A 288,358-nucleotide genomic window follows, 5' to 3' on the forward strand; every position below is an offset into this window, starting at 1 on the left:
TCTTCAAGGATATGCTACATTTACCACTGAAGCATATAATTTTATAAGGTAACCATCTATTATTTTACTTTTGAGGGTTTTTTTTTAGAATAAAAATTGGAATTGAAATTTGTCAGCCATTTTCAGCATCCAAAAAGACAATCAAATAATTTCTCTATTTAGTCTTACTAAAATTATAAGACTTACTAAAATAAAGAGATTTCCTATTTTTCTTATTTGTATTTCTGATACAAATAATAAATAGTTGGTGTGGTCTAATATTTTTTTGGTAAATTTTATATTTGCTAATATTTCATCTAATATCTTTGTATCAATGTTTATAAGTGATGACGGTTTGCAAATGTTTTCTATTGACATTAGGTCTATGAATCAACATTACACTAGATTCATGAAAAGAATTTCAAAGCTTAACTTTTTTTTGTACTTGAGGCATTTTATATAACATTTGAAGTAGTAAGGGCTTAGAAAAACTACAAGATATTTGGCTATAGTCCTTTTTAGTGGAGTAGTTTCCTGTTAATTTCACACTTATAAAAAACTCTCTATGAGTTAATTTTGATAAATTCTCCTTGGAAACCTATATATTTCATCTAGATTTTCAAATTCTTTGCATGAGGAATATAATTTCTTATGCTTTTAAGAAATCTTTACTCCAAATCAATAGTTGTTTGTTCTTTGTCATTTCTTACTTTGTATCTTTGTGCTTTCTCCCTGTATTTCTTGATTAAATAGTGGTTTAGATGTGTGGTATAATTTTTTTTAAAGAGGACTTTATTGGATTGCTATACCGTTTTTACTATGTTCTACTATATTAATTTCTGTTTCTACCTTTATTGATTGTTTGTGCTTCTTTTTGTTTACTTTGTTTTTCTTGGAAATTAAATTAATTTTTTAAAAATGTATATTGTTATAGGAGTTTAAAACTACAAATTTTTTTGATTGCCACTTTAAGTAGATCACATGGACTCATATCATTTTTCGGAAATACTCTAATTTCTGCTTCTGTATTTAAATTATTTCTGATTCCATTCTTCCATTCACCTAAGAGTACATGGGTTTTCAAAAAACCTCCAAGTAAAAGGGATTCTCTTATTTTTAATTTTCTCTCATTAAATCAGAGAATTTTGCCTTAAATATTTATATTTTGTTGCTCATGAAATTATCTGAGCAACGTGTGATAGGATTAACTGCTGTGAATATTCTACATGCATTTGGCCAGAACATAATCTCTGTTTTCAAGGGAGTGACATTTGGTGTATTTCCAAAAGTTTATCTTATTGATTGTATTGTTTAGTTCTGCCATTTCCTTAAGTATATTTTCATCCAGTTGACCTGTTTTGCCCTAGAGGTACTATTCAAATAACCTATTCTCAGTGTTTCTATTTTGTTTGATTCAAAGACATTCATAGCTCTTACACGTATATTGTGAATTGTAGCTTAAAGTCCTGCATCTCTTTATCAGTATCCTTGAATTTTTCTCCTGCTTCACTTCTTGCTTTGACTGCCATATCTCCAAGGGTCAGATCTTTATGACAGTATCCTCCCAAAAGCAAAATTTCTTCAAGACTTTGTCCCTTCACTCATCCCCTTTTCAAGCCCCTTTTCTGTAAATGATGCAGGGAGCCATCCAGGCTACCTGTGCTCATTATTTTACCCTTTCCCTTTATGCAAGTGATCTTTGTCTGAACTTCATCTATGATATTGGTCTCCTCTACTTTGTCCAATCGTGTCACCAAAGATCCCCTTTCTTCCTTCTCTTTCTTCCCACCAACTTGCAAAGGCAAAAGAAGCACCATTGGAATTTGATATGCATTTCTAATTACAAGTAATGCAAAGTTTATAATATTCTCAGTTCCCAGTAGTAATGCTGAAGGTGAAGGTGTGTGGTTCTATTTGTAATCCTGTTTATCTCGTATGTTACGTAGGAGAATGTGTATAGGGACATAAAGTTTCTGGAAGCCCCTGTGTTCTTAACCCAACACTGTCAACTTGAATTTGTTTCACTGGATTCTCTAAGATGTCATTTTAAATGTGGCATTTGATATAAAGAGTGAACGTTCTTACTCCCTTTTTTTCCACTGACCCTTCTAATACTATTCTCCTTTGTCCTAATAATCAAACACTTTGAAAGAGGCTTCATGTCAATTTTTGCATAATCATTCTTCTTTCCAAACTGAAGTGCTTCTTTTTGGAATAGGTTATACTTTTTTTGACCCAATTTGCAAAATTTCTGATTTTATAGTCTAAAACCCATTGCTTTGTGCAATGTTTTCATATTTCCTCAAGGAAGATGGTATTAATAAGACTCGTATTTCTTATTTGAAGAAATTTTATTCCATCATTCTCCACCTTCCACCAATGAAAATAAAATCAATAATAGATCTACAGGAAATGTGAAAAGCTTGGACTTAGGTACAATTAGCATGAATATAATGAATTTTTCAACCCAAATAGAATGATTATTTGGAGGTAAATAAATCCTTTACTCATTTTTCACTCTGCAAAAATCCTAAGCATAAATCTATGCATCTGATAAGAATAATCAGCAACCACAAGAAGGAGAAATGCTAGTCATAGTTAAACATAAGAGAGTACAATCCAATAAGGTAAATTTAAAACTTCCTTTTCTTATTTGGAAAAAAAAGTTTTTGTCTCCCTCCACCCTTTATATTTTTAAAATAGACTCTCAGATCATACAAGGAATACAGTTCCAATCTCAAGTAGAGAAAGCTGATGTGATTTAAACCCAGGAAAAAACAAACTTTGATATACAGTCATGAGATGAGTTTATTCTGTCAAATTCCATAAAATGTGTAGTGCTTGTAAAGTTTTATATTCTCTTCTGCCTGGCAAACATGTCTGAAACTTTAGGATCTTTAATAGCATATCACTTTGTGAACTTGACCTTCATCAAATTGATTAGACTTGGGCAGTTATTTATTGTATAGAGGGTGGTGGTGATAAATATATATTATATGCAAGTCATAGATGATCAAATGCTCAATTAGCAAGACTGAATACTCAAAAATAAATAACTGAGCTGTTAAATAGGAATTAACACATGGCACAGTCTCCGTGAATGTCTGAAAGTAATTCATTTATTTATGTCTTGAACTTTAAGACTTCAATCTCAAGAAATGTTTGTCTCAAATATAGGGAGTAGTGGGAATTTTTTCATACAAAGGCAACCCAGCTCTGAGAAACCTAATATGATAAATGATTCTTGGACTGGATAATAAGTGGCATATTTTCAAAATTGTAACAAAATCTGTGTCTCTGGAAGAAAGAAGGTAAGGCATGAATAGCTTACCTTAACATCCACTTGCTCCAGGTAATCTCTTTTATTTCCTTAATCACTGCAGTTAGCTCTTAAATTTCTTTAGGTTCTCTGAAAACAAACTAAGTAAAATTGTGATTAACCCCAAATGAAAACTTTTGCCATTAAGAATACTGTGTGTGTGTGTGTATGTGTGTGCATTAATATATAACAATGAACCCACTGCATCAATAAAAGAGGGGGTAAAGAATACTTGAGAATACTTGTTAATTGTGCTGTTGTTATTAATTCAGAGAAGTCACATCCCATTTCAACATTGCTGCTGGAATTATTTTTTTGAAAACAAATTAATTTATTTCTTCACTCAGAAAGAAGAGAGAGAAAATATAAAGTTGTTCAGTATACTAGGACATACACCAAAATTATTTCTTCATAAAAATTCCTGATTTTATAGTCTAGAACAAAACACACAATAAAACCTTTAATAAATACGTTGAGAAAATGAATAGCGATTGCTTATCCATATAAATGAGTTGCAAATATAGTTAATTATAATTCATATTAATAAAGTTCCAGTTAAAGGTATTTTAAGGTAATTGGTTCTAAATTCTCCTTACCAAAGAGGTAATGTTTTTGTAACAGCCCACTTAGAATCACAATACCTGCCAATTCAATAGGATGTCTGTGAAATAAAGGATTCAGATGAGAATTTTAGGGTTCATTAACAATCTCTAATTCTAAGGAAAATTAACCTTATTGTGAATGCTAATCAAATTCATGCACAGACTGAATTAATAATAAGCCTGGAATGAGAGGTATGTTAGCAAGTTGTGTAGCAGGTAAGCCCAAGTATTGGTTGGTGGAATCTTGAAGAGAAACAGATTTGTTCCTGTTGAAATGATGCAAAGTGGATAAAAGGGAATTCTATTTTTAATAATGTATAGCATTCTAAAGTTGCTAAGAGGTCTTATATGGCATCCCAATGACTGCCATTTGGAAAATCCCTAACAATTTCAATAATTATGGTACTATTTCAGAAACAATTATTTTGTAATGTGATATAAATGAAGCAAAGTTATCATCAAATCCTTAGGAATTTTGAAAGCAACAAGAAATATGCAACAATGTTTAATGTACACAGGAGGACATATTTGGAACATGGCTGTGTTCATGGTAACCTCATCCAAAGTTCTTTAACTTGATGATCCTGGAACATGTGTGAATGCAAGTGTTGAAAGCTAAGCAGTACTGTGAGACAGGGCAGATGCCACTGGACAAAAGTTGTTGTGCATGAAGGAAGCTCAGTGATAAACCTATGCATGCAGAATTTGCTGAGGTGTACCTGGAAAGAACCCATATTTCCATGTTTTTATCCCTGAGTGTGGCTGTTTGGTTTACCTCAACACCTGCCTGAACTTCCTTCAAATGGGTTCAAGGGCTAACTTCCCATTTGCTGTCTAACTGCTTTTCAGCTCACAAAGTATATCTCTTTACTGCTAGTAGGAGATTGTGGATCATGACCCTAACATTATTACTGAACAATGTGGTACTAAGCATACCATTGTCTGTCTTCCTTCCTTTCTTCTTTCCTTCCCTCCTTCCTTCCTCTTTCTTTCCACTTTCTGCATTAAATGGCACATGACATTATTCTACCAAATTCTGTCCACTCCTAGCTAGTTCACAATATTTTTAATCTGTTTACAAAGAATTGATTCTTTTTGGGAAAAGTCTGGATTATAGCCAAGAGGTACAACTCCTGACTTAGGCAGATAAATTTTTCATGATCACTGTTCCATGTCTGTCCTTGGTTTATAGGAGTATCTTGAGAAGTTTTATGGGAATTGTCCCAAATTTCTAAAACTTCTTATTCAGTTAATTGCCACTGGAGGGCCCTTGCTTTAGTTTGTTTATATATTTATACTACAATTTAACATGAAGTCTACCCTTTCAATATAATTTTTAAATATAGTATATAGTTAATTATAGACACACTATTCTACATTGAATCTCTAGAAGTTATTCATCTTTCATGACTAAAACTTTATACCTACTGAATAGTAACTCTTCATTTCCAACTCTCCTGAACATGGACAAACCACCATTTTATCTTGGTGTCTATGAGTTTTGTTATTTTGGATACTTCATGCTTGTGTCACTCAGATGAGATTCAATTTCTGTTTAAAAATCTAAGCTAAATAGCACAATCACTCTAGAGAGCAGTATGGGGATTTCACAAAGTACTAGAAATAGAACCACCATATGACCCAGCTATACCACTCCTTGGTATTTATCCGAAAGATATAAAATCAGCATACTATAGTGATACAGACACACCAATGTTTATAGCAGCACAATTCACAATAGCCAAATTATGGAACCAGCCCAAGTGCCCATCAGCAGATGAATGAACAAACAAAATGTGGTAGATATATAAAATGGAATTTTACTCAGACATAAAGAAGAATAAATTTATGGCATTTACTGATATATGAATGAAACTGGAAAAAATCATGTTGAGTGAAATAAGTCAGACTCATAAGTCAAGGTTGGATATTTTTTTCTTGTATGTGGAAGCTAGAGGAAAGTAAGAGGAAAAAAAGGAATGGATCACTGAAAACGCAGGGAAGATAAGTGAAATAGAGGAAGAAACATGTGGATCGAGAGAAGAGCTGGAAATGGGAGGAAATGCAGACTGAATTTGACAAAATTATGTTATGTACATACATGAATATACTACGGTGAATTCCATCTTTATGTATATTTATAAAGCACAAATTTTTAAAAAATAATAAATAATAGAAGAAAGAGAAGAGAAGAGGAAGGAGAATAGAGAGAGAAAGGAGGGAAGGACAAGAGGAAACTCTGGGGCCAGAAATTGAGCAAATTAAATTCCATGCATGTATGAATATGTTAAAATGAACCCACTATTATGTATAACTATAATGCACTAACAAAAGTTAAAAAATGTAAGCTAAAAGGGAAACTTAAAACTCATATGACTTCATGATTTTTTCTGATCATAAACGTACTCACAGTCATTGTAAGACATTAGGGAAATCAATTAAATATGAACAGAAAAGTTATGTATGAATAGTACAGAATATCTCCTTGCTTTTTACTGAAAACTTAATAGTAGAGTGTGAAATGACCGATCTTGTGAAATGACCGATCTTCTTTTTTTTTTTTAGAGAGAGAGAGAGAGAGAGAGAGAGAGAATTTTTTTTTAATATTTATTTTTTAGTTCTCGGCAGACACAACATCTTTGTTTGTATGTGGTGCTGAGGATTGAACCTGGGCCGCATGCATGCCAGGTGAGTGCGCTACCGCTTGAGCCACATCCCCAGCCCCCGACCTTCTGAAACCTAAACCAAGACTTGATCAGCAATGATTTGGGCTCTTTCTGACTGACCACTTTATCACCCTATTCAAGTCCAATGCATGCCACTGAGCACAGCAACAAAATCTCCAATCCAGTTATCCTATGTAGCCTCTTGGAAGCAAAGTTCTATAGCAGCTAGGTGATCTAACACTCAAGGACTGGACATTCCCTGGATGACTCAAGACCCACAGACTCCGTGCCCACAGGTAAGCTGATATATCAGAGGTAATACATGAATCTTGCAAAGGCACAATCCTAAATTCCTTCAGAGGTTCCAAAATAGGATTTTCTTTATTTATATATGGAGAAATGAATATCATGTACCTACCTAAATCTTAATCTATTTTATGGCATAGCTTTATACTACCAATTTATTCGGGGAAGCCAGATCTACACTTTCCAAGTGTAAACAGTTGGAGAAATTGTAGTCTGCATTAATTCAAGTTCCTAGAACATGCTACCATGGGTAATTCCAGATGCCCTCTGTTTAGCTCAGTGCTATAAGATGGTCAGAGCCCCTGAAAATGAGTACCCAGCACCACCCAGCATGCTTGGATGATGGCCCAGCCTCAGTGCATGTTTTTTAGTACTTATGCTTTCCTTAGCATCTGTGGTTCTCAGTGATGCTGCCTCCTATCACCTGCACTGACACTTCATTTTAATCTTAATTGTGCCACAGTTACTTGCCAAAAAGGTATTAGGGTCCTCCAAGGCCTTTTGTATAAGGTCTATTCTACCCAATCACAACAGAAGATGCTGATCTTTCTTGAGTTCTCTTATGACAGACCTGTTAATGTCTCAAAGCAATGATGCAACCATGTTCTTCATTATCAGTAAAGCAATATGCATTACCTGTGCATCTACATAAATAATCATATAAAGCAGAGGTCTCCAGACTAGTTTCTATGTATATAAAATACCTGGGAACTTGTTTCTCAGCCATTGTGGCTAAAATCATTTTTTAAGTGCGGAGATGTTCTATGAAGAAAACATTTTATCATCCTTGGGTCTTAACCTCAGCATTTGGGGTTTCACACAACTTCTTTTCTCTACAAAGAACACCATCCATCTTTGTTGAAAATACCACACAGAAGTCATAAACACACAGAAGAGTCATTAAATGGTTTCCTTGCTGCTTAGTTTTTAAACATTTTATCCCAATTGCCTGAGGAGTCATCATTTTTCTTAATGTGATAGATTGCAATACTGGATGTATTTGTCCCCTTGAATTGCTACATAAAGCTATGAGTCCTAGGCATCTTCAACATCCAAAGACTGTGCAAACCTCAGGTCTTGTTTGTTTGTTTATTTGTTTGTTTGAGTTTGTGTGGGTTAACACTTAATGAGCTACACTTTTGGGAAAAAAAAAACCATAATAATACTATTGAAACTATGGAATTTTTCATGACCTCTAACTAAGTTATTTCTCATCAGAGTAACCTAAATATCATTTTAGTAGCCAAAAGTTCTCACCATACTTAACAATTCAATTCCTCTTCTTCAGTTCATTATTTTATGTCATGTGCATCAGAACAAGATCACGGTACTCTAGAAAAATTTTATATCTTCAGAAGAACAATATTGCAAAATGTCATTTTAAGACTCTTCTATTTATTCAATAAGTGTTTCTTAAGCATCTATGCAATGGTCGGCTCTGTTAGATATGAGGATGAGCAGGCATCGATCTGCATTCAAGTAGCTGACAGTAAACAGGTAAGTGCAACGAAGGATTAGAGATGCAAAGACAAAACCAGGAATCATATTGTACAGAGAGGATATAAAGAAAAAGAGAAAAGTTGATTGGCAATTTTTCATAAAAGAGGTTTGCATTTAAGGCTACAGAGTGGTAGTAGTTAAGAACAAGTGATTCTCAAAAGAGGACATCCTGGATTCTGAGTTTGAATCTGGAGTCTGCTTTTGGATAGCAATGCAAGGTACCTCGCCTATTGAAAGCTCAGATCTGTAAAAAGAGCAAAACAGGATTGATAATGATGACTTCCCCACAGAGTTATTGTGAAGATGATATGGCAGTATCCAAAATGCAAATATTTGGGAGATTATCTGGAAATTCTCAATAAATATAAGCTATTGCAAATCTTAAAAGAGGATTCGTTTGCCAGGAAAAAAGGACTGAGGAATGTCAAACTGTTTTTCCTATAATATATGGGAAGGAAATCTTTTTCCAAACTATTTTCTTAATAATCTATCTGATGAAATTAAGGCAATAATTAATTTCAATGTTAGGAAAATATTTCCAAAGACTCTCTTTTTTCCTCTTTTTTCTTTGTGTGTGGGGGGATCTATTTAATTACAAATTGGTTCAAATTGGTTAATTGGGTACTAATGGGAGGCTTCAGTGGGTTGCACCAGATTGATAACAACAGCTAATAGACTTGTAGACTACTATCAATCCAACCACATGACAGGGGTACAAACAATGGTTCTGGAACAAAAGTAGACATACAAGAGTCAAGATTATCTTGTTTTGCATTATATGCCAAAAGTGGTGGAAATGCCTGTCTGAAGGGACAAAATTGCCTTTTTTGAAGATACCTTGGCAAGGTAACTTCAAAATCCTTACAAAAGTCCATATTTTCTGACCCAGTAATTTGTTTTGTAGTCCATTTTAATAAAACAATTAAAAATGTCACAGAAAGGCTTCACCTAAAAAAAAAAAAAAGTTCATCACAGCATCCATCAGTTATGGTGGAAAAACTTGCTTCAGGAGTGACAAATTAAGTTGTGATCTAAGAGGTTGTCAGTGAGGTAGGAAAATATTCACATCAAAATATAAAATAAGAAGACACAATATAATCTAAATTGGTACAAATCCATGAAAGAAAAGACTAGAAGGAAATAAGTCAAAGTATTAATAAAGATTTTCTGTGGGTGGAGAGAAAAAGAGGTCATCTTATATTATTCCCTCTTTCATTACTTTCAAAATAAAAAACACATTGCTTTTGGAATCAAGCAAATAATTAAAAGATTGAAAAAAGGAAAGAAAAACGCAGTGTAGTTCCATGAAATCCTTCAGTGGAGGAACGTTCAAAGGAAGAATTTTAAGTGAGGGTTTCTCTTTGGCCATCCATCTCTATCCATCAAGCTGTCATTGGTGGCCTTATACATCCTTTCTTTGCTCTGAGTCATGTAAAATAATTTGCTTTCCCGACAATGCATCCACTGTGTGGTGCCATCTTTTTTACATTTACTCATATCCTCATGTTCTGGCCTGGGAGGCTCTGAAAAATCTGTCCCCAGAGCATAGAATGCCTTTTCCAGCTGACTCGAGCTAGGAGCCAATCATTGATCAGGGTCGTTATTAGGAAAATGTTGCTCCTTTTTTTTTTGGTAACTGTGAATAAACTCTTTCTCAATTTGACCACCAAAAAAATATTCTTGGCCTTTCTTTTTCTTCCTTCCCTCATGGTTAATAGAGAGGACTTTTCCCATGGCCATATTTGAATTTTATGCATAAATGCATAGACGTTGAAAGTCAGCCTTAGGCCTTCAGGAAACTCCATATGTCAGCTTTCCATTTCAATTCTATATGCAGCTCAGGTAGAATATGTGTTGTCAAACAGCACGTGGCCTGAAGAATGATCACTGGGCTGTTTGGTTTCCCTTTGTTTTGTTTTTTATGCTAATAAACCTACATTATTGACTAGATAGTCACAAAATTAAATGAGAAGGTAAAAACAATGAAAAAAATGCAAACTCTAAGTAAATCTCGTATTGGGAGGTAGAAAACACAGTTCTTACCTTCAAACTGTTTAAAATCTTCAGCCACACTGTCCATTATGGTAGCTACTGGCCTTATGGGGATATTAAGTGCTTGAAGTACAGCAATTCCAAATTTGCATGTTCTGTATATGAAAAACACAAACCATATTTTAAAGGCTTCAGTACAAAGAAAAATAATGTGAAATACCTGAGCATAGTAATTGAAGAATAATAGTTTGGATCTATGAGATTAGATAAATTATATTACTAAAATTAATTTCACATTATTTTTCTTTTTTTCTGTAGCTCTAGATAAATTTACATTACATATCATTATATATGTTGATTATATTTGTGATTCGTGTTCTGTTTCTACATAAAGACTGACCCACATGAAAATGATCATGCAGAAATAATTAACAATATTGAAAAATAATCCTGAGTAGTGTTAAAATGAACATCTAATGCATTTATTAATTAGCAACAAAGACTGTAAATACTGTTAGGTTGAAAGTAAAGGAGATATGCATGGACAAGGTGAGGGCAGGCCTTGAAAAATGAGTCCAGAAATTCACTGTGGTCCTTCAACTTAATGGCCCAATCCACTCTGGTGATTGTTTGATCTTGGTTCCTCCAGTTATGTTTTAGTCTAATTCCTAACTTTTTAAACATTAATTCAATGTCTTGAACTTCTATTCTACGTTATGATGCTGTCTGTCTGACTCACTTCTAAATTGAAGTGCATATATAAAAAAAATTGAATCACTTCAATGATTTTAAATCACTCTTCAATGTGCAAAGCAATTTAAAATTACTGGAGTGCTTCCAATTTTTATTAGTCCTTGAATTTGGAAGTGATCTAGGCTTTTCTGGGCATGTGCAATGCACTGTGACTTAAAATTATTAAGCTCTCTCTCTCACACACACACCCCCACCGCCCTTATTTTTAAGAAGCTGATTTTACTTTGCAGTGGAAACCATCAGGAGGGGATGGAATGGAAATGGCAGGGATAACTAAAAACATAGGGAAAATAGCTTCCATTTAATAATGAGAACTATACTTTGTAATTAGATAGTGTCTTGCTCAAGGATCTCTAAGTGCTTCATAAACATTAGCTCATTCATCATGAAGACATCTTACAGGGGGGTTATTTCCAGTGTGGGAGGGTAGTAGTGGGGATGGGTAAAGCCGTTTAGATTGGCTTCAAACATTGAATTTGGTCATTTGAATGATGTGAGAGCTGTGCCTGGGACATTTATTTTTGGTGCTTCTTCTTTTTTTTTTTTTTCTTTTTCCAAGGAGAAGGAGGTAATGTTACACTGTCTGATCCATTTGCAAATGTCATAAAAAATTGACTTGGCAATGTAAAATCTGCTAAATAAATTGCTTATCCCAAATAAACTCCAGGAGCAAACATAAAGTGATTAGTTTCCTGATTTAATTACTTTAGTTAAACTTTAGGAGAAAAATGCATAAACCTTTCTACCATTTTCTTTCAAGTTAATTCCTTCCTGTTTGGCAAAAATGGAATCCACAGAACCTAAAACATTCATCTGTAAGAGGGTTTATCTGAAAATTTTCAAATCATAGACTTTCCATCTGTTGTTATGATATGAGAAGCTCCAATCAATAAAGAAGTCTCCTGGGGATGACTTAATGCTGAACCAAGAATAAGAAATTCTGTTTTTAAGTGTAGGGTAAGAAGAGGTTGTCTGCTTACTCTTCCCTATAAGGCAATAGATTATTAATAATAGAGACTCACAACATGAGCACCATGCTAGACACTGAAAACAATAATAGTGATTCTCATAATGAGGCCTCTATCCAAACAAGTTTGCTTGGAATGAAAGATTTCAAGTGGGCTCACTATATGGTAACGCACTAGAAGGGCTTTCTATAATCTATATCCTGGAAGTCTGAGTAATAGTCTCTTATAAAACATAATGTGTTGTCATGACCAAACTCTCTCACCTAACAGAATCTAGCACACTAATAGTACGTCTCACACAATAATAACCAGTAGCATTGATGGAATCCTTGAAAAGGGCCCTGTGTTTCTCCATTTGTTATAAACAAACATGCAACATTAACAAGTAGAAAAGAGGAAAAAGAAAGTGTTTGAGAGCCCATCCCCTGTGAAACACCGGAAGAAATAAAAAACAGGTCAAATGAAGTGATCTCCATAAAATGACAGTATAATTGTCCACAGTTGCTTGCTTTACACCAAATACAAAAATTGTGTATATGAATTCAGAATTTTAGTTCCAGCTCCTGCAAAGAATTACAGTTTGTTCTTCCAAATTTACAGTGGCAAGTTTCTATAGAAACCCAGGGTCAGACTTCTCTCGTCTGATTCAGTGGTATCTTAACAAAGGTGATCTTGAAACAAAACCTAATGTGAAATATGTGTGTATTGTGTGTGCGGTTTGTTTAAAACTCATTTTGAACACTATGACCCATAGGCGGAAATAGAATTTACAGTAATGCCAAGGATTAAAAGGAATGAGCCTCTTGTTTAGAAAATTAGCTAATCAATATGCCAAGCTTATTTTTAAAAATGCTTTAATTTTTTAAAATACAGCATGTCCGCTCCAGCTTCCTGTATTTGACTCTGATAATAAAACTTTCTGTATGACTAATGCAGTTTAGCTAAACAAATTAGAGACCTGCACCATGGATGCTGAGGAGAAAGTTTCCATCAGCCTTCATGATGCTCTCTCTCTCTCTGTGCCTGGTCAGCAAATAACATCCGTGAACCAGGCCAGGCCAGACCAGCGAGGTTTGCATTTTATGAGGGAGAAAAAGGAAGCCATGGGCAAAGGCCACAGGAGAGGCAGGACCATGGTTTCCTTACCTAGCAACTCTAAAGTGCTTTAGGAAGAGAGACTGGGGAACTGCAATGAGTACCTCTCCTATTTTCTGAGTTGCAAAGTGCCCCTTTTTTAGAGTTAAGCTATCAGGAGGTGAATGTCTGAGAGAATCTTGGGAAATAGATAAAGGATACCAGGAAGAACTCACTATACTGGTCTCTCTCAGGTGTCTATGACCTTCAGCTTACAGACCATGGGGTGGGTTATGAACTGAAATGCATAAACCACTCCAATGCAAAAATATAAACTGTTGAATTCCTGGTGCTCAATAACTCTGAATGTGACTTTAACTGGAAATAGGGTGAAGGCAGATATAATTAGTTCAGATGAGGTCATACTAGAGTAGGGAGGTAACATCCTCAAAAAATGGTAGATGATGCTAAGACAGATACCTAGAAGAAGGTCACATGACAGCAGAGGCAGAAACTGGAGTGATGCAGCTACAAGAAAAGTAACACCAAGAATTGCCAGTCACCCCCCAGGAAGATGCATAGGAGGCTTCATTTGGAGTTTTTGGAGGGAGCTGGCCCTGCTACCATCTTGATTTTAGACTGCCAGTCTCCAAAACTGTAATATATGACAACTCTGCTTTTAAGTTAAGTACTTATTTGCAGCAACCCTAAAGAGGTCTAAGATGGAGCTTGATTCAAATTATTAGGAATTACTGAATTTTCTGGAACTTGCCTAATATTGGAGAGATTGAGTACAAGTAACTAAGATTGAACTAAAAATGAGATCTGAGGTTTAATAGTGATTTTGCCAAAAACTAGCTCTGTGATCCTAATCAAATGAGTGTCTGTCCCAGGCTTCTGTAAAATAGTTCTATTTTTTCCTTCCAATACCATTGTTTAATGGTTTGTGAGTCATGAGCTGAAATAGATCACATTAGGGAGGGATTGGAAAGGAAGAAATCCATTCAAATTCTTCCTCCTTCTAAGTCAAGTAGGCAGATTTGAAGTAGGAGAGAGGATGTTTGATGTGGCTGCTTATTTAGTCTCTATCTCATTCTTGAGGCCTGTGGATGACATCTGCTTTTCCACATCACCCATGTCCCTAAGCACCTGGTCTGTATTCAACAAATGTTCACTGGTGTAGCATCCTTTAAAACTGCACTGTGCTAATTCTCTCTGTGTCCCTGAAATCATATACCTGTTTTACATAGAGTAAGGAGAAAGTCCCAACTAAAAGATATAAAGGACTTATCCCTGAGGTCCACTGAAGAAATACGGACTAAAAGACAAAGATAAACAAAAACATAATTATAAGAAAGAACTACAGATATCTGGACATATAGTCACAGGGTGAAGATTTTTGGGATCTTCATTCATAGCACACAATTTAGTTCTTTAAAAAAAATTCTCTCTACCTAGGACCCCCAAAAAGACTCTATGATTTTGTCTATTTGATACAGCATTTCTACAGTAATAAAAAATAGTCAAATTTTATAACAACTCTTATCTTGGTTAAGAAGATCTAGAGTCCTTCAATAAGTCTGTTACTTCTCAAACATAATCTAGCGTTAGCAGGGTCATTTATATCAAGTAGTCATCTTTGTATTTTGTGGATTGTGATTCTGTGACTTTCTCTAATATGAAGTCAGAAAAGGAAGTGTCTGCTTCCTTCTCATCCTGATAGGTGTCAACAAAGATTCACGGTGTCTCCCAGGAGCTTTTTAGATAAAAGAGAAAACTGCTCAAAACCTTGAGTCCCTTGGACAATTTAGGACAGGTCCAAGTTCTGTTGTTTGATAAAGCATTTAGAAGAGGAAGGTAACTTAGTTCAAGGTATCATGCCCCTAATCAAATGAGTTCCTCTCCCTGGCTTCCGTAAAATATTTCTATTTTTCCTTCCAGTACCATTGTTTGATTGTTTGTGAGTCATGAGCTGAAGCACATCACATTTTGGGAAGGCTTGAAAAGGAGGAAATCAGGTCAAGTTCTTTCTATTTCCAAGTCAAGTAGGCAGATTTGAAGTAGGAGAGAGGATGTTTGATGTGGCTGCTTATTTAGTCTCTATCTCATTCTTGAGGCCTGTGGATGACATCTGCTTTTCCATATCACCCATGTTCCTAAGCACATGGTCTGTATTCAACAAATGTTCACTGGTGTAACATCCTTTAAAACCACAGTGTGGGTGGAAAAAAAAAAAAAAAAAGAAGACATGCATTGTGTTCATTCTCTCATTTCTCTGGTTTCTGCATGTTGGCCTAAGGTTTGAGACTGTGGCTCTCCTTACAGCTTCAAGGAGCTGTGGACATGTGAAGATGCCATTTGGTGAACAAAGTGGAGGACCACCTAGTTTCAGCAAGGATGCCAGCCTGCCAGCAAATCCAGCTCATGCACAGTTAACAAACACGGCTCAAATTCCTAGTAAAGGTCAGCTGGCTCTGTTTCATTTTACAAGAGAAAAAAACTTGAATACAGGGAGGCTATAACTTGTTTGAAAGTGTACCTTTAATACCTTCATTAATTTCAAACTTTATTATTATTATTATTATTATTATTATTATTATTATTATTATCTTTCTTCTTTTTTCTCTTGATAAAGATTGCAGAAATATTTGGGATCCCATTAATTATAAAGATGGAGGAGTTTTCTACAAATCCTTAAAAGTCAGAAATATAATAGGAGTTTTGTATCTTCTTACAGAATAAATGATTGAGGAATAGTCAGATGACTTTTACTACTAACTGCAATTCATTACTAGCTCTGATTTTTCAAACATTTCTAAATCATTCCCCACTCTATCATTCTTTTATCCCATCCTATTCCACTAAAATTTCATCCCCCATCATTACATTTCAAGGGAATAGTCTGTCCAAATTATTAAATTGCTCTATGTCTTAAAAAATGGAAACGGGATTTTATTTTCATTAGTGTTCAAATTTTTCACTTAGGCCCTAGATTAATTTATATTATTATTTTCTTTGGTGATATCTGGTATTGTTTTTGTACTTAATACATATTATAGTATTCATTTTTACTTATTTATTTTTGAGAGAGAGAGAGAATTTTTTAATATTTATTTTTTAGTTATCAGCAGACACAACATCTTTATTTGTATGTGGTGCTGAGGATCGAACCCAGGCCGCATGCATGCCAGGCGAGCGAGCTACTGCTTGAGCCACATCCCCAGCCCTATTCATTTTTAAAATGGCATAATCATATCCACTTAAGTTGTTTCTTGCCCCCTCTTAAGAGAATGTAGATTCCCCTCCCATACACAGTTTGGAATTCTGGTGTTGTAAGATGCTATAATACTCTACATTTTAATAAAGCATGAAAAGGAAAAGGGAGAATTCAATGTTACTATTAATTGATTTTCAAAACTATGGTTGAATGTGTTTCATAACTATATTGTTCACTTTATTTAGATTTCAAAAATAATAAAACTACCCCTAAACTGTTCCCACCTATGTAATATAAACTGTACTACCAAGATTTTCCTAGAAGTAGACACATAGTATAGTCTTAAAAATTATTTTTTATTGGTGTGATCTGTTTCTTTGATTTTGTTGACTATTTTTTGTGAACATATTTATAATAAAGGAAAAGTTTTTATGTTATTTTTTAGTGACCATTATGAAATTAAGGGCCAATGCAGTTCCCAAAGATTCTGATGTCCTTGGCAATAAGTCCTAGAGATTAGTGGCAACACATAAACCCTTGGACAAAGGAATGTTAAAGGAAGACTCATAGGACAATAATAGAGTCTAACCACATCATCAGGACAGCTTCTAAAAGCCAAGAAATTTTGTCATGAAGTTGAAAAATACATTGATTTGCAGTAGACATCATACTCACGTAAAACAATTAAACAATTGATATATTTTTATTTTCACATAATCTCATAATATGAATTGTAAAGAAAGGTTTGCTAATATATTTGGCATGTGAAGTTTGAAAATAACAAACAAGTATCTTAAAATACACTTGAACATATAACACATCATCTAGGTAAGATAGTAAAGATATAAAGAAACTGTAATAAAAATTATAAATAGCATGAGTCTGTTCTCTATAAATTTGCCCTTGGGAAAGTTTTATGCCTCTGACTTTCTAACCAGAGCCAAGTAACATGAGGACCTAGATGTTGTCCACAGAGCTGCAGATGCACAGATCCCTGTTGTAGAGGACTTGGGAACTCATATTTATCAAATTATATTCATTTTTCTCTTTGGCTTGGTTCATGATGTGCCTGCTATTTCAGTGAACTATAAATTCTCAAGAGAGTGACCACATTTCACATCTTCACCTAAAGAAATCAGGAAAATATGCTTAGGACTCACATTGTATAGCACAGATCTCTTTCAAAAGCAAATTTTCAAATGACAGTAAATGAACTATGATTTTACTTTGGAGAACTTCAAAGTTTCCTTCTTAAGCCCTTGCAATACTATAGAAATGTGAATTGATTTAAAAATTACATTGGCTCAGTATTTTTCAGATGTTAAAATAAGATTTCAATTAATCTTACATGGTATAATGACTAAAAGCAATTGCTCTATTACCTTAACTTATAGTTGTCTCTTAGTATCCAAAGAAGATAGGTTCTAGGACCTCTGATGGATACAAGAATCCATAGATGTTCAAGTCCCTTTTATAAAATAGACACACAGTATGTGCATATAACCTATGTGTATCTTTTTTATATTTATTTATAATATATTTGAAATTATCTGTAGATTACTTTCAAAACTTATTACATGTAGTAAACAATTGTTATATTGTATTGTTTAGGGAATAATATACAAAAAAGTCTAAATGTTGACAATACAGAAGCAATTTTTAAAAAATATTTCTAATATGTATTTGACTGAAGCTGTTCAAGCAGACCTGTGATATGGAAGTTCAATTCTACTATAAATAAAAATGTGTTATAATTAATTATACTCAAAAATGAGTTCAAAGGTTGTAAATGACAATTTATAACTGCCAAAGATTGAATGTGTAATCTACTAAATCTTTATTTCCCCTCCCCCTTATTTCTTTTATAATTATATCAAAATGAATTCTATTGTCATACATAACTAAAAAGAACCAATAAAAAAAGGTGAAATATAGCACTCAAAATTCATAGGCTAAATTCTTTTTGTTGTTGTTGTTTTTTAAACTGGGGAGTAAAATCAGAGGCACTTGACCACTGAGCCACATCCCCCACCCATTTTGGGGTTTTATTTAGAGACAGGATCTCACTGAGTTGCTCAGTGCCTCACCTTTGCTGAGGCTGGCTTTGAACTTGTGATCCTCCTGTCTCAGCCTCTCAAGTAGGTGGGATTACAGGCGTGCACTCCCATGTCCAGCCCTCATATGTTGAACTCTAATCTTCAATGTAATAGTATTTAAAGGTCGAGCCCTTGGGGGTAATTGAGTCATAATAGTAGAGTCCTTATGAATGAGATTAGTCCTTACTAAAAGAAACAGAAAACAAATGATGCTTCTAGGCCACATGAAGATACAGTTAGAAGTGATTAGTTCCAAGGAGAGAAATGAATTACAGTAGATGGGGTAGAGAGAGAAGATGGGAGGGGAGGGGAGGGGGGATAGTAGAGGATAGGAAAGGTAGCAGAATACAACAGTTACTAATATGGCATTATGTAAAAATGTGGATGTGTAACCGATGTGATTCTGCAATCTGTATTTGGGGTAAAAATGGGAGTTCATAACCCACTTGAATCTAATGTATGAAATATGATATGTCAAGAGCTTTGTAATGTTTTGAACAACCAATAAAAAAAAATTAAAAAATTTTTTTTTAAAAAAAGAAGTGATTAGTTCCAAGCCAGGAAGCTGGCTCTCACCTAACACCAAATCCCTGTGCCTTGTTCTTGGACTTTCTGTACTCCAGAACTGTGAGAAATGAATGTTTATTGTTTAAGCCACAAGACTATATTTCTGTTATTGCAGCCTGAACTAATATTTAAAACCCAATAATACTTTTTTTTTTTTGATGGTGTTTCTCGGGATCAAATCCAGGGTTTTGTGCATGCATGGAAAGTCCAATGATACTTTTTTATGTAGATCATGTGACATGATTTTTATCCTCCCAGAGTATTTTGTGGAGACCAAAATGATCTCTCCCTACTTTCCTCTCATGTCTAGTGTGGTACTGGATCCCAACCCAACAAAACAATACATTGTGTGTTTTTCCTTAGATTCATTGAAAAAGCATTCATCAGATGAAATAACTCATTTTGGACCCTGTGCTAAGACCCTCACTAGCTTCTTTCACAAATGACTTATAAACACCAATGAAAATGTGAAATCGCTGACATAGGCAGCCCTTCCAGGAATTATCTTAATGAAGACATACATTACTAAGAAGGGTTAATATTATTTTAAAGTAAAAGCTTTCATGCCAATAGCAGGACCACTCTACATGCATTGCTGGGTCAGCACTATAATGAGGAAAATTGCCTCTACTGCGCTTGTTTGGCAATGCTATTATCATCTATTTTTCTCCCCCCCCCATCTCTTTTAACAAGAGTAAACTACTTGGAGATGTCCCCATTTATTCTTCTTGTTTCCACTCACCCCTGATCCCACCAAGGCTATGCAAGTGTAGCATTTCAATGACTAAATGAGCTACTTTATCATCTGGTTCACCCTGAAGTCTTTTACATATTTTTCTTGACCTCTAACCTGCAGACTATTATTTTGACAGCTATCATTAATGCTGTGTCCTGAGTAGCCACACGTTGACAAAGATGGATGGTGAAAGAGCTGAGCAGTTGAAAGAAATGGACACCCACTTTCATCTTCCTCTTGATTAAATCTAAACCATCCAAAGCTATTGCATATAGAGCACCCTGTGGCAGAGCTGGAACATAGTAACAGATTTTAGGGGGATACCTCATCAGAAAGCCAAAAAAGAATTCAAGTATGACAGAAATCACATAAACTAAACATCTAGAACTCTACACATTTGATAAATTAGGACTATTCAAGTATGAAATTGAATGAATCAATATGTGGTGGGAATTAAAATCCTTCATACTGCTGTATTGAAGAGGAGCCTTGCTGGTATATTTAACAAAGAGAATCCCAGTGTCAAGAAACATGTGTTCAACTGACATCGTTGGTTGCAAACTTTTATTATGCAGCTTTTAAGTGCAGGCTCCCATTGGAAAGGTCATGTTGGTCTGCTGTGATCATTTATATGGAACACCGTGGTCTGTGGTTGCTCTGTAATTGTGAAGTCATTACCAGCTTTGGACTTGCACAGTTTAATTGCCTTTCTCCTTCAGGAAATGACTATGACTGAATTTGTTGACTTAATTGACATTATAGGAAAGGCATCTAGTGAACATAGTAGTGATAGCATCCCAGAAACCAGTAAGCTTCACATTGATAAAGAAGTTGTCCAGCATGTTAAATCTTGATAAAAGTTCAGACCAACTGTGGAGCCTAGGGTAGCAAAAGTAAAATTGGTGGGGAAGGATGTATAGTATTGATAAGAAACTGTAGTTGAAATTTGGATGTTAGCGTGTTCAAAAATTTTATGGTCATTCCATAAAATAAATGAAGAATAAATATCTTGAGATTGGGAGACAGGAGGAGGAAAATAAAATACCGTATACTATATTCAGAGAATGAAACCTCTAAACTAGAAAAATCACAGGACTAAATGTTATTTTTCCCCTAACATTTTAAGACTCCAGTAATTTAATGTTTCTTAATCCATCCCCCACAAATTCAAATATAGACCATGAAATAGAAATTTATGTAGGAACAGTCATGAAATAACTGTGATATTCTTTCACGTTGTATAGATAAGAATTTGTCTAGAATGGTCTGGGTATGTTTTCTAAAACCTTGGAAGATGGACAAAATTGGCTCTTGAGATAACATCTGGTCTAATTATTCTATACTTCCAAACACATTTCTTGGAAAACATCTTACAATATGAAATATTTAAGTTAATTTAATGCTTTCCTCTATTTGCTGATTCCAAGGGGAAAATCATGAGGCATGAATGTCTCAAGAATACTTCTTCCTGCTTTCTAGTCACTGACAATTATTCAGACAAAAAGGGGAGACGCATGACCATGTAATAGCCACACTTTTTTCTTTCCAAGACAATAACCTCTCATATTTGGCACATCTTTCAACCAGCAAAAAGCACTACAGACCCTCCATATGTTCTGGATTCCAGATAGCTACTGTAGTATGTTATTTTAAAATATCTCCTCAAAGATCTTGCTTGTAATGAGAAAAGACTGATTTTCTTTTTCTTTTTCTTTGCTAAGGAGAAAATATGGGTAAATAAGCAAATAAGTCTAATTTATCTTTCAGAGGCTGCTAATTAAGTTTGAGCAAAATACAAAAATCCAACTTTGTGATTGTTAGAACTCTCAACAATCAGATATAATTCTTGATTGGCTTTTTTGGCCTTGTGTAACTACAAGCTCAATCTACCCTCTGGTTTGAAGTATTCACTCAGACAAGCAAATAGACATAGGATAACTATAGATTCCAGAGAGGAAAAAAAAAAAAAAAACTCTTAGAAGAGACTAGGAAGAAAAAGGAATCTGCTCATACAAATATTTCTGGCACTTTCTCTAAGCTTACACTGACAGGTAAACTCTCAATGAAAATGTTGGGATAAACTTTTAAGCATACACATATTTTAAAAACAGTACAGGAAGATCAGGGTAGAAAGCAAAAAAATTAGAAAAAGATTGTTGTTGCTGTTGTTTTTCAAAAAAACAAATATTCAGATTGAGATAAGTTTTCTTTCCAAGTTTGCAGTTTTTTTCCCCTCCTAAAAAATTCTGCAAAATACAAGAACTAAAGATGTGTTGGTAAAATAAAATATGATGATGATGAAGATGGTGAGTTTTTAAAAGCCAGGCTGACAAATTTTTAAACTCAAAAGTGTGCAAATATATTATCTCTGTTAGTTCTCTAGGACTGTGTTACAAAAACCCACAGACTGTGTAGCTTCAACAACAGAAATTAACTTGCCTGCAGTTTAGAGGTGTCAATAGGATTGGTCTTCTCTCCTTGACTTGTAGATGACCATCTTCTGGTGAATTCTCCTGGTCCTTTTTCTATGTGTGACTGTGTCCTAATGTTCTCCTTTTCTAAAAATATCAGTCCTATTAGATTAGGGGTTGCCTCAAAGCCCTCATTTACCCATAATTACATTTTTAAAGCCTTATCTCCAAATAGAGTTTCATTCTCAGATGTTGAGGGTCAGGTTAGAACTTCAATATATAAATTTGGGAAGATACAGTCAGTCTATAACAGGACCTAAAAGCTGTAGCATAAATTCTGGGGTTACATGATAGAAACATATTTTACTAATAAATAAGTAAAACTTTTTAAGTAGTAAATAATAAAAACTTTATAAATAGAGACTGACCCAAATCAAACAACAAAAAAAGCCTGCTTCAGTAATTTATTATTTGGTTTTGTAATTTACCTATGTTTCCTTGGTTTAAAAAAACAATATGCTTCCAATAAAAGAGTCAAATTGCATTATATTCATCCCTTATGACATGATCCAGGGTTTAAGGGTAACTTGAATCTTCACTGGAATTCTTATCCTCATCATCTTCATCAAAAAGAAGCTAACACTTATTAGCTTTCTCATGTCAGACATTGTGATGCACACCTTACAACTACTAATCTAGCTTCACCCTTATGATAATGCTATTCCTTATTATAGGTGAGAAAACAAAGGGAGTAAAATTATTGCATGAAGACATAATTCAAGTAAATGCTGGAGGCTGAGTAGACCTCATTCATATGTGAGTCTGGAATTTCTATGCATGACTACTTCTTATGACTGACATGACAGGTATGAAAAGCAAAACCTATATTAGCAGTAAACACTAGAGACCTTGATATATGCACATAGTAGGAACTTCCAAGAATATCTGCAAGATAAAGACTGCACTGGATGAAATTCTGTTCCAAAACAGCAAGTGGCCAGAAAAAGAGAGCCAAGCACAGCATTGCCAATATTTCCTGGAATAAAGGAGAGCTGCAGAAGTGGGTGAATCCACTTCTGCTTATCAGCATTCTCACTGCCATTATGGATGGCCAAAGACAGGAAAGAAAGAAAATAAAGCTGGAAAAGAGACTTTTTTTTAAAGAGGACAAAATCATGAAATGATATGGAAGACAATTAAATTGACAAAATACTGAACTTCTTGTGAGTGGCTTAGACTCCCAAGATTCTAAGCTGGCATAAAAAGACAAAATCCAACTGTGGACTTGTTGAAATTAAAAAAAAAAAAAAATGACACCAACCTTAATATCCCAAATAAGAGACTGTATTTTTAAAAAGCATCACATATTTCACACATTTGCTGGAAGACAAAGCAAATATTTAAAATTATGATTTTCACGATTATCTGTAAATATTGAGATTCCTCAAAATTGTTTAGGCAAAATATCAATAACAACAAGTATTTTGATACTATAAGATTCTAAGCTTACAATAAAATGTTAATACATTTTATTAACATAGAAAAGAGATTGAAAAACATGCACCATAAAATAGTACTGCCTGCTGTGGTGGTAGAAAGGCAAAAGTTTGTGCTGTTTTTCTGCTGTTTTACACATGTCACATAAAAAGATATGTTATGATGAAAATGACACTATTTTCAAAACTCAAGAGAAGAAAATTGAAGATAATTCAAAAAGGCCTCTTAAAACCAGAAGAGGGAACTTGCCCCCAAATAAGAGAAGTCAACCATGGTGCTGGATAGGTTAGGGCACTTCTTCAAGGGAATAGAGAAAAAAATCAGGGAGAATGCCACATCTTCGAGGCTCCAGAAAAAGCAGAGGAGGTAAATTCAAGCTGGTGTGAAGCTTGGGAAGCACGTAGTGAAAATCCTGTTAATGTAGTACTTGAAAGTGTAAAGATTTATACAACCAAAACCCAGCAGATTGCCAATGGCCACTACTGCAACACAGACTTTCAATTCTTATCAGAACAAAATCAACTGGGGAACTATTTAAAAATACTGAACCTTGCCATGTGTGGTGTAGCACACCTGTAATCCCAGTGACTCAGGAGGCTGAGGCAAGATGATTGCAAGTTCAAGGGCAGCCTCAGCAACTTAGCAAGTCTCTAAGCAACTTAGCCAGACCCTATCTCAAAATAAATAATTGGAAGGTCTGTGGATGTGGCTCAGTGGCTAAGGGTCCCTAGGTTCAATACCCAGTACCAAAAAAAAAAAAAAAAAAAAACAAAACTTATTCTTGATTCCCTCCAAGACCATCACAGACCAATTAAAACAGACTCTCTGGTGTAGGAACCAAGCAATATTTCCCCCACCCCAAAGTTATGCAACCTAAGAGATAATATGCAACTAAGATTAAAGAGAACTGGTCTAACTCTAAATAAGCAGCTTGTTAAATAGAGAGAATATGAGTGATTTTATCCTTGACACATTCTTGGTTGAGAATGAGGTACTTAAAATGTTGAATGCATGTGGCTTAATGTGAATCCTCTCATGATAAGGAATAAATTTTACCTTCCTTTACAAGGAATGACAAACTCCTAGCCAAGGCCATCATCCACCACTTAGAGTCACACAGAACTAAGTATACACAAGTGCCATTTACAGGTGATTATAAGAAGGAAATAAAGAGCCCTCAGAAAGGAAGGAGTACCTTCCAGTCCTCACAGGGATTTGCACTTCCTCTCCTCTCTGCTTCCAAAGCCCCTTTCAATAGCTCTAATGGTGTCCTTGTGTGCATATGGCTTCTTCTTGGCCTGGTAGTGCTTTACACATGGACTGAGCCTTCTCTACCTCATTACCATCAGCATCTGGCATACAGTAGAAGCTTAATAAGTGTTTGTTGATTGGATAAAAAGACAAAATGTCAGTTATTAGTATTTCTATTCTATCCCTTTCAGTTCTCTGACTCTAGAATTTGTGGTAACACTTTTTAATCTTTCCAACATTCCCACATTTTCTCTACACTTTTATGAATTTTCTCCATACCTTTTATTTTTATGTCATTTGATAACCACCAGGTTGCATTTTTTAAATTGTTGTTTTACAGTTGCAAAAGACTGTAAACAATTCTAGAATACATGACAACATTGTCCCCAAGTAGGTATTAAGAATGTCAAAAGTTACCAAGAGCTTTTAGCAGTGTACATGGTGAGCTGTATTGTTTTCAATTTGCTTCAAAGTCTCTGACTTAATAGGTATCAAGTTATTTATGTAGACTAGTCTAGACTATCTGGGGGGTAAAAAATAACTGGGGCAAACCAATTTAACATGTTCAGGTAGATGACCCATAGATCACGTGGTCTGGGCTTCCTCAATTAAAGATAACATTTCTGGAAGCAAATGGCTTTGGCAAGGACAAATCCAATGTGTTTTGAGATGACCACGCTCACTCTTCCTTGAAATCATCCATCTTCAAGGATGTCAGCTGAAGTTCAAACACCCCAGTACCCTTGTGGGTTAAACTGATTCCATGGAACTTTAAAGATTAAGACATGGTACCACCCATGTGCCAGGTGGACAATGGATACTTTTACACTAGAGGTCAACTAGCAGTAATTGCCTGCCCAAGAAATGATATGCTTACCCCAGAAAACATCTGCAATCTTTAGTTATATACACGGTGCAATGCTGATTGAAGATGCTGGGTATTAGAAAGAGAGGCACCATGATTTATTGCAATGAAGAAAATATGAAATGAATTTTAAGAGATGCTACATGGCCTGCCTGTATAAACAGGACATTTTAGAACAAGAATTAAAATGTTTACTGTAGAATATTTTGTGCTTATGCCATTGAAATAATTAATTGAGGTTTCATTTTTTGAAACGCTTTGGTGAGAGGAAAATTGCATGGGTCTGTTTCACATATTCTGCTTCTTTTCCTGTATCCAGTTCCTTTTCTTCCTCTACAAATCTTAATGTAACTGAGTTGGAGTTAAGACCTTAAAACTTGAGATAAAAAAAAAACAATATCCTATAATCTTTGTTTTGGCTTTTTCTCCTCCAAACAATTCAAATTATATTGCTAATGTCATTGCTGATATTGGATAACAGTAAAAGCTTTATTATAGCTTGCATATCAATCCAGAAGAGGAAAGACCTAATGCAGTCATATTTCAGAGGACGTTACCATGGATATCAATCTATGTATCCATCTTTCTGTGGTAACAGCAAGTTTCCGTGATTCTTCATTAAAATCATTAATTTTTATTGGAAGAGTCACTATTATTCGTTGAAATATAATGAGGACTGTTCATACCGTAGAACTGTCATATGTCTTACTCTGTATACTTGCTGCATATTATAACATTCTATACCTCACAGGAAGCAAGTGAAAAAAATCACTAATTTTTTTTTAAGTATCCCTACATACACAGAGACATATAAATGCTTGGGAGCACCTTACCCCCTGGAAATTAGGTAGATATTTAGCAAGTAATTACAGAAAGATTAATATATTTCTTTGCAAGGTGATAACAATAAAAATTGAGACAGAATGAACGGAAAGAGTTGCTAATACCATAGCTCAAATCTGAATAAAACCTCTTGTACCTTCCCAATTCGACAGTCAGGAGCCTTTTGTTAAAATAAAAATGTAGCAGATCATAGATGAAAAAGGAAGGTTCAATACTGAAAGTTGCTTCTAGCTTGAGGGAGGAAGTGAACAAAACACAGTCATTTATCAGTACCTGTCAGTTCCTCAATGAATTTGTGACCTTACTTGGGGTATCGTGACCTCTGTTAAAATAAGGCTCTAAGAGCCCGCAACCTATATGAAGAAAATCTAGTAATAGTCTTAGTTAGCCACAGTGTATTACATTTTCTTTTAACCACTAACTTGAGTGTAAATTAAAAGGGACATGGTCTTGGGTGTCCTGCAGTATAAGTCCCCCACCCCACCACCCCAGTATTTTATTATGAAAATTCTCAAAACTACAGAAAATATTAAACAGTAATACAGTGAATATCCTATGTGGGAATCTTTTTTTACAGCATGTGAAAAGTCTTTCTATATTTTTGATGTAACCAATATCATTTAAATAGAAAATTTTATGTCCACATATATAGCTTATTAAATCTGAAAATTATGCAAAGAAATAATTAAGAGAAGATGAAGATCAGTTAGTAAAAACATAACTTAATGATGAATAGATCCATATGATGGCTGGTAGAATTACTCAAATATTAAATATTACTTAAATACAACTCCCCTCTTTTATTTTTCACTACTGGGGATTGGTCTCAGGGGTGCTTGACCACTTAGCAGCATCTCCAGTCCTTTTATTTATTTATTTATTTTTATTTTGAAACAGGGTCTCACTAATTGCTGAGACTCTCACTAAATTGCAGAGGCTTTCCTCAATCTCATGATCCTCCTGCCTCAGTCTCCCAAGTCACTGGGATTGCAACTGTGCACCACCATACCTGTCTCAAATACAATTTAATATAGCATTCATTTGAAACCAACTATCACTGATATATTGCATGAAAGAAACAATAACATTTAGGGGTCTCATCAAATTGTGGTGCATGTGTCAGAAGAGCGTCAATGGATACAGCAATACAATGTTGCTTTATTGCAGTGTTTCCACAGTGTGGGAGAGTCTATCACTAGTAGGATTGCTCTCTACACTAAATAATGTAAAACATTAATGGTAGAAGTGCCTGTCAGCCCTTCTGACTTCTCAAGGAGAAAGCATCAGTTTCATAGGAGTGTGTCTAAAGGCATCTCTGCCCATCTGAATGTCCATTTTTATGACTGACCCTTCAATACAAACATAACCTAGCTGCAGCTGGAATTAATAACATTGATATTCAATAACATTGATATTCTTTTTCTTGAGTACCTTCTTTATAAGGTTGTTGAATATTGCTTTTATTTACGGTTATGATACAAAATTTCCCTCCCACAAATTTAAGTTAAAGAGTGAATTTATTTGAAGAAAAATTAAGCAAATAATGATATAGGTACAGTACAGACAATTATGGGCAGAAATTATAAAGATAGTCATTAAATGCCTAAAATAGGGGAAATATTATTTTAATAGTTGCTACTGAACAAAATTTTGAAAAAGATACTGACAAGATATTTCAAATGAGGAAGTCCATCAAAATATATAGTTTGCAACTTTCTCTATTTATTAAAGCCTGATTCCAGATGCTGCCCTTGCCCAGAATTTAGATACATCCCCACAGATTGTTCTCATGATTGAAAATTCTAAAGGTAACCAAAGGTTCTGTTTTCTTGAGAACTCTCAATCCTTTGAAAGCACTGTTTTTATTGATCAAGGGGGGATGGAGGAAAATACTTTAATTCATTGCTTATTTCAGTTTAGTTTGTAATTTGAAAATCTTGATTAATAATATAATAAGCTGTCTTGACTAGGTGATATCTAAGCCCTGAAAACATAGGAAGATAAATACAGGTTGTGATTGTTTAAAATATGAAGTGAGTTCTGAATCACCAAAGGTCTTAAATTGTTGGCACTTTACTCCCTAGGAATACATTTCTTCATCTATCATCATGGTGCAGTACTCGTTATAACAAATGCAGAATCTAGGATAGGTGACCAGACTCATCATGCTCTGTAATATGAGCCATTTAGAGATAGATTTCTTTAGTGAATGAGGTGAATAAAAGATTAAATTCAGCCATAAGAGTTTTAAATGTTCATTTTGTACCAGCATTTTTATACAGTTCAAAGAACTCATATCCTCTCCCACCTACTCCCTCCCCTTTGTTTTCATGATCTTGTGGAGTAGGACAGGGATGGTGAACAGAGCAAAGAATGTACCCAATACCATTTGACAGAAGATACAGGCCAGCAATTGTTATTCTCTCTCTCTCTCTCTCTCTCTCTCTCTCTCTCTCTCTCTCTCTCTCCCCCTCCTTCTCCCCTCCCCCTCTCTCTCCCTCTCCCTTCTCTCTCTAACACACACACACACACACACACACACACACACACACACACAAGAAAAAAATTTTTCTTTCAAAATAGAATTGTTTTGTACTTCAATTATTAAAATGTTCAGTCATTTGATTTTATTTTTTAAAAAATCAATTTCTATGTGGAATTTCAAACTATTTCAAGAAGAGTTTCCATATATATATATATATATATATATATATATATATATATATATATATATATGTATACACACACACACACACACACACACACACACACACATATATATATATATTTTTTTTTACAGATTTTGAATCTTTAAAATGTCACAGTAGTTGTAACAGAGTAATTTAGGTCCATCCTCTTATTGTAGGAAGAATATTTGGAGTTAATCATGAGTATCTTCTAGCTAGAGACCAGGATCACACTTTTTTCTTCTTATCTCTATTTCACTATGGCCTAGTAAGACTTAGAATCAAAGGTCAGATCTTTCTAACCATATATGGAAACATATTTCTAATGTTCATAGCAACTTTTAAATTGTGTTTTAAATCACATTCAAAATTTCATTTTCAATATACTTTCTCATATAGGATCATATTAATTATATTAACCCTACCACCATGACATGGAAGCTAATGGACCATGCCTAATGGATCAAGTTTAATTAGCCCTGCCATTGTTTTGTTCAACGTAGACCAAGCCTATGTTGTAGGCTTAAGAGACAGGAATATGGTGTGGACACAGTAAGTTGGATGATTGAGAAAAATATGGTAGAATAAATAGATAAAAGGTCATTGCATATTCAATGTGATTTTAGATCCACTATTGACCATAGGTATAGAATTCAATTATGATTGTAAAAGCACTATGGTTATGTATACTAGATGTCACTTTTTAGATGGAAAAAAAAATGAGCTTCAAACATAAGATTTAAGGCTTATAGCAAATTGTTGAAATTAATATTGTTCGATATGATCCATATTAAAATCTACACTAAGTAGAACATGAAATCTATGACAATTGGTAGATTATTTCTCCCTTTAGAGGCCTTTGATTGGGGACCACTATTTTAATTCCATTTGAGGAAAAGAGTTTAACTTCATATTAAATAGAAAAAAAACTCCTCAATTTCCATGTCTATTCATTTTTTATTTAAAATGACAGAGTAGTTTAATAAGAGAAAAAATTGAATTTTTTTTTTCAGGCAAGCCAATATTCTTTCTTTTGTCAAGTGTTACAATAAAATGATGGGGGATGTCAATTTATTCTCTTATGCCAAAACAGAGTATTATCCAGAATATCAGATAGGAACTTCCTATTTTCCATGAGCAAACCTATCAACCCCCTTCCAAGTTCATCCCAGCACTTGGGATCTGGATCCAATTATGTCTCACTCTCTTGGGAACATTATACCACTGGCCATTCATCCTCTTACCTGAATTTTCAAACTCTTCTATCATATTTTTTCTATCAATGTTTAAGCAAACTGAAGTCTCTTTCGATCTTTTTTCTAAAACAATCTTGAAACCCCTCCCCTTATTTTCTATCCATTTCTCTGCAGTTTCCCCAGATACTCCTGCTGCTGTGGCCTCCCACTGAACCTTCGTGGTGATTCCTCTCCAGGATGATTTCCTCCCTCCTTCACACCCAGGGCTCTTCCATGCACTAACATACTGACATATTTCTAAGGTTGTTGTGGTTTGGTTTCTGTAGAAGCAGATCCAGGAATGAGAATTTGAGGGTAAGTTGTTTATTTTGGAGTGATCACAGGAAACACCAGTGGTAGAGTGGGGAAGTGAGAAGGGGAAGGAAGTCAATCAAAGGTGCATTATCAAGCCAGCTCCACTGTGAGCTGGTGGGTCTCAATCCCACTGCGGAACTTGGGTTCACAGTGCAGGCTGGTCCAACCACAGGTAGATTCAGCAGTATAATATCCCCCTCTTCAAGAACATGACAAGTCTATATTTTTCTGTCCGACTAAAATATAGGTTATATTGACATATGCAATCTCAGAGCATTGTGTTATTTATTATCTGTTCTGTGGAAATATGATATGTATATAATTAATTCAAATTGGTTTGTCTTTTAAAAATAAATTTTACTGTGTATATTTGAAGTCTACATCGTATAAGGTACGTAGAATAGTGAAGTGCTTTCTATAGTGAAGCAAATTAACATATCTGTTGTTTCATATATTTACTTATCGCCTATGTTAAATTCTATTTATTTAACAAAACTCCTTAATACAATATAATTCTATTAACTACAGTCCTCATGTTTTACAATGGATCTGTAGAGTCGTTTATTCTATACATCTATTTTGTATCTTTCGACCTGTGTCTCTCCCTTCTTTTCCCCCTTTCTGTTCTGGGAACTAATGCTTTATTCTCTATTTCTGTATACTTGGTCTGTTTTTTTTTTTTGTTTTGTTTTTTTTTTTTTTAGATTCCACATGTAAGTGATATCATGCATATATTTCATTCTGTGTCTGATCTATTTAACTTAGCATAATACCTTCCAGATTTATCCATGTTGTGGCAAATGGTAAGATCACTTTCTTTTCTAAGGTTGCATTATATTCTATTGTATATACACCACATTTTCTTTATCCATTTGTTCACCAACAGGCACTGAGATTGTTTCCATAAATTAACCATTGTGAATAATGTCATAGGAATGTGGGAATGCACACATTTTCATGAGGTAGGGAATTCATCTTTTTTGGGCATATGCCTAGAAAAGAGATCACTCACTTATATATTAGTTCCTTATTTAATCTCTCTAGGAACCTCCACACTGTTTTCCATAATGACTGCACCAATCTACAATCTCACCAAGAATGTACTAGGGCTCCCTTTCCTCCATACCCTCACCAACATTTTCTATCTCTTATCTTTCTTATAATTGCCATTTTAAGATGTATGAAGTGGTATGTTATAGTGATTTTAACTTGCATTTTCTTGATACTTAATGATGTTGAGTATTTATACTGGAGGCTATTTTTTATGTCTTCTTTGGAGAAATGTCTGAAAAGGTCCTTTGCTCATTTTGAAAATCAAATTGTCTGTCTGCTATTAAGTTGTAAGAGTTCTTTATTCATTTTAGATATTTACCCCTTTATCAGATATGTGTTTTGCAAATATTTTCTCCTATGCTGTAGGTTGTATTTTTTGTTAATTGTTTCCTTTATTGTGCAGAAGCTGTTTAGTTTGAAGTATCCCTATTTCATTTTGCTTTTATAAGCTTAATGGTATGGTGTGACATGCCAAACTCAACATCAAAGCATTTTCCCATTATTTTCTCCTCTAGGAGTCTTATATTTTCAGGTCTTAAACTTAAGTCTTTAACCCATCTTGAGTTAACTGTTTTTTGCATGATGGAATATACGGGTCCTAATCCATTTTTTTTTTTTTTTGTAGTGTGAAATTTGAAATTCACTATTTTCAGCTCCATTTATTGAGGAGACTATCATTTCCCCAGTATTTTTATTGATGCCTTGTCAAAATTTAGTTGACCATAAGTGTTTGGATTTATTTCTGGTCTCTTTATTCTTCTCCAGAAGAGATGTGTCTGCTTTTATGCTAGTACCACACTGTTTAGATTACTACAGCTTCAGCAAAGAAATTATAAATCAGGAAGTGTGATGCTTCCAGCTGCTTCCTCTTTCTCAGTATTACTTGAGCTATGCATGATTTTCTGTGGCTCCACATGAATTTTAGGATTGTTTTCTCTATTTTTGTAAATGCTGTTGGAGTTTTGGTGGAGATTATGTTGAATCCCTATATTCCTTTTGGTATTATGGATCTCAACAACATTAATTCTTTGTTTTCTTGGTTTGTTTTGTTTTTGTTTTTCTTTGGTACTGGCAATGAACGCAGGGACACATTGCCATTGAGTCACATCCCAGCCCTTTTTATGTTTTCGTTTTGAAGCAAGGGTTTCACAGAGTTGCTGAGGGTGGTCTTGAACTTGTGATCCTCCTGCCTCAACCTCCCAAATCACTGGAATTACAGGCTTGCACCACCACACCCAGTGCAACAATATTAATTCTTCTAATCCATGAACACGTGATCACTTTGTATTTCTAAATTGGTTTAAAAGGTGTATTACCCTATCTCAAGGAAAGGGAAGAGACCAATATCACCAAAATAACTTCAGTAATAAGTATCATTAAATTAACATGTGCCATGTAGATTATCAGACAGATCTACACTCTTTGACTCTATAGTGAGAACATAGTGCTTTGCCGCAATCTGGCTGGGCACAAAATAACCAAGCCGCCACGAGGCACTTGTGGGTTCAAACAGGAACTCCTTTATTGCCCGAACTCTCACCCCCACTCCATGCCCACTTCCCAGGAACTCTCTCACCCTCCACCGGGCTCCGTGCAACTCCATCGGAACCCAACAAGAACTCAACACGGGAACTCAAAAGTAGTGGGCGCCCAAGGCAGCAGGAGCCGCCCTATTGCCAGACAGCAGGGGTCTATGTACAACAGAATACACAGCCTGTTTCAATCCAGCATCATCCAGTCACAGCAATTATACACAGCTTCACTTAATTATTATGATCTTAATGGCTCACTGGCGTCACCTCTCAACCACTCCTTCTGGCAAAATGCCATGCGCCATCCCGACTTGGCTGTGGCTCTCAACAGTGCTTCTCCTTTTGACAGGCCACCTATCTGCTCTACTTATTTAGGAACATCTTATTGGTTCTTGATCTATCCTTCTTGCTCCTGTTTTGCAGGCAGCAAATCTTCCTTTTTACATTATTCTAGTTTCTTTTCTTCTGAAGGATCTTCCCAGAACTCTTTGTCATCTTTATTCCATCCTCTCAGTCCTTTGCCCAGTGACAAGTAGGTGTGCAGAGATTCCTTGCTCATCCTCCTGTATTGTGAACTCATTATAAAACTAATAACATTAAATAAATGGGGTGGGGGACTATGGCATGTGTTGAAAATACGTAGCTATAGGCTTAACGAAGGAAAATGTGGGGGCCGAGTGCAGGACCATGTCTTACATTTACCAAGGGATAAAAGCTTGGTCTCCTACATCTGCCTCTGAGAGACTACAACCCATGTGACTCTGAGAGATGGTGTTGCTTATTTGAGGAATATTGTGATCAAAACTGTTATATACAAAGCACAGATGTGCCAAGTTGCTAGATTCATTTCTTTGCCTAAGAAGAAAAATAAATAATAGTTTGTATCTACATCATGTTTTTTGTATAGATAAATGAGATACTCCTCATACGTATTAAACTTGGTGCCTAGCATATAGTGATCACTCATTCAATGTAGACTGTTGGGAAAATAAAGATCCTGTCAGTATCTGCCTATCATGATTTTCTCCCAGGCAAAGTTTCTGTGTGTGGCCAACATTAAAGCACCTGCTTTTATTTTCTCTCTGACCAAAAAAAAAAAAATGTGTAAAGAGAAAGGCTTTGTTTCTACTTGGCCTTTTCCAAGTTCCTATTTCTACTTCACCAGGTGTGTCCAATTCCAAAAGGCACAGATAATACATATCCCACCTGCCCAACAGTAACCAGCATAGCTGGTATTTACTTTTGTGGGTCTTTCCTTCAAAGAAGGGGTTTTAAATTGCCTTTTGAGAATGTATTTATTTTAATTACCATCATATATGCAATTATATATTTGACCCACTGATAACTCTTCTCATATTGAAGACATTACCCCTTGGTATTAACTTTAGGATCATATATGCCTGAAGAATTAAAAGTGTCCTGAAATCTGGGGTTATGGAGTTCCACTAAGATGCCAGGGCAATACAGGATACGCACTTACATCATGCTTACTTGTAACCTGCAGATTTAGATGAGAAATGCACATTTCTCGGATTCCTAGGTTTCTTTACCTTCTACTCAGCACTCATGAGCAGCATAGGATGTACATACTCTTTCCCTACAAAGAAACTTCCTCTGATAGGAGGGTCATAACATGGGGCAAAGCACCAACAGAATCAGAATTTTCATATTTAAAATAAAAAGAAGAAAAAATAAATAAATAAATAAAAAGAAGACCTCCTACCTCTCATACTGATTTGTTCAGGTTAGCAATTCTTTTAGTGTCTAGCTACTGAATTCTTAAGTGTATAGTTCAGGCTCACTTTTTAAATTAAAATTAAATATCAACTATGAAAGCAAACTCTGCTGTCAACGATTTAAAAATGTTTAAGTAACAATATTCAACTTGGCTTTAAATGAGCCATGAAACGGTTCTTTTAATGAAGGGCTAAGTGTAACATTTATAAGTACATACAAAACATACACGTAAGTGCACACACAGAGCCCACGTGGATGTGCCTTGTCTAACCGTGGGGGACATTCATCAGGAGATACATGCACCTCTGAAACCTCTGCACCTTCACTTCACATGGAGTTGGGAGGTTGCAGGTACTCCCTGTTGTGAGTTATGGCTTATATAATAATTTGCTCAGCTGAGTAGCAGTCTAATGATTTGCAATCAGCAGTGCTTTCTCCTGATTCAGCTGATGTCTCAGCTTCTTCACAGTGTTCATTAAGTAATTTTTTGATATTTATGTTCTACTCTTGTACTTTATTTTTCTAGCACTGTGGTTACTGTGTAGGAAATCCCTGACAGCTAAGTTTAATCACCACCAAGAAGAGACTCAGTTCATTTCATATTTGTTTATGTTTCGTTATTCAAAAATTGCCTGCAACTAAATAATGCATTATGATCCAATTGGTTGTGTTGCTGTGGTAGTTGCTGCAGATCGGGTGGTGCTATGAGGGCTGAAGGATCAAAGAAGTGGCAGCTAGGAGCAAGAAGGTGAAGTCAAGATCAGATTAGGTTTGTCTTCACAGCACCAGACAGGAAAAGCAAAGAGTTGAAAAAAATTTTTAACTGTCTCAGTTGATTTTGAAAATAATCTGCTCAGAACAGACAAAAGTCATCAATGGTGACAGGTAAGCAGCTAACTTGAAAAAAGAAAAAAAAAAAGGATGGTATAGAAATTAGACATGGATCCTATCCTGATTATCATATGGAAGCAGTGGCTAAAGAAATAATTATATTCATGTTGTTTGAGAGTAGATTTCATTTATTTCTCACATGGTATACCTTATTTTATCATAACTCCTGGACTTTAAACATGATGTGCTATCTTTCCAATGCCTTCCCTATCACTCTTTAGTGCTGAGCACCGTGTTAAGTCCATAATAAACATTATCCATTGTTACTCCTGGGTATATTCTAAATATTTTATTACTGTGTTATATTTTTATTGAAAGAATTAATAGAGAGCCTTCACCAATAAATCTGAACTGCAAAAATGTTAGCACTATTTAGGAGTCTTCCCCCTTATTATGATTGTTCACTTTTCTGAGAAAATTTAAAAGATAAGTTTGATTTAGTTTCAGTGTGAGGGAATTAGGAAATAGAATATTTTATAAATATATTTTGCTTAATAAGGACCAGGATATTCATTACCAATAAGGTTTGGCTTTAAATAATGTCACAATATTTATTTGAACCACAATTTACATTTTATTAAATATGCTGATTCTTTTAATATCCAATTAATTATAGAACTATGTATTTTAAAAGCCATAATCAGTCTGATTGATTTGGAAAATCTTAACATACAATGTTTATGTATAATATTTTTATTCTCCTCACTAGGAGTAACCAGGAATGATTTTTCTGTGACTACTGGGTGCTTGAATTTACAAAACAATAATAGCAAATCCCTCAGGAGAGTGGAGCCCACACCCACAAGTAGCCCTGGGGTTAGAGAATATGACAGTGTGGACTCCTGTGATCAGGGGGTTTGGTCCATCTATTGACAATGTTATAGAAACTAGATGTGAATAAAAAAGTCATGTTTGGCCACAGGTCTAAGAATTCCTGACTTGTACTGTTTCCTTAACTATATTGAATCACAAGCAACCAACCAAACAGAAAGAATAGTCGAAAGGTGACCCAGTTCTGTTATGAAATTTCAAAGGTCCTAACCAACTTGCCCTTCACAGTATTACCTGGAGCTTATTTGTCATTAAGAAAGGATTCTAGGTCAGCTAAGCTGTCATGTGACATTTCTCCCAAAAGCTCAGGTGTGAGACAATGCAAAGGAAGCTTAGAGGTAAAATGATTGGGTTATGAAAGCCTTACCCTAATCAGCACATTTATCACCTGATAGAGATCAACTGGGTGGTAATGATAGGCAGGTAGGTGCTGTTGGAGGAGATGGGTCCTTGGGACATGCCTTTGGAGTATACATTTTGTTCTGGTCTGCACTGTCTGTCTATCTCTGCTACCTGGTGGCCATGTGCTCTGCCACTTTCCTTCCATACACTCTTCCACCACAATGTTCTACCATACCTCAGGCACAGAGCAATGAAGTCAGCCATCTGTGAACTGAAACTGTGAGCACCAAATAAACTTTTCCTCCTCTAAAATTGTTCTTGTTGGGTCTTTTGGTTACAGTGGTGAAAAAGCTGACTAAAACATAAGCTTTCCACTCAGATGTTAACACTTTTTAAAATGAAAAAGATAAATTTTCCCTTTCACATCTTTTCTAGGAAAACCACTGCTCTTTATCATTTATGTTATTACTCCTGTATTAGAATAAAACACAAAGCCTTTATGGAAGACTTTTTTTTTTCCAAAATGGGATTGCCACCAAATGTGGGTCTTATTTTTCTCATAGTTAATTTTTATACCCAGAAGTAATATCAATTATTTGTTCATTTTCAAAATAAATATTTAACATATTTCATATTCACTGTGGTACGTGTTTGGATATATGGGTAAAACATATAGCTTGTGCTACCAAGAAATTAATAGTGCAGCAGAGCTGCAGTCAGGTAAATAGACACTTAACACTGTGATGAGCTAAATCATATAACGTGTTTGATGGGAGCAATGTACAATACATAGGAAGGCATAGTTCTTGAGTAAGTCAGGAAAGCATTGCAAGAAAGGTGATATTGACCTCACTATGGAAAATGGAATATGAGTTAGCCAAAAGCTCAAAAAAAAACACTCCTAGAAAGCAGCAATGTCAAAATCAAAGAGAGATGAGAAAATGAAGCACATTTGGAGAATGGCAGAAAATTTAAGATGTATATTCTCAGAACCTGGTTTTCCCCAAATTGTAACTCAGTAGTCTTGGGTGGCCACTGGATTTCCATATGAAAGAGAGAGGGAGACAGAGAGAAGTGGGGGAAGGAGGAGAGAGAGGAAGAGAGTCAGGGAGGGAGGAGGAGAGAGAGAAAGGAAAGATTGATCCCCCTTATGTGATCTTTGGAGCATACCACAAAGAGAAGCCTTTGAAGAAATCTGAGCAAGCAAAATAGTTACATAAGCAGAATAGTATGTGAGATCATTTGATGATATTGCAGAGAATGCCAAAACAACTATTTGTCAAGTCATTCAAACTACTGATCAGGGCAGTAAAAATATTTGCCAAGCCGATTGGCCAATTCAGTCTGAAAGGCAACCCAATGATCTGACTTGGAACAATTTTAAAGTATTTCTCTGGGTTTATTAATCTACAGAATAGAGTTATTGTCTGCCTTTGGACTTCCTTCAGTAACATAACCCTATTTCCTAGTATTGGTGGTTCATGTTCCAGAGATAATCCCAAGTGACCTTCAAGTTTTGCAGTCTCCATATTCATGTTAACAAAAATCAGGCCTTAAGCATTGAAAAGGGTTTGTTTGAGTTTCTTTTGGTAATGATGAAAGTGGATTTGTAAAATATAGTCAACTTCATATAAGCTGGTAAGCTAATAAACCCAAGAGCTTTTTCTTCTTATATCTCATTTTTAAACATACTCTTCAATCTGACCTCATGAAATATAGATGTTAGATCTGAAACTGTTGTTAGTACCTCACCGCATAACCCAAACACTCAGACCTTTCCATATTATTAAAAATTTTTCCTGTGCAATGAGTTATAAAATATATATTTATATAAAATGTATATTTATTTACTAAATACAAGGATTAATCTCAGCATGCATAGTTTTGAGTGATGCAATTAAACCTTGCCCTATTACAGATTGGCCTAAATTTGGTATGATGACCCTCAGTCCCAGGGTCCCTAAGAATCCTTCAGATGATCATCAACATTGTCTTTTGCTATGCAACTACAGTGTGAAGCTTTATTTCCTTCATACAGTTCAATCAGCTTGACATATCCAGTAGAATGAATGCAGAAACTAATATGAGAATACAGTTGTCTTGCACCAAACATGAAAGGGGTTTGCAAAAATGTAAAATAGGGAGATTTTTCCATTAATTATTGTGTTTGAAAAAAATAGTGATTTTTTCATAAAATTTACTATGCTATTATATTCTGTTCATTGAACATAAAATAGTAACTGGTTTTAAATTCTTGGTTTGAATTTCCAATGTGGTAAATATTGATAATTATAGTCCACATAAATCAAAGCTCTTTGGGGTACTTGATCATTTTAAGAGTGTAAATCAGTCTTGAGACCAAAATGTTTGAAGAATATTGACCCATATAAAAGGGGGAGATTCATGAAAATGTAGTGTAGTTTATAGCATTTAGTTCATTTGGAAAATTTAATTTGGGCCTTTTCTCTCTTGAATCAAATTCCCTACATTATACTTCCAAAGACAACATCTAGTGTGCATGCAAAAATAATTTTTTTCTGACAGTAGCAGTAAATTGTATTGAATTTGATTAGAATATGCTCAACCTTTTAAAAAATTCAATTGTGCTTTTCTTGCAGGAAGTATATGCATGTGTGTACCTGTGTGTATGTGTACACACAAGAGAGTCTGCGTGTTTCCATACATGTTCAGTAGAGATGAACGTCTGGAAGGGTTAAAACAGGGAAAAATTAAACTTCCCAAGATCCCTATTAATGGCTATGTTGTAGCTCTGTGTGGCCACACCAGCCAGTTCTTGTTACATGCTCTTATAAAAGATTTTCCAATATTGCTACCTACGTTGCTTTCCAGAATAATACAAATATATGCATACATATTTTCCCTTTCCACTTAATTTTTCTTTTATTTCCTAATTCAATTTCTGAAAAAGGTTTCTTTACATTAATTTCTTAGACTTCACCGGGCTTTGTTTTTTTAATTTGTAAGTATAAATTTCATGAGCACATTATTTATTCCCTCTTGCAAATTATTAATGAAGATGTTGTGACCAGACAGAGCACGAGGTCCCTAAGTTCACCACAAAAATAGTTCACTTCCCCCCATGATCTACTGCCATTTACTGCTGCCCTGTTCCATTTATCATTACAAGCTTGGTTTTAATATGTCTGATAGTACTCATATCTAAACCAATAAATTAATTTTGCAGGAAGGTTTTGTAAGAGAACTTGCATGCTCCACTGAAATCAAGAGAGATCACTGGCATCTTTTTAGGGAAACATTTTTCCTTATTAACTTTGTAACTTTTCTCTTCCCAGAACCCTGCACCCCTTCTATTCTATCTTCAACCACAACTCAAGTTCTCCTTCCTGTGAGACTTAATCTGTATAGTTATTGTCCATCGCTGCGTCACACTGAGCCACATGCCCAGCATTTTTTACTTTTCATTTCAAGACAGGACCTCACTGAATTACTTAGGAACTCGCTAAGTTGCTGAGATTGGCTTCAAACCTTCAATCATCCTGCCTCAGCCTCCCGGTGAGCAGTCTTACTTTTTTCTCATCCCTTTTCTTTTCATATATTTATATCATTTTTTATCATCTGAACTCATTCTGGGACTACTCTATGACAATCATATGGTGGTACTCTTGGTTAGGATCTCACTCCATCAGTACTTTACCCACCTTCCTTTCTTTAGGGATTATTCCATGGGTCATTGACTTTCATGGTAATACACTGTTCTGTGGCAGGATTGCCACATATGTAGAAGTATTTAAGATTTAGTCCATAGGCATCATCACTGAATTTGAAAATTTAAGTCCTGTCTCTTGTTAGAAGATAAGATAGGTTATAGTGGGAGAGGATGTAGTATCAGTTGATGGAGCAGGAAAACCAAATCCTTGTGCCCAATCTCTGTGCACAAGAGAGAAGAGCAAGTGATACTATAGTAAAATTAGGGCATAGTAGGGGGTCCAGCCCTAAAACAAACATCCTGAACACTTCAAGAACTCAGTAATAGTATATTTTATATTAATTATGGTATCATCTTCTTAAATAAAAATATCCCTCAAAAAGGTAATAGTCGTAGTTGACTAGAGCCTATTATTAATGAATATCTTATCTCCTTGCATGGATCTGCATACTGTTAGGAAGGAAAAGCAAATAAAGAACTGAATGCACCTGAGAGGTGAGATGAAAAGTAAAAGTTAGGGTCTGCGACATAGTTCTGCAAAAGCCAGCATTCTGAACAGTAACATACTAGAAGGGTTTTGGAGAGAGAAACTGAATAACCTGAAACGATGAATCAGGTTCATGATGGTGAAGTAAACTGATCCCCAAATTAGTCACCAGAATACTGTAGGGGACAAAGACCCATCTTTCACTTACTTCTTCACTCATTCATCCACCCAACAATTTTTTTTAACCGTCTTTTGTGTCACAGGTACAATGCTAAAGAGAGTGAAGGATACAAAATTGGTATTAAAAAAAAAATCAGACATTGTCCTTAAGTACTGCACACTGTAAGGACATTGTTTCCAGAAAGCTGAGCAGAGAAATTAAAGTCCTGGATATGGAAGCAATTTCAGAAATGTCCGAGGACACCCAAGGTCTAGGGAAGTATTTATTCTTCTATGCCAGGTACAGGGAGAAAGGAGGACTGGGGTAGGGGGCATCAGTGAGGTTATTTTTTTACAAGGAAACTTCACCTGTTGAATGAACACATGAAATCCACTTGCTGAGCTCTATGAAAGTAATACAACTCTACTTCAGTCTTAGTTGAGCAAGAGCAAAAGGGACAACGTTCTCCTTGACTATCCTTTGTTATTTTAGAGCCCAGGTTGGGAGCTGAGGAAAGAGAAGTAGTTGAAAAGGCAAAATCAAGTAATCCTGGTGCCAAATTGGTTTTAGTTTTAGTGCATTTTAATTGAAAGCTGTAGCAGGCCATGTGATGCTTTACCCAGGGATCTCTTCTGTCCAGAAAGCATTCTTGACCTACCTGGAAGGCAAGGGAGGAGTTAATGTCCCTAGAAGAAGATCCTTAACCAACGGCAGGGATTTGGTGGATAAATGACTTAGCGTCTCCATACTTTAGTTCAAAAGTCTGGAGAGTGTCTCCCATTGTCATCCAGAACTTTCCAGAGGGCCTGACCTCAAGTTGCTGGTGGATATCTGACTTGATATCACACCTCAATCTCTTCAATCTTCCTGAGTCTCTTCTCTTTCCTGACAATGTTTCCTGGGACTACCTTCCAAAGAAACCAATACTACTTGCATGCTTATCTAAATGTCTGTTTCTAGGGGAGCCCAAACTAAGACTGAGACTATTTCATGAACTTTTCCATGTACATTTGCCAATAATGCTTTAAAAGGCCAGCCTTCTCTTTGAATCTTTCTTCCACTTGCTCAATCATTTGGCAATTTTTTTCCTACAATATTGTACTTTGTTATGACAATTACTCATTGTTACTTCAATTAACCAATGGTTTAATTTCAGTGTCCTTATGCCATAACCTCTTGACAAGATTGATTCAAAAGTCTACTCCATATGCACTAGAAAGTCACTAGAAAGGTCAGTGACTTTCTCCCAAGGCCAACTTGACTTTTAGGAGGCTTATATGTTAAGGTTTCAGAGGTTCCAATGAATGTTGAATTATTGTCCTCTAATATGCAGTTTGTATCTTTTTTCCTTATTTTTACCCTGTTGATTCAAATATGGAATCAGTCCCTTACATAATTTTTACCAAAAGGAAAAAACACATATACTATTCATAGTCATTCATGCATTCAAAAATATTTCTTAACTATAAATATCGTTTTGAACATTATTCTAGGCTCTGAGGACAATGAACAAGACTGACAGGATTCCTTCCTATTGGCTTTAGTCAGATTTTTTTTTTTTTTTTAATGCTACAACCTACTCTTCTGTTGGAGTTGTGAGAGGTAAGCCTTAAACTTCATTTTTTCCTCACTCATGTATGGATTCATTCATAAAGCATTTGTAAGTTCAGTTTCCCTCCCTATCCATAAGAGATTAGGTCCAGAACCCTCCATGGATATCAAGTCTACAGATGTGGAGGTTCCTTAGGTAAAATGGCATAGTAATTGCATATAACCCCTGCACGTATCAAATCATCTCTAAATTACTTATAATACCTAAGACAATGTAATGCTATGTAAATAAATGTTATTGGCTAGGAATAGTGACAAAAAAGTAACTCTGTACATGTTCAGAACAAATGCAAATTGTTTTTCCTATTATTTCTGAGGTTGGGTTGGTTGATTCCATGAATGTGAAACCTATAGATACAAAGGCCCAATTGTGTGTACTGTTTGCCAGGCATGTATTCTGAAACTATGAGAATGAACCGTCCCTTCTCTCAAACTATTGCTGCCCTACAAAGACAAAATACTCTGTCATCGGGAAAATCTAGAAAGGTAGGGGAAGGGGACCCCCATTGTCTATCATCTGCAATTTAGGGATTACAGACCCAGCCCAACCTAGTGAGCAGCAAACAAAAGGGCTAAGAATCCAGGGTACTAAGATGTGGATGTAAAGGACCAGTGGATTCAGAACCAGGAAAATAACTGAATTACAGGTCACCCAGGTTGCAATGGTACTCGGTCAAGACAGGCTGGGGGACTAGGATACAGGAGCCTAGCCCTAGGAGAGGCCAAGGGAGCAATACAAAACCAGACCAAATAAAACACACAGGCCTCTGAGAACAGTTACCAGAGCAGAATGTTGAGCAACCCAAGAGCAGTGACCTGGTGGCTCTAATCTCCCAGTCCTTGTTATGAGTATATTCAGCACATCATTTTTGTTTTCAAAGGCTTGATTAAGACAACTGATTATGGTATCATCAGTGCCAATATAACTGCTACAAGGAACTTATTGGCAATCCAGCTAATTGGGTAATTTGGAATATACTTGAATAGGTCAAACCTGAGATACCCTGATTAGTGGTTTGTGGCCTTCCTATTCAAGTTGTAATCATTCTCCTCACTCAGAAGAATGAATGTCCTTGTGTATAATAATGAGTCGGTTGATTTTCTCTTAATTGAGCTCCCAGTGTAACCGGACCCACTCATTCACTGAGAGTTGGCTCTCAGCTCCCCTTTCCGTTGGTTGGGAGATATCAGGGCATTAGGCATTGTAGTGTTCTTTTATGCCTCATGAATCATGCTGTCTCTATGTTACTGTATAAATCCACCAAAGAAACTCGAGACTGCTGCAGTATTAATCTTAAATTAGGTTGGGGTCATGCCTTAGCAAGTCTATTCTATTTTTCTTGTTGATCCTTCTCCCCTCTGTTTCTCTGTCTATGCTCAGCTCTGGAAGTTTCTACATTCCCCAGTGATTAAGTTTACCTATCCCATCTTGCACAGCATTCATGCCTACTATTTCCTTTTGATTTCTTTCCCATTTTATTTCCTTTTCTCACTAGCAATATAATTTCAGCACAAAAGCAAACATTAAATATATATCCTTTTGTCAATTTTCAGTAATATCCAATGCTGAATCACTTCTTTTTCTTTTTCTTTTTTTTTAAGTTTTGGTGTCTCCTTATGCTATAAATCCATAGACACCTCAGAATGACCCTATGTTAAAAAAAAAAAAAGAAAAACTTTCAGCAATTATTGTTTTTTTTTTTTTTCACAGTGTTTTAAAAGTTAGTTTCCAGGTAACTTGTCAAAGTGATAGAAGATATCTGGATCAGAATATTTGAGAAAAGAAACTAACATCCTAATTAAATTCAAATTTTAATGAATATAAGAATCATGGGGAGCTTCTTAAAACTGCAACTTTCTCGACTTTTGCCCCAGAAATATGAATTAGTGGGAATGAGATGATTTGAGGAATCTGTTTTTTCAAAAATTCCCATGTTATTCATATGACCAAGTTTGAAAGTCACTTCTCAAACTGGCCCCCGGCGGGGGGGGGGGGGAGGGGGGGCGGGGGCGGGAGGGGGACTTGCATATTTCCAACACATTTGTTTTTGTTACTTTGCCCAGATATCTGTACATACAAAGATTATTTGCAGAAAGACCTTGTACTGGATTGATATTTGCTATATACTAACTGCAAAACTTAAAGGCATTCAGCAAAAGAAAAATATCTGAGTCACTTTGGTGATTCTTCTGGGTTGAGTTGCCTTGGCTAGGGCTGGCTGATCCAGGATAACTTTACTCACAGGTCTTAAGGCTGATGTGAAATCAGCTGGAGCAATAGGGAATATTTGGACACATATCTCTTGAGATATAGCAGGCAAGCCAAGGATTCTTTACTTGGCAGTTTCTGGGATCCAAAGAGCAACAAGAAAAGGTCACAACACAAATACTTTTCAAGTCTCTCATTGAGTCATGCTTATTATTGTCCCCATGACCAAAGGAAATGATATGGCTAAGTCCAGAGGCAGGGTGGGAGGGAACTAACTACCCAAGAGTGATAACTCAGAATGGTGGATTTTTGCAGCTTCTTTTGGTACAATATAATTTCCATGCTCAGCTGGAAATTCAATTGATTCTGAGCCTCCGTATGGTAGAAAAACACAATAATTTTGGAGATCAACTGAGTTAAACCCAGCATTTTATTTAGTAACTGGAAGACAGATAAGCCTTTTATTTTCTCTAAATTTCACTCTTTTCATCTATAAAATGTGAAAAAAACTACTAATAATATTTATTTTATAGAGTGATTTAGGGAAATACAGAATGTAAGAATACTCTATACAATAGAATTGCTGCAAAGTTCAAGATATTTGTAAATGTATATGCTTCATTCAACTATTCTTCACCCCTCAAAAAAGTATCAATGCCATTTTTATATCAATAAGCTAACTTGTATTTCTCTGACTTGACTGTTCTTAGTCTAATTCACTCTCAATATAACATTAGAATTATTTTCTTTAAAAACCAAAGCTGTCATGTGGTTCAACACTTCAATAAACCTTGGACTACCCCCATTTTCCCATCTGGGCCCACCTTGCACTCTGTTCAAACTTCTTTTCTCTGTTGAATTTTGCATCTTTCCTTTTATCCATCAAACCTTTATAATTTCAAACCATATACAATTCTATTTCCCTCAAACTGTAAATTTCTTATCCTGCATCTTTGGCAAAATTCTACTGATCCTTTAACACCTAGATTAAATGTTACTTTCATTCCATAAACATGTAATGGGCCAGAAAGCTAGCTCAGTTTCTCCGATATTAATTTTTCTCTTTCTTCTCTGTTCTCAGAAGACTTTGTTAATATCACTAGCAATTACCATAGTGTATTATAACTAATGTGTGTGTGTGTGTGTGTGTGTGTGTGTGTGTGTGTGTGTTATCTACTTCCTAGTCAGACCATGAGCTACTACTCTAATGCTAGAAGCAGTCCAGGTTCTTGGTATACACTTTTAAGCAAATAAATGAATGGATTTTGACTGTTATCTTCTCCCTGGCTGGCAAGATTATGTTAATACATAAATAATCATATTCAACCCTCTGGATTTCTCTTTGCCAACCCTGATTATAAGCCCTGAATTGTCTGTGTTTTTGATTTGTGGTCCAATATCACATCTTGAAGCCTATGACTTATGTCTTGACAACTTACCTTGCCTATCACAATTGAGACCCACTTGATCTCTTAACTTCTACCTCTAGAGAGTTTCTACATCTTTGCTGCTACTCCTTAATTTACAGTGACAATACAAATACAGAGATGATTCAAGGAACAGAGGAATAACTGACTTTTTATAGGCTTTCCATACCAAGAAATTTCATTGAGGAATATTTTTCTCATCATTTTACAGCTGGAAACTGTCACTCATAGATTAAATAACTTACCCAGAGTCACATAGTTAAATATGCAATACATGGGATTTTTTTTTTTTTCGTAGTGAGTATTGAACCCATGGCCTGGTATATGATAGGCAAGCACTTTACTACTGAGCGACATTCCAAGCCCCTGACATATGGAATTTTAACCCAGTTTCATCTGATATAAAGAAAAAAAAAGGAAGAAAGAGAAGAAAGAAAAAGGCACTTCTTTTATTTTAACTCTTCCACAAACAAGGCACATACCTTGTGTTCAAAGGCTCAGAGCCAGGAAACTTAGTTGTAATTTGAGGACTAGTAAAGGTTTACACTTGCCTAGATGCCTAGTTTAACTGTAAATCTATGACCTTAATACCAAGAAAATATATATTAAGAAGCTGTAAATCAATTTAAAATAAAGCAGCTAGACACAAAATCATGTGTTGATGGTATTATATTAATGGTTATTTTGCCTCCCAAACTTCTAGTTTATCCATTGTTGTAGAGTAAATATGATGTAAGAATCTAAGGGTCACTTCAAACAAAAAGCTCTAAAATGCCAGTCCTTCTCCTTTAATTTGTAAGTTCAAGATTTCAGCTCCCTTATGAGCAAAAAAGAAAACTTTTGTTTTCATTTTTTACTAAAAATAATAATTATGGATAAAATAATGCAGTTTAAAAGAATTGGCTCTCATTCTATCTTTGGAATTTCCCACTCCAGACAATCCTTTCTTTTTTGGCAAAATATGACAGAATGATTTGAAAGAAAGAAAAAAAAAATACTTAAGTGTTTGAGGCCAAAAGTTAATTGAATAAGACCTTGGATTCTGATGAGTTTGTGTTTTATGGTTGATTAACTTGTTTTAATACCAAAAAAATGCTTAGGAAACCCAATTATCATGCCACTTAATCTGAGTTATTGGCTGATATCTGCTAGTTTCTGGATGTCTTATTGACCAAGTTATATTTCCTTCTACGATGTACAAGAGAATCTGAGCTTGAGTTTGGAAAGAAGAATGTGGGTCTGATATGTGACCAATTGCCCCAAAACAGAAAAAAATAAATTCTTCGATTCTTAGAGTCTATGACCAGTATTTGCAATCTCCAGTTATCAATAGATTTTGAGCCCTGAGATTAGGATGGATAATTAAAGCCCTCTAATTTTTTCCTATAATTTGCCTATTTTCTACTGTCACGCCCCCCCCCCCAACACCATGGTCCTATTTTAACTTTGTTTAAAATAAAGGCATGGAGTACAAAGCCTCCTTATGAATGAAGCAGAGAGTAGAGGTAATAGCTGAAATCATGACATTGAATTCTGGAGCCTGCCAGCCACATCACACACAACTCATTTTCACTGGCAAGTACATTGGTACTGATTCTGTCTCTTCCAAAAAAAACCTGCTCTTAGGTTGGATGGTCATCTTTCTTCACTTGCTAGAGGGAAGCAAGAGGTGGCTAGACGTAGGCCATCTAAAGGACACTGTAAATTCTCACATGATCTTTGAAGGTAAGGTTCTTTTAATCTGAGCTCCGCAGATGAGCTTTCAGGGTCTGTGGACCTTACATCTCACAGTTGTTTGCAACAATGTGTCAATGAATTTCCAATAAAGATTCTTTAAACTCTATCAGATTCTCATGAGACTCTGTGACCCATAAAACATAGATTAAGATCCAATCTTCCTAAATTCGTCAAATTTCTCAGCATAGCTATTTATCTGTCATGCCAGCAAATTATGAGAAACAAGGAAGTAACAGGTAGAAGACAGGAAGGATGAGCCATGGCTTCTTGCCCAGTACTAGTAGAGGTGATGTGGGACCACAGCTCTCAAGCACAGAATTGTAGGGAACTGGATTGATGGACCCACTGAATGAAGGTCACTCCCATAACTCTCAGGTTTGCCATTTCCCGGATGAATAATACACGATGCAATGGTAGGGCTTTTTTTTTCCTTTGGTGTATCAAATATTTGGAGCAGAGTACTGAAACTTGTGAATTCCTGAGATCTGTGGATTCAACGTGGTTTTTGTTTTAGGCATATATTTAACAGAGTAGCTGCTATCACCTCATATCATGTTAGACCCTAAAGATATGGTGGTAAACTGAACAGGAACTATAAAGGAAAAATAAGCAAGACTTAAGTCAGCCAAAATTATACGGGGATTGGGATACAATGAAAATTCTTGGAACTATTTTTGTTAATCACAAATTCCTCCCAAACCATAGAATTTTAAAATTCGAGGAAAACTTGATAATTAACTTGTCCAGTCCTCCTAATTTACAATAAAGAAACTGAGAGTCTTATTCAGGGTCATTCAGTTCAGGTGTAATGCTGGGACTGTATCCTAGGTTTTCTTTCATTCAGCAAATTTCTCTTTCCCCTGTTTTAAACTGTACCTTCTCAACCTATCTGTATCATTTTCTTTATAGAATCAACCAGTTTCAGAAACCCATGAAAGCCTCCTAGAGGCCAACATGCCATCCCTGCTATCCCCTGAACATCAAGGAGGGAGAAACTTCCCAATTAATTGTAAAACATGTAAGCACAAAAGATGAAACCCAAAAAGAAGTGGAATGATGTTCGTGTTTAAGACCAACCGTTGCTAAAAACCAGAAGCATCCCTGGCTCTTTAAAATCAGAGTGTCAACTGGTGCACTCGCTCATGATGTCATATACAGTTTGACGTTGTCTGGGCAACCTGGTAAACATACTGCTTCCTCCATTGTTTAATTCCCTTCCCTGAGTGAGATCCTTAGGCAACCAGGCTTCATTAGTTCAGGTGCTAGCCTCAGGGAACTACTTGTTTTAATTAGAGGGATGAAATGGCATTTTAATTGTGCACAATGATTAATAAACATGCTGAGCTGCTGCATAATGATCTGCTGCTTGAAGAGCTTTCTCCCCTATTCTTGATATCTACATCCATTAACTGATTGTTATCCAGGTTGAGAGCTATCAAGCTCTTCCTCCAACCAAATTGCACGTTGTCTGTCCTCCAGTTTCTCTGCTAATAATAATTATTAGAGCTAAGTCTCAATTTTTTTTGTAGCAACAGAGAGACAAGACTAGAATGGAGAGAGCTTACAAAGTGGCATACAGTCTATGTAATTTATTTCACTAAACTTCCTTGTAAAAGGGAGATAATAATAGGACCAACCTGACAGGGCCTTGCAAAGATTAAATGAGACAATGCATGCAAAGCACTTAGCAGAGAGCTGGCCCAGAGTAAGCACCCTGAGAGTGTTAGCTGCCATTATCATTAGTGGTATTATCATCAACTTCATCATCATCAACTTCATCATCACCATCATCAAGAGAAGACCATCATCTTGGTCAAGAGTAGATACTCAAGTGTCCTTTTAGAGGTTATGATGTTCACTATATCACATGGATATTCTAATTTAGGAAGCATTTTCTAAAAGGTAGAAGTTGACTACTGATTTTTCCCTCAATTTCTCTTTTATGATATATGGAAGTATGGGAAGTGTGTGCAAAGAAGTTCATAGATTTTACAGGGTTAATATCTCCTCTCCGTGGTTCCATAAAATACAAGGTATGTATCTGAACTTCAATAAAAACAGAAACGAGAAAGCTCAATGATAAAATGACTTCCCCTACTAAGCTGCCATGTGCTTGGGATTTGTAATAGTTTTATTGGCTGCTATTATAATTTGGTGAGTTGTGACAACATTATAGCTTTTTACCCTAGTGCTGACATTAGAAAATTGTTTTACTTTGTGTCTCCTGAAAATTGTTCCTCAAGGTCATATATCTACCTCCAAGTCTTTGACGTTACTTGGTTTGGGAGGAATCAATCTTGATGAAATCCAGGGCAACTAAAACTATCTACTGTTTGTAAGTGGCTATTGTGATGTTGGGTGCTATGCAATTGATTCTGTTCTTTAACTTGAAGAATCAGAGACGTATTTTTTAACAGGTCAGCTCATCTTCTGATCTACTGATATTTGTATTTTGATATACTATCATAACTACACACCAATAAACTCACCTATGCCTAAGAGGAGAAGAGTAGACTATGACTCAACAAGGCAGAATCTAAATGTAAAAACTGCTTTCTAACCCACAAAATGCGAAGGACTTCATGGCAGTGAGTCTGTCCCACTGAAGATGTCTTCTGTACTCAGGGTCATTACAGTTCAGTGAAGCAGATATGATTGATTACATGGGCCAAATTTTACCTTGCCTCCAGGGCTCTCCTAATTCTTGCTGTTAGATCCTTTAAAGGCACACGATTGTCTGCAAGAGTCAAAGGGGAAAGGTGAATGAACTCTTTCCACCATGGCTGAGCAGAGAAAAGTTTTGGAGTAGACTCAGGACCTGAAATATCTAGGACAGGAGAGAGAGAAAAAAATAAAAAGGAAAACACAAAAAGGAATGCATTTTCTTTTCTCCCACATCCCTAGCTAGGAATTCTTTAAAACTGCTCTCCTGAAGTTTCCCTGAAATGTAAATACATGCCTATTAGAATGGCTAACATTAAAAATACTGACGAGGGGCTGGAGATGTGATTCAATGGTAGAACACTTGCCTACCACATAAACAACAACAACAAAAAGAAACTGAAGAACAAAAACAAAGAAACTGACCCATGTCAGTGTTACTGAGGATGTGAAAAAAAGGCCATTTACAAACAGTAGTAGCAGCACATTACATTTTACCAATGTAAAACATTCCAACATCTTTGGAAAACAGTGTCGCAAGTTCTAAAACGTTAAATATGCAACTACCATGCAATGCAATGTTCCATTCCACTGTATTAAACAGGAATGAAAGCAATGTCCATGCAAAGACTTGCATACTAAAACATGTAGAATCAGAAAAATGAGAAATTATACCCCATCTATGTATGATATATCAAAGTGCATAAATGCATTCTACTGTCATGTATAACTTATTAAAACAAATTAAAAGTTTTTTTTAAAGACTTGCATACAAATATTATTTGTGATCATCAAAAATTGAAACCAAAACGTCTTTCAAGAAGTGATTGGATTAAACTGTTGTGTGTTGAACCAATGGAATGCTAATCAGCAAGAAAAAAGAATAAACTCTTGATACATGAAATAACAAAGATGAATCTCAAACTAATTATGCTCAGTGATAGAAACCAGATAAAACAATTGTGATCTCTACTAACAGAAAACAAAGCAGTGGTTACTGTCAAGAAGTGAGGTGCAAAAGAGATCACAAAGGAACATGAGGAAATTTTGGAATGATAGATATGATTCTTATATTAATTGCAATGATGCTTTCATGAGCATGGACATATGCCTAAACTAATAATAGGTGTTTTATATATATTTGTTTTATGAATGTCAATTATACTTCAATGAAGTTGTTAGATGAATAAATCACTTACCTGAAATTTTTTGAGCATTTCATCTTTGCTAAAGGGACTGGTTGGGATGGATTTTGGTCTGAAATAGTTATAACATAGTACATTAATCTCTGGTGAGCATATACATACATATACATGTATATATAAAAATATAAATACACATTTTTAACTTAAGGCTATCTATTTTTATGTAAAAGGATAGACTCACAAAACCAATGTCTTCATGGAGATGTAAACAACTACATGTAAAAGTTTTTTCTCTAATGAATAACTGTCTGAATAAAAATGCAACTGTGTAAATATGCTTGTAGTAAACTCTTGGTTGCTCAGAATCTTTCAAATAACCAGACTAGTAATATTGTGCTAAATTAAGAAATTTGTTTATCTTTCTAATTTCCTCTCCAACTTTAGAAGGGACTATGAGAAGAGTGCTTTCTGTAGAGTACAACTGTGATATCCTGTCTATTATTTTCAGCCTAACATTTTGACTTAGCTGAGTTAAAGTTTTTCTGACTTGATGCTGATGCCCCAGAACTATGTCATTACTGAATCCTTTATTAACAGTGAGTCCTTCCCTCACACAAGCTATCTCTGACCCATCAACCTTACCTGACCTTCAAAATTTTCTGCAACTTTATGATGCAGAGATAATGTTAGAGAGGAGTTTAAGAATATTTACTAGCAATACATCTACATTTTTAATGTACTATGTTTTTGAAAATATCCCAAGCCCTAAAATTTGGACCATAGTAAAAATGCTCCTTGAAAAAAAAAATAAATAATGGTTTCTGAGAAATTTACTAACTTGGAAAAGAAAAGCCAATTAAACATAATGCAGACTGATATATATTCATATAACTGTCAAATCAGATGCACATATATTTATAATACATTACTACTAAATTTATATTATCCATGAATATTCTTTAATAATCAAGAAGCGAGGAGATTTTAATAAATCAGACAAATCTGCACTGATTGATTAGTTTAATGTTATTCTCTCCTTGTTAGGAACTCAACACATTTATTGAGTGCTTTTATAAGGACAATAGTTTAAAATCAACTTAGTGATGAAAGAAAATGAGAGGGAGGGAGAGAGAGGGCTAAAGAGAAGAAAGAGGAGGAGGGGAGGTAGAAAGAAAAAAGAGTGAAAGAATTTGCATCTGTTTATACTTTTTCACTTTCCTAGTCACAGTGTACCTTGTCTGGATTAGGTTAGATTTTCCACTTTAGTTCTCAATCTTGGCTGCACATGTTTACACTCATTTGGATCTTGAAAAAAAATGTTCATGTCCAGTCTCACTCCAGTCCAAATGAATGACAATCTCTGAGAACAAGACCAGGAGTAGGGCTGGGGATGTGGCTCAATCGGTAGTGTGCTTGCAACACAACAAAGATGTTGTGTCCGCCAAGAACTAAAAAATAAATATTAAAATTCTCTCTCTCTCTCTCTCTCTCTCTCTCTCTCTCTCTCTCTAAAAGAAAAAAAAAAGACCAGGATTAGATGATTTTGAATCAAAATGTGTCTTAAAATGTGCAAATTAAGAGCAGAAGTGCTGGGGAAGCCGTAAAACCTCACCAGAGGTTGATGTCACCTTGATGTCCACTGTTCTCTCATTCTCTAACCATTTTGTCTAGCACATCCACCACAGGTCACCTTTGTGCATCCCTTTGGTTCTCTTCCACTCTGTTCCTTACCTCAATCAAATAGGTAGAACGAAACAGACATTATTACCCTATATGCATGTATGATTATACTACTGATGTGACTCAGCACCAAGTACCGCCAAAGGAATGAAAAGTTATGCTTCATTTGTATATGAGTCAAAATGCATTCTACTATCATGTATAACTAATTAGAACAAAGTTTTTAAAAACTGAAACCATAAAAAAAAAGAAGAAGAAAGAGTCCTAGTAAGCACAGGGTGCTTTGCTGAAGAGTTGTATGGGTATCAAAGAGGATACTTTATATTACACATCCCACAATCATGTGACACTTTTTTTCCTCCAAAATTCTTTCCCCTTAATAAAACTCAGATTACTTTTTTTCTACAGAGCCAGTACTATATGGAAGAAAAGTAGAAAATAAAGCTGGGGATGTGGCTCAAGCGGTAGAGCGCTCGCCTGGCATGCATGCAGCCCGGGTTCGATCCTCAGCACCACATACAAACAAAGAAGTTGTGTCCGCCGAAAACTAAAAAAAAAAAATTAAAAAAAAAGAAAAAGAAAAGTAGAAAATATTATGCAAATTTACAGAGCAATTCACCTCCACCCAAACTTGTTTATTCTAAGCCATAAAATAAAAATTTAAAAAGCCACATAGTTAATAGATCTCCCAATCCTCAGAAAGCATTGCAATAGCCCTATTATTTAAACTTGCCTTTGCAATCCTCGGTACTTCAAATGACTTATCCAAATTTTCTCCCATACTCAGTATCCTCCATAAGAGGTACTTTTGTACCATCTGAGAAGATAATAAAATAGCTGTCATGTCATTTTATATGTTAATGTTCACCAAAAATGAACAAAAATTGAATGCTACCTTTATGTTAAGAAAAGCAAACTCAGAGTTGAGAAAAGAAAACTGTTGAGAGATTAACAAATAAATGAAATGGAAAAAATGAAGAAAAATGAAGCTGGAAGATCCTGATAAAAGACACAGAATAGAGAAATCTGGGTCCTGATCAATAGTATTCAAGTTCCAGTATAGATCTAAATTTCTAAAATCTGTGGTCTCATCTCCAGTGGCACTGATGAAATCAATCTTAGATTGGCCCAAAATTCACATTGTTACCAGCCCTGATATAATTTTGATGCAGATGATTGACATACCACTTTCAGAAATCTCACACTATAAAATGCATCAATTGAAGATGATGTTGAAGTGTGGGACTCTGCTAATGTTAACTCTGCAAAGCTGAGGACGGAGTTGGTACATTTCTAACAAGCAGGGTACTGCCGATGATATGACCCACAGGCCACACCTTTGTAGCTAGGTAGCAGCATTTTGAAAATTGAAATTGGATATGAGTGACATATGATTTGGAAGTTTTTCCATAAATGGTAATTTTATGAAAAAGTCAGTTAGATTCCTTGCTTTGCCCAATTTCTCTCTTCCCTGGCCTGGCCTAGCCCAGTTCCTCAGAGTTCATTAAGCTACAATTAACAACTGTGGATTCGATAATTCCTCTCTTTATTCAGAATATATTAGGGTACAATCTATTATAGCAATTGATAAATTGCTATAGGCAGGCCAAATCTGGCAGCTGCCTCTTTTTGTAAATGAGGTAATATTGAACACTGCCATATACATTTTTTCACATACTGCCAATGGCTCCTTTCCTGCTACAGTGATAGACACGGTTAATTGCTATGCAGATCATATGGTCTACAATTGCTGTAATATTTTTTCTCTTTTCCATATTTTATTTGGAAATGTTTATACAAATACAGGGAAGCTAAACTTTAGAGACAACGAATGTCATTAGTTTAGATTATCATCAGTTTATTATAAAAGAGAGACATGGAAATTATTTACATGATGAAATATTTCAGAACTTCAGTTAGAATGGGCAGCTTCGTACAATGCTGTTTCAACAGTGATTTATTTCAGTCTACATACTTTCCAAGAATGTCACTATCTCTAAATAAAAAATAATGCTTGTCTTCTAGAACTACTTTGGTGCCTACATACTCTGGGAGAACTTTATCTCCATCTTTCAAACAAACTGGTTGAATCTCTCCACTATTTCTTTTAGAGACTGATCTCACAGCTACTACTGTTGCTTGTAATACTTTTCCTTGAGATTTTTCTAGAAGCATAATCCTCCTACAGTTACAGTTTTGGCTGTATTCCCTTCACCCAATACTTGGTCCCAGAATGGAAGAAACTTTCTAAATGCTTGTCCTGACATGACTTTCACCACCACTTCAAGGAGACCCACTGTATGGTCCTTGGCTATAACATTGACTACCTAGGACTTTATAAATAAGTTTTATGACCCTTGACTTAGAACAATCTACAAATTACTAAGCTTCCTTTTCTGTAATTGGCTCAGAATTATTTTCTGCATAATATGTAGTAAAAGGAAAAAGAGAAAAATCTCTTTATTAATTCCACAGGTTTTCCACAGAGTTCAGAAATTTCAGTTTCTGGGCTGAAGTTGTGGCTCAGTGGTAGAGCTCTTGCCTAGCATGTGTGAGGTCCTGGGTTCAATCCTCAGCACCACATAAAAATAAATAAGTAAAATAAAGGTATTATGTACATCTACAACTCAAAAAAAATTTTTTATTTAAAGAAAAGAAATTTTAGTTTTTCTCTCCTATAACTTAATGTTTCCATTTTATTCAGTTATGCATTTGTTTTGTTACTCTGTTTAGTAAGTAGTTATCAACCTGCTAAGCTCCTAAGGAGTGATGGAAAAAATCAGAAGAAGGAAAGCTCATTTTATATTTGATCACAAGAAAGTCTTTGTGAAGAAGTTGGGAATTAAGTTTGTTACTGAAAAAAGAAAATGAAAATGAAAGAGTAGATATTCAATTGCAAGGAAGTGAAAAGAGGCAGAGTAAAAGAATACATAAAGAAGACAAAATCAGGACACTCAAAGCATACTCAGTGAGTGAGTGAATAATCTAAGTAATCATATTTGAGTGTACATACAGGCCAGCAGAAGACAGGGTCAGACTTCAAAGGACCGTAAAATCAATCTGACCATTTGACAGAATTCTTCAATGGTGCTCTGCAAAAGCCAATATCAGTATGCCCTAGAACTTTGTTAGAAATGTGCACTTGTCTCGACCTACTGAATCAACATCACAAGATCTCCATGTCATCTGCATGAAGATTACAGTTTTAGAAGCACTACTGTAGAAAAAAGAACCACTGGAGTAGTGGAGAGTGTACTGCACAGGGGCTCCTGATGATTGAACTATCATTCCAAGCTAAGTGTCATTGAATAAGTCACCTAAAATCTCCGAGCTTCAGTCTTCTTATGCAAAATAGTGGATTTCTTTGAACTTTCCAACTCTAGAACTATTCTCTCTTTCAATACACATCAACAAAATGGAAACTTGGTGATTGAGAAGCCAATATAATATGCTTTAGGGAGCCCAACCTTAGGACTTCTGCAACTTGAATTGGAGATGGAAACAAAAGAAAAAAGAAACTGGAATACCAGTTCAAAACACAGTGTCTTGGGGCTGGGGATGTGGCTCAAGCCGTAGTGTGCTCGCCTGGCACACGCGGGGTGCTGGGTTCAATCCTCAGCACCACATAAAAATAAAAAAAATAAAGACGTTGGGTCCACCGAGAACTGAAAAATAAATATTAAAAAGTTCTCTCTCTTAAAAAAAAAAAAACACAAAACAGTGTCTTGTTCTAAATATGAAGTTCTAACATAATCCTACATCTGTGAAAAAATCAGCTACCAGTGTACCTTCTTAGTATTAGCACTACATTCTATGGTCTACATTTTTATTACAGTACTTCTATTAAGTGCAGTAAATGAAAAGAGCCAATCATGCCAAAACTGAGTGAGTAGGGAGAGGAGAGAGACAGAGATTGAAAAAAACTCCCCCAATTCAAGGGTAACAAAGAAATCTAAGCAACTCCAATGGAAGTATTAAAAAGTTGTCAAAAGGATTTTTTTAATGGGGTCTCCTTTGAAGTGACTACTAATCTTTCTGATTAGATATTGCTGCAAAAAGCATAGAACTTTTGTGTCTCACTCAAAATCAGCTATGACATCAGCATTGCAAAAGGCCTGAAATTATTTCTAAAAGCATGAACAAGTTGACAAAATACTGGTATTTTTACTCTCAAAGAAAACTTTGATTTTAATATATTATCTTGTGACCCACTGGGGGAATTCATAACCTCTCTTTGTTTAATTATTTATTTATTTTTGATACCAGGGATTGCTATCTTTATTTTTTAAAAACATGTCCACTTAAAAATTTTCCTCCAGTCCACAGTAGGTTTCTTTAGCCATCTCTTTTAGATAAATAGCGTCTACTTGAATTGATTGAATTCAATGGATTCATTTCATGATCTTTTATTTATGTCCTTCCACATTTAAAATAAATAAGGTTAATACTGATAGAATAAGGTTGTATGGGTCTTAAAAGGATCTATTTTTTTCATCACACCTCTTTTGTTCCATCTTGCTTAGCAAATCAGATGCTAGATATATTTTGATTAGTTTGTACTTTAATGGATCATGGATGGAGGGTCCACCTTTCACATTGGGGCCATTAATTTTTCTTGAGTCTGATGGAAAAAACAGGTAGAGCTTTTTTTGTGTGCTGATTGAAAAGTGATGGATTATTTTCATGTGGTAAGAAACACAATGTTTTCTTTAGCACAGCAGGATATAATGTTTGCAAGGTCTAACAGTGAAATATTATGCATATCTGCTGCTGGCCGGCTGCCAGAAACGGAACAGCAAAATCAGAGGAGATTTTGAATTTGAATCTTAAAACCAGTGCAGCCTACAAAGAAACTAATGAGCCATTCTAAGCAGAAAAAGCATTAGTACTAATAGATGATGCCGACCATCCACACCAGCATTTAACAAAATGATAAATAATTATTCACTTAAATGTTACCTTGAACTTTATTTCAAAAAAAAAAAAAAAAGATTTATTTCTAGTAATTTCCAATAGGCACTGTTGCAAGGATATCCCTCCTCCCCCACCAATTCAAAGGCCCTGTGACATTTCCTTCCTTGTAAAAGTAGAATCATTTTCCATATACTATTTTTTACTCTCATGGTTGACTAATTAAAAAATTTTATTTCACCATTGTTTAATATTTAAAACTGGTATTTCCAAATCAATACATAGGATAATGAAAAAGCTTTAAAATGTCAAACAAAATACATACATAAACATGATTTTTAAAGGTGAGGAAAAGGATGCTTTGAGTTTGCTGAATGTCTTGAGCTCCTTTGTTTTCAAAGTCAAGTATGTGGCTATGGGGAGTCTTTCTTTACTTAATGTGTTTGTTTTTTTTTCTTTTAATGTCATGGTAAACTATTGGTATATTAGGGTAAATACAATCCATATGTTCATTTATATCCAGCTGATCAAGATATTGTTTTCTAAGTAATATTTGATATCTTAAAAAGTTGGAGCCTTCTTTTCTAAGCCTTTAACTTTTATTTTATTTTAACTTATCATTTAGGACAAGGAAGTTTTCTTTAGTAGGCATTAAAAAGCACTTGGGTCTCGTGGTACTTGCTCGGTTTTAAATGGAGAAGCTACACAATCAATATGGAAAATAAACTTCATATTACTGCCCCCTTGTAAATATAGAAATCTAATGGGAGGAGACATTTGCTACATCTTGATGCCTTATGTATTTTATATTACTGTATTTCAATCTCCATTTTAAAGGTTGTGTTATGACTTTAAATTACAGGCTTTTGCTTTTAAGACCATAATAATCTCCAGTGCTTCAGCACTGCAGGGAGGGGCTCAGTCCTCTGGAAAAGAGAAGAGAGGCCCTGATACACTGTCTCATCTTGCTCTTTAAAATCACAATTGAGACATGCTTGTGACACATTCAATCAGGCCATCCTCCTGTCTGAGTTACTCAGCAGGTGTTTAGTGTTCCTGGAAGCTGTGTGGACTCTTCCAGGGCTCTAGGGCACTAAAGAGTAATTTATTATATTTCTACAGCACCCTAAATGGTGCTCTTGTGGCCCAAGACCTGGTCTATCTCCAAATCGACAGAAAGCCTTAAAAACCTGCTTGGGTGACTTATAAATTAGGAAATTGTGGTTTATCTTCAAGATACTCTTTCTTAAATGTCATGTATTATACAGTCACTTGTGATTTGTTTAATAGTTTAAGTAACAGATTATTTTAAAGAATTTAGCGATCACATAGTCCATCTGTTCATCTGCCAACAAGTCGCAAAAAATCTTAATACTTTCTTTAAAAAAATGGAGCCCCATATAATATGCAAAATCAATATCAATTTAAAATGTTTCTTTTGAAGTTTGCTATGCAATACTCACACATGGTAGAAAATGCACTGTGTACTTTAGAAAAAAGAAAAATCAATTCTGCAAAGACCACCCATATATTTGACTTGCGTGGATTTGAATCTGCTTTATCAAAATGGTAAAAGGCTGACTTATTTGTTCTAAACTAATTAAAATTTAGGCATAAAAAGATAAGAGAACCTCAAAGAACATATTGATAGAATGCTTGGGCATAAATATTTCTAAGCAAAGCGGATTGTGTCAATTCTTAAAACATTTCCACTTTGAAGTAATGTATAAGTTATGAGAGATTCTATCCAACAAAACTAACAGTGACCATCAAACTGAGAACAATAATAACTATGGCCAGGCATTCTAATTTTCATTGAAAAGTGAAAAACAAACCAACAAAATGGGAAGAAAGAGTTAAAAAGAGGAAAAAAGGGAAGGAGGAAAGGAAATGTAGGAACATTTGTTAAATAATGTTATTATGCTTCCATCATAATTAAATTAAGATTATAGAGTGTATTTGTTTAATACAGCATGCAGTCTATATTTGCACAGGTATAATTATAGCAATATATAATTACTGTAATATATAATTTCTATAAGAATGAGAAACTACAATTTTTGTTTTTTATATAATTTGTGATTTCCTTTCTCCTGATCTCCATTTCCCTGAGTTGTTGCTCATGATAACAATTAGATTCCTCTATATCTTAAATTATGGGCTGATTACATTATGTTGTGATCAGTGTGTCCTCTGGTTCATCTCACTTAGCCTATACGTTCCAAGTACATGCTATCCATCTTCTCCTTTGGCCTCCTCTTTGGCCTCTGAAAACTCTTCAGCAGAGCTGATTTATTAAAGAAAACCTGGCTTTAGATGTTTTAATATTTACAGAGATAAAGATTTAACTTTGGGCATAATAAAAATACAAAATACCTAAAAGAGAGATGTTATTATTTAAATTCTTGTTTGAAACTTAATGTGCACTTTCAGACCTTTCCAATCTTCTCAACATTTGGTAATATATATAGCCTAAACAGCCAAAGCCCGAGAATAAGCTCACAAGTACGAACTTTACAACAAAGAACTCCGCTGAACACACCCAAGTTCGTGAATTTAAAAGGAGAGTGGATCATTAACTGTATCCAGATTTTTAATAATTGCCTTTCAAGCACATTTTGTTAACTGCATAATCAGATACCTTAGGTATGTCAAATGTACTTTTCCACAAGACTAAAGGAATTTGGAAGTTAAAAAAAAAAAAAAAAAAGAAGCAATCGCAGTTCAACTTCATGCCTGTGATTCTAAAACACTGACAAACGTCAGCTTTCTTTTTCTAAAACAGATTTGAATTTACCATATTTTCCTAATATCGACTTTCTATTATAAACACCTCTAATATCTCTGCTAGAAAAAAAGTGTGTGTGGATATTTTCAGTAGTTTTGAAGTTTTCCCTAAAGTGATTTTTGGCATGTTCATTTTTACTGAAATATTTCTATAGTTTATAGAAGTTGAACTCTTCCCTCCTTTCGATTCAAAGAAACTCACAATGAGTGTTGGATTAAAAATCATTTGTGTTTTTAAAATCTCCGTAGGACTGGGAGTTTTTAATCCACAGAAATTATAACAGACAAAAAAAAATCCACTCGAACATTTTAAAACCTTACAACTGTTGGGTTTCCTTCTACATCGACAAAGCAAAGCCATCGGGAAATTTTAACAGATTTAATTTTCATTTCAACTGACTTGAAAACGCTTTTCTTCTTTAAGGATGGTAGAATTTCAAACGTTCTGATAACAACTGACAGATCGTTTATGAATATTTGGAAAATCATCCTTAGCTCTTTTAGCAGCCCAAAGAAAGATACAAAAAAGAATCATAATATGCATTTGGGAAAGCTTGTGTGGTGATAGAACAGAGTCCCATGGTAAGAGCAGACGGAAAATGGTAGTTATTATTAATTTAGAAAAACAAAAGAGCGGCCCAGCATTTCAGTAATGTGGCAACTTGTGTGCTCCTGAAGGAGAGAGGGTTTTATAATTGGATTTTAGAGTAATTTAGAAGACGAGATAAGATGTAATGGTTGTGTATTAGAGGTTAGAACTACAACAGAAACCCATAACGTAAGGGTTCACTGCACTGGGAGAAAGAAAGCAGAACAAAGAAAGGCAGCATCCACCGAGAATGGCCTGAATAGAAAGCAACAAGGTGAAGCAGTGGTGAAACCTGGGCCCTGAACGTTCTGGGTGGGCAGGGCAGTGACACAGCTCAAGCTCCCGTTGCAGCAGACAGGGAGGAGCAGGGAACTTCCTTCAAAACATTTTTTTCTACAGTGACCTGTCCCAGGCTCACCTCCATTCTGCTTCCTCCAGGAGAATTCTTGGCTTGGCATTTCCTTCTCCCCCAGCAGCCCATAAGTCACCCTTAAGTCTCCTCTGCCGGGGGCCTCACCTTCTAATCACCTGACTGGGGCTCACCTGCAGCCTCCGGGGTTCTCTCAAGGGAGATTGTGGGGGCTCTATCTCTAGGCTCCCTCGTGGCCACACACACACACACACACACACACACACACACACACCAGGGCAGCAAGCTGGAGCTGTCTCTCTGTCCATCCTTCCCCAGGGAACCTGGCCTCTGCCCACAGAGAGAGAGAGAGAGAGAGAGAGGAAAAAGAAAGAGAAGGGAAAGTAAAACCTGGCTGGCCTCCGACCCACCCATTTTCATTCCCAGCCTTGGACAGGTAAATGTACTTTTCTTCCCCTCTTTCTTGGATCCCTTTCCAAAGGATGCATCACGTAGGTAGGTTCCAGCTCTCAGGCGAAGGCCCCAGGTGAGCGGCTCCTTTTGGAGCAAATAATCTAAGCGTTGGTGAGGGAAATCTAAACACTACTTCTAGAATCTCAGAGCTGTGCTGCTGGCGGGCGGGAGGATCTGAGTGTTGAATTCCTTTCCAGTTACCAGCGCTTGGCTACCCCCTGCTGGGCGGGAAGCTCCTGGCCTTCAGACCTCCACCACTGTGCTCCAGGCTCCTCCTAAGGTCTGGGACAGAATCCACTTACTTCCTGTCAAAGTGCTATCACACGTTCCTGACTTGAAGCTGGAGTGTGAAGTTACTTTCCAAATCCTCAAGAGGTGTTAGAGATTCTTCCCCCGTCCCTCCAAGCCCTTTGTATGCCAGTTTAAGCAGAACAAATCTATTTATTTTTTTGTAAGGATCGGTTTATTAAAAGCACACACATAACTCAAGTTGTACACGAAAATGATGTTAGGCTTTGTTGAGCATGAAGTGAGCTTGCTCAAGCCCCATTTCCTACTCTTCAGTGCGTCACTTTCTCCCCAGGCAGAACACAGGTTCCCTTAAGAAGCCTTCCACCCCAGGGCCTAAAAGGTACCTTAGCTGGCCAGGGCTCCCTCAAGCCTTCTCCTCCACAAACCTCCTTTGTGCATCTCCCAAGAAAACCCAGTTACATGCTGTAGGAAACTTGGGTGAATATAAATGGATGGGAAACTGATTTTTCACCGGATCAAGTTTTCAAATACAGATTAACACGTTTTAATTGTCCTCCAAACTATTCTCAAAGTCACTCTTAACAAAACCCAGATTTGGAGGAAATTCACTGCCGTAACTGTAATGTGTATACACTATTAAGACAGTTATGAAACCTCAGACACATTTGGAAGACATGGCTTAAAAGTGCCTTTAATACAAAATAAAATAAAGTAAAATATAAATAAAAAGGGATTAGTTGTTATAAGCTGTGACACAGCTGCGGTGACAGAAACTGCGGAAACATGTAAACAGAGGGTGCTTTTAGTTACTCAGTGACCCAAATGCCTTTTTCAGACTCACACAATTCTAAGTCGGACACACTTTTTCATTTCATTTATTTTGCGGACCAAGCAGAAATGAAATGGACATTCAGATTGAGTAAACAGGGTCTTTATATATAGCCGCCAGGCTGCCAGATAGACAACTTCTGTTTACATGGAGAGCGAGGGTAAGGAAACAATGTCACAACGACATCCCTTCTTGCATTTACTGGCTTGAAGTGCAAACCCAAATATATTCCCCCAACAAATTAATAAAGGACAAACAGACTTCTAACCTTGCCTTGGTGTGTGAAAGTGTCAGAACTGTTGGAGCACTTGAACTCCACATGGGGCCAAAACCTCAGAGATAAACATAAACATTGCTGTCTGTCGGCAGGGGGTAAACAAATTAGGATTTTGCAAAATCTGTGGCTGGTTCCTTCCCAAGTCCTAGCCCCACACTGTTTTCAACTGAAGTGGGCTCCCCTAGATGCTTTCAGCAAATAAGAGAGGAGGTAGACAGTGAAGGAAGGGATTAATTTGAGATTTGACTTTCTGATTAGCTAGTAGAGGGGTCAGAGGAGTGAGGCTGCAGTATACAAATTAACACCTTTTCAAAATCTTGAACTCTAATACTGTTTTTTTTTTCCTTTCCCTTTGATGAGCCCTGTGTCAATTCCTGTCATCTGTTGTGGCTTTATAATATTCTTGTTCAGATAGTTCACCAAGGTCGGGAGGGGAGGGCAGACACAAAACAAAGAGATAAGCCTATCCCTGGGGCACAGGGCTCTTTCTGAAGGTGAACTCCAGTAACCCTGGCCCCCCTGACTAGGCTGGAAAAGTGTATCGGCCTTTCCACCAAATTCTGCCAGGTGAGACTCAATACTTTAATCTCTATTCCTGCTCAGCAAATTGAGCGATTTCCCTTCTCCAACCAGTGCAGTCTCATGACTTCAACTCCTTTTCTGAATCCTTTCCACTTTCCATTTTTTCTTGAATCTTCCTGAGATCAACTCAATTTGTTCTTAAATATTCCTTTACAGTGGAGGAGTTGTTCACCCAAGAGAGATTTGAGTGTCTTCCTTGTGTCCGCTATTGTACACTGAGTTCTGGAGGATACAAAGTAAGATATTGACCTTGACCTAAAATGCATTCTAATATGATGGGGGGGAGAGGGGAGGGGGAGTATTTGACTAATAATAATGGAATATAAATAAAAAATAGTAAAATAATTATTATAAAGATGAAGGACTTCAGAGAAGAGGAAAATCAATGGTAGAACATTTAGAGAATCTCAAAAAGAAGATAAAATCTGAGTGAACTGATAATAGCATTATTTGAATGGTCATATTTGAGTGGTCACTCTGGATCAGATGCCATTCTAAATGTTTTTATATGTATATTATCCTTTAATCCTCTTTATGGACCCATGAGGTAGAAATTATCATTCCCATTTTAGAGGTGAAAAAATAGAAGTTTAGAAAAGTTAGAATCTCACAGCTTGTAATTGGTGGGACTGAGATTTGACTCCCAACCCAGGACTTGTAAAACCATGCTACTATAACAGGATAAGAACATAGCTTATGGAAGAGAACAAAAACAGGTCAAAAAGCATCACCAGACAGACTTCTCTTTTGAGCTGGGTGGGGTTCATTGTCGTGCAACCCTGTAGGCACATTTGCAAACATTGTTAACCAAAAGAATTGGTGACTACTCCATATCCTAGAGAGTTCAGCATTAGAGAGTCCAATATAGATATTAATGGTGCTAATAGATCCTGACTTGCACCAGAAAGGTGCAGAAAAAGCAAGTGAATTCAAATCACATTAGACATAAGTATATGTGTCACAGAAGAACTGTCCAAGTTAAGAGTAATAACTTCCCATCATCCTTTTTCCTGTGAAGTTTGTACTTGGAATGATATAGAGGAAGGATCAAAAGTGGTTACAAAGTCAGGCACATTCCAACAGAAGCACTCCTAACAATTATGGGGCCTGCAGCCAGAAATGGAAGCCCATACATTGTATGTCCTTATATTTAATATACACATATAATCGAGCTAAACAAACTTTTATAGGAAAATGTATTCTATTCCCATACATAAATTAACAACCTGAAAAGGGCAGGTTTGAATTTAGAAGCTTTGGACTACTTGAAATGCTGAATCACAATATGGTAAGATGGGGAGAAGTAACTCTTCATGGTCTCTGATCCCAATCCAATGTCATAACCACATGATCCCTGTTTCCTTTCTGACTCCAGGTCCATTCCCCATCCCAAAGCCTTCAAACTCACTTAAGCTGAGCACACTTTTGGTCAGCTCCTAGGGTAGGAGTGTGCACTGGCATCACAGTCTGTCTTCAGGAGGAAAGACCCAGAAAAGAGGCCATGCAGACTGGGTATCATTTGCTCAGGAACATCCAAGATCGGGGTACCTGGAGCATAATGTGGACCCATGCTATTCAAAGCACAGTCCACATCACCAGGCACATTGTTTTAAAAATACAGATGTGCAGACTCATTCTGGATCTAGTGAATTAGAATCTTCATTTTAGCAAGACCCTAGGTATTTCATAAGCCCATCAAAGTTTGGAAATCAATGAGTTAAAAAAGTAGGTGACTCCTTGACAGGAAGTTTCACTTGCCCCCAAGGACTCCACACCCTGTGAAGAGAGGCATGACTAAATAAGAACCAGGATGGAAACCTGTTAAGATCTGGATATGAGGTGTCCTTCAGAAGCTCCTGTGATAATGTAGGAATATTCAGAGGTAAGATGATTAGATGATGAGAACTTTAACCTAATGCATCCATTGGAATGGTAACTATAGGCAGGTGGGGCATGGCTGGAGGAAGTGGGTCCTACTACACTAGAAGGGTTCATATTCCCTAAGGCCCTACCCCTTTCACTGTCTGGTTCCTGGCCACGGTGGTGAGTGGAGCAGTACTCCTTAGCCTTTCTCTGCCACCATGATGTTTCACCTTACCTTAGACCCAGAGCAATGAAGTGGGCTGATGGTGGGCTGAACCTCTGAAACTACGAGCTCCAAATTAGCTTGTCTTCTTCTAAGTTGTTCCTGTTAGCTGACTAACATAATTCACCAAGACCAGCACTAAGACTGGATCCCTTTATGCCTAGGTGTGAAGGCGAAAGGCCATGCAGACTCAATTACATAAATGAGTGGGTAGGTCCAGAGTATAAAGATTTATGCTACAGTCCATGAAGGAGCTGTCAAAGGTGTTAGCCCTGCCTGAAGGGGGCAGCCAGTACTCAGCCACAGCTCATTGTGCCCCAGAGGTTATACTGGCAAAGGGGTAAGGGCAAATCACACACAGGTGGGATTAATATACTAGATTAGCAGTTCTCAGGGTTGGGGAGAGGAAAGGAGGATGGGTATCAAAATCTCCAGGAAAGATATTAAAAGATATCCATGTCCCTGCCTCCACCCCTGAGTAAAAACCTAAAATTTTGGTTGAAGAAGGGAGATACTCACATTTTAATTTTTAAAAAAATTCCCAGGTCATTTTGTTACCCCCAAATCCTCCCTGCCCTCCTGCCTCAGCACTTGATGTGTTAAAAATTGCTTTGGACAACAAAACACCGCTCGTCATTCACATTGTCACTGTGTGAGTCCTGGGGTTGTGCTGGGAAGAGGCTAAGAACTGGCTTGATCATTCCCCCGTCACTCTCAGGTACACACCTTGTCAGGGGTACACAGGTTAACAAAGATCCACTCTCCTGCTCCGCTTACTATGTGGAGCCAGCCTGGTCCTGTGGTGAAGAATTCCCAGGACATTTCATGCCTGCAGGAATCTCTACAGGAAACGTATCTTTCCCTGTGCATCTGGGTTTTATCAAAAAGAAGGTTTATTTCTGCCAAGGATTCTGTCTTTAAATAGTTATATTCTTCAAAGTGGGTGAAAGACAAAAGAGTCCAAAGGAAGGGGAGTATAATTATTAAAGAATCCCAAGACGATCACTTCCGTTCCTGTATCCATAGTCTTACATGTGTATAATTGCACAAAAAATATCCAAGTCATCATTCAAAAATAATTTATCTTTGACATTGGAATGCAAGGCTACTTTTCTTTAATAAATATTTATTGAGAATGCACTATGTACGAGGCACTTTCACATACATTATTTCATTTAATCCTCACAATAACTCCCGGAGTGAGGCACATAAGCAGTCTGAGGCACAGAGAGGATAAATGTCCTGCCCAGATCATTTATCAGCGAGTTAGTGGGGGAGTGTCTCCAACTCACCCCGTGTTCTTTCCACAGCGATGCCTCGTCTTCTAGCCTGGCTGAGAACAGGGTATTCCACAAATAACATCTCTCATTATAGAAACTACGTCTACAGAGCAACAAAAGTCTAATGATTTAAACACTTTTAAAGAAAGTCCTTTTAGCATATATCATCTATTTTCCTGCCTTCTAAATAAAGGATGGTGAATATTAGCTTTTTTTATAATTCAGAGCATTTTATGCACTTTCTGTTGTGCTATGTAGTAGTATAAATATGCTTATATTTTCCAAATGTTCGCCCTGTTTCTTTCTCATCTCTTTTAGATGTTCTAATAAATATTAGGAAGGTCTGAAATGGAGCCCAAAGGGCAAGTACATGAAATTCATCTAAGGACTTTCTGAGTATTTCATACGCTGGAAGACCTTTTTGACTTCCAAATTTGGGAATGAGATTCGGGCTAGCTGGCTTCTAGGTAGGTTAGGAGGTAGCAATTGAGGCCCTGCAACAACAGGTTCACTTACTTAAATCTCCTCATTGAAGAAATTTCTAGACTACACAACTAGGGAGATGTAACTTCTTCCACTAATGAATAATAAAAGAGTGGAATCTAACAGCTGAGGACATGGATTCTGAAGCTAGACTGGGCTTTTCCACCTGTGCCATTGATTCGCAGCATGACTTGAACAAATTATATAACTTTTCTGTGCATCATTTCCTCACCTGTTCTTAGGAGTTCTTAGGGGGATAAAATAGGTTATTTATATTTGTAAAGCTCTAGTGTTTGGTATGTGGGAATTACTATTAGCTCATAAAATAATATAGACAGAAGCCAAATCCTGATGGGAAAAAAAAAAGAAGTCAAGATAATCCTGAAACTGTATAATCAAGGATTAACTACATAACTAGAATGACTCTAGATTTGAGGATCCCATTCCCTGCCATTCTCTGTGTGATGCCTATTAAAAGGGCCCCCCTCAGAAGTAAGTTGCTCATTTCTAGGGAATTCCATGGCTCATGGTAACATGATCCATCATGAGATGCCGCAACAGGCTGACCTTTTCCACATGTAAATCCTGCACTTTGTAATGTAAGAGCAATTACTTTTATGAACAAAATCTTTCCAATCCACCATTTCAAATCCTTGTCTTGCCATGTCATAGTCAAAACATCTGTCCATTAAAGCCAATGTAAAAGTATATTAAACCAAGTGTGTTTGGTTTGGGACATCTGCTTCTCTCTACTGGTATGAGAACTATTCTGAATTCAATGGGTTCAGTCTGCGGGGATTTCATGAAAACTTTTCAGTCATATTCATGGGGATTATCAAATAGCCCACAGTTTTTATTATTGTTTCAGGTTCAAATAGAATTCAGAGTTCAAGAAGGGACTCAATCAAAATAATGACAATAATAACAACTACAATGCAAAGAATATTTCTATGATATTTTTACATAAAGAGTTCCTTACATTACGTGTTATATAAATATGTTATAATGGCTTTAAGTGTAATGAGTATTTTATATTTCAAACAATGCTGATTTTTTTTCTTTTACTTCCTTCTGCATTTTTCCTCGAAGTGGTCATTGTTTTCCTATTGAATTTGAAGGAGGAAAAAAAAATAAAAAGAGATTGAATTGAGGAGATGTTGATAGGCACAGCTTCTAGATCACTCCCAGCTCAACTCCAGAGTCCTCGCTTTTCTCTGCAAACTTCTTACAGGAAACTGGAGCTCCTTAAAAGTTTGGATGTGTTTCTAAAATATCTTCATTAATAAATACACACCTAGAGCTCAGTTGCAAAGTTGTCCCAGATGTAGCTATGTTTTGGAGGAGGTACCTGAGAAACATGTGCAAGGTGCTAGGTTCGATCCTCAGCACCACATAAAAAATAAATAAATAAATAAAATAAAGGTATGGCGTCTAACTACAACTAAAACCAAAATATTAAAAAAAAGAATATCACCCTTTTTTTCAGCGTTTACTACCAACATTTGGTTCATAAACCAAGAAGTGCAGTTTTCTAAAATAACAAAGCCATGGCTTTCCCTGATTACTTCCCTATTTGATTTTCTTTCCAATATACCAACAGCTAATTATATTAGAAAGAATAGAGAATTCTCAGTCAGGAAAAAAAAATTGTACAAATTCTTTGCTCTATCAATGAATGTATGAAATTTGGGAAAGCGCAATATTCTTATTTTCTGCAATTCAGAGTCAAAATGAACTGCCTCTCTAAGAATGAACACAACATGAAGGGCACTAGATATTCACCAAGTGCCTCCTGGATTCCAGGCCTTATGTGAGATATGGTTGATACTTTAGAATGGCCCCCAGTAAATCAAGCCTTCCTGGGTCCTTTTCACTTATAATGAGATTTTTCTGTTCTTTCCTTCAAGAGATGATGGAATCTATTTCCCCATCCCTTGAATTTGGGCTAGCCTCCTAACTTGCTCTGACCAAATGACTTTCTGGGACTTCCATACCCAGGCGTGCTTTTGCTCTTGGAGGCTCACTGCCATGCTAAGAAGTCCAACAGATCCCAATGGACAAAGAGGCCCCATGGGGAGAAAGACCCTGGAGGTTGAGAGAGAGGTCATGTGGACAGCCCTGAGTCACTCTAGGTTTTGCCAACTCCACATAGAGCAGAAATAACCAGACTCCTTTGAGCTTTGCCCAAATTCCTGACTCACATGATTACAAGCAGTGATATGGTGGCTGCATTAAGCCAATTAGGTCTGGCATGATTTATTCCATTTCAGAATATGAATGTCAAAACCATTTTTATTGTAACAAAATTTGCAATTTCTCACATTAATGGAAATAAGACTCAAATTCGTATGAAGCATTATTGGTAGCCTTTTGATGGAGTTGGTCTAGATCATAGAATTCCAGAGCTGAAAGGAAGCTTAGAAGCTATTTGGTTTAGACAGATATCCAGTATAGACACTGAAGAGTGGGGATTCCAGAGACTCTCCCAAGTTCATCTATAGAGCTCATAGCAGCTAGCCTGAGCCAGGTACCTGATTCCAATCCATTCAATGCTACCTTGGAGACACAGTCACAAGGTCCCTGAGTCCTTGCCAAGAGTACATAGTACAGAATTACCTGCTTCCAGAATCTAGGAAAAGATAAATAATTGTATTTCTCCTTACATCATAGCTCTATTTTCATTAAATTGTATTATGTAGTCATTTAAAGCCAGATCTAAAATCTTTTGCAAAAGAGAGTATGTACTTATTTTTTTTAAATGACTGCATATAACTTGAAATAGCATGAAGCAAAGTGCACACAAAGGCCTGAATGGCATTTAATCAAATGAAAGGACAACTTAACTGGGTTAATATAAGCTTAATTCTCAATATATTATTTATGATGCTTGTTGACTTTTGAAGTGAGATGCCAAAGTTACCCTCTTAACATAAAAGTAAGTTATTTGGAGGAAATACTATGCAAAGGACAGAACATCTTCAGGATGTATCAAGAGTTAGCAAAAACATTAAGATGTCCTATCATAATGTAGTTTTGCTTCTATGGTGTACATTCTAATTCATTTGCACATCTCAGCAGCATTGATTAAAAACAGAGTTTACTTTTCTAAACTGATTTTGCTCAACTATACCATCCTGTTAAGAGGCTGAAGGACTCCTGAGAAAAGCAAAACAAAAAACAACACAAATAAGTAAAACTCTAGGTTTATTGGTTCAAGGACTAGGGCTGGCCCAGGGAACAAAAACCAGAGTTACTTGTCCTAGTACTTTGGTTTGGTTCCTGTGTATATTTGGCCTTGGGCTACACCTTTTACAACTGCAATGTTACTTCATTCTTCAAGTATTTGTCTCATCTCCTGAACAAGATCAAGTTCCAGGAGACTAACGCTGTGCCTTAATATCTTAGTTCAGTGCCCACCAAATCCTATCCTTATGAAAGAAGAAAATCAATTGTAAAAGAATGCAGCTGATGTTTAAAGCTGATTGTCAGGTAATAGTTGTATACGGTCTCAGTTCCCTTCTCTTAAGAAGGAGAGCAGGGCTGGGGATGTGGCTCAAGCGGTAGTGCGCTTACCTGGCATGCGTGCGGCCCGGGTTCGATCCTCAGCACCACATGCAAACAAAGATGTTGTGTCCGCCGAGAACTGAAAAATAAATATTAAAAAATTCTCTCTCTCTCTCTCTCTCTTAAAAAAAAAAAAAAAAGGAAAGCAAAGGAAGATATTAACTCACATCGGAGCATTTGGAATTAGAATGCAATCAATCCCAGTGGTCTTTGCATTTTAAGGAGCACATTTAGCTATGGAGGCGTCTGCAACCTATAGAGTAATTTAGAATATAAATTATAAATCGTGGAAGGAGTGGTATTGCTTTAATGTAGCTATGCTTTGTGATGTGAGCAGAAGAAACCGGTTTTTTTTTTTTTGTTTGTTTTGTTTTTTAATTTGGGAGTGGTGGGGAAGCACTGAATTGAAAATTCTTCAGTTAGGAGTTGACTGCTCTATCTACTTCTTACATACAAAGGCATCTGCCCTAGGTCCTTGACTAACTCTCCACGACCCAGGAAGGAGGAAGAGAGGAAAAGAAAGGAGAGGCATTGACCTGATTAGCTAAATAATGCTCACAAAGCTGACAAATGGGACTCCCCCCCCCCTCCCTTTTAAGGTGTACCAGGAATGCCTCCTGATGGCCTCCGTTATTTTATTTTAGTTAGATATTTGCTCTTCTACCAGAAAGCTTTTCTGTTGACAATGTAACAGAAGAGTAAATTTTAACTAGAATTTTCTCTACAAAGCAGGCTTCTTCTCTTGTGAGAATTGACGTATTTTTACCCTCAGAATGATCTCTGCTTTCATATGCCTAATTAAATTTCAGAGGTCCCCTGGTTAAATAAAGATTTATTAGCTGTTAAAGTTGTAGCATAATTCTTCTGCCACCTACATGCTATTCTTGAACATATTTACAAGCAGACTAGCTTATCCACTATAAAAATATGAGTGATTTAAGGCTTCAATGTTATTGGTGTCAATTACCAAAATTCAGCTTCACAGTAGAGCTTTCTGAAGACACTGTTACTTGATTCTCAGACTGTCAGTTTGGTTAAGGAAAGAAGGCCTGGGAATTTCAGCTATTAAGTGTTTGAGCTAGTTAAGCTAATGGAGGCAATCAGCAGGTCAGGAACTCTGAGAATAGGGTTCATGCAATATTATAAGCTGTTCCATGTACAAACATGGTCACATCACTGAAAGCCTTCTCCACACGGGTGAACGCATAGACACTAACCTTCATGTTTATGCTTAGAGAGACTCACAAAAACTCACAAAGATCGAAGCTAATATTCTAAAAAATTCTTCCGCACACCAGCAGCCCTGAGATCTTCCACTATGACCTGAGATTTTTTAGCTGTAACTTTGTCAACTCCCAATTTTAGCGACATCACTAAAATATTCAGAAGTAAGGTAAATTCGGCAACATTTTCAAACTTTTAAAGTTCTGTATAATAAGGAAATTTCTAAGTATGGATTGCACTGTGCCTATTTCTCAGTGGAGTTAATGGTTCTGATGAGACCTTCAGATTCAATGCTGTCAATCCAGTGAAAGTCCCCATTGACAAGGCTGAAGCACCCCTGGCAGACCGAGGAAGAACACCCTAGTCTTAGTAGTGAGACAGGGTTAAAGCAAGAATAGTTGAGAGGCATAACTTCTGTTTTCTAATTCAAAGAAAAGAAAGAAATTTTCCAAGCCTCATTTCTTAAATGTTCAAGCCTTTGCTTCAGTTGCTTCTCAAGCAAAGACCAAAATGTATGGATTGCACTCCGGAGGATGTTGAAGGTCAACACATTGGCATTCTAATAAAAAATAAATAGGAGAGAGAGAGAGAGAGAGAGAGAGAGAGAGAGATTGTCTATTTTGATCTGTGGTACCATAATCTAAAGACTTTGAAAAAAATTTCTTCCAAATAATTTTTATAGAAATAGCTCCTCACATATTTCCTTTCATGAAAAAAAATGTCCAATTCTTTGAATAGCAATTCTATGGTTTTTGTATTATGTACAATTTTTATGAAACATTGTAAGTAAAACCTTTTTGCTTAATAAACACTATTTCTCATACCTCTTCAATTCACATAAGATACTTCTTTTTATGTCTATGTTAGTCAGTGGGGGACAAAAGCATTGTTTTTCAGTGTGACTTTACTACACATACCAATTCCATCTTTACTGATTCATTTGTGGGCCAAAGAATGTTACATTGTAAGGCATGGGAAAACACACATTCACTCTAAAAAAAATTAAAACTGTTAAGAAAAAATAGACATGTCCCTATGGTTTGGATAAGTGTCCCACAAAGACCTATGTGTTTCAGACTTGGTCCCCAGCATGTGACACTTTGGGGACGTGATAGAACATTTAAGAGGTGGGGCCTAGTGGTAGGTCTTAAGGCACTAGGGTCTTAAGGCAAAAGGGGTTGCGGGACTATGATCTCATCCTCTTCCTATTTTGTTTCCTTGCCATGGGGGCGAATGAGCCTTCTCTACCTAAGCCATCCACTCCCACTGTGATGTACTCCACCACCGCAGGGCCAAAGAGGAGCAGTCATTCATGGACTGAAACCTCTAGAACTGCAATCCAAAGCAAACTCTTGCTCTTTGTAAGTTGATTCATCTCAGGTATTTGTGGCAACAATGGAAATCCAATGAACAAATATGCCTTTTTAAACTTTTCTTTTTTAAATCTTTCATGGTGAGCCCATGTTCTACACAACATGTAGTTGTCAGTCATTTCAAGGATAAAAAGATCAGGTGAGGTCAACCTGAAGTTTATTTATGAATGTGTTAGAAAACTATGAGCTGTCCATGTTGAAATTTTTAGCAAGTTTTTTTTTCCTTTAAATATCATTTAGGATTCTAAATAAAAAGTAGCATCCATAAAATAAACACATTTACTTGTTAATACTTCTTTGAATTTTATTGGCAATGTGTTTTAAAATTACTGTAAATACCAGAGAGAAAGGAAGTAGGGGACCCGGGTTGAGATGTAAGATGCTTGTTAATATCTATCAAGATGTGAATTGTTAATGTTGCATCTCATTTAAAGGAAAAAAAGAAAAGTATGAATATGTGTGTCCATGATTTTTCAAATTATTTAACCACTTTATTGAAACATCTTTTGAATCATAACAAAAAATAGCTATTAAAAAACTAAGAAGAAATTATTTGAATACTTGGTCTTCAAGATATAAACATCTGTATGTTTGACTCCAGAAATACAGTTATCACATAGTTTAATTCTATAATTTTTAATATTCCTATGTATAACAAAATATCACATTCTATTCACAATCACTTGACTACCTTAATTTGCTTAATTAATAATACACAGAGACAATAGGAAGATAATATATTTCTACAATATTCAGAATTAAATAATCTTATTTAATAGCTGAATAATTTATTATATTCTATATGATTTCTTTAACACATAGAGCACTGATTACATGCAATTATTTCATGTAAGTTGTTAAAATGAAAGTTTACTTAGAAAATGCAATGTGTTCTTATACTCTTTGAAGTATAACCTAGATTTTCCTTACTAAATCAATCTAATAAAATTAAAATCTGCTATGCGAGTTCTGTCCACATCCCAAAGTAAAATGTAGTAATGAACATAACTTATTAAAGTTATGTTCCTGCTCCATCTCTGTTTCCTACTCCCAGCTTACACACACATACAACTTGGGGAAGTCTTCTGATGGTGTAGGACAAACTCTTGGTTATAAAGTGACATCCTGCAATTTCCTGTATATTAGTCAGGGTTCTCCACAGAAACAACCAGTAATGTGCACACACACACATGTAAACACACACTCAGTCTCTCTATAGATAGATATAGAATGTGCATATAGATATGTAGATTTATATGTAAATATAGACCTGTCCATACTCACACATACACCTACCTGTATATGGAGTTTTATTATGGGCATTTGCTCAAGTAATTATGCAGGCTGAGAAATCCTATGATCTGCCATTTGAAAACTGGAGATCCAGGAAAGAAAGTACTGAGGACCAGTCTGAGTCCCAAGGATTGAGGTCCTGGGCACTGACGTAAATTTCAAAGTCTGAAAGCCCAAGAGCTAGAACAGGTCTGAGTTCAGGAGATGGAAGTTCCAGCTCAAGTCCAAAGAGAGAGAGAACTCACAACTCACCCTTCCCTTGTCCTTTTGTTATATTTAGGCTCTCACTGGTTTGGATGGTACCTGATCACATTGGTGAGGGCACCTCCTTTATTCAGTCGACTGCCTGAGATGCTAATCTCATCCAGATTCAGCTTCACAGACACACTCAGAACTGTTTTACCATCTCTCTAGCATCCCTTCACCTAATCAGCATGAGAAATTAACTATCATCTTTCCAGTTTTAGTTCTCCAAAAATGTCTCCTCAGCCAGCTGCTTTGAATGGCATGTGATGTCTGCTGAGCCTCTGCCACGAGTGTCCCAATGCCTCTGTGCTGCCAGCACAAGGTCACTAGTGCCCACTTAGATTGTTGCTGCTGCCTGGGATACCAATGGCACAGGAGTTCCTTCCCAAATTTTTCTTGCTTTGAGCTGCAGGTTTGTCTACTGTTGCTTGAAACCAGAAAATTAAACTTGAAATGTGCTTTGAATTTGTCACGTTTTCTAGTCCTGTGGTGTTACACTGTCTTACATTGGCTACATTTTTATAGATTTGTGGAGGGAAAAAAGGCAGATCCTCTGACTTTATTTTTGCTTGTTTCAATTTACTCATGATCCCCTCTCCATTTGGGCTGGACTGGAAGCCATCTTTCTTTCCCAAGCCCAGTGCCATTGGAAAGAGTTTTTGTGCCTTGGTGATCTTCCTTCTTATGATTCTTCTCTTTTTTTCCCCGCTAAGAGATTTCTTCATCTTTTATTCACAAGCTCCTTTAAGTGCACCTACAGGCCCTGCAAATTTGCCCAGGGAATGGTCCATCTCCAATGAAGATACATAAGGTCAAAATAAGACCACCTTTTGACGTGTATATTTCAAGTAATTTTCTGGATAATTTTCTTTTAAAGATTGAATGTATTTATTGGTGTTTATTTATTTTATAGGACTTCTTGAACTTCGTTAAAGACCTGACTTTGTACCCAAAATACCTGAGTCTTTTCTATGATTCATTGTTTAAGAACAGAAACAACCACCTTATGATGACTTGCATTTTCTTCAGCTATAAGCTGCCTGATTTAGGGGTTTTATTTCTTTTTCTAACATTTTTTAAATTCCTAAAATCACCACAATTTTCATGAATAATGTGCCCATTTAATGTTTGGTATTTTCTCCTTTTTACCCCTTGAAAACTCTTGAAGGTATATCATATGATTGATGACTACTTTGAATAAAAGAAATACAATATCTCAGGTTTCGACCACTTTTGGGGGGTTGATTTTTGCTTAGAAATTCTATTTAACTTGAGATATATCCAAACATACATGTATTAACAAGCAGCAATACACTGTGATTTAACTGAATAATTAAGGAGATGACTTTTGACCCAGATGTAACAAACATGACTCAAGAAACTAAACCAATTTGATGTAAGATGTGTTAAGTGTTGAAGATTGCCTAGCAGATGTGGATTGTGTAACTACAAAAGACTTGTTCATACCCTTGATGTGCATTATGGGAAATATTATTTTCATGTGTGTCTACATGGAACATACATTATCCTTACATTAAGCAAATAAATATCTTGCATGAGGGAACCTGACTGTAATATTAAGTTGGTTGTTTAGAGGGCAGAGCAAAGATGTCAACATCATGTATGGGATTCGTACATGGACCAATTATCTTTATTCTGTTACATGGCTTTCGGCTCTACCCTGATATCAATCCCCCATTTCTCAGATGCTCATAATTATTTTTAATGGGTTCCTAAAACACTGTGAATAAATCAATCCCAACTGTAAGGAAATCAAAGACTTTCTCTAAGCACATCCATAACCAGGCTTTTTTTGACTTGCAACTGGAGATGGTAAATTCACTCTTCTTCTTCAAACTACAAAATTCTGTGAGAAGAACTATCTGTGAATTCTTTACCAGCACTGGCTACTTTGTCACCCAACCATTCAGTCACAGATAGACTTTGGTTAGCAGCAGTCCCTCTCCCTGACCTAGAGGTCATAATGATGAAGGATGTGGATTGAGCCACATTGATGGGGCTTTGGATCTGTTGACTCTTGAGCATAGCAGCCAACTATGCTCCAAAGCGTGTCATTTACAGAGGATACAATGAGATCATATCTCCTGAAGATGTATAATACCATGCCAGGAACACCAGACTCATATTGTTCCAGGTAACAAAACTCTACTGCCCAAACCTCATCCAATTTAAACACTTTCACCTATATTTCTGTTAGCTGAACAAACCTCTCCAAATGTCCAGGCCTCCTTCTAACTTGTAGTAATCTTCAAAGAGTATCACATTTTCTTCTTTCAGCTTTTATCACATAGATCCACCTTGGTCCTTGAAAAATCTATGTCAATAAAGGTACTGGCTACCAGATAATCTCTAAGAGTATTTATACCAAAACCATCTGGGATCAAAATTCTGATGTCTATCTCCCATCCCAGACCTAATCAATCAGATTATCCATGGGCAGCACCCAGCCCCAAGTCATCCCTTGTTTAGAAACGACTTATTTGGTGAGATGCCCAGAAAGACATTTTACAGCATTCGTCAAGCTGGGTAGCAATTTACTCATGCTCTGAAAGGTAGTAGTAGGTAAGAGGATTGCAAACTGCCCTCCATGAGTAGCCCAGAGATAGTCACAAGAAGCAACTTTACTATCACTGTCATTCTCTTTCTTAGACACAAAGTGACACTTGTTTCTTCATAGGGGCAAACAAAATTTCACCACAAACAGGACCGGACATTAAAATTTTGCTAGAAACATGCAGATATCAAAGAGCTATCCCTCAGAAGCCAGGCTAGTGTGAAAGAAACCACCCCAAAGATCATCTGATGTTTTATTCGCAGCACTTTGCTCAGCCTATGGATAAAAAGCAGTTCTTTGCAGCAACCTAGTTTTAGTTGTCCCCAGGGCTCCGGCTTGAAAAGAAGTTTGACATTATTTTTTTTAAGCCAAGGGAGCATTGCTAGCATCACTGCATCAGACAAGACACCTGGTCAGGAACATTATAACTCACTTATTTCTCACTGAACAAGTTATTACCCTCTCTGTCCTGCCCAAATTGCTATTCCCACATTCCATTCCCATGGGTCGGATCTACCATCAAAATGCTCCACTCCTGGCATCAGTAGGTCTCCATGCCAAGCAGCCAGAGGAGAAAAACGGTTTGATATCCTTGGGGGCAATTTCTCTCCTTGGGGAAGGGCAGGCTACCATTGCTCTGCCTTTCCTCTCATTAATGTGCCCAGCTAGGTCTTTTTACTGCTCTATTTAACTGCATCCACTCCATTATTGATCATATTGTCTGTAATGGTACATTGACTGAGGAAAATGATGATTATGCTGTAAAGATAGGGCATCGTATGGGATCTTGTGTCTATACAATTTAGTGATGCTATGGAGTCTGAATCAAATAAATGAATTGGAGATGTATTCTGAATAAAGGGTGATAGAGGCAGAATCAGTCCTAAGAGAGAGACAATCTAATATTTCCTTGATGCTGTAAACCAGGCCTATTCTAACACAGATGTTTTCATGTGTTGACACAAAAGATTTAAACTTAGAGGCCCCTTTTTAATCTCTAAGGGCATAGTCCATAACTTTGATTCAGGACAATGTGTCCACCTCAATACCTTTTTGCATTATCTGCATTATAGGTTTTTCTAATTTACTTCTTTATTTGGTATATGGTAAAATTAAGAGTTTGGGTACATTCTTGCTTTTGTTATACCAAAGAGTGCACAGGATTGACATCTTTTGTAATTCATAGCTACTTTTTCTGAAAGCTGACATTTGCATCCATTGTTATTTGCTCTTCTATTATTACAAATAGCTTCTCACCCAGCACACTTTTTATATTTAACTCAATCAGCCATGAAATAAAAACTTCTTTCACAAGTTGTGTTAAAGTTGAGAGAGTTATTGAGTCAGTCAGATTCCAATCAGAAGAAAGAAACCCAACAGCAATTTGAATTGGGAAAGCTTAATGGGAAGGATTATTAATGACAAGAAAGAGTCACCTAGGAGGAATAGGTGACTCTTACCTACCAGGGGGTGAGATTATGCACATAGCAGACATGGGGAGTGGCCACTGCCACTAAGGTTGAAGTAAAAGACCCAAAGAAAACCCTGCTCCTTCAAGGGCTGACATTCAATCTCCTCTGGTGCCTGTGTGATCATGGCTTACTAGAGGTGGAACGAGTTTGCCACAACTGTGGAACTCTCTTTGAAGCTGTCCTGTAGGTTGCTTGGAGGAGCCACACCTGGCGGGTGACGTTGGTGATATTTGCTGGTGTTGAGTGCCATCGGTGTCTCTGGAGCTCCTGACACCTTATACTATATGAACAAGCATAAAGCACAGCACAATCAGCAAGAAAAGCCCTTGTTTTCTTCCTGTGTCTCTCCAGTGCCCTCTACTGAAAAGGTTTAACGTTATGTAGCTCGCTAGGAAGAGATGTCCCATTTTCAAAGGCAGAGTGATAAATAGTAGATGTAGAGTTGAGAAGCAATAATTCAAGAACTGACATAGTCCACTCGCTGTCTACTCAGCTTCTAAATGCACCCATCTGCATACCATTGAACATTGTTATAACAACATAATAAATCTGTGTTTCCGATCAGCAATATGTAGTCATCCTCCATAGAAATGAAGAAGTTCTTATCCTTTATCCAAGATGAAGGGTCACATAGCCCCAACAGTCATTGTGTCCATTCACTGGCTATATTAATTACTCCTCAAATTTATTCCACTGAATATTGTTACCTCTAAACAAAATGTGCTGACAAATGGCAGAACCATCAAGAAAATGGAGCCCAATCTGTGGTGAAAGTCTCTGTTCTCATGGCTGCAGTTTTTCTTCCTCCTCTATGTATTATTTTCATGATCATTTAACCTCTTCCTCCTGCGGCACTAACCGTGTTGTTTCCTTGCCTCAGCCGAGATGATGTGATGAGGCTGATGTCCTTCTACCCACTACCTAGCCACTTCCCAGCCTCATCATTGCTGGGTTTTCATAGCTGGCACCTCTTAGTGCCTTAATGGAGTGCCCAAGGTGGTACCTATGTGTGTGCTCATAATAGAGGACACGGATGTCAGAGGAAATCATGCAAGCCAATTATTACATTTAATCATCTCTAGCCCCTTCTCCAGATAGGGCAATGGGCCACTTAGAGTTTAACTCACATCCCTCCTACTCTTTCCTGTGAATAAGAACCAAGTGATCCCAACTTAAAGGAGGAATGTAAAGTAAAAAACTAAAGTCAGCAAGGAGAAGAAGAAAGAGAAGTAGACTAGATCACTAGTCCATGAAAAGTTAAGACTTGATGAGACAGTGTGCCTTTTCTTTATTTTAGTCTTTTCCTTCTATTATTGCAAATCTGTGATTTGTTATATTTGACCCAGTGGAAATCCTCCAAGCCACACTGACCTATTAATAGAAACCCAGACTCCTAACGACCTAGAAACAGAGCTCAGGTCTGCTTTATTTCTCTACTTGCACTTCAATAGCAGCAGTGACCTTTGTCTATAATGCACCAACAGTGTGGAGGGCATCGTATTTCCACTGACATCTTTGTTTGGTATGTGAAGTTATTTCTAAAAAGCTTCATTTATTTAATCCTCCAGCTGTCTAAAAATCTTTATGGGTGACCAGTTTGAGCTTGCCCTTTACCCTTTGCTCTCTGAACCCATCCAGGTCCTTGCTTGAGGCTCCCAAAGGTCTAAGATTGGTAGGGAAAGAAAGTGAAAACTAGATATCTAATGATATAGAAGTCAGCTGGTAAAGTTCCATAAAATTACTTTGGGTAGAAGCTGCTAGAAGAGATGCCACTGTGTTTTTATTCTTACTATCACAACACAAAATAATTAATGGGTAAAAAATACTTTTTGTTTAATAATTGCTGTTCTTCATTAGTGTGAACCAAGGGCACAGTCTATCTAAGACAATAACATCTGCACCCCATATTTCATTATCACCAAACTTCACATTTTACACAAAAGCATTGCTAACGCAGCCTTACAGCTTTAATTAGTTTCTGCCATAGCTGTGAAGGTCAGCCAATTATTGTGTGTGAAATTTCAATATGAAATGGCTGAATTGAAGACAGCATTGCAACAATGTGGGCCTCTGCACTGCTGTAAATCTAGTGGGTTTTTTTTTTTTTGGAACCATTTTTAAAACACAAGATAACATAAAATAATCATCAGGTATACATGGCTTCAAGGCTTATTGGTTCATTTAACATGTGCTTGATGGGGGAAAAAACACATAATTTCTGATTGTTTTTTAAATTCTCTCTTATTACATTGTCATTATCTATACCACAATTGTTGAGGCTGAATTTGTGTTTTTATGATTAACTTCTTTTAACTCACTTAGAACTCCACTGAAACTCTTGATCTAGTTAAAAAGCCTAATTTTATCAGATTTATATGATAGAAATTTAAAAAGGCACATACATGCATACACATATATACATGCATGCTCACATATTTCTTATATATGTACAAACATGCTTATTGAGTGTTTTTTTTATTTTTCAAAGGCATGTTTTCATACCATGTATTTGACTTGTAAACAAGTAAATACACATTCATTTATTAGGACAACTTTAGAAGGTCATTTCACCAAAAAAAATTGCTAAATTAAATATGTTGTACTAGGGATTCGATTTTATGAATTTCCTGCTTGAGATCATAGAATTTTAGAACTGGAAATAATTGTGAAGTATGTCTGCTGTATCCTCCTCTGTTTTACATGTTCAAGAATGATGTAGGATTTACTGAGGTCACTCAGCTCGCTAGTAGATGTTTCAGCAGCTAAACTCAAATTCTGACTCTATCCACTCATTATTTTCCATAGGCCCATCTTACCATTGCATAAGAACGCAGAGAAGATGTATATATCCTATGATAGGTAAAGCTCCAAATTTTGCTCAAGGATTTACGTGAGATTTGAGGGCAGTTTATTTTATTTTACTTTTTACATATATATATATATATATATATATATATATATATATATATAATTATTTAATAATAATTTCAGCAAATAAATATTTATTGGGCTATTCCCTATGCAAGGCACGCTGCAAAATATGACAGGTGTCTGGGAAGATTAAAATGTCTTTGGTGACTTTGCAAACCAGCAGGATAAGTAAGACAAAGGAGGAGGCAAAGGAGACAGCAGAATTTATAGAAACAGGTTTGTCAGATGGGAGGAAGATGAAGACAGGGCAAGCCAAGGAAGGAAGCCAAAGGAAGCAAGAGAAGAAAGGAAATTACAAGATGTTCAGTAGCACCCCTGGCCTACCCACTAGATGCCAGCAGTACCCCCAGCTCCAATCATGAAAATAAAAATTTTCTCTATACATTGTCAAATAGTCTCAGGTAGAAGTGGTGGGGGTTCACTTATGAACTATGGATCTAGATTCTAGACCATTGACTACTATGGCTTTTAGAAGACTTCCCAATTCAACATAGGAGAAGCTACTTCAAACTCATTGGAATAGTGATCCCTTGATCCTTCCCTGCTTTCCTGTGTCCAGGGAAGAAGCCTGTATCAGAGACCTCAGAAGGGCTGGGGGGCACTGAAGTCTGATCAGGGTTGCTTGATTTATGGTTTGGTGACATATGAGAGAGTTAGACACCAATGGAGCAAGAAGAGTGTGAGCGAGTTGTGAGCAAGCAGGGCTGCAGGCATGCACAGTTCTCCCAAGAAGTTAAAAAGTATAAGAGCAGAAGTGATATGGTATCGCCAGGAAATGATAATTTTGTACACTCTCGACCTCAGGAATTGTCGATATCTGGAGAATGTAAAGTCTTTGTTGGAGTTGGGGAAGGATGACCTGTGAATTTAGGATGCTTTGAATCACTCTTGACTTCTACCCATAAGATGCCAATAGCACCCCTTTCCTTAGTTATGACAACCAAAAGTGTCTCCAGATGCTGTCAAATGTCCAGAAGTTTGTAAAAACCTTCCCTAATTGAGAACCACTGGGTTAGGGGGAAAAGATTTTTGCTTCTGATTTTAAGGTGGAGAAAACTTAAGCAAGTGTTTAGGAAGGAATAAGCCAAGTAGAATGGGAGAGAGTGAAGAGGCAGATAAAGGTGAGAAAAATTAGGGAGTGGGCTAGAGTGCAAAGGTCAATGAGAAAGAAGGCCAAGGGTGCCTTGGATAGAGGAATGGGCTTTCTCAATGGCCCATAAAGGGAAGCCTGCAAACAGGGGACAGAGATTCACGAGCAATCAAACCAGCAAGTTTTCATCTTTTTAGGTAAAGTTATAGATGAGTTTCATTTTATGTGATCAGATCTGGGAGTGGAATTCACTAGAAAGATGAGAAGCAAAGGGCAGGTCCCTAGTGCTCTGCTGAAATTAGTGAGCATACCTTTGCAGCAGAGGCTTATCTAAGATGCTACAGTTGTTGCTTACTCAGTTGACCTTTATCTAACTGGGAGCAGGAGTTCAGAGCAGACAGTTCCTAGGACCATGAATGATCCACACAGGAAGAGCAGAAAGAAAACTGGTCAAAGGAGGTGGGAGTACAGAGGTGTATGCGCACACAAGAGGCACAACTGAGATGAGAGATCAGTTACAGTTAATAAAGGGATCACAGGTTGAGAAATGAGAGAAGAATCAAGGTGTCATGCATGCCAATGAGGTTTAAGCAGATTCTGTTTTAAAATCGGAAGTCTTTCTAAAATCCATAATACTCTAAGGTCTAGAATCCAGAATCTACATCAGTTTTTATCAAATGAATTGGCCACCCACCCCCATCCTGCCCAGGGACATCAAGCAATGAGTTGAAATAATTTTTACTGTCATGATTCAGGTTAAGGCTAGGAAGAAGAGAGTACAGGCATTTCTGGCATCTAGTGAGTAGAAGTCAAGGACACTTCTATACATCCTATAATGAACTCTGTAGCCTCCACAAGAGACAGAATTATGTCAATAATGTCACTGTTGAGAAATTCTGTTTTAGATTAAAAGTAAATATCTTATGTTTTAGATTAAAAGTAAATATCTTGCAAGTTATCCATTAGAAATTCTTTTAAAAATTAAATTGATGAATTTTTTTTCAATTCTGTTATAATTTAGCATTAATTTTCATAGCTTCTTGGAAAGACCAGTTGCTTTTATGCATTCATTCATTTATCATTTCATCCAAAATCAACTCTTGAGTTTTATAATGGGGCCCATACTAAGCACTGGGAATACAAAATAAGGTAGAGATTAAAAAAAAAAAAAAAGTGTGGATTCAGAGAAAAGCGAAGTTATAGACTAAATTGTGTTTCCCCAAATTTAGATATTGAAGCTCTAACCCCACAATGTACTATACTGGGAAACAGGGGCCATACCATGTAATTAAGTTTAAATTAGGTCATGGGGTTGGATCCCAATAAGATAGGGTCATTCTTACAAGCACAGATATCAGGATCCAGTGCCTTCAAACTAGGAAGGCAGGGCTCACCAAAAAATGACCAGGCTGGCACCCATTCTGTAACTTCTAGACTCCAGAACTGTGAGAAAATAAGTGTCCATTGTTTAATTCACTATCTCTGGTATTTTGTGATAGCCACCAGAGAACATTAAGACAAAGATATTTGCCTATATTGTTGTTTGCTTATTATGAGGTTTGCCCTAAGCAAATGCCAATAAGCCAGTTTTATCTTATGAGCCTTCCCTTTCCAATGTGACCTACTTTCTTATTCTCAGTTTTTTTCCACTATTTTCAGCAGTCTAAAAAAGAAGTTGGGCTTTGAAATTAGAAATACTTGATTCTAAATCTAGCACCCAACCATTGAAGCACTAAAGGTTAGGACTAAAGCCCTCTAAGCCAAAATGGCCTCAATTATAAAATGGATATAACCATGTTTGCCTACGGGAGTGCTTTATGACTTAAGGGGAAAAAAAATCAGGTGAGAAGGCCTAATACTGTTCTCTTGAGAACTGAGGCAGTCTCCCAGTTGCTAACAGTTCCCATTTTTTTCTCTTAGATCAGAATTGTGTGCTCAGTTTATTTTTAGGAATTACTTGATTGACTCTTCCCAACTGTCTTATTAGGTGTTGGACCAAAGAGGCAGAGAATCTCCAAGGATTCTCTCAAAGAAATTTCACAGAATCTCCAGAAGAATCTTGATAATGGGAAAACTCCCATTGTCTAACAATCAAAACACCCATGACAAATTTGGTTTATCAAGAGCAGAGAAAGCAATGGTATTTGGAGGTGTGAGTTCATGACTAGTACCTAAAATGAAATAACTATGTAGTTTCTACTAAAAACAATAAATAAATAAAGTCTAATGGTATTTATTTCCAACACACTCACTCATGTCCTTTTTTTGTGACATAAAATAAAACAGAAAAATCTCTGCACCCTCTGTATCTATCAGTTCCTCCAGTTTACTACATGTGCATTATGTGTCAAGTACTATGCTGAGCTGTGCTAAGCTGAGGGTTGCAAATGTGTGCAATCTTCCAGAAGTCTCTTCCTTCACTAACATGTCTGGCTGGATTATGAAATGAGGAACATAAGCTGCCATTTGATATTTAGGACTATCCCTTTCTAGGTGTAACAAGGGAAGCTGTATAATGCTGACTCCTCTCAGCAGGATAGGCAAAGAGGTAATGTCTCCTGGAGGTGCTGGATGAAGAATCTGAGTTCGTTTCATTTGGCAAAAGATCATCACAAGTTTCAGATCCATTTTTCGGAAGATTTCTCCAAAGCATGTTCAGAATCATCTTATCTTCACCTTCTTTCAAGTACTGACAAAGGAGACAAAGCCTCTTTTCATGAGAAATCTGTCATACTCTGCAGCTGTTGAAAATTCATGCAGTGTCTCTGGTTCATCACCTGGAACCACAGAGAACCGGGTGGTGGTGGGGAGGCGAGAGAGTGGTTGGTGCACTCCCCTGACAAGCAGGAAATGTGGCTCCTATTTCCATGTGACCGGGTCAGGACACCTGATCTCCCAATCTGCCCCTCTAATAGAGATTATAAAAGAGACCATGAGACGGAAGAATTGGATGACAGGTACCCATTAGATCACGCCCTACCCTTTGCCTTCCAGGCTCCTGCCTCTAAACTTAAACTCTCTTCTGTCAGACAACACAAATTAGAGGTTAAAATGCAAGGTAGGTCTGCCTTGGCCTTTCCTTACACAGTCTATCTTCTTCAGATTTGAAAGACAACAGGAGCCATAGTGGCAGAGACTTTCCTGAATTTAGTGGAGCCATTGTTTATTGTCTGGGTTCACTACTACAAGCCACTTGAGGTTCAGGGACCTCATCTGTCTTCATCGTTGCTCAACCAGCCTCCTAGCAGTGTTCCAGACACATTGTAGGAAACGACAGGAAGGAAGGAAGGAAGGAAAGAAGGAAGGAAGGAAGGAAAGAAGGAAGGAAGGAAGGAAGGAAGGGAGGGAGGGAGGGAGGGAGGGAGGGAGGAAGGAAGAAGTCATCCTAGACCCTAAGCAATATAGAGAAACCCAAAGGCGGCAGTACACTGGAATTGCTCTTGGTATAAAAATTCAAAACTAAAGTTGAAAGGCATTTCATAACTGTTACTAAACTTGGCCCCTTGTTTACTGAGGTTCAGAGATTTCAGTGGCTTACTGTGAACACAAGTTTGCAGCCCATATCTCCTGGCCCTGGGTCCTTACACTGCCTGACCCTTCAGGGGAAACCTCTGGCCTCTTTGTCAACATTCTCCACATGTTTTCAAAAAGCACAGTATACTATATTTAGAGTCATGAAGAAATGTGTTCTCTGTTTATTTTCTGAACGTAGTAGGTTGACATGATCAGTTCTGTTTTGTTGTTTTGTTTTGTTTTATTTTGTTGACAACGGAGCATTTCCTGCCTTCCATATGTGAGTGTGTGTGTGTGTGTGTGTGTGTGTGTGTGTTCCCTTGTAGTTTAAAGAACAGAGCAAGGTTTAATATTTATAGGGTTTCCTCAACAAGGTAAATGATTTTAAGGGAATGTAAAAACTAAAAATTCTAATGCCCTTTAACTAAAGAAAATGATGGTGTGATTTTGGAATTGAGGTGGTAGTTAATGAAACTGTTTTGAGATTTCAGACCATGAAATTGTTGTGTGTTCACTGAATCTTTTGACTTAGAAGAAATAATCTTATAATTCCAAAGTTTAACACTAGGCCTGTGAATTAGGAAATGAAAGTCAATCAGGATTTCTCAGCTTTTGGTTGGACAGCTGCCAACCAAAGAAGGGCAAGCTGCTGAGACTTGACACTAAAACACAAAGGAAGACTTTCTGTGATGAAAGGGATGCGCCCCCACAACCTCGACGCCTCACCCCTGGGTCCAAATGCAGAACTAGCGCGGATGTGGTTTCCAAAGAATATGATATCAGGAGGTTCGGATTTAACACATCATCTCACATTTACACAGTGCTTTTAACTTTTTTACCTCCCCCCTCTGTCAATCAGTATAACCTCCTCCTCCACCGCACAAGGACAGCAAGGTATTATTTTGAGTCCATTATCTTAGAGAAGTAAATCAAGAGGTTAGATGATCTCTGAGCCAAGAGCAGAAGTCTGTTTCCTGGTCACCAGTCCCGTAGTTTTTCTGCTAGAACTTGCTGGGAATTTGTGGGTAACAAATGGAGGAACATTATGCTAAAAATTAAAAGAAACAAAACTAATGGAAGAAAAGGAAACCTGTGTTCTAGTTACCTACCCTTGATTACCTACTGTGGTAAATATGAACAAGGATTATGGAGTAAATACAAATTCACATGCAGAAAAGGTCACCATATGAGGTCATTTGTGATCTCTAAGCCACTCTTTTACAAAGTCATTTGAAGAACCACCTTAGCTAGCGTGTTGCTAGTTTATAGCTGATTTAAGTTACATGCCCTCTGCCTTACTCAACTTTCCCTTGGATGGCAGTGCTAATATGTGGAGAAATCGACATGGGGATCAAAGAGGCCTGTAGGCAGTACAGATTTGGAATAATTGGCCCCCAAGTGATTGAAAACTGACCGTCCCCTGGGGCCTAACTGGTTTCTTTACTAAGTAATAAACAACTTTCTGGTAGCCATTTTTCCTTCACTTGGGAAAACATCTTTCAAAGATATATCCCTGATAGAGGTTTCTAGCCCCTGGGATTCAATATTTTGAGAAAATACCTTTAAGCCAACTAAATCTCCAGAGATATTTCTATTTTCACTCAACTCTTGTTTCAGTCCCAATATTTCTAGGAAAACACTGATTGATTTACAGTGGTAAATTATGAGATGTTCCTCACGTTGGATGCAATATATCTGATTTGTGATCTCTAGGCATCAGATGTTTTATAGCAGAAGTTAAAAATGTACACTCTAGCCTGGCATGAATGGGCTCACCTGGAAGCCCATAAAAACCTCCAGCATATGTGCTACTTCTTTCTTCAAACCTTCTGACTCCACACTCCCTGCTCCAGTCATGATCCACATCAATAATTCAGTGATGCAGGATTTCCAACAGCTGATTTCAGACCATCATGAAGCAATCTAAGTGTCATGCTGAAAGGTACAGATACCAAGGGCTTGACAGAGGCTAGTTTTACATGATGGCAGGCATCACAGAGGCAGGAAAGTATGCTGGATATGACTGAAGACAGCACATATGCCTAAGCTTCATTCAGAGCTGGATTGTTGCTTGTCTGGTTGTCTTCCCTAATAAACTGTGAAGTCTGTGAGGTGTGTGTCTGCCCCACTCATCACTAAATGTCCATTTTATAGCCTTGTGCCCAACATGTGGGAGGTATAAAGGCCACACTTGTGCAAGGGATGCATAAAGATGACCAAGCAAGGCATAAGGAGGCAAAAAGCACAAGTTCAATTAGTTATCAAACTCAAAAGCTGAATTTCTCAATTGGTTTTCTCTTTTCAGGGCTGCTTGCAAATTTCAATAAAAGTTAATGTCAGTTTTTTATTAAGTGGGGTTGAACTGTACATTCAGCAAGTTGCCTGTTGATTCTGCCTCTAAAGACAACAGACCTTGGTTTTCAGCTCCATGTGAATCAGTTAGCAGCCTCTGCTCTATAGCCAAAGACCTAAATGATATTCAATGTTAATTCCTCTTGCTGTCTCTGTTGGTTTTCTGACGTGCCACAATCTACAAGAAAAAGGCCTTTTCTAATATTGAGTTCTAATCCTCCCTGTCACCTTAAAATCATCTCTGTTCTGCCTAGGGTGAAACTAACTTCACTAACTTTCATTCTGCATTTTGATTTGTCTCTGGATCAGTCAGCATATGCTCTGTAACAAACCACCATCTTTAGTGGCTTAAAACAATAACCACTTACTTACCTTATGTTTCTGTGTATAATCAAGCAGGGTTGGGTTCAGCCAGGTGGTTCTTCTAGACTGACCTGGGCTGGACTGTTCTTCACTGTGCTCACTCACATATCTAGAGGCTCAGATGAATGGATGGAATAAGTCAGGGCTGCAAGTCTTATGGTCCAGGAGGCTAACCCACCTTTTTACATGTGGTAGCAGATGGTAGCAGAAGCTGTAAAGCCTCTGAATACCTAGTTCAGGACTAAGTTATAATTTCTAACACATTTAGTTGTTCAAAGCAAATCACTAGGTCACTTGGATATAAAGGGCAAAGAAACAGACTTTCCTTATTAATGGGAAGAATTCATGACATTTTTTCAATCTACTACATTGAAAATTTCTTCTGGTTCTTTGGTTCCATCCATTTCTTACATTTTACCCAAATAAGTCCTTTTTCTATTCACCTTGGATCCCAACCTCTTTCCTTTATAAATTATCATCCAAATATTTATGAGAAATTATCAGAATTTCTATTTTTACCAGAAATACAGAGAACTGAGTAAGAGACAGAATTTCAAGATTTGTTAATCACACCTGAATAAAAAAACACTTTCCCATCTTTTTTTCCGTATAAGGCAACATTTATTATTTTAAGAGCTAGCGTTTGAATATCTTTTGGGGGGTCTATTATTAAGCTTTTCCATATAAGATATTGTTTATTATTTTAAGAGCTAGCATTTGAATATCTTTGGGGGAGGTCTATTATTAAACTCACCATATCCAAGCTGTTCTCTTAGTCTGAGCCCTTGTTTACATTTGTTACCTACTCAGTGCTAGGTAACTCAGACTATCTATTACATAAGTTCATTTTTTTCCAGATTTTAATTTCAAATTGTTATGGATTAATATATTTTCAAAATCACATGCTCAAACTTTTCCAAATTACTATAAATGTTTCCAAATTCATAACTGTTGTCTTCTATCAAACCAATAGCAATTTGCAGAAGCCACTAGTTCACAAACTACACTTGGAGTAGTATCAATTCAAAAGACAACTACTTGTTCAAGTGCCACCTTTCCCAGGAATATTTTCTGACTTGAGTTTAATGGCTCTCCCTATCTATCCTTCCTTGGATTTGATTCTTTATTGCTAGGATTCTTTATTCATTCCTTATTGCCTCGATCTTAATGATTTGTTTGTTCTTCCAATATTAAGCTCCTTAAAAGTAAGGAAGGAAAAAACTGAGCCTTGCATAGAACTTGATATAAAGCAGATGCTTAATAAATACTTGTGGAATTAACGACTGTGATGCACCTAGAATCTGAAGGTTAAATCTAAAACTCATGTTAAGGTGTACAGTTCTCTTGATCCAAGAGAATGGTATCAGCATCTTCTTGGCTTCTGGTGAGAGCAGCCCTTGTGCAGCTTCATGGATGGCAGGAAAACATCCACTTCTCCAACTGGCAAAGTGTTGCTATATCCTACAAAAGAAGAGAATATCATTCTTTGAACTAAATTCAGGAAAAAACAGTATACTTTGCATCGGTCTATAAATTCAAACTAAGTTTTGGCAATTAATGTGGACTTTAAGATCAGCCAAATCCAATGAATAAAGAGTTTATATTACTTACCTGGTTTTTAAGGAGTAGATGCTATAAACAAGCCATAGATCTAGTATAAACAAATTTCCAATCTGTCTAGCCTGAGACACAGGCACACACATTCATACACATAAAACCAGCCTACCACAGTGACCTGAAGAAACAGGGAAAACCATTAAGGAACAAGTAGGGAGGGACTAAAGACTGGCAATTGCTAGTGACATGTTTACTAAATATGCTCTAAAACATTAAACATAACATTGGAAAGCAGAGAAGCCAAATGGTTGGAGAAGCCCACTGATTACAATTCAGGTTTGGTCTCTGATCTGTTTTCTCGGCACTTGGCTTCACAACCGGAGCTCAGCCAAATGAATCTGCATCTCTGAAGTCTCCAGGCAACTCCCAACTTGGCATTTCTGCCACAGGAGAGCTAGCCAGGAAACCCCTCTTTGGAGGGGAACCATTGGCCAGACTCACTCTATCAACATCCAGACATCATGGTTAATTACAAACACACAGGACCAACCTGACAGCCAGCTCGGCAAGTAGCAGACACCAGCCTTCCCCAGGGAATTGGCTTGGCTCCAACAAGTACTCCCAGTGACAAGAACCCTTTTAAGCAAGACACTCCAAGAGCTCACCAGATTGTGATGGGTTTTGTGTTGCCACAGAAAGACATTCTTGTACCCGCCCTCAGAAATAACCAAATTTCTATTCAGAAAAAATAAATGTCAATCCCTGGCACTAAGATCATATTCAACATTTTAATAATACAAATAAATTCCTAATCACTTCCCTGCTTCGCCACCCATCTGGCATTACATTGTTTTTAAGATTGGAGCCTAGGGAAAAAAATATCTTAGAAAGGAAATTGGTTAAACCCTTGACCCATGACTCAGATGTGTGGAAGGAAATACTTGAACATAAGGCTTATGATATCTTCCTCCTTCCTGGCATTTTCCAAAAGAAGTTATTTAGCAGAAGACTGGAAATTTGGCCCTGAGTGTTCAGATCTAGGCAATGAATCAGTCAAATGCTTTTATGGAGAATCCATTTGTAGTTGACATTAATTTGGATTGTCTTCTAGAAGGGCCAGACTTCTTGGGGAAGTTGGAGCCAGGAGAACAGAGTGCTATGCAACCAGATTCTAAAATATAAATAACTGAAGCTCCTTGAGAAATACACCTCACCCTCGGCCTCACCCCCACCCCCAACACACATTGATATGACCTTGGCACTTGTACTTGTTAATGGAGAATAAGGTAAATGCCTGGATTCATCACATTACTCCCATAGCCCACCAAGCGAGTGAAGAAGCATCAATAGCCACACCTTGGCCAAAGTCACTCAACTCGACTCAGCCAGAACCTCAAGGCAGTATTCTACATGGAGCTTTTTTTTTTTTTTTTTTAATCCCTGAAACAATTCTACCATTGTGCAGTTTGCCACCACAATGTAGATCTTAGCTCTCAAGAATAGTTTATTAAGGGTGATTTTTTCCTCCATTCTAGCACATCTGCTCTGCATCCCTTCAGCAACTTCCTGTGCTGCATTCAACCAAGTAAGAGCTTTAGGAAGGATAGAGAACTTCCCTAAATCCTTCTTCTCAAAGGCAACCATAATGTGAACCTCTGACTTACTTTTTTTTTTGATGAAGAAATGTGTATTTTTGCATAAGAAAGAGTCTTTATTCCAGAAACCATAACAGGCTCACATTCCAGTAATCCTTGGTGTATCTTACTTGGAAAGATTCCTCAAGTTGCATTTTCTCATTTGTATTCCAATGTCCTTTCACATGCTGCCCCTTTGAAGCTTAGATTCTTAGACCATGTGCACATCTGTCACACAGGATCCTCCCTCTTACACATTCCAAAGGTCTGTGGCAGAATACCAAGTCCTCCTTCTCCATTCGATTAACTAGTCCAGGAGGAAATCTGTGTCCAGAAAGAGAATAGTCCTAATAGAATGACCTTTACTGAGGCTTGACATCTGCTACCTTGTAAGCTTCTTACACACTCAGCCTAATCCACCTGGAGGCTTTGCTGCTTGATGGAAGGTGATAAAGAAGGGGGAGGGGGGAGCTGTTAGGCCATAAGCCTTGTCTTAGATTCAAAGCATGTAGGCTGCTTGAGATTCTGAGGCTTAAAGCAGACAGAGGGGGAAATATTTCTTAGTTCAGGTGCAATTCTCAAGATGCTTATTAGGATGAACTCTAGTCTAAGAACAACTTTATTGGTATGAAAGTCAAGGCAAGGCTTCCTAATAGGAAGGAGGCTCCCAGCTTCCTAACACTTCAGAGAAACTAATGTAATGGTGATCATAAAATTCGCCTCGCAGACAAGAACCAAGAAGCCCAACTCTAGAAATTTACAATCCACAGAGGATCAACAGCTTGTATTCTGGATATCTTAAAGGTGAATGCTCTAAAACACCCATCCGTCTGTGCTGATGAAAACCTGGACACCCTGTGGTTATAAATAATCCAGACTGTTTCTTACAACTAAGGCAAAGGCCTAAATTCCAAATTGAACTGGCTTTTTGATTTATACCCTTGGACAAGAGAAGAAAGCTCAGAGACAGAGTTTCTTGAGACAAAAGGAGGATGTCTCTAAGGAGAGAGAGAGAATATGAAATAGTTCTGAAAACCTGCTTCCCTGAGTAATAGGATATTTGCTTCTCAGAATCACAAACTGAAATGAAAATATGAGCTATGTTGGAAGAACTAAGAAGGTGAAAATGCTATTGTATCATGACAGAATTTCCCCCCTAACATAAAAAGTAAGTATCTTAGCCCTCAATAAACTCACTCCAAAGGGCAATTATTTATAGTCTATTTTAGAAAAAAAGTTTGCTCCATTTTAATAAATTTTTAGTGTTGAGGAATCTGGTACATATTTATTTCTCACGATTTCCTGATTAGATTGTACAAATAAAGAACTACATGTATATCTGTTAATCTTATGGCAGGTCTGAGATAAATATGTCTCATCATTACTGTGCCCTTTGAAATATACATCTATTTGAATATTTAAATTTCTAAGAGCCAGGTATTGGGGGTGCAAGGCTATAATCCCAGCAACTCAGGATACTGAGGCACAGGAAATCACAAGTTCTAGGCCATCTTTAGTGAGGCCATAAGCAACTTAGCTCAAAATAAAAAATTCAAAGGGTTGGGTATGTGGCTCAGTGGTAGAGCACCTCTGGGTTCGATCCCCAATGCAAAAAAAAAAAAAAAATCCTTCTGAGAAAATCTGTCCTTCAGGGAAAGGAGTAGGTGATGTATATAATAATATAATAACTTCACAATAATAACAATGTCTTCATTAACATCTTCATCAATACAACAAAGGATTATTTTACCTTCATTTCTTTAGTTGAGCATGCTGTAAGCCTGAGATCTTGTGACTGGATAGGTTGATACAGCTAGTGAGAGTTAAGAGACAGTATTCCTGACCCCTAATCTCACGCTCTCTATTGAGCATAATAAGCTTCTTAGAGTCTCTCTAAATAGATCACATTTCAAAAAACTAATATTATCCATAAACAACATTATGGGAAAGTGACTTATTCTCCTCAATTTCCATTCTTCCTGAAAAAGATGTCTATATTTTCCATGAGCTCTAAAAAATGGCTATTCTACTCATGTAGAAAGAAAATGATTACTTGAGTGGCCAAGTTTAGGCACATCAGATAATGTGGAAGGAGGTGAAGTTACAGTGACTTTGTATCTCCAAGTTGAGATAACACTACTGAGAACCACTTGGAGTTGAATAAATTGAACAAGTGCAGTTTTGACTCATTCCCAAGGATAAAGAATGGTAGTACATTTCTCCTGATTCAGAAAGAAAAAATTAATTGCAGATCCTATTCTAAGATCTATATTTTATATTTATCCACTGAATTCCAATAAAAAACCTGCAGAATAATTTGTGTAATTGTTTGAGGTATCTAGAGAGTCTCCATTCATAGTCTAAATAAAAGATCCAAAGAGAACTGGCATTGTAATCTCCGAAACCCAAAGAAAAGATTGAAGAGGAAAGCCTTTATACTAACTCTCCTGTTTCCACTCAAATAACTCCAACACCTTGATCCCAATTATTTACTGTGGTTATACCTTACTCATCTGTGGACAGCCCCAGTTTAGTAAAGTTATGGTTTAAGAATGAGCAGAAGTGCCTGCTCAGCTTGCCACGATGCACCATTGGTATGCACATTCTGTGCCTTCACTTCTTTCTCTCCCAAAAGATCAAAGAGACCACATTAGTCCCAAAGAAGCTTGGGATTTCCCATCAGCACAAGCCTGTTCTCTACTTACGAATCAGCAATAATAGTAGGGCTCATGATTTATAGAGGGCTTTGTCTAAGCCAAGCTACCATCATCTCCCACCTGGACCACTCAGTGGTCTTCTGACAGGTCTACTTCCTTAATTTCTCTGGTGCCTTCTGATGTCTTTTCCATCTGGCGGCCCAGAAGCCTTTGGGAAGTTGATGTACAAAGCTGTTTCTCTTTCTCGCTACCTGCTACTTCACACCCTGCTTCCATCGCTTCCCATTGCACTTAAAATAAAAACTCCGTCATTTGACCCACAGGGCCCTTTAGTAGTTGGCTTCCTCTCTCTCCTCATCTATCTCTCAGGTCCTATGCCCTTAAAGTCCACTCAAAACCAGGAGCCCTTCTTTCATTCTTGAGACAAGGATGTTCACTCATGCTCATGTTTTTACTCTCCTGGGCCATTGTTCCCACTCCTCTTCACCTACTTAACTTCCAGACCCTCTCCAACAAGTGTTCAAGGTGTCAGCTCCAAGTTTACCATCTTCAGGGTCAGGGTGGTACGCTCTAGAACATAATGTATGCAAACAATAAGCCCCCTTGCCTCCAAATAGCTAGTGTACACAGGCCTGCCATCTCCCTACCTGACTACTGAATATGTGTTCCACCACCACCGCCACTTGAGTCTCTGTTGTTAGAGGTTCTGGGTCGGAACAGGGGTGGAGGGGGCGGTAGAAAGTATGGGCAATGTTTTATACACGGACAAGCATCCTAAGAGTCCTCTGAACCTAAAGCACATTGATCATTGCTTGGTCCTGTTGGGCTTCTCATGCCAGTGAATCATCAGGGAGGGAAAGGAGTTACCTGGGCAAGGGCAATTCACCAGATTCACCACAAGATGCTGAGGTTGATTTGTCACAAGGTGGGTGGCAAGGGGTCTGTGTGGGGCTTGGTAGACACGTGGAGCACTTTGGTGCTCTCACGATGGGAGAACAGAGAAAAGACAGTGGTCACAACTGAGAAAGATATGGCAAACAAGGTCTAGATCTCTCAAGGAGGATGATATGGGGCCTCTGCTAAGCCAACTACCCACTTGGCTGAAAGGAAGAGGACCCAGAATGAGGAAGGGGAGGAGGGAGATAATGAATATCATTAATAAACATGGAACCAGCTGCAACAGAGGGAGCTATAGTTAATCTGTCTTAAGATCTTCTGAAGAGTCAGGGAAGGATGGGTCACAATACAAGGTACAAGTGTCTCTCCAACTGGTAGGAGATGGGCTGTGGCAAATGCTACATTCCCTTGACTCATCTGAAACTTCAGCTGTAGCTCTGGGGACCACTTCCATGGACATTGGTTGTGCCCACTACAAGTCTCCACAGCATGTCCTAACTTTAATATATATATAATTTTTTTCCACATTTTCTATTGCTGCATTATAGTTGTACATAATGGTAGGGTTTGTTGTTACTTATTCATTCATGCATACAATATAACAATAGAAAGTGGCCAATATCCTCCCTCCCCTGCCCCTACCCCATTCCCTTTCCTCTATTTTACTCATGTCCTTTTGATTTTCAAGAGATTCTCCCACCCTTATTTTCTTTTTTCCTGTTTAACTTCTACATATAAGAGAAAACGTATGACCCTTGACCTTCTGAGTTTGGCTTCACTTAACATAATGGTCTCCAGTTATATCCATTTTCCTGCAGATGACATAATTTCATTTTTTTCTGTGGCTGAAAAAAATCCACTGTGTATATATACCACATTTTTTAAATATTTTTTCATCCATTGATGAACACCTAGACTGGTTCCATAGTTTGGTTATTGTGAATTGTGCTATTATAAACATGGGTATGCACGGATCACTGTAGCATGCTGACTTTAATTCTTTAGGATAAATACTGAGGAGTTGTATAGCTGGGTCCCATTGTGGTTCCAAGACTCATCTTTTAAGGAACCTTTATACTGATTACTTTTCTGACTCTAGAATTTTCTCTAAACCATAGGATCTCTGACAGCCTGCTAGAGGGCAGACCAAAAGTGCAGAAGACTTAACATTCCTAAGGAAACTCCTCAGCCTATATTCATATATATACAATGAAAACAAACTGCCCACAACCAAACAGCATATCAGGATCAAAAACTAAGGCTGTCTGTAATCCTAGCTCCTTGGTAGGCTGAGGCAGAAGGATCACAAGTTCAAAGTCAGCCTCAGCAAACGTGAGGCACTAAGCAACTCAGTGAGATCTTCTCTCTAAATAAAACACAAAATAGGACCATGGATGTGGCTCAATGACCGAGGGGCCCTGAGTTCAATCCCTAAGGCTGTCTGTATTTACATGACTTTACTATTCTTGAATTTAGCCCCAACCAGGCTTATTTGAAACATCATCTCCTAGTTTATAAAAAAGAGGGAGTCCTATTGTCCTATTATTTGCCCTGAAGGTCTTTTCTAACCCCATAAACCTAAAGAGAAATGCCATCCCCCATCCCCGTTAGCCATATCTTTTTGTTGTTGTTGTTGTTTTTTGGTACTAGGGATTGAACCCAGGGATGCTTAAGGGTATCAGCCTCAAGGAGGATGATATGGGGTCCCTACTAAGCCAACTAACCACTTGGCTGAAAGTGAGGAAAACCCAGAATAAGCTACATCCCCAGCCCTTTTTATATTTTATTTAGAGACCGGTCTCTCTGAGTTGCTTGGTGCCTCACTAAATTGCTGAGGCTGGCTTTGAACTTGCAGTCCTCCTGCCTCAGCCTCTCTAGCCACTGGGATTACAGGAATGCACCACCGTACTTCCTACACATGCTTGCCACATCTTGTCTTTGTTTATTCCTCACTCATTGCTCCTCCTTAGGAAGATAACATTGCAACAACAACTCAACAACTATAAGGAATGGGCACACAAATGACCACAATTCAAGCAGTTGGTTTCAAGTCACTAAAGCAACTGCTATTCTAATTTTCCACCTGTAAGTTCACTAGTGAGTGAATTAGTTCAAGCATTAGCTAAAATATTTTTAAAATAATTTTTGAAACTTTTGATATCAAATCCAGTGTAGTAATTATAAGCACTAGATTTGTAATAAAGAGACCTGGATTATAATTCTGGCCCTGCTGCTTGCTGACCATGTCACCTGGAGCTTTATCTCTCTGCAATTCCATTTCTCTAAGTGTAAAATGGGGATAGTAAAGCAGAGGTTCCTATATGGATTCAGAAAGATTAAACAAGATAATTTATGTGAGAGAACCTGGCACAGCACTTAGCACATAGAAGGTTCCATTGAATGATCACAGTGAGAATCCAGTTTTCTGACAAAGAGAAGGGAAAAAAATGCCAACGATGATTGTAGAGAGTGCACTAGATGTAGAGATTCAGGTTTTGTTTGTTTGGTGCTGGGGATCAAATCCAGGGGCTGTTAACCACTGAGCCACAGCCCCAGTCCTTTTATTTTATTTTGAGACAGGTCTCATTTAGTTGCTGAGGCTGGCCTCAAACTTGTCATTTTCCTGTCTCAGCCTCCTGAGTTGCTGGGATTATAGGCATGCATCAACATACCCAGCAAGGTTCAGGTTTTAATCTCAGCTACCACTAGCTAAACAACCTTGGACAGGTTATTCCACAGTTCTTATTACCATTTCTTTATCTGTAAAATCTTGCACTTACATAAGATGATCTCTCCCATTCTTCTTTAACTTTCTAGGATCCTGCAATAATCTTGTTTTATTATTACTATAGTTGTTAACATTGCTTTCTACCCAGTGATTTGGATCCCAAGAAGCCATTCTTAGAATGGAATAAGACAGCAAAACCTACCCATTCTTTGCAACTGAGAAATAACCTTTTCTTTATTAATTATGCCATAGGCATGATTCAGAGTATAAAGTATGTGCAGGGCAAGGATATTAATACAAAAACTGTGCTAATAATTTGTTCATAAACTCTGTCTTGGAATTACAAATTTCCAGTGGAAAACCAGGGTCCCAAAAATCTTCATAAAAAACAGAAGCAACACAAACTTTTCTTTTTCTAATAACAGAGTGGTTACCTCCAGTGTTTTCTAAAATATTCACGTCTGTTTTTCTTACTCTTTCTTACCTCCCAAATATCCCATCCTACCTGTTACCATCCTCCTATAATTCAAAGTGCCCCTTAAAATCACCAAAATTCCTTCCCTTGGTTACAATGACTGTTGCCTCTGTTGGTAAGGAGACTAGACCTGTCCATGGAACCGCCTCCTATTCCACGGATTCACTACTCCTATTCTTGAAATTAAAAGTCCAATGGTGGTAAGGAGATTTCATCTTTCTGCTAAAAACAGATTGATTGTGAAGTCAGTAGATAGCCTGTAGCCCATCCCAGGACAAATTAAGGTAGCAGGCCTTTTTTCTCAGACTATATATATATATACATACACACACACACACACACACACACACACACACACATGCATACATACATACATACTGGGGATTGAACCCACTGAGCTACACCCTAGTCCTTTTTATTTTGTTTTATTTTATTTTAAGACAGGGCCTTGCTAAGTTGTGAGGGTGGCTTTGAACCTGTGATCCTCCTGCTTCGACCTCCCAACTCACTGGGATGGATTACAGGTGTATACCACTGTGCCCAGCACACAATGTATTTTTTTAACTATGAAAATATGTTTATTTTGCAAGAGAGTTTTGATTCTTTTGCCACAGCTTCCCCATGTTTTTACATTATCACATCTTTTATTTCTGGAGTTTTAAACATTGGATAGGATTTGTCAAAAGTTAAAAAGAAAAAGACATTCTTCCTGCTGAAAAATATCACATTTAACTTAAAGATCAGGAACTTTTGAAAATCAAGAATCAAAACTACTGGGGAATCACATTTATTTGTAAATCTAAGTAGGAAAATATCATTTATAAACTATAACAAAACTCTCACCTCAAAATAAAACACACCTGTAATCCTATTGGTTTGGGAGTCTAAAGCAGCAGGATTGCAAGTTCAAGGCCAGACTCAGCAACTTATCGAGACCATGTCTCAAAATGAAAAAAAAAAAAAGTAAAGGGGAGATGGAGATGTGGCTCAGTTGTGAAGCACCCCTGGGTTTAATCCCTGGTACAAAAATAAATAAATAAATAAAATTTTTAAAAAGAAGCACTCTGAAATATGAATAATTATATTCATATTCAACAGCTTTACAATATCCAGAAAGCTTGGATTTTTGAAATGAACAAAACTGCTTTACATTCAGCAAACAGGTTTTATACCTGTTTATACAATTTTCTAAACTTCCTTCCCCCTCAAATTAAAGCTCAAAAAGTATTTTTATAGTACTCTTTCCTTCATTTCAAAATATTTAAGTACCTATCTGTAATAAAAATGAGAATTACATTCTAGAAATCACCTAGAGATGGCAAAAAAATAATTTTCCAATCATATGTGTTTTAGTTAGCTTTTGTGCTGCCGTGACTAAAAGAATCTGACCAGAACAACTGTAAAGGAAGAAAAGTTTATTTGAGGGCTCACGGTTTCAGAGGTCTTAGTTCATAGAAGGCCGGCCCCATTCCTCAGGGCAGGAGGTGAGGCTGAACACCATGGTGGAGGAATGTGGCAGAGGGAAGCAGCTCACATGATGATGGATGATCAGGCAGCAGAGAGACACCATTTGCCATATACAAATATATTTCCCAAAGCCACACCCCCTGGTACTCCACCTGCCTTTAATTACCACTCAATTAATCCCACCAGGTGATTAATTCACTGATGGGGTTAAGGCTCTCACAACCCATTCATTTCCCCTCTGAACCCTCTCGCATTATCTCACATGTGAGCTTTTGGGGGACACCTCACATCCAAACCATAACAATATATCAAACCTAAATGATGTGTAGTGGGTGCCTGGAGCATTATCCTGCAGAGAAAAGTGAGGCTGAGCTTAAGCTCAGTGGGAATCCTGGGGGCAATGGGCCCATATGGGTTAGGAGGTGTACAAGTGGCACAGGCCTATTGTCCTTGTCCCAGGATCATCAAAAAACTGCCATTTGGCCAAATCTGGCCACACCCACCCATTTGTATATTTTCTATGGCTCCTTTCCTGATACAGCACAGTTGAGTCTCAGAGCACAGTGTGTGGCCCACAAAACCTAAAATATTTATTCTGCCTAAATAAATGTTTACTGATCCTTGATTCTAGTCCAACCTCTCATCTGATAAATACAAGAATTAAATATCATTTCTTGTTCTCTTTTTTGGCCTAGGTATTTTTTTAATTAGTTCATTATAGATATAATTAACATTGGGGTTCATTTTGATAATAATTAACATTGGGGTTAATTATAGATATAATTAACATTGGGGTTCATTTTGATAATAATTATACAAGAATGAATATAATTTGCTCCAATTCAGGTGCCAGTATTTTACAATTCCCCCTTTCCTCTATTCTGTTGATCTTTCTTCTACTTACTTAAAATTCTTGGAGAAATTAGTCCCCTATGGATATACATAAAGGTGAAATTCACTGCAGTGTATTTATGTATGTGCATACAACACTTTAGGAAGATTCATTCCACTGTTCTTCCTCTTTCTTGTCCCTCCACCCCGCTCCTCCCTCTTCAATCCCCTTTCTCAACTCCTCTGATCTCTCTTTTATTTTTATGGGATTCTCCCCCTGACACACACACTTTTTTTTCTCTTTTTCGTTTATTCTTTTCCTTATTTTAATCTAGCTTGCACCTATGCAAGAAAACATTTGACCTTTGACTTTCTGGGTCTGGTTTATTTCACTTAGCGTGATAGTCTTGGATTCTATCCTTTTATCAGCAGATATTATAATTCATTATTCTTTATGGCTAAGTAGTACATCACTGTGTATATATACCACATTTTCTTTATCCGTTCATCTGTTGATGGACACTTAGTCTGGTTCCATAGCTTGGCTATTATGAATTGTGCTGCTATCAACATTGATATGGCTGCATACCTATAGAATGCTGATTTTAGATTTTTTGCATATATACCAAGGAGTGGGACAGCCAGATCATTTGGTGGTTCCATTTCTAGTTTTTTAAGGAATCTTCATACTGCTTTCTAGAGTGATTGTACTAATTTGCAGTCCCACCAACAATGTATGAGTGTACCTTTTCACCCACATTTTCACCAACACTTATTATTATTTGTACACTTGATAATTTCCACTCTTTCTGGTGATATCTTACTATAGTTTTGATTTGTATTTTCCTGATTGCCAGGGATGTTGAATATCTTTTTAGAAGTGTCTTCTTAGTACTTTTGCCCATTTATTAATTATGTAATTTTTGGGGGTATTTTTTAAAATTATATATTCTAGATATTGTGAGAAGCAGATGTCAAAGATCTCTCATTCTATAGGTCCTATCTTCATGCTCTTAATTTTTTCCTTTGCTGTGCAGAAGTTTAACCTAGATTTTAAACTCTGATTAACTAGCCAACTAGATATGATAACCATTTCTTACCAGAGTGAATACAAATTTGGAACACAATTTTTTACTTGGAAGAATCCCCATAAGTGGAACCAAACCATGACCCAGACACTTAGCAATTGTCAACTTTGTTCACATTTTAGAGATAATATTTATGAATTTTGATCCAGAGCTTACTTACCATGTGACTTTGTTTAGTTGAAAATAATTTGATTTTGAGAAAAATAATAAAAAATTATATCTCACAATTGTAAATATCTTTTTCTTCTTTAGTACCAGTTTCTCTCATGCCATTGAAAGGAAGAATAATCATCTAATATTGTATGTTATAAAATCTTACAGAGGTATACTGTTATAACAAACACATTTTGAAAACAGGGTAATCCTATTTGGTCTAGATCTGTTCCCTTTAATGTAGCCATTAGCCACATGTTATTGAGCATATGTGGCTATTTCAAATTGAGATGTGTTGTACACCTGAATTTCTAAGACATGCTATAAATGAAAGAATGTTATGTATACTATTAGTTATTATTTTTAAATTATGGGCTGAAAATGATATTTTAGATACACTGGGTCTAATAAAATGTTTTATTAAAATTTTTTGCATTGTTTCTTTTTACTTTTTTGATGTGGCTACTAGGAAACTAAAATTTCTCTATATGGATCCTGTATTTCCAGTGGGGAAAATTTATAAAGCCAAGTTCAAAGAAAGTTGATATACACTTGTAGAAAATGTACTTTTATCACATACCTCTGCTGACAGTAATCCACTGACATCATATCCCTAAAGATGATAAGGAGCATTGGAAGAAAAGAATCCCCATTAACTGAATATCTGCCTTTTAAACATCAGGAAAAAAACTGAGGTGGGTCTCATAACCAAAGCTCTAATCATCTACTCTGCTTCTTTTAAAGTTTTGAGATAGTTCCACAAAGTAAATAAATAGTCCCTCTCCAACCCCATAATACTCAGCCCTCCAATGAATGAACATGGCCTGAAAAGTACCGGTTGACCTTGCAAAAATAATTACCAGAGACTACTGTGCAAAGAGTTGAATTAGCTGAGAATTTACACCATGCAGTACCACAGGATCTCTTTTATCTCAACAAGGATTGAAGGACCAGCCACAAGGAGGCAGGACGAATACCCATGGAGCATTGCGGAGGCACATCATTGTTAAGGCTGCCTGCAAGAGAACATCTTTCTTAATATGCACACCCCCAACCAGGAAGCCAAGAGTGAGGCTGTGGACCCCATGCATTACGTGCTCCAGTTCAGGTCTAAACTACTCTCTGCACACATATTCTTGAGCAGAACATCATGAGACATCAGTTGTCTCTTCAGTGAAATTATCATTAATTCATGAGTAATTTGGCATTGGTTTCTGCGTGATTTGTCCTCTCTGAAAATGAGCAGGCTTGGGCTTATGAAAATGGAAATTGATATACTTTCTATTCTTCTTGAGCCCATCTATTTCAGGTCTCCTTCTGGGGTATGCAGGAGGGTGCATGGTTTTCAAGTTGTGCAGATTTCTTTTAAAATAAATATCTGAGGGAGATTTGGAATGAGGATGCACTTCACTGACTGGTTGGCAAACCAGTCACCGCATCCACTATGCCTCACCACACATCCAGCACCACCTCCCTCTCTGAGCAGGGGGAGTCAAGCCCCTGCCTCCTTGGCTGGCCACTGGCAGCCTTATGAGACACCGAGGTTGTTGTCATCTACCTTCCTCAACTGGATCCACTCCATGGTAACATCTTGCTATTTTTAAGACTGATTATAAATTTTAAAATTCTGTTTCTAGTACACCTTATCCAGCAGCCATGACACAATTGGATGATAAATTATGATGATGATCATTCCAAGGTGAATTGCAGAGCTTTGGCCCAGTTTGGGGGAAATGTGATTAATACTGCTGCCAGTGCCTTCTGGTGAGCCAGTATCACAAACTAGCCATTTGATTTCATAATAAAGTGTCGTCGTGATCAACAGAGCAACACTCTCCGTTTAGGTGCTGGATTAGAATCCAGACGAACCCACAGTATGGTCTTTACACATCATCAGCTTCCACACAGGACATAAATTGCACTAATATAGTAATATACTGAAATCTCAGACCAACTGTTTGTCATCGGATTAGAATGTGATGACACAAAATAAAGATGTGAGAGAGAATCTGTGCTGAGGTCTAAATTCATATTGGAAATCTGGAAAGAAAAGACTGTTTATAAAATTATAGCCCGGGAATTGCTGCCAAAGTCAGCCTTTGGTGCAGCTGTAAGTCGGACGGAATCCACCCCCTTGACATCAGACCCGCGCACTGGCATGCTGCCCCCCTGACGCTTCCCTAGGTGGAAACTACATGTCATACTACAAAGTAGGCACTGTCAAGCCGCTGCTGTCATCCCGATTGGATCTCTGTGATGGGTGGCTCATTTGTCCTCCTCCACCCAGCAGAAAGAAAGCCACCAGAGCACTTGTGGTTTCAGCATTCATATTTATCATTCCCAGGTTTGAGTTCTGCCCAATTGATCAGACTTCATGAGTCCTGCCTGCAAGTATTTTCATCTCTGATAAGTGTTTGCTCTTTTTCTTCCCCCCCGGTTTTCATTCATCTTCAATTCCCTTATTCTTCATCTTCTACTCCTAAGATATGTTGACTTCCTTGCTACAGATTCTTCTTCTATAGACAGTGCACTGTATCATTTACAAAACCCAAGGATGCATTGTAGTTCTGCTATTGAGAAAAACTGGGTCCATATAGAGAGAGATGGAAAAAAAGCTTATGCCGAAGGACTATTGGAACCAGGGAGAAAACAATGTTTGATATAATTGCCTATACATTTCAGAAGTTCTTAGAGGATTGTCTTAAAAGATTTTTTTTTAAAAATTATGTTATTTGGAATTATGGTCATATCCACAAAAATATTTTATATTTCAAATGGTCCGATAGGCAGCAAGAAGGCGATAGTGGTGGGTATAGGAATCACCAAAACTCAGGCTAGTTGTTTTAATATCCATCATGCAAGTTGATCCTTATAAAAGTAGTGCTGGATAGGAAGGAAGGTGAGATTATGAGCTCAATTTTGTAAATAAGAAAATTGGTGTGTAGAGAGCAGAAGTGACTTGCCCAAAGTTACCTCCCAAGCCACAGAACCTAAATCTATATCTTCTGATTATTTTCATTTTTTCAGAATGTATTTGAGTGTATTTTTATTTTTACATGATAAATACATCATTAAATACTATATTTTTAGTCTTGCAGGACTTTTAAATAGTCTTTTCATATGTTACAAGCATTTTGTAAACCACTTTATTGAGGTATGACGAGCGTACCAAAAGCTGTGTATATTTAAAACATACATTTTATGAGTTTAAAGATAAACTTATATACATGAAATCATAACCATAATTAATGCCATGTACATTACCATCACCTGAAAAGTTTTGTCCTGCCTTCTTCTTTAAGTATTATAATTATTACTATTTTGTCATCAATGCAAGATATATTCTGTTAGTAAACTTTTAAGAATCCTATAGTATTATTATTATGACAGGTACTGTGTTATACAGTTACTCTCTAGACCTTCATTTTGCATACCTGAAATGTGTATTCTTTGACCAATACCTTGCTGTTTTTTTCCCTTCCTCCAGCACCTAAGGTAAATACCATCTTTGCTTCAATAAGTTTGACAATTTTAGATTCCTTGTGTAAATGAGATTGTAGAGTATTTTTCCTTTTATGTCTGACTTATTCCATTTAGCTTAATGTACTCCAGGTTCATCATTTTGTCATAAATTGCAACATCTCCTTTCTTAAGGCTAAATAATACTCCATTATATGTATACAGCACATTTTCTTTACCCATTCACCTGCTGATGAACTTTTAGATTGTATTCGTGTCTTGTGTATTGTGAATAACACTGAAATGAACCTGGTAATGTAGATATCTTTGCAAGATCCTGATATGAATTCTTTGGTATATACATTCAGAAGTGGGATTGTTAGATCATCTGCTAGCCCAATTTTAAATTTGTTTCTAGGAACTTCTGTACTATTTTCCATAATGGCCATACCAATGTACATTCCCACCCACAGCACACAAAAGTTCCCCTTTTTTCCCAAATCCTCACCAATAGTTGTTATCTATTTGTCTTTATGAGAATAACCATCCTAACTGGCATAGGTGATACCTCCCTGTGGTTTTGATTGGGATTTTCTGATGATTAGTGATGTTGAGTACCTTTTTATTTCCCTGTTGGCCATTCCTATGTCTTCTGTGGAGAAATATCTATTCAGTTATTTTGTGCATTTTCAATTGGGTTATTATTACTATTTTTGGCCAGTGAGTTATAGGATCCTTATATACTGTGGAGAGGAACCCATTGTGGGATCTGTGGCTTGTAGATATTCTCTCCCATTCTGTAGGTTGCCTTTTCATCTTTCTGCTTCCCTTGCTATCCAGACATGTTTCAGTTTCATGTCTAATTTTGCTTTTGCTTTTGTTATCTGTGCTTTTGGTGTCATATCCAAGAAAGCATTGCCAAGGCCTATGTCAAGAAAAATTTTTTTTCCTGTATCCTCTTGGCATTTTCTGGTTTTAGATCTTATGTCTTTAATCCATCTTGAGTTGATATTTTGTATATGATGTGAGACAAGAGTCCAATTTCTTTCTTTCTTTTTTTTTTTTTTTTTTTTTTTTGCTTGTGAGTGTTATAGTTAAAGCTTTGTCCTGGGGTTTCATAAACTGACTTCCAGACCACTCATGTATAATCTAATCAAGCCTTTATTGAAGCACACCAGTGGCCGCTGACCAGAACATAAAGCTGTTCCCCTGATCAGCCTGGAACAATTGCAGGGCGCTCCTTATAAGCCTGAAAACCACAAAAGGAATGTTCGGGGGTCTAGCCAATGCAAGCAAGTCAGGTTACAGAAGCGGGAGAGTGCAGTCAAGCGGAGGGAAGCCTAACCAATCACAGTTAGTCCAATCACCCCAGTTACAGAAACAGAGCCCTATTACCCCAGTTTCACAAGCAATGTCCCATTAGGTAGATCTGTGTTCTTAAAAGTTTCTATAGCAAAAGGAAAAGAACATCTTGCCCCAGTCATGACCCTTCTCCTTAGCATAGTTATTTTATAGAATGGAGTCACAAAACAAAATGGAGTCACATTTGCTTTTACTATCCCATGAGTATCCAATTTTTCTAACATTTATTGAAAAAGACTATCCTTTCTCCAGTGTATATTCTTGGTAGACTTCTTGAAGATCAGTTGACCACATAAGCATGGGTTATTTCTGGCCTTTTCTGACTCTTAATCAAAAATTCTACCCATAGACTAAAGGAAGGGTTTTGTGGAGAGTGTAAGGGAGGGAAAGGAGGAGTATGAAGGAATGAAACAGACTAAATTGGGCAGTGTGCATATGTGAATGTATCACGTTATTATATAAAACTATAATGCACCAATAAAAGTAATTTAAAAAGTATACCTCAAAAAAATTAAAAACAGAATTTAGATGGTAAAATCTGGTTCTTGGTTAGATTCAAAGAAATCCATCAATTCAGTGCAGTGGATTAGAATCACCTGGTCTCAATGATGTTTTTAGAAGTCAGTGAATGTATCTTTTCCATATTATGTAAAGTCCTAAATGCTATAGTCAGCAAGCAGCTGATACTTATGAGTTGGCTCATTAATATTTATTGATAACCATTGAGCACCTGCTTTGTACCAGCCTCTCTCCTAGCTTATGAACTATTAATTAATATAGTGCGCTCTTTGCTGAAGCATCACTCCAGATCCTTTAAAATAAACTGATCATTCCAGCTGCTGAAAGATGACTGGAAGTAGATTATTCATTTCAGTAATTGATTATTGGTGTTCAAACTCTGTGGAAAGAGAGAGATGCATTCCTTGGAAATTCCACCCTCTGTTCCAAGGGCAAGATATCAGGAAGGTCTTCTTCATGATATCTGTGTGGAAACCAAGTTGAAAAACCTAAGTCAAGAAAAGAGTCATGGCAGATGCTAAGGAGAAATGATCAGATCACCAGGTTATAGTGCAAGTGTTTGGGGGTCAGGAGGCATTTACTCTAATGGGTATGTAGGCCTGGGGCCTCTTTGAAATTAAGAACAGCAGGAATTCTAAAAGAGGCAGCTGAGTCAACATCACAGCTACAGTAACCAGCCACAGTGACCACTTTAGGCAAATGGCACTTACTAGTTTCAATGACACTGTGTTCAGCCCAGACTCAATTTTTAGATGTTTGTTTTGAAGGATGTTCTTTTAGATAGTAAGAATTCTGCATATAAATCATTAGAAAAATCACATAGTTATCTTCCCTTTTGTTTCATACCCTGGAATTTACTGTGAGCTGAAGACCTTCCTCAAAGTACTCTTGTCCTTGTCTCGTGCCTCTTTTTCTCCAGCTTCAGATGTTCTTCAGCTGTCATAAGAACCCATGACTTGTGGATTTGGAAAATCCTAAATTGTTATTATATGACCTCTGTGTGCTTGTAACATGGGCCTTTAGAGGATTTCCCTTAAAAAAAAAAATAAAACAGCTGCTTCTCAATTCACATATTTATCTACATTCTTTTCAGGAGTATTACTCAGAAATCTAAAGGGCTGCGGTTATGATCTGCCTCACTTAAAGGCAGCAGGGATGGGATAATTTTTGCTTTTGATGCCTCATTAGATTATTTTACCAAAGTCTTTAGCTAATCTGATCACTGTTGAGATTCAAATGAAGTAATTCACAAGAAAATAGTTGTATGTACTGTGTATATTATGGCACCCTGTGAAGTTGACTAGTAGTAATCTATCTGCCTGTTTTAATTATCATATAAATTTAACAACCCTTTCACCATGTTCAATATTATATCATGTCTTAACTACTCCGATTTTTGCATTTCCATTTTCAAGGATGTTTTCTTTGATCCTATATATATAAAATGGAAATGATAGAATCGATGGGGTACAGAAATAACGTGACAATTATTCTACAACCAATGACAAAGTTTCTCTTAACCAAGAAAATGTACTGAAAAGCTATTTTACCATATACACAAGAAAGAAGCTATAGGTGGAGGACACAAGAGAAAGCAGAGCTTTTGAAGGAAATTTTGAAGGGGGAACAAAGCTGTCCCCCCAAACAAATAATTCTACCTCTGTGTTTGTTACAGGACAACAGCTGTATCTAGCTCTCCTGTAGTGTGCCACCCTTATCCATTATCCATTTCTATATAATTTTGAATTTCAACCTATTTATTTGCTCACACATCTGTGCTTCAGTAATTTGGGCAATGCTCAGCAGGGCAGTTCTTCTGTTGCATATGCTACCAGCTGGGATTAAAATGTGCAAGAAAGCTTCCAATTGGCTAAATTCAGCTAACAACTGAAATGGGCTGGAAGATACAAGAATGCTTCTCTCTCATGTCTGGTGCCTCTCCTCATATAGATAGCTTGGGCTTCCTCACAGTATGGTGGGATGCATTTTCACATGATGTTTAGGTTCCATAAGAGCTACAAACAAAAAGTATAAATCTCTTAAGCCCCAGTCTTTAAAGTATAGCACCTCTTCTGCCATTTTGTATTGGTTAAAACTAACAATAGGCATCCATGGCATAGCACAGATTCATTGAGGGTAAACACACACACACACACACACACACACACACACACACACACTTGGGCTCTCCATCAGAGGAGAAAAGGGATGAAAGGAATCCAGAGCCAGGTTTTGCAATCTACCACATCTACCCACCTAGAGTGTCATCATTCATCATGTCAACTTGAAGCACTAAAGTTTAACTCCTCTTCTTAATCTCTGCATCATTTTCTCTACCTTCCTGCATCTCTGAAACCTGAAATCCAAACAGTTTAATGATACCAAATGCTTCAAATTAGTGCCTGTCTTATTGTTCCTGGTAGTTGGGGAGGGGATCAATATTAATGAAGAGAGAAGCAGTAAACACTGTTAATAGGGATAAAGTCGGAGACACCCTGCTACTGCAGGGATGTGTTTCAGCATGTGGTGAGTTACATGGCATTGGGTCTGGAAGCCTGAGACTTTAAGGCACCCACAATAATAACTCCACCAAAGTTAGCACTATGGGTAAATTTTAATAGATGATGTCTTACAAAAAGCTCTTTGCTTGAAATGCAGCCCAAAGACTAAATTAGAGTCAAAGCCCCCGTCAGTTAACTGTGCTATAACATGTGAAGAATTGATTTTCTTATTTTCAGCTGTCAGACCTGCTACAAAGAATGAGTTTTAATTCTGGGGATGTTATTAAACTCCTTGCTTAACTGGCAGAAAAATGGAACTGCTAGCTGGGTGACGGTGGAGCTGCTGTCGGATTGAATGACACCTGTCAGAGTATGATGAATGACCCTCTCTTCCCCACAATCCCCTGTTCTGTCACTCAGGTGAGGCCCATTAATCTTCATCCTGGGCCTGTCAGACCAGGCACCCATGACGACAAAATGTCTTGAAGCGTTTACCCCCAAGATACACGGAACAATACGATCTTCTCATTGTCAGAGCCACATCGAATTAGCATAATTTATTATGACTTCCCTCCCCCTCATTCCCTACCTCTGTACCACCCCCCAAAAAAGCAAGTGGGGGCTAGATGGGATTAGACAGATGGAGTGTAGGACCAGACTGCCAACTATCAAGCCCCCTGCTGTGCCTGATGAGGGGGGGCAGCATCTCTACAAACCAATCAAAAAGCTGGCAGTTCAATTACAGAGTAATAAAGGGACATTCATCATTCAATTAGGCACCTGTCATGGTTTCACAAAAGGGAAAACTTCTAACCTGAGACTCCGGGGAGAAGATGCTACAACCAGGAGACAGGGAAATAAATGAAAAAAGGGACAAAGTGAATTACTGACCAACCAGACAAAAGGATAGATGTTAAAAATAAGGAGAAAGTTCTCCCTAGGTAAAAATCAGAAAAGTTAGATGACCTTACCCAGATTTAAAGAGGCTAATATTAAAAGTAGCGATGGTGCCTTCCTTTGTGGTATATCTCATGATTAAATATTCCCTTTAGAAGCTGCCCAGGAAACTGAATTTCGAAAGAGAAAAATCAGGAGAAATGAGTAATACTGTTACACAAAAGCATTGTTCCTTAAATGACTAAGACATAGAGCTAACAGGAGAAAACCTAAGTGGACATTCAACTTGGATGTGTCACTGTATTGAGGGCCTTGATCACAAATGGCATTTGGAAAATATGATGCCCTGCTAGTGGCTGAAAATAAGAGTTGACAAATTTGATTTCTTAGCAAGTATATGTGCTGGTGAGTGAAGCACGAACAAGGTTTTCAATGAAAAAAAATTTTTTTCTTTTTTTTTTTTTTTTTTTTTGGATAAAAATATATTCTTTGAACTTAATGGCTGATTTTTACCTTTATTCATGTTAAAGGTTCCAGGCAGGTCTTATGCCATATAAGTAAATGAACCATAGAAAGTTAAAGCTAGAAGTAATGATCACAAGTCCCGTTAGTCCTGGGACTAATGATCTTAGTCCCAGCCCTCTCAGATTTAGGGACCCGGGACTGTCTACCTCAAGGGTGGTTCTGAAAATTAGCCTGTAAGTTAGGGATTAGTTGCTAAAATTTCTCACTTCTGCTTTTGGTCTCACTCCACAGCCCAGCACTGCTTCTCATGTGATTTGAATTTATTTTCCCAAAAATTGTCAAGAAAAATATATAGCAAATCTTTTTTATATTATAAAATGATTATAAATAGAGCCAAGTAAAATCAGGCATTTCTACTTTGAATGAAAGTGTTCACATTATCACTTTTATAGAATTGATTGTTGACTCTGATAACATCTCTTAATAGATTATCAATAGGCAGGTTTGTATTACACATATTTTTTGTAGTGACCCAATCTGCGGTTTTCAATATCTACCATGTGTCATCTTTCTAGGTAACTGGCTTTCAGATGCAGTTTTGAAAGGCCCTTAGATTATTACATCTTGACCCGTTTATTTGATTTCACGGAAGAGAGCTTCTATTTTCTTGCTTTATTTTTCCCCCCTTCCTTAAGTTCTTTTTTATTTTCATTGTATTTTTTAAAATATATTTTTAGTTGTAGATACCTTTATTTTATTTATTTATTTATTTTTATGTAGTACTGAGGGTCAAACCCAGTGCCTCACACATGTTAGGCAAGCACTGTTCCACTGCGCTATCATCCCAGCCCTTCATTATCTTTTTATTTAAATCAAAAACATTCAACACTTACTCTAGATAAATTTATACAACCAGAGTAAAATTAATTTTGTGAGCAGCTATTCAAGCAAATGTTGAAGAATTTATATAAAAAACGGAGATGCTTAACTCAGGCTTTTGTAAAAAAAAAAAAAAAAAAAAAAAAAAACAAAAAACAAAAAAAAACTGGACAGTAAATGTTCTTCTGAGATTTTAATCTTCATCATGTATTAAGTGGATAGATAGGTATATCCTATGTGTGTATGGATATGTATCGTATAATATACATTTACACACAAACACACACCTTATATCATATGCTGTAAATATAGTCTTTTCATTTTGGGTTTTAAAAACTTGTCTGCTACTGCTGAAAAAAACAAAAGTTAGAGTTAACCTCATTTTGTTGTATACTAAGATATATTGGCAAGTCCTCTAAGATCTTTGTTCATAAGCCCTTAAATGTCATACTCCAGAATCAGTAAGGTGGGCCATTCCATTTAGAATGTATTTATTGCTTTAATAGGCTTCTAAAACATACTGTCAATTCCATTGGAGGAGTACAGCAGAGAGGAGAGAAAATGACTTTTCCTACCTCCCCTTCCTGTCTCTATCCTTCTGGTTAAAATCCTGCTGATGCATTTGTAAAACCAACAGAGATTTCAACGTTTTTTCTATTTTGCATTTTTCACTGGCAAACTAAAAATAAGACAAAAGTAGGAAGAGAAAAAAATCACCAAGGTCATAAGTATTTAAAACTTCGGAGATGAAGGAATATGCTCTTAAACCCAGAATTAAGACCATAACTATTGACAAAATCTCAATCAATATCCATCACTGCTGGTAGCACAGGGATCTAGAAGAAGAATTGAATCTGACAAATTTTTATACATAACCAAAATACACAAAATGTCTTACATTTCTTATATGAAAGTATGCCTATGTGTGCAAGGATAGCAGGATACCCTAAGGACGGAAGACCTATGTATTGGCACAAGCAAGCAGTAAGACCCCAGGTACCATTGCATTTCTTTGGGTTTTAGTTTACTCATTTGTAAAATGAAAGCATTGAACTCAGTCATCTCAAGACCCTTTCTCTCTAAAATTTTCTGATTTTTCTCTTAAAGTTGTCTTTTCAGAGTGACTCACACTGCTTTGATAAAGAGGTCAGTGGTAATTGAAAGCCAGCCTCCAGTTATACCCCCCTAAAATATAAGAGGTTGTATCCTGTTGAATCACATGTGGTCAGTAGAAAATGCATATCATAGACATTGCAGGTAATAAAGAAGGAAGCTATTGACCTTAAGCCTCAGGGCTTCCTGTTGCTCCCGTGAGAAAGGCAGAGTACACCCAGACCCCACTGCTTCTTCCTTCCTCCTCTCCTGTGACATATTTTGCTTCATCAATATCACATTTATATCTATTTCTCTGTTTCTCCGACTTTGGGGGTACACACTATTGCTTTTTGTTTTAATGCTGAATCATAGTGTATTTTCTTGAAGACATTTCAACTCAACCCAATTCAAGCAGTTTAACATTACGCCTTGCTCAACTAAAATTAGGAAAATAAGTACAACTGTGACCAAGTTTAGTCGTGTGCATGCAATAACAACTATTATCATTGCCACCTGGCCAAAAGTGATTGTAAAATATTGATGAGAAAGCATATTCTAATTTCATGAATATTAAGAGAAAAATTAATGTGCATTTAAGAATCCATGATATAGGATGAATGGGTTAGTCTTCTCTTGGTCTACAACAACTTGTCTAAGGGCTCTAAGCATCTCAGGCCAGCCAGGGGCCCTGGAATAAGGAGAGCAATATCTTATGCATACCTGTAACCTCACTCAGCATGACTCAGCATAAGAGCTACCCAGAAGGTCTGCTGAGAGAGAACTTCCAGACAGTAGTCCTCTATAGGCAACTCCATAGAATTGTGACTGGTTATGGTTTCATAAATAAGAATCTGTGAAGCAAAAGTCTCTACTCACCGTTGACTTTGCAGTTTAAATTACCAAAGTTAAAGAATGATACCCATGTCTTTCTGATGACTTTCTATTTTCTTGGAGAATTAAGGTTCTTGCTCTCTTTGTCTAGTATTTGAATGGTCATAAGAGGTTGGAAATATCACTAGGGGGTCAAATTTCTAAATATTTCCTCACAACCTTCTCTACTTTTCCCCTCATCTTGTCATTTTGCCTTTCAAGTATGTCCACCTCTAGATCCACCAGTCAGTCTTCCCAGGACAAACAAAATCCACTTCTGGTCCTTGCCAGTTTTTATCTTCACAGTCTAAGGTCATGACCTTGGTCAGTGTCACAGCCCCTGGCACTTCCCTTCTTAAAGGTGGGAAGCTGGTTTCTTTGATTTTTCTTGTTTACTTTGACTAAACAAAGCAATAAGGCTCAGCATAGGTCCAAAGCTTCCTCACTCTTACGCTTGCAAGTCTTCCTTCTGAAAGTTTATTGAAATCCACATCTAAATTGAATAAAACACATTTTTGGTTCCTACAACTAAAATTGATTGTGGTATGTGGTATGCCTGATCTTAATTTATTTTTTAAAAATGTTAAGCATATGTAGAACTGCATACCACACAGACTCGAGTATTTCACATCAGACCCACAGATACATGTTCACCTATGTGATCCAGATTGTAAATGCAACTTTCTATTTTGTTCGTTTCCTTTGAAACATGCAGGCAGCTTTCAGGCCTCCACTTCATCATTTTCTTGACTGCAGACAGACAGGACTGAATATTAGACAGGACTGGATACTCATTCATTCATTTTCTCACTCATTTTGTGAATCTCTCTTATACCATACAAGATATTCTCTAAGAATTCAGAGTCTAATGAGAGAGATTCATACATAAATAGATAGTTACAACATAGGTGGTAAGCACAATGTAAAGATAGGCTCAGAGTCTTAAGGAAGCAAAGGTGTCCTAATTCTCTGACACTCTCACAAGTTAGACTTTCCTTGCAGCAGACTTCCATTATCATGTTTGATATCCTGGTTGGGAGGGGTTGGGGATATAACTAAGGGGTAGAGCCTTTGCCTTGCATGTGCAAGGACCCAGGTTCCCAGGTTCAATACCTAGTATATAAAAAAAAAATTGATATCCTGGTTGGGCATTGAGAAGTCATGGTGTTTGAGCAGAAGAAAAGGGAACTAAAGAACAGAAGGCTTTGTTTACACTCCAGGTAAGGAAATGGAGGGTTAAAAAAGTAATCACACCAACGCAAAAAGAGGAGGAAGATAGCAAAGTATCAGGAATGCAGCTGGATGAATAATTGATGAGCTGGTGGCCTAACAGAGAGTCTCATTAATATGATCCTGCAGGTTCATTAAGTACTATTCCAGGCTTGTCTTGGAGGGGCCTCCTGAGTCTTGATTAGGGATTGTGTGGCTTTCGCTTCCACATCAGAACTTTGGGCTTTAGGTTCTGACAACCACTTCCTAAGCCCTTATGCTTTTACCCCAGCACCTTTTAGAAACTCTTCTCCATCCCCCTCTCACTAATCATGGGCCCCTAACCATGACAGTCAGTCCTAGTAAATAATATATCAAGATAAATGATAATTGTTCTGTTTTAAGTGTCTCCTAATGAGCATCATAAATTAAAAATTAATATTGCAAAGACTGTATGAATAGCATCAAATCCATAAACAAAGCAGCGGGTATCACGCTTGCAAATGAAAGCTAAACACCTCCCTTGTCCTCTTTTTCCATTCCCCACCTCTACCCACCCTCCCCACAACTCCTTCCCCACCTCTATCCTAATTCTACAGGCCTGAAATCCAGGAATTATATTGCACACAATACCAGGTTTTCCCCCACAGGTTATTACTGGCCTACTGCTTACTTACATGGTTTAGTGGGACTTGAAGATACACTCTCGAGATTTACTTCTTATTATTTCTTTTCCTTAGCAAAGCAAAGCTTTAGATGGGGGGAAAGGTAGAATTGAATTATGAAAAAAAAACTGAAGGTAAGGCAGATCAACTAGGTCAGACCCCATGGAAAGGTCAACTATAGAGTCGCTTTCGCTGGCATAAAACAAATTCTGTCCTTCCATCCTAGAGAATTGAACTCCAAACTGGGTTACAATGTGGAGACTATGTACAATAAGGTTAACCTGGTAAGTAGAGTAAGATTATAGCTATTGTTTCATCTTCCTTTTTAGTGCTTTTCTGAATTTTCCAAATTTCTATAATTACTATTATGGCATTTATAAGTAAAATGATCACTTAGTCAGACACAAAATGTCCAGTCACAAAGGTTACAATGACCACTGTTTTGTAAGTCTTTTCATAAGGTGCCAGAAACGGCAAGGTGTTTATCATCTCTGTCCTTCTAAGCAGCACCGAAAGGCAGATAATATTCCTCCCATCCAATTGCTCTCTAGAAGGAAAGGAGGTCTTAACCAGTGGGCTACAAGAATTCCAATTCCCTTTTTGGAGATGGGCACATAGATCACCTTGGCCAATGACATGACCTATTCACCTGTGTAACCAGTGTCCTTTGCTGGAATTCAGAATGCACCCAGCAGACTGCTGGTTATGATTTGACTTCTCTGTTGGCTGCCAATGCTAGGGTACATACAGGTCATGCTCATATAAAGAACACAGAACATATGGCAGTTGTATTTTCTCACTGTAAATAAACATGTTGGCTTTGTCCTATATAAAATAAATTTCCCAATAACTTGAGTTCCGTTGCTTTTGGACTAAGAGGATAAAGGATTTCTAAGCCCTCGCTGATTGCTGAACTCTATATCAAATCCATATGAGCTCCATGTCTCTGAATGTTCTCCCCCAGTGGATTCACTGGCTTTACTAATGCAAGGGCTCAACTGTTCTCCCAGCTATATGTGGGGAAAAAATATAAAACAATTCACCTTTTTGGCAATGGAGCTGCATAACCAATAAAAAAAAAAAAAAAAAAAAAAGTGGTTTTATTTCAGGCGGTTACCCAGATTACTTTTACTAAACTTAGCCGAAATGCCACCCCTGTGCCTTTGCAGAATGTGCATAATATGCATTGGTGTTGGCATTGATGCCTCTGCAATTTCCTCACACAAACAGAGACACTATAGTCAAGAATACTATCACAATAGAAAACTGGACTTGTCTCTCCCTGGGATGCCCTAAACCCAACAATGGCTAAGCTTCCCCAAACCAAAGTGCACATAAGAATACAGTGCTTAAGCTAATTAAATCCGCTGCAGAACCAGGAGAATTACAAGAACAGCAGTAACACATTTTTATTTTATAAAAATGCCCCCACTGAAACAACAGATCTGAATGCAAATGTAAAACTAAGCATTCGATAATGCTCACTTTCACATCTGTCAACATTTTAGAGAAACTTTAAGAGGAATACAAATACATTTGTGGTTCTAGAAATTTTTTAGTTTATGCAAAGAACACATTTGAGGAGATTTTGTTTTCATAAGTTCCCAGGTATACAATAAAAAAACATTACAGAATCACAAACCTTTGAAACTGGAAGAAATCATGAAATTCATGCAGTTCTACGCCCTCATTAGATTTCAGGAAATTTGAAGGTGAAAAAGAAATTAGGATGGATTATCCTATTGGACCCTTAGCATTTGAATGGCTAATCACTCAACACAAGATCAAGAGCTAAGCCAGACAAAACCCACTGGCCACCTAACCTATCTGTACTTTTTACAAGCAAAATTAAGTGGAAAATTAAAATATTTGCCAAGTTTCTTTATTGAGCTTCTTTGAGCTTTGTTTAGTTTTTTTTTTTAAGAAACATGAGATACAGTAGAATAGACAGTGCGACATAGCTTGTATGTAGTATTTAAATATTGATAAGTTCATATTTGATATGATTTGTTTCTTTATTATATCCTATGAGTATTATTTCATGAAACTTTGCATGCTTCAGTTATTTGTATCCACAGTTATTTGTGTGTGTGTGTATATACACATATACGTGTGTGTGTGTTTGTGTGTGTGTGTGTGTGTGTGTGTGTGTGTATGATATAGAATTTATTTCTTACTGTGGGCCTCAATAAAATAGATCCAGAGCCACCTGAGAAGGAATTTCATTTTGGCCTTATTCAACCACGAACAAAAAGGAAATGTAAAGTAAAAATTTCTTATGAAAGTTTGGGGGGCATCTTGCATTAAGCAATCACTTTCTTATCATTGCAGGCTGAAATGTTCTTTCTACTTCAGGGCTAGTGCAAGACCTTATAGATAACTAAAAAGGAAATAAACTTAAGAATCTAGGGGAAAGGACAAATGCACAATGGATGGAAAGGAAATTCACTTTCAGTATTTTGAGATGTATTTTTTTTTCTTTCCTAAAATCTAAGTTTGAGGTAAAAAAAAAAAAAATATGCTCAGTTCATGGCATGTGGATGTATGATAATATGTGTTGAATGAATACTGAGCTAAGAGATGGAAAAATAGACAGCTACTTGCTTGTTATGCAAAACTGGGCAAAGTTCTTAATTTCTCTGGTCTCCAATCAGAAAGAAAGAACCAGGCAAGGATAGCATTTCTTTCAGGAATGCTCGCAGAACTTTTTCCAAGGGATACTAAGAATTGGAAATTATTAATAAGTGATATGTAGGGGGTCCCTTTATGGATGTCTATGTCCTCCATTCTCATCTATATGTGCACCATCCATCCCAAAAGTCCTCATTTCCAGTCTCAGAAAAATGACCTCAAGGAGCAGGAGGAAGAAGAGGAAGAAAAGGAGGATGCAAAGAAGGAAAAAAAAAATCACTCTGGATTTTCTCCACATCCAACCACACAAACTGGATACTATTAAATTCCTCAAAGTAAGGAGAAATAGTTTTGGCTGTAAATTAGGTATCTTTTTTATTTACACAGATCTTTTCATATATCTAAACATTCACACACACACACACACACACACACACACACACAGAGAGAGAAACAGAGGGAATTTAGTGTTCAAATTGGTACCTTGTCTGAAGATGACACCTCAACAGGCTCTGTGTATGATTGTTCATGAATAGTTTTGTAGCTTCAGGACCAAGTCAGAGGTCTGGAATTAGCAGGAGCCGCACCCACCTGTTCCTGTGGCTTTGGGACTAAAGGAGCACCAAAAGAGCCCAATTTGGAGGGGTGACAGACAGCCATCCACTACAGCTGCAACTCTCCTTGGGAACACTGGCCTCAGGGAACAAAGTAACCCTTTGTGTGAAGAAGTTCTGAGTCTGGGTAGCCAGAGGGCATGTTCTTCTGGAGAAGCAGAGCATACTAGTTAAAAGTGCACCATTAAGCAAAGCACAGACAGTCCCTGCTTCGATTTCCTTACGCAAAATACTATAGAACTTAACTTATGAGTTGTGGGGGAAAAAAAATGTAGGACATGACAAAATACCTGATACTTAGCAAGTGCTCAATAAATATTTTTTTTATTATGGTATAACTGAATCCAGACCATGCTTATGAGATCAAGGATGATGAAGTTTTAAATGATATATTGGTACAGACAGGTTCAGCTGTGATGTAAATTATGTAGAAAGACATTGAGGAGGTATCCACATGGAACTGAAAACTAGTGCTACTTTCACGGTTCATTCTGTTCACTTGACTCCACCAAATGACTTGGAAGAGTTAAAATAAGCCAACTGGTCATCCCTAGGTGGTTAGTAAATGTTGTATTTAATGGGTAAAATGGGCAGCTGGGAGGGCATCATTTCTCAGCAGACATCCTCTTGCTGTAGATTTCCATTGTTTAAAATTGCAACACATTTTGAACCCCAAAATCTCTGGGCATGTTGCCTCTGTCCAGCCATCCTGAGGTTTGTATATGCCCAAGAATACCTCCTCATTATCCTTATGAAGTACTGTACCCCTCATCTTCAATCTGTGGTCTCTGCTCATCTTTAGGTGATCAAAGATGGCTTCAGTTTACCCTGGAAAGCAGATTATTGCTGTTCTTTTATCTCAGAGAAATGGAGACAGCAGCAGAAAGAGCAGCAGTCTGTCCAAGGGACATATAGTCTACAAAAGTGACATGGCCACTGGATTCTTGAATGTGATAAACAGGCAGAAGGTAATGTTACCCAAAGCCACCCCACCCAGCATGCAGATAAGGTTAACATTTTGCAGGAGCTGCTCCGGCAGTGAGCGCAAGCAATTCTACCAGGTGCAGGCAATGCAGAATAGGTTGACAGACTGACACAGGGTATATTTTGGGAGGAAAATAAGACTAAAGAGTTAATTGAAGGATATCGGAAGAAAGCAAAAGAAATTAACCAACCTATCTGCAAACCATACCCTGGAAATGAATGGGTTCTTTAGTGTTTGGGACATTTTAGTGTTATAAAAATGAAGACTATAGAGCTATTATATCAAGTAATTTATGGGATGAATATTGTAATTCATTGAATGTCACGACTTATCTTTTATTCATATAGTTACTATTCCATTACCAGAGAGGGAGGTTTGTCAAAGGTTAATTATTTTAAATTGCTCTGGCAAATTTATTTTGATTTGTACAATTTTTTTTGAATAATCATAGGTCTATATATTCATACATCTTTATGAGGCTTCTTTTTAAAAAATAATATTCTCTGATGAGGCAGTTAAAGCTAGATAAATGTGTTAGTGATGCCTTTAAAATATAGTCCCTTTAGCTCCGGATGCAGATTTACAAAGAATTATTATATGATTGTTGTTATTGATCTTAAGTGTCTATTTGAGAACTTTCTATTTTGGGGCAAAAAAAAAATTGCAGTAAAAAATAGTCAAGAAATTGAAATTTGAAATTCTCAAGGGGTTGGTCATGGCTCATCGTTTCTTTCAGTTCTGGGTTACTATTTGGAAGCTCCCTAAATGGCAGGTGGGTTAATTGTCAGCAACTGCTATCACCTGTGCCCCGACTGCTGATTCACGTGAGGCTGCTCCTTAGCCAGGGACACACCTCCTCAGGATAGGAGAGTGGGACCCTATGAGAGAATAAATGCTGGAAGACATGGCCAACCCCTTCATTGTTGGGAAAATAATTTTGAATTATAAACAAACCTAAATTAGAGAGTAAGTTAAAACTGAAGAGAACCAGGAAGATGACAGTATATATAGTATCTGTATAATATAATATATAGATTATTGATCATCCCCCATCTCCTTTAAACTTTACAGCCTCTCCCACGAAGGCTTCCTGATTCACTGTGCTCATCTCCTTTGTATTTCTCAAATACTTACATATGAAGTCTATATTTTATTACTATGGTCTTATTCTTATGTAGCTTCTTAATTATTCATAAGTCGTTTGAGGGTTCAAGAGGGACATTGGGGAAAAACATTCAAGTTGGAGTCAGGAGACCCAGGCTCACACTCTAACTCTACAGTTCTGTATTTGTATGGGTTTGGATACATTGTTCATTTTGTCTGAGACTCGGTTTCTTTTATGTCAAAAAGGAATAAGAAAAGCAACCTATGTGATTCGTAAAGTTGGCAATATGTCACCCAATAATTGAACATTTCCCCTGGGTTTGTAAAATTCTTGCATGTCTATTCTGTTTAATCCCATAGTCTACACAAGATGAACACTATTACCCATCTGTTTTTAATGAACATAGGTATTATATGAATTGTGTAAAAAATGTTATTTTAACATTGTAAGTCATTATTATTTTCAGTATGCAGATTTTATATTATTAGTTCCATATTAAAATCACTGAGACTAAAGGCCCTATCTTTTACTTATTTTATTTTTTTTCTCATTCTTTCTCTCAGGTGACTTATGAATAAAATTAGAACATAGATTTTTTTTTTTTTAATGTAGGTACAAAGTACTTTGAAAAATAATGTTTAGTAAACTTGTGTCTATATATTGCCAAAATATCAGATTGATTTTACTTGGTATCAGGAAAAAAATTAAAATCCACAGTTTTATCAAAGCTTTCACTTTTAACCAATTATACTGGTTTTATGCATAAGTAATAATGTTTCTGAAAAACAGAAAATCTGAAAGCATGGAAATAAAATGTATGTCTTCTCTGTAATATTGTTGCTAAAACAAAAGCCGTAATACATGATTCTGGAAACAGAAATGGTGGTGTCAGGTACAGAGATTGTTAAGATACATCCTAGTTACTTACCCCACTAAAAGGAAAGATTCATTCTAAAAGGGTCCTTGCCTGTCTTGTTCATACTCAATGTTTCAGGTCCCCAGCACCCAGTTGGTTGTTAATAAATATTAGCTAAGTATAATGTTATTCATTATATGAATCAGACCCTAAAAAGAACTATGAAGTTTCACAGTTAAAGAAGAACTTGGGGTCTTGCAATAGATTGAGAAGAGCAAACCAGTGTTGGATAGGGGACACAAAAAAGAAAATCAAGGAAATTTAATGTTATTCAAAAAGAGTAAACTAAAGGGACTTTGCTAATGTTGTATAGCAGCATATATGATATTTATAGTGAAGCAGACAGTGTTAACAGGAGAATGATCCCTGTGTCTGCTGTAAATAGAAGCAGGGAAATGTGTTCACCTTGCCATAAAGAGATGTGCATTAGCTAAAAGTAAATAAATAAAGATGTAAACACATTCATACATAAATCCTCATCAGGAAATAGGTAGGAAGTGAATAAGAAATTATAGAATGAGCTCTCAGTGTTTGAGTTTTTGCTCTTTAATATGTCAGGTCCAGACACTGTGTCTAAGTACTTGACTTACATTATCTCACTAAACAAATTCTCTGCAGTAGGTATTATTATGACGAGAAAATGGAAGCTAGGAGCAGTTAAATACCTGCCCAAAGGTACATGCTAGTGGTCAGCAGAGTTTGGAAGTAGTGGTCCTTTCCGCCTTTTGGGTCATTTAAGATACTCATCACAGTCAGTGTCAACATGGACTAGCTCTATAGTTTTTCTTCTCCATATAACCTTCAGGATCCTACAGCTGGTTTCTATTTTTGCGTAAGAGACTGAATGAGAGCAGAAGCTGATTGGCAGCTGTGATAATGCAAAATATTTACTAATAATACCTATAGTGTTATTTGTTTAAATATGTGGTATTATGTATATATACACATACATATGTATATATGTGTATACATTTGTATATATTTGCATGTGATATATATATATGTAGGTTTCATATATATAGTTATAGAATGCAAATACATGTATACATATGTATATATAAATATATGTACATGTACATATTTGCGTAGGTCACATATATACACATGAATCCAGGGATATAACTCCTCAGTATATGTATATGCATACATATATGTACTCAGTATATATACGTATATGTATACGTATATATGTAACCTCTGCAAATATTTCACTCTTATAAAATCATCTTTACTTATATTTCATGATAAAACTAGAGCCCCATTGTATAGAACTAGTGAATCTACAAACAGAGAGATTTCATCTTCGAAACAGAAATGGCCTTAAACAAGATGACAGGATGCAGGCAGCCCCCTGCCCTGCAAGAATGGTCACAATTAAGCCCACCCTTTCTCAGTTTCACCAAACACTCTGTATAAAAACCGTTCTACATCCAGTGTGTTTTACCAGAGACGATCTGATTCCTGTGGCTTGGGTATTTCTATTTTTAATTCTCCTTAACAAAGACCTCTAAGTACAGAATCTTCCTCTAAGTCTTATAGAGTGCTATTCTGATCACCCCTTCATGTTTCTGAGCTGCTCTGGGATAATGTTGTGGGGGGAAGGCCCCCAGGGGAACAGCTGATTGGATTCTGGCAAGACAGACCAAACATCTGCTTCAAACAAAAGACATCTGCATATTTCACATTTATTTTTCATAATTTACAGAAGCAACCTGCCAAAATTCAGCAAGGGAGAATACGCTAGTACATAATTAGCTTAAAGTTTGCTTGCTTTAGAAGTATGAGCATGGAGCCCTGGAGTTCACCTGGGAGGACATCAAGGAAGGGTGGAACTGCAGCTTGATTTCTGTAAATCCTGTCTTAGACCTTATATTCCAGGGCAGAAGACCAGACCTGCTGGGCATGAAAGAGAGAAGTAAATACGCCAGAGGTGACACTAGGGGGTCCTTTTGTCCTTGTGTCAAATAAAAGGCTTCTATACCAAAGGGGTGGCCAAAGGTAATATCATTTATTAAATAAGATTTCATTAGGTAGAAAGACTTTGTTTCCACTTAGCACTGCAGTGCCCAGGTTAGATAACGATGCAATGCCACAGGGATTTTAATTAAAAATGCATCTACCTAGAGTACTGATGTCATGATGAGAAAGCATCTGTGGGATGTTCCATTATTTTTCAAAGCATTTGAAAGTCATTATTTACCCCAAATACTGCAAAATACACAGAGAGCAAAATAATGGATAATCTAATCAGTTGATCATTAATAATATACCCTGGTGGAAAAGATATAGCAAATTGTCCTCTCCTATTAACCACATCTTACCAGTTGAAATTCAAACCTTGAATGGCCATTATTACATAAAATAACTAAAGCATGCTTAGTTGGACAACAAAAAGAGTTTTACAGGAGGAGGGGGTTCTTTTTCTTTCCAGTAAAAAAATTTCAACCGTATGTCCAGTAGTTTAAAAAACTTGCTATTCGATCCTACAGTCTTTCTTAACTCCAGGGAGAAAGTTTATTTATAAGTAAAGCAAATATCTGTAAATATTAGGCATTGTTTTGAAGTGTTTGAGACATTAGGTCCCTGATGTGAAAAAGGAGTGTTATTTTAATTTTGCTGACTGTGATCTCCAAGTCTTTGTCATTGCTTTATAAAAGTGGTTCGTGATTTAGTTGTAGGCACAACAGTAACCCTAAAAAAATCTCTTCAATAATACCACGGCCATTCCAAAAGATTTAGCATCTTCAGTCATGTGTACATTGTAGAAGAAACATGTACAATATGGGCATTGTGAATAATTCCTTGGCGACTATTAGCTATTTCTAAGGGATGACTTAATTGTGGTCATTCTAAATGTGGCCCACTACATGTTTTGGTATGTTTTAGGACTTTGCTTATAACATGTGCATGACAAATTGGTTTGAAACACGGAATCCAAATTCAAACAGTAGTTAATTTAAATAAGATGACTTATAATTGTGCACTAATTCACTGTTTAAAAATTGCTAGTGATTCTAAAATATGTATGCTTTTTTTCTTCACTTCAAACATACTTATTTTTAAAACCAATATGTTGTATACATAAATCTTTCACATAATTATAAGTTCTCTTCTCTTCTAGCAGTAAGCTTTCGATAAAAGCACAGCTTGCTATTATGGGAAGAGGCCAGACCTGAGAATCTTGGACATGGATTTGAATTACTGTTCAATCATCTGTAAGATGGGTTAATTTGTTCCACTTAAACTCTGGATTTCCATTTCTTCATCAGTCTCTTAGTAGTAGTATCTTTGTTATGAGGGCTAAAGGAGGTCACTTGAGTTTATCAGGGTGCATGATTTGTACCTAAATTAGCATTCTGATTTAGCAAAGACTGTAACTTGCCCATATTTGGGTGTGTTGTCCCTTAGGAGAAGTTGGTGTCAGACAAGAAGACCTAGAGTTCAAAACAAGCCCTCAAGTTTGTTGAAACATTTTTCATTCTATGACACCGTGTGGGAGATGTATGACAAAAAGTAAAAATGGAAACAGTTGTCTTCCTAAAATTTCTGCAACATACAGGGGCACAATATGTGCCACTTGGAGATCTGTCTTCCTCACTTCCCGGTTGGTTCTTATAAGGAGATATCAGAAGTGGACACAATTCCTGGTAGATGCAGGAAATTCAGGAAAAAGTTGGTGACAGTCCCCCACAGAAGTAGTATTGGTAGGGTAGCTACCTTGCTCAAAGAAAGAGTGTTTCCCATAACATGCCCAGTAGGAAAAGTGATAACTAGCAGAAAGGCCCAGGAAGCACCAACATGTACTGGATCATTCAATATTGCAACACGAACTATATGAGATTATTTAAAACAAGTTTAATTAAAATTAAAAATTCAGTTCCCCAGTCTCAGTAACAGATCCATCATTATACATGGTTCTATTGTACCACACTGGACTAGTGGATGTCTGGATGGTTCCAAAGCATATGTTTAAGGCACCCATAGTGATCTCTGAAGTACCAAAGACCAGGACAGTGCAGAAAGACAACATATGAGGCACTAAAAGATCTGTTAGGGATAAGAGTTGGTCAAACAAGGGTTACTCTCTTTAACATGACCTCTTTTACCCCAGGTGAAACCCAGGAAACCTAGCATATATACCAAAACCAGTGCAAACTGCTTTGATAGTAATAGGCTTCAACAAATAAAATCCCCCTTCGGCTTAAGATCTCTGTCTGTGTTTATACTTCTAATATAGTTATCATCTGTTGCCAGAATGATCTTTATACCACCCATATTGGATCATGAGTCTCTTCAAAACCAGTCAAAGACTCTTAATAATATAAAGAACATGGAACAAAGCCCTAACTCTCATTTCTTGTCAAATCAAGCACAGGCACTGGAGATTCATACCTGAGTATGAATCCCAGCTTGGGCATTTGCTGGCTGTGTGATCATACATGTTTGATTTACCTCTCTGTGTCTCGAGTTCCTCATCTGTATAATGCCTTAAAGTTGTTATGAGATTGAATCAAGCTCTTAGTATGATACATGGTTCATCATAAGTACTAGAAAAGTGCTTATTGAATAAATATTGTATTCCTTAAGAATCTGATCCAAAATCACATAACAAGTTTATTTCAGTTATATCCCCTGCTCTCTCTATATTTTAACCATACATTATTCCCCCAACTTGACATAAATATCTTTTCTTCTTTATACACACACACACACACACACACACACACACACACAGATAGAGAGAGAGAGAGAGAGAGAGAGAGAGAGAGACATATTAAAATCTATACATTGAAAATCTTTCACATTCCAAATGTACCTTTCTAGAAAATTTTTTTTCTAGATTAGTTTTACTTTAACATGTCCATAGTGTATGGTTTCCTTCAGCATTATATTTCATTCCATTCTGCCTTGCTCTTGAAAGTTTGGTCTTTACCCACCTCCAGGAAATACTTATGCTTATGCATCTCAGAACATGCACGTAACATGGGTGCTTGATCATTGCTACAAGAGAGGGAGGGCAAGCCTGCTTTTCAGATCAATTCTGTGAAATACCCATTTTGTCTAAATGTGGTATTTTAGAATTCACGAATAATGACTGCTTCTCAATTTTTCTACACACATAAAGGGCACAGTGTCCTTCAGATGAGGAACAGAAAATGTGTTAATCTCCTTTATATGTTCTGCTTCGTGCCAAACTCCAGGTTTCCCGGAATCTGGCCGCATGAAGGAACAGTCACATCCTTAGAAGACTGAATGCTGTTTTGGTGGTGCTAAATCCAAACTCAAGCCATTTATCTTCTTGACAATTTCTCATCCAAATTATTACTAAAGCACCCTCTGTGTGCATCACACTCTCCGCTGAGGAATAACCTGTCATGCCAGTGTCCTTTCTTGGGTTCCACTCTTGCTGGAAAGCAACAGGCTTGAGCTAATTCTGTCTTTGGCCAATGTGGACCTGTTTTTCTGAAAAAATAAAATTGACTTTTTTAATTAGATAGAAATCATGGTACTGAATTGGAAAATGATGAAGTGTTGGATCATGAACTCACATGTTCTAAGTTATCTCCCCAAATAATGACGATGAACACGCAATAGTATACTGATATTGTAACAGAAAGGCTTATGACAGAACAAAGGATGAAGCAGAGAGTCACACAGAATGAGTGTGCCTGAACCTTCCTTCCATCAGACATTTCCTGTTAAGTGAGATGCATCTACATTTGTGTTATATAGCACCACCACCACCAACAGAGGAGATCTAAAATTTCACCCAAAGAAATTATTTTGAATAGAGAGGACATGGGTCTTATCTCCAACAACTTGTCAAGATCACATATCCCTTCTCCCATAGAAAGGAACAGCGAACATCTTAGAAAACATGTGCTCATGTGTTCAGAATTTTTTTTTATTAGGCCAGTTATGGCCACCAAGGCTTTTCCCACCATACTTTTTAGCCTCTCCATGCAAAAGTGATTCATATCTAGAGTGGAGTTGGAGCACGTCCGAAATCCAACCTGGTTGAAGCATTATCTCTGAATAATTCTAAGACCATCTGCTTTTTTATCTTTAAAAATCTCAGGAATCATATAGTCTTTCTTATTTCTTTTCCCAAAGCACTGTGGTCAAATTTTGTTCTCTCCCCAATAGTATCATACAACATGTGTTCATCTTGGCTAAGAGTATGGGAGTCTATGAAGGGAAATCTCTGCTCAGAACACCTCATTCTCCTTGTATTCCTAATAAGCAAGAAAGATCCCACTTCATCTTAGCCTCTCAATTATCCTGGATGATTTTATTCATGATAAGAAATAAAATATAGCTTTAGAAGTGTCTAAAAGCCTAAAGAAAATAGCTACTAATAGTATCTTTTTATTGCCCACAATTCATCGCACCAAGAAAAGCAGTTATGCTCTTGGAGTTGCTTATTGCTCAGTCTTAAATTTTCTAATTGCTTTAGATTTTTCACTTATTTTAGACATTTTCACTTTGCCCCCTAGAGTAAATTAAGAAGAAAGGTAAATTAAAAGAGAGGAATTCAGCATAAAGAGAATAAATAAACAAAACACAGATTGCAAACTAGGAATGAAAACAAGTTCCCCAGACCAATCTGTTAAAGGAATGCTACAAATGTGAAGTGTTTACTATTTTAAAACATTAATCATGTACTCACCCTGTTTATTTAGCTATCAATGTTTTTCCTGTAATTCTGACTTGAAAATGTGTAAGCTGTTTAGAATTAAGACTCAAGCCGAAGCCAAGTGATATTTTGATTATTTATATTGCCTAGCTTGTCTTGAAACTTCAGAGTTTCAGTCTTTTCATTTCAATTCACACCTTTTTAAAAGTCGTTATTGTTTTGTATAATGTGACATCTCAAATAACTTTTATTGCCACCCACTACCATATGCCCAAGCCACAGCTATTAAAGATAGGGAGCCTGAGTCCTCCATCAATGGGCTTATTCAGAAGACTGCCGCCATCTTGTTTTCACCTAAAACCCATGCACAGACTCCCAAACCCTGTATTTACAGGTCTAGCCTCGTCATCAAAGTTAGAAGTCCCAAAGAGCTGAAAATTACTCAAGTTCCTGATAGCATTTTCTTGGTATATATTATTTTAATAAAATGTTTTATAATTCGGATCTTCCAATAGAAAGGCCACCAAAGCTACCATATACTCATCATGAACAGGAGCTTCTCATCTGATTTCATAAAGCTATAACTCCTGTTAAGGAGAAATATATTGGTTCACCTGTAACTGATCAATACAATTATTATCCTCCCAGAGTAATATTTGCCACTCTCTTTTTCTATGACTATGAGAGCAAAGTATCTATTGGGGGAGGAGGAAAAATAAAAGTTTCATAGTATCTAACTTACATCCCATTAGAGTCATATAAGAGGGTCAGCATAGTCAGTGATTCTTGGGTGCTTCCAGTCCCTCTTTTGTGTCATTTACCACTCTTCATCCTTTCCTGTAACTCTAACCTTGCCCTCTGGGTGACTAGTGCCCTTACCACCTACTCACCTCATAAACATTTATGACAAATGGCTTTTAGACGCTCAATGTTCCAGTTGACTGTGTCATTTCTATTGGGGTAATTAACAAAGAACTAACATTTAAATCAAAGCAATGGATCATGTAAAGTGTCATTTTAAACATTTATGGTTGAAGAAGAGCATTGGACACAAAAAAGTTTTCCAGATTCTACCAAATTAACATCTATCGACTGAATGATGGTGTCCTGGGAGTTTCCTATGCATGTGTTCAACCAGAGATGTACACACATGCACATGTGTTGCATATATACAGGCTCACAAGACACTTCAAATTGAAATATCAAGATATGTCAGCACAGGATTAACAAATATAAAAGGATCTTGAAAACTAACAAATATTTTATAAATATTTAGTGCTAATGTATGTCCACTCACTCAACACAGACCTCCTTAAATAAACAATAAAGAATTACACAAATAACATGCACTAGCCCAGGAAAATCTCAAACAATTCAATTGCTTCCAGTATCACCTAAAGAACCAGCCTTTATCACAGTGTGGTTACCTATTGAAAGAAAGACCACAGGCGTCCTGCTATGATCAGTCATCAGGAATAATGCCAACTCTCCTGTTTTACAAAGGATGTGATTTCAGGCAAACTTAAATATATTTACAAAAGCTGATTCTTGTTTTATTTTGTTTTTGTTTCACATTCATAGGCCATAGGAGTCTTGAATTGGTGATATTTTAGATTACAAAGCTAAAACAATTTCTAGTAATTTTAGTACACAGTAATTCTTAGAGTATATGTGGTTCTTTTTTCCCACTTTGCTATTTTCCTGAAATTTCTTACCAGATAAAATTTAGTGCCGGCATTGGTAGATGCACCTCACCTTGACCTAGGAAATTTTATGACATTTTGAGAGACAACAATAGATTTGCCTGGGTGTATCTTAATGGGCTTATTACCTAAATGTGTTTAGACACATTCTAAAATTTCAGTGAATCTGTTACTTCCTAGGAGAATCAACTACCTTTTAAAATTCAATTTGAAATTTTAGTCAAATCGCTTGCTTCCATTGCTAAAATTTTCACAAGTACTCCATTAGAGAATGTTGACAACCATGTTGTTCTGAGATGGTAAAGTCTCCAGCCTTAGATGTTGGTTGGCTTTACTGGATAGATGTTTCCCCTTTTGGAATAACTATTGTCACAACACTACTCAATATTCCTTCCTTTACAACTCAAACTTGCTTGTTTGTTGAGGTGCCAACATTTCACTGTGCTCCTCCTCAGACACTCAAGAGTGCCACCATGTTTATAGCACATCTGCTCCCATGCTTTCAAGGCCTTCCTCAGGCAATAGAACACCCACACTTCATATATCTCTCCAAATGAAAGGAAAATGCAGATTTAACCATTTGTCTCCTCACTGAGAAGGAGCATCCTTTTCCAAGGAAGGCTAATCATCTGCTACCAGAGAAATTATTTATTATTTCTTGAGTTAAATCAGGCATTCACTCAAAAGTCAAATATTCTAAGTTAAATTTATCTATTAAGATAATAGCTGCTTTATTTGAGGTACCTGTTAATCATGCTGAATTTTACTACCTTATTATGTCTTCGTTAAATTTTTATCTCCAAACATTAACAAACCTCTGAAGTTCCTTTTTTTAAAAAAATTTTTTACTTATTTATTTTTCCACTGTTTCATTTTATTTAAAATAAATTGTGGGGCTGGGATTGTGGCTCAGTGGTAGGATGCTTGCCTAGCATGCATGAGGCACTGGTTCAATCCTCAGCACCACATAAAAACAAAATAATGTGTCCACCTAAAGCTAAATGATACAGAAGTAAATAAATATTTTTTTAAAATAAAATAAATTGTTATTTTAATTTTATTTTTTAAGTTTTATTATTATTGTACCAATTTATTTATGTGGGAGCATACTTTCTTTTAAGGAAATATGGGCTCAGAGAAATAAAAGGATTTCCAAGATCAGATAGACAATAACAGTGCACAGTAAGATTGCAAACGCAGGATTTCTGAGTCCTTGCTCAGCATTCGATTTTAGGATTAACAATTCAGGATGACACTTTCTGTGCTCCCAGCCCACTTTGTACCTCAACGATAGCCATTCCTGCACAGGGCTATCCTGTAATGCCTCATGCAGCCATATGTCCTCTGACACTGATATTGTGACACATGCTTCCACCTGCAATACGTGTAAGAACTTTCAATGTAAGAAGCTGGTAGATAAAGGCTCTCCCCTTTCTTTGGGACAATTCTAGAACATATCTGACAGGTCTTCAGAAAGTGCCAATGGGACAGAGCTCAGTACGCACACCAGCTCAATAATGCATCCTTGAATTATATTTATTGCTCTCCCAGCCTCATCTCTTGTTTTCTGGAACCACTTCCAAAAAAGGGTCTCAGAGGGAACCCAAGGTAAAATAAGCACATTCTAAAAGTAATAGAATCTATTAACTCGGGGGAATGACTAGTTTTTATTTGAGAATATCCTTTAGCGGCTCTTTGGTCTTTCAAAGACAATACTTGGGCCTAGTGTGAAAGGAAAGTATCAGTAAAGGCAAGTATCCAACAATGTAAAATAAAAGTGTTTTATATAGGCAGAGATGTTATTCTGATATTAACTAAATAAAATTATCTCCAAAGTTTAACCGTCTCTGAAGTTATTTCTTCTGTGGCCTGCTTTTGGAAAGGAGATAAGTATGTAGACAAGAAAAGAAAAAATTAGGGAAAGGAGACAATGGTATCGTCCCTGGGAACATAACAGGAGACATAGGTCTCAGGAAAGAGAGGACCACAGGGTGATAACCTGTGATGGAGCGTGGCCTGTGGACCTCATGCCAGCAGGGCTCTAGAGTCGTCTGGTATTTTGCTCCCAGGATCACCTCAAATCTTCAGCAAAGCTGCGAAACCATGGGAACTTCATGTGACTCTGGGTGAATAGAGGAGGAGGCTCTTTCTGTACCTGGAGAGGAGTGAGGGGTGGCAAGGCCACAGCACTACTAACATGCCACTTGGAAATCAGGTTTGGGGGCAATGGTGACCCAGGATAAGAAGTGAAAGACAGTGAGTGGGACCTCTACAGACCTCCCAAGGACCCATAAAATACTTTTACTTGTTTTCTTTAAAGATATCAAAAATATATAAAATATATAAAAGCAGGAAACTCAAGAATACTTGGTCAATATATATGGAGTTAAAGAGTGTTTGAACTTGTCATGTAAACTGCTAACCTCTGATTATTCATATGTTCCTTAAATATTTGCCAGATATTCATTATGTGTCAGGTACTATTCTAAGCATTGGGTGGAGGGGTTTGGGGTGAGGTAGTGAACAAAACAGGTAAAAAAAAAAAAAAATGCTTTTATTCTACCAGAAGAAAATAGAGAAAAAGTTCTAAATCCTATAGTCTGTTAAAAAAAAGGGGGGGGAGGGGATAGTATTAGGAAACATGGCCACTATTTCTACCTTTCTTGAGCAAAAGCAACAAGTTTGGTAGGCTCCTATCTTGTTTTAATCAAACACTTAATGAAAACCAAATGTCATTTGATTTAATTACTGTGGGCAAGGTGCTGAGTCAGGCAACATGGTGGAGAAAAAAAAATGAGTAAGAATTGTTTTGAAGGATCTTTCAGGCTAACAAAAATTCTTAAGTGGGTTATAGTCTAGCAGTCTTTCTCTATTGGGATCTCACAAGAGAATGAACGTCTACAGCCCTGAGGCATTGATTTGAAGCCATGGGTTTACCTCTCTCCTATGCATCTAGGGTGTTATTAGTATGAACTAAACTTGGGACAATGACTCAAGTCATTTTGTTTTCTATGGCAGAGATGAGTAATCACAGCTGAGAAAAGCAGAGAAGTATGAATGAAAAACAGATCCTAAACCTGTTTTGCTTTGTTTTATTTTTGGTGGTGGTTGTTTATTTTTGAAGACACTCAAACCACCTGTATTGGTGGCTGTTGTTATGGGATATAAATATACTGAAAATCAGTAAGATAATTTGGCCTCTACAGTTTGTTTGGTTTTGACTAAACATTTGCATTGAAAGAATCATATGTATAATTGTCTCCTTAAAAGATACAACAGTCACCTCATTACTTTCCTTAGAGGTCTACTTGAGGCTTAAATGAGACTGAAATTGTCTGGATACCACTAGAACATATACTTAGAAGCAGAAAGGTAAGCACATTCTATTCTCAAAAATAACATATTGATTTAGTTACTTCACATTGAGGCTTTGGCCACCTCACCAGGCTGAACATTTTTTTTTTTTATTGCCTACCACCAATAAATATACTTCTGAAATATATAGAAAATGCTGACAATGTCTTACAGGATTGCCCTTTTGAATCATTTGTGATTTGTTCTGGACTGTTGTTCTGACCCTGCCCAGTATCCTGGGCTTTTTTTTCATGATTTCTGACCTACCTCACCTTCCATCATTACCTGGAATAGATGTCATTCATTCAGAATTTTAGTATTCCCTAATACTAAAGCCACTCTTCATGCATTATTGCCAAAATCATCAAGTGATAGTTCAATGGGTAATTTTATAATAAAAGGATCAAACTCATGTGGCCACATGATCATGAGTCAATCTGATATGTGCTCATTGATATGAGTCAATGGGAAAGACAAAGTACCACTTTTATCTTATTCTATAAATTTAAATAATAATCTAATTGAGGCTCTAACTAGTATACAGAAAATAGAGAAAAACACTATGAAATAGCAATTAACCAAATCCATTTCTAAAGAAAAAAACTACTGGTTACTCAAATTAAAAGTGGAGGAGAAGAGCTCTTACAGAATAAACGGAAATTAAGAAAAATAATTCCCCAAAGTAATCATGGTATAAGTGCCATAGAGTTCTGTCCCAAGTGGAACTTTTGGACACTGGAGTAGCCACAAAACTGTCCATCTAGGCACAGAATGGTTTCTTCCCCAGGAAATAGGTCAAATCTAGTTCTATTTAGAATTATGCTTCCTCTCCTGTCATGGTCTCTCTTAACTAAAACCCTTTCATTACATGATGACTTAATCTTGGTTACTAAAACAGCTTCTTGTGACTAATAAAGTGAGAATTGACAACAGCCTCTGTAGATGTTTAACTCTTGAAGAAAATGTAGAACTGGTCCAGGGTCCAGTAACAGAGTTTCAAAGAAAACTTAAAAATGAGAATAATATTTTCAAAACTTGGCAACCAATTAGGGCTTTGGAGATTTTAACACACTACATTCACACCCACACCATAATTCAATCCAGTTCCCACATACCAAAATCCATCATTGGGTTGTTATCTGAAACTAGACTTATCACTTAACCTCATGCCCGAAAGCCTACATAATAGAGATAAGTAATTAGTTCTTGAATCTTGCATAGCACCATCTTGTCTTACTGCATATGGATTTGATCATTCCCTACAAACCCAAGAAACTTGAAATACCAGTGGCATTTCTTACAAATTATACTCTGAACATGGCTGTATTCAGCCCACAATTTGTGCTAAGTTGTTTGAGACAGAAATATATCAGCAAAGACTCTAATGCATAGCTTAAAATGATTGATTCAAGACTAAATCAGCAACGCTAATTTCTTGCAATGCTAGTTACATATGGTTGCATTAATATTCCCTTTTCAGAAATCCAGCTGAGAATCATTATTTAATGAAAGGCTTACAAATTGCATCCTATTTAATGGCTTTCATTGCAGATTCTTTTGTAAAAATGCAGAAAACATGTAAGTGACCATGTAAATTCTATGGTGCATTTGCAATAAGCTGGAGAATTTTGTTTATATGAAATATATATGTATATTGGCATATATATGCAATGCACATATAGGTATATATTACAGATAACATATATATATATATATGTGTATAATTTCCACATAATATATTTCAAATATATATGATATAGTAAATATTTATAATACAAATATGTGTTATATATAATATTATTAATATCAAGAGCTCATTCTAGTTAGTAATTTCTAAATTCACAAATTCAAGGAATATATCGTAAGAGATAGATTAGAATTGGAATTTTCATATCTAATCACCCTAGGTTGGAATACTGGCTACTCCATTAACTAACTCTGTATCCTTAACCCATTTTATTCCAATTTTACTAGTCTTTAGTTACTCATCTTTAAAATGAAAATAGTAATAATGTCTAATCCCCAGAATATTGTTATAAAGATGAAAGAAAAAAATCAAGGAAAGTATTTAACATAGTACCTCACACAGAACAAGTGCTTATCAAACATTAGCGCTTTTGTTTGATGTAAAAATAACAAAAGGAAGAATCGTAGTTTGTTACAGAGTAAATTGCCATATTTATGAATCTTTTTAGTCACTGAAAAGTTGAACCTCTGAAGACAGAGAAGCCAAAGATCTGTGGGTAATCTGGAGACAGTTCACAAAGGGGAAAAGTTGGCAAAGGCCTTCATATTTAAGCAATAATGTGTTGGAGTTTTTCTTTAAAGCCAAAAATAAGCTACTTTATTCAAAATTTTTTCTTATCATTATACATGATTTGTACATGTATTATGTTGCTACTTTGTTAACTAGCCTTTGTTAAACAAATAGCAAGTTTTTCAAGTAGAAAATTGTGTTTTAATAACATTGTTTTTAAATTTCCTGTACTTCAGAGATTAACAGAAATAAAAAGTATTATTTAAAGCTTTATCCATCTGAGGCTATGAATTTGGCTTTTCTCTCATCAAAAACAAACACTATGAGTTTTATACAAGCAGAATCATGAACTTAAGTACTTGAGGCAAACATTTTCAAGTTAGCTACAGAATAGTTGAAAACCACAGTAATAAACCCTCTCTCTAGACAAGATGTCAGGAGGAAAGGCCCTATGTACTCAGTTAAGAAAGTCATCGCCAATTTCCTCGTATCCAAATGGAACCATTTAGCCAGAGAAATTCCATCAAGTAGAATCTGTATTAGTACCAAATTGTGACTATCTTAACACCTGGCCACTTCATTGATTATTTTTCATTCAATTAAAGCATTTTTTTTCTTAATGGGGGTGAGAGTTAACTGTTTTTTTTATTTCATTAATTAATTTTATTTTTCTTAAATATTCTTAATATACTCACTTTTAAAATCATTTCAGATTAATAACCATCACAGTTTTGTCTATTTTATAAAACACTAGCCCTTATGTTGTGAGTTGATGACAGATTTTCTTTCTTTAAAAGGCAAGAAAAAGGCTTAAAGGATTCTTAATTAGCAGTAAGAAAGATGTCTCACAGAAACAATGTATGGTTTCTAACTCCCACTCAGTGGACATGAAATGAGCTACGTCCATAGGAAACTTCAAGCAATTGAAAGTAGTCATGCTCTCTCCATTTAAATCTGCAAATCAGTGTCCATCTTTGCTGTCAGAAATGTGAAGAATATTCACATTTTCCCTGTGCTTTATCAATAGCTACCTCCATATTTCTAAACTATCTGTCACCATAGTGCCTAGGTAATTAGACAGAGGTGCTCAGGCACTGTATTATTTGAACATCATTGCCTTGGAGTATAGTCAGCCATAAAATTCGTCATTGTTTTGATGGACTTCTTACCACTTAAATATCTAAAAGGAAAAATTACAATTTTCTCTAAATTTATTGTAGTTACTTTCACAAATAATGTTTGACCATAGTCATCATACTGAACGTTGGCTATGTGTCAAATAAATCCTTGGAGATAATTTTAGTTGAACTATAGTCCTAGTTAACTTCCCAGAGACAATTTTGAGAATTCTTTTACTTTTTTTGAGTATTTTGTTTAACACTGGAAATCACTTGCAAGTACATTTATTCTATTTGTTCTTTTTTCATGGTTTATCTAAGATATATATCAAGAAAAAAAGAATCATATACCATTGATAGGCTTGAGGTCTTTACATAGCCACCATATAAGGAGATGTGTACGAAAATTTGGGGCTATGTAAGCCAGGCAGGATTGGGAAATTAAGAATCTATGTCATCAAATGATTTTTATAAATAGTTTTATTGAGTGTATGAGTCAGGCTCATACACTCACACATTGTCTATGACCACTTTCATCTTACAGACAAATATGTAATGATGACAGTGATCATAAGTGCAAAAAAAAAAAAAAAGTTGAAAACCTTTGCTAACTATTTACTAATTGACCCTTTAAGAACAGGTATGCAGGTCCCTGATCTGGAGGAAACTTCATTGGCAATAGCTTAAGAAATTAGAAATAGAACAGTTTGCCCTTGCTAGCCTTCTTTTAGCCAGGGATCCAGTATTTCCTGTCAACTGATGGTCATGATGACATCCATGGACACTGAGAAGCCTTGAAGGACCTTCCAAATCAGCAAAGATTAAATCTCACTCATGGTGTGTCTCTGTTGTCCAGATTTATATTCTTAAAACTAATTTTTTTCTTACACAAAAAAACAGAAACCTCTATGTGTGATCTTTCAGTCTCTAATTGTAGACCAAGGAAAACAAGCTAGCGACTGCATATACTCTCCTTACTGCTTCGTGGCATCCCAGGCTCCTTTGCTCTGGCTCGCTTAGCTTTCTCCCCCGTGCTGAGTTAATATTTAGTTCCCTGTTACTCACTTGACAGTTTGCAATATTTTCACTGTTCATAAATTATAAAGATGTATCAGTATACCTGCATTTTTTTTTACTAACCAGAATACTAATTGAACAGACCATTCTGCCTTCCACTCTGCCTTATCCCAGTTAAGTTAGTTTTAAGTGACAGACGGAGCTTTGGGAGTTGACTAGTCCTGCGTTTCACTTCTGATCTTCCTATTAAACAATGGTGTGGCCACAAATTTCCTGAACTCGTCCTAGTGTTGATTTGCTCTGTTGCTAAATAGGGGGGACACAAGAATCTAAAAGGTACGTATAGGACCCTCTACAGTTCCTGACACTGAGTAGCAAGTAATAGTAGCATAAAGTAGTGGTCATTTTAAATGTGTCCTTCAAGGCTTCTCAGTGTCCATGGATGTCATCATGACCATCAGTTGACAGGAAATACTAGATCCCTGGCTAAAAGAAGGCTAGCAAGGGCAAACTGTTCTATTTCTAATTTCTTAAGCTGTTGCCAATGAAGTTTCCTCCAGATCAGGGACCTGCATACCTTTTCTTAAAGGTCAATTAGTAAATATTTAGCAAAGTTTTTCAACTTTGTTTTTTGCACTTATGGTCACTGTCATCATTATTTATTTGTCTGTAAGATGAAAGTGGTCATAGACAATGTGTGAGTGTATGAGCTTGACTATGGTTCAATATAACTATTTATAAAATCATTTGATGACATGAATTCTTAATTCCCCAATCCTGCTCTGGCTTAGATATCCCCAAATTTTCATACACATCTCCTCATATGGTGGCTATGTAAGTGCCAGAGCATTCCAAGCCCCAAATATAAGCCAGGGGTAGAAGAGGAGCAACCTAGGAAATAATATTTATCCTATATTTAAGATGTCCTTTAAAAAGGCTAACTAATAGGGCATTATGTAAAATTGTGGATGTGTAACCGATGTGATTCTGCAATCTGTATTTGGAGTAAAAATGGGAGTTCATAACCCACTTGAATCTAATGTATGAAATATGATATGTCAAGAGCTTTGTAATGTTTTGAACAACCAATAAAAAAATAAATAAATAGAAATGCACAGCCTTGAAACAAGATCAGTATAAAAATAAAATGTTTTTTAAAATGAAAAAAAAAAAAAAAGGGCTAACTCTACCTTATCTGTGTCTTAAATACTCCAGGGAAGGAACTAATCTCAATTCTCTACTTGCTACTATAAAGAACTAAGATGTTTAGAGCTTTGTTTTTTAAAGATAGTAAGATGCCTAAATAGTAAGCATTGTAAACAGGATGCGTTCTAAATGCATACAAAAGAATATTTCAAGACATACACTTACCCTTTCAATTCAGAAAATAATAAATTATGAAAATAAAGGAAATTGTTGTTAACCCAACAAAGGCCAGATTTTAAGTGTCTCTCTTATGTGGAATTATTGTGTCTTGAGAGAGCCACCATGTCCATAATATCTGAATTGAATATGCCAGTTCTCCCTTTTTCTTGGTTCTTCTGTTTAAGGCAACATATTGAATCTCTTGGGAGAAACTCATCCTGAATCTGCTCAATTGAAAACATGAGGGTGCACATTCTGAGCTACATATGCTCAGCTCTGAGTTTCCAAGGAAACAAGAAATTGTTCATCTATCTGCAAAAATGAACTGACGAATCACTTTCAGCCTCTTACAAACCTTGATTCTCAATCAAATTCCAGTGTGGAGTCTAAAAAATGTCAGAGTCTTGTCATTTCTGCCTAGCGAACCCCCAATGCTGAGGAGGCTGGCAGTTGGACATGCATTAGTTATAGTTATGCACCTTTATTTTTTACCTCTGCCTGTTAGTAAAATGCTGTCGGTGAGAGCCAGCTCCACATAGCACTCATATAAGAATGGCCTGCAATCATTACTCTCAGTAAAGACACACAGAACCACTTGGATTTGGAAAACCCCAGCCAATCCATATGGGAGGGAATCCTGTGGTTCTTAGCTCTCAGTGTGGTTCTCAGTTCTTAGGGTCACATACTGAGCAAAGCAAAGAGCAATGGGACAATCTGCATTGTCTTAACCTGTATTGGCATTCAAACATTTCATTATCTATATTCAAACAATATATCAAACACTTTAAATATGTGCAACAGAAATGAGGCATTCTTCAAATTCTTGAATGTGGGTGGGACTCCTTGACTGTTCTTTTACATTTACTAACCAAAGTCCTTTAGATGTGTTAGATCACTTAATAGTCATAACAAATATTTTAGGTAGACATGTTATTAGGTTCATTTTCTAATAATGGAGACACAGAGAAATGAAGTAATGTCCCTAAAAGTTACATTGTCCATAAGTGACAAAACTGGGATTTAAAATGAACTGTGTCACCCCAAACTCATAACCTTTGAACTTTATTGTATATTCTGTATAAGACTGGTTGTTATGTTTTCCTCTATGTTTCAAGTGAGTGTGCCCATTCACTTGTTCATTCATTTATGTATTTAACAAATATGTATTCTAGGCTCTGTGGATATGGTAGCAAACAAAACACACAAAGCCTCTCTGGGTGCTTACATTTTGTAGAAGAATCAAAAAAGTAAACAAGTAAACAAATATGTACAATGTAGAGACTGTGTGTTCATTGACTTTATGCCACTGTGACCAAACTACCTGATAAGAGCAGGTCAGAGGAGGAAAAGTTTATTTTGGGCTCATGGTATCAGAGGTTCAATCCATGTTCACATCAGCTGACTCCTTTACTCTGGACCCATGGTGAGACAGAGCATTATGGTGGAAGGGTATGGTGGAGGATCTCTGCTCTGCTTGCAGCAGCCAGAAAGCAGAGTATTTGAGCACAAGGAGCCAGGGACAAAATATATAATGCAAAAAGCACATTCCCAGTGACGCACTTCCTCCACCCATGCCCCACCTCCCTATTGTTATCACCCAATAAGCCCATTCAAATTATTAGTCCACCAAATGGGTTATATACTGATTGGGTTATGGTTCTCGTAATCTAATAATCTCATCTCTTGCATTAACACAGGAGCTTTTTTATCCAACCATAAAAGACTGTAATATAATGCCAACAGAACAAATCAATGCTTTAGTGTAAGAAGATTAAAAGATTTGAATAGACTCTTAAAGATATGATACAGGACAAGATAAGACAGAGGTAGGTAGAGACTGGATGATGCTGTACCCTAGAGATCTGAATTTCATTTGAAGTGATAAGTTATTAAAAAATCTAACTATATTTGTGATAGAACTCTCTTGTTCCTATTGTAAAGAAACTGCACAGGTATGAAATCTACCCATGTATCAGAGATAGAAAAATTTCCCTAACTTCCAGCCTCAATTATGATTCTCTGGAATGACTTTAACTATATATATGGAATGCAATTCAATGTTCTTAAAAGACTAAAATCCACTCTTTTGTTATGTATTGGCTTTTTGATTTGTGATTAAGGAGAATGTACAATGGAGTAAGAAAGCAGCCTAACATGCAGGTGTATAATTGCACAAAAAGTCAAGTATGCGGGGGAAGAACCTATTGAACAGGCACCAGCCAATGAGTGAACAAGGAGGACACTTCAATCCTATCATCATTTGGACCTACCCCAAGGAACCTGAACCACCCCCTCAAGAAAACACCTAGTGCACAGACTCAGTGAGGAAGTCTTCTACATTCATGTCTGGAACAGTACCTTGTTTAGCATTGGGTTTCCATAGAATTTGTGAAGAAAAGAAGGAAGGATGGTGAGGGGGAGAAAGAGGGAGAATAAAAATAAGGAGGGAGAATAAAAATTGGGGGGGGGGAAGGGAAAGAATAAAGGTAAGAAGGAAAAGATTCTCTGACATCTTTTCTTGGTTTTGTATCTCCTTGGCTGTACAGTTTTGCTCAGTATTCCCCAACCCATCGTCCTGGGATTACACACACACACACACACACATCCAATAAGACACTTCAAAAAGATTAATATTTTCATTTCAACATTTCTGAAAGTATTTCAATGAAATTGCTTTCAAATGGTTTATTTTATATTAGATCATTGAGAGATAGATTAATGTCATAAACGTAGGTACTAGCAAGAGATATTTTTGTCTCTTGTGTGCACATACTGTATATTTCATATCCTCTGAAAACTTAAAGTCACTAATTTAAGTCAAATTAGGAAAAGGGCAGTATAATAATTGCTATATTACCAGCTCCTTCTTTATAACAAATGAAGCTTTTTTCCCCTTCACCAATATATAATAGTGTGCTTTTTCTTTGGCAAAGATATAATAGCACTGCTCTACACGAACAAAAATATTTTTACTAGCTATGTTATTACTGAGAAATGCATTGGGAAAATGTAAAAATATTTCACCTTTATGTTGGAGAAAATAAACACAGTGGATTAAATAAAATTTTCACAGCTCTTGACACATGCCATATGTAATGTTTGGTAAACGTCAAAGAAGAGACTTCAGCTTCTTCTGAGAATCAGAGACTGGAACTGGAGAGGACTTTGGGTAGGGACTGGCCCACCAACTCACACTGCCACAGCAGTTTGGGCAAAGGTGATGTAAAGAAGTTGAAAGGCAATCCAAAGTTCACACCATTACTTGAAGAACCAGGACCAGATCAGAAGTTCCAGAACCAGCCTGTGATGGTGCCATTACAGATGGCTGCCTCTGACGCTTTGTTGCATACAATTGGGATTCAGGATTGGTGAGGAGGAGCTGGGAGGGCTCTGGAATCAGGCCTACTACAATGCAAGTCTCAACCCGCCTGGACACAAACTACCATTGTGAGCCTAGGCAGTGTATTTTAACCTATCTTAGCCTGAGATTTTTTTTTTTCCTATAAAAAGGAGCTTTAATAGTGCTAACCTCAAATATTAAATGATTAAATGAAGTAGTTATTTTTAAATACTGGCACATAGCAAGTACTAAATAAATGTAATTTATCGTTGCTATTATTAGTAGTAACATTATTATTACTATTATGACTACTACTATTATTATTCAAGCAATCATGCAATGCATAAAACCCTTCATTTTGCTCATAATTCTCAAATACACTTGTTTGGTAAAATGAGAATTCTAAGTCCTCATATATAGAGATAAAACTCAGGTCAGAAATCTTCTAACTGTGTGATTCTAATGAACTGAATATTAAGTATGTTTCTTGGAAATTTTGCAAATTCTAATAAACTTTAAATATGTGTTCCGATGGCAAAATACCATAGAGGGGGAGCAAGAAGTAACCCCTGTCATCAGAGACTGGGGAGTCTGGTGGGGATGAAAGACATGAACATACATCTTATAAAAGACAGGACATAGTACATATATTGGTTACAAAGGGGGATGTGGGAACAGAGCAGGAGGAAGGAATGTTTTCCCTGGAGGAAAGCAAGAGAGGCTGTAAGAAGGAGGCAATATTTGATCTGAGTCTTGAAAGGATGTGGAAATGATGTAGGCAAGACTCCAGCTGCAGGTCCTCTGTGTTTTAGGCAGCTCCAAGTTACAGGTTCCAGGATGCCATAAAAACCTGTGCTCCTCAGAAAGAGAGGGGACAGCAAATGCTGAGGAGCACCATGTGACTTAGTCACAGTGTGCCTGGGAGGTGGGAGTATCGGGGAAGTGAATTAAAAATGAGGCAGGAAACTTGGGAATGGCCCAGGAGACTATCAATGTGAGATATGTCCACTCTAGAGCCAGACCACGAAAGGCTCAGCTCTGCCTTTTCTGAGCCATACAGCACTGACAAATTATTTATCCTCTCTGTCCCTCAGTTTCTTCATTTACACCACAGCAATAAAAATCGGGGCAGCAGTTGCAAGAATTAAATAAGTTGCTACTGGTAAAGCCCTTAGACCAGGGCTAGGATACAGAGTCCAGTCATTGCTAGCTATTGTCATCATGTTTGATATCATCATCATCAACCCTTAGGGGTATTTTGATACCATATTAATTAGCAAAGGAAGTTCTACAAAAGAAGCAGTTATCTAAGGATGTGCCATGGCAATTATAAAAATTACTTGCCCTCAAATTACAAAGTAAAGTCTTTTTATGTACTTTAGTAATTTGATGTCAAAATGTTTATGACTTTTAGTTATCACCAGAGATATGACAAATTTAGGTTACAGGGGGGGAAAAGACATCAATCTGTTTGGTACATTAAAAAATCTATCTATTAAAGTCCAGTAAAAATTTTGTTGGCACTTTTTATTTTGTTCTGTTTTTCAATTTCATGAAGAATAGATAAATGAATGCATTCTGGAGGTAAAAATACAATCATACTACACATTTATAAGGATGAACATATTTTAAGCATTTTAACACACCTATTTTGAATTGTTTTCATTGGATTATTTAAATATCTTTACATGTAGCAAATTGGATCAATCTCATTCATTATTATCTGCCACATATAATATCCCAAATTTGACTCTTCTTTACCTTACTTCATTAATTATTCTATTCATAGATCTTTTGCTTATTTCCCATTTCTCACATTTATAAATGAGGATACAATGGATTGTTCTATATATGTTTTTGTACCCATGTGCTTATGTATTTCTGTGGGATAGGTACTTTTAAAGAGAATTGTTGGTTAAATTGGTTAATTGTTGTCTTTGGGGCTGAAGATATTGCTCAATGGCAGAGGTCTTGCTTAGCATGTACCAGGTCTTGAGTTCAATTACCAGCCCTATGTAAAGGGAAAACACACACACATACACACACACACACACACACACACACACGTTAGAGTCTGTAAATAAGTCAGGATGGCACCTGGCATTTTGTCAGAGAAATGTTAGAGTCTGTAAACAAGTCTGGATGGCGCCTGGCAAAATGCCAGAGGGAGTGGTTTGTGAAGTAACGCCAGCGAGCCATTAAGTGTGGAGATTCCTTATTGGTTGACTGCTGTATCTAGTTTATGCTAATTAAGATAAGCTGTGTGGAATGTATAAATATCGCTCCTGTCCTACAATAAATGGCTCTTACTCCTGCTGTATCAACGTACACAAGTTGTTCGTCACCCCCCCCATCCCCCCCCCACCCCCACCCCCGGTTATTTTGCTGCAGCCGGACTGCGCGCGCACGCACACACACACACACACACACACACACACATCCTTAAATTTTTATCAATTCTGCTAAGTTGATCTCTCAAAAAAAAAAAAAATAGAATCAATCTATAGAACTGTCAAAATTGTGAGAGTTCTTTAATAAATCAAAATGTAAAAGTAGTAATCAAGTTAAAATTCCAGACTATTAATGTAATTGATGTATTACTCTATATCAATGGTTTTTAATCTTTTTGTGTGTGGGGGGGGATGTGCATCACACATTGTTTTGAGGGTCTAAGTAACAGATTCCTTTTCTTTAAAAAAATTTACAAAAACAAATATATGAAACTTTCACATTTCCATGGATGTTTCAGAGTCCCTAAATCTCGACTCTAGATGAAAACCTTCAACTGGATAATTCAAAAGTGGTGTATCTGTGGACACAGAGTGAACCTTAACACCCAGCATTGCGTCTGTGTACCTTGCTGACAGCCCTTCTCATCCTGTAGCTTTTCAACCTGAAACAGGTGGCACGAGGCTGAAGAGAGCAATTGTCCCTTAATTTTCCACCATTTGGCAGTGAAAAGTGTGCTTTCATGTACAAATGCTCCTCAGCTTATGACAGAGTCATAAAATGAAAATACCATAAGTAAAAAAAAAAAAATGCATTTCATACACCTAACCTAGCAAATGCCCACTTAGCCACCACAGTACCCTGTAAAATGACAGTTGTTTCCCCTGTGATCACACAGTCAAGTGGCAGCTGCAGATTGCTGAAAGAGTACAGTGCCGAATACAGGCAGGCCAGGAAAAGATCAAACATGGAATGAGATGACCAGAGGCCTTCAATGTCAGAATAAGGAAGATAAATGTCGTTCATCCGACAGAGGAAAAACGTCTGAAAATCTTGATGATGCGCACAATAGAAGCTTCTAGAATCCACAAGCAGAAACAAAGAGAGAGAGATAGAAGACATTTAGAGGATATGTCAGAAAAGTGGGTCAGGCAAAAGGAAGGCCAGGGACTGGCAACTGGTGTCTGCTTGTAGGGAAAGAAATCCCTGTCAAATTTCTTTCCATGTCGTTCTTTCCTCAGTCTTTTCTGTCAGGGACTATAAAATCCCTTCCTACCATCTTTGCAATCATCCTTCAAACTTCCTCAAGGACCTTGCTCTTTCCTTTATCTCCCTTTGTCAAGGACTAACTTTGAATGTTTTGTTTTTCCTTCGGATGTAGTGTTGTTTTGATTTTAAAAGTAATACGTACTCACAGGAAACTTTTAATGTGCTGATAATATTAAAAATGCAAAAGAAATACATATTCCCACCACTGAGATCAATTACAACTTTATTTTGAAATTTTCACTTATGAAGAGAATTTTTTTTTTTTGCATTTTTAATGTATTTTTTCCTGAAATACCAGGACCAGGACTGTACCTTTTATGACATGCCCAAAGTGCTTAATATAGTCTTTACATCTGACAGAAGTTTTGTGTTTTTTTTTTTTTTTCATGAATAAAGAATGAGTGGAAAGTTACTGAGAATTTCATATGCCCCAACTTATCTTGAAAGCCTGGCAGTTCTACTTGAAATACTTTACTGTGAGTCACTATGAGAAGACTGTACCTATCTGAAACACTTTCTCAGTTCTTCCTTAATGTCTAAATCATAGCAAACCCTGGTAAATAAATACATAGAAGTAGGCAAATGACGAAGTCCACACCCATTTTTTAATACCTCACTCAAGCTGGTGTCCGAGTTCTTTACAGGACACCTGAGTATTGACAAACACACCCTTTTTGTGGACAGTTCTACATGCTCCGTTGAGTTTTACTCTTGATAGCTATATTAAAAAAAAAAAAAATCACTTGACTGGACAAGTCCACGGAAATGAGGAAGTTCAGTTATAGCTGTGAATTCATGGCACTAAACTCAAAATCTTGCCTCCTTTATTCTGGCTAACAATGCTGGAGGAATAAGTATGAGTGTTGCAATCTTGGTCCCAAAATCAAGGTTACAAGTTTGGTTCTGCCCATAGGTTTTAGTCACCCCATAAAATTGAGATGGATTTGGAAGCGCATGCTATCAGAGTTTGCCATCAGTGGACCTACCGAACATCAAATAAGCTTGTGATGACTCTCAAGAAGGCAGCTAATAAACAAGATAAAATCTCCCTTTTGTGAGCTTCAACAGGTAATATAGTTAAGACATGGAGTCACATATTAATAAAACAGAGTCATTTACTTTATTACAATGGTATACCAGATCGTCTTAGCAAACATTAAATATGGCAAAGTCAATAAATTAAAGAAATTTTATTTAATCACTTTTATTTGCAATGTTTTTTTTTAAAAAAACTTTTGAATAGATAAAACTTAACATTTATAATTCAAACTAAAAAGCTAATTATCAATGTGTTCCTAAATTTAATGAAATACGATTTTATTATTATTTAGAGTCATATATATATAATCATAGAATATATTTAACTTTTAAAATAGATTTTGTCCCAGTAACATAATCAGTTCAGGATGCTTTAACAGGATACCAAAGGCTGGGTGAATTAAACAACAGACCATCATTTCTCACAGTTCTGGAGAGGGCGAAGTCAAGAAGATATGGTGGGGCTGGGATTGTGGCTCAGCGGTAGAGCACTTTCCTAGCACCTGAGAGGCCCTGGGTTTGATCCTCAGCACCACATAAAAAATAAATAAATAAAATAAAGGTATTGTGTCCAACCACAACTAAAAAAATAAATATTAAAAGAAAACATATAGGGTTTGGTGAGGGACCACATTCTAATTCATGAATAGCTGTCTACCTGCTCTATGTTCATATGACACAAAGAGGTTGAGAGCTCTCTGGAGTCCCCTTCATTAAGACACTGATCCCATTTATGAAGGGTCCATTCTCTTGACTTGGTCATTACTGAATGCCTAACCTCTTAATGCTATCACTTTGGAGATAGAAATTTCAACATATGGATTTTGGAGGGACTCAAACATTCAATCAACTGCATCCAGTTAAGAGATTTTGTTGCTTTTGCATTTTGACTATATTCATCTCTGACATTTTTCTTGTACTTTTTCTTTTTTCTCTGACTTTCAATATCTTGAAGCTATAATGATTCCCTATTTCTCCCTGTCAATCCTTCATAACATAACATTTTTTATATAATTGATTTTTTTTTTTTTTTTTTTTGGTGCTGGGAATCAAACCCAGAGCATTGCACAGGCTTAGCAAGGGGTCTACTCCTGAGCCCTGAGCTATATCTAAGATCTCATTAACTGATTCTTAAGGCTAGTGAGTAATCTGACCAAAACTTCATTTCCTAACTGATTCTCCACTTTTTTCCAACACACAACATGCTGCAGTCAAGGCCATAATTTTTCTCTTTCTCATGTTTTTGTCCCTTTAGTACACAAGGAGCTTTCTCTTATCTAAACTTCCATTTCTCAGACTCACCCTTGAGCAGTTTGTTGATTTCTTTATTGGCTTTCATTTTTTCTGCTGTTTGGCTTTGCTTTTTGCTTTTCCTTGAGATAATAGTTCACTATATGATTTACCATATAATTTACTATATAATTTACCCTTGAAAATGTGCAACCCTGTGGTTTTAACTATGTTCATGAGGTTTGGCAGCCATCACCACTATCTAATTTCAGAATATTCTCATCATTCCAGAAAGAAACCCATACCTGGTTGCAGTCACTCTTTATTCCTCTGTCCTCCTAGCCCCTGAAAACCACTGTTATACTTTCTGTCTTCAACTTTTGTTTTCAATATTGTTTGGGGAACTATGTGAATTTTAGAATTAATTTCTCCAAAAAAAAACTACCTGGAAATCTAAGAATCAATTGGGGGAGTACTGTGATCTTAATATTAAGTCTTATAATCCAGGAGCATGAATGTTTTCTCATTTATTTAGATCTCTTTAATTTCAACAATAGTCAATAGTATACAAGTGTAGCTGTTTTTTTTTTTCGTTTTTTTTTTTTAAAAAAACTCTATCACAAGCTTTAGTTTTCAATCTGTAACTCAAGTATAAATTTCTTTATGTGGAGCCATTTCTTCTATCCTAAACTCAATGAGCAACTCTTAGTTTTTACAGTGAATTTTAAAGTACAGAATAGATGTAGTCCATCAAAATTAACTGCTTCTTCTTAAAATATGTCACTGAAGCCAGGGGTAATGGTGTACACCTGTAATCATTGGGACGATTCTGGAGGCTGAGAATAAAGGATTGCAAGTTCAAGGGCAGCCTCAGCAATTTAGTGAGAACCTGTCTCAAAATAAAAAATAAAAATGGACTGAGGATGTTGCTCAGTAATAAAGTGCCCTTAGATTCAATACCCAGTACATATACATATATACATATATATATATGTATTTCATATATTATATATATCAAAATATATGTATTTTATATATTTCATATATATATAATATATGTCATTGCATATTCAGAACACCAAATGCTTTCCTACATCCTTGTCTGTTCAGTATTCTTCCTACTTGAAATGATTGCTCCTCAAGTCTGTAGAAACCTTAGGATTTTTAAAATCTTAGTTAACAGTTACCTTGTTCATGAAATAACCCGACATTTCCTCTTCCTTCAAATATTTAATCCATTCATCAAATAAAGCTAATTATATTCAATCTTTGATCATAATATACTGCCTACGATAGTTACTTGAGTGTGTATGTATTTCTAATCCCAGATTATAAGCAAACTCTAGGGTTTTTCTTAGTCACCTTTCTAGTCCTATATGTCTTACCCTATTATTTCCAAATTAAAATTGTTCAATCATTCCCATTATATAAATCTGAATAATGCAAAAAAGGTGACCATTAAGATACTGAGTCATCATTTGGTTTAATAATCAATTAAGCATCTTAATTTACTCTTATGTTCTTTAAAGTCCCTGTCATGTTAATTATTCCCTTTCCTATACCCTGGTTACAAACTCTCAGAGTGTCATTCCAACAATTTCTGTATATGAGATTTTGTTTTATGGCACTACACAGTATTGAGGCACCTGTTTCTGAAATGACACAATGAGAAATGACTATTCCTTTCCCATTTCTTCAAGTTCTATTTTCTCAGATTGGAAATTTTTAAAAGGTTCAAATTAACACTCTCCTGTCTAATTAATTTGTTTCACCTGGCTTGAACTCCTTGGTATTGACCTATGATTTATCCATAAAGCTTTAGGTACAAAGGTAATATTTTCAAGTCTGCCTTAATCACGACCATTCTAATGCCAAACAGCAAATTGTTTTCTATTTCATACTCAAATTTAAACTGTAAAGAGTCCTTAGAAAGTAAAGAGTCCTTCACTGCTTGCTTTCCATTTGGCAAAACAACACACATGACCCTGCTAGTGTGTCAGCAGTGTGGTAGCATGCCTTGACAAGGTCTTTCCTGTTTCTTTGGAAAGAAGGATGAATATCAAGATTTCACTTTAATGTCAATTTTGATGTTGATATGAAAATTATTCTGAGATGTGACATTTTATTACTCTATGATTTTTAGAAAGGTTTTTTGGATTTTTAAAAAAATATTATTTTTAAATGGCACCAGTCAAATTCCCAAATGAAGGATAACAGATATTTTCACCAGTTCCCAGGATTTAGTGGCTGAGCGTGACACATATGAACTATGATTCCAATAAGACTGATACTGGAAAGGATGTCTATGACAGGCCCTAAACCAGTGACTGTGGCAGGTAAATGCTTTCTAAGGAACTCATCAGAGTTAAGTCCCTCAATGGTAGGGGCCACATCTGTGTCATTAGTTGTCGCTGCACTTAGCAGAGCTCCTTTACTCTGCACCTCGTGCATGCTGAGTGAACTAGACCAAATCCCAATTTTTACTTTTACTACATTAACACATCCTGCAGGCCTCCTGAGTGAAATGCTCCATCCAAGTCATGCTGAGTAAATAAAACAGAAATGTCCCTGGTCACAAGAAAATTACAATGTAATAATACAGAAAAAAACAGCCCAAGAGGAACATTTCACACTACTAGAGAAATGTTGTTGTTTTCTTAACAACAATAGAACTTTTTGAATGATTCTTTTGTACATTTTAGAGCACTGGTGTATACAGTTCTTTTTTTAACCTTTCCAAGAAGCTATGAAGAAAGCCCAATATGATTGAGTTTCTGAAACATGTTAATTCTAGGGCAAGATTAAGACTTGCCGTTGCTTCTCCATCTACATCAGTTTCCTTTATTGACTGGTCCTTGGTTGGCTACTGCAAGTTCTGGTGATTTAAAACACACAAGACATAGATTTTATCCACGTGATCAAAGACATTAAGATCTCATTGCCCTCTAATTTTATATGCATTCAAGTTCAAATAATTATCCGTTGACGCATATATTTAGATCTCAAAGTGGGAAAAGATGGGAAAGATTACAAGAATGTTTTCAGACCATCTTCTAAGTAGTGTACCTATTTTTTGCTCTGAAAACTGGCTCCACTATCCACTAAACTAAGTCACTTAAGATCTACTTACTAACACAAATTCATTCTAGACCATGAAATGGACATTAATTCTCAAAATAATATATGTGGACCCTAGATCTCAGTCAATAAATCATCAAATCTATTGCCTATCCTTCTCCTTGCCTTCAAATTGCTATTTTTATATATTGGATAATTTTTGATGTGACTAACTTGACCTCACCACCACTACACACATTGACTCCAGGCTGTAGGACATTGCAAATGTTATAATGAATTCAGGAACCAGAGCAGCTGGATTTAGATCTTGATGCCAACAGTCAGTTACTAGTTATATAACTTGGCAAGTTTCTTAACCTCTCGGGACCTCAGTTTAAACACAGCTGCACAGCTGATACATGACAGAGGTGAGATTGGAAGGTAGGCCATAAAATAAGGATAACAATGATACTAACTTCTAGAGGTATGGTAAGTATCAAACAACTTCCTGTATCTAAAGTACTTAAAATAATGCCTGGCATAGGAAAAACTCCTTCTACAATTTTATTGTCATTATTAGTACAATAATTATTAGTACAATTATTAGCACAATAGTGACAATAAAAAATCTAGAAAGGATTTGTGACAGAGTGCTTCTCAGCCACATTTCATGACAACCTGATCAAAAATTTGAGATCAATCAGTAGCAAGTGCAGTCTCATGATCTGTGCCAAGAACCACAGATTCAAACTGCTGCTATAAAATAGAATCTTCATATTTTCATACAAGGATTGAAACTCTAATATACAGCTTTTGCTGTTAAATATAATCATTCAGAACATCTTTAATTTTCCATTTCCTCTTTAGGTTCAAACATACATAATACATATTATAAGATTTAATTCTAACTTCCTTAAAATATATCAATAGAGAGTACAATTGGACAAATATGTCCACAATCATCCTTCAAAAATTTTATTACATTACCTTTTTTCTCTTTCCTGGTAAAACCTCAGGTGCATATAGATTTTAGAAAATTGAATAGAGTCCATTTTTTACTAGTGGCTCTTATTTATTTCTGTTCGCTGAATTATGCAGCTATTTTTAATGGAAAATGACATCTTTAAGTTTTCCACTTATGCTGTGTACTGGGAGCAGTACTTTTCAGAGTTGTTTTCTATTTTAAAGGGTTTGACTGAGTCACATATGAAGAGACCTAGATAATATCTGAGGCAATACAGACAATCTGCACCAGTGTGGCACTTGTTTTATAAGTAATTCTTCAATTACAGGATAATCTTTAATATTTTTGTGTTGACATGATTATTTTAAAGGAAACACAAAATAAATGTGGTTCTTTTTCTTTCCTCCTTTTATTCTTTTTAAAATTTTTATTTTATTTGTTCTTTTTTTTTTTTTTTTTGCAATGCTAGACAGCAAACCCAGTGTCTTGCACATATGAGGCAAGCACCTTGTCACTGAGTTATACTCCCAGCCCCAACACTTGATCCACTTACGAAAATTTTCACAGCAACCTTTTATAAATGCCCTGTAAATTTTTATATTTCTTGTAATAAAACACATGGTATACTTTTTTTTTCTAGACATGTTACTCAATCTGATCTCAGAAAGCTTCAGCATGACTTAATTTTTAAAGTCAAAGCTTATGGGAAATACCAGCAATTTCCAGTGACCTGATAATACCAAAAAAAACAGCCTATAAATGCATGTCTTAGAGGTAAGTGGGTGCTAGTGTAGGCCCTTGTAAGTTAAAAGCAACATTTTATAATCTCGGCAAGATGTAATGGGTAGTCAAAGTAATGAAGCTAACCCAGGCGTAATGATTAATCTCTGTGTGAGTCATGACCCCGGCAGCTGCATTCCAAATGAACTGCAATCTATATAATGCATTCTCAGGAAGACCAGACAACAAGAAGTTGCATTAGTCCACAGTTCAGAGAGAAGACTGCAAGCAGCAGTACACTCAGCTCTGGCCTAAAAGAGCAAGAGGTCTAGGTTGAGCAAATTCATAAAATAACAGTGAGGTATCATGGATCTTTACTGGCTCCAATTTATCAAAACAGATTGTCACATTAACTATGACCTGATTCAACTAAATAGCCACGAACCAGGGTATTTTTGTTGTCTAAGCATGGTGGAGCTATTGCCAGGGCTGGTTTGAGAACCTGGAGGTTGGACAGAGCACCCCCGTGGAGGGAGCTGTTGATAAGAGTCTTCAGTCCCAGTGAGTACCAATGGCTCTGGTGTTAAGAGGGTTCCTGGAGAGCTGTTCAAGGCTCCACTCTTTCAGAAGCCTCACCTCAAGCCCAGGAGGGTACAGCCATTTCCTTGTTTAGCCCCTCTGGGTATTAATGGCTCCGGTGAACAGAGTTTAGCCTTTTATTGCCTTTCCTGTGCCCACTCCTCAATATCTGCCCCAACCAAATCTAGTTTAGGAAAGAAAGTAAACAAGTGCACATAGCTAGTCTGGCTGCTTGAATGGAACCCCACACAGCTGCTTTCCCCACACACTGAAAAGCCAAGAACCTTGTGGCTTCCTGCATGTTTTTCCTTGAAGATCCAGGAAAGAAGAATCAAGGGTGACTCTTCAGGGATCGTAATCCTGAGCAAGGGCCCCTCCCCAAAATGTTAATCCATCCTCTCTACTGCTTACATGACAGTCTGAGGTCACTCCTAAAACAAGTCAGCTGCTCTTCAAGCTGATTGAGGTATGTGTCATCAGAGACTCCAGTTAAAAGCCCCAAGTACTTCTCACTCTGACCAGGGTGTCAGAGGTAAAAAGTCCATGAGGGTTTTATCTGCTGATCCAGCGCAGCCATGCTCAGCCCACACGCCCTCCAGATGGCACGTGGTCTATGTTTCAGACACTCTTGGAAGATGTTAGCATCCTTATTGCAAAGATGACATACTTTCCTTGCAGCTCATTTTACTAAATTAAAAACATTAAACATAAGTGTCTCTTGAGGTGCTTTTTTTCCCCCTCAAAAATTATTTTCTCTGAATTAAAATGTGTTTATATAATTTCAGATAAGAATTAAGCAATGCCTTCTTTTTTCACCTGCCAGCGGATGTCTGAGTGCACAGATAGGCTTTCTGAGAGCAGGGGGGTCCCCAGGGTTGCTGGTGTAATTCTTTTTACTCTGGGGTGCTCAAGCACAGAATTGCCTCCAATCAATTTGCTTTCACATTCTGGAATTAAACTCACTGTATATAAAAGTATAACAAGTATTTTCAATATAATTCTAAGTAGCAGTGATTTAAAGGGCTTTTTATTGTAATGAAAAAAATTACAAGGCATAGTAAAAATTGTACAGCCTATTTGACGGAATCCAATCAAACACATATAAGATTCTCCATAACCTCAAAATGGTTAAAATTACTTAAAAATTAAAAAGGACAATGGGTAAGAGTCATTTTGATGTCTGGTAGATGAAGCTTATTATATACCTGAACAATATTTTGACCTCCCAGTTTCTAAAAATATAGAATAAGTCATAATGTGCTCGAGAAGCCAAGGCATTTCAAACACGTAGCTAGAGATATAAAATATAGACATTGATACAACATAATCTTCTAAGTACACAGTTATCTTTTAAAGGTGAAACCAAGACTTTAAATACAATATATCTCATTAGTTGTCAGGAGTAATGGTGTTTGATTGAAGGCATTGGGTCTTTAACTTAGGCATCAACAGCTGTTGCTATTCCAAACACTGATGGTTAATATACATATAACACACTTGAACCTGAACATAAGCCAAGTATAACACAAAGATTGTGCACATTGTGCCTGCCACATAGTAGACCTTCAATAAACATTTGTTGAATAAAAAATAAAAGAAGGAATAAGGAACTCACGGGCAATCTGGGTTTCTGTACTATTTTAATTGAGTCTTTTTCAACTGTCTTTAAGAGAAATGAGTAAAGCAAATCAGAAAATTGTCAAGTCACAATCGGTGGGCTTGATAGTTCTTGGATAGTCTTAGTCTTCACCAGACTACAAAACGATCTCTTCTGACTTAATACTGAGACTTTGGTTCAAAGTCTTGCAAGTGTTTTGCAAAAGCAGAACCTCCCTTCCATCACCAAATGGCATGTTGTGGAATCTCAAAAGTGTTGACAGAAGCAATACTGGGTTTGTTATTTTATTCACCAAAGAGGTAAGAGAAATAGAGTTGCCAGAAAAAATACAGGAAGCCCAATTAAATCAAATTCCAGGTAAACGATGAAAAATATTTTAGTGTAAATATGTCTCAAATATTGTATGACATATACTAAAAATTACTCATAGTTTGTCTGAAACTGTAATCTACCTGGGCACCCTGTAATTTTTATTTGCTAATTCTAGCAACCCTAGAAGGAAAGCAAATGTTCTGACTAGATACCAGATGTTTTTATACATGCAGACTCTGGTAAACCAGGGGAACTTTGGGGTAAGAAACAATGATACGATTATCTTGATGCCTTATTCAGTGATGGCCAACTTTACAGAATTCACTAAAATAATATTTTCAAATAGGCTTAATCTTGCAGTCATGCTTCTAAAGACAATGAGAGTATTGCATGTAGGCAGAGAAAGATTATGAAAAATGAAGCAAGCAAAGAGGAAAAAAATGCCAACAGGCAGAATAAACATTTTTGACATTAACATTCCCTTTTAAGAAGATATTGTATGTATATGTTTCTATAGACATATCCTTGGATAGATCAAAATAAAAATGACTTTTCAAAAGCCTTGAATTTTGATAAAATGTCAACTGTATTTTTAAACTGTGAATGAAATTTAGAGGTTATGAAAGATGGCAGATTGATTGATTGAATGAATATTAATATTTATTATGTACCAGTAAGAAGCTAGAGGCTATTTGAACATGCAGGCCCTTACTCTGTGGCCTAAGGAGGAAATGCCCATCTTGAAGCTGTGGGTTATAAGGTCTTAAAAGAGCAGGGTGACATATGTTGCTGCCAAGCAGAGGGTTAAGATCTTTGTTCCAATGAGATCTGACAACATGCACAGGAATAGCTGGAAAATTCTTAAAACCCACAAAATTCATAATCTAAAAACTCACATTGGACCTCTTCCTCTTAATTCAAGGGCCCCCTTGATGTCCAACTATCAAGCAAAGCCCTGTCAGAAAAAGGTTTGAGTTTCCTGTGTTCAGAGTGCCAGGCTTGGCAGGGATGGTTATTGAGGCTTCCTGTAATGAGACTAAGACTCGTCTGGGGCTCAGAATATGGCCCTTCTTTTTTTTCCATTAAAGAGTCCAATTGTAAATGCGGCAGACTCCCACAGTCTTTCTGAAGGAAAATGGAGACTCTTAAGGGAAGGAAAGAAGACAGCATAGTTATGGAACCACCATGAATCAGAACTCACTGTTACGTATGTGTTATTCATTTTAGTTCTCAATAATAACCTGGTATGACTGTCATATTTTCTCATTTTATCCATGACCGTCTGTTGTGCCTAAAAGAACTGAAATCATTAACCAAGAATACAGAATCCCAAATTGGTGAATTCAATCCTCTAATCCAGGCCTATTTGCATCACACTGCATTGTAAGACTTCTGAATCAAAAACATCTCTTCCACCATTAGATAAAACACCAGAATTTTGAGCCAGTCAAAGCAAAGTCTTCATTCACAGAAAAGGCAAACAAAATTGTTGTATGTTTTATTTTCAGTGATGTTTTCTTGGTGAATTTTGAAATGGTGATTCCAAAGCCAAAAAATAAACTAAAGTGATGCTTACTACCATGAAACTCTTTGAGGTGACTCTTGGTGCACGGCATTTTCCAAAATGAACTACAAAAAATACAAAACATGAAAGTACATCGCCCCATTAAACACCAAAATTAGAAGCAGTAATCAGGAAAAAAAATAATCTCTGTCAAATTGAACTTTAAGGATTAGAAGCCTCTGGAAAGTTAGAGCTAAATAAAACAAAATCATAAAATAGGAACTTTAGGTCATAACACAAAATAAACTTCCAATCAAATGGTCATAGGTTGTAAAAGCTTAGCTTCTGCAATCATGTCACCCAGATTAAAATCACAACCTCCCCTCTGACTAGCTTTGTGATCTTGGCAAACTACCTAGGTCCTCTGTGCCAGTCTCCTCCTCTATAAAATAAATAAAATAATAAAATCTACCTCAGAGGGTCACTGTAAAGATTAAATGTGGTACTCTATGTGACCTGCTAGGCATACAACCTGTCACAAAACAAGTAGTCAATAAATATCAGCTCTTATTTTTTTTATCATCACTAACATGTTTTATCAAAAATGGATATGATAATTGGGGCTGGGATTGGAACTCCGCGGTAGAGCACTCGCCTAGCACGGGCAGGACCTGGGTTCGATCCTCAGCACCACATAAAAATAAAGGCATTGTGTTGTGTCCATCTACAAAAAAAATTCTCTCTCTCTCTCTCTCTCTCTCTCTAAAACAAATAGATCTGATGTAAAATGAGGATTTTGCATTCATTTCCGCCTTTTTCAAAGTGAAGTTTCCTGGACACCCAAGACCCCAGATGTTTTTCTCTCAATCAATATTAAAAAGTTCCTGGCAATAGCTGCCTTTTAATTTTCCTAGGCAGAAGCACAGAATTCAAAATCCCAGGCTGACCTCACCTACAGTGCTTTCTTGTATTAAGATTCTGTGCAATTCTAAAGAAATGCTCTGGCTTGCAGATAGAAGAATCAAGAAATCCTAAGACTCTTTGTCACCCCAAATCTCTGATAGCCACATGGTTAGGTGGAGACCACTCAAGGTTTATCAATGTTATTCTGAAATGGAGTCTACAAGTATAATGTCTGGGTAAGTGTGTGTGTGTGTGTGTGTGTGTGTGTGTGTGTTTCAGGAAGCCGGATATTAAGCTGCAGAGGTGGAAGAAACATTAAAAACACCTAAAACTGGGTGCTTAAACACCCAGTTGCAGTTGGATGAGTTGTGTTGCAGCCCTAAAGGGAAGGTGCTGATGTTACCTGGTGCAGCCCAGGACAGACCACCAACCCTCCCTCTATATGAAAAGCAAAACCTCTGGGTATCCCACCGAGGGAGCCACAGAGCTTAAGACCCCAGCATGCTGCATTCTCTTCCTCCTACAGAAATTTACAGGCTGTTTTCCCACTCTTCCCCTGAGCTAGGATATTGAGGTTAAAATGTACCTACTGAGTAGGTAATGCATTTGGTATTAAGGATCCATCATACACGTATGTCTTCCGAGCATAATGGTTCCTTTGGAGCTATTATAGGTATGCCGTGAATAGATATTAGGAATAATACACAAAGAGTGGCTGAAGGAGATCCCGTATTAACTACTGTCAGACTTTTAACATTATTCAAAACTAGGCTTCTTCTTTTTTTTAATTCCTGGGGTTTAATACCTCCATACTTTGTAAACTGAGCGCTTTTCAAAGAGAGCTCCAAATTCCTATGGAGCTGTCTTTAGGCGAGCTTTGATCTTTGCAGAGCACCTATCTTGTGTTTCTATAATTGCTCTGGTTTAACAAGGCTCCCTAGCACGTGAATGGGGGAAATCCTTTTATTAAGGCTATAAACCTAACTGACCACAGTGATGGAATGTGCAGCTTAGAGGTAGATTTTAGCTCCCCAGGAAAGAAAAAAAATGGGGGAACTGGGGGGAGTCTTTATGCTCAAACTAAATGAAATATTTATTAAACATGTTTCTGGTGTCCCAGGTGGTAAGAGGCTGCCCTGTGGTCCGCTGAAAGGTTTGATCTTTGCTAAGTATTGTGAATGCTGATTTCAATAATGGGGTGAAAGCTGAGGAAGTTATGGCTGAAATTTTGGCTAAAGATGACAGCTCCAGGTTTGAAGTTACACAGAGCAGTCTGAAGGATTAAACCAACAAAGCCTGCTCCAAAGTATTGAGTTTCCAAAAACGCAATCTTCCTATCAGTGCTTCACACTCCTAGCATGGGGAGGGGTCCTCATTTACTCTGACTTTGCCATATTAATCTTACTTTACAAATACATGTGGTGATTTATATCATGTTTAATTAACTGATTGAGGGCTCCGGTGGTAAAAAGAAAAAAAAAATGGCATCGCATTAAGCTCTGTCCGTATGGCAAATTCGAATCACATCCTTAGCCTTGCAAGAACAAAATATCCCGAGAGTCACTGATGACAGGATGTAGGAATTGAAATCAGGTCCCTCCTGTTGTTTGAGAATCCAGGGAGGGTGCCTGCCATATGCCCGTCACTTCCAGGGGGGGTGGAAATGACAGGATAAAAGAAGGGAAGGCTCTAGTTCCTCCAATATGTTCAAATCTCAGATGAGAATGATCGTGCGGCAGTGCTGTACAGAGGCCAAGATTCACATGAAAGTGTGCCTCAAACTTTGCAGAGAGCTTAATGAGAGGGGGTTTTGTGGTGTTTTGATACTTGTTTTTTTTTTTTTTTTTTTTGGTTTGTTTTGTTTTGCTTCCTGAAATGGTTGTACTCGGGTTTTAAGAATAGACAGGTGAAAATGCTGTGGTTTTGAGATGAATACAAACAGGAAAAATAAAAAGAGGGAATTCTTAATAAAATATATGTGCACCGTGATGCCATAGAACTCAAATTGGGTTTGACTCCTGAAAACCACACATTGGGATACTGGTTTCAAAGTTTAACATTTTTGGAAGTGGGAGTTGTCCAGTTTTTTGCCTCAGAAATCTGTAGTGATTATTTATGACACTAAAGAAAAAAAAATGGAAATTGACTACTGATTTCTTTTCATAACTTTAAAATTGCATTTTAAATTATATTAGTAAGACAACATAATAAAAGTTTCCAATAGAGTAAAAAAATCAATTACATTCTTTAATATGATGATTAGCATTTTGGTGCATGATCTTTTGGTGTTTAATTATTTGCATGTTTTAAAACCATAATCAAGCTATACCTTAATCTTGTCTGCTGTTTTTTTCCACTTAATATTTTATCACATGTTTTCCATACTAGTATGTACCTCTAACTTTTACTGACTGCATAATTTTCATCAAATAAATGTTACTATCTTTTTCTAACCAAGCTTCCATTGTTGGAAAATTGAAATACTTTCCAATGTTTGCTATTACAAATAACATTACAAAACAATTATGTATATATAGTTTTTCCACATTTTGAATTATAGGAAAGATTCCCCATACCTATACATTTCTTTAAATAGCATATACACAAAGGAATTTTTCTTCCAGGGACAGTGGAAAGTAAAACATTCTGTGAAGGTCTCACTATATAGAGAAAACTTCATTGAAATTAACATGCAATCCTAGGGTAACAACTTCACTCCTGTAGCAATTATTGGCATCATAAGAGAAGTATTTCATTTTCATTGTGTCCTTATAAATGTTGTGTTCTTCTGTAAAATAAGCACATAATAACAATGAAATAAATCCAGAATTTTCCATTTTGTTTTACTCATCCCTTGTCATTTCAATCTAGAAAGAAAAAGTCTTTTCAAAAGTTCAGAAATTTATAACAATTTCCCAGAGAGCATTACAAATAGACTATTAAGCCAGCACACAGTTCGTTTTTTTTAAATGACCATTATTTTAAAGTTACATCTGAAGCGTGGTCATAATAATTAATAATTCTAGATGTTTTCATGGCATTAATTCAGAATTGATGAATTGAGTAAGTGAAGCAATATATCTTAACTCAGACCAGTTTGGATTTTGACAAAGAGTAAAACTTTTTCTACTGTGCTGTGTAGCTGCATGGACAGCTTGTAAAAAGAGTAATCACCTCCACTTTTGCAACTTCCTGAAATCATTCAAAATAGAGTCGTTTAGAATTATTTCATTTGGGAGTAATAATTTCTCAAACACTGTCTGCTACAGTATATTTGCATTATTGGCTTCACTTCTCAAAGTTCTATATTTTCTTAATCCTTCTTTGTTTGCAAAAAAATATATAAAATTAAAATTCATTTCTGCAGCCTAGTTAATCAAGAAAGTATCTGATTTATTTAACGTGCTCTATGGTTTCATGAAATACCATTAAATTCAATTTGAGATGGTATTATAGTTCAAATGATATATTTTTCACAATTTTGGAGGCCAGAAGTACTTTTCTCTAGACAGTTTGTGCCAGTCAATGTTATTATTGGTCTGAGGTAACATAACATCGTTTGTTTTCCAAATCTATTCCCTTCAATGAAGTCTATTTCTTCTGCAGGATTTAAAAACAAAAGATAAATATTCTCTATGAAGCACAGGAAGGAAAAGCAATTAATGTGAATTTGATAAAACATAATGTACTGAACTGACAGCAAAAAGACTAGGCTTATTTGATTGTTGACTAGTTTTGTCTTTAAATAATAGTCTTCTTTTGGCATTAAATGTATATTTGTTCACAATAAACATAATTTATGAATATTTTAGCACATGTGTACTCAGTGGGGTGGATTATCATACTGATATAAATGGAATTAATGAGCAGTCAACCTGCCACATGCCATGACATATGATAGGGCAGTCAGAGCACAGAAATAATTCTCGTGGTTCATAATAAAGCTTTCCTCTTACTTTAACTTCTTACAACTACTCACAGTCTTATTTCCCCTTTCTTTTGGAGTATGGTTCCTTTGCTCTAACACAGAATTCAGGTTTTACTATGAGCATACTTTGCAACATTCAGAAAACTAATTTCTTGCCTTGTTTAAAGACAAATAGACATATTTGGAGAAACTAACTCTGGTGAGCCAAATTTGGGGGAATAAGTCTTAGATACACAAGCATTTTACATATTTCTGTTAGAAAAAAAAAGATGATCCTCTCTTTTCTTCTTTTCATTCTGTGACAATAACGTGATTATGTCCAATTGATGCAGATCTTTACAAGAAACAAAAACCTTTTTTAATGGCTCTACATTTTCAAACAGATCTGATGGGCATATTGCCTGGATGAAATTATTCAGAAAAAAAAAAAAACATCTTCTTAGCCAGTTATCTGCTCTCCTTGAACACAAAGCAACAATCTGTTAAGCGTGTCTAATAAGATTTTTTTTTTTTTTTTAAGGAATAAACCCAATGGTATAAAACTACCTCTTCAGGCAGTAGATATGGGGGTAGACACGGGCATGCAAACTCTTTAACTTAACCATATGTAATTTGACGAAGAATTATTTTTGTGAAGAGGCAAACTGAAATTGAAGATTTGCCCTTTTTCTTTTATTATATTTACAGCTTGATGATGGCAAAAGTAGGAGAAAATACTAGCAGCATATGCACTGCATTGTCAGGATGATCTGGCAGGAGGAGAGCCTTGGCAAAGAAATTCTACCCTGACTTTTCACAAACACAGATGGCAGGGTTGCAGCCTTTATTCCTCTTATCTTTTATTTTCAAAGGGAATATTTGAAGCTTTTTTGCACCTCTACCCCTCAACTCTCACTATCACATTTTGAAAACACTGTCTTCCTCCTCAAACCAAAACTCTGTCCTAGGAGGGCCAAGCCCCAGGATGCCACAGGGAAGGGGTAGAACAGGACACCATGTCTCTGGTCATCTGTTAGAGGGCGGCATTGCACTTTACAGGGCTGGGGCCAGATGATCTTCCCCAGAGTGGCTCCCCTGGGGAATCCGGCCCTTTCACCGGAGAAGTAAATGGGCACCACCTAGTGCTCTTTCGATGCAAAGGCTGTTAGTGCTGGTGTGGACATGAGTGGGTATGCCTGGGTGCCTGACCTTCACAAAGGAGAAATGAAAGGAGTCCATTGGCTTTCACCCCTTTGCCTTCAAAAATGAAGAAGAAAAAAAAGCAAATGACCATTTTAACACAAATGAATTTGATGCTTCTAAATCAGGAATTTCCTTGGGGCTATTTTTTTCCCTTGTTTTTAAAATAAATATTGCTCTGTTCACGAGAGGTAACATCTTTACTTACCAAAATGCTAATTTCCTCATCATCATTTTTTGCCTTTTTATTTCTTCTGTGGTTAACTTGCAGGAATTGCTACAGATTTTGATTTGGTCCATAGCAACAAAGAGGAGAGAGTGTCAGCCTACCCCTACCCCCCAAAATCTATTTTAACAAGGAGTCTCTCTGGAGTTCTCATAACACAACAAATAGCTTTTATGAAAAATGATATGTAGCACAAAATCTTTTGCAGTGCAATAAGATCAAGTTAACCACTCATGCCTCTAGGAAAAAACCTAGGAAGTTTTATCTGATTGGCAAAATGGACCCAGATATCAGTTTGAGGACTGAGTACACTTTGATGAAATTTCACAGCAATGAAGTCTGATTATCTGAATGATTGCTTAAACCTTTTAAAACGTAACTCGAGGAAGAACTAAACATTTTTTGAAAACAAATGGTCACGTAGAGAATAGAAGAGCCATTTCACTCTGTTTACTTTTTTTCTATAACATTATTCTTAGAATTATTCTTACTAAGTACTGCTTTTAAAAAGTAATCATAATGACTTCTTTGTTGCTAAAAGTAGAACGTTTGGCAATAAAGTGGGAAATCTTGATGTAGGGCAAGGTGGAGGGCAGAAACGGGAAGAATGAGGAACCTGCTACACATAACCCGATTAACAAGGGCCTGCTACACATCTAGGAACTTTAACTGCTGGCTTTGAACTCATTAGGAATCTGCTTATCCATCATGCAGCACAACAGAATCCAGAGAGAAAACAGACTGTGAAGAAACAGATAAAAATGATTATAACTTATCTTAGTTAAGAGCTCAGTATCTGTCCTAAGCAACCTGGAAAAAATAAAATAAAGGAGGCAAAGCTCAAGGTTCTGAACTTCTCTCGATTGCCTGCAGTAAAACTCTCCCATTAAAAGATGGCAATAATACTTAGATGTAGCACTTCTCAATTACATTATGAACTAAGTTAAAAATCTAAAGCACTTTTGTAATTTTAGCCATTTTATTGCAGTAACCTAGGATATTAAATAAGTGATTTATTTCAGCTAAATTTTAAAATTTATACCAAGAAAAAAAAAATAAACACTTTCAGTGGGTTTCCTCTACAAGAAGCAAGGGGGGGAAGTGCATAGTGAGGGCTGAGGGCTATAGCTCAGTGGCAGAGGGCTTGCCTACATGTGAAAGGCACTGGGTTTAATCCTTAGCACCACATTAGAAAAAAAAAAAAAAGCAAAATAAGGATATTCTGTCCATCTACAACTACAAAACAATTAAAAAGAAAAAGCATAGTGAACTGAATTGAACTCTGCAGTTTCACTAGTCCAAAATATACATACACCTGTAGGTTCAAAATTAAGTGGGAGATCCTGTCTTAACAGGTTAAAGACACACATGAATTGATTAGCTGAAACCATAAAGTGGCTAAGCCTGTGTTTTTTCAAATGTATAACCACAGGATGATGGAAGGAGGTCGTTGCTATCACCTTTTAAATGAAAGCAGTGTTATGTTTTGCATTCAAGTTGAATTCCCCAACTCTTCATATCACCACCTGTTTAAAAACAAACAGCAACAACAACAAAAAACTTGCTTTCTTTTTCCTTCCCTCTCTGCCTTCCTCTCCCCCCTCCCCCCTCTCCCTCTGGCCTGCCTTTCTCTGGATGCTATAGTTCACAGTGAAACCCTCTGGTAATGACAGCCCTGAAGTGATAATGTACTTTCCTGCCTGCCCGTTAACAGTAGCACTTGATCCCGCCGTGGGTGCCAGCTCAGTGGCAGAAGGATGCTTTCAAATTTTCTAGAGGTAAAAGGGACCAGTTCAATTTACTGCCTTGACAACCTCAGCAGTTTCACTAAGTTCTGGCACATACATGGATGTTTTATTAAAGAAGAAAAGGCGGAGGGGGGGAAGGAGGAAGAGGAAGAGGAAGGACAGGAAGGAAGAAGGCAGGCAGGAATCAGTTTCTTCTGTCACTCAATACTGTGTCCGTGAAACTAAACGACACTTTTTTGCTTCTTTTCCCTGGGATTCACTGGAAATTTTTTGCACAGTAAATAAGGAGGTAAGGTGAGTAATGTCAAATAGACTCTTTGGACTTGGAAGAAAAGCCAAAGGTCCCTTCCTAGGGTAATGCAGGCTAATGCAGGTAATGGAGTAAGCAATGGGTATAGTAAATGTATCCTCTCATTCCCCTTAGCTCACTTCTGGCAGGAGAGGGCTCTGAGTGGCCTCTGTGTACCTGGTGGGACAGCATCTAAGACCTCAGTGGCCCAGCTTCTCAGCACACCAGAGTGTGCCACTGTCCGCGCCTCCCAATTTTAACAGACAGTGCATTGTTCTGCTGAAGTAACAAACTGAAAGCAATCGATGTTCTACCCAAATACCTGCTTTTTAAAGAATAGGGTGAAAGTGATTTCTTGACTTGGAAGGCACTGTTGCAGGTTAAATAAAATTGATTTTCCTTGCTTCAGAACTTAGGAGACTCATGGTGATCCTGGTGCGTCAGGCTTAGATGAATATATAACATACGATCAGTTATCTCTATTTATTTGAAGATGCCTTGTTGAGGTCAGTGTCAACTTTCTGTGTGGTTCTGTTAAGTTCAAGTCCTCCCTTGGGAAAGATGAGGCACAGTTTTGAGTGCCTATTGTGTAGCAGGCACAGTTCCATGCTCTTTTCCACAAAACAGCACAAAGAGTTAGACATTTGAAGCCAAGTATATCTGGCTACATAGCCCTGTTTCTTCACCACCCCAATGACCAAAACTCATAGAGAGAAATACATTTTATAATAGAACCCAATACACACATATATATTACTGACACCAAGTTTCATGGAGCCATATTTACCTCTATATGTGCAATTTACGCTGATTTACCTATTCTATTCTATTACAATTCAATTCTTGACAATTCTGTTTGCAATCCCACTGAATTAGTCTTGTGGCCTATGATTGTAACATGACCCACAGTTTGATAAATACTGCACTACTATTTTAAATTATACTTAGTGGAACAAGAGCATACTGGCAGACATTGCATAGAAAATTCCATCAATACAATGGAGAATTTTCATCTAAGAACTAAGAGTTATAATATTTAGTACCCCAAATTGAATACAGGTTGTAATCATTGGCAGTATTCATTTGCTTCTCAAAGAGTCTGTTACTTAAAATAAAAACAATTAAAATTGAGATGGCAAGTTTTTTCTTTAGCAATAAAAGCCATAAGAAACAATTACAATTATCATTGCTATTGTTGGCAATCATTGTTGAACTCACAACCTGCCAGCCACTGTTCTATGAGCTTCAAATATAACTCTTTTAACTCTCACTCCTCACTTTATGAAGCAGGTAAATATTATTACTCCCACTTTACAGCCAGAATTCCTTCGTTTTCTTTATCACAAATTTTCCATTCTAAAATGTGATTATATATCTTGGAAGATGAATGATATTGTGACTATGATTCAAGAAATTTGCATTTCTATGGTTTATTTAACTGAAATATAAAAGCCTATATCATCTGATTGTTTTGATGAATCTGACTGGCTTTTTAATAATAAATCATAGAATTTAAAATGACTTTTGTAGAAAAATTCCAGAATATCCAACGATAAGTTGGCATGTCTTTGCCTTCAAATCAAAATCTGAAAATTAACATGGGTACAAAACTCTTATCTAATTTATGGACGTTACTCAGATTTTACCAAGTATCCCAATAATGCTTTTAAAGTAACAACAAAAAAAAAAAAAAGTCTTGGATCATGCATTGCGTTCAGTTGTCATTTCTTTTTAGCCTTCTTTATTCTAAAACAGTTCTTTAGAATAAAGGATTTATCAGATTGTTTTTAATATCAGTCTTTAGCAAAACCTAATTTAGAGAATAAACATAATTCCAAAGGCAATGGGTTTGGATGGATGGTTGTTTGGGTGAGATTTGTGATGGTTTTGCACATTTCCTCTAGCAGGGATGATCATTGTATGCTTTCTTTGTTCTCTTAGAAATCCTGACCCACAAGCTGGGTACAGTGGTGCACGCATGTAATCCCAGTAACTTGGGAGACTGAGGCAGGAGGATCATAAATTCAAGGTCAGACTAGGTATCTTAGTAAGACCCTGTCTCAAAATTAAAAGTAAAAAGGGTGTAGCTCAGGGGTAAAGCACACTTCTTGGTTTGATTCCTGACCTATACCACAGAATATGAAGAACAGACTGCAAAGCTAGGTGATCCATTCCTTTGTAATTAACGACTCATCTGTTGCTAATAAATATATAAGACTGTCCCAAAGTACCTGAAACATTTCTAAGATTATTAAACAGAAAAAAAATTGAAGACATTATTATATTTTATTGCAGAAAATAAAAAACCTTATTAAAACATTCATTTAAGTAACTGCATGCTTAGTTACAATTATTAGCACTTTAATGTAAATAATTAGAAGTATTTATAATTGGTTAAAGGTTCATTACTTCTGATCCAGTGTGCAGAAGTTGGTTTATGAGTATAAGAATAAAGGCAATCAGATCAATTTGCTTATCTTTTTATTAACATTTGAATTAACTTACTAAAAAAAATTCACATTAAAAGTCTACTAAAGCCTGAGAAGCCCATTTTCTTTCACAAGGCACATTAATGGTTTTGATTTTTTAATCTCTCAGATTGTATCTATATAGCACTGAGCAGATACTTTAACAAGGAATAAATGGTTTCAAAAAGGCTTGGATGAGTATGCCTTACAAACACATCTCTTTTTCTGGAAGACCCAGTGACATATTTCCTGATTTTTTTTCAATGTTATTTATCACTTGAAAGACAAGCTACCTGCAAACATGATTCTTTGCTATCGCATTATAGCGAAGCTCATCATCAACCCTCTTTCCTCTCTGTAGTCTACGAGAAAGAGGAAAGAAATTAGGGCCTGGAAGAGAATATTCCCAAATGTCCAAGATAAGGCATTTATATCTGTAGCTGAAGCTATAAAACATTTTATTTCATTTGAGAACAACTTTCTATACTGATCTTAAAAATAGGACAGTGCCCTTGAAGTGCAATTGGTAACAGAAAATCCTTATCCCATGCTCAGTAGTGAGAACAGATTACAAACCTTCTCTTTCCACAACAGAGTTGCAGTTCAACAGCAGAGAGGCAATCATTTGTTCACTTGAGTTCAGCTCCAGATTATACTCAAATCTGATTGCAAAAGTCTATTCATATGGAAGAAGAGACATAAGGCTAACAGCTCTCCAGGAAGAGTGTCAAAGGCTCGGGGTTTACAAGACATGAGAATAATTTGCTCTTGGGAACTATAATGACTTAGGGGTCTTTTGTAGGAAAAGTCCTTTGCTAGGATTAAAGGCAGGATTATTGGTGGAGAGTAGAGAAATTGAAATGGAGAGCTTCTTAAAGTGCCAATCCAGATGAAATATCCAGGGAGTCTTGAAGTGTGAATTCTAAGGGAATAGGCAGTATTTGAGCAGAAAAGACAAACTCAAATTCACTATTTCAAGTGTTGAAGCTGGAAGTGGGACACAAAGTGATGGGATTGTCAATGCCTTTGAAGGGGGAGCAAGAGGCCAATGACAGTGACTTGGGTCCCCAGCTTTGGTGTAAAGTACAAACTCAAGAAAATCCCAATGAGGGAGAAATTTGTCTCTATAGATTGTTATGGCTACTTCATTGCAAAGAACAGCAGTAATTAAAAACTTGATTAATGTTATTTTACATACTTTATCTAGCTTCAAAAAGTATTATCATATATCATAATTTTAGTAGGACTATTAACAAATAGTGTTGTAATTACTAGACATTTTAAAAGTAATTCTTGAACTTGACTTCTCATACAATTCCATACTTCCAGATTTAGAGTATATAGAATGTGAAGTGCCAGGTACTGAATATTTGGATCCCCTAAATTCACACACTGAAATCCTAATCCCATTTATTGATTTTACTTTTTGTGCTTTAGGAGTCTTGTTGAAGAAGTTGATTCCTAAGCTAACGTGATGAAGATTTGGGCCTATATTTTCTTCTAGTAGGCACAAGATCTCTGGACTATTGCGTAGGTTCTTGATCCACTTTCAGATGAGTTTTGTGCAGGGTGAGAGATAGGGATTCAATTTAATTTTGCTACATATGGCTTTCCAGTTTTCCTAGCACCATTTATTAAAGAGGATATCTTTTCTTCAATGTGCATTTATGGCACTTTTGTCTAGTATGAGATAACTGTATTTATGTGGGTTTGTCTCTCTGTCTTCTATTCTGTTCCATTGGTCTCCATGTCTGTTTTGGTATCAGCATAGTATTAGTATTAGGAAGTCAGGCTTTTGGGGGTAAAATTCTCATGAGTAATATGGATGCCCTTATAAGAAGACATACAACAGAATTTTTCCCCCTTTTTTCACATTTGAGGATGCGAGTCAGATACTTAAAAATCAGGAAGAGGGGCCTTGCCAAGAGCCCAATCATTTTAGTAACTGATCTCAGATTTCTAACCTTTTGTACTGTAAGATATGTGTTTGTTGTTTAAGTTACCCAGACTATGTATTCATTCATTATAGTGTGTATTCAGCCCAAACAGATGAAGACTTTGAAATGATATTTTCAATGGGGAATCATATTGACCAAATTATGTTGCTATACTGTGTGCATGCACAAATATGTAACAAAAATTCCACTATTACATATAATTATAAGGCACCAATAATGAAATAATGCATATATATGATATGAAGCCTGAAAAAAATAAATTACATTTTCAATGCATAGAGGGAAAATTATTCTGCAATTGACTTGACAACATTTAGTGAAATAAAACCTGTGTTCCAACAAAAACTTGTATGCCAATATTTGTAACAGCTTTATTCACGGTTGCCCAAACTGGAAACAACCAAAACATTCCTCAATTGAGGGAAGGATAGAATAACGGTGGATATCTATAAAATAGAATACTATTCAGGAATAAAAAGAAATGAATTATTAATACATAAAGCAACATGGGAGAATTTCACATGTATTATATGAAGTAAAAGAAGGTAGGTTCAAAAAGGCACACATTTATCAGTTTCATTCTGTAAAATGTAGAACTATAATGATGAATATATTAAGAGTGTTGGGAGGGATCAACTACAAAGCAATAGCAGAAGGATATTTTGGGGTTGGAGGATGTGAGATGGTGATGGGCTTCTTCTGTCTTTTGGTTAAGATGGTGGTTACATGAGTAAAATTGTCAGAAATCACAGAACTGTAAAGCAAAAAGAGTGATTTTTACTATATCTAACTTATTAAATAACTTAAGACAACTATTGAAAATAAAATACTAAACTGCAATAGCATTGTGTTAGTCTCCTATGGCTACTACAACAAATCACCACAAATTCGATGGCTCAAAACAACATAAATTCTATTTCACTTAACATAATATTTTCCAAGGTGCATTTGTAATTATAGCAATTGTAAATTTTTCATTCCTTTATGCTGACAAATAATGTTTCATGGTGTGGAATCTATCCATTCACCAGTGGATGGACCTTGGGTTGGAATGCAGCTGCTATGAACATCTGTACACAAGTTTTTATGTACATGCAAGTTTTAATTTCTCTTTGTTATGTATCTAGAAATGGAATTGCTGGGTCACATAATAACAATTTCTTTAAACTTTGAGGATCTGCCAAATAGTTTGACAAAGTGTCTTTACCTCTTTATATTTCCACCACCAGTGTATAAGCATTCTGATTTATCCACATCGTCACTAACACTTGCTATGTTTTGTCTTTTTTATTATAGCCATTCTGGTGAGAGTGGAATGGTATATAATTGTGGTTTTGATGTGCATCTCATTAATGGCTACTATTGTTGAAAAGTTCTTCAAATATTATTTACTGGCCATTTGAAATTTGCTCTGGAGAAATATTCATCCAGATCCTTTATCCATAATGTCATTGATCATTGTTGCACTTACTTAATAATTTTGAAATTTTTCCTTTTAGAAATGCTTAATATGATGCTTTGCCCAATTAAAAGTTCTATTTGTCTTTTCAAGAAAGAAGAAAAACACAACACAAATTAATTCTTTCATAGTTCTAAAGGCCAGAAGTCCAAACTGAATCATAGAAAGCTAAAATCAAGATGTAGGCAAGGCCACACTCCTTCTGGAGGTTCTAGGAGAAAATCTGTTCCTTGCCTCTTTTGGTTTTTCGAATGGTTGGTGGTGGTCCTTGGCTTATGGCTGTTATCTGTAATCTCAGTCTCTGTGATTGTACTGTGTGAATCTTCATTTGCCTCCTTCTTTAATGATACCTGTGATTGCATTTGGGTCCATCAAACAATCCAAAATAATCTCCTGATTTCAAGATCCTTAACATCTGCAAGATGTTTGCCATATAAATTAATATTTACGAATTTCAAGGACTATGATATGGCTATTTGGGAGAGTGGAGCCATCATGCAGCCTTTGATATAAGATATAAGGGGTTTACACAGGAAAGTTTTAATGTACTAATAGTGTCCAATGTCTAAGATGAATGGTAAAAACAGGTGTTCAGATTTTGAGTGGCAGAAAAAAATAAAGAAATGAGAGCATTTCTGAATGAATGAGTAGTGTATAGTAGAAAAATATATAGTACATTTAGGGTATGATAAATAGACTCAATGCCTGAACTGTGAAATGTACTAGAACATCTTGTGCAGCAGACAGGTTGTATCCAAATGATGAAGCATTTAAATCCCCTTCTGATAATCTTGGCATTGACTTTTAAGTCTTCTGGGGCTGGTAAACTTCATGAGTGAATAAGAATCAAACCAGTTATTTTATTAGTTGTTTAAATATAAATAAAGTATGGTAGTATTTGCTGTATGTCAAGAATGGTTTATGCACTTTAAATAAATATTTTAGATCTTTTTATCTAGAAACAACTCTAAGGAGTAGACACTAATATCATAACCATTGTACAAATGAGGAAACTGAGGTACAGGAAGGTCAAGTGCTCTTCCAAGGTCACACAGCTAGTCAGTCTTAGTACCAGGATTTGAAGCTAGGAAGAGAGCCTCCAGGGTTTTTGCTTTAACTATTTGCTCTACTAAGGGAGAACAGGGGTAAGAAAATGAAAATAAGGAATGCAGGTGGACAAGAAAAATAAGCAAATAAATAAAGATAATGATGAATAGAAAGCTAGGAGCAATGTCCTGAATGTGACTGCATGACCGATATGATTCTGCAACCTGTACACTCAGAAAAATGAGAAATTATATCCCATCTGATTCAAATGTATGATATATCAAAGTCATTGTATTGTCATGTATAACTAATTAAAACAAATTTTAAAAAAATAAATAAAATCAACTGGAAAAAAATAGTAGAACAGAGATCAAGTTGCCAAAAGGAATCACAAATGCCCCCATGTGCTCCCACCCAATAGGACCTGCATGAGACACAGAGTAATTGCTGATGCCATCATTCAAAATGGGTTCACAGATGCCTCAGGTTCTTTCAGACGCCCATTCTTTGGGGCAAAATATCCAGCTTTCAGATCATTCCACAGGCTGAAAGATAAATGTCAGGTCACGCTCTGGGCGAGCCCTGTCCTATTTTCTCCTCTAAGTGCCTAAACAAATGCATCCACTTCACATAGACCCCATAACATTTCTGCATTAAGGTAATGAGATAAACATATTGTTTGAAATTTTCCACTTTTTTTTATGTCTAAGATTAGAATTGTGTCCCTTTTCCATAAAAGTGGGGAGTTTTCTTTTGTGCCATTTCAAATACCCTGTTTTATAACACTGTAGTTTCCGAAGTGTATTTCTTATTATTTCAGGGTCCAAAAATAAGCTCATTGGGAAACAAGACATACGATCCTGTATACCTTCAAGAGTGTAGACCTGGAGCATTAACAGGAACGTTCCCCAGGACACTGCATTTCCATTCTCACTGGCTGCTAATTACTAACTCACAGTGAAAGTGTCACACTGCTCTCCTTTCAGCACTCTGTTGGCCAACAGTCTCTGGCAATAATCTCTCAACACATAAGCACCGTTCCCTTTCATCACATTATTTAATCAATAAAGTAATGTCCTCGCACCGGCCAGGCGCAGAGCCGTCTTGTCACAAGTGCTAAATAAATGAAACAAACACCAGTCCTGCTTCTACAACCTCTCCATTAATAAACATGAATGGAGATGTCTTTAATACAAAATCCATTCTCTGGAACGCTTAGAAATGCACACACGAGCACATCGGTGAGACTCAAGGAGTCGTCGTTCATATAATGGTAAGATTAGGCCAAGTCCCACTGGGTCCAGTCCCACCCACGAGTGGACGAGGTGACATGGCTTCCAGCTGTGACAGATGCCCTTCCTCACTCTCTCAAGCCTCCTCTTTCCTGAGAGGTGATGTTTCCTCATCCTCTCCCAGTCTATAGGAAGCAAGCACATCACACAAAGGTCCTCCTGCACAGGGGAAGAAAGGGCTCTCTCTTGAAGCTCAGCCCACAGAAGAATGATGGGAACCCCATTCCACATCTCTCCTTGACAGGGGCCATGTGCTGTGGTGGTAATGGGCTTCCAGGTATAAATAACTAATAAATAACTAATAGCTCTTGACTATTAGTTACTGGTTATAAAGCCAGAGAAGTAAAGTGTACGTCTTATCCTTATGCCCTTCTAAAATTCTAAAACCTGTGGGTGTTTGGGGAAAACAATAGTCCTCTTCATATCTTCATAATCTATAGATCATAGATACGTGGTAGATGGTACGTGGATAAATGACTTCTCCAGACAACACAGAGTCGCCTTCTACAGAAGCTAGCAATTACCAGGAACATACCATAAGACAGGCACTCGGGCAACAGGCAGCTTATTTCATCCTCTCATTTTACAGATAAAGAAACTAAGGCTTGGAAAGGATAAGTCAGTTAGCCAGAATTCCAGACTCAAGATCTTCATTTCTCTCTTTCAAAAGTTTTTCTTCCCGATCCAAGTCCTGGAAGTTTCAAGGTATGTTTTCTCTTTTGTCAGATTTAGTGAGGGCGTTTCTGGGTTGTTTCCTGGGGTGAATCAATTCTCATGACCAGTGACATGAGAATTACTGTCAGTGTTTGAAGTGAAAGCCAGAACCCCCAAATCAGGAATCAGGTACCATGCTTTTCTAGTAAAATCGCCCTGAAACTACTCCATTTTTCTATGAGAAATCTCATCCCTCCACTATACTTCCACAGGGGGGTTACTCTATACAATTCCTCCTGCTTGTAAAATTACCCTTCTTTCCATCCCATCTCCAGGGGAATCCTCCCTCCTTCCCACCTGGTCTCATGCATTGGAGAGCTTCTCTTCCTGTGTCACCCACAGCCCTGTTAAATAAGGGCTCTTGTGTAAAACTGGTTTTTGTGAAGTATTATAAAAGGAAATTAAATTATACCACAGAGAGGAAACAACTTTAAGTGGAGTATTTTACGGCATAAATATAAACTATTCCACTAAAGGGAACTTCTTACCAATACTTTCTCCTGAGGTCCTCCTTATTGACCAGGCTATATTGTACTAACAGTGGAATCTTTGGCTTCATCTCTCCTCTCCTCTAAACACTGCCCATACCAACAAACCCCATACCAACTTCATGAGCTGCCAATAGACAATTACCCAATTCTTGTTACTTGATGATGACCAGCACTCTCCCCAATATCTAGATGAGTTTGGGGGCTTAGTCACTTTCCATAACCAAAGGACCTTAAAAAATATTTTTCCTTACAAAAGAAGATGTCCCTTTTTTTAAGGGCAGCCCCTTTCAAAGGGTAGCCACAGCATAGTGAATAATAGCCACCACCCTGAAACAATGCTTTACTTAAGATGCCGGGAGGAAGTCAATAATCTTTTTCCTAAGAAAAATATATATGCCTCCTCCTAAGCTATTTGATAAGCTGGTGTCATTTCGGAAGAATATCACACTCTGAGTGTTGTTCAACAAATATTTGCTAAGTTAATTGGTAATTACAGTTGCTTCCCAAAGGAAAGGAGACAAAGGGTAGGTAAAGTAAAATTACTTTATTCTCACTTTAAGAGCAAAAACTTTAATATTGTCCTGAGTCTGTTTTAGCAGAAATTAGGCACTTGGTTTTCATTAGCAAAGGCATTCACAGATATTTCTCCTAATGAAAATCTAAAACCAGTCCTTTAAAATGGCTTAGTGATAGTGATGATTCTTCAGAGAGCTCACCAGTTTCACAGCCCTATGGGACGTGTTGATCATTCGTTTTATAGGTCAAGTGCAAGTGCGTTTATTAATGTATGCTCTGATCTAACCCACACTGCAGGATTAACTTCACAGTGCTTGATCAATGATACCAAAATTAATGGATTCATCAGTGCTGCCCATGGAGACACCCTTGTCATTTATATTGCATTTCCTCCAAGTTGTAATTGGGCATGTAATCTGTGCAGTCTCTAAGTGGACTCTTGAAAAGAAACCTACTTTTCAGAAGGAAGTGTGGAGATTTTATTATCTCCAAGACTTCGGTTCATCAGTTACTCCTGTTCTGGTGCATCATTGCCCCAACATCTGGACAAGGATTATCTCCCATGCTAAATCCCCTCTTTCTTTATAAATCATTCAAAGGTTATATTCTGTATCATGTCCTTTTCTTTACCCATATCATTTCCATTACTACTACTCCATGGAAACAATACTCTCAAAAATCTTAACCATCTCTAACCACCAGATTTAGTCACCTTTCCTAGAATCAGTAGCATCAAACATTCCTAACCATGCACTCCCACCTGATACGTTTTCATCAGCTGGACTCTAAGACATTGTCCTTCCCAGATCTTGTCTTTCTAGTCAGAATTTATCAGTCTTTCTGTTGGATCTTTTTCTATTGGTTTGGTAAATCTTCCTCTAAATTCTGTTCTCTCTTCTCGGCTCTTTCATTCAGGGCAATCTACTCACTTTGGTGGCTTCTACAGCCATGTTATGTACATAATTTCCATATGTAAGCTCCAATTTCACCACTCAAGAAGAAAGCACAGGAAGTATAAAATAAGGTAAGAATAAACCCCCAAATTCCATTAATAAAAGAAAATATAAAAGAACTTAATTCTCCAGCTAAAGACTTTCTATGAAAGTAAGAAACAAATTGGTTACAAAAGCTAAAATTGAATGAGGAAAAATTTTTACCTTTTATTTATTTAAAAGAAAATGTAGATATAGAAAGGTTGAAAATAAAGAACAAAGGTACCTACTTGTCCATCCAGAAAGAGGCTCCCCACAACACACACACACACACTCACACACACACGCACACATAAAAAGCAAATACAGTACTAATTAGGGCAAACAGTATTCTGAAAAACAGAAGGTTATTATATATATCCAAATCATCAACAATTTACCAAGAAAATATAAAAATCACTAACATGTATGTAACTAACAACATAGCCTCAAGTAATACTAAGCAAAAATTAATTGAAATGTAAAAATATATTGATAATGTCATAATCACAGTGACAGATTTTAAAATCCTTTTCTTAGTATTTGCATCCAGTAATTAAAGAATAAATACTTTTGCAGGCCCATGTAGAAGGTTTGCAATAGTTAACCATACACTTAAAACACAAAGCTAATCTCAACAAATATCAACGAAATAATCTCTATCATTCAGATCACAATCTCTAAAAAAAAAAAATGCAATAAAAGCTAAAGACAAAAAGATATATTTGGAAATAACAAAATATACACCTAAATAGTTCAGAGATTCTAATTACAGAATTATTTCCAAATATTTGTAATTGAACAACAACGAAAAATCTACATGGCAAAACTTGCAATACAACTAAAGCAATACTTTGGAGAAAATTTATATTCTTAACCACATATATTTGGAAGAAGAAAAGTCAAATTCAATAATGCATCAATCAACTCAAGAAATAAGAGAACAAAGTACAAGAAATGAAGTAAAAATAAAAATAGAAACTAATGAAATGTTGAACAACAAAATGAAGAAAATTAATAAAAATAAAAACTGTTTTGAAAACAAAAAGAAAATAGTAGACAAAACACTAAAATCATTTTTTAAAAAAGAAAAATACAAATAAATAACTAGAGTATTAAAAATAGGAAAACAGGATATAGCTACAGAAACAATGAAGGTTTTTGTTTGTTTGTTTGTTTTAAATAGATACTATGGCAAAACTTATGCCATAAAGTTTGGAAACTGAGATGAAAGGGAGAATTTCTTAAAAATATAACTTGCCTGTGGGTCATGGAGGGGTGCATGCCTGTAATCCCAGCAACTTGGGAGACTGAGGCAGAAGGATCACAAGTTCAAGGCCATCCTCAGCAATTAAGTGAGGCCCTAAGCAACTTAGTGAGAACTGACTCAAAATAAAAAAGAGCTGGAGATGTGGCTCAGTGGTAAAGTAACTCTGGGCTCAATCCTTAGTAGTATATATATATTTATTCACACACACATCTTAGCTGCTCTATCCCAGTAAATAGCCTGAATAGATGTATAAATATCAGAGAATAGATTGTGAATGCCTAATTAGAATCTACATACTCACTTTTAACAAATTCATTTTCTTTTAAACCTTTTCATGCAGGGAAAACAATATCTAGAATCCTGTCCTGTTAGAACTGGATGAGTCTTAGAGAGTGGGTCATTCCTCTCCTGCAGATAAGGAAACTAAGGTTCAGGGATAGGAAAACAGCAACAGCCACTCGTGCCCATAGAGTTCTCAGTGTCAGTCAGGTGCCCTGCTAAACATTTTGAATGCAGATGAACAGCTGGCAAAAATTTTCTCCCTTTCTCTAGGTTGGCGCCTCTCTCTGTTGATTGTTCCCAAGCTGTGCCGGAGCTTTTTAGTTTGGTGTAATTCTACCTGTCAATTTTTGCTTTTGTTCCCTGTGTTTTGGGGTCCTATCCAGAAAATCACTGCCTGTGCCAATGTCTCAAAGTGCTTCCCCTTTATTTTCTTCTAGTAATTACAGTTTCAACTCTTACATTTGGACCTTTGATCCATTTAGAGTTATTTCTGCATTTATCAGTTCTCATAGTCTTTGGGTGGAGTCTCTGGGGTTTTCTATGTATACAACAACATCATGTGTAGACAGGGATAATTTGGCTGACTTCCTTCCTATTTTATTTCTGCCTCTTGCCTCATTACTCTGGGTAAAATTTCTAGTACTGTATTGAATAAGATCAGTGAGAATGGACACCCTGTCTTGTTCCTGATCTGAGTGGAAACTCTCAGATCAGGAATATGACATAATACTGAATTTTCCCATTCAGTATTATGTCATATATAGCCTTTATTATGTTGAGATAATATGGTAAGTACCTTCCCCAAGGTACTGATTGTCAGAACCATCAGTAACTTACTTTTTAACGAAACCCTCTTCTCCACTCCAGTCTTCTAACCTGCCTCCCTGTTTCCAACATGCTCAGTCTCTCTACCCTTGATTTTCAGGATAGGTACTTCCCATATTCACTTTCCCCCATGGATTTTTGTTTTTACCTTTCCTGTGCCATGTCCCTGCTTTCTCAGTTCTTGGTTCTCCTCTTATGGAGAAAAAATTGGGAAGAAATTATGTACTCAATATATTTCATTGTTCTAGAAAAAAATTTTTAGTGAAAATGTTGCAATTCAATGAAAGTTTCTGAAAACCAAATTTTTTTTTTAAGATTGAGCCTAAAACATTTTGTAAACTTTGTCCTCTTTTTTTTTTTTTTTTTTGTATTTCATTAACTAGTGAAAACACACACACACATACATTCAATAATCCAAAGTTCTTCTCATTAAACCCTTGGCTCTCCAGAGAAGATTGTTTTATGGGATGTGAACTACTGACTCTCTCTGAGTCCCTTTACTATCCTTTATTAGTGTCTATCATTGACATGTAAAAACAAAAATGGATTTCATTTATCATTGATAAAAATTTCCAATGTTATACAGTCCCAGAGCAAGAAAACCAAAATGGTCAGAGAAAGAAAATGCTGATTAGTATAGAAAAATCACCCATAGTAACTGTAGGAAGTTGTCAGAGCCATCAGTTGTCAATTCTATACCACATGTAAGTCTTACAAAGACTTAACAAAGTATGAAATACTAAAATGAAAATACATACCTTCACATAAGATAATCATATTTTACATTATGGGCTGCAATTTTAATTAAAGTTGGCATATTTCTGCCTCTATGATTTAAAAGATTAACTAAGTTAGACAAGGTCTCAGATCTTTAACTACACCAAACCTGTTTGTGAATTTTGGCACTCTGCATTTTAGGTGTGTTATGAAGATGACAATGTGCCAGTCATCCAAGCTGTCAAACGCCTGCTAAAAGCTGTTCAGAGCCAAACTCATTTGCACTCAGATGAATGAATACCTCCCAAGAAGCAATGTCTTAAATACCTACAGTTTCAGGTGCCACTCATGGTTAGTAAAACAAATTTTACAACAAGCCCAGGATTTTTTTCCCCCAAAGTGCTGAAATAATTCCATAGAATAAACCAAGGTGAAAAATTATGGGAATAATCAGTACTGTAATTACAGTGCATCAAACATTCACAGAATAAAGCATTGGGTTCAGACATTTACCCAATTATATGGTTTAAGACATTCTTCTCAAACAACTTAATTAACATTATTTTGAAACTCAATATTAAAAACATGCCCTCCACTCGGCAGGAAAACATTTACACACTTCTAGTGAGAGTTTAAATTGATACAAATTCCTGGTAAATAGTTCAAGGATATGCATCAAAATGTTTTACTGTCTGTATTCTTTGATGTACTGATCCTAGAAGTAAGGCCCCCACAAGTGCAGAAAAGGGGTAACAGGGGTAAAATTTGAGTCTTCTAAGCAGGAGGACTTTCATGTGCAAAGCACAAAGTGATAAAAGTTGTAAAGGTCTTTCCAGAACCACCAGTACCAAAGGTTTCTGGCTCTCAGAGGTTCAGTCTTCACAATTTGGACTTCTCCATCACACACAAAAATGAGTGGTCATTCAGGGATGACTGTCTGACCAGCTGGGGGCTTGAGAACATCTTTCTGCCGGTAAGCGTGCCAGAGATTGTCTCTTGTGCGCTAATCCTCATTAGGGTTAGTGAGCCTACTTATATTTTTTGTTATACTTCACTATATTTTTATAAGGGAACATCATATATGCTATGGTGGAATTTTGAAAATTGTGGGTCTGTGGTGGTCTTTAGGAACATGAAGAATCTAGACTAGTTTGATACGGCAACACACACACACACACACACACACACACTCACTCACCAGAATAGATTATGAATAGAAAGTGAAGACTCTTACAGATAAAATTAACTAAAATAATCTCCATTTCTTAATACATCTGTTAGTACATGTTAAATTGTGCTGAGGGAGTAAACCAGAGAACATCAGCAGCTTGAAACAATACTTCATTGACATTCCTATATAAAATGTGGTTCTTAAAGCTTTTGAGTGGAAATAATGTATGATTGATCCATTTATAGTTTCCTGGCCTGGGAAAATCACCGAGTCCTTCATCAATTCACCATTATATGTGTTGTAGGGAGGTTCCTTCTTCAAGGTCCAAATGTTTGCAAACAATTATATAAATGACTAGTTTTAGAATTAATTTTTGCTTTCAGAAAGTAAATAACAAAATAACCAATCAATTGTGATCTAACAAAGCTACATGTCCTGATGGTTTGAAAGGGCCTCCAAAGAAGACATGGGAGACAAAGAGTGAATGTCAACTTAGGAAAAAGGAAACAGTTGAGCAAGGGGCAGTGCTGTTCATAAAGGTGGAATATGGACCAGTGGTTCAGTTCATGGCACCTGGTAAATGGTTAACACCTGGACCGCAAGCCTCAAAAAAGGACACTTTTTCACAATCAGGTGAAAATGAGCAGGGCATGAGCAGTTAGGGATTTTGTCCACCTTCGCCACATCCTTCCTCTGATCATGGGTTGAGCTCATGGAAGGAAGAGGACATTTGGTAGACATAAGATTTGATTTCAGTCTATTAGGAGTTGAAAACCAAGGGGAGAACTTCTTTCCTCTGGGGCAGTCACTTTAGTCAGCAGAGTGGACAGTGTTGAGAGGGGCAGGGACAGAAGGATGGACAAAGGGAATATGCAGAAGACAGGGAAAGAGATCGAGAAAGAAGAGAGAACTAGAAAGGACTAATGACTAGACAGGCTGGCAATCCAAGTACAGCTAAGCTTTCTTGAAAGCACAGGTATAGAGCACTTAGTGGGTTCCAAGGGTCCAAATTGAGCCTCAGGACAAAGTGGGGTTACTAGTCTTACACAGGTGATCTCACAAACCTGAGGGAACAGGAGATGCTAATCTCAACACAGACCCAAACTCCACAACTGATATGCATCCATGATATTTTCTTATGACCCAAGGAAAGGCTTAGGCTCTATACACACTGCACAACAGGGCAAAGCAAACCTCTCAGCTATATAACTGTACCTGATACTTCATTTTCGTTTGCCGCTTCATTCTAACTCAATTGTGTATATTTCTTTTCTGAAAAAAAAAATCTACCAGTTTCTTAAAAGCTTCATAGAAAAAAGACAATGTGAAGAGAAAATTGGGCAAAAAAGATAAGCTAGTTTGAAAAAGAAAGTCAATTTCAAAGTTAAGGAAAGGGCAGAAATAAAACTGAAAAACAAAAATGTAAAAAATGATGAATTCATCACAGGTACAGAAACTTCAAAGAAAGGAACAATATGATCTTTAATGAGGTTATAACTGAAAATTGATATCAAGAGCAAGTTTATTTCTCTTTCTTTTATTATCTATGAAAACTTAAGTACATTATTTTGTGAATGGTTCCTTTATTTGTCTTGTTTTTAGGAAATAGGATTTTTTGTTGTTTTTTTGTTTTTACTATGATTTCTTTTGAACAAAAAAAATCTCAATTGCATTAGCTGGTAAGTACAACTAGCTATTTCCCTCAAGACCTTGATTAAGGACAGCACTTCTGTAACTCCATGGCCCTCAGGGTCACAATCCTATAACCTAAATAAACACCCTTCCTTACCACTGCCACCAGAAACACAGTTTCCTAGGAGGAAGAAAACAACTGGGTGTTTTAGCTCTGATGACTGAGTTGATAGAAATTCTAGCCCAGCCCTCAATGGAGCCAAAATGGCAGAGCACAGGCAAGCTGCACTTTCAATCTTCCCTACAGCTCAGCATAGAAGCAGCTGGAGAACAGCTACTCAGTGAGGTGCGTGACTGGGGGAATTCATGAAGTTCAATATTGATCTGTCAAGACTCAGAGACCAAGAAATTCTGGTCTTTGAAACAGAGAGTAAGCAAGAGGGCATTAGTGACATTTGTGGTGGCAACAGCAGTGTCAACGGGACACAGCAGAAGGGAGAGGTAACAAAAAGGGCAACAGAGAGAGACATAATGGACAAATTTGGCATGAAAACAGCTGTAGAACACAAAGGAAGTCTGAACTGAGCTGATCTGGGAGTTGCACAGTGGGCAGGAGCTTAAGAAGTGCACATTTTGAACTGCCCCCTGCAACACTACCGCCACTGCTGCTGCCTCTGATTCCGCTGCTGCCAGCCTGAGGTCGCCTGGAGGTCTTCGTTCTGGGTGTTGCTACCACAGAAGACACTGCTGCCCCAGATACAACTGAAGCGACACTGTTGCATACCCCCAGAGATGGCCTGGGGGTGCTGCCTCCACAGCTGTAGTTGCCAACGCTGCAAGAGGCTGACCCACTGCCTCATGCCAACAACCACTGACACTACTGCTGCTACCACTGCCTAGAGGACTGCTTTGGTGAAGACTCCAGGTTTGGTTGCACCCATTTTGGGACACCAGCCAGGGCTTACGGCTCCCGGTGCCAGCAGTTTTACCACCACAAGAGCCTCTGTCTGGGGACTCTAGATGGGATCTGCAGGTTCAGTGTGGGGGTGCCTGTGGGTTTGGAGGAGCCTGGGATCTTCCTGCTGAGAGTGCTGGTGGCCCTTGTCCTGCTGCTGCATCTTGTGGTTGCTCCTTTGCATGAATGTATGTATCCCTGGTGGTCTCTCTGCAAGTAGGAGCAGCATTGAGATCTTGGGACTGCAGTGTCGCCAAGCCTGAGGTATCTGAAGCCCAGGTCAGTGGATAGAGATTGGGTTTTCAAGGGCTGATCTGGGTTTGGTGATCACAAGAGACATCAGAGACAGGGCTGAGAAATTGTTGAACACTGACAGACACAGTTTGATTTTCCAGCAAGATTTATTTTATTTTATTTTATTTTTTGACTTGCTAGTATCTCTACCACATTCAGAACAAGATTTTATTTTGTGCATCAGTGTGTGGAGGACAATGATATATGAATGGTGTTTTGCATTTTTGTTGTATTCTTATGTCTTTAATTTTTTTCTCTTTGTTCGTATTCTTCCTCTCTCTTGTCTATTTTCTTTCTAACTTTTCTCCAACCAACAGCCAATCTCTGCTGGTTCCTTTTCCACTCTTCCTGTGAATTTTTACTTCTAGCTTCTCTCTTCCTCCCTCTCAAATATTGCATACTACACTGCCTTTGTTCTCTCATCCATCATTTAAAATTGTAAACCAACCATTTTAACAAATTTTCTGTTTGTACTATAGATAGTTATTGAACTCATCCTTTTGGTTTAATGTGAGAAAGCAGTAGACACCTTAGTGGGAGCTATTAGTTTAAGGCTATATATCAACACTAGGTGCTGTTGATATTGGTCTCACCATTAAAGGCAAAGCTCTGGAAACCTTCAGGGACACTATAGGTCTACAGGGTAGAATTTATGCTGCCTTAAATCCCTACTTCTTGATGGGAAAACACACTCACAACTTGAAAAAACAAGGGAATAAAGCACCCCAAACAAACAGAAGCCACTGATAACACAGTAGAAGAAATGTCCAAGAAGGAGTTCAGATTAAACTGATATGTGAAGTAAAGGATAGTATAAGGAGTAAAATCAAACAAAAAATACCAGAAGTGAAAGACTACTTCAAAAAAGAGTTAGAGATCATGGAAAAAAAAAAAAACAAGCAAGCAGAAATCCTCGAAATGAAGGAGTCAGTAAACCAAATTATAAATTCAATAGAAAGCATCACCAACAAACTAAATCACTTGGAAGACAGAACCTCAGACAATGAAGACAAAATATATAATCTTGAAAGTAGAGTTGCCCATGCAGAGAATATGGTAAGAAACCATGAACAGAACACCCAAGAATTATGGGATAACATGAAAAGACAAAATTTAAAAGTTATTGGAATAGAGGAAGGAGCAGAGATACAAACCAAAGGAATACACATTTTATTTTCAATGATATAATAGCAGAAAATTTCCCAAACCTAAAGAATGGAATGGAAAATCAAATACAAGAGGCTTACAGGACCCCAAATGTACAAAATTACAGCAGACCCACACCAAGACACATTATAATGAGAACGACTAACACATAGAATAAAGATAAAATCTTAAAGGCTGTGAGAGAAAACAATCAAATTATGTACAAGGGAAACCAATTCAAATCTCAACTGACTTCTCAGTCCAGACCCTCAAAGCTAGAAGGTCCTGAATAATATATTCAAGCTCTGAAAGAAAATGAATGCCAACCAAGAATTTTATATCCACCAAAATTAAGTTTCAGATTTGAATATGAAGTTAAAGCCTTCCATGATAAACAAAAATTAAAAGAATTCACAACTAGAAAGCCCACACTACAGAGCATTCTCAACCAAATATTCCACAAGGATGAAGTGAAAACCAGCAAAGGGAGGGTCTACACTAAAGGGAAATTCAACCAAATGAGAAACTAAGACAAATCAAAAACTAGAAATAAATCAAAATGACAGGGAATACCAATCATATCTCAATATTAATCTCCAATGTTAACGGCCTAAACTCATCAATCAAAAGACATAGATTGGCAGATTGGATTAAAAAGTCAGGCTCAACAATATGCTGTCTTTAAGAGACTCACCTCCTGGGCAAAGATATCCACAGGCTGAGGTGAAAGGATGGGAAAAAACTCATCACTCACATGGACTGCGTGAACAAGCAGGGGTTTCCATTCTCATCTCAGATAAAGTAGTCTTCAAACCAAAGTTAATTAGAAGAGACAAAGAAGGACATTTCATACTTCTTAGGGGAAGTATACATAAGCATAATATAACAATTATAAATATTTATGCCTCAAACAATGGAACATCTATGTACATCAAACAAACCTTTCTCAATTTCAAGAGTCAAATAGACCATAACACAATAATACTGGGTGACTTTAACAAATTTCTCTCACTACTGGACAGATCTTCCAAATAAAAACTAAATAAGGAAAATATATAACTAAAAATGCAATCAATAATTTAGACTTAACAGACATATATAGAATATTTCATTCATCAATGGTGGATTTACTTCTTCTCAGCAGTACATGGCTCCGTCTCTAAAATAGACCATATTTTATGCCACAAAGCAACTCTTAGTAAATTAAAAAACCCCAAAAAACAGAGATAATACCCAGCCTTCTGTCAGACCACAATGGAATAAAATTAGAAATCAATGATAAAATAAATGACAGAAGCTACAGTAACAAATGGAGACCAAACAATACACTATTGAATGATAAATGGATAGTAGAAGAAATCAAGGATGAAATAAAAAAAATCTTAGAGGTAAGTGAGAACACTGATACAACATATCTAAATCTCTGGGACACTATGAAGTCAATACTAAGAGGAAAGTTTATTGCATTGAGCTCATTCATTAAAAGAATAAAAAGTCAACAAATAAATGACCTAACTGTACATCTCAAAGCCCTAGAAAAAGAAGAACAAATCAACGCCAGAAGCAGTAGAAGACAGGATATAATTAAAATCAGATCTGAAATCAATGAAATTGAAACCAAAGAAACAACTGGTTCTTTGAAAAAATAAATAAAATAGATAAACTCCTGACCATGCTAATGAAGAGAAATAGAGCGAAAACTCCTATGACTAAAATACAAGATGAAGAAGGAAAAAAATCACCAAAGATATGTCTAAAATGCAGAAGATAATTAGAAACTATTTTGAAAATGTATATTCCAACAAAATAGAAAATATTGAAGATATCAACAAATTTCTAGAGACATATGACCTACACAAACTGAATGAGGAGGTCATACATGAATGAAACAGATCAATTTCAAGTAATAAAATAGAAAATGCCATCAAAAGCCTACCAACCAAGAAAAGCCCAGGACCAGATGGATTCTCTCAGCCAAGTTCTACAAGACTTTCAAAGAAGAATTAACACTAATACTCCTCAAAGTATTCCATGAAATAGAAAAGGAAGGAACTCTTCCAAACTCATTCTATGATGCTAATATCACCCTGATACCAAAACCAGACAAAGACACATCAAGGAAAGAAAACTTCAGACCAATATCCCTGATAAACATAGATGCAAAAATGCTCAATAAAATTCTAGCAAATGGCATACAAAAACATATTGAAAAGATAGTGCATCACGATCAAATGGGGTTCATCCCAGGGATGCAGGGTTGGTTCAACATATGGAAATCAATAAACATAGTTAATCATATTAATAGACTTAAAAACAAGAAGTATATGATTATCTCAATAGATGCAAAAAAAGAATTTGATGAAATACAGCATAGCTTCATATTCATAGGGATAGTAGGAACATACCTCAACATTGTAAAAGCTATGTATGCTAAACCCAAGGCCAGAATCATTCTAAGTGGAGAAAAGTTAAAAGCATTCCCTCTAAAAACTGGAACAAGACAAGATGTCCTCTCTCACCACTTCTATTCAACATCATCCTTGAAACTCTAGCCAGAGCAATTAGACAAAAGAAAGAAATTAAAGGGTTATACATAGGTAAAGAAGAACTCAAACTATCATTATCTGCTGATGACATGATTCTATATTTAGAAAATACAAAAATTCCACCATAAAACTTCTAGAATTAATAAATGAATTCAGCAAAGTAGCAAGATATAAAATCAACACCCATAAATCAAAGGCATTCCTATATATCAGCGATGAATCCACTGAAAGAGAAATTGGGAAAACTACTCCATTCATAATAGCCTCAAAAAGTATTAAAATACCTGGGACTCAACCTAATAAGAGAGGTGAAAGACCTCTACAATGAGAACTACAGAACACTAAAGAAAGAAACTGAAGAAAACCTCAGAAGATGAAAAGGTCTCCCGTGCTCCTGGATAGGAAGAATTAATATTGTCAAAAAGGTCATACTACCAAAAGTGTTATACAGATTTAATGCAATTCCTATTAAAATTCCAATTCTTCATAGAAATAGAAAAAGCAATCATTAAGTTTATTTGGAAAAATAAGAGACCCAGAATAGCTAAAGCAATCCTTAGCAAGAAAAGTGAAGCAGGAAGCACCCCAATATCAGACCTTAAACAATGCTAGAGAGCTAGAGTAACAAAAACAGCATGGTACTGGCACCAAAATAGACTGGTAGACCAATGGTACAGAATAGAGGACACAGAGACAAACCCACATAAATATGGTTACATCATACTAGATAAAGGTGCCAAAAACAGTCACTGGAGAAAATATAATCTATTCAACAAATGGTGCTGGCAAAACTGGAAATCCATATGTAGCAAAATGAAATTAAACCTCTAACTCCCAGTCTGCACAAAAATCAACTCAAAGTGGATCAAAGACTTAGGCACTAGAACAGAAACCTTGTGCCTAATAGAAGAAAAAATAGGTCCAAATCTTTACCATGTCAGCCTAGTCTCTGACTTCCTTAACAAGACTCCTAAAGCACAAGAAGTAAAATCAAGAATCAATAAATAAGATGAATTCAAATTTAAAAGCTTCTTCTCAGAAAAGGAAAAAATCAATAACATGAGAAGAGAGCCTACAGATTGGGAGAAAATCTGTACCACATGCACCTCCAATAAAACATTAATCTCTAGGACATATAAAGAACTCAAAAAACTTAACACCAAAAAAACAAATAACCCAATCAATAAATGGGCTAAGGATCTAAACAGACACTTCACAGAAGAAGAAATATGATTGATCAATAAATATATGAAAAAGTGTCAACATCTCTAGCAATAAGAGAAATAAATATTTTATCTCACCCCTGTCAGAATGGCAATCATTAGAATAAAGGAAACAATAAGTGTTGGCGAGGATGTGGGTAAAAAGGTATACTCATACATTGCTTGTGGAACTGCAAATTGGTGCAACCACTAGGGAAAGTAGTATGGGGATTCCTCAGAAAACTGGGAATGGAACTACCATTTGACCCAGCTATCCCACTCATCAGTTTATACCCAAAGGACTTAAAATCAGCATACTACAGTAGCCATGTCAATGTTTATAGCAGCTCAATTCACAGTAGGTAAACTATGGAACCAACCTAGGTGTCCTTCAATAGATGAATGGATAAAGAAAATGTGTTATATATACTCAATGGAATATTACTCAGCTTTAAAGAAGAGTGAAATTATGGCATTTGCCAGTAAATGGGTAGAGTTGGAGAGTACGAGACTAAGCGAAATAAGCCAATCCCAACAAACCAAAGGTGGAATGTTTTCTCTAAAATGCTAATTCACAATAAGGTGGGGGGCACTAAGAAAGACTATCATTACTTAGATTAGGTAGAGGGAAGTGAAGGGAGGGGACAAAAGGGAAGGAAAGATAGTCGAATGAAACAGACATGATTACTGTATGTATACATGTGACTGCATGACCAACATGATTCTGCAACATGTACACTCAGAAAAATGAGAAATTATGTCCCATCTATGTATGATATATCAAAGTGCATAAATGCACTCTACTGTCATGGATAACTAATTTAAAAATAAAAAATTAATAAAAAAGAAGAAATGCATATTTCTCAAGTTGTGAGTGGGGAATGGTGGCAGGGAATCACCTTGTGGGAATCACACCTGAGTTTGCAGCTATGGGAGCCTGGAGATTGCAGCAAATATTGCCTCACTGTCCAGGTCAGCACCTACCAAATGGCCCAGGGTGGCCCCAGGAGAAAACTAGTGAAACAGGTAAAGAGAAGATTGCATGCAGTAATATTCTGGTCTTAAATATAAGAGTTCAGCCTTTTCCCCTTTGAGTCTGAAGGCTCAGGCCACCGACTGAAGAGGATTGGGAAATGGAACAGACTCAGTGATTGCAAGTGGGGATGCATATGATTGCAAGTGGGAACTGAGCCTCAGAAGGCTGCAGTTGTGGAGAGTGGCGTGCGTGAGACCTGCTGTGACACCCTCCCCCCAGAGCAGGTGGTTTCCCTGCCCTGTAAGTTCCTGGCCCTAGGGTTGTGTCAATTTAACCTGTCAAGTAAACTCCTCCCCATAGAATGTCCAGTTCAGAGCTTAGTATCAGCCCCTGGAACTTTCCATTTAGAATTCTGAGTCAGCCCCACTGGGAGTGCATCAATCCAATCTGTCTGGAGTAAATTGCAGTAGAAGGTACTTACCATTCCATGCTAACTTGTACTGTTGGGCAGATACGATGAGAATCATTTTAACCAGCTTTGGTCCCAGGTCACTCCAGTTGCCAGCCTGGTGAGCAACACTGAGAGAGGAAGGATGCTTGCATTAAAGAGTGTACACAGTACAAGACACAAAAAGAAGTAAAGAGGTAGTGAAGGCAAAGTTAGTGAACATCTACTCTTGTCTAGAGTTTCCATCACCTCAATAGAGACAGATTTTCATTTTTCATTAAGAATTTTTTTTTAGATTTGCTGATTGGTACCCACATCACTTTCTGTCTTTGATTTCTCTCTTTCACTCTTTGAATACTCTAACTTTTCTTTTGCTTTCCTTTTCCCATTTTCTCATCTCAAGATTAATTGTATTTTACCATATTTTAAAAATATTTGCTTTGTATAATTTATGAATATAGCATTTCGATTAAAAAAGAGCAAATGACCCTTCCTAAGGTTCATAATTTACCAAAAACCCACTCCAAAGATATTTTACCAGATTAAAAAATTTAAAATAATGAATTTTTTAAAAAAATCAATAAATTCCAACAGAACAAAGCAGAAAAGCACTGAATGAATTAAGAAAGACCACAAAGGTATGAATGAGAAATTCAATAGATAGAGAGATTGAAAAAAAATCACAAATCTTGGAGGAAAAAAAATTCAATAAACCAAATAAAATGCAGTAGAAAAACTAACCAATAGGCTGGTTCAAGCAAAAGAGAATTTCAGGACTTGAAAACAAGGTGGATTATCTAGAATATTCAGACAGTAATAAAGAAAAAAATAAAGAGACACTGAACATAATATCCAAGATCTCTGAGACAACTTTAGAAGACCTAACTTAAAAGTCATAAATTCTGAGATGGAAGAAGATGGCAGAGCCAATCTAGGCAGTGAAACTTCTCCACAGCCCAGAAATGAAGCAGGGAAAAAACAGCTGACCAGAGAGGTGACCAGAGTAAGCAATCTAAATATTGGACAGTTTGAGACTTGGAATTTGGTTACTGGGGCAGAAAATCAGACCCCTGAACCCTGACCATGGTGGGATTAGGGGAAAGAGAGAAAGAAGGAGAGGAAAAGTCGATTCAGCTTACTTCCTTAATAACAGTTTGAAAGAAAAGCAGACCAAGTTAAAACAGGGCAGGAGCAGCAGAAACGGTGAAGGAGATCATATTACTTTTTTTTTTTTTTTTTTTTTTTTTTTTAAGCAGGAGGCATCACCTTAAATTACTACAGAGCCAATTCACAAAAGCCAATCTTTGGACCAACCTAGGTGCACTTCAGCAGATGAATGGACAAACAAAATGTATTGTATATACAGATGAATGGATAAAGAAAGTGTGGCATCTATACACAATGGAATATTATGCAGCACTAAAAAATGACAAAATCATAGAATTTGCAGGGAAATGGATGGCATTAGAGCAGATTATGCTAAGCGAAGCTAGCCAATCCTTAAAAAACAAATGCCAAATGTCTTCTTTGATATAAAGAGAGCAACTAAGAACAGAACAGGAAGGATGAGCATGAGGAAAAGACTAACATTAAACAAAGACGAGATGGGGGAGAGAAAGGGAGAGAGAAGGGAAAGCATATGGAAAAAGTAGGAGACCTTCAATGTTACACAATGTTATAAGAGGTTGTGAGGGGAAAGGAGGAGGGAAAAAAGGGAGAGAATTAAACAACAGCAGAGGAGGTAGAGAGGGAAGATGGGAGGGGAGGGGAGGGGAGGGGGGATAATAGGGGATAGGAATGGTAGCAGAACACAACAGTCACTAATATGCCATTATGTAAAAATGTGAGTGTGTAACCAATGTGATTCTGCAATTTGTGTTTGGGGAGATCATACTACTTAACACAAATTCTGGGTTAAAAAGCTGTGCCAGGCAGGGTAACCATGTTGTTGAGTCTGTAGCTAACCAGCCTCCCTAGAAGACATCAATCCAGCTTCTCCTCACCTACAGATAGTAACAAATATGACCAGAGAGAGCCCCAGAAACACATTGTCTCAGTAATCTGTCAAGAAGGACCACGTAGAAAGTCTGCTACTATCTAAAAGTTACTGACACCCGCTCCCTGTCACTGAGCCTGCATCCAAAGTCCCCACACTGGAAGACAATTGCCAACCACCTAGATAGCACTGATATGTAGAAATCCCAGCAAAGGGAACAAGTGCTAAGCCATTCACAGTCATGAGCTGAGCCCTAGTTATAAGAATGGTACTGCGGTGACATACATCATCAGGATAGAGGCTTCTAAGCCTGCATTCACAGCCCCTACTGTTGCAGACAACTAGAAGCTCTATGTTGCTAGGAAGAAGCCCCTGTGGAGTGGAGTGGGCACTCAGCATCCCACAGCAGGCAGCAACAGCCCTCAGCCATGCACCTTGCACTCCTACATTAAACAGAAATAGCCTGCAAACGCAACAGCCTCCAAGCAAGCAGAGTGCTGAGGGGATCTGAGGCAGGGTGCTGGGCTGACGAACAAGCAACAGCTGGTAAGAAAATTATTGCAACTATGGAAGTATCTCCTATGCCCAAACACCTCTAAGAGGGTCCACAGCTGTAAGTCCCACTTAACTCAATTGTCATGCAGATTCATGGACCCCCAGAAGGCAATCCTGAAGATAACCTAAGCAGTCCGCAGAAAATTTCATGCATACACAATGGCAGTACACCTCATAAAGGGGCTTATGGAAGAGCTTCTCAGAGACATCAGCTATCACTCCGTGTGCCCAAAAGAAGCCCACCAACTTGTAACCTGTGCACTCCAGAGGGGAAGAGCAGCCCCTGACTCCCCACAGACCACCGAGCACCACATCAAACAGATCACAATATCTCAGACCCGCCATGCCTTACACACTCAGAAATATTCATGAGGAACCCACATGAATTTGTTTGTGCTGGATACAAAGAGCTTCCCTTCAGGAGGGCACACGAGACTATACACCCTAACAAGGAGTAACTTGGAAGCTAAGACAATTAGGGACCATCTGCTCTGATCCAACAAAAAGCTAGTAGGTACTTGGACACACCAAAGACTAGCAAGGGGCCTTTGAATTGGATCAGAAGAAAAATGGTGTGATGACTACCACCACAGCCAGAGAAACTTAAAGGTAAAACTGAGGAATGGTAAAGATAAGGAATGGTGGGAATTTTCTAAAAGTCCCAAATTCAGATGAAATCCAAATAAGAAGACTCACTAAAAAGTTTCTCCATCTCTGCATGGATTATCATAAATAGCTTTAACTAATGTCAATTTTGATCCTACAGATATTTTCATATTGAACCAATTGATATTCCGTTATTATTTAATATTGAAGCCATTGGCCCATTTGATTGTATTTTTCTAACATTTCAAAGCATTAACTGGAATCATTCTTTCTTTTTTTCCTAGCTCGGGTTTGCACTTGATATTCTTAGCCTCCCTTTTCCCTCTTGCATTACATGCTTCTGCCTCAAATCCCCTCAACAAGTTTTTCTTCTTTTAATACAAATATAGTTTGTACTAGTTTTCTATCTTTACTTTTTTCCCTTTGCCCTTTTTTCTCTTCTCCCTTTTTCAATCCCTATGTATTGTGATAGTAATTTCATTATTTTTAATAACTAAATTCTCAACTACTCAAGAACATTACTACATTTTTTAAACTGAATTAGAGAAACTGTGAAGAACATTTAAATAAGTTTTATTCCTACAATTCATTAGTACATGGGCTTTGTTATGAAGTGATTTTAATTAATAAGGTTTAGTAGTAGCTTCTCTCAAAGTGGTGCTGATACTGGTGAATAGCAGAGGATACACATTGACAGAGAATATCAAAACTTGGATATTCACCTGGTCTGAGGCACCAAAGAAGATGAAGCTTACTAAATAGTCCCCTGAAGAAAAGTAAAAGAGCTAATCATTCCAGAAGATGGGTAGGCCATAGGGAGAACAAAACTATGATGTTTGCTGGCAAATGGATGTTAATGGAGAATATCATGCTAAGTGAAATAAGCCAGATTCAGAAAGGCAAGGGTGAAATGTTTTCTGTCTTATGTGGAAGCTAAAGCAAAATAAAAGAGGAAAAAGTGGGAGGACCTCATTAAAGGAGAAGGGAGATGAGAGAGCTATAGGAATGGGATTCAGGGGGAAGGAGGAAGGAAGAACTGTAGAATAAAACTGACCAAATGATGCTATGTATGTGTGTGTGTGTACACACACACACACACACACACACACACACAACACATAGTGGTATATGAATATACCACAGTGAATTCCACCTTTGTGTATATCTATAAAGCATCAATTTAAAAAAAAACAAATAAATAGAAGGATGACCATGGAGTAGAGGAAGGGAAAAGGGAGAAATGAGGAGGGGAGGAAAAGAGGACGTACTAAGGACTGAAAGGAAGCAAACTATGTTCTACACATGTATGATTATGTCAAGATGAACCCCACTGATGTGTGTAACCATATGCACCAATAGAAAACATTTTTAATACTCATAGGTTATAAGAAATGAGTAGAGATAGAGGCTAATGAAATAAAAATATAATCAGTGAAATAATAGTGGAAATTTTCCCTAATCATTGGAATGGAATGGGTACTCAGATACTGGAGCCATTTAGAAACCCAAAAACACATGACCAGAAAAGAAACTCTCTCATCAAGAATTCAGAATAAAGACAGAAAGAGTATTAAGAGATGCAAGAGAAAAAGGCTAAGTATTTATAGACCAAACCCATCAGAATAACATGAGGGTTTTCAGAAACTCTAAAGGTCAGGAAGACACAGAATGATGTATTTCAAGCACTGAGAGAAAATAATCACCAACCTAGATTGCTATATACAGCAAAATTAGCTTTTAGAAAGCAAGAAGAAATAAAAACTTTTCAATATAAACAAAAACTAAAGGAGTTCATGGCCACTAAGCCAGCATTTCCAACCATACTTAAAGGAATAATAAACAGAGAAGGGGAATGCAAGAGAAAGAATAAATCTTACAAGAAGAGTAGATATGTAACTGAGAAATAGGCAAGACTCAAACATTAGAAATAGGATAAAATGGCAGGAAATAGTACATGACTTTAAATAAAAACTCTTACTCTAAATGGCCTTCATTCTCTAATTAAAAGACACAGAGTGGCAGATTATATTTAAAAGTGAGCTCAACTGTTTGTTGCCTGCAAGAAACGCATCTCAAAGATATACACAGACTAAAACTGAAAGAATGAAAAATAATATTCCATGCAAATGGAATCTGAATACAAGCTGAAATAACTACATTTGTATCTGTCAAAGATTTAAAACCAAAATTAGAAGAGACAAAGAAGGTCACTACATATTGGTAAAGAGAACAATCCACCAACAAGATATAATGGTTGTAAATATATATGCACTGAATATAAGTTCATCCAAATTTCTTACTCACTATGAAGGGACAGATAGGTCCCAATACAATACCCCACACTCACAAACAGATAGGTCATCTAGACAAAAAACCAACAAAGAAATATCAGAAATAAATTATAGTGTAAAGCAAATTGACTTAACAGGTATACATAGAATATCCCATTTAATAGGAGCAGAATATATATTTTTTTCCATCAGCTCATGGAACCTTCTTCAAAACAGACCATACCTTGGGCCACAAAAAAGTCTTAACAAATTATCAAAATAATTTCTTGACTCTTATCAGGTCATAATTGAATGACACTAGAAATAAACACCATAAGAAACTACAGAAACTACAAAAATCCACGGAGATTGAATGATTAGTATGTCATTGAAGAAATGGGGAATAATTTTAAAAATTACTAGAATCAAATAAAAATATAAGAACAACATCAGCTTTGGGATTCAATGAAGGCAGTCCTGAGAGGAAACTTTATAGCTCTGACTGCCTACATTAAAAAATTAGATCACAAATAAATAATCTAATGATGCATCTCAGTGTCCAAAAAAAACAAAACAAAAAAAAAAAATAAGGAAGGGGCTGGGATTGCAGCTCTATGGTAGAGCACTTGCCTCACACGTGTGAGGCCCTGGGACCCTGGGTTCAATCCTCAGCACCACATAAAAACAAACAAACAAACAAAAACAAAGATTTATTTTTAAAAGAGGAAGAAAGCAAACTCCAATCTCAGAATAAGTAAAGAAATAATGATCAGAGCTTACATTAATAAAATAGAGAAGAAAAGAGCAACACAAAGGATCAATGAAACAGTTGGTTCTTGAAAAGATAAACAAGATTGATTAACCCTTAGCCAAGCCAATCAAAAGAAAACAAAGAAGACCAACATTAATAAAATTAGAGATGAAAGAGGGAGATATTACAACAGATACCACTGAATTCCAAAACATCATTAGGGACTATTTTGAAAACTTCTATTCCAATAAATTAGAAAATATAAAGGAAATGGATAAATTTCTAGACATATACAATCTATCAAAATTAAGCCAAATGGATATTAAAAAAAATCTAAGCTACTCAACAGCAAGCAATGAGATTGAAGCTGTACTAAAAAGTCTCCCAACAAAGAAATGACCAGGACTGGACAGTTTTACCAGGTCTTTAAAGAAAGACTAACTAACATTAACGCACTTCAAACTATTCCATGAAACAAAAAGTGAAGGAATCCTTCCAAACTCATTCTATGAAGCCAGTAGCCTGATGCCAAAACCAGATATAGAGACACACACACACACACACACACACACACACACAAACACATCACAGACAAATATCCTTGGTGAACATACATACAAACATCCTCAATAAAATACTTCCAAACTGAATTGGTACATTAAGAAAATTGTACACCATGATCAAGCTGCTTTCCTTCCAGCAATGCAAGGATGGTTAAACGTAGATTAATCAATAAATATAATATATCACATGAATGCAATCAAGGATAAAACTCTCGTTCATCTCCATAGATGCAGAAAAAGCCTTTGACAAAATTCAATATTCTTTTATGATAAAAGCCCTGAAGAAACAAGGTGTGGAAGTACCTTACTTTGACATAATAAAGATTATATAAGAGAAATCCATGGGAACATCAAACGGGGGAAAAGCATTTTTTTTTTAAATCAGGAATGAGACAGGATGTCACTGTCACCACCTCTATTCAATAGAGACCTTTTTGTTTTAGCCAGAGCAAATAGGTCATAAAAAAATTAAAGGGATCCAAACAGGAAAAAGAGAAGTCAAATTATCCCTATATGCAGATGATATGATCCTAAACTTAGAAAAACTTACAGTGTCCTTCAAAAGACTTCCACATCTAATAAACAAACTCAGCAGAGTAGCAGATAACAAAATCAACACAAAAAAATTAATGGCTTTTCTACACATCAAAAAATAAAGTTTTATAGGTGTTTGGGGTTCCACTGAATTTTAAGTTGAAAGACTAGGTATATTCATAACAGCATAGGGATAAATTAAGGTTTTCATCAAAGTCAGTAAGATATACAGATAGTCCCTTGACTTAAGATAATTCAACTTAAAGTTTCATGCAACTTACATTCATAGAAATTGCACTTAAATTTTAAATTTGATCTTCTTCCAAGCTTGAATTATGAGGTATCATACTCTTGCCACACAACCATGATGCTAAACAATAGATTCTCTACAGTGTAATGTGTTGCTAATCTATGGTGTTTTGGAGATTAGGTGTAATAAATGTTTCTTTGATCAATGGGAAAAAAAATAACTCACTGTGAACTTAGGAAGACAATTCTACTCATAGTAGCTTTGAAGAAAGAAAATATCCATAAATAAACCTAACCAAGGGGGGAAAAAGATCTTTACAATAAAAATTATAGAACTTTGAAGAAAGAAATTGAAGAAGACACTAGGAAATGGAAAGACTTCCCATTTGCTTGGGCCAGCATAATTAATATTGTTAAAATGGCCAAATTCCTGAAAGCAATCTACAGATCAATCAACACAATTCCCATCAAAATGCCAATGAAATTCTTCATAGAACTAGAACTAAACAACTATCCTAAAATTCATATGGAAACATAAAGAACCCTCAATAGACAAAACAATCTTGAGCAAAAAGATCAAGTTAGAGTCACCACAACACCCAATTTTTAAACCTACTACAGAGCCATAGTAACAAAACTCAGCATGTCACTGGCAAAAACAAAACAAAACAAGCAGACATGAAGACCAATAGAATGGAATAGAACAGAGAACAAGGACAAACCCATGCATCAACAGCATCTGATACTTGATAATGGAACCAAAATCATGTTAAAGAAAAGATAGCATCTTTAACAAATAGTCCTGGGAAAACTGATTATCCATATGTAGAAGATTTAAACTAGATCCCTGTCTTACACTGCACAAAAATCAACTCAAAATGTATCAAAGACCTAAATGTAAGACCCAAAACTTTGAAACTGCTAGAAGAACACATGGGGAAAACATTTCAAAACATAGGCACAGGCAGCAATTATTTCCTCCAGAAATAATAGCAATTGTTGACTAATGAAACTGTCAAATCGAAAAACTTTCTGCACAGCAAAGGAAAAAACAGTGAAGAGACAGATAACAAATGGAAGGACATCTTTGCAGCTATACTTCCAATAGTATTAATATCTAGTATATACAAAGAACTCAACCCCTAGCCCCCCAAAACACCCAATCAATAATTAGACAAGTAAACTGAATAGACACTTATCAAAAGAAGTAAGAATGACCAATTAAATGAAAAATTTTACATGAAAAATATTCAACACGTTTAGCCATCAGGAAAATGCAAATCAAAACTACAACTGAGATCCACACCACTGCAAAAGCTGCTATGACATTTTGCTTGAGTGGGCAGTTCATGAGATCACAGCAACACAAGCACATCATAATTTGTGGGAAGAAAACAGTTCTGTGAATGCTCAGAACCACAGATCACAAATCTCTGAATCCCAAGGGTTTTCTCTATTTTTACCATACCAAAAATAGTAATATTAAAAACTGAGACAGATGTATTATTTCTGGGAGGTCTCAGAATAACTTTTGATCTATTGTTTTATATCCACAAGGAGAAACAATGTGATACAACTAATGTCAGAAATCAATAAACTTCATCTTTACATCATTTGAAATAAAATAGGAACAAGAGACAACAGTAACATAGTGATCCTTTTGAAAACAAATTAAATATACCCATAATAATAAATCATGATGATATCAATTACCAATACAAACATTTTTTTTAAAATAAGGTGCTTAAAATAAATGTATAATTTCCTGACTCTGGTAATTATACTGAGGTTATCTAAGAATATGTCCTTTGTTTTTGGAAATATACAATGAAATATTTAGGGATATAGAGTCATTGTGTTTGCAACTTCTTCTGAAATAATTCATGAGATATTATATATGTTGGGTGTATGCACACAAACACAATTTATATATTTATATACACACATGTATATGCATATATACATACAAGTATAGGCTGGAAAAAAATGATTAGATAAATGTGGTAAAATATTAATAGGGAATCTGAATGATGACTATGTGGGAATTCTTAGTACTATTTTCACTTTTCTGTACTTCAAAATTATTCTAAAGTAAAACATTAATGTATAGCATAAAATTTCAAGAAAAAATTCTTAAGGGATAAAATAGCTTTTCTTAGTCAATAAAATGGGAGCTACAGAAATAGTTATTGAAGATGTTAGAACTCAGACAAGAGCAGATAATGGAAGTGTGTTTGCAGGGAGTTAATACCTAGTATTCTGCACCTTACCCAAAATACATATTTTTTTTCAGTCTAGAGAAAACTTCTTAGTAACTTTATGCTATGAAAGACAGTTTCAGTACATAACATTACATACTTTGAGCTGTAGCCTACACCATCTGGTGGGCTAATTAATTGGAATTTATTAAAAGGTAGTGCCAGGTTTGCATTAGTACCAGGACTCACATACAACTCTTATTAATGTATACAAGCAGAAGATTAATGGTAAACTAAATAATAGATTTGTCATTGAAGACAAAGTTGTACTTAGTTGTTTTTATTTTATCATATGTAAGATGACCATAACAGTAATCATAATGATGTTTGATTTTTTTTATACATAGGCAGTCCTTGTTTTGAATGAAACACAGAACTATAAATATGACTATACAAAGTGAAACTAGGCAACTTAATAATCAATCTTACCTTATAATCAATAGAAAAAAACTTACAATTGTCCCACAACCCTCAAATATTTTCTAAAAATGATAAAAACTCTCAGTATAAAAAATAAAAATGAATAAAATAAAAACAGCAAAACATTTAGGACACTGTAATTTAAAACATTTTAAAATTTTTTAAATATTAGAAGGTTGGTGTTTTATTTTCTTTTTAATAATTTTTTTCTTGTCATATAACTTACAATAATGAGCAAGTATCTTTCCTCTCCTTTGGTAAATTGTTATATTCCTAACTTTAGGTCAGCATCCAACATGCTATCCTTTGCACTTTTCTACATCGTGAAACACTTCTGCATTTTTTGTAATGTGACATTGTTTGTTGGTGTCTTTTCCTCTGGGTCATCTTCATCCTTTTCTCCCCAACCACTTTCTTCATTTATGTTGTGAAGTCTATCTGAAAAAAGTCCTCCTGTCTACAAACCTAGACTCTCTCTCTTTTAAACCTAGAGCTTCTTGAAGTATGGTTAGTGCTAACATTCTCATGAACAGGTATTTCTTCTATAACTCAATTTATGTTCAATTTATATGTCACCTCCAGCATTATCAATTTTAAAATATATATATAGTTTTAGTTGTTTATGAACCTTTATTTATTTGCTTATTTATATGTGGTGCTGGGAATCGAACCCAGTGCCTCACATGTATGAGTCAAGCGATCTACTACTGAGCTACAACGCCAGCCCCTCTATTTTTATTTCTTAATTCTTTGCTTCATTTTTATCTTTGTAGGACAATTATTTTCAATTTCCCACTTTTGCAAAATGTCATGTGGGTTTTTCACAAAGAGACAAGAAGGCAACACAACTGTACACTTTCTGTCTGTGGATAAACTGAATAACAGGTGCACAGTGAACGATTGCTGATGGCTTTGAAAGACGTCACAATTAGTCATTGCTTATGGCTTACATCTGTTACTCATGTCAATAGAGATTTGTGGATAAAAAGGTAGAAGTGAAGTTTGCACGTCATGTAGTTACTCAGTTAATATACTGTGGTTAAATGCAATTTGAACTAGGTTGTTGGTGAATCTGTATAATATAACTATAAATCACAGTAGCTAAAATTCAAATCTGTCAGCAGCACAAAGAGAAGACTATGTGTATTTTTGAAGACAGAGTTGATAGGACTTTTTTTAATGGAATGGAGGGTTAGAAAAAAAATGTTTCTTCTTCATTTCTTGGGTACAAATTTAACTTAGTGATATTGATTGACTGGTACTGACTGCCCTTCTTTTTATGCTGTTGTTAGTATATTATAATTATACATAATAGTGGGTTCATTGTGACATATTCATATATCCATATAACATAATTTACTTCAATTAATTCCCTAGTACTTCCTCCTTCCGTTTTCACCTCCCTCCCCCTCTTCCCCTTCCTCTGTTCTTCTGCTCTTCCTTTTATTTATTTAGATGTATTTTTTCATTGGTACATTATGATTATACATAAAAGTTGGATTTATTATGGTATATTCATACACGCATATAGCATAGTCTGGTCAATTTTATTTACCAGTTCTTCCCCTCCCCACCCTTCCTCCCTCCCGCTTGATCTTTTACTATTCCTCTACTGATCTCCCTTCTATTTTTATAAGATTTCCCCTCCTTTTTAATTTCTTTCTCTCTAACCTCTGCATATGAGGGAAAACACTTGACTCCTGAATTTCTGAATCTGCCTTATTTCAATTAGCATGATATTCTCCACTTCTAGTCCATTTACCCATAAAGGGGATAATCTTATTCTTCTCATTCTGCTGAGTAGAACTCCATTGTGTATATATACCACATTTTATTTATCCATTCATCTGTTGGTATACCCATAAAATGCTTCTATACCTTGTGAATTGTGAATTGTGCTGCTATAAATATTGTAATACACATATGGCTATAGTGTGCTGATTTCAATTGTTTTGTGTAAATATTGAGAAGTGAAATAGCTGGGTCAAATGGTGTTTCCATTCCTAATCTTTCGGGGGAATTCCCATACTGGTTTCCACAGTGGTCGTACTAATTTGTAGTCCCACCAAGAATGTATAAGTGTTCCTTTCTTGATTATTTCTGCTCTAACTGGGTGAGATGAAATCTTAGTGTAGTTGTGACTTGGATTTTCCTGACTGCTAATGACTAAGGTGGTGAAGTAGAGGAAGGCAGCACTTCCCATTCACCCTGACCAACTCCTCGATAGCAAGCTCAATGAGGGAAAGGACCACATCTACCTTTTTTCACCACTGGACCATTGATGCTGCACTTTCCCAAATAGGATCTATTTAAGTTCCACAACAACCCCATGAAGCAAGCATCACTAATCAGGAATCTGATGCTGGGAGAAGTTAAGTAATTTAATCTTGTTTTGCACAACTCATGAGTGTTGGGACCAGGACTTTATTCTTATCTTCTAAACTCAAGCCCACTCTTCTTTCCCTTTCCCTCTCAGATCCTCCCTAATAGAAACAGAGCATAGTTTATGAAGCCTTGTTTTGGAAACCATAATACCATTTTTTTTTTAAGGAAAGCTATAGAATCTAAGTGAGAGCAAAGATAAAAAAAAAACTTGGTGTGTTTGAGTCTCTTTCTATACAGATATCCTGAGTTTCCATTTAAATTCTGATCTTAACCTTCATGACAAGAATTAAAAATATTATTATTTTTTTTTATCATAGCAAAAGACTAGCAGTGTCTAATTCACTTTCTCCAGTCTTCTAATTCAAATACTTATTAAAATCCATAAAAATACAAAAGCTGACATCTATATTGATTGAAGGGAAAAGAATACATCCTAGACTTGAGGGGAACTTCTACTACCTCCATAAAACAATGAGGATGAATTAAGAAAAGCATTCCTGAATTGCTCATTCTAATGTGTGAACCAGGATCTAAGAACAAGTAAAGGTACTACATTTACAAGTAAATGTAGAAAAGGCTTTGACTTACATCACTGACTACACCTGACTTGAAGGTGTCTGGGTACATTTACGCGAAATCCACTTCTCTTCTCCAAAGGAATTATCTTCTAATCCACTGACATCTTCCCTTTTCTTTACTACTTCTAAAGCTGTTTCCCCCCCGCCCATTGGCATTCGAATACCATTCTTCTCAGAATGTAATAGTACCAGTAATCATAAGGACAGGCCAATTTCAGCCAGACTTGTTGATCCCAAATATAATGATGAAGGAGGCTATTGTCCTGGCTGTTTTAACATTAATCTGTCAGAATGTAAAAAACACTGCTCTATATAAAAAACACTAGACTATTATTATTTTAGCAAGGAAGTTGCTTAGCAAACATAATTCAACTATCCCAATCATGGGACACTTTTACTTTCTACTTTTTCGCTTTGATATGAAAAGATTTTTTTACAAGTTTATATTTCTTTTAGAACTAACAATAATTTTTTAAGTGTTGAAACTAAGTCTCTCAGAATGTATCAGTAGCCCCTAATAGCCTAAAGTATTCAATCAAATGTAGGTGTAGTATTGAACACCAAAAAACTTAGAGGAAAAAAATTATTTGAGATTGCTCCAAATAATCTGGAGCTGAGAACAAGACTACATATTATAACACAAATATCCCTTACTTTATAGACATTTTATAATAATCACAATTAAAATTTTACATAAAAAGAAACAAATTCATAATACCCCTGTGTGAAAACAAAAGAAAATACTTTTCATTGATGGTGGGTGGAAAGATTTTCCCTACTTATATCATCAGTCGGGATAAATTAAGAAATGCATTTCTGAATTGTTCAAACTCTGCTTTGGGAATCATAATCAAGAAGACTATCAAAAGCAGAGGATTCATTTAAATTTTCCAATGGAAAAGAATGTGCCATCAATATTAGCTGATAAATGTATGTATTTTATAAAATTAAATGAATATGACTATTGTTGTTTTAAAAGAGAATTGGGAAGATTTGACATGCATACCACATAGGATATGAGTAAACTCTCAGAGAATGAGCATATATTTTGCCAGAATGGTCTGGAAAAATTCTGTGATTAATCAGACATATGATTCTATGTTTTATGCAGTTTTCTTGTGGATGTTGCCTAGCACCCACCTCATCCCTTGCCTAATGCCATATGCACTAACCCAGCCTACCCCAACCTCCCTCATCCTCAGATTGAACCTTCCTCAACCCCAAGTCTTTTCATGGGAGTTGGGATGCTGTGGTCTAGGATAAGGATGTCCATTTCAAAAATCACTTAGTAATTTATCTTAAAAATTGAAAAATATTTCTTTGCTTATGCAACAGTAAAAATGATCCTGCATTCAAAAAGCTTATGTCAGATGTACAGATAAAGATGACAGATTGAATATAGGCCTGCAATGTTTGCTCCCTTCCACTCACATAGCAATAAAAGGTTGATTTTTGCTTTTAAAGACATAAATCTCCAATTCTGAAGAGAACAGGAGAGGATATAACTTCAGCAATATTTTGGAAAAGGAAAAGCAGATGGAACAGTGATAACTAATTCAGAGGACTAGGAAAAGGATGGATCCTAATCTGGTAAATGAGAAAGTCTAACTTTACTCATAGAATCTCTCAAAGTCTCAGGTAGGAAGGAACAAGTACTTCCACTTTTTGTGCTGACATAAGGGAAATGGGTTAAGGGCAATTTAAGAAACAGAAGACATCTTCTCTTTTAATCTGTGAACCTGGGCAAATTTCTCCCCCATCATGGCAGATCATTGGGAGTTTATTCTCTGAAGATCTATCACAGTCTGATATTCTTAAATATAATGGACTACCAAGATTCCCAGACAGCTGAGGGAACCCTGCAAACATGAATAATAGAGACCAAGAATACTGAGGGAAAAAAGTACTTGGATAATAAAACACAGGGAAATAATTTGGATAAGAAAAAACAGGGAAAATAATTCTTAAAAATATGCAATAATGTTGAAGAAGCAAGGGGCAAGAGCAGGTAATAAGGCATTCTAAACAGGAACATTGCAAGAACACAAAAAGGTCATGGAGTTGAAAACATGAGGGATAAATGTATCTTCGAAGCTCAATAGATTTATTATTAAATAAAATTTAGGAAATGTTAAGGGAATCTTGCAGACAAAAAAGAGGAGAAAAAGAAATAGAAATAGAAACAAGAAAGGAAAAACAAGAAAGCTTGTGTGTTTGGTTTAAAGTTGTCCTTGTTTTCATTAAGAAGAATATGACAATGTTTTTTAAAGTGTCAAATTATAATAAAACGCTTATAACAAAACTCTGTCCATATTTTCCTACTCCCTGCTTAGTGATTTTAGAGGCAATCACTTTGATTCTAGAAGCTGTTTCTTTCAGATATTTCCGTAACTTTGTATGTTTAAATAATATGTATATTATATTATGTCTAGATGTCAATTTAGGCCATTATTTGACTATTTCCTATTAAGTAGTGGAGCATTATACTCCCTTATACTCCCATCACTTTTGGGTTTTCTTTTCCATGATGCAAATACACCTGTATTTATTTTTCAGATTAAATCAATAGTCACTTTATGTCTATGTAAATATTACTTACAGCTGCACACCATACTACGATTACATTTCATTTCTTATATTTTCACTGAGGTTGATTATTACCATGTTTTATTTAGGTTCAATTCATATACGATAATATGCACCCTTTGTAAGTGGACAATTCAGTGAATTTTTCTAAATTTATAAGACCATCACAATCTAGGTTTGGAACGTTTCCATCACCCCTCAAAGCTCCCCTATGCCTGTTCACAGTCCATCTGCACTTTGACTCCTAGTCCCAGGCAAACACTCATCTGTTTTCTGTCTCTGTAAATGTGCCTTTTCTGGAAACTTCTTATAAGTGCAATCATGCAAAATGTATACTTTTGTGTCTGGCTTATTTCACTAAGCATATTTTGAGATTCATTATGTCATAGTGTGTATCTGCAGTTTGTTCCTTTTTATTAATGAATAGTATTCTATTTTATAACTACACAACATTTTGTTAATCCATTCACCAGCTGATGGATATTTGGATTGTTTTCATCTTTTGCCAACTGCAAATATTGCTTCTGTGAACATACAGGTACGAGTGTCAATGTGGACTTGTGTTTTCATTTCCTTTAGGTAGATATCTAGGCATGGATTTTCTGATATGTTTTTATAAGTTTATGTTTAACTTTTTAAGAAACTGCTAATCTGTTTTCCAAAGTAGCTGTGTCATTTTGCATTCACACATTGTATGAGACTTACAGTTACTTCATAATCTCTATCCGATACTTGATATTTTTAGTCTTTTTGTTTAGAGTCATCTGACATTTTGGTTGCAATAACAGAAGACCATAGTTTAAATTACAAACAATAGAAATTTATTTATTTTGTTCACAGTTTTAGAGGCCAGGAAGTTTAGGAACTTAGAGCCAGTATCTAGTGAGGGCCTTCTTGCTGCATCATAACAGGCAGAAGGGAAAGAGAACATGTGCAAGACAGAGAAAAAAATCAGGTCAAGAAATCCTGCACATACTAGATGAAAATATGGGCCCAACACTCCAACATATAAGCTCAGGAACTGACTTCCTTAACAAGACTACTAAATTGTAAGAAATAAAATCAAGAATCAATAAATGGGATGGCATCAAACTAAAAAAGCTTCTTCACAAGCAAAGGAAACAATAAAAAACATGAATAGAGCCATAATCCCATAGCTGGGGAGGCTGAGGCAGGAGGATCTTGAGTTCAAAGCCCACGTTAGCAACCAGGAAGTGCTAAACAACTCAGTGGGACCTTGTCTTGAAATAAAATATAAAAAAGGTCTTGGGATGTGGCTCAGTGGTACTGGATCAATCCCCAGTACCCCAAAAAAGCAAAACAAAACAAAAAAGAAAGTGAAGAGAGAGCCTACAGAATGGGAGAAAATCTATGCCACCAGCACCTTAAATGAGCATTAATCTCCAGGATACAGAAAGAACTAAAAAAAAATTTAACACCCCAAAACAAAAAAACATGAAAAAATGTTCAACATCTCTAGCATTTAGAAAAAAATGCAAATTAAAACTAAACTGAGATTTCATTTCACTCCAGTCAGAATGGCAATTCTCAAGAATACAAGTAACAATAAATGTGGTGAGAATGTAGGGGAGAGAGTACACTCATACATTGCTGATGAGATTGCAAATTGGTGCAACCACTCTGAAATCAATGTGGAGATTACTCAGAAAACTTGGAATGGAACCACTATTTGACCCAGTTATCCCACTCCTGGGCATATACCCAAGGGACTTAAAATCAACATACTGTAGTGGTGCAGCCACATCAATGTTTATAGCAGTGCAATTCACAGTAGCTAAGCTATGGAACCAATCTAAGTGCCCTTTAATAGATGAATGGTTTAAGAAAATGTTGTATATACATATACAATGTAATATTACTCAACCATAAAGAAGAATAAAATTATGGCCTTTGGTGGTAAATGGAAGGATCTGAAGACTATCATGCTAAGTGAAATAAGTCAATCCCAAAAAACAAAACCTGAATGTTCTCTCTAATATACACATGCTAACACACAATGCAAGGGGTGGAGGTAGGGGAGGGTACAGAAATTCATTGGATTAGACAAAGGGGAATCAAGGAAAGAAAGGGAGATGGGGAATAGGAAAGATAGTAGAATGAATCAGATATAACTTTCCTATGTCATCTATGAACACATGGCTAGTGTAAATCCACATCATGTACAACCACAAGAATGGGAAGTTATATTCCATGTACATATAGTATGTTGAAATACACTCTACTGTCATGTATATATAAAATGAACAAATATTTTAAAAAGAATTCAAGTAACAAAAAATGTTAGTGAGGATGTGGAGGAAAGGGTACAGTCATACTTTGTTGGTGGGCCTGCAAATTGGTGCAACCATTCTGGAAAGCAGTATGGAGATTCCTCAGAAAACTAGGAATGCAACCACCATTTGAACCAGCTATCCCACTCCTCAATATATATCCAAAGGATTTAAAAACAAGATAATACAGTGATGCAGCTAAGCAGCTCAACTCATAATAGCTAAGCTACAGAGCAAACTTAGGTGCCCTTCAAATCATAGCATCATTTTAGTGGGTATACAGCAGTATCTCATCTTTTTTTTTAAATTTGTTTTAATTAGTTACAAATGAAAGTACAATGATCTTGACATATCATACATTTGAATCAGATGGGATATAATTTCTCATTTTTCTGAGTGTACAGGTTGCAGGATTACATTGGTCATGCAGTCACGTATCTCATTTTAATTCACATTTCCCCAATGATTAATTATTTTGAAGTATCCTTTCAAGGACATCAGTGTTAGTATGATCTTTTCAATGAAATGTTTATACAAATTTGTTGCCCATTGTATTCATTTAGTATTCTTTTATTACTATCTTAAGAAATTATCACAAGTTTGGCTGCTTAAAAGAATACAAATTTATTACTTTACAGTTTTTGTAGGTCAAAAGACCAAGAAGGTCTAGTTGGGTCTCATGTAGGGTTTCATAATACCTAAATTAAGGAAATCAGTAGGACTGTGTTCATTTTCTGGAGTTTCTGGGAAAGGATCCTCTTTCAGGTTGTTTCAAGTTGATTCAGGTTGTTGACTGAACTCAGTTCCTGGTGCTCATAGGACTGAAGTCTCTGTTTCCTAGATGGTTATCACCCATGGAACATTCTATTCTCCTAAAGGCTACTTGAGTTCTTTCACTTGCTTTCTATGTGCTTCCCCTACAACAGGAAGTTACGTCCCTCTCATACTTTAAATCTCTTTTCTAAATGAACACATGACCAGTGTAAAAAAAAAAAAAAAAAGGTCTCTTAACATCTAGTAGCTTATCTCTGTTCTTAGTGTGATTAGATTAGGGCCACCTGATAATCTAGAATAACATCCCTATTTTAACATCCACATCTTTAACTAGTAGAAATCCCTTATGGCATGTTGTATAACATATGCACAGATTACAAGGATTAGGGCATGGATGTTGTGGGGAGGGTAATTGTTGCCTACAACAACCATCTTTAAATGGATTCTTTGCCTTCCTATTTAGATGGAGAAGTGCTTTATATATAATGGATGTAAGTGTTGGCAAATTTATCGTGGGTTTGAAAACTTTTTCTGTCAATGGAAAAATTGTAAATATTTTATGTTTTATGGGCCATATTGGATCTTTTCTGCATATTGTTTTTTATTTTTAAACAACACTTTAGAACTATAAAAACCATTAGTTTATAAACCTTACCAACACAGGCCCAAGCTAAATCTGGCCTGCTGTTCACAGCTTACTAGCTCCTGAGATGTATGATTTGCAAATATATCTTATCCAAGTTAATTTGCCTGTTTTTTTTTTTTTTGTTTTCTTTTGTTTTTTAATTTTCTTACTGGGCTCTCATAACCCTGTCTCCTAGTTCTTGGTGTTTTGGTATAATCTTTTCCTTTGAATGTGTTGAAAATCACGATTTACTCTAACCCATGGAATGCAGCAGAGGTGGTTCTGGGTATGTGATTACATAAAAGTTAGGACCATTTTACAGTCTCTCTCTCTCTCTCTCTCTCTCTCTCTCTCTCTCTCTCTCTTTCTCTCTTTTTTCTACTAGACTCTCTCCCTTCCATTCCTGGGTTTTAGAAAAGAAGCAAGATGCGTGCGTGAGTCTTACAACGATTAAGTACCAAATCTTGCCAATGGAAAGGAACCTTTCCTAGTCTAGCCTCAGATGAGATTGCAACCATATTGACCTAATCAAGCTATGCCCCACTTCAAACTCACAGAAGTTACAATAAATAAGTATTTGTTGTTTTTGAGCCACTGATTTTCTGATGATTTTTTATATAGCCCAGAAAACTCATAGAGCAATTTAAGTCTACCTTACTGCCTTTTTTCCCCCTGCAAGAATTCTTTAACCCAAGGTCACAAGGATTTTCTTTAGTGTTTTCTTCTAGATGTTTTATGGTTTTAGATATATCAGCCGTCTTGAGTTAATTTATATGTATGGTGTTAAATAATCATATAAGCTCATTTTTTACAGATGGGTATGTAAATTATCTGGGAATCATTTGTTGAAAAGGTTCTCTCTTCCCCCATTGAACTGTCCTGGTAACTTTGCTGAAAAATCAATTGACCATAAATTCAAAGATTTATTTCTGGTCTGTCAATTCTGTTTTATTGATCTATATGTTTATCCACACTCAAATATTCTAGTCTATAGATTACTGTAGATTTAAAGTAAGTTTTATAATTGAGTATTCCAAATACTGGAAATTTATTCTTATTTTTCAAAGTTGTACAGGCTTATCTAGGTTCTTTGTGTTTTCACATCATTTTAAAAGCAGATTTTCAATTTTTAAAAACAAACAAACAAATAAAAAACTGAACTCACTAGGATTTTGATAGAAACTGTATTGACTCTAGTGAACTGTTATCTGAACAATACTGGTCTTTCAATCTAAGCACATTCCTGTCTCTTCATTTGTCTTCATTTCTACCAGCAGTGTTTTATACTTTTATGTAAGATTCGCATTTCTTTTGTTACATTTATTCCTGATCATTTAGTTCTTATTGATGCTACAAGGAATGGAATTTCATCACTCATTGTTAGAATATTAAATCATTTTGCTTACTTTTCTTGTATCCTCTGACTTCCTTCTCTTCCCCTGGCCTCTTCTCTTTTTTCTTCCTCTTCCTCCCCACTCCCCTCTTCCCGCTTCTCTTCTTTTCCTTCTCCTTTTAAATATATATTTGACATGAAGGCTCACTGTGTTTGCCAGGCTGGTCTGAAACTTATGGGCTCAAGCACCCACCTGCCTCAGCCTCTCAAGTGCTGAGACCACAGGTTCACCCCACTGTGCCCGAACACTGTGATTTTCTTGAACTTATTTGTTGATTCTAGCTTCTTGTTATTTATGGGTTCTTGATATTTTTCAAATATTTTCCATGTTTCTTGTGTTGTCCATGTGAATTTTATTCTTTACTTTATTAACATGGTATACTTGTTTATTTTCATATGTTGTAACTACTTCATTTCATGAATAAACCCCAACTTGGTGGGTGCATTCTTTACAGGTTGTTGGATTCCATTTGTTAATAGTTTTAGGATTTTGGTACCAATATTCACTGGGGATATTAATTTGTAACTTTCTTTTCTTGAGACATCATCAGGAGAATTTGGTATCAACGCATGTGGAAGAACACCCACCCTCACCCAACATACTTGACTCCATTTTATGGCAGAATTTATGAAGAGTTGATATTACTTCTTACTTAAATATATCATAGAAGTCACTAGTGAAGATATGTAGGTCTGGGCTTTTTTTGTGTGTGTGGATTTTTAATGATGAATTCAATTTCTTTAGGCCTTGGTCTATTTTTATTTTCTATCTCGTCCTCAGTTTCAGTAGTCTGTTTCTTTTTGAGAAATTCTTTGCTTCTAAGTTTTAAAATATGTTGACATGAATTTTTAAATATTTCCTCAAAATTGTTTTAATTTTTGAAAGTGATAGCCCCTCTTTTATTCTCAACTTTTTAAATTTATTTTTTATCATACTAGACCAGGGGTCAATGGCCAGAAATTGCATTCAAACATCTTGAGCCAGGGAAATTTACACCTGCTGATAGATCTGTCTGTGATATGGGTCACATTTAAATTTTAGGCACTTTGAATATTTAAGCCTTCTTTTCCTGTTATGCTCTCACAGGTCTTTTCTGTATATATGTATGGCTTCCCCCTTAGCTAGTGATGTGAAGACTTCAGCTAGCTCTGCCAGAGCACTCTGATTTGGGGGATCTATTGGTTAAATTTCTGGTTAGTTCACAGTTCTGCCATTGACCTCGTCCAGTATGACGACCTCAGAGAGTTGTAGCTTTCATTATTCTTTCCCTACTAAGATTTCTGCTCTCACTAGCAGTCCTGCTGGGTATGGTCTTCTTGCCCTCCACTCCAAGTCAAGTCAGTCCCTCTAGTAATAAAGCTGCTGGTTCTATGGCTAGTTCCCTATACTAAGAAGTAGACAGGGAGGCAAAATTACTATGGCAACTACTAAAGGACGGTTAGCCAAATAGGACAAAAATCCCTCTGCTTTTACCTGAAATTCACTAAGTATTTTTAGTAATGCCTCTCAATTTGTTGTTTGCTTTTGTTTTATAGCCAGAGCTCTGAAATTTTGTTTTCAAAAATTTGTCAAGTTTCATACATATATTGGTAATAAAGGACTTACCAGCTTCTTCACATTTCCATAATTGGAAATTCCTACCCAGGCCACAGGGTATGCTAGATACCTACGGGTTTCCATTTCTTTAGCTTTTACTTACATTTATTGCTAATATTTCATATACTTGCCAATAGTCAGAATATTTCACCAAAAATAAATTTGCATTTGACAAAATATAGCACCCCTTCATGTTCAAAACACTAGAAAATCTAGGGATAACAGGAACGTATCTCAACATCATAAAGGCTATTTGTGCTAAAGCCCCTAGCAAACATCATTCTAAATGGAGAAAAGTGAAGGCATTCCCTCTAAAAACTAGAACAAGACAGGGATGCCCTCTTTCACCACTTCTATTCAACATAGTTTTTGAAACACCAGCCAGAGCAATTAGACAAAAGAAATTAAAGGGATACACATAGAAAAAAGAAGAACTCAAATTGGGACTATTTGCTGATGATATGATTCTATACCTGGAAGACCTTAAAAGTTCCACCAGAAAACTTCTAGAACTAGTAAATGAATTCAGCAAAGTGGCAGGATATAAAATCAACACCCATAAATCAAAGGCATTTCTGTACATCAGTGACAAATTCTCAGAAATGGAAATGAGGCAAACTACCCCATTTTCAATAGCCCCCCCACAAAAAAATACTTGGGAATCAACTTAACGAAAGAGGTAAAAGATCTATATATTGAAAATTACAGAACGCTAAAGAAAGAAATCAAAGAAGACCTTAGAAGATGGAAAGATCTACCTTTGCTCTTGGATAGGCAGAATTAAATTATCAAAATGACCATACTTTCAAAAGCACTATACAGATTATTGCAATTCTGATCAAAATTCCAATAAATTTGTTTCCATTTTTTTTTTGGATTCTTCTTTCCTAAGAACTTTGATTCTGCATTTATCTATTGAAATTGCACCACTAATATCTCAGGCCATCATTTCCTAACTATCCTAGCAACCTCCTTTGTCCATCTCCTGATTTAGATTATGTATCTCCTGAATTTCAAGAGTTTTCTCTCTCTTTTGGTTTATTTTCTTATTTTGGCTGAGCACATTTTTCTTTTTCACATTTAAGATGGTGTTATTGCATAGAGAACAGGTTATGGCATCTTTTCCATACCTGTTTCCTGTCACAGTGCTTTGCTCTGTACTTCTATCAGACTGTTGTTTTGCAAGTGGAAAATTTTTACTTTGTTTTACTAAATACAAAACACAATTTGAGATAAATTGCCTAATTGCCAGGGAAAATAGAGTAAAAAGAGAGAAGAACATGATCCAGAAAAACAGTCATCCTTTGCTAATGGTTTTAAAATTAGAGTGGCAGTATTTTGAGTAGGACAAATTGCTGATTCTGGCCTCAAGCCGGTCTCAGGACCAAAAGCAGAGTAAGGAAATACATCACATTACCATTATAAAAACATAAGCATTTTAAGTTTTGACACAATGCCTTACAACTGTCTATACTTACAAAACAGATCTTACCTGGAAAAGGGGAATTCATTGTGCAAAGACTAGAACTTTACCAACGTTGGATTATTTCTAACACACAAGCCTTATTTGGAAGCATTCTCTAATTTGCTTATATCAAATCCAAATAAAAGCAGATCCTCACAACTACAAGGATCATGGTAGAGCCAGGTGCTTTGAAATGATGAGACTGATTGTGTCTTGATGAAAAGGAAAAGGTAAGTGAACTATTTTATCCACTCCAGAAATGTTGGCCTTCTAATGTTTTCAAGTAAGAAATGTATGAATTGACAACTATTCTCTTTATATTCGGAATGCAATTTGATCCTGACAGCTCCCTGTGCAGCCATGCTCCTGGTTTTTATCCAGTATATTCACACTGACGACATCCAAGAAGAATTCCCACCTTTTGAAAATTCTAAAGGCTGCCAGGACATTTGAAATCGTAAGACGTTTATTTGCTAAAGAAAAGTTCAACTGAACAAACCACCGTGGTACCTAAGGTGCAGATGGAGTGCCTGCAATGATTAGCCACATGTTTATTTTTGCTTCGAGGGTGAGGATGGAAGCTGTACACGCAGTAGTGAGGCTTGTTATGTTCTCCACTGGACCTCACCGACATTGGGGGCTGTCTGCTTCCTATATAAAAGACTGTCTTCCACAATGGAAGTCATTTTATCAAACTCGCATGAACTGGTCACCTTCGCAAGAGATTTGAGTCAAAAATTTAAGGCAGTCTCTTAAGTTTGTAACTGCACCAAGAAAGTTCATTAAATTTCAGAAATTATAAAATACTTTTTATGAGGCTAAGTAGATTTTTTTCCATAGTCAATTATAAAATGTTTGTTTACTTGCTTATGTTTTCACTTTCAGAACAAAGATCACTCTCAGAAATATTTATAAGGGAATTATTTTTTCTCTAGCTCACTTGGAAGATAAATGGGTCCATATAAATGAGATAAATCTTCCCCTTTAAGACAATAGTCAGTGTGTTGCTATAAATCTTAGCCAATCTGAAAAACAAATAGGGCCCACAACTCCCAAATATTTATAAAGCATTGCACCAAGAAACAAGAGGGGCAATAAAGAGGTGAAGGCCCAACTGGCCTCCACGTTTAAGTTATGATTACATTCTTATTCAGTGTTGTAATCATAGCTACCTCTTTCTTACACTTTTTATTATTATAATTTTACATTTTAGTGGCCTTTTAAAAAAATAACTTTATCAAGATATTGCTGATATATAAAAATTGCACATATTTAATGAGTTTGCATATACACACACCTTTAAAATCACCATGATCAATATCCATCATCAATGAAAGTTTCTTTGTGTCCTTTTGAGGTTTTTTTAATTTTATTTTGTTTTATTCAAGAACTAAAGTATTTACACACCCCACACAATGTAACAATGTTCTGCATTTATTTATATATTTACCTTTACCAGTGAGTTTTATACTTTCATATGCTTTCAGTCATATGAAATTCATATGAATACTTTTCAACATGAATAATTCCCTTTACTATTTCTTTTAAGACAGATTTACTAGCAATGAAATTCAGCTTTTGTTTTTATGATAAATCTTGATTCTGCCTTCATTTTTAAAGAATAGCTTTGCCAGGTATAGTATTCTTAGTAGTATTTTCTTTTAGTACTTTGCATATACAACCTCATTCTTTTCTAACCTTGAAAGGTTCTAATGAGAAACCTGTTAATAGTCTTTTGAAGCACCCTTGTAGGTAACAAGATGTTTTTCTCTTATTGATTTCAAAATTATCTTTGACTTTTAACAGATTTAACAAAGTGTGCTCTTCTTTGGGATCATACTATTTGGGATCCTTTGAACTTCATGAAGCTTGAAATACATTTTCCATTCAAGATTAATAACTTTTCAACCACTACTTTTTAAAATAAGATTTTTCTTCCTTCTCCCTTCCTCTTTTGTATAATGTGTATATTGGTTGGCTTGATGGATTCCCATAATTCCTTCAGTCTTTCTTCATCTTCATCTTGATATCTTTTTCAATGTTCTTATTTTGTGGGACTGAGTGTGTGGCTCATTGGTGGACGACATGCTTATCATGTAACACCTGGTTTGCACCAGGTTTTTTTTAAATCCTAAGGATTTTGTTTGAAGAAGGAGGAGAAGGAGGAGGAGGATGAGAACAAGGAGGAGAAGGAGGAGGGTAATATTTAACTAGTAGTAGTAGTAATATTTAACTATCTGTGTTCCTTTCAACTCACCAAGCTTCTTTAAAATTATTTTGAATTCTTTGTCAGGAAATTCACGGATCTCCATTTCTTTAGGTCAGTTATTGGAGATTTATTTTGCTTTTTTAACTGTGTCATGCTTTTCTGATTTTTTCAGGCTCCTGTGGCTTTATGTTGGCACATCTAAGAAACAGCTATCTTCCCTTATCTTTCATAGGCTGTCATTGATTGAGAAAGGCTTCAACTATAAGTGTGGCTAAAAGTTCTAGACCTTTATTTCTAGCTTCCCTAGGTGCTCTTTTCCCCTGACCCCAGGAATTGATAATCTTTCTTTTCCTCTGATAACTAATTATGTTACTTTATTCAGAGCTCTGTGTAAGATAGAGCAGAAACAATCCCTCATGGAGTACACAAAAATCCCAGTAATTCTAGATACAAGCTTCATTTCTCCAGTTCTCCCAAAACAAAGGCCTCAATTCTCTGCCTTTCTTTCCTAAGCCAGTTGCAAGAAGGTACCCTACCCTCTGGCCACCTGAGGTTTCTAAACTATGCCAGTCCTCCCAATTCTCTTTTGTGAGTAGAGATAAAGACTGGCCCTTATGGAAAGCACTGAAAATGTAGGGAGTATGCTATAAGAACAGATTATGGGAGCTTAGACATTCCTCCCACTCCAATAATCACCACAGGTGCTGAGCTGTGTTTGCTTGGGAGAGGAACTGATGAAGGTAAAGGAAAAGTGATGTTCTTACTCATTTCAGCAAGGCTAATCTTGACTTTTGTTTTCCTGGGGTACTAAAACTTGACTGGATTCTGGAATTCTCAAAAAGTTATCATGTTTCTTATGGGGTTGTTAAATAAGTCTTCTGTGGGGGAAGAAAGGATTGAATTTCCTCTTTGATGTCCTCGAAGCCTTGTATAATTTCTTAAATTAACAAAATATGGAAAGAACACATACTAATTTAAGATACTGGGAGAGAAACAACTATAATTAGTATTTTAAGGAAAGCAGGAAGTAGAAAGTAATGATGGTTAGGTGTCTAATGCGGTGAAAATTGAAAGAGAAAACTGATAAAGCCATGTCTAGCTCTTTGCACATCCACTAGCACAAGGTAACAGAACATTAGCCAGAGGGGGGAAATCACAAGAAGACTCTCCCCTTGGACTGAAGATATTCTTCTAACTTGTAGAAATATTGCTGGATGACACTGATTACAAATTGTAGCCCTGCTTCCTCCAGTTGATTAATATCCACCAAAGGTCTAGAATTTCTAGAATTTTCTTACTGAAATAAGGAGGTTTCTTGATATCAAATAAAAGCAAGTTACATGTATTATGTAATACCATTCCTATATGTATGTATGTATATACGTGAATCTAAGTATACATATGAGCATATATGTATATGTATCATGCATACATATACATACCATATCCAAAAGTAAATATTCCAATACAAACAGTAGTTGTCTCTGAATTATGTATTTTATAAAATTTTATTTTTCCTTTAATTTTTGTGACTTCCAAATTTTCTACAGTTAATATGGATTACATTTGAAATCAGAAAATAATACACTAAATATTAACTGTCATGTCTAAAGAAAAAAAAAAACAAAGGAAACAAATCTCTATGGCTGTTTTCTATCCTGCCTTATTCTGTTCCTTTTCAAGTATGAACCTCCAGTGTAAGGAACTGTTCACTCTAATCTGTCTAATCTGACAGTTTTCACTTCTGTAGCTTTACTCCCTACTATTATGTCACCTGACTGGACCAACAGTACCACAAGAGCCAAGGCCAAGTCTAGAACATCCTAGCTTACACAGTGCCCTGAGGAGCAATTATGATATCAGACAGGACTAAATCCATAGGTTCTGGCAAACAGTGTGTTAGTGAATAAGTGGGTAGCAACCAGCTCCACCCCACCATGAAAAAAATATTTGGGGTGTGTGTGTATATATGTGTGTGTGTGTCTACACACATGTATATATGTGCATATATGTGTACATTATTATTTATTTATTATTATTCTCATTTATAGCAAGAAAAATGAGACAGTACACATACATTTATTGTATAATTTTACTGATATAAAAGATGCTTAACACAATTTGAAATTAATAATAAAATATGCAGTAATCTTTCCTCTGAATTCTATCCAGCAAACTGAGTCCCCCAGAATACTTTGTTGATTTTTATTAAGATCTTCCATTCACAGCTAATCTATGGCTACAGCTGATGGCAAGGGTATACTCCTGATATGCATGTCAGTTGATTTATTCCTTTATGTTAATGAAAAAGTGGACAAAAAAGACGTATGTAGAAACGTAACACTTTATCAATGATTCAAGTGAATTCTCTGCTCCATTAGAGAATTATTTTTGAACACTGGAAGAATATTTCCTCATTCATTGTGCTATTCACACTGTACTGATTACACTCAAGGGTACTTGTAAGTTTCGTAGGTACCTTCCCCACCATTTTCTACTCTCTAGACAAACAATAAACCAAGGCTTGCTTCATAGTATTCACCAGTTTCCAGAAGATGGTGGAATAGAGGAGGTTGCTTTCCTAATTGCTCCATAGTATAGTGTTCACCAATTTCCTTGCTGTGATTATTCCTAGTACAGCTGATTTTAAGCTGCCAAGGTGACATCATCAAATGCAGAGCTGAGAAGAGAGGTGTAGTGATACACTGTAGGGTACTTCTCTCATACGAACACAACAGACACAAATAAGCTTGAATGCATAAATAATAAAATATATAAAATAATTAGAAAATGCTGAGTTTTAGCATTTATTAAATTTTTAAATATTATGTACTTAATTGAAGTTTACATAATTTTTAATAATGGTCTTTAAAATACAAGTTCCGTTGTGTTCCCCAGAAAAATGTATTTCAACATTATTCATGTATTCACAAAGAGAATTGTGGGATATAAGCACTAGTGAAAACTTAAACATCTGCTTGCTAGTGTATTTTTCCAAGATTGCCTAGCCTGAGGGAAATATCCTTGACATTTAGGTAATTTTGCTGCACAAAGACAAACTTGCTCAAGCCCCTATCAGAGGCTTAGGCCAAGTTCTGCATAATTCACCTAAATATTTGAAAGACAATGCACATGAAGTGAGTCCATGGCAGGGCCTGCTGAATGATCATGGAAAATTAAGTTGGGCTTGTCTTCATACAATAGGTGTTTAGAGCAAGACGCCAAAAAGGCTCCTCTCACCTTGACTGTGGTTGTACCACTGTTCTTATATATAAAACTAGATTCTGGTCAAGTGGAGACAATAGCTAAGAATATTATCTTTACCGAGTACTTGTTGTGTGTCAGGCACCATGCTAAATGCTATACATACATCATCTCTTTAACCCTTAAAGCACCCCTAGGTTGTAATAAGGAACATTATTCTCATTTGCAGCAAGAAAAATGAGAGGAAAATTTCCCAAGATAACAGAGATGGCAAGTGATGAACTAGGATTTGAACTGGCTATTTATCTCCAAGCTATACTACCTCCTTCACAAATCTGGAGGTTCAGTGCCTTCAAGAATTCATTAACTAAGAGGGAGAGGGTGGTTCATTCATTCTTCAACATTCCTCAATGACTCAGTTACTGAAGACCCACGGTATTCACTTCTTTTCCAACTGAAATTGTTGACAACATCCATTTTCACTATCACAAGTATCCTAGTTAATGTCCTAGTTAGAAGATCAGACCTGTGTATAAGCAGAAATTGAGGCAAGCTGTGTTTCTGTCCTGATTCTATGGGGGAAAAGATGGCAGCTGTACAAAACTAGCCTCTACTTTGCTTAACCAGTCACATCTCCAGGGGACCTATATACTTGTATACATGTATAAAAAGGAAACCGTGGCACTCTACACTTCAAAATAACAATGACTGGAAGGACACAGAAGATGGGAAAATGATAAGAGTAGCAGGTAAAGAGGCATGCTGTTGGTGCACTTAGATGCCACGAAAAAAGGCTTAGAGAAGTAGTTCAACAGCAGAATAAATGTACCTGTTTTCCATGTTTCTTGCCAATGAGATGACAACTCACAGGCCCAGTTTTCCTCATCACTATGCCCTAGATTATTAATATTAAACCCAAAGCCAAAAGAGTCCTTTACATTAGTGTGAAATACATCAATAATTTTTTTCCAATAGTCTGAAAGACAGGAAAAATCCTATTGAAATGAAAATTTTCATATGCTGGGAAGTGAATTGAAATGAGTCATGTTAGTTTTCTAATACAGGTTTTTCAATTTAACCAACTTCTTCCCTATCTATAATGTTACATTCAAATTGCTCCAAAACGTTATTGAAACCTTTAATGTTTCAATTGCTGTGATTTCATTCTTAAACAATAAAATGCCATTTTCAGCTCCAGCCAGAATATTCTGTGTAAATAATCATTCACTGAAAGGACTATCTGCATCTAGGACATTTCAAGCATTCCTAAGCATGCTTTTGGCTAGGCTAACCTAAATGCTATTAAGAGTTGTTAAAAATTTTAGGGCTTTTTTATCACTGCAAAATAAAGAAAATTTGTAAAAGTTTCAGGCATAGCTTAGGAGTGTTTTAAGTTAAAATTATGGTGACAGAATGAATGATCTGGATCCTGCTATTTGAAGAAGAGTCAAGGGCAAGCTTTAAAATCAGGTCATCTTTCTGGTATTCGTAAAAGCAAAAACACATAGATGATTCCATTATGACCAGGGGAAAGTTATTAACCCTGAATAAGATATTTTGGGGCTGCTCAGGATTTTTTTTCCTCGCAAGATTTCACATAAAGCAGTAGAGGTAAATGTCTTTTCAAATTGCCTCTATGACACCCACAGCCATTATTCCTGGGTAGATATAGGCCAGATGGGGGTTGATATCTGAAATGACCAGTGGAGTTAGATTCAATTAGTGCTATTGCTAAGTGGTCCTTGCAGAAAGCACAGTGTTCAAAATTATGCCCTTCCCCAAAATTGATAACCTGCTTCTGACCTCTTACTGACATTCAGAGACTCAGCTCCCAAGGGTGACTTAGTTAGAAAGGGTCCCTTTCTATGGTGAAGCTGCCTCACCCAGAAACCTCCTAATTTCTCTGCCCTACTAAATTGTCCCAGGCTTTCTTCTCCTTTAACATTTACAGTTGAGCTTCATTTTAAAGCTATCATCTACAGCAGAGGACTCACGAGATCTAGGTCTGAGCTCAACCCCTGAATTGAGAGGCTTAATGTCAAAGAAACTGAAGTTATTTCAATGGGACACAGTATAATGAAAGTTAGTAGAACCAATGGTATGCTCTAACTGACTCATCAAAGTTTACTGTTAAACTTTTAGGGATTTGGGGAGCTGTTCGTTAAATATGACCATTAATAAAAAGTAAATTTTATCAACTTACATATTATAAACAAAAATAATAGAAAGGGCATCAAAAAGTTTTGAGGGAGTGGATAAGCTCATTATTTTAATTATGGTGAAGATTTCAGGGAACATATTGGATATTGTATAGTGATTGCTGAAAGCACTGCAGATCTTTTTTATTCCATTATGAAATTTTATGTAAGACTTCTTATATGTCCATTTTTAGTAATGAAACACTTGCATCTGTATTTTTTATCTGTATGCCTAATACACAATATTTTGTGCATGTTTTTCTTCTGGTTTTAAAAGCATCTTCATTGTAGATAACTTGGGAGAAAAAAAAGTTTAAAATTGAGTATTGGTCAAAGGCCATAATCCAGAAATAAATATAGTCAATATTTGAAATATTTCCTTTGAAATGAGGAAGTGCTTATGTGTATATGTATAGTATATAAAGGATGCATAACTGCTTTTCTCCTATACCACATTACATTGTTTTACTTTGTTACACAAACTATTATTTTTACATGAGCTGTTAATATAGTAAGAATGTGAATGTTACATTTTTTAAAGATGAGCCCATTTTCTCAGCACCTATAAAACATTTTTAAAATTTGTATTTGGCTTTTAGAAAGAAAATGGTTTCAATCAGGGATTCTTAAGACATTAAAGGAGCATCCAAAGCAGCTGGAGAGTTTGTAAACTTTCATATTTTTGGACCCACACTGATTGTTATCCTGTAAATCTACAGTGGGACCCCAAACAGATTTCTAGCAAGTTTTCAATGACACTTATTCTGATGCTGCTCGTGTGGGAAAATTCCATCTAGGGCTTCTGTTTACAAATTTAGGATTAGAACCTTGTTCTAATTGTAGTGTTGTTGTGTAGACTCCTTTGCCTTTAACTTAACCTGTAAGAATGCAGTTATTTTGTGATTTTTTGTTTGGTTGGATTTACAGTTAGATACATTCTACCATGATCAAAATTAAGATATGATAAACATTCTTCTGTAAAATCTTAATGAGGGATTTTATATCTCATAGTTTATCCCCCCCCCCATTAGGGAAGTATGATATAAAGAGTTTTTTAATGAAGGGACAATCTGAGCTGGAAGGGGACTCTGTAGAAAGTGGTAGAAATTTGGAGTCTATTTGGCCAGGATGGAAGCATGAACTGATTCATGACACTTTTATCTGACTTTGAAAACTCAGCTGATGACTAGAGATTGACGGTGGTGCAGATGGGAACCTCTCCAATATAGCTGTGGTGTAGAAGCTGAGAAAACAAAGGTCATGACGATCTAAAGTTGGAGGCTGGCAAGGGAAGTGTCCACAGCCCATTTGCGTCAGGGCAGTGCTGTAGGTTGTAGACAGGCCAAAGACAGTGCCTGAAAATAGCACGGGAGACACATGATTTATTGGAGAAAGCTTACACAAGATCAGTGACTGCTCCAAGAAGAGTTTAGTGGTGACAAGCTAACAGCGCCTCTCTCCCTCACAGTGCTTTGGCAAGTACTGCCTTCTCTCCCTCATGGTGTTTAGTCCAGTGGCTGCTGGCTGGACAAATGACATGTCCTTTCCACAATGCCCTCAGTTCTGTACTCTTTTACACTCAGAGAGTTTTATCTGCTAGGCTGCAGAAGCAGTGACATCATCAGCATTAGCTTGCTTAGTCTGCTTGCCTGACCAGCGTCTCAAGAAAGAAATAACCTGATGTACATGCAAGAAAGCAGCTTTTAACAGATAACACTAACTTGCCCTAGTTCCCAGTGTGCATAAGAGAAAGCCAGTGACCTTCACGATAGTATGTATCTGCACTTTCTGGCCCAGATTTGCTTTCATTGTTCTCTTACTGTGGTTAGTTTTGGGGGAACAGAAACATTTGGGGACATGGTGTTTTTCTGTCCCCCTCTGCTTTATGGATAATATAGGAAGTGTATTACAGTAAGTTCTGAGGTTGAGGAAATTGATAAAATAGAGGGTGAATAACATTCAGCCTCATATTTGTGTCACAGAAATTTTCTCATATTTTGGAGATTCTAAAAATCAAAAATCTGGAAATGTCTCTATTTCAAAAACAGGAAAATGGACTATCCCCACAAAAAAAAAAACAATTTTTATTTCATTAATTTTTATGTCTGTATAAAATAACTGAGCCAAAAAAAATGCAAATAATGATTTCAGATAACAGGCAGTAACCACTATGATTTGACTCAGGTTCAAATAATTCACTAAAATATTGTAAGTCTTGACTCCATCTTGGGATTCTCTTACATTTTATTTTGAACTTCTCAAGATAATATTCTGTCTTATTTTAAAAAGCAGCTCAAATCATTCATAACTGTGACTTCATAAAAGATGACAGCAATCATCATATCCATAAGGAATTTTGGCATTTTACTGGCAAGCAGCATTTAAAAATTAAGTATTTTGTAGCTGGCCATTTCTTTGTTCCCAATTCATGCCTCTAATGAGAATGAATAAACAATTAGAGAATAACCTTTCATTCTAATCCTGTTGGCTTTTGTTTGTTTGTTTGTTTTTCCTGTTTTGGTTTTGTATTTTGTGGTGGTTGTTGTTGTTGTTGTTTGTTTTGTACATAAAGAATAAAGAACTACTGGTATTAGCTACCCCAAGAAAAGGAAGGTTGACTGCAAAAGTATACCTTGAAAGAAAAAAGAACTAGAATTTCAACAGAAGTTATCTGTGGAACATTGTAGCTAAATGGCCGTTTGGGTTTCAAGGAGTGCAGCATCAACAGATATTCTAGTGGTCCTCAATCTGCATAATTCTTTCTGTACCACTCTTAGCAGGCTTCTCTATTATTTCTGCACTCCTTGGTTTTGCACACAGCTCTCTAACAAATTCTTACTTTAAATTTCCAAGAGAAAATTATTATCTCAATATAACTTTTCATGATGGTCAGAGATGGATGTGAACATAGAGATTACTTAAGTCAGGTGCTCACTCCTAGTCTGATCATTTTTACCTGATTGGAATCACCTGGCTGGACTCAGGCATCTGGGTAGCAGAGGCTCTTGATGAAGCAGTTAAGCATGGTAGGTGGTTTTAACTACAATTGCTTATAGGACAGGATTGAGGAAAAATGAGCCTCATACTCACCTAGGTGCATTTAGGATTGAAACTTATAATAATATAAGATTGAAAAAACAAAACCAACAAGCCAAACAAACAAAAGCCCCACTTATTTTGTACCTTTGGACCTGAAATTCTGTATAAAATAATGTAAATATAATGACATAATTATGATCTTGCTTTTTTTCTTCAAACAGACCGAGTAGACCTATAAGAAGTGTACTTGGTTGATCAAAAATTGTTTTTCAAAGTTGATGTACCAAGTTATACTCTCACCAGCAGTATGTGATAATTTCCATTGTCTTACTTCCTTGATACCAATTTTGTCTGATTTTTTTTTAATTTTAACCATTCTATTATGGATTTCACCTGCATTTGGGAACCACCAAACCCAAACATGTCTCACTCTCAAGATAGTCCATATTCTCCCTTGAAAGTGTATTCCTCCTTTACCCATTTTCTTGATTAAAAATGGAGTTGAGCACCTTTCTACAAGTTTGTTGAATATTCAGGTTTTTCTCTTGTGAAGAGCCTGCTCAAGTGTCATCCCATATTTTTTATCCATTAGTTCTTTATATAGCTTATATATGGACCCTTAATTATATAACTTACAAATATCTTCCCCAATCTGTGCCTTGTCTTTTGTTCTCTATAATGTCACCCTTCTCTGAAAAGAAGCTTTCAAGTTATAATTTAAGGTAGTTGAATTTATAACTATTTTCCTTAGTGTTGTGATCTTTGTTCTATTTAAAATTCATTTACTGTCATGAAAACATTTATATCATCTTATAAAATAACAAAATTATCTTTCACCATTAAATCTGTAGTCAATTTGCATGTCATTTAGGGATATGGTTTGAGGTAGGGGTCATTTTTTTCCCCTTTTCCATGTCAATCTCAAATTAACCAAGTATTATTTATTTTTAAAAATCCTTTTCTCGTTATTCAGGAGGTTCATATTTGTCTTAAATCAAGCCTTCATTTGTGTGGAAGTCTGTTTTGGGGTGATCTATTCTGTTTCACTTGTCCATCCTTTTACCATTATAAAACTGTCTTAACTATCATAACTGCATCTAAGTCTTGATACCTGGTATATATATATATATATATATATATATATATATATATATCCAATTTCAGAATTCTTCAAGAGGTTGAGTTTCTTGGATATTTTTGGTACTTTGCATTTTCATATAAATTTTACAATAATCATCATATTGTGCACACACACACACACACACACATGCACACACAACCCTGCTGAGATTCTGAATGTATTTACCCTGAACCTATAGAACAATTTGGGAAGAACTTGAGTTATGATAGAAGAAATAATAAACAGGTAGAAAGGAGACATAAAAGGAGGACAAGAAAAAAAGATATTAATTTGAAGTTCTGCATACTTTTCCAGACTTGTCACTTCCCAAGCCAATCACTCTTTCAGGCCCCTTATTCCCAAATCCCTGGGAAATCTGTAAGTCTACTTTGTTGCACCCAATAAACACATTAAGCATAATATCTTGAAAACCTATAATTTAGGGAATTTCTAGCTCTGATCAGATAATGAAGATCACATCAGCCTGAGGATCCCAAAACAGACCAGATCACCAGAAACCATTTTGAGATCACAGAACTGATATCATTCCTGGGTAAATTCCCATGCCAACCCATCGCCAAGTTTCCTTTAAAAGAGCTGGGAACCCCCAAACCCAAACATGTCTCTCACTCTCAAGATAGTCCATATTCTCCCTTGAAAGTGTATTCCTCCTTTACCCACAAAGATCTCTCTCTTCGGATTGCCCTCATTCTTCCTTCAATATGTATACACTTGCCTAAATAAACCTGTCTATGTGTCTATGCTTGACTGGCCTATGCTGAAATTCTTTTCTGTCACACCTACAGAGAACCCCACTGTCCTGAGTCAAGGTGCCCCTTCTCTGCAGGGACTCTTTGGACCCTTTTTTGGAGATGCTTCTTCTCTAGAACAATATTTTAACAATAGTTTTAGAACCCATATTACACCCTTGGTTTATTTAGATTTTCAATTTCTTTCAAAAACTTTTTGTAGTTCTTTCAATCTCTGGTTAAATTTATTCCTAGTTATTTGTTCTCATATGCTATTATAAACCACAATTCTTTAAAACTTCAGTTTTTGTCGCTAATCTATCAAAGCATAATTGTTTAAATATTTATTTTTTGCACCCAGCAACTTGATTAAATTTTTAATAACTGTTTCTTTCATTTTTCTTGATACATATCATCTAGGAAAAATTAGTTTTACTTATTTCTAGTCCATACCTGGTTCCTCTTCTTAGCAAATCCTAAAACTCATAATAATCTGAAGCTGTGCAATGTGTAGTTTTAGTTATAAATTCAATTTTTAGAAAACTGCGAATGAATTCAATCTCCTTTCTACCTCATGGTTTACTCTCAGCTACTTGGGCTGGACCACCACCGCTAGGGTTCCTTTCAGTGCGAAGCGTCTGAGGCTAGACCTTCCCCCGGCCCAGAGCAGGCTCAGGTCCCAGCTGCGAAAGCGCGCGCAACCGGAACCTCCAAGGTTCCGTCCCCTCACACGGACGCAGCCAATGAGCGGCAGCCTCTTGCGCGCGCCCCAGCGGCCAAGATGGCGGCGGCCGTTGGCGTGGAGTCTGGTTTATAGTGCCGTTGCTCGGTTCCTTCCGTTGCAAAATGTGAAAAGAAACGTCTGGTGGAGTGGGGGGAGGTCGTAGGAATGAGTCGGCGGAGGAAATATGGGGACAGCAGTGCCCCGAAGAACACGCCGCGTAAAACGGCGGCGACAGAGGACTGCAGCTCGGTGGTCGAGCCCGGGAGCAGGCGGCGAAAGTCGGCCCGCGGGTCGGTTCTCCGCGGGGCTTGGGAAGGCCCTCCCGGGCCGGTGTGGCAGCAAGAGCAGCGTCCAGCACCCGCTTCGTGCATTAACAGTAACCCCGAGGGTGAGACGTGGGCAGCGCTGCAGGCCCGCCTTCGGCCTTGCAGCTCCACGGCCCAGTCATTAATTAACCGCAAAATGGGGGGGTGGGGGTGGGGGTGGATTCCGACAGTGTCTTTTCTTTCTGTGAGCCTCTCCCTAGGCTACTCCAAAAATGACCCTCCACCGCGCCCCCGAATGTTTGGACCCCCAGTGTGAGCTCGGCTCTGCCATTTGGGACCGCCCCCACCACGGGAAGGGGCGCTGCGGTTTACCTGTTTGCAGGAGGACTGCTAGTTCCTAGGCTGCCTTCCGGTCAGCAATGGCGAAACTAGAATCAGTCGCCCGATCTAGTGCCTGCAGCGTGTTCCCGGGGGAATTGTTCCCTTTAAACTTTTTATTTTGACCCGACTTGCTTTAGAGAAGGGGTTGACCCGCAAGATTTTGAAGAAACCGGAAGTTGCTTGCTGGAACATCCCTTAGAGAAGGAAAGGAAGGGCCCCTTCCATGCTGTGTACCATGTTGAAAGACCTATTCATAACTATATTAAGAGCAAAACTTACATAAAAGCCTTTTCCGAGAGCGTGTTCTTAAAATACGGCGTTGGCTACTTTACATGGGCTTTAATGAACTCCCAATAAAGCAACTCGGGAATCAAGCCCAGATTATATTAAGTGATTGTAGACAAAACTTCCCCCAAAAAATGATCACGAATTTTTTCTTGGGGTGGGGGTGGGGGAATAATTAATGGAAGTTTGATAAAATTGGTGAAAGGTGGCTAAAAGACTTTTACTGAAGTTTCTGTTGGGATACATTTTGGAAGTGTATATGTGAATTACAAGTGGTTCTCCAGAGTCTTCCAGGCCCAGTTTTGTAATGAATGGAGAAACTAGGTTATACACTATTTTACATTCACAGAGGTACCAAAATACCTAAAAATTTTTGCTATTCGTAGTGATAAGTTTATGAAGTCTTAATGTGGATTTTTATGCCAAACATTTCAATTTTGGTTAAAGTAATATTGTTATGAGAAAATTTTATATTGAACTATAAAAAGTAAGCTATTATTTGACTGTGATATTATGAAATAAAACAATGCTTTAACATGCAACAATTGTTATTTAACAATATTTTGTATAGAAAGGCATGAAACACCACAGAGAGTGCTGAAAATGGATTTGTTTTCATGTACCTTCAGTTCTCCAAATGATCCAGATGGACAGAATGATATCTTTTGGGATCAGAATTCTCCAATGACAAAACAGTTAGGTAATTTGTTATTAACATTTTTATGTGGATAAATATTTGATAAATGATTAAAATTTATAAAGTTTCAGGTAGCATCAGGAACTTTTATACAGCAGTTTTTTTTTGAGAATTTATTTCATTTTTATATCTGATGTTGTCGGTGCATATTCATCTAAGCCATACTAATTAAAATCATTTTTTAAAATTAAGTTTTTTGGTTTAAAATTTATAAAATGTTTTTGTTTCTTTAGGTAAAGGAAGAAAAAAAAAGATTTACACCACAGGTAGTGATGAGATATCAGACATTGTTAATCGTATTGCTCCTCAGGTAAATATCAATAGTTTTATAATTTATCTTAAAGTATTGGAAAATTTGTGCACCTAGGTCTTGTTCAGTTCATTTATATGAAAAATGTCTTTTCCAAATACAGCAGCAAAGATAACTTCTATCTTTTCTATTTCTGAAAGGCATGTTTTGAAAAAAAGAACATAGTATAAAATTGGTAATGTAGACATCCCTTAGAATCCATGAGGTATTGGTTCTAGGATCCTCCCACAGATACCAAAATCTTTAGATAATAAAGTCCCTTATATAAAATGGTGTACTGTTAAAAATAACCTCTGTATATCTTCCCATTTACTTCCTTTTCCTTCTCTCTCCTTTCCTCCCCTTAGGTCTCACACCTGCTAGAAAAGTATGCTACAACTGAGTTGAAACCCTAGCCACTCCTATAATCCTTAAATCATCTGTAGGTTACTTATACCTAATACTGCAAATATAGTTGTTATACTGTATTGCTTAGGGAATGATGACAAGAAAAAAGTCTGTACTACTGCTTTGTATAGATGCAGATTTTTTTTCCAAACATTTTTAGTCTGCAGTTAGTCAAATCCCTGTTTATGTTTATTTTCTTAATTAATTTTTTAAATTTTAATTGGGTATATGTGACAGCAGAATGTGTTTTGATTCATTGTACACAACTGCAGCACAACATTTCCTTTCTCTGGTTCTATTTCTGAAAGGCATGTTTTGAAAAAAAGAACACAATGTTGCATCACACCATATGTGCAGTCCCACATGTACCTAGGGTAATGATGTCCATCTCATTCTACCATGTTTTCTACCCTCATGTACCCTCCTGTTTATGAATAATAATTTTGACCAGGGCTTGGTTTGTATTTTGTCTTTAATGTTTTGTTTAACAATATATGGCAACATTTTTCAAGGTACTAAAATGATAGAATAAGACAATATGAATTTTAACTTTTGTGATATTTTTGTTTTTTGCATTTGTTTACAACCTACAATAAAACTTTTCCCCACTGAAATTTATCTTCTTAATACTCCCTGGCTTACAAGATGACTAAGAAATACTTTAAAGGTGGAAAGAGAACTGGATTTACATTTAGTCCTCATTCAGCCTCTGATATGCTGTGTGACCCTAAGCAAGTCATTTAAGCTCTCCAGTCTCATTTTGCCATAAACAGAATCTTTGCTTGTCTTGCTCTCTTCATTGGATCATTATGAAAATTAGATAAAAATTATTTATAAATTAGGACACTATAAATGTAAGATGTTAATTGTGATCATTTAATTTTTTACTGTAAAAGAACCATCTTCAAGAGGCTTTTTTTGTTGTTGTTATTTCAATTCTTACACTGCTTGACTGAAATAGAAATATAAGTTTAAGTCATTTGACACAAATTTATCCAGCAACTAATATTCATCATATCAGTCCTATCACTATTACTAGGAAGCAAAGGCCCAAACCATTCTGAACTTTAACAATGTTTAAATCCAAAGATCATCCAGTTTTTTCTGTGTCTTCTCTGAAGTGATTGTATTTTTTTCCTAACTTCTCCTTGAATAGTTACTGTATGTTAACCACAGACAATAGATGGCACTGGCCCAAAATGTGGTTATCAAGAATCACCATCATCTAGGTGGAGAAGACAGGAAATAAATTTTTTCTTAGCAGCTATAAAATATCCAAAATTACAGCTAGCACAGTCAAAACAACTTTGTTGCTACTAGCTCCACATTCCACATTTGGCATGTCATAGAAATTCATTTTACATACAGTTCATTAAATAGCATTTGTGCCACAATACTACTTACTCTATAAGTTAACAATAGATCTTCACTAATTGTGAGTTTCACATGAAAGAAGCATAATAAAATGTGTTTGGGCTGGCCAGCCTAAATAATTATAAAAATATAGTTGAGTAAATTATTGAATCCTTTACCTAAAAGGACTGGAAATAATAGCTCACATAAAGAAATGGCAATAGTACACAAGTGGTAACTTGTTTAAAAAAAAAAAAACTACAGTGAAATTAGTTGCTTATAAATATTACCCTCTTCGACTGAGCACTTTAAAGTGTATAAATCTTTGATAACATCATGGTCTCTTAAAAAACTTGTCATGTTCTCAGAATGACACATCTTTATGTTGTTTATTTTTAGGTGAGTTATTCTCAAATCATTGTTTAATTTCCCACTAATGTTTTTAGAGACAGCTTTTTTTAAAATTTGCATTTCATTTTAATTAGTCATTTTGCTTCCTGCAGCATTAACTTTTTATACAGTGCTATTACTGGGTGGTGTATATCTTCTCTATCATTTATACAGCTTTACACAGTATATTCTTTAGGATGAACTGCAGTAATATTTAGCTATCTTATTGGGCACCTAAATTGTAGTTGTTAATCAATAAGTATATAATTATTAATAATAAGTTTAAAAGGTAATACTTACAAATAGTATACAATCATAAAAAGGACTTCTGACACATACATAAGGTGGAGTGGCACATAAACTTTTCATAACTTAATTTTTGAGAAGTAAATTAATTTAAAATTACTTGGAAAATGAACAGAGTTCATAATTAAGTCATTAAGAATATTATTTCCTTAAATTCAAGATTGTGGAAACAAAATGGGAAATCTGAGTCCAAAAGTGACACTGATTTTCTTGAGTATTTTGCAAAGCTAAAGTCAGTTAGGTTCAATAATCTATTAAGAAAAATAGCTTATTGATTCATTGACTATGTTGAAGTACCAAGTCATAGGGTTGCTTTCAATTTACTTATAGAAAAAATGGCATTTTCTTGTGTTTAGCACTATGCTGGATTGATACTAAGTTATCATAGGAGGATTCATTGTCTGTGAGTACCCTATAATCTAGCCATAGACTTTTATTTTTTTAACTTTATGTGATGATTACTTGTGTTCATTCTAGTTACCCTAATAAATATAGTAAAACCTGATTTATGAATTTGATTTATTGATTTAGTTTGCAATTAATACATAAAGCTCATTCTCTTTTTGTTTGATCAAGTGAATAAAAAATATAGCAAATTATACATACTTAAAATGACTTTTTCCTAGATTTTATCCTGGTTAGTTTGTTCTTATCCCTACCTCATTCTTAGCATTAGTTCTGACTCTGCTCTTATCTCTTAATTCTGACATTAATTCTAAGTGTTCTCAATTTTGGTCAACAGAAATTGCCCAACTTTAGATAAAGTATAATGGGGATAAGGAAAATTTGGACGATCAGATACCATAGAAAGAAATCACCTATGTATCTCTTCATTTTTAATTATGATAACAGTACCACAGATTGCTGCTTCCTAATAACAAAGACATTTTTTAAGAAGTATCTTGAGTTTTTTTTTTTTTGATAAAAATACGCTTTTACATTCATATATTAGATATAAATTTGAAAAATAATTTCTTAAAAATAATTTTTTAACTTATTATTTATTTTTATTTATAACAGCGGAATGCATTACAATTCTTATTACATATAGAGCTCAATTTTTCATATCTCTGGTTATATACATAGTATCCTCACACCAATTCGTGTCTTCATTCATGTACTTTGGATAATAATGATCATCACATTCAACCATCATTAATTACCCCATGCCCCCTTCCTTCCCCTCTCATCCCTATTCCCTATCTAGAGTTCATCTATTCCTCCCATGTTCCCTCTCCCTATCCCACTATGAATCAGTTTCCTTATATCAAAGAAAACATTTGGCATTTGGTTTTTTGGGATTGGCTAACTTCACTTAGCATTATCTTCTGTATCTCCATCCATTTACCTGCAGATGCCATGATTTTATTCTCTTTTATTGCTGAGTAATATTCCATTGTGTATATATACCACATTTTTTTAATCCAGTCATCTATTGAAAGGCATCTAGGTTGGTTCCACAATTTAGCTATTGTGAATTGTGCTGCTATAAACATTGATGTGGCTGTGTTCCTATAGTATGCTGTTTTTAAGTCCTTTAGGTATAGACCGAGGAAAGGGATAGCTGGGTCAAATGGTGGTTTCATTCCCAATTTTCCAAGAAATCTCCATATTGCTTTCCATATTGACTGCGCCAATTTGCAGTCCCACCAGCAGTGTATGAGTGTACCTTTTTCCCCATATCTTCATCAACACTATTGTTGTTTGTATGCATAATGGCTGCCATTCTGACTGGCGTGAGATGAAATCTTAGATCTTAGAGTGGTTTTGATTTGCATTTCTCTAATTGCTAGTGATGATGAACATTTTATAATGTGTTTGTTGATTGATTATACATCATCTTCTGAGAAGTGTCTCTTCAGGTCCTTGGCCCATTTATTGGTTGGGTTATTTGAATTCTTAATTGTGAAAATTTTTTACTCTCTAAAACATAAATGGATCACTTCTTGTAATTTGTTGTTGCCATTCTCCAACTTCTGATTGTGTTTGGGTTTGTTTATAACTCACTTCACCAGAATTTATTGCTTTAGGAAAATAATTTAAAGTAGTTAGTTTTGATTTTTCTTTTCTTCTTCTCCCTCACTTTTGCACATGAACACTCTTTCTTTTTCCTTGTGTGTGTATGTATGCTTAGTGTGTAAGTACACCTTCACGCCTGTTTTCCTCCCTCTGTCAAAGGATGAGAAGAAGCCAACAACAAACTCCATGCTGGGCATGTGGATTGGTGCAGCTGCTATTCCTTGTACTCCCAGTGTAGCGCAAGAAAAATCAAGAGTAAAAGTTAGCCGTACAAAGTGAGTTCATACTTTTCAGCTTTTCTAAGACTCACTGAAGAAATATTTTTAATAATGTTTTTGTGAAAATATCAAATAACAAAATTTCTTTAGTTTTGACATGTAAAATTTTAGAGTTAGAATAATTGTGTTAAATTTTGGCATTTTAACTAAATAACAATTATCTTAAATAACAATTGATTCTAATGACATAGAATATTGCTTAATTATAATTTTTTAATGTTTAATAGGTTAAAAACACAATATCGAGAAAAAGAACTTATGAAATTGGCTGAACAATTTGATAAAAATATGGAAGAGCTAGATGTGGCTCAAGAGCAAAACAAGAGGAATCATGATTTTATCCAGGAGATTTCAAAAGCAGAGACTTCACATAGTTGTAATGATTATGTACAGATGCATCCCTTACGTGATGTAGTTCCAATTATAGATAATACCATAATAAAGAAGCCAATGAAAGGAAACACCAGAATATCTGTGGCAGATGATCAAAGCAGTAGTCAGAAGCCATTTGACCAAAATGCTGAAGCAGCCTTTAATGCCCTTTTTGATGATTCTACCCAGAAATGTAGTGGGCAGTTAAGCCAAGATCTGGCAGATGCTTTTTTGAACACTAGAAAAAATGCTTTGAAAGAGGAGAAAATCATTATTAATGGTACTCTGGTCACTGAAAAACTGCCAGGTAAAACCCAAGATTCACTTTATCCACAGGTAGATCCTTCCATAATGACAAAATCATGTGTGACTCCCTATAGTAAAGAGCCAGAAGCTTCTAGTAAGCCCATTGGTACATTAACCACCAGTGATTTGGAGGATGATTGGGAAAAATTACTAAGTAATGAACCCTTTGTTATGCAAAATGTTGAAGCTGAACTTTTTCCTTCTAAAACTGCCCAGGTTACTGATCATAAGGGAATTTATACCTTTACTAGTGAATATGGTGGAAGTACATCAAGAACAAATGAAAGTCTAGATGCCAAGTTAGGAGATTCAGAAGTATTACAAGATTTACCTTCAAAAACACATAACAGAGAACTAATAGATGCTGGAAAATACAGATTTTCATCAAATCCAAATGATAAATCAAGCAAATTATCATCCACTAGAAATAAAATGAAATCTTCAAGTAAAATTGTTAGTCAAGACAAAACTCAAAATTGTGCAGTTACATCTAATCTGTCAAAAGTAAACGAAGATATCTGTATCAATTTTACTTCTAATGTAAATACTTCTGAAAAGAAGTCTGCTTTGAACACAAAACATTCCAGTGAACAAAAAAATAAGCCCATTTTTGATCAGTCTTTCAAAGCACCTGTTAATATTGATCCCTTTGGCTCTTCAACTTTGGACTGTGAAACAGTTGTTAATAAACCAGATCAGACTAATGCATCAAAGTTAGGTTCTTTCTTTGATGATTGGAATGATCCATCACTTGCCAATGAAATTTTTGAAACATGTCATCAATTAGAGACTTCTTGGGAAGCAGATAATGTAGATGATGATTTGTTGTATCAAGCATGTGATGATATTGAAAGACTAACTCAGCAACAGGACATTTTAAAGGACAATAAAACATCAGAAAGTATACTTGGGATCAATGATAGTTCCAAACATGGAGCGAAAAATATATCTACTACATCTAAACAAGGAAGTCAGTTGACGCAATCAAATCATTTGAATCTGGGCAGCATTACAGTGCAGACATCTTCCTTGACAGTTGGCACACAAATAAATAAATCAGTGAAGATGGAGAAAAGGGAAATGAGTGGAAATTCTTCAGAATTTTGGGGTACTACAACAAACTTGACTATGTACTCTAAGAACTCAAATTGTCAGATGAATAATCTGCATATGTATAGGAATAACAGTGATGTTCTAATGCAAGTGCCCAGTTCTAAATCAGTTTTTGCAGGAAGTTCAAGTCTGAATGTGAATTCAAATTATGTGAGCCCAGTAATTGCTAGTAATAAGAAGAAACTGATTACCCAGCAACTTTCCCTTAGGCCCCTAACAGATGAATCACAAAGTGAGTTTAACAAAGCAGTTAGATTTTCAAAGTATACTTTTGCAAAGACAAAAAATCCTCAGATTCTTTGTCAGCTTAATCAAAATTGTATAGAAACAAGTATGTCTACTACCAAAATTACACAAGATTTGGAGAAAAAGAAAACTGTGAATTCAATACCTGGGGAAGCTGATCAGCATATGTCTTTGGTGAAAATTTCTGAATCTTTGAAACAATCTTCAAAAGGTATGTATGAAATAGTTTGCTTTTAAAAGTAGTAAAACTAGTTATTTGTTGTTTTGACAGAGGTATATGAGGTAAAACTATGGTTTTTAACTAGAATTCTTTAAGTAATTCTTTATGCTAAATATATGAAGTATAGGTGGTTTATTTTTCAGAAGATTGCATTTTGTTCTTTCCATTACTTATAATGACCAACATATACCAGGTACTCTGTTGAACAATTTATGAATTATTTCTTATGAATTATTTCTTAAAGTATATATATTAAAATGTTAGGTTTAACATTGTATGTATTTAATAAGCTATTTATTAAGTATTTCATTGTTTTAAAACTTAATCTTACTCCTACTTTTAGTAGAACAGTGAACAATAGTTGGCATTTTGGAACTTTCTAATTAAACACCTTTACTAGTATAATATCTGATGTAAACCTCAGTGCTATTTGTAATGGTTAAAATGGTGATTTACTTATTTGATGCTATCTGTCATTTTCAATTCTTCAGTTCCTCTTTTCCTCACCTCTTCCATCTGTCATTAAATTCCTTTGATCATGCTTTAAAAATCGTATCTACAGATGGCCCATCTTTCTCAATCTCTATCACTACCACTTTTATCCAAGAATACATTTCTTGTTAGATTACTGTAGTTATTTTTATGTTTTCCCCTTCAGTTTTAGTCTCCAAATAGCAGAATAGTCTTTTTAAAACCAGATAGGCACACATGACATTTCTGTGTGTAAAACAATTGTCAATGGCTGCCCATCGTATTTCAAATAAAATCTAAACTTTACGCTGAGATCTAAAAAGTCCTGAATTATGTCTCCTTAACCTGTCTATTTACTAAGGTTCAGCTATACCAACTCTTCAGTTTTTCAAACAGAATAGGTTCTTTCCTAGATCAAGAAGTTAGATCATGGGCTGGGGATCTGGCTCAAGCGGTAGCGCGCTTGCCTGGCATGCGTGCGGCCCGGGTTCGATCCTCAACACCACATACGAACAAAGATGTTGTATCCGCCGAGAACTAAAAAAATAAATAAATATTAAAATTCTCTCTCTCTCTCCCTCTCTGTCTCTCGCTCACTCTCTCCCTAAAAAAAAAAAAAAGAAGTTAGATCATGCTATTCCTTTGACTATAACAATGCCTTTCCAAATTTGACCCCACCACCCCACCCTTTTATTGTTTCAACATATATGTTGCAGAGCACTTCCTTGAAGAGTCTATAAGTGAGTCTTTTCTTTGTTTTCTACCATTTCTTAATTCTTTCATTCTTTTTATCACCAGTTGCAATTAAATATTTAGTTTCTGTAATACTTAGGCTTGCCACAGCATCTGTCACTTAGAAGATGCCTGATCAATATCTGGATGAACATCATGCAATATAATGTTAAAAGCCTGTTATTCACTGATACTATTATATTTTCTATGAGGGAATATGTCCAGCATTAACTATTTGTGGTTCTTAATGCCAGTGCTCTTTCCTAGCCTGATGTTTTTGTATAATGTTTTTTTCATCAAAACAGCATCCTCCATACCATACATGAAATCTACCTGCCTTGTTTCCATTTATCCTTTAATATGCAATGTGTTTCTATCTACCCAGAATTATTTACTTTATCTGGGATGCTAACTATTTTTATAGCATTATTACGCTGACTTATAATTACAGATTTTTTTAATCACGCTTCCTCACTTGAAGCTAACTCATACTTTTATGCTGATTGGTGCTTATGAATGAGCTTTTTGTTTCTTTTGACATTAGATCATTTTTGTCATTTAGATTCTGAGTAATGCTTTTGTTGACATTACTGCTACAATATTTCTATTTAAGTCTTTTGTATTAGCTTATACCAATAATCTGCTAGTTGTTTAAAAAGGAAGAAAGAAAGAAGTATAGAATAACTTGAAATAACAAGTCTTTTCAACTTCTCGTTTTCCAAATTATTTTATCACAGGAAACCACTGTTCATATATATTCAATATACATCATGAAGCATTTTCTGTGGATTTAAAGAAGGTGTTTGTGTACACACGTGCATGCACATTTAAATAGATGGAATTATATGCCCACTATTTGGCAACTTGCTTTTGCCTTTATTTAACAAATTATAGCCATCTTTTCCTGTTAGTACGTAAAGATTTGCTTACATGAATACATGATTTTTATGGATATACCATAATAACTGTTTTTATATAGATGTAATTTAGGTTGGTTGTAGTTTATTGTAATTACAATACTATAGTGAATATTTTACTTAAATTTCTGGTTGCTTATTTGATTATATCTAATAATTTTTTTAAAACCTGATATAAGAGAATTTGAATTTCGATGGATGACCAAATTTTCCTCCAAAATAATTACCTCAACATTATTTATCAACACTGACAGTGAATATTTCTCCATATTATAGCCCAAAATACCAGTAGGTACAACCATGCTTCAGAAATGTAAATTTATTTATATATAGTTATAATTCTATTAATGAGTATTTGAATTTTTCAAAACACCTATCTACTGTCCTATCTACTATCCTATTTTTTTATGGATGGATAATTTGCCACTTACCTTACCCATTTTTCTTGTAAGCTTATCCATTGTCCTTAATCTCCTGATTAGTATTAGCCTTGTCAGTGTTTTCTGTTTCTACTTACTTGTACTTTGGTGTGTAGCAAGCTGTTCTCCAGGAAATTTCTTTGAAGCAAAATCCACTTAATTCATGGATTTGAGGCAAAGTTGATAACTGACTCTGGGCTGTATTTGGACAAGCCATAGTTTTTTATATAGCAAGCACACTAAAAATGGTTTTTACCTTTTAAATGGTTGAAGGGGAAAAAAATCAAAGGAAAACTAATATTTCATTATACTTGAAAATTGAATTCATATTTCTTTGGCCATAAACAAAGTTATTTGAACACAGCACATCATTTGTTTCCACACCATCCATGAGTATTTTCATGGTACAATGCAGGATTTTATGCAATTGTAATAGAGTATATGCTTCTCAAAAATTAACATGTTGATTTCCTAACCCTATGGTGAAACAAAATTTGCTGACCCTTTATTTTAAAATCAAACTTAAAAGAGTACTTAATACTCTTTAGTACTAAGTACTTAGTACTATGCAATAGTTGGACTTTGCAAGTAGATTTTTATTGTATGTTGAGTTAAAGGAACAGCTGATAGGAAAAATGAATGGCTCTCCCTAAATCAGATTTGCATGGTATGACTTGATATCATTTGAAATTGTTTTCCGTAATATCAGCCCAGTCATAAAATCAATTTCAGGAAGTTATATTCTTCTAGGGTGATGTGTATTATTGTTTTCTTTCTATCTTTATTCTCAATTGAATGTAAACTGTATATAAATTCTGAACTTTGGTTTCTTGACTGTGAGACTAAATTATTAGCTAATTAGTCAACCTAATCATAAAGTATTTTTTAGTATTTTTCTGGGAAGAAAAAATAGCTTCAGTCCATTAGGTAGCTAGCTTGGGAAATATCTACTGTCCTATCTACATTTTTTTATGGATGGATAATCTGCCACTTACCTTACCAAAAGACATCAGAATCATCTTGGGATATATATATTTCTTACCCTAAATATCCTCCTCTTCTTTTCATTATACCAGGAAAGGAAGGTATATTTTGTGAAATGCCTCCCTTAACATGAGAAATATCTTATAATAGACATAAATATAGCTTATCTTATAATAAAATACATTCTTTGAGGTACTGATGTCTAATTTAATTCATTATGTTTTTGCTGCTTTTCTACTTAAGTTCATATAATGTTTTTAGAATCCCTGTTTAAGATCTATATATTTATAGGTTATATGAATTAGATATCATTAATCCATAAGAATTGTTTGTTGGTGATCAACAAAACAGTTTTCAATCAAATTGAATTTTGTCACACAGAAGAAAAATGCCTCAAATAGGGACAAAGTCATCAGTGCTTGATTTTCTTTTGACCTAGAACATTTGTATCTATATGTATATACTTGGAATTTTACATTTAGTAGTTTAGTATGATTTAATAGCTAACGCAGCATAGTAAATGAGGATGATGACTTTATAAGTTACAAAATTAATACATATTTTGTTTAATTTTTAGAGGAAGAAGAAAAAAATAGGAAATATTCCCCTGAAGAAATTCAGAGAAAAAGACAAGAAGCACTGGTTCGAAGAATGGCCAAAGCACAGGCATCATCTGTAAATTCAGCTCCCACTTAATTTCTTTAATGAAATACCGGTTGGAAGACTTATAGGTCATTGATAACTATCTATGATAGGAAATTTTTTTTCTTGATTTCTCTGTGAGAAATTTTTACTTATAAAGCATGGACTTCTACTTTATTATTTAATAAATCATTGTTTGCAATGGTAAATTAATCCTTTCCTTGAGAATTTATATGAAAGTTTTGAAAAGTTAGCAATTATGTACTAAGATTATACAAAGGAAACTAGTTATAGTTTTAAATATTGTGATTTCAGAAGATCATCAAAAATATGTAATTATAAAAATGTGTCTTCTAATACAAAGCTTCAAATTTTTTATGTTAAATAGTCTATTTTGGTAATTTTCAGTAACTATTGCTTAAGGTTTTTGTACATTTCTACTTTTTAATTAATACTTCCATATTCCTAGGAATATGCTTGGATTGGAAATAAAAAACTTTGGTTTATTTGTAGGGAAATTATTATTTCAATTCCTACTTAGAAGTAGACTTGAAGTGTAATATTTCAACAATGTGATACAAATTGAAAACTTTTTAACATTTTTAGGAAAAAAAAAAAGTCTAGCTTAGAAAAGGGAAGGAATGGGTTAGCTATATAAGTAATATATTGTCATTAACATTTAGAACTGGCAGAACAGACATTGGCCAATCCAGCTTTATTGCATTGATGAGAAAAATCAGTAGTTATTTTCAAAGTCATGGGCAAGTTAAAACTGTTGTTGTGTTAGAATGATTTCTTTGGATACCTAGACAGTTTTACCATTTGCTTCAAAGTATTAGTGCATAAAACAACTTGGGCTAGCAGTAATTATTTTATAATACAAGAAACATAATTAAAAGCACATTAAGGACTATTTAATACGATGCTCATTACTCTTTATTTTCAAGAATTACTCTTTCCAGGATATAAGAATGAGAGTCTTTCTCTTTTTGGATTTCCTATAACTGCAATTTTCTCAACAATTAATTTTATTAATTTTGCTCCATGTTTCTGTCTTTCTTTTTTCTCTTCCCTTTTTGCTTTTGTTTTGCTTGTTTGGAATTTGCTGAGCCAGTAATATAAGTATAGCTAGAGTATGTAAGGCAATAAGGAAACTTCATTGCTTGAAAATCGCTGTAGGAGACCTGAGGAAAGTTATAGATATGAAACACCTATCATGGCATGGTATTCGCCACTTCTGGTGTCTTAGGGCTATGATAATATGGTAGTTATTGGTCTTTGGGTATGTATCATTTTGTAAATGATATTTTTATGTATGAGATAGAGTAACAGATTATAAGTAATCTGTATTATTTGTCTAAGAATATATACAAAATAGAACCTAAATTCTTTTAAGTTTCTATGTAAGAAAATGAAGGGAATCTTTTACTAAATTGGCTTCACTGTGATCTGACTATGCTTTGAATATCTCTATCTTTGCTTCAATTCTTCCTTCTTGCTGCTCATTTTCTTTAGAGTGCTTTTAGCCCACTCTGTCCATTAAGACTCAACCTAATAAATCTGTTTCTTTTTTTAATTATTTTTTATTTATATATGATAGTGGAATGTACTATAATTCTTATTATACATATAGAGCACAATTTTTTATATCTTTGGTTCTATACAAAGTATATTCACACCAATTAATGTCTTCATACATGTACCTTGGATAATAATGTCCATCACATTCCACTATCATTTCTAACCCCATGCCCTCTTCCTTCCCCTCCCACCCCTCTGCCCTATTTCTCCCATGCTCCCCCTCCCTACCCCACTATGAATCAGCCTCCTTATATCAGAGAAAACGTTCAGCATTTGGCTTTTTGGGGATTGGCTAACTTCACTTAGCATTATCTTCTCTAACTCCATCCATTTACCTGCAAATGCCATGATTTTATTCTCTTTTTTTGCCGAGTAATATTCCATTGTGTTTATATGCCACATTTTTTAATCCATTCATCTATTAAAGGGTATCTAGATTAGTTCCATAGTTTAGCTATTGTGAATTGTGCTGCTATAAACATTGATCTATTTGAGACTCATACCTCACCAGCTTCCCTGGAATTGATTACTGTGTGACTCCCTTTCTTTTTAAAAGGAAACTATTTGGCATTTCTAGATGGTGGGGGGTGTATTGACCCAGCACATATGAACCTGAGCATGATTGAGTTTCTAGGGTTACCCTTGCTATTCATACCATTCTTCTTTCCTCTTGCTTTTCTTCTTTTAGCCATTGTTAGAAACACTAGGTGTTGAGTAGACCGTGAATGGGCATGCAGAGGAGTGCCTAGTTTGTCTGGTTTGGTTCTTTCTAGTCTCTAGGGAATGTATCTCCATAAGGTGAAGGAACAGATGGTAAGTCTGGTAGCTCTATTCTAGCTCAAGCACTGTTGCTGTTCATGTAGCGCATTAATACCATTATTGCAGAGTGGAACCTCTCGTTACTCTTTTCCTATTCTAAACATAACTTTGGTCTACAGAACACATGGGTTATTTAACTGCAGACACAGTCAGTAGTATATAGACATGAACCACAATGTGTAAAACATTACCTTATATCAATATACACTACCTGATTATAACTAACTTTTAGCAAGAACAGAGATACCTTACTCAACTCTAATTTCTTGATACTAATATTTGGAGATTACTCATTAAATTTTGAATGAATTTACATAGACTAAGGTTGTAAGAGATTCTTCCTTGTCCTACCTGCATCAGTTTGACTCATTCCCTGATCTTCAGGGTTGGAAAATGATTCTAGGAACAAATTAAATTTAGTTTAACACTGATTATTGGTGTAAATGATAATTTATGTAGAATCCAAACCATGGTTTCCATGTGTTATATTCATAATCACTTGTGGAATTTAAAAACAAAACATCAAACTTATCTTTGTGTCTTTTCTTATAAATGGATACATATAGCAATTGATTTCAGGCATGTGTCTTTAAAGTTTATTGGCTAGTAAATCATAATTGCTAAATGTTTTATTTACCAGGAATGGTTTTAAGCACTTTCACATCTCAGAAAAGTCATTTATAAAGTAACAATTTACTGTTTTTAAAATAGGGAAAGTAAACAAAGTAAACAGATTAAATGACTTTCTCAAAATCACACAATTAGAAGTTAGAGCTGAACCCAGGTATTGTGATTTTTTGTTGTTGTTTTTTACAAGTGGATTAGTGTTATAAGTCAGGAGTAGAAATGAAGCACAAATAGAAGCATGTGACACCCAAACACAACCAAATTTGCTATTTTTTGGGAAAAAAATATGACGATTGTATAATTAGCCACTTCCTCCTCAGAAGCTTGTTAGAGGAGAGGAGGGAATGAGTCCGATGGCAGAGCGAATAGGTGTTCCTGGCTTTTAGAATGATATCTTGGGGCTCTTTCAAAGCCTGTTTAAAGGCTCATGCTGAGACTTCATAGTGAATACAGCCAGACTCAGCAGAATGCTGAAACCCTGGGCACTGATTTTGGTGTGCATTATGGCCTGGGATTCTGGCTCTGGTCTAGGTGGGATCAGTAGAGGCCATGGGTGAGGGTGGCCTCCATGCACATACAGTCTGTTGATTCCATTGGGTTTTCACGGGTCTTAGAAAGGAACTTTTCCTTAAACTATAGTTTGCTGTAGACATTGAAGCAAAAGCCCTCAATGACTGGGGACTGCAGTGGTCCAAAGGGAGCTTCCAGAGTCACTGAGCCAAAAGCTGTTAAGTATGAGGGGGGAAAAAAATTGTGATCTTATCTATTGAATATACTGTCATCTGTGGAAACAATTCATAAGAACCAATGATTTATGGAAACTATTTGAACAAGAAAGAATTAAAGCATTTCAGGCATTTGTGCCAGAAATGAGTATTTCTATAGGTATTTTAATTTCTTAGCTCAGGAGAATTTCCAGTCCCAATTTGTGTTTCAGGCAACTGCTGAGCTTTATGTATTTGCATGGGTGAATGTTGATTGTATGATCCTACATTGAGGTTGCCTTTTTTTTTTTTTCCATTCAACTATTAAAGAGAATAAGGAAATACATAAAATATGTAGCTGTTTTTAAATGTCTTTATTTTATTTCATTATTTTAGTGTTACTTCTGGGTGTTCCAGTTTTAAATTAATTGAGGAAAACTTAAATTTCCTAATCTTAAGATATGGCATACCTCAAGTGGCTAGTGAAACTCCAATCCAGATAGTGAAATTAAGGTTTCTGATACTTGCTTCAAAAAACTTTTGGCTTGTGTGGGTTCTATGTGTTCATATTTACCACATTAGATATGATATTTATTGGTACATTTTTAAGATAGTTATGTTGATGGACATTTTTATGAAACATTTTTTTCTAGAAAAATAGTATTATTTATATTTTTGGCAAATCTTTCATGTTTGACTTTACAGAAGATAGCTATAGATTCTCAAGTTTGTACATTTAATTCATTGTAATATGTTGTTACAATTGAAGTATTTGAAGAAAGGAAGAAGTGTAATAGTCTTTTCAGGTAATTTTGGATATTTGAAAAGTATCTGTTTCTTTAATTAGTTCAAAATGTAATAACGGGAACTACATATACTCTTCTTGCTGAACCCACCAAATTTAAAAAAAAAAAAAAGACTACATGAAAAGTGGATTTCAGCACACTATATATCAAACAATTAGGAAAGTGGAAATATGGGTCTATATAAATGAATGATGAACACTGGAAATACAACACTTAAAAATTCCTGTTTATACAGTGTATTAGGATTCTCTAGAGGACTAAAACCAATGGAATGTACATATAATTATAAAAGGATTTTTATTAGATTGACTTATATGATTAGAGGCTGGATAGTCCCACAGTGGCTGTCTGCAAGCTAAAGAGCCAGAGAAACCAATAGTCCAAGAAGTAGTAAGCCTCACAAGAGGAAGTAAGGATGCAGCAACAGTCCTAGACTGAAGGCCTAACAGCTCCCTAGAGGATCACTGGTGTGAGTCCAAGTTCAAAAACTGAAGAAGCTGGGCTGGGGATGTGGCTCAAGTGGTAGCACGCTCGCCTGGCAGGCGTGCGGCCCGGTGCGGCCCGGGTTCGATTCTCAGCACCACGTACAAACAAAGATGTTGTGTCCGCTGATAACTAAAAAATAAATATTAAAAAAATTCTCTCTCTCTCTCTCTCTCTCTCTCTCTCTCTCTCTCTCTCTCTCCCTCTCTCTCCCCTCTCTCTCTCTCTCTTTAAAAAAAAAAAAAAAACTGAAGAAGCTGAAGTCTGGTATCAGCAGGTGATGGCAGCACCAAAAAACACTCCTGCTCAAAAAAAAACTGAGCTTGCATAGGGGGCCAGCTCCATCCAAGGGTGAATCTTCTTACCTAATTTACTAACCATAGGGCAATCATCTATGCAAATACCCTCATAGACACCCAAAAAGAAGTGTGCTTTACCAATTCTCTAGGCATCTATCTTGAAATTTACAACCAAGATTAACCACCACAAAAGCATTTTAACTGAATAATTACATAAAATACAACCTTTTCAGCTTGCTCAGTCAACAGGTACAACACAGTAAATAAATCAGGATGAGTGACCAATCATGTCACTTCTTTCAAAAATATGCCTGTGATTACCACCTATGTATAATTCAGTTCAGACACTGAATGCAAAGTTTGTTGTATTATATTTTTTCCTGGTAAGACACTCAGTTTTTGACATGTTAGGAAAACATAATTGAAAAGCAGGAAGGATGAAAACGCAGCAAAAAGCATGTACTCACTTTGCAAGTGAAAACAAAGTTCATTATAAATGGAGTTATAGAAGGAATACCTTGCAGAGAATGTTAGTACCTTTGAAAGGACTAAGTAGAGGTTGTGATAGAAAGAGGTTGTGATAAAAAGAATGAAGATGTCCCAAAGGAGGTGACACTGGCAAAAAGAACTTCACTTTGGAGAAAGTCTCCTTAATTTAATGACATTCAAAGTACAATGTTTAAAATGCTGGAAGGTGATCCAAACTTTGAAAGAAATACAAGTCAATGGCATAGAGATGTTTATTTTAAGTTACGACAGGAAGAAAGGTAAGTACTGTTTAAACTATGTTTTTAAAAAGATTCTCAATTTCTAATGTTTTATATATCACATATTTTCCTGTTTTTTTTTTTTAATTATACACTTACCACTGACTGAGAGCTTTTAGTTTTTTGAAGACATTTTAAAAAGTCACAGAACAACTTAATTTTCCTGTATATATTAAGTTTATTTTGTATAGTTTAAGCGTTCATGGTCATTTCTATGGTCCTTCATTCTCAGGCAAAGCATCAACTGCCTATATGTGGTAAACATTTTATACTTTGCATGAAATAGTACAATATAAGTGTATGAGAATAGACTGCATAGACTGATAAATTGATGAATCATATGGTAAACCCTAAAGCAACTAAAATAATACAGTTATGTCTAGTAATCCAAGATGGGAAAACAGAAACAGTTCTAGAAGAGGAACAAAAGGGGAGGGGGAAGAACAAAGGGAACAAGTAGAAAATCTAACTCTGTAAGGGTAAAGTCTATCATATTACATCAATAAATGTGTACAGTAAATAGTCTAAACATTTCAAGTAAAATTCAGAAATAGATTTTTTTTAAAGACCAAGTTATAGTCACACACTGCTTATCAATGGGGATATATGTTCTGAATGCATAAGTGATAAAATAATTGTGTGAACACCACAGTGCACATGCACAGAATAAGATGGCTATGATGTCATTTGGTGATACGATCTTATGAGAGAACCATCAAATCAATATGGGCAGTTCCTCATTGATTGTATAGGTTGCATGACTGTATATGCTGCCTACAAATATACTTTAAATATAAACACAAAGTAGAGTCAGCTAAAAAGATGGAGAAGATTTTGCTGACACTCGCCAAAAGAAATATTAACTGGCTTATTAATTTTATACAAACTAGATTTTATACAAAGATTTTTATTTGAGATGAAAATCATGATTATGTAGTGAATCAAATTTTTATGCATCTTTTTTATGACAGCTTTAATAAACATGAAATAGACACTGGTAACTGAAAAGAGAAATTGACAAGTCCCTGAATATAATCTGAGAAATAGGTAGAAAATCAGCAAAGGTAAAATAGTACTATAGTACATGATATGATAGAACACTCATCGTCCAACAATAGAAGAATGCACATACTCAGGCAACATTTGTCAAAATTGACCATATTTTGGACCATAAAATGAGTCTCATTTTGGAAATCTCAAGTCATTCGAAGTACATTTTCTGCTTTCAATGTAATTAAATTAGAAATCAATAACAAAAGGATTCCTAGAAAATCCTCAAATATTTGGAAAGGACACCTCTAGACACTATGAAGAAAAAAATTTAAGCAATTTTAAAATGAAAATGGAAACAACACTAGAATGAAGTGTGCTGCTAAACAAGTACTTAGGGGAGTACACATTAAAAAATAAGGCTTCTAGTTAATGATCTTAGCCCTAAGAAAGTAGAAAAAGTGAATTAAATCAAAGAAGGTAGAAGAAAGAAAATAAGGTCAAAGCTGATTTGATGAAACACCAAAAGGTAGGGGGGCAGGAATCAATGATTTTCAAGTAAAAGTCAGAAAATCATTCAAAATCAATAAAGAAACATTAAAAACCTACACATTACCAATGTCAAGAATAAGAGAAGTAACTTCACTATAGATTGCAAAGAAAGGATGATAAAATTATGAATGATATTCACCAACAAATTCCATAGTATAGATGAAATAGAAAGTTCCTTTAAAGTCAAGTTAGCACCATTCACTCAAGAAAAAAGAACACAGATAACTCAATATTGCTTAAATTGATGTCTTCAACATCCTCACATAAAGAAAAATTTAGGCTTTCCTAGCGTATTTTACCAAACATTTTGGGCAGAATTCTACTTAATCTCATAAGAATTGAAGAGGATAGTGTTTCTCAACTCATTCTGAAGTGAGGATTACATTGATATGCAAATCTAGAAATGGGGATGAAAACTTCAGACAATATTACTCATTAACATAAGTGCAAAACTTGCTAAATAAATTTTTAGCAAATCTAACATAAGAAAAATGAATCATGACCAAAAAGGCAAAGGTTTGTTAACCATAACAACAAAAGTACAACTGACAAATAGGGTTTGTCACAATAATACAGGGTTTTAATTTGAAAATCAATGAATTTCAGTGTATTAAGAAAGAAGAAAAGTTTTTATGATTATCTAATACACTAGAAGGGAACTTCTCCCCCTTGAATGATTTTTAATATTCTTGTTCTTTATAATGTGTTAGGCCAATTACACATTTTTGCATTTCTGTCTGAGGAGTCTAGAAATAGTTGAAACAGTTCCTAAATATTGATGAATATCTGACAATGGAAAAGAATATTAGAACACAAAAGTGAGGAAAAGATAGGAAATAAGCCATGGGAATATTACTCCAAATTAAAAAAAAAAAACTGCACACTTATTTTCAATACTCTTGTCTTGATTGGTAATAGTAATGGAGTAGGATTGTTTTTGTTTGTTGTTACTGTCTTCAAATGTGAGAAACGTTTATGTTAAAGCACCAGGGTCTATTGCTTTATAGAATTCACCCAAACTTCTGAGGAAAGTTATGTCTAGTTGAAGCTTATTCTGAACAGTTATTCTGTCACATCATGGAATAAATGAGTTTTGCTTACTTGATACCATAGTTCATATTTAGACTAAACACTTCTAATTGATGGTGTATAAACCATTTGTTCCTGCTAGTGAAGAGAAAGGGAGCCCTCAGAGATCCTAGGGATTTATACTAATATGTAAGCTAATATGAAGCTCCCAGAGAGTATGCCCTTTATAAATATCTCATCAGTAAACTAGCACTGGAATTAAGAATTTTCTTAGTTTTCTACTTGATTTTGCACTAAACCGATTGCCATGTAGGTAGGTCTGAAGTTCTCTTTAATGTAAATATTGCACATTTTTTAAAAAGCTTATAATCAAAAGGTTTTTGAATTTTCATCTACTTAATAGATATTTAGAAATATTTGGAAAATTCAATAAATAAAATTATTGCATCAATAATTTGGTTCTATTAAAATCTCAAAATATTTCTTCTGTTTTTTCAAAAACAATACGTAAACCAAAAGAGCATGGGAAAAAATGGCAGATCAGAGGAATTGAAAGTTTTGTAGCAGCTCCCCAAGACTGAATTAAAACAGCAAACTGAGGTAGGAAGACAGTGGAAAAACTCCATTAGGCAACTCAGTGAGCTAGCAACCAGGTGAAAACCAAAAATATTGATTTTTAGAATAGAAAAAAATTATAATAAAGACAACAGACAGTGACTGTGTTGGGTGTGCTGTGGTTCAGTTGGTTAGGGGAAATTATCCTCTAATGAGCTGAAAGACATTCTCCCACTGAGTTTAAGAAAAATGGACTCTGATCCACAAATTTACGAGCTGAGCAGAAAATAAACTCAGAAATGCTGAGCTGAGCCTACATAGGACAGAATCCTGCCTCTCTTTGTGGCAGAGAGACCCAGCACTCCCCAGCAGAAGTAGTTGGAGTGGGGAAGCAATAACAGTGTGGAGGGACTCTTTTTTTTTTTTTTTTTTTTTTTTAAAGTTCCCAAGTAGCAGATTGGGAATCCCTTGGTTTTCTTTGGGGATTTTGGGTTGTTGGTTTTTTAAATCTTTTTTTTTCTGTTTATTTTTTCTCCCTGCTCTTGAGATGCTTGCTTTTTGAATACCCAAGACCAAATGGCTGCATGGTTTCTACTTCTCACCGGATCAGTGGGTGCCCATGCCATGAGTCAGTCTGGGCATAGGAATGAGCCTGCATCATGGACTGGGAAGAAATCAGACTGGGAAGTAATCAGTCTGCAGAATAGAGAGGAAGAAAGGGTGCTTGGTTTAGTCAGCTTTTTTTTTTCTGCTGTGACTAAAAGACCCAACCAGAAATCCAGAGAAGAAAAAGTTTATTTGATGGCTCACTGTTTCAGAGGCCTCAGTCCATGGACAACTGGTTCTATTCCTTGGAGCTACAGCTGAGGCTGAATGTCATGGTGAAAGAGTGTGGTGGAGAAAAGCATAAAGATCAAGAAGCAGAGAGTGAGAGCCTCCACTGCCAGATATACAATATGTCCTCCCAAAACCATGCCCCCAGTGCCCATCTCCTCCAGCCACACTCTACCCACCTTCACTTACCACTCAGTTAATCCCCATCAGGGGTTTAATTCACCGATTGAGTTAAGGCTATCATAACCCAATCATTTCTCCTCTTAACTTTCTTGCATTATCTCACATGAGCTTTTAGGGGACATCTCACATCTAAACTATTAATAGTGCTTTTATTTGAAATTGGTGGCCTGATCTCTGGGAGAAGTAGCATGGCTAATGTGTTAGGGACAAATCAGGTCAGGCACAAAGCAGAGACCCTAGTGTACCATATCCTCCAGGTCCAGAAGGAATGAAGGATAGACTATACGTCACAAACCTCTCTCCAGCACACATACTGTGGTTCTTAAAACAAGGGATTAAATGCAACATGGATGAGTCTGTTAGAAGACAGGTGATGGAGCTAGCCAGCAGCCCTGCAAGACTTGCACTCACAACACAGGACACAATAACAAAGGCATTTTGAGGGGGACTTTGTCCACTGAAGCAGACAATATTCCCTGATCAAAGGTAGCCAGGCAAGGAAGGGACAGAGCTCAATAAGTTTGGCCATTTTGGATAAGAACTGAAAACAACATTCAGTCTCATATTTGTGTCACAGAAATTTCCTCATATTTGGTAGATTGTAAAATCAAAAACCTGGAAATGCCTCTATTTCAAAAACCTCAGTAAGAAGTAAATCGAATCTCTTTCTGAGAGCTGTTGCACTACCTGCTTGATGTTAAAGGATTCCTATTGTCACCATATTATTTGTGTTTTATCAGGGTTTTATCTAATTTTATGTATTTTTGTCAATTAATTGGATCATCTCTTGATACTTGTTTATTTTTCTACTTTATCTCCGTTCATATTCTCTCTCCTTCATCCACTTTATTCTCCCAATTTTGACTTCTGTCTTCTTCCCCAGTACCACCTTTATCTCTCTTTACTTCTTTTTCATTTTTATTTTTGTTTTCTTTATCCAATTTTCAATTCAATTTAGTATGCTATAATTAATGCTTAATATTTTCAACTTATTCAAAATTTCTTACATTTAAACTTGACTGATAGAATTGTTGAGATCATTTGTAATAATGTTTATAGCATATGTTGATATATGATCTCTTAAATTACAACTGTTATTTGTGGTTTCAAAGAGGGACTGTGGTTAAAATTAATACTTTGATTCTGCTGATTAGATGTGTTGAAACTGAGATATTACTCCATACTACTCTTATAAACGGATAACTACTCACTAAAAAATCCCATATAAAAAGGAACAGCAAAAAGATGTGCAAAATAGGACATCAGAAAATATGAAGAAACTAATCTACAAGATGCCTCCAAAAGTAATACAAAAAAATTGATTGTTAAAGTAATTAATGAATTAAAGAAGCTTTAAGGAATACAATAAGAGAATAAAATTAAAAATTCAGGTAAAAATCTCACTAATATATTAGACCACATAGAAGACAAGATTTCAGGTCTTATAGATAAGGCATATGAACTTGAACACTTGGCAGTAAAGGAGGGTAATAAAAAAGCGAGACTGTGGTCAGAATATACAAAAACTCTGGGACAACATTATGAAGCCCAACTTAAAAATCATTGAAATCAAAGAGGAAACTGAGTTATAGGCTAATGACACTAATGACATTCTCAGTGAAATAATAGCTGACAATATTCCAAATCTTAGGAATGAGATGGGCATCCACATACAGGATGCATGTAGAACCCCAAATAGACAAGATAAAAAGTAACCGCTCCATGGCCCAATTAAAATGTCTAACATACAAAAAAAAAAAGGACTGAATTTTTAAAAACACAGAGGGAAGATGTCAGGTCACATTTAAAGGCAAACCAATAAGAACAACTATTGATTTCTCCATGGAAACTCTAAAAACCAGGAGGACTTGTGCCTTAAAGGAAATAACTGCCAACCAAGATTGCTATATCTAGTAATACTATCCTTCATAACTGAAGTAGAAATAAAAGCCTTCCAAGATAAGCATAAATTAAGAGTTTATGACTACTAAGCCAGCATTACAGAAAATACTTTCAGACATACTAAACAGAGAACATTCAAAGTAAATACCAGAGCTCCTAAAAAACCGAAACTCATTAGAAAGTTAAGGAAATGAGAATTAGAAGCAAATTAAATATTAGAAATAAAATGGGAGGGAATAATCAAAATCTTCCAATAATAACTTAGAATGTAAATGACCTCAACTCTCCAATTAAAAGACATAAACTGGCAGAGTAGATTAAAAACTAAGGCCCAAATACGTGTGTTTTTCCAATAGACTCATCTCACAAGCAAAGACAGCCACAAGCTGAAAGTGAAAGGATTAGAAATGATATTCCATGCAAATGGAGACTGGAAGGAAGCAGGAGTAGCAACTCTCATTTTCAACAAAGCAAATTTTAAGCCAAATTAGAAGAGAAAAAGAAGTTCAGTTCATCTGGAAAAGGGAGAAAAACAACAAATTATGGAATGAGAATAAATATTTATACCCCATATATCAGTGCACCTAACTACATAAAACTAATGCTTCTCAAAGAACTCAGAGCCCAATACAATAACACAGTGATTTCAACATAACTCTATCATCAATAGATAGGTCATCCAGACATAAATTTAATAAAGAATATTCAGACCTAAAAAAATTATAAATCAAATGGACCTAATAGACATCTATAGAATATTTCATTCGACAATAGCCAAATTTGCTTTCTCCTCATCTACTCATGGAATCTTTTCCAAAATGGGTCATATTTTACGTCATGAAACAAATCTTAGAAAACACAAAGAAAGTAATATGCTCCCTTGAATCATAATGTAATGAAATTAGAAATCAACAGCAAGAAAAACTATAAAAACATAAACACATGAAGATTGAACAATGCATTTTCAACTATTAATAGATCATGAAAGAATCATGGGAGAAATTTAAAATTCCTAGAATCAAATGATGACAGAGTTGCAATACTAAAATCTATAGAATATTATGAAGGTGGTTCTATGAGGTAAATTTATTGCATTGAATGCCTGCATTAAAAAACTTTAGCAATATCTCAAATACACAACCTAATGATGATATCAAGGTCCTAGAAAAACAAGAACAAACCAATTCCAAAACTTGTAGAAGGAATGAAATAATTAAGGTCAGAGCTGAAATTAATGAAAAAGAAATTAATAAAAGTACAAAGTATCTATGTAGTCAAGAGTTGATTCTGTGAAAAGATGTATGTGACTGGTAAAACTTTAGCTAAACTAACCAAAAAGGAGGGTGGGGAGTAAGAACCAAATTAATAAATTATACATGGAAAAGAAGATATTATCTCTGAAATCCAAAGGATCATTAGGGATGATTTTGAAACTTTATGTCCCAAAAAAATTGGAAAAAAATTAAAAAGTGGACAAACTTCAAGATACATATACTTACCAAAATTGAACCAAAGGAATATAGAAAACCAAAAGAATATAGAAGACCAATATCAAGCAATGAAATTGAGTCAATAACAAAAAGCCTTCCAACAAAGAAAACCCATGATCATTGAATTCTCAGATGAATTCTACCACACCCTCAAAAAATTAATGCCAATGCTCCTCAAATTATTCTTGGAAATAGAAACAAGAAGGGAGAAATACACCCAAATTTTTTCTATAAAAGCAGTAACATCCTGATATCAAAACCAGATAAGGAAAAGAAAACTACAGACCAATATCCCTGATGACTATAGATGCAAAAACCCTTAATAAAATATTATAAATACATATTCAAAACATTAAGATGATATGTCTTGATCAAGTTGATCTCATTCCAACAATGCAAGAATTGTTCAACATATCTGAATCAATAAACATAATTCATCACATAAATAAAATATCAAATAATCACCTCAAATAGACATAGTAAAAGCTTTGGACAAAATTCAGCACTAATACATGTTAAGAAACCTGGGATAGAGGAACCTTTCCACAAAATCATGAAGGCTATATCTGGAAAACCCAAAACAACATCATACTAAATTAGGAAAAGCTTAAAATGTTTCCTCTAAAATAAGAAATGAGAGAAGATTTTCTCTCTCACCATTTGTATTCAATATAGTACTTGAAATTTTAACCAGAATAATTAGGTGAGAAAAGGAAATAAATTATAAATTGGATATCCATTGGAAAGGAAGAAGTCAAATTTGTGCTATTAGCCAGTGCCATGGTCCTGTACATAGATGATGGAAGGACTTCCCATCTTATTGGATAGCAGAATTATTATTGCTAAAATGGACAAGTTACAAAAAATAAATTATGGATTCAATGTAGTCCCTGTCAAAATACTAATGTCATTCTTCACAAAACTAGATAAAATAGTCAAAATGTATACGGAAGAATAAAAAACCTAGAATGGCCAAAGCAATTTTGAACAATAAGAGCAATACTAGAGGCATTATACTACCTGATCTCAAATTATACTACAGCACTATAACAAAAACAGCATAGTATTGGCATAAAAACAGATGTAGATTAATTATTTGTGTGAGTTTGCTTCTGTGTCTTTTATTTTACTCCATTAATCTACATCTCAGATATGCTTTCCCTTGTTGTTTTCTCTAAGGGACTCAAAAAGTTTTGGAACAAAATTGCACTAACAAGACTTATTATTGAATTTGAATATTTCTCTAAAAATATTGTTCTGGATTTCAATTTTTATTTTAAGAAGGCATCCTGAATTTGAACATTGGGCAAATGAAATAATAAAAGCAGTATATAAAATGGAATATGAAGTATAAACAGAATGTTACATAAAACAGTATATAAGATGAAAAGTCTTTATTTTTTTTTATTCTAATAGGTTTCAGTAAATCATGTAATTTTGAGGAATACCACAATGAAAATTATTTTCCTCAGTTTTACATACTATTCTATTTGTGCACTTTGTATAATGAAATATCCTATACATACCCAAAGTTGTGCATAAATATGTAATAAAAACTCAAGACCAAAAATTTTCACTTAATTACATCTCATAATTATTTAATTTAAAATCAATAAACATTAACTTCATATGATAAAAATTATCTAGATTCATTATTCAGTACAATGACTATAATATATTTAATCTGAGTTTTCTTCATAGACTATTTCAGATTCTCTGAACTGGTTGAATCTTATATCTTTCACCAAATTTTAGAATTTTTGAGTCATTATTTCTTCTTATAGGTTTTCTGTCCTGTTCTCTCTCCTTTCTTTCCAAAACTCCAATTTCTTTATCCATTACTATGTTTTTCTAACACTTTTTATATTTTATATCTTTTCCCTATTATTTAGATGGAACACCTTTTAGATATTCAACTTATCTTTAGCTTAACTTTTACCTTATCATAATCATGCAGCTATTTAACCCATTAATTTTAAAATTTCAAATGTTACATTTTTAATTCTAAAATTTTCACTTGAAACTTTGTCATAGTTTCTTGGCTACTTTCCAACATTTTTTGAAAAGCATATTTTCATATATGTCATCATAGTTTTAAAGCTGCTTTAAAGTCCTTGCCTCAGAAATAACCATCCTAGAGTTTGTTTCTATTATCTTTTCCCTGGAGAATAGTTTCTATTTCATGGCTGTTTATATGTCAAATGATAAAGGATTGTATTCTAGTTAGTGTGTTGGTTATATTGTAGGAATTTAGATTTGGTTATATTCCTCTGAAGAGTGTTGGTGTTTCTGTTGTAGTGAACATGTAACTTGGTTGGACTCAAACAGAGGATTATATCTTGACTGTGGCAGGCAGAAGCTCAGATCTCAACTTATACTCCTTTCTTTTTTCTGTTTTATGTTCTTTTTAGGTATATATAACAGTAGAGTGTATTTTGACATGTTTTTATATACATTAAGTACAACTTATCCTAATCAGGATGCCATCCTTGTGGTAGTACATAATGTGGAGTTCATACTCCTTTCAGTTAGCCCAGTACACATATAGTTGAAGGATCAGCTAGAAATGTGTACAGTTCATAAACAGAATTCAAATTTTCTTCATCTAATTATTTCCATTCTGATATTTCCTCTCTGCCACCCACTATTCCAGTTATTCTGAACAGGAAAAAAAAATGGTAGACTTTCTCTTGGTAATTTAGCCACTTTGGACTGTTCCTCAACTATTTGTGAATTGCAGGCAAAATCTTTAAGTAGGGATAACTACTTTCTAAGGGTTGCTGCCTTCAAGTTTTAGCATCCCTCTCAATTCAGCCTACTTTCTTTTACTCTTTGAAGCCCTCAAGTAATTTACCTTTTAATTTTGTCCAGAGTTTTTCTTTGTTATCTAATGGAGGCTCTGTCCAGCACCACTTTTACTTCACAAAAGACAAAAACCTGCCAGTTTTAAATAGAAACAAATAGTTTAGTGACTTCTTATGAGAAGTTCCCAATCTGGATGGAAACATGTTATTGCAAAGACCCAAAATAACACAATACATCCAGATCAAAAAAAAAATGCTAATATCTCAACTAGCTAGGAAACTTCTGGCTTTGCCATTAGTTTCCTAAATACATTTCTCTAATCATCTATTTACTCACTGTGTAATGAAAGGTTTAAATTATGTATCTAGAGTCTCCTCAAGTTCTGTGATTTTAAACACAGATTCATTTGAATTACATAGATGTGTGTATTTACAAAAACATATTTTGTGTGTTTGTGCTACTATTGTTAATATATTTTGAAAATCATAATGCTTCAATTCTATACTAAATTTTAACTAGGAGGCTTTCATTATATAACTTGATATAATAGATGGCTCCTGGAAAGATTGCATGTAAATTTGGAATACATAATGGATAATTGGCATTTATAGGAATTCTATGGATTATTCATTTGTAAAAAAAAATATACTTTTTGTTGTAATAATCACTTCCTAATTTAGTTTTTGTATATATCTATATTCCCGGAAAATACTGATTATAGTATATATGTTTTATGTTAAAAATAGCAGAAATAGTATCATTTTTTTGCCATGATTTGAGATAGCAATAACCTATAAGCTTTGTGGTAGAGGATTCCTTTTACAATTTTTTGAATAACTTTATTTATAACATTGCTGGATAATGTTCCTATATCATTTTATTTAATACATACGTTAACCTAAAATAAAAATTACTTAAAATATTCAAACTTTTACCTTTTCAGTTTATCAACCACCTAAAAAGAGTTATCTAAAGGTTAAAGTTACCTAAAATTAAAAAGAGGTTATACAAATATTACTATCATTTAAAATACATTCTGAATTAAATTATAATATATTTTTTCAGTATTACTTAATTTATTACTACTTGTTTAGGCTCTCATATTCAATTCTATGCTGATACTACAATCTTGGATATGAACAGAGTAGTCAATGTCATACTTCAGTGTAATCCAATTCCATTATTATACACATTCTATTTCAACATATTAATTTGGATTCATCTTGTGGTAGAGACTTTTGTTTTTATTCTTGTAGCTCTCAATACTCTAAAATTTCATCAAATGTTTCTTCCTTTATAAAAGTGGATAAGCCAAAAATCTTTTAGATATAAACATAGTATATCAGAATACAGAAGCTGTTAAAAGTATGGGTTTCTTTTAAATATTTTTTTTTTTTGTAATTGATTTGTTATATTTAGTCTTATTTGAGCTATATTTATTGTCTTAACACTACCTACAATTAATGTCTTTTTTCTCATAAAACACATAGGGAATATGTGTGAGGTTTGAAGACTTATAAACTGACAGTAAATTTAAAGGTTTGTTTTTGAACTTTCTTTAAAGTTATCTAAATACATAAATATTAAGCATGTTTGTTACATTCTTTATTCAGTTTTCTAGCCAGCTAATTTTGTAAAATGTGGACAAGATAAATTAAAATATTCAAACAATTGCACAAACATCACTGTACAAGGATAGTAATGCTGGCAAAACAGAACTTCAGACTTTCATGATGTACATTCTTACATTTCTAATGAGTATGACAAACAAGAGGTATAAGGCTATTGATGTATGGTATTTATATTTTAAAATTTTCAGTTTTAAAGTGGTATACACAAAATAGGTTTGTTCTCAAAATAGTGGAAAACTATTTAATAAAACAAACATTTTACTCTCTTATTTCAATTTCTTTATTATACTCTGTGCTTTAGGTATATATAACTTGTTCCAATGCCCAAATGATGTCCTGGGGTTTTCCATCTGTCTCTGTCTATCTTTTTCTCACTTCTGTTTCTCTCTAGTAACTCCATCTCTAGCCAGGTTTCCTCTACATATGGATAAAAATGGATACTAGCATTCCTTATGTACATGGCCTTTAAGCTCAATCTATCACAAAGAAACAGGAGAACCCCCTCCCTCTTTATTTTCCACCTCCCATCTCAATTACCAAACAAAATCTGATTTTCCTTGTTTTTCAATTTGGGTCAGGAAAGTAAACCATTAATTGATAAGCCTACCAAAATCATCTGACATACAGGAGGGGTAGTTTCTCAAAGGAAGAAACACAGACAGACAAAAATTAACATTTTTTAATCTTACATTGGTCGTTGATTTTTTTAAAAAAGTTCTTATCATTATTCTAGACTTATATCCTTTTTTTTATGAGATAGAAAGAAATAACATAGTTCCTTTCAACACCAAGTGACTATATAATGTCACAAGCACATTTGCCTCTTTTTGAAATGTTGGACATGGTCTTTGTATTTGATAGAAGACAGAATACTGCTGATGAAAGGGATGGATTACCTTTGGAAAGTATTACTGAAATCTCACATAACTCTCACATTTTTTGGTTTCAAGTTGGATATATTCCACTTCAAAGAGAGCCAAATACTTTAAGCAGCTTATGGGATGAAACATAGGAACAGTTTTATGTGTCCTTAAAAAAAGATCTAAAATTTTGGAATTAAGCTTAAAATAACAACAAATAATCAATTCCAATGGCTCACAGAAAAATATTTAAATATGATCAAAACTTCCCAGTGAAGGTTCACACATAGAATATAGACATTTCTCCTGTCATGTCAACCTTGGTGATTCATACATATACCATTTTCATTTCTCTGCTTCTGCACTGAAAATGCATAAATGTATGAGTTGAAATAATTCTTTGTGAATCAAGTTAAGAAAGTCAGTTTAGAAACCTAACTGCAAAAACCTTGGATTTGGAACACATATTTATCATTTTGTTAAAAGAGGACAAGTTAAATATCCTACTTTTCTTCTTAAGTATCCATTTTTAAGAGGGAACTTATGAGCATAAACCTCCAAAGACCTACAGATAAAATTGACCATGTACTGAAAATGTTTCTCCAAATTTGAACATTTTCTAGTGTAAACATTTTCTAGTGTAAACTCGATGATTAAGACTTGCTGATTTAGAAATAGAGACCTTGATTTGCTCTTGAGAGCAAAGCAGAACTGCCTAGGTAACTCATGTGATAATAAGAGAACAAATATTATTTGAAGTCCATAATTTTAAGGTGTAGTATCTATAAACAATTAATGTTTTGTGCAATGGTACATGATGTAATCCCAGTGGCTTGGGAGGCTGGGGCAGGAGGATTCCAAGTTCAAAGCTGTGTCAGCAATTTAGCAAAGCCCTAAGTAACTTAGCAAGACTCTACCTCAAAATTTTAAATATGGCTAGGATGTAGCTGGGTGGGTAAGCACCACTGGGCTCAATCTGTGTTACCAAAATTAAATAAGTAAAAAACAAATAAACAATTGATAAGTTCTTGTCCTCTTTTACAAATTTTATTACTCTTATGTGTATGTGTTTATTTTGTACTGATTAGTAATAATATTGTTGAATAATTGTTGAATAATAATTGAGCAATCCTGTCTTATTAATGAATTTAATGGAGATGTTTAAACTTCACTTCAAGCCTGTAGACTGAGGTATGAGTCCTGCTAATGGTTTTTATTGCATTAATTATTTTGTTAATTTTTTTTAAAAAATCAAGGATTGCTGTGGTGCTTTTCAAATGCCTTATATCATCCTTGGTAGAAGTGACTACGATAGATACTATTTAATACTATCTAGTATCTGTTCTCTTTATTTACTACTAGAATCCTCTAATTTTTAGGAGTCTAGGAAGTCAATGTGTCATTACTGAACTGTGTGTGCTCAGTCTATTTCAGGAGAGAGAATAAATTTTTATTTTATTTAAGCCACTGTCATTTGGAATCTTTCTCACAGCAGGTAAACTTGTTGCCTAACTTATATAATGACAATGTTAGGTTTTTATTCTTGTTTTTTGTTTTTAACTTTAGATTTATATTATTAGATTTCCTAATATTGAACCATCCTTGTAATACTAGAATAATCTAACCCTAATCAGTCATCTTATTGTATTATTCTTACAATATGCTGCTGGACTGTTGGTGAATATTTTATTTGGGAATTTTTTTTTTCAGTCAAATTGGTCACTGTTTTTCTTTCTTGTGTGAAACTTATTTTATACTTTGGTGTCAATGATATGGCTACTTTATAATTAAAGTATTTATAAGACTTTCTTTTTTGAACTATACTTTGGAATAATTTAAATAGCATGAAATTATTCTTACAGAAATAATTTTTGAAGTTCTCATAGCTTGGTACTTTTAAAGGGATAGTTATTTTATAATTTTTATTTTTCTATGGTAATTGGTCTACTCAGATTTTCTTTTCTAAGGTTCTTTTAGGTAAGCAAATTCATGAAAAGATAATTGACCATCTTAAGCAAAATACTGACAATGTATTATGAGATTATAAAATATGTAGAACTAAAATATACTATGAGAGTTGAAGTATTAAAGGAAAGAAGTCAAAGTGTACTGCTCTAGGTTTCTTACATTATACATAAGAATTAGGTAAAATAGATGTTAAAGATATCTTTTTAAAAACCTAGAGGGAGCTAGGTACACACTTGTAATCCCAGTGGCTAGGGAGGCTGAGGCAGGAGGATCTCAGGTTCCAAGCCAGCCTCAGCAATTTAGCAAGGCTCTGAGCAATTTAGGGAGGCCCTGTTTCAAAATTAAAGTTTTTTTTTTTTTTTTTAAGTTTTTTAAAGGACTGAGGATGTGGCTCATTAGTCATGTATGCTATTGGGTTCAATTCTTGGAACCAAAAAAAAAAAAAAAAAAAAACCTAGAGGGAAATATTTTAAAAAATTAAAAATGTTAAAGTAAGAAGCCAATAGTGGAAAAATAGCATCATTAAAATAAAATACTGTGTGCAGTTAATCCAAATGAACACAGGTAAAAAGAAAAAAAAAAGATGACAAAAATAGAGCATAATTAGCAGCTTTTATAGAGGCTGCCTCTTCCTTTTGTGCTCTGCCAAAATTGAAGCAGTTTGTGTTCCTTCTGTCCTTAGAGGAATTTGTCAAAATTAAAAATTCAGTTCAGTAGGTTACCTTGGAATTTAGCTCTGCTAGGTTCAAGAAACGGATTACTTATTTTTAAATTATCCCAGCTGTATCTCATTTTTAGGATGGGAGAAACTTATCATTTCTTATATCCTAAAGAGGGTTAGAATTTCCTTTTAATGGTTTCTGATTTTTTAATATTTCACTTTTGTTACTTGACATGAAGATATTACATCTTAATTATTTTATTTTCATTTTGAATTTTATAAAGGAAACACCTTTTTTTTTTTCAATCTAGTGATTTGGAACCTAAATTCAATTCTGTGGATATTAAAATTATAAACTTTATTTGTATTTGCCTGGCAAACTTTTGTCTACCCTTCTACTTTCCCTCCAAATCACTTTACTTTAGGCATTTTTTTTTAATACAGGATAGACTCAGGTTTCACTCTCTCTTAAAGGATGAGTTAACATATTTATATCTATTATTATTGTCAAGTTTATCCTAAAGCTGCCTCCCTACCATTTTAAGTTTGGTTCAAAGGTTTCTCCTACATAGTGAACTGTAACCTGATTTGATATGTAAACAGACTCTTACCTACTCTTATAACAAGTAGCCCAGTCAAGGCCAACCACCATAGCCAACAGTTCAAGCCAAGTTCAAATAGGGAAGATAAGAGTTAAACAATCAGCAGTTTCTTTACCTCACTTCTGTTTTCTGAAAGTCATTTCCTTTTCTCTAGCTATAAATATAATCTCCCTGCTCATGTGACAAGGTGGAGCATTCTGAACCAGTTTTAATCCAGACTGCTGCCTCATTATGGAATCACAAATAAAGTCAGTTAAGAGGTGCAAAACTAGATCTGTTGTAATTTTGCCTTTTAAAACTTTAAGTGTATTTAGTCTTAGTTGTCATGTTATTTCATATTTTTATTTCTGTTTAAAATCTTTCATGTAGGCTTTGTCATGTTTATTTATTTCTTCTGATAACTAGGTATTTGTGTATTTTGTTCTAATGAGTATCTTTATACATATGTGTCTGTATGTATATATGTATGTGTGTGTACATATATATATAAAATACTGATATATCTTTAGAACTAATATCATATAATTTCCTAATCTTCTACTTACCCATTTTTTAAATATATCTAAATTGTTATCATAAGCAATGATAAAATTACTGTATTTCCTTTTCCCTTGATTCCCTCTTCTCTATGATTTGATTTGGGTTGATTATATTATCTTTCATGTTATTAACTTCTCTGTGTGTAATTATATCTCCACTAATGATTTGTTAGCTTTTAGTAATGTGCTTTGATCTGCACCTATTAAAGATAATGAAATTGGAAAACTTACACTACTTCTCATCTTTTTCCCTCTATTCATTTTATTTTTGTCATATTATTTCCACAATGAAAGGGCATATGGAGTTTATACTTTTCTATACCTCTTATCCTACATCGTTTTTCACTGTTATTTTTCAATGCTGTAATCAATCATTATAGTTTTTCTTACTTTAGTATATTACTCAAGAAGGTTCCGTGGGAACATGGTTTTCTAAGGTATTATAGCAGTTGTAGCATATTACATTATTTTTTGAAAGATAGTTCTATGACTTATAAAATTCTTAGACTCCTCCCAACCTACCAACTCACTTTCTCTTCCCTGTACAATCTCCATTTCTGAACATTTCTATGGAAAACTCGGAGACTTAGTTTGACCATACCCACTAATTCCCATTCTTGATCCTTTTGCCTGGTTACTCAAATATTTGTTGTTGTTATTGAAATTCTATAAATTTGCTCTGTTTTGTCCTGCTTATTATTTTAAATACATATTTCTTTGAAAAGGTTGCATGTTCACTATCTGAAACTAAATATTTTATTTCAATAAAATTTTTAAATTTTATTATAACTTATTTGTTCTTTTTTTTTCTCTTGGGGCTCTATGTAAATCTTGAGTCAATTTACATCTATTCAGTTTTACCTATTATTTCAATTTCATTTTCCTTTTTTCTATCTTATTTCTGCAATCATCTTTTCTCTATAGTGCTTCTATTTTGCCTTGACTTTTGTGATTTTTTTCTTATTTTTTCTTTCACTTTATAATTAGAATTACATTTTGTATCTTCCTATTACCTAATGACTCATTCCCTGAGCAATCTTTGTTTTTTTTTATCCTCTTGCTTTATAGAGGGTAATTCTTTGTTAAACTGTTGAAATTTCTAGTGAAAATTTTGATCACAAGTTTTCTGCTACAATAGAATTTTTTTTTCTAATATTCTTGGTAGGATATTTTTGTGTGTGTGCTTCTTCTTTTCTTTATAATATGTGACTCTGGTAATATTATTTTTTTCATTACTTATCTTTACAGTATATTAATTACTTCAAGATCTGTAATTCAGGAGCTTTTTTTTTTTTTTTTTTTCAGGAGCTTTTTGAGTGGAAGAGTTCAGAACTATTTTCCATATTATCTGGAGCCTTCCTACAGATTCACAATTTTGGACCGTGTATTAGTTTGTCTGGTCTGTTATTTTCCCAAGTCAGTGAGGACAGGCAACATAGAATGTTCTCACAATGCCAAATCTCTGCTCTCACCCTCTACAAGAGAGATCTTTTTCTTGCAAATACAGAAATCTGCATGATTCCTTATTTATAGTTCTTCTTTGAGTTCTCCAAAGTTAAAGAGGTCCAGAGGAGTTCCCACCTCCAGTACATGCAATCCTATTCCCATTGTTCTGAGTAAGGCATTTGGATTTGTATCTCAGAGAGCATCTCTTTCTTTCAAGAAGTGTGTTTGCTTAAAGTCACAATGTTCTTTTTCCCGTGTTCTCTTGCCATATATCTCAGCTTGATCTCCACTTTTACAGGAACTCTACATTTATGTTTTAGTTTGTGGTTTTAGTACTATTTTTACAAAAAAAAAAAAAAAAAGTATCTCTTTTTCTCTGTTGGGTGATCTCCAGGAAGAAATAAGGAAATACTGACTGTACAACATCACATTCACTTTTGAAGTCAGATCATTTGAGACATTATATTCAACATTGAGAAATTGGCTCCTTTCGCTTGTTCCAATTTACAGAGATTATTACATATTTTAGGAAACAGTTTTCAAACATGACTTCATTTCAGTTTGTTTGTTTGGTTTTTAATCTATTTAAGAAATTCAGTTATGTCTTTGACCTCTCTATTTAGGTTAGAATTATTTCTAGTTTTCTTCATCAGTGACACGTTTCAATCTAAAACATACAATAAATGAGTTTAGAAAATATGGTAGTTGCATTTAATTATAAAAATTTTTTTCAATTATTTGAGGAACATTTCTTTGAAAGGTAACAAATTACTTTTATGCACTATGTATGGGTATTATGTAAACCACTTGTTGTATTTTCTTCTATTTTATAAAATTCCAGTGGGAAATAGAAGAATGTGCTAAACTATTTTTAAAGAAAGTACATGATATCATTTTTTAACTTAACACCAATGTATCTGGCTAATAGAAGAGGAAATTGAAATACAGTGTTATGCTCGAATTCGGGACCCCGAAAAGTCCACCAGAAACCAAGATCGATGTAAGTAGCAAAGAGGTGTTTATTGCGAGCTAGCTCCGTCCTCCGCGCGCACACAGCAACTGGTGACGCTGAGAGGCTCAGAGCACAAGGTTTGCAGCAGTTTTATAAACTCTTTGGGGAAGGCAGGGACTTCACATACATCATAGCATCTCTTAGCAAATCATCACACACCGCAGGAAAATCATAAAACAACTCTAAAACATGATTAGCACGTTCATTGGCGGGAACAAGTTGGGTAGGGGTGATTGGTTAGTACAAGAGGGGGATTCGTTTGAACTGATTTGTTTAGGCCACGAGGGGAGTACACGTGCTAAACTACATGGTTTCCCAACATGTTATCAAATCAACCACCAAAAACTAATGGGAGGGTCATCCGGCATCCAGGTATTTCCCTATCTCATGCTGATTGGTGGCTGCTGGGGGTTGCTATGATTCCCCACCTAGCCTGAGTCAGGGACACCTGGCAGGGCAGATCTCTCCTGTTATTTGTAGATAAACAACTCAGCAGGGTGGATATGGGCCTAGAAGTGCTCTTTGAGTCTTTCCAAGGACAAGGGTCACGCCCCCTTCCTTGGACAGGCTTTGCTCTGAGGTAGAGGCTGACTTTTCAACAGGAAGTTTGACACGAAGGAAGGAGTAAGATTAGGATATAAGGTGTATGATGATGTCAGATCGTGTTCATTTTCATCCATGGGGGAAATTTTGTTTTTCAAGTTTTTAGCATGGGAAATCTTCTGGATTCCTTTTTTTATACAGAAGAAAATTTTCCGAGTGAGTTCTGTTTTAGTCTACTATTAAAAGGCCTCTTTAAGTCTGTGTTGTTTCATCTATTAATGAGAAACATCAAGAATAAAGAGAATTTCTATTTTGTCTTTGAGAGCTTTAATTTTACCTTTTGTCAGTTTTTATAGTCATGTATTTTTTATCTGTTAGTCCGTTTATACTGAACATAGAAAAGGATTCCAGAAATACACTTGGGTGCCAAGATGCTGAGAAAAGCTTAGTTCTATCTTTATTTTTTTTTTTTTTAGTGATTAGTTCTGACTTAGGTCCCAGAGAAGTACTTTTCAAAAAAAGTAAAGAATATGCACCACATTTGATAACCGCATCCTAAATCTTAGCCTTGGGCTTGAGTTAACATTCCAAAAGAGCCTCTTCTACCCCAGAAATCAGTCTGAATAGGTAAGTAAGCTTGACTTATTTCTTCAAATTAGAAGATGGGAATTAGAGTGGTGAAAGAACTAACATCATTAAATAAGCAATTGAAAACAGCTGATATTTCTAACCAAGCAGTAAAGAATCTCTTCTCCTTGTAAGGTCTCAAGCCACAGAAACCATGCCTTTGAAACACTTGTTTATATGAGAAGGGCCCTCTTCTTTCTTTCTTTATCGGCTTGTGGACTATGGTTGGGGAGGGTGGACCTTGAATTTTTGGAAGCCGAACTAGTGTGGAATTTAAAAACCTTGTGGTTGACTGCTACACCTCTTGGACAATTATTTATTAGTTATATAGAGGAGTTTTAATTTTTCTATTAGATGACACGATGATTGCATGTTTTGGAAAGGTAATTATATATATTTCTGTTTTTGACAGAGTATAAACAAAAAACTATATGTGAATCAAACTAGATTCTCTAATGGGCTTATGGATATTAATCAGTGCCCCAATTCTTTTAATTAAAAGAACTATATTTAAAAAAACAGATGTTTTGTTTGAGACTTAAGGATAGTGGGGGGGGAAAAACCCTCAAAATAGGTTCCTTTTAATGTTTTGATGGATGCGGGGAGTATTCTAAGCCATTAACTAACTGCCCTGTGGAAACACCCAGGAAACATTTAAATGAATACCAGTATCCCTCTGGGCAATCTCACCTGGTTGTCAGTATTTTTTTAAAAAATTCCATGGGTAATTTAAATGAGAGTTCAGTGCTTGAAACCATAGAACAAGACTATCATCAAGTAGGTTCCTTTGGAAAACTTAAGTATAGTAAGCCCTATATTGTTAAATATAAATGTGAATGAATGACTTTATTTCATAATTGAAGTGAATCTTAGTAACTGTGCTTAAGGAGCTTTCCTTGTACTGGGAAGGACCATTTACAGTGAAATAGAAAAAAGCTAACTGTGGTAAAGATTTTGCTCTAAAGATGTTCTGAAAAGAAGGAAACCATGGAGGCATGATGATTAAAGAAAGCCAGGAGCTGGGCCTCTACCTGGTCTTCTAAGTGGGTCAGCAATGGTAATCAGGCTCCAAAATGACTCCCAATAAACCACACTCTCTGGCATTCACATCTTTGAGGTTTTCATCTTGTCTTCTCCTTCTTTCCATCTTTCCCTCTCATTAATAACTCTGGAAGGAGTCAGTCATGAGGATACTTACAGGGCTTATAGAGAGGCCAGTGTAGTGATGATGGAGGCCTTGGCCAACAGCCAGTAGCTATGCAGTGGAACTTGCAAATGCATTAAGGGATTCTTTAACACCAATCAGGCCTTGAGATATCTGCAGCATCAGCTGGCAGCTGGACTGCTACTTCATGAGAGACCTTGAGCGAAAAGTATTCAGGCCAGGAACATTGGAGGAAAAATAATAAATAAAAAAAAAAAGAAGTGGGGTTGAAATGCTATGTTGTGGTATTCTTGCTGGAAATACAGGTATATTGGCTAAAAAGTATGTGGGATGATGGAAGGGGCATAGATCATTGAGGATACTGAAAAATGTACTAAATAATGTGGACAGGATTAAGGAGCCATTGGGTATTTCTTTTATTTATCCTCTTAAACTTATTTTTTTTTCAAATCATAATAACTCAAACACAGAAGTGGGAAATATTGTGAAAAATATTTAAGTGGGCTGACTGCCTTGGAGCAAAGGGTTTATTGGATGTAATTTATTAATCACTAGTGAACACTGAAACCAACAAATTTATAAATCGTAGACCAATAATAGCCCACTTTTCAAAACCACCTAAACTTGTATTACAGAGACAACAAAATTCTTTTCCTTAATAAGACTTGATTTCTAATACCAATTCATATTTATTGTAAACATTTTTACTAAAACTTATTGGATGTTTTATACATTTTCCACACAGCCACTTAGTTCAACAAAGCACATATAAATACTAAATTGAAAGTCCAAGGGTTTAATACTGTTTTTAATTTTTTCACAATGTTGTAAGAGGTGCAGGAAAGAATTTTATGAATGAAAATTCACCTGGTTTAAGTACAAGCTCATAGCCTTCTTTAAGCTGTTGGAATGTTTTCCTAAGGAATTTTGCCTTAGGCAAGTCTCTGCTTTAAGAATAAATCAGATCAAGCTCAATTTTATCATTGTTTTGCTTTTGGCTTACTGTTTATTTTGCAAGTAAAACTCAAAATCAACAACTCGGTCTAGGGTGAACATTAAGGAAATTGAGTCCACACTGCAGAATCTGAATGAACCGCCTTTAGGGAATCATTAATTTGTTATTTTTCCATAGTTCTTCAGAAAAGCAGATAAAGAAAGATTTCTTCTTAATAATTATTTCCATTTTAAGACAACATACATTTATAAGTTTCAGAAAATTAAAAATTATTCTCTTTAACTGTGTTTTTAATCCCATGAAGCAAAATGTACCATTATTGCATTTTTTTTCTTTCTGGCTTTTTTTTTTTTTTAATGTATATGTATTGGGGGGAGCCTGTATTATCTTGATTATTCAGTACCCACAATTTTGAATCTTAGTTTACTTCTACTTGGATTCATTATTTCAGTCATTCAACAAATATCATCAAACAATAAATACATATTTTCCTTTTAATTGTATATACACAATTTTAATGACTGTAAAATCTTATAGCATACAGTTACCTAGTTTATTTACTTAGTATTCTGTTGTTGAACATTTAGTTGCCTATCATGGTTTTTGATCTGTGAAGCTATTTTTTTCTCTTCTACTCCTTAGTTTCTTTTTGTTGTAAAAATAACATACGCAAATTATAAATCCAAACAGTAGAGAGTTTATATGAAAAATTTCCTTCCCATCTCAGACCTCCTGGTTCCTCATCTTCCTTCCCCTTATTATCTGTTTCACATCTCCTCCTCCTTTAGGAACAGTCTGTATTTATACAAACTTCCTTCTTTTCCTATACAAATCCATGCATGCCACATACAATGTTTTCAATGTTCTATACTTAGCTTTTCACTTTTATTGTAACAATATGGAGATAGTCTATTATCTGCAGATGCCTCTTAGTACTCCACTATATGTGGTTTTTATCATTAATCAGTTCTCTATTGACACACACCCAAGTTACTTATGAACTTTTTTGCTATTTCTCTAGGCTATTATATTGGCTAGTGTGCTGCTTCAATAATGTTAAATTGTTTTTCACTTTAATAGGGATATATCTAACTTTCCAGCACTAAGCAAAATCTTTGCTTTTGTCCTTAGATTAGAAATTTTTGTTAAGGAAGAATTCGTCTGTCAATATGTTAATGAGTTTTAAAAATCATTAATTTTTAAAATTGGAATGTCTTACAATTCTTTTTTTTTTTTAAAGAAAGAGGTAGAGAGAGGTAGAGAGAGAATTTTAATATTTATTTTTTAGTTTTCGGCGGACACAACATCTTTGTTTGTATGTGGTGCTGAGGATGGAACCCGGGCCGCACGCATGCCAGGCAAGTGCGCTACCGCTTGAGCCACATCCCCAGCCCCTTACAATTCTTATTACACATATACAACACAATTTTTCATATCTCTGGTTCTATATAAAGTATGTTCATTCCAATTTGTGTCTTCATACAATTCAAGAATGGATTGTACTTTTTAATAGCTGCAGAAATACATGCATTTTCCCTCTTTGATCTAAATTGGTGTGAATATATTATAAATTTCATAGAATCGTATCATCCCTCTATTCTTGAGATGAATTTAGGTGATACAGAGTTCCAGTTTTACTATGTGTTCAATTGTATTATTTATTTTTAATCTTAAAAAAACCCCAGAAAGTCTTTTACAATTTAATTTTAAATCCTTTGTAAATATTATATTATTACTGCAAATTTTCCATCTAGCAGATGTATCAATTTTTTTCTTAATCATCATTCTGTTGTTCAATATCAATCTTATTTCCATTTTAAGCTATTTTAAACAATGAGAAGTTGATTAAACAATTCTTAAATTTTTTTCTTGCCTTCTCTCTAAAGGAATTTTTAACATAAGCAATATAACCCAGTTGTGAGCCCAATCTTCTTAAAGGTTTTGAACATTTATTTCAAATAATCATCTCTGTCTTAGTATGATGGAAAATTCAGTGTGCACCTGTGTCTTTAAGGATCCCTTGGGATTTATTTCTTATTTGTACATCTAGCTTGAGGTTTTGGATTCTGCTAAATTTTGATCTCCTTTATTTCTAACCTTTGTGGCAGTTCCCTTCTTTTCCTTTTGTTGATTGAACATAGATCAGAACTGTCTTCTGAATTCTTCAGAACATAATCCTAGCAAGGCATTTAGAAGATAGTTATGTGTAATTGACTTTTACTGTTGATTTGGTGAGTAGTTATACTGAATTGTGACAGTTAAGATTAGTGTTAGACATTCCTATTTCCTGTCCCTTGTCATTTGTGCTGCTGGAATCTCTCACTTTGTCAATTTTCCTTGAATGTAACCTTCAATCTTCTCCTTTCATCCCTGAACTTCCTCAGCCCCTCTCTCATGCCTGTCCCTGGAAACTCAAAGTTCTTCCAAGTTTATTATGCAGGGAAATTCAATGCTTTATTTAACCTTCTTTCTTAAACAGGCCATATCATAAGGACCCTCTTTTTCCAATTGAAATGACTCTTCAAAGGATGTTTGATATTTTTGGCTAATTGAAAGACAGCGCTCTCTTCAGAGGCATTGATATGCTGGATTTTGATGGGTGCCAACTACCCCGAACCCACCTCTCTTCAGAACTGTTGATCAGTTTAGAACATAACTTTTTTTAAAACAAGATGAGTCATATATGTGGCACTAGGATGTGTGTGGCATGCCCTCTCACATTTTTCAAGCTTCTGATACTGTAGTAATCACCTGCCTTTTCTGTTGATGGAAGAATTAAATTGTTGGGATCCTAACATGATGTATCTATCAGCAGCATTGATTCATCATCACTGAATGCCAAGCTTTTCTCTGCTTTGAAAAACAGCCTCCTCTCCCTCCCCTGTTTTTAATTCCCTCTGTATTGTTGCCTTGTCTTCCTGTTAACTGCTTTATTCTGTAAGAGAGGCATCATGGTAGAAAGAGTGGACATAGTGTAAAAAAAGATTTATTGTTTCAGGCACTAATCTAGCTTCTATTTTATTTAGAGTTCTCCTTAACATCCTATAATGGGTTAAGATCTCTTCCACCTTTATTTTGCAAACCTTCCCATCAGCATCCCTCTCAGGACAGTGCCTGGTTAGATTAGGTTCTGTTCTATCTCTCCTTTTTAAAATAAATTTTTAAAAAATAAATGACAGTGGAATGTATTACAATTCTTATTACACATATACAACACAATTTTTCATATCTCTGGCTGTGTATAAAGTATGTTCACACCAATTTGTGTCTTCATACATGTATTTTGGATAATGATGTCCATCACATTCCACCATCCTTGCTAAAACCCTGCCCCCTCCCTTACCTCCTACTCCTCTGCTCTATCTAGAGTTCATCTATTCTTCCCTTGCTCCTCCTCTCTATCCCACTATGAATCAGCCTCCTTATATCAGAGAAAACATTTGGCATTTGTTTTGGGGGGGGATTAGCATTATCATCTCCAACGCCATCCATTTACCTGCAAAAGCCATGATTTTATTTTCTTTTATTGCTAAGTAATAGTCCATTGTGTGTATATGCCACATTTTTTTTTTATCCGTTCATCTACTGAAGGGCATCTAGGTTGGCTCCACAGTTTAGCTATTGTGAATTGAGCTGCTACAAACATTGATATGGCTGTGTCCCTATAGTATGCTGTTTTTAAGTCCTTTAAGTATAGACCGAGGAGACAGGTAGGTATGGGACTTATACTTGTTAACTGAAGGGATTCGGCTTCCTTTGTAACATGTGCTTGCTGTATTATCAATATTAAATCAAGCACAGAACAATGAATCCTCTATGAGCCCAGACAGTTCAGAGTCTGAATGTGATCTGTCCCACAGGGCCTCACAAATAGAGCAGAAAATTTTTTCTTAAATATGTTGAGTAGGACTTGGTCTTGGCTTTGCTCACCTTATGGTTAATTAACATAATCATTGTGTTCATCAGCATCATCTTCTTCTTTCACCATTTTGCTCTCTTCCTACCTAAGTGTCTTCTTCCCATTTGCTCCTCCCACCTGGATCAAAGTACACAAGCTATACAGTCAGAACTCTGTGAGAGGCCAGGGCAGAATGGATCAGGACTGGCCAGGTGGTGAGAACTGAAGTCACAGAAGTAGAGGACAGCAGGAGTGAATGTGGAGAAGGTAAAATCATAAGTTAAACAGAAGGTCTAGATATATCAGAAAAGGAACCATGTCAGAAGTAATATTGTGTAAAATAATATGCTCTGATTCAAGCTATCATTGTCCTCTCAACCCTAATTAGTCATGGAGGGAAAACTATACCCAAAGCACTCTTTCTGAAATCATTCATTTTGATATAGTAAATTTATTGATAATTAAATATCTAAATTATATTATTGTATTAAGAGACATATCCAAGCATGATCCTCAAACTTCATTTCCACTTATAATTCCAATCCACCTGCACTTTTATGTCTAACACAAATAGAAAAATAACTTGTCAATCCATCTCCTGTCTTCTACGTCTTGAGTGATGATACCAGTGGCAGCAAAATGATCACCACCCGAGTCAACTTGAAGACAAATGAGAAGCCAGTAAAAAGGACCTTGGCAATTCAAATGCAGAATGATGCATTCCTGAAGGGTGATTACTCCTGGCCTCACCAAGTTGGCTCTGGGTTCTGAGTGGTTGCCTTTAAACTCTGACACCATCATTTGCATAAAAGTCCTTGAAACTTGGAGAATTCAACCTTACTGAGCCTTACTTTGCTCAGTGTGAGGCAGAGATAATTTTAGGATCTACCTCATATAGTGGTATTGTGAAGAATAATGAGGTGATACATATAAAGCACATAGATAGCACACAGTAAGCTCTGGATAAATGTGACACAGGTGATTAAGTAAGGTCTAGTTATCATAATTTTCTCAGATACACTCAAGCAAAAGGCCTAGGAGGCATTCTTAACCCTATTCTTCCTCCCATCACCACCTCATATCTGTGACAAAGTTCTGCCTTTCATACTTTGAAAATAAGCCCTAAATCCACGCTCCACTCTTACCTCCACTGTGACCTCTGGTGGGTTAAGGTCACCAGCTTGTCTCTCCAGGGAGACTGCATCAATCCCCTTGTGGGTCCCTGGCTTCCACTCCTGTTTCTCTTACTCCATTCTCCAAACTGTCACCAGAGCAAACTTATAAAGTAATAAATTCTATCCAGTGATATTATTTCTCTTTGTTCTCAAAATAAATCCAAACTCAATTTTATGACCTACAGGGTCTGGCTGAATTTGACCCCTGTCTGCCTCTTAATTTCTTCTTTTTTTAATGTTGATATGTATATTTATTATAAAATGTGTACATATAATATACACACACACTCACACATGCACATATCTGTATGTGGGTATGTATATACATACATAAAATGATGACATATATTTCTGAGAAAGCAAAATATGATTACACAGCGATAGCTGGACACACAAGGAATTCACAACTCCCCAAAGAAAATTCCTCTATTCTCTTTGCTAACTGAAGTGCAGCTGCCTACACCAACCTTTTCTGCAGGTACTTGTTCTTCTCTCACTTGCTCTGCTCCTTCTCCCATTCTCCTAATGGCTCATTATTATCATCTGTTGAGAGCCACAGCCAAAGGGGTCCCAGCAAACTTTCAGACTGCCAGCTGATGATTGGCTCACAGCGGCCCCAGCAACATCTAGCTGATTGGCTCCTCTGAGGTGATGCTCATTGGGCTGTATCCCTGCCCTTTCAGGCCACGGAGCTGCTCATTGGGGGACTTTTTTGGCTCCGCCCACACGACCCAGCCAATCCGCCTCAAGAGCAGGAGGATTGTGGGAGGTGGAGAGGCTTGTGGGTGGGGGAGAGGCTTGTGGGAAGCCGGTGGTGGCAGTTGGGCTCTGAAGATTTTCCTGAGGAGCTGTTTTGTTTGGCGTGTGTGGTTCTAAAAATAAAGTTTGGTTCTTTTGACAAATGGCTCCTGAATTGTGCCCAGCCTGACTGCCGCAATCATCCAGGCCTTAGTTCAAACAGTGCCCTCCAGAGGAACCTCTTTCTCTCCTATCCTGGGAGTGTCCCAGAGTAACAAGTTATCTCATGACCTGGCTTCCGTCACCCTCGGCATTCATCACAACTTGGTATTATCATCTGTATTTTTTTGTTGTCTTATTGATTTTCTATTTCTTCTACTAAAATGTCAGCAACATAAGGGCAGAGGTGACTCCTATTTATTGCTGCATCTCTATAAGTTGGTATTTGGTAGATTATGGATTAAAATTTGTTACAGTAATAAACTATCTATGCTTCTAGGAATGAAATGTGTATATAAAATATCACCCTTTGGGATTGAGCGTATATATTAATGAGTGTGCAAATGTGTATGTGAGAATGTTACTACATGTGAATATGCATGAGTGCACATGTATGTGTGTGAGCAAGAGAAGCTTAGAGCTGTGAATATGTGTGAACATATATCAACGTGAAGGTCTGAATATGTGTATGTTTGTGTCTTTGGAAAATATTAGAGAAATCTGATTTCTTTGATTAGGTTCAAATCAAATGCTTTAATTAAATATTTAATAATTCAAGTTAAATTTAAAAAATCTAATTAAAATAATACTATAATCATAAATTATAGTACTATAGCAAAGGAATACTTTATAATTCTCTATTTTGAGAAATGAATCTCATAAAGCTAATCACTAAAATGGGATATGTACAGCAAGAACTCAGAGTATTTTGTTAAATGCTATGGAACTCAATCATTCTCTGTTCTTTCAAGTTCAAGGAGAAAACTCTGTGATCTGCAGGTATTTTCTGAATCACCGCAATGCCTTTCCTGCCTGAGACCCTCAGCATTTCTACTGCCTCCCAGGCTCTTGCTCTTCCTCTTTGCATGGCTGAGTTCAACTCATCTCTCATGTCTCAATTCAAATGTCAATTCTTCAGGAGTTCCCTTCCCAATTCACTTCCTTGACCCCACAGTAGGGATAGGTGTCCATTATTTGTTCCCAGAGGACCCTGTATTTCTCCTGGAAAGTACTCATAGAATTAATTTAAATTTAGGCATTCACTTTTTTATCACCCAACCTCTAGGAGTGCAAAGACCTCCACTTTCTCATTCATTGCCATTTGCCACATATACCTCTCAGAAATGATGCAGGCTTTCTCTATCAGGCTCCTCGCTTATTTTTTTTTTTTTTCTTTTAGCCCTCATTGGCAGTATCTTCAAGATCCATTTATCTGTTAGTAGAGTGTTGAAGGCACTGTAGGCTTTTTCTATCATATACCTCAAAACTCCCAGCCACACCCCATTATACAACTGCAACCTCCACATGTTTATGTATTGATTATAGCAGCCTCCCATTTCCATGAGAATCTGTATCTGTTTCCTGTGCATGCTGTAACAAATTGCCAGAAACATGGTGGCTTAAAACAACAGAAATTTATTCTCTCTAGTTCTAAGATTCAGGAATCCAACAACAGTCTCATTGGGTGGAAATCCATGTTTTCTGTAGTATCTAGGGGAAAACTGATCTCTGGCCTCTTCCTATTTCTGGTAGCTGGTGTCATTCCTTTGTTTTGAGCAACTCACTCTGATCTCTGCCTCTGGTTATACTGCTTGTATTTCCTTTCTGAGACCATTATTCAGGCTATCACAAATATTTGTATGTATTCTTATATAATCTTTCACATTGTTAACGTAGCAAATTTTGTTATTCAATTACTAGTGTTAAGCCATTCTTACATTCAGGGAAAACAACAACATAATAATCACTTTATCCTTTTGAATTCTTTACAATATTCCATTTTATAGCACTACCATACCTTATTGAACCAAACTTCATTGATAAACATTATTTTTAATCATTCTATAGTAATTCATTATCATAAATTTATTAATGTATACATATAATCTCAGTGTACTGTTATGCTTGAATTTGGGACCCCCAAAAGACCACCAGAGACCAAGATCCATGTAAGCAGCAAGAGGTGTTTACCGCGAGCTAGCTGGGTCCTCTGTGTGCACAAAGCAATTGGTGACACGGAGAGGCCCCAAGCCCAGGATTTGCAGCAGTTTTATACACTCTGTGGGGAAGGCAGGGACTTCACATACATCATAGCATCTCTTAGCAAATCATTACACACCGCGGGAAAATCAAACAACAACTCTTAACATTGATTAGCACAGTCAGTGGCAGGAACAAGTTGAGTAGGGGTGATTGGTTAATACAAGAGGGGGATTCATTTGAACAGATTGGTTTAAGCCATGAGGGGAGTAGTGCTGAACTACATGGTTTCCCAACATGTTATCAACCACCATAAACTACTGGGAGGGTCATCTAGCATCCCAGGTATTTCCCTGTCTCATGCTGATTGGTGGCTGCTAGGGGGTTGCTATGGGTACCCACCTAGCCTGACTGAGTCAGGGACATCTGGCACAGCAGATCTCTCCTGTTATTTGTAGATAGACAACTCAGCAGGATGGGTATATGCCTAGGAGTGCTCTTTCTAAGGACAAGGGTCACGCCCCTTTCCTTGGACAGGCTTTGCTCTGAGGTAGAGGCTGGTTTTTCAGTACTTGTCCAATTATTTCTTGGTATAATCTTCAGAATGGAAATACTGAGGAAAAATGTATGTATTTAAAAATATTCTGTTTGTCTTGCAAACTTGCATTCTAGAAATGTTGTTCCAATATTAGGCCTCATACCTCACCTATGTTCACCATCCCTCCCACATCCTACTCAGTTTAGAGAACTAACTATATTTATAAGAAGCAAAACACCATTTAATTGGTTCATTTTGTATTGCATTGATTATAAGTTGAACAGCTATTTTTATCTTTATTCCTAGTCCATTTGCTTCTGCAATTTTCAATTTTTTCTTTTTGATTTGCTAGAGCTTATATGTATATTAAAATAATGGTCTTTTATAGTAAGATAGTAACCTTTCTGTGTAAGTTTGAACTGTATTTTAGCTTTTGGTCGTTTTGCCCTCCTCTGAACTCTGTTAATATTACCTTTACTTATACAGAAGTTTAAAATTTTTTGGAAATAGGTTATGCATTCCTCCCAGTATGGTTTCTGAGTATAAAATTATTTTAAGAAAAGTCTTTCTAATGCCAAGAATATTGGCCATTACTGTAAAATGTGACCTTACTTGCAATCAGAGAATGGTGAAGCTTAAGATCATTCAAGCTTCATTAGCTATTTTCTAGGTAAATTCTGGGCTGCCTCAAGAATTTTTTTTTTTTTAATACCACACAAATCCATTTCTCAAATGCCGCAGTTTATGCCAACTGTTTCAGGTGGCCAGCATAGAAACATCCTGAAGAATTGTACCAATCAACCTCTTACATCAAATGAGTGTTTAGTTATGTTCATGTTTTTTCTGATTTTATAAAGTTTGAGCATCCCCCGTCCCCTTTCTCTCCCCTTTCTCTCCAAAATGTAAAATTGCCTTAATCCAGTGGCAAATGACTTTGATGAACATTATGATTTGGATGTGAGGTGTCCCCCTCCAAAGCTTATGTGTGAGACCATGCAAGAAGGTTCAGAGAAGCAATTATTGGGTTGTAAGAATCTTAACCCAATCAGTGAATTAATCCCTTGACAGGGATTAACTGAGTGTGAAGTGGTAGGGTGTGGCTGGAGGAGGTGGGAATTGGGGATGTGGCTTTGGGTATATATTTTGTATCTGGAAAGTGGAGTTTCTCTCTCTCTGCTTTCTGATCTCCCGTGAGCTGCTTCCCTCTGCGTCATTCTTCCACCATGTTGTTCTGCCTTACCTGGAGATCTGAGGAATAAAGCTGGCTGTCAATGGACTGAGACCACTGAAACCATGAGCCCTCAGATAAAATTTTCCTCCTTTACAATTTTTGTGGTCAGATCTTTTAGTCACAGCAGCAAAACAGCTGACTAAAACAATGAGTTAGGGAGCAAATAGACCCTCTGGGGAACTTCATACAGGTTTAACCTCAAAGCTTACTTTGGATATGAACACCAATGACAACAAACTACTTACATTTTATCATTTTGCACATTATTTTAATCTCAAGAATTAACAAAGAAAAAACCCTGCCTGATGTTAAAACTTATTTGGAGAAAAAGCCAAATAAGAGCCTTGAATTCACACAACAGTTACAGACAATATGGGGGTATGTTTTTAATCACTCCGCAAGTATTCATTCAGGGCCAGCAGAAGTCCAGACAAAGTAAAATGTTAAGAGATATGCTTTCATAATCATTGATTTTTCTTTCTCTGAATTCTTCATCTTGTCCATATTTGAACCATTGACATTCATCTCAATCACTTCTCAGAGCCATTTCTTTCCAATATTAACTAATATTTTGTTCATGCTTACCTCTCTTGGAGACTTTTATGCTTCCCCTCATAATTCTTTTTTTAAATTTTTAAAATCTATATATGACAGTGGAATGCATTACAATTCATACTACACATATAGAGCACAAATTTTTTATATCTCTGGTTGTATACAAAGTATATTCACACCAATACGTGTCTTCATTCATGTACTTTGGATAATGATGTCCATATCATTTCACCATCATTTCTAACCCCAAGCCCCACCTCTTCCCCTTCCATCCCTCTGCCCTATCTAGAGTTCATCTATTCCTCCCATGCTCCTCCTCCCTACCCCATTATGAATCAGCCTCCTTGTATCAGAGAAAACATTCAGCATTTGTATTTTGGGGGGATTGGCTAACTTCACTTAGCCTTATCTTCTCTAACTCTATTCATTTATCTGCAAATGCCATGATTTTATTCTCTTTTATTGCTGAGTAATATTCCATTTTGTATATATGCCATATGTTTTTTTTTTTTGATTCATCTACTGAAGGGCATGTAGGTTGGTTCCACAGTTTACTATTGTGAATTCTGCTGCTATAAACATCGATGTGACTGTGTCCCTGTAGTATGCTGTTTTTAAGTCCTTTGGGTATGAATGTAGTTCCCTCAGTGTCCCCCACTCTAACAACTCTCATCCTTGCTTACCTCAATGAGGTGGTTGCAGACACACGGTTTTGAACTTTTCCTTAATAGTTAATTTTCTTAAGGCACTGAATAATTTTATCTACTTTCTGCCTTAAGCTTCTCCTTTTCTCTAATATTCTCATTTGCAAAAAATCAACCAGAATTGAGCACCACGTGGTGTCTTCCCTTCATGGTATTGGCATGATTTCCTCTGACTCACATGATGGGGGCAGTTGGTGACTTGTCTGCTTGTTTAAGCACTTGGACATAAGATTATTTCACTGCTTATTTAATTGCACCTCACAGAGAGTTCTGTAAGATGAGCATAAAGCAATAATGCTGCCTCAGATAGAAGAAGTAGACAGAGATAAGCAACACCTACGAAATGTGGCTGGTTTACAATTCCCAAGGAAGTATTAGAAAGCAAACCACAGAATCTCTTTTCTTCCCATTCCCTGACTCACATATGTGGTTAGACTGTCTTCCCCTAAACTTTCCACTCTCCCATCAAGAGATAATCTGGAGCAGGCTTGACAATTGGTTTGCTCTGATGGAGTGCAGAAAATGGTATCCCAAAACAGGGCACCTTGACATACTGAGTATTTTAAGCTGAAGGAAACTGAAAATTTCAGAAGCAGGAAGGTCTCTCTGACTCTCTCCTGCCCCCTCTCTCTTGAAGCAGACTATAGAAACTGAAGTTGCCATCACTTCTTTTTCCCATGAAGCAGGCCAAAGAAACTAGAATCCCCCTTCCTCCTTCTCCTTTAAAGCAGACAGAAAACCTATAGGAAGGTCACTCCCTGACCCTCTCCTTCTTTTCTACCCTGAAGAGCCTCATATGACAAGTATCCTGTTTTATACCAGAAGAGAGGGAATGTCACACAGAGAGGCCAAGAAGAATGGGAACCAATAGGTCTTGCAAAGACCACCCCCCAGCCCAGGGTTTATCACCATTATAAAACCCCTTGGTCTTCCTGTCACTCTTGTGCATGACTGTCATAAAAATACAGTTTTTTCCCTGGGTCTCCATGTGTTTCTTTCTGAAGCTTCTAGTCCTGTAAAATTTTTATTAAATAAGTGTGTATGCTTTTCTTTTGTTAATCTATCTTTGATCTAGGGGTGTCATCCATGACCTTTCCAGTGGTCAAGAAAAGAAATCATTCTCCCCTACTGTTAATAACCAATAGAATGTGTCAGAAGTGACACAGGATGACTTTGGAGGCTAGGTAATAAATAGTGACATAGCTTTGACCTTGTCCACTAGGACACTAGTCTTCAGAACCCTGAGCCACAACATAAGAAATCTGAATAGTCTGAGGCTATTGTGCTGTGAGAGGCCCAGCCCACCAGGAGAAGCCACATGCCAGTGTGCCAGCCAACAGCCCCAGCCACATTCACAGGTGAAAGCCAAGGTCACTGTCAGTCCTAAGTCTCCAGTGCCTCCAGGTGATTCTGACCACTTGCCTTTGCATCTTCCCAGCTGAGGCTCTGGACATGGAGCATCGACAAGTTCCCTACAACCTTATCTGAATTCCTGATTCAAAGAAATTGTAGGGGTAGTCAAATAGCTATTTCTTTTTCTGTGTGGTACTAGGGATCAAACCCAGGGTCTTGTGTGAGTGCTCTACCACTGAGCTACTACAGCCCCAACCTTCAAGTGGTTATTTTATGTCACTACGTTTTGGGGTAGTAATTTCACAGTGACAGTACTAGAATACCTCCCTTTGAATCTCGGCTGGCCTCCTGGCTTGCTTTAGTCAATAAAATGAGAATAAAGTAAAGAGTGCCAATTTTTGAACCTAAGGCCCTACAGGACCTTCTTGTTTATGTGTTGTGCCCTGGCTGGAGGATGACAGCCATGTAGAACATGTCTCATCCCAGTCATTCTAGTTAAGACAAGCCTAGATAAACCAAGAACCAGCCCAATCACCCATAGAACACAGCTACCTACGGTGCCAACCACTCCAGACAGAAGAAATGGTGTTGGATGCCACTAAGACTTTGGGGATGTTTGGGTCAGGAGACAACCAGTGCATTATTTAAAAAATAATAATAATAACACACTCTCTCTTGATTTCATCGTCCCCTTCAGCTACCATCTTTTATTTCTGCTTTATAGCAAAACTTCTAAAGGTAGTTACCTTCTGTTCACTCTTTTACGCCTATCCCATCACTACACTGTACCTGCTCTTTTCTAGGTGGGCGTGGACTCTCATGATGCCGGATCATTCCATATGTTCATGTTGGTTGATCATCTCATTGGACTCTGTAGCAGTATTCAGCACATTTGATCACTTTCCATTTCCAAACACTTTTTCTTTTAGTTTTTGAGATAGTTGCAGGTTTTTTCTCCCTCATTGGCTATTCCTTTTTAAATCTCTTTTGCTGATTCATTCCTTAATTTATTTATTGAAAGAAATTATCTGTTGAGAGCTTTCTCTGTGTTAAGCATTTGGAGGGGGGGTTCTTATAGTCAGAGCAGTGAAATTTAAAAAAAAAAAAAAGGGTTGCCTCCATGGGCCTTACTTATATTCTAGTGAGGAGAGACAGAAATCAGCAAATGCATATTGTGAGTATCCCCCAAAGGCCTATGTGTTAAAGGCTTGGTTTTCAGCCTGTAGCACAATTGGGAGGTCGTAGAACCTTTAGGAAGTTGGGCCTAGTGGAAGTAAGTTAGGGGCCATTGGGGACATGTTCCTAATGTTAGCACCCGGGCCCTTCCTCTATATAATAACAGGTACTATATCACAATAGGACCAAAGCAACAAGGTCAATTGACCCTGGAAGAAAATTCTGAAACCATGAGCTGAAATAAAGCTTTTTTTTTCTTATACTTTGATTACCTCAGGTATTTTGTTACAGTGATGGAAAACTAACAATAGGCAAATGTATCTCATACAGTGATATGTTAAATGGGGAAAAATAAAGCAGAGGAAGGGGAAACAGATAGTAAGAGGGTTACCATCTTAAAAAGGGTGGTGAGTGAAGTCCCCACTGAGGGAATGACATTTTACATAGACACCAGAAGAACATGAGGAAGCCACAGGTCTTCTTAGAATGCAGCATCCCTGACAAAAAGAACAAAAACTACAAAGACCCTGAGGTAGCAGTGTGACTAGCATGATCCTCTGCCTCTTTTTATTCTTTAATTATGTTTATTTCCAAATCAATTGCTTTGCTATTTAAGCTGGAAGTTTAATTTTTAAGAAAAAAGAACAATGAAGCCATGTCTCATAAATACTTCAGTTCAACACAGTTTAGGATATGGGGGATAGGATATGGGGAAAGGAATGCCTTCCATAGCTCATCTTGGATACTCAGTCAAGGTTACTGCTTATTTTAAGGTTGACTGCTTATTTTTTTACAATTTACAGGGTGTAGCTCCAGTCCCTTTTCTCTCTCTACAGAACTCATGCCTTGAGAGAGCAAATGCATCCCTATGGCTTTAAATGCCAACTCTGGGCTGACAGTTTTTGAGTTGACTGTTTAGTTAAGACCTTTCTTCTTCGGAGCTTCAGATTCAAGTATCCAATTGGATTCTTGAAATCTTCACTTAAGCATCTCAGATTTCAAATGTATATCCAAAGAGAAATACTTATTACACCAACATTCTCAAAACTTGGCCAAATTACCCTAGTATTTTCCACCTTTGGAAATGGAAACCTACTTAGCTGCACAAGCAAAAAATTCAGTATCAGTCTTGACTCCTCATTCTCACCTATATCTCAAGATCAATGTAATAATCTTCTATAATTTATCCCCCAAACATCTCTCAAATTCTTACACTTCTTATCTCCACTTCTCCCATCCTGTGCCAAATCACCAGCATTGAGTACCATATTCATATTTATGGCCAACAGCAGTTACACAATGAAAGTCAGTAAAAGTGGACTAGACTGCATTACTACATAAACCTATTTAACTAAGTTCAGTTTACAATAAAACAAACCTTTCAAAAGGCTGGATATACATATGTACATATAATAGCAAGTTTGACTTTTCAACCAGTAATTAGTTATTTAACTTACAGAATTATGTTTTATCTATGATATTGGATATTCATGTGTGGTGAGTTTCAGAAATTTTAATAGGCAAATTTTAGGTTGAAACAATATTCGGAAGAGTGGAAAATCTCAGTGCTTTATGCCAAATCAATTTCATTTCTATGATTTTATGATTTTTATGTGTTCTAAGATGAGGTTGACAACTCTGGACCATTCTTACTCTAGACTAGCTTATTAAATTATTAGATCCCTGGTTTTTTACAGTGTGAATAGTGACTTTTTATGTACATGAATAACTATTATTTTAATAATAACTCACTGTGCTAAAAATTGACATTTAAATTCATAAATAAGATCACAGCTGCTGACCTCTTTCAGTGAAGAAAAGAACAAAAGGAGTTCGCAACTGGTACTGAAAGTCCACCTAAATCAATTAGGATGTTAAATCCATGCATAAAATAATGTTTAATAAAAATGCTTTAAAGAGAAAATTGTCTCATTTTAAATTGAATGAATACAAAAGATGACACGAGGTTCCCGGATCGCTGCTATGAGGCTTGAAGACACCATACTCAGACATTGCTAATAGTTCAACAGTAATTGGAATATTAATAGGACGTGTCATTCTGATTATATAGAATATGCATCAGAGTATTTTACCTAACTCTTCTGGATTGATTGGAGAGTGGCAGAGAATAATCTGATTGTCGCTTTTCTCAGTTCAGGAGCGCCATTTCAGTATGCTTACTCGCAGACTCTATTTGAAGACATATTCAAAATAAAATCAATGTGTTTATAACCTAATTAGCTGGACTACATTGATTCATGTTCCAGATATTCAGTGTTCATAGCCTTATTGTTTTCACTAACCACCTGTAAATATATCCTGGGTGGCATGTTGGGTTAATGCCCTCGTCTTTCCCTCCCGGGGAAAACTGAACCAACAGCTGCTGTAAGTCATCACTAAAATCCTGTGTTTTCCAGTTTTCTCCTAGTCAATACATGCTAATAAGACTTCAAATTTATATGTCACTAAATCTCAGCCGAGACTTGGGCTCTGTACATAACATTAGATTACAAATGGATCTTGTTTAATGAATGAGTTTACTTTCTAAAAGTAAAGGGAAATTTGGCCTTTGAACTTTGGCTCTCTCTGACCCAGGGTGTAAAAGAAGGGTCAGGAGTTCACTGGAACAGCTTACAGAGGAGAGTCAGCCATTTTGGGGTGTAGACTGAGTCACCTGTTCTCATCAAGCCCTGCAGGAGAGAAGACAGGTGACCTTTCAACTTTGGCTGCCACAAATTTACCCACAAGCAGTCATATATAAAAAGAAAAAGGAAATCAGGCCATATGTTATTTCAGCCTTCTCCTGACTTAAAAAAAAACACACCAAATTACATCATGTGAATTGGTAAAATTAGCTTTCAAAACATGCACTATTTCTTAAACTGGGGAGAAAAGGCAAGTCTCAATTCTTGGATACTAAGGTAAATAGAAGCTTCAGAGATGTTAGTGGCTTTCAGACTTGAAGCTGTGGCTCTGAGCTTGCTTAGGATGTCATTGATTTACTCATTCCATAGAGGTGGGGAGAGAGGACCAGGGGAGAGAGGTTTAATTAATCTTAAATATCTGTGCAATTTAAGAATTGTAGGCCTGGAACAGTTCCTGTACTAACATGATTAGCAAATATTGACTTTTGAATACAATAATAATGTGTCATCCGAAACCCTTGATAAGTAACTTAAGTACTTCCTTAGCTTGCATCTTATTAAATTAGATGAGGTAGGGTTGAGGCACATTACGCAAAGACACTGAAATGAAAAATCAGACCTAAGGATTTTAACATTGATTTTAAGAGAGGTAAAAGTCACAAAGAAAACTAGTATGCTTCAGTTCCATATCCTAGGCATATAAACTATTTTCCCTAGGTAGATTTTTTTTTTAAGTGTGCAATAATTTTCGAGGTGCAAGTGTAGTAAACATTCACAACTTGTGACTTTATGACAGCTGTAATCAATCATCAGATTATGCATGATGACCATATAATTTCAGTTTTATGGAAGGTTAACTTACACAGATTATGAGCTTTTGATGTTAAAAT

The 288,358-nt window shown here is 35.9% G+C and overlaps 1 protein-coding gene, 1 long non-coding RNA gene and 1 pseudogene across 3 annotated transcripts; 1 reads left to right on the top strand and 2 right to left on the bottom strand.

Moving 5' to 3' along the window:
- Positions 1-56,032: 56,032 nt before the first annotated feature.
- Positions 56,033-56,337, bottom strand: LOC143380737 (10 kDa heat shock protein, mitochondrial pseudogene; annotated as a pseudogene).
- Positions 56,338-91,578: 35,241 nt separating this feature from the next.
- Positions 91,579-230,487, bottom strand: LOC143379878 (uncharacterized). Of its 2 annotated transcripts, XR_013088577.2 has the most exons (4): positions 230,366-230,487; positions 192,622-192,719; positions 105,313-105,468; positions 91,579-92,426 (listed from the first exon to the last, which is right to left on the bottom strand). It is a non-coding gene; the product is annotated as an uncharacterized LOC143379878 (long non-coding RNA). The 2 variants fall into 2 exon arrangements; XR_013088576.2 differs by lacking the exon at positions 105,313-105,468 and having other exon boundaries at positions 230,366-230,483.
- Etaa1 (ETAA1 activator of ATR kinase) lies at positions 229,780-243,112 on the top strand. The gene is made up of 6 exons (XM_076832574.2): positions 229,780-230,115; positions 231,231-231,359; positions 231,590-231,666; positions 236,281-236,396; positions 236,627-238,647; positions 242,757-243,112. Exons 1-6 carry the CDS (start codon positions 229,893-229,895, stop codon positions 242,873-242,875), a joined length of 2,685 nt encoding a protein of 894 aa, XP_076688689.2. The 5' UTR covers positions 229,780-229,892; the 3' UTR covers positions 242,876-243,112.
- Positions 243,113-288,358: the final 45,246 nt, after the last annotated feature.

Source organism: Callospermophilus lateralis, chromosome 14 (assembly GCF_048772815.1).
Source record: "Callospermophilus lateralis isolate mCalLat2 chromosome 14, mCalLat2.hap1, whole genome shotgun sequence".
In the NCBI taxonomy this organism is placed as follows: domain Eukaryota; kingdom Metazoa; phylum Chordata; class Mammalia; order Rodentia; family Sciuridae; genus Callospermophilus; species Callospermophilus lateralis.

What these genes read in the sequence shown, in the direction of transcription:
- Etaa1 (XM_076832574.2), top strand. Translation starts at nt 229,893, where the DNA reads ATGAGTCGGCGGAGGAAATATGGGGACAGCAGTGCCCCGAAGAACACG. An exon ending in CATTAACAGTAACCCCGAGG is followed by an intron (nt 230,116 to 231,230) that starts GTGAGACGTGGG and finishes TATTTTGTATAG; the next exon opens with AAAGGCATGAAACACCACAG. An exon ending in TTAATCGTATTGCTCCTCAG is followed by an intron (nt 231,667 to 236,280) that starts GTAAATATCAAT and finishes CCTCTGTCAAAG; the next exon opens with GATGAGAAGAAGCCAACAAC.